The sequence below is a fragment of the Delphinapterus leucas genome, chromosome 3 (genome assembly GCF_059928025.1).
Source record: "Delphinapterus leucas isolate spDelLeu-1000000601 "Yukka" chromosome 3, BTC_Dleu_Yukka2, whole genome shotgun sequence".
Taxonomy (NCBI): Eukaryota; Metazoa; Chordata; class Mammalia; order Artiodactyla; family Monodontidae; genus Delphinapterus; species Delphinapterus leucas.
Window position 1 is genome coordinate 79,429,722 of NC_143131.1, and position 288,358 is coordinate 79,718,079.

The following is a 288,358-nucleotide window of genomic DNA, read 5'->3' on the forward strand; positions in this document are numbered from 1 at the left end:
GTAAGTTTTGATGGCTGGTAGAGTGACTATTCCATCTGGTCTTCTCTTTCAAAGTTGTTTAAGCTATTCCTAGCCCCTTTCTTTTACGCAAACTTTAGAATCAACTTGTCAAGTTCAACAAAAATCCCAGTTGAGGTTGTCATTTGAATTGCATTAGAAGAGATGAATTTGAAGAGGACTGACAGCTTTACAATATTGAGTCTTCCTATCCTTGAACCTGGTTTCCTCTCTCCCTTTCTTTAAGTCTTTTCAAATGTCTTTCAATGAAATTTCATACTTTTTTTTTTTTTTACAATCGAACATCTTTTGTTAGTTTTAATAGTAGGCACCTTATATTTTAAATTACGTTAATTACATTTTCTGTTTAAATCCTCACAGTGCTATGAGTTAGATATTTTCTTTTCTATCTTATAACTAAGAAAAGTAAGGTTCAGAAAGATTAAGCAACTCATCACATGTCGTTGGTGGCAAGTGACAGGAATGGGATACAAAATAAGTGCTGTCTGACCCCCAATCCAGTGCTCTTCGCCTCCAGTCCATACTGTCTTGTGATGAGTGTCTTCAATGATAACATTTTTTAATTAAACAACTTTGCTTTCAAAAGCACAAAATAGCAATAATAAAATCATTTATCTCTCTGGGGAAAACATCAAGAACAGTGCTTCTCAAACTTTAATGTCTACACAGATAACCTGGAGATCCTGTTAAATGTACCTCTCAATCTAGTAGGTCTAGAGTAGAGTCTGAGAGTCTTCTTTTCCAAGGAGCTCCTTTATTTAGGCATCCAAAAATATCTTTCAATGAAATGTTATACCTTTTTTCATAATTACCAGTTTTTTGTTAGGTTTAATACTAAGCTCTTTACATCTTTTATTATTACTGCTCGTGTTATCTACATTTTCTACATTATCTACATTTAAATCCTCATAATGCTATGAGTTAGACATTTTATAACTAAGAAAACTAAGCCTGAAAAGATTAAGTAACTCGCCAGTTGTCATAGGTAGTAAATGACCAGTAACACCCAAGGAGCTCACTTTGAGAACCACGGCTCTATAGTTTTCTCTGGAAAGTGACGGTCTAATTAACAATGATTAAAGGTGATAATTCCACCAGATGGCAGCAGAAGTTCATTATTTTACCAGGACTGACTTTCCACTTCCCTCTGGATTGTTATTGGCAGATGCCTGACTTGTTAGATTGTTTCAAGGAGAGGAATCAGTTTCCCTTCACCCTGTGGTTCTGTGATATCCTACCTACCATAGCGCTTCGCTGTGGACAGTGGATTTTCAGCAAGAGCATCCAGCTGGGATAGGGTATCATGACCACAGCTTCTCCCGAAAAGCTTATTTCAAGGGGCTTATAAATGAGAATGAAAAATGGTTTTCTATCAGTTGCTTTTCCATCATAGTAAGTTCAACTTAAGCACTTAACCAAGAATGAGAGGCATGATTTGAAATGTTTGGCAGGATATGAGAGGAGGAAATGATTCATTCGTTATGGCGGAAGGGAAAACTGTTCAGGCAGATAAACCTGAAGTAGAGTCCAAAGATTCAGGGAAAATCCAAGGAATATGTCTGTGGACCATTAGCTTCATGACAGAGCCCAGGCCTAGCTTGTACTGAGGGTCCTCAGGCCATCCCTCTTACTCAGTTCTTTTTTTCTTCTTCTTCTGAAAAAAAATTTTTTTTTTTTTTTAAATCATGGAATGGAATCCTAATGTTCCCACCCTGAGCTTGGTAAGGTGAAAATAGCCTCATTAAGAAGGAGAATGGACTCCTGACTTGTAGCTGCTCACGAGAATAAGCCTGTGCACTGGGGAGGCCCCAGTGTCAGCCTCAGTGTACCCTGAGCAGGCTCAAGTATGTGGTGGCTTAGGTCAGTCCCATCTCCTCATCTCTCCTTATTCTACAGTTACCACCTCTCCCACTGATGCAGTCAGCATGCATCTTTCAGAGCGCACTGCCACCGTCTTTCAGATTGCTTCATCAGTGGGGCAAATGGGCACTGCAGAGAATGAAGCAAACAGAAAAGGGTAGTTTGAGGCTGTGCTTGGCTGAGATTAGCACTGACTGAGAAAGTAACCTGCTCCACTGCTCCAGAAGCTAGGCAGGCCAGGGAGCCTAAGAAGATCATGGTTACGAGATTTTCAGTGACCCTATTAGTTAAGGGTTGCTGCTTCAAGGTTTTGCTAGGAAAGAGAGCTCAGGGAACAGGTTTCATGCCACTGGGGCCCTGAACATGGAAGCTCAGAGAGGTCAGGGCCACTGCTCCAGAGTCATATGGCTACAAAGTGTGGAGCTGTGCTATGAACCCAGGACTCCAATGAGTGGGCTCTCAGACACTGCGCTATAACACCCGATAGTTGTTTATTGAATTCATTTATTTATAAGAGAAGCTGTACTTTGTAAAACAAATAAACAAAAATACAAAACACCAGAAATAAGAAACCAATCATCTAGAGATAGGTTAGAGACAAAGAGAATAAGAAAGTCTTAGGCAATCAGCTCTGAACCCCATGGCTTTCCTCTGGGTCTGAGGACCCCGGTTCTGTCACTGTGGGGCGTGGTGCCCCAGGCACTAGAGCTTTCAGCCACATTTCCCTGCTGCTACCGTGACTACATCTTCCTTATGGCTCTCTGCCTTCTTCCTTTGATGTATCAAGGCCATAGCCTGAATCACAGGTTAATACGCTGGGGTCAGTTGCTACAGTGAATCATTTCATAAAACAAAGACATCTTTTCTAAAAAAATTAAAAGTCATCTAAGTTAATTCTTGCTATTTCACCAGGGCTTCTCAGCTCTCTTTTGGTCACAGATTCTCCTGAGAACGTAGTGAAAAGCTATGGACCTTCTACCCTATAAACACACACACACACACACACACACACACATACACACAAGGGAACACAACTTCAGGGAAGTTCATGTCCCCCCTGAATCCAGAAACCTCAAGCTAGGAACCCCTGCCTTAGATGGCTGTTATTTGGGTTATTTAAATTAAGACACACTCACAAAATGCCATTGACACCCTTTAGTAAGGCATAAGCTAAAATAAGAAGGGATAGGATTTGGAAGTTATTCATCTTAAATTTGTACCTTTTACAACTTTAGGTGGACATAAATAATAGTGCTTTTAAAACTCTGGAAAAAGCATTTTCATAGGAAAAATTTAAAGGTATTTTAATAGTTTGAAGTGGTTGCATCTGGTAAAAAATGAGGGAGAAAGATTTGGAGGACATTTCCCAGTGAGACAAGGACCTGGGTTCTGTCCCACGGAGCGCTAGGGTCTGCTCCCTGCACAGTACAGGGCTCTCACTTGCTGTTAGCTACTGGGTGCGTGGAGCTGGGGACAGGGGGTCCTAGTTTGGACTGGGAAGACAGACCAGAGGAGACTTTAGTTCCATCATACAGTCCTGCTAAGTCTACTCCACAGTCCACCTCTAGAGAGGGGAGCAGATTCCCAGGCTGAAGGTAAAAGTCGAGCATCTTAGGAAGCTAGAGCCAGCTCTTTAAGGAACTCTGTCTGGACTCTGTGCTTCTTGGGGCTTGAAGATGGTATAACAGAGCTTTGCTATCAGACGGCTAGAGTGACCAACCATCTTGGTTTGCTTGGTGCTCTCCTGAAAGAGCACCTGCATCTCAGGAAAACCTTCAGTCTTGGGCACACCAAGATAGTTGGTCACGCAACTTGAGCTCTGGATTAAGTGATGCTTAATCTCTCTGAGCTGCAGTTTTCACATCTGTAAGGTAAGGCTATCAACCCTGTGTTTCAGAGTTTGCGAAGATTAGATGGGGATAATGTATGTACAGGTTTTCCTCAACTTACAATGGGGTTACGTCTCAGTAAATCCATCGTACGTTGAAAATATCATAAGCACAACAGAAAATGCACTTAATACCCCTTAGCTACTGAACAGCGTAGCTTAGCCTAGCCCACCTCAAACGTGCTCAGAACGCTTACATTAGCCTACAGCTGGGCAAAATCATTTAACACAAAGTCTATTTTATAATAACGGGTTGGCTATCTCACGTAATCTATTGACTACTATACTGAAGGTGAGAAATGGAATGGCTGTGAGTGTATCAGTCGTTTACTCTCATGATCACGTGGCGGACTGGGAGCCGTAGCTCTGTTGCTGCTGCCCAGCATCTCCAGAGAGTATCTACCGTGTATCGCTAGCCCAGGCAGAGATCGAAATTCAAAACTTGAAGTATGGTTTCTACTGAATATGCTCATTGCTTCCTCACCACCATAAAGTCGAAAAATCAAAGGTCAGCCACCGTAAATCAGGGACCACCTGTGTAGTACCCCCAGGATTTAGCAGGCAGTCAGCAAGCAGAAGGGCAGTCTTTCAGTGATGCTGTTGTTGTTATTGTTGCTGCTGCCTTTGTTGCCAGGAAGGCCAGGCTTTCTGGGGTGCCTCGGGGCTACTAAAACACCTGCAGTTCCCTCCTCCAAGTCCCCTAGGGCCTCTAGGGCAGGTATGAGGCCCTCAATCCATGGGAATCAGGAGGACATGCCCAAGATTAAAATGTGATGGCGGCAAAGCCAACCTTTAACTCCCTTTCCAAATCCTTGTTTCTCTTCCTCCCACACCTTCTTCCTCTTGAAACTCCCCACAGGCACCTCAAACACCCTGCCTCCCCCCTCAGAATCTGCCCTTAGGAAAGGGAGCTGCTAGCAGTCATCTGTACTTCAAGTGATTTAAAAGATACTCCTAGGGACTTCCCTGGTGGCACAGTGGTTAAGAATCTGCCTGCTAATGCAGGAGACACGGCTTCGATCCCTGCTCCAGGAAGATCCCACATGATGCAGAGCAACTAAGCCCATGAGCCACGGCTACTGAAGCCTGCGCGCCTAGAGCCCATGCTCCGCAACGAGAAGCCTGTGCACCTCAACGAAAAGTAGCCCCACTCACCGCAACTAGAGAAAGCCTGACTGCAGTAATGAAGACCCAATGCAGCCAAAAATTAAATAAACAAATAAATTTATTTTTAAGAAAAGTAAAGAAACTCCTAAAAGTGTTGGCATTTTAAATCTGTCTTGTAAAATAAAAGTCTTTGTCTCCCAGTGAAGGAAATTCTCACACCGGAGAGTCTGATGCTTTGATGGCTACATCAGTTCCGTGAGGTTCAGCTGCCCATAGGAGAAAACATAAGATTATAGCAGTTAAGCAAGATGGAGGTTGATTTCTGCTCCCTCATGAAAGGTCTGGTTTGGCAGTTTTACAGCCGTCATGGACCAAAGCATCTTCAGGCTTTCTCTCCCTCCCTCTCAGAGCTGGCTTCCATTCTAAAAGTCACTTTCTGCTCCCAGAGGGCTGCTGGAGCTCCAATCATTACAGGCCATTTAAGGCATAAGAAAGAGGAAAGGTAAACGTGTACAGAGTCTGACTGCTGAGTCAGTCCCATTTGAGCAGCTTTCCCAGAAGTCCAGGCAACACTTATGTTGACGTCTCATTGGTCAGAGCTTAATTACGTGATTGCCACCAGCTGCAAAAGATATTGGGAAATATACTGTTTTCTGGGTAAGTTTCAGCCTTACATAAAATCAGGGTTCAGATACTAAGGAAGAAAGGGGAAAATGCACCTAGAAAATGTACCAAGTGGGGAGCCCATACTTAGTGACGGTTTTGTTGTTTTCCCTGGCAGCTGGCTGATTAGAATCACTGTAGCTTCAGGTCTCTCTGTACCCCAGTTCTGGTGACCAGCCCAAATGTAGTCACCCCTCAGTGATCAATAAAAGAAAGAATGAAGGGAATTATACTATCGGGTATACTGATCATTGGGTCAGATTTCCAAAGGATGTTTGGTCTCAGGATTTTGAAAACCTACAGTATAGACTTTTCATTTATCTGGGGGCTTAAGGATGGTTGTGTTTTCCTAGGTTCTATATATAGCTTCCTGATTGTTCCTCATCTCTGTAATGAAATTAACTTCTGCAAGCAGCCAGGAACGCTTAAGAACAGAGACTATTTCTTCTCTAACATTTATTGATCATGACTCACATAGGAAATATAAAATGACCAATGAACCTTCAGCTCATGACTTAGAATTGGTAATATAGTGGTGGCTGATTGCTGCAGAAAAAGAAATCTTTTGAGACAATTTCTAGCCTGTCCAAGGAGTAAATCATTTCAGCTTCGTTGCTATGTGCAAACTGGAGCTAACATTGCTAAAGACATCAGCTGGGTACAATGCACGTAGTACTTAGCCTGATGCTAAAGAAATTCTTCTGACTCTTTTCCTAAGGACACATGATTCTCTCTAATATTCAGGTTTAATCTCAGAAGTACAGGCAATAAACCAAATCAACATTTGAGCTAAAAATAGTGATGAGAAGTAAGTGCTAGAGTTGGCTGCACAAATATGACAGCTATGACCCATGACGGAAGCATCACTAGATATGTGAATTAAGTGCCTATCTAGGGAAAACACTGAAAGCAAAGTCAACCAGGAGTTATCTTCATTCCAAACTGAAAAACAGGAATGGGCAGGCCTTTTTCTCAAGGAAGAAAAAAAGCAAGATTTGAAATGTACAAGCAGTTGCCATTTGCTGACTCATTCTTTGTGGAACCCTCCAGAAGGAGATGATACATTGCCAGGAGCAGCTACAGTACATAAGCCCTGATGGAGAAAGAACACTTAGTGCTGTCTTCTGAGTTCAGAGCAGTCATGTCCAATTGTGTCTCTTAGTGAAATGCCTCATTGCATGAGAAATATAAATTGGTTTTCCTCCACAAATAGATTTTATCTCTGGTATTTCATAAGTTGCATCATATCCAATGTGCCTCAGTAATTTTTATAACCTGATTCTCTTAACTGTCCTCTTCTGTGCTTGTGTCTAGGTGACAGGTCACAGGATCTAAAACATAGTAATAGCACTTGTTTTCATCATTTCCAAAGCAATCAGTAAAGAGAACATTAAAGCTAAGTGACACTGCTAAATCCATAGTATAATACATGGGGTTGAGCATGGAGCCCTTGGGTTAATTCTTCCAAAAGTCAGTACTAGCAATAATAACAGCTAAGTGGAGAACCCACTCTACATATAGCTTTACATTCATAGTCTCATTTAATTCTCTCAGCAGTGCTCTAAGGGAGTATTTATGTCCCCATTTTTCAGAATAGGAAAGAAAGTCTCAAGGTCTTGTTGAGATCAAGTGGCACTGTTATTTAAATCTGGGCCTGTCTGAATCCAAACCCATGCTACTTTCTCCTACATTTGATTGCCTCATGAAGGTTCAAGTTCCTTTCTCCTCTGACATTATTTTAGCATACCTCCTTGGAAGAAAAGGAGAGAGATGTTAAGGCCTTTTTTTAGATCACAGTAATTTAATTAATTTTCCAATGAAATTTAAGCCACACTATTTTAGTCAGATCTAAGTTGCTCCCAAAGCTTTCTGTATCTTTTTCTAGATTATTATTTGGACCTAGCATTTATCCGTGTGCTATACCAGCACTCTCCACAAATGTTTATAGATATAATGAGGAAATAACCACTACTATTTCAAGAGGAAGTGTTCTGATACCCACCCTGTGCATGCATTTTCTAGGCACACCTTTCTGTGGGAAAGGTAACAGAGCATTTCTTCCCACTGACGAAGTGTATATCACTGAACAAGTTTAGAACTGTCTGGGAAAATAGTATAGTGAGATTCCAATCTTGTAAATACACACACATGTCTAGTTTGTTTTATAATATATGCATGTAATCTGGCAAGAATTATACCAGAATTATAACAATAGTTACCACTGAATGGTAGGATTCCAAGTGTTTTTTTCTTTTTGGTGTTTTCCAAATTTCCTAAAATAAATGAGTATTGCTAATATAATGCACCCCAAAGTGATATTTTTAATGTTCCCAAATCATGGAATAAGTGGCTAGAGGCACAGCCATATAGCATGAAGCCTCATAGTATTACACTGCCTCTTGTTTATGAACATGATCATTAATAATAAAGATCTTTGATATTGACTTTGACACTTTTCATAAGCTGGAAAGACAAACTGGTCTCAAAAAGAAAAAATGGCAAAGCCAAAGTGTTTACCATGGGGTTAATCACTATGAACCAGCATCATTTAGTGAGCAAATATTCTCATCCCTTCATATGGCTTTGTGTTTGTATTCCCTTTGTACAATGATTGCTTCTAGAGATAGGAAATCATGGTATCATCTTGGTTATCTATTTCCATGTCAATACTTAGATTCAGGGAAGAGCTCTTGGTGCCTTTGCTACTTACTGTGTGTAATTTTTATGGACACATGGTCCTTCTAAGTTAGTAAGGTTAATTTCCTGTGAGACTGTCTCATTTATAGTAAATATTTGAAGCAGAAGTGAGATACAATTTTGGTTCTCAGAATTTACATTTATGTCAGCAATTCTGAGCAGCAGTACAGAGCACTAGTACTCTGACAAATATCTCATTTTTCACGAAAGTTCTCTCTTAAGAAGATCTCAAAACAAAATTTTTTTAGGATTACTAGTTAGTGTAGAGTGTGACAATGATGGTGTTTCTAGTTTTCTAGTTAAGGTTCTATATTCTCTCTTTGCATCTCTCTCTCATATACACACACACACCCTGTAGAAAGTAGAATATGAATTCTCCCTTAATCTTTACTGAAATAGGATAGACCAAAATTTTGTCCAAAATTCTCTCCTTGTAGTGTTTTCCTGGTAAATGCTTGAAACTAGCAACAAAATTGTATAGAACACTAGGAGGCAGAATTCTGATCTTATTTTGCCACAATCTCTGTGATCGTGGACAATTTCCCTAATGTCTCTGTGCTTTCAGTTTCTCATCAGTAAAATCATCTAAGCTAATAAAAGTAAGGCAACCTAGTTTGAAAGAAGAGTGATAAAGCAGAAGATAGAAAAGTAGGATTGCCTCTATTCCCCACTCCAACACAACTTCTGTTCCCTTTTCCTCCATAAGTGCAGGGTTCACAGAAAGAAAGAATGAATGAAAGAGGTCGCCTTGCTGCTGGCCAAGTACGCATATGAACCCCCAAAGAATTTTCAGGTTATCGTTCACTTCGGGTTCAAGCAATGTATTCACAGGCCCCCAAAATCCATACAGTTGGGGGAGATACAAGCTGGTTTATCTAATGGTACATTAAATTTATACCCACCCAATTTATCCCGACACTCAGGAATGTAGGTCTAGATTTTCAGAATAAACAGCAACTCTCTTTCTCTTATTTTGTTACTCTCCCTAGTATTTTTTTAAGAAGAAAGGGAATTTGTTAAAGGATACTAGGGAGTTCATAGGCTTTCCAAGAGGGCCAGTCTCTGAAGAGCAGTATCTAATTACATCTGTCTCTCTGGGGTCTGCAAAGCCAGGGAGAAATAACCGGCACAAATGGCATTCTGCTGGCTCAGTGAACTGGACCCTGGCTATAATCTGGGAAATCCAGGAAAGACACAGAGTGACCCGGTCTTGGGGAGGTGACTCTAATCTGCAGGTGAGCCAAGAAGAGGCACCTGAACCAATGAAACTTTACCTGCTCCTTGGCCCTCCACTAAAACTCCAGGCCCTCCGGGCAAGCTGACTGCATATCGCTCATCTAGGGCTTTCAGGTATTATTAAAATGTCCCCCCATGCTTTCCCGGCTGGTGAGCCGCGAAACCAGCATTCCAGCCCAGGATCTAGGTCTCTGACCCTCAAAGAGTGGTTTGTGGGTGAGCTGTGTCAGCATCACCAGAGCTTGTTAACCTCACATTCTCAGCCCATGTTTCTTGACAGGTAAGAGGAGAGTAGTACACGCTTCGCCTACTTTAGAGGCTGGTTGTGAAAGTCATTGACGAAAATTTTACTCCTCTGCAGAGAGAGAGAAAATTCAGGGTAGTGTAGCGAATTTTCCAAAAGGTCAATTTTAGGTGGCTTCAAGGACTCTTTATATGAAATGACATCCTTGCTCCTTTGCTATGGTGATTGTATAGGATAATTTTTTCTCTCTTAAATATCTTATCTGACAAAATACAAGTTGGACACTCTGTTGATACTTTTTTTTCTTTTTATAATTTTACTAGTCGTGAAACCCAAAAATTCTGCAATCCACCATGTGAAAATGCTTGGATAGCTAAAAAAGTGTAAAAAAAAAATGAGGTGTTAATATTTTCTTATTTAAGCACAGAATACTTCCTGAGAAAACTCCTGTTTGAAGGGAAGAAGGTTGTGTTCAGTGGCCAGAAATGTAAATGTCCTTACTGTCTCCTGGATTGATTGTGATTGCAGGGTTTTTGGGAAGGAAGAGAAGGGCCCAACAAGGTGATTAGTTCCTTGTGCCCCTAGGATACCACCAGAAGGTGTTAGGACCCTCTTCAAGTCCCATGCCTCAGGCACCCTGTTTCCTGGTCATAAAGCGAATGTTGAAGGTGAAAGTTAGCCTTTTGCCATTCTTTCCTTTTCATTTCACTGGGCATGTGCCTCATCCTACAAGGTGAAGAGCAAAGATTTGTTGGTCTGTTGATTGCTATTGGTGATTCTATCATAGGAGCCGAATACCTGTTTTAAGTGAAAATAAATGTTACCTTTTCTTCTACAGACATTGAGAAGAGAAGTAAATCCTTTTAAACATTGTTGATTTTTGAAGCATCCTTTTAAAGTGACCATTTCAGTGCACAAAAACTTTTCTCTGCTTAATTATCCATTTATCATTCACCACACAAAGGCCCCATTTGTAATGATATGCACTAAATAGTTTTGGCAATTTACCTAAACTTGTTTAAAAATGCTCTATAGAAAAGAAAATTAATGAATAAATTATGTTAGCAGATCAGATACTCCCCCATGGCTAAAATGTTTGGAATTTAAAAGGGTGTCACTCAGTTACATGCTGCTCAGAAGAGTTGCCCCCAAAGATGGCAAGAATCAGTTTTAACCCTTCTATAAATACATAGCATTAAAACTGTGCATGTGAACTGAATAAGGTTTCTATTTCCGTGTGATAAGTATGCCCTGACAGCACACGAAACATTAACAATGGAAGGAAATATATCAGTAGAAATCATCCAATCAACCTCTTTGTTTTAAGAATCTGGGAGACTGACTGATGTAGTTGAAAGTATGTTGGTTTAGAGCCAGGCAGGCAGATCTGCCCAGGCTTGGCTCTGCCATTTGTCACCTGTGAGGCCTTAGGACATCATTCATCACTCACACCCCAGCTTCCTTATCTGTAAAGTGAGGATAATAATATTCTGAGATAACCTAAGTCACAGAAACCTGGGATGTTAAGTGGCTTTCCCAAAGTTACCCAGTTTAACCTTCAGAGCCCAGATTAGAAAGCAAGAATGCGATGCTGTTTCCCTGCGCTATTAGAACACAATTAAGAAAGACCTTGTCACTGAAGGAAGCAGTCATACGACTACACAAACTGCTTTTCATCTATGCTGGCCCTTCTTGGTTCCCGCGGAGTCTGCACTGCATATCTCATCCGGAAGTACTTAGAATTTAGCATCTGGAACAAATAAGACCTTGATTTCACAGGCATAAGAGGGAGCATCTTGATTCCTGACATTCAGTGATCTATCTGTGAAAGAATTCCTCCTAATTAAACAACACATAATATGGAAAGAGCCTGGCACTGGGACTTCAATGAAGTTCATTTCCTCCCTGCCTTTCTTTTCTCTTTTCTTGAAGATAGTAACATTAAAGGTAGAATTACAGAGCTTCCACTCGAGCAGCTTGGGCTTGCTTACTTCCTGTTTTTCAAATCCACTGCTCTGCTGCCTTAGAGAAATGCCCTCCCCACCCCTTTCTGCCCAACTGTGACTTACCCAGGCTGAGCTGTGTGTCACAACCCTTATCCGGTGATGACTTTGGTAGAGATGAACTTCTTTTGCTATCAAGTGCTATAAATTTTGCAAACACAAAATTAAACTACAGCCGAGCCCTAGACCAGCTAAGCCCAGGATATCATGGACAAGGCTCAACAGTATCGGTTTCAGTCAAGGCAATGCCAGGTCGCTCGGGGCCTGACCTGGAGGAGGCTGGATCTCCTGATCACAGCTCTCTGCCTTTACAGTTAGGCATTCATTCAACTAATTTGTATGGAGCACGGTCCTAGGCACCTGGGACATATCACTGACTAACACAGTTATGTTCCCTGACCTCAGAGCTTACTATTGGACTAGAGATAAAAACCCAATAAACAAACAAATAAACATAATTGCCTGTGAAGACTACTAACAGAATGCAGTGATGGAGAACAAAGGTGAGCAGTGGGAATCTACTCATGGTGGGGTCGGGGAAGTCCTCTCTAGAAAAAGACATTTAAGTTGAGCTCAAAAGATAGGAAGGCGTGAGCCACGGAGAGTCAGGGGAAGAGCATTCCAGGCAGAGGGATTATACCCAGACATCCTTCATTTATTGATCAGTTAAGTTACTTCTAAGCTGAAGACCAAAACACAAGAGGGAAGAAAACCATCTTCTAATCATTCAAGAAAACGACATGAAATTCACCATTTTAAAGTGTATATACTCTAGTGGGTTTTAGTATATTCACTATGTCTTACAGCCATCACCACTACCTGATTCTAGAATATTTTCATCACCCCAAAAAGAACTCTAGTACCTATTAGCAGTTATTCCCAATTCCCCTTTACCCCCTTAGCAGCCACTGATCTACTTTCTTTCTCTATGGATTTGCCTATTCTGGGTATTTCATATAATTGGGATCATACAATATGTGGGTTATTGTGTCTGGCTTCTTTCATTTAGCATGATGGTTTCAAGGTTCACAGAATGGATTAGTACTTTATTTCTCTCTGTGGCTAAATAATATACCAGTGTGTAGATATACCAAATTTTGTTTATCCATTCATCAGCTGATAGATATTTGGGATATTTCTACTTTTTGACTATGGTGAATAATGCTGCTTTGAACATTTACATACAAGTTTTTCTGTGAACACCTGTTTTCTCTCTCAGGTATATTTAGGAGTGGAATTGCTGGGTCATATGGTAATTCTATGACTAACATTTTGAGGAACTACCAAGCTGTTTTCCACAGAGGCTGCATCACTATGCATTCCCACCAGCAATGTATGACTATTTCATTTTCTCCACATCCTTGCCAATGATTGCTATTGTCTTTTTTTTAAGTATTATTACAGACATCTTAGTGGTTATGAAGTAATATTTCATTATGATCCAAAGAGGACTTGCATTTCCCTAATGACTAATAATGTTGACCATTTTTCATGTATATCTTCTTTGGGGAAATGTCTCCTCAAGCCCTTTGCCTGGATTTAAATTGGGCTGTTTATCTTTTTGTTGTTGAGTTGTAAGTGTTCTTTATATATTCTGGATACTAAACCCTTATCAGATGTATGATTTGCAAATATTTTCTCCCATTCTGCGGGTGGCCTTTTCATTCCTTAACAGTATACTCTGACACACACAAGCTTTTCATTTTGATAAAGCCCAATTTATTTATTATTTTAAATTGCTTATGTTTTGGGTGTCATTTCTAAAACACCATTGCCTAATACCATGTCTTGCAGATATTCACCTATGTTTCCGCCGAGAGTTTTATAGTTTTAGCTCTTATACTAGGTCTTTGATACATTTTGAGTTAGCTTTCGTACATCGTGTGAGAAAGGAATGCACATTCATTCTTTTACATGTGGATATTCGGTTGTTCCAGACCATTCGTAAAAGACTATTCTTCCCCCGATTGAATGTTCTTGACACTCTTGTCAAAAATCAATTCACCATAAATGTGTGAGTTTATTTCTGGATTCTCAATTCTCTTCCATTTGGTCTATATTACCATCTGTATGCCAGTACCACATTTTCTTGACCACTTAGACTTGTAGTAAGTTTTGAAACCAGGAGCGCATGTCCTCCAACTTTGCTCTTCTTTTTCAAGATTGTTTTGGCTATTCTGTGTCCCTTGCAGTTGGAAATTTAACAGGGATTGTATTGAATCTGTAGATTAATTTTAATAGTATTGCCATATTAACAACAGTAAGTCTTCAATCCATTTATTCAGATCCTCTTTAATTTTTTTAAACAATGTTTTGTAGTTTTCAGTATCTAAGCCTTGTAGTTCTTTGGTTAAATCTTTTCTTAAGTGTTTTTTTCCTTTTGGTGCAATTATAAATGGAATTGTTTTCTTGGTTTTCAGATTAAGCATCTTCTCATGTAAAACTTTCCGTGACCTTTACTCCCCCAAGTGAGAAGAAATAACTCTCCACTCAGTGTTCTCTCTTTACCTGGCATATATCCACATTATAATACCCACCGCAATACACCAAAAGGCCCAAATCTGTGTAATGTGCATTTCCCTTACTTGTGGGCAGAGACCATGTTCTGTTCACCTTTTTTGTCCCAAAGGCTTACTTAGGGGCAGTCATACAATAGGAACCCAGTAAATGTTTATGGAAAATATAAAAGAGGAAAGAATTGCCACCACTGAGGCTTTTAAATAAGACTGAGCAGGTCAATTAGGAGTGCTAGGGAGAGGGAGGAATGGGGAATGAGTCTGGAGATGAAGATGGGACAGAGGCTGCAGCTGGTCTTTCACTCTCCACACAAAGGGGAGTAGCGACATGAGGATGATTCTACCAGTGTATGAAGAAGATTGGTAGGTGATTTGTATTAGGGGAATGTCAGCCTGGAGTGTTCCTGCCAGGAACTTGCTCGAGTATGGTTGTGTGGAGGTGAGTTTGGTGTATGTTAATATGTGTAGAAATGGGAAAGAAGGAAGGGATGGGAGAGGTGTTAGGAATTAAGAATTCTTGGGACTTGGTGGCTGGTTAAATCTGAAGAAGAGGAGGAAATCAATGATTATAATGTTTTGATTATGAGAGGCCAAGAAGACGGACAGAAATAGCAAAGTCTTGGCATGAAGCTAGGCCTGTCTTCTTGGTAATTTTAGCAAAAGCCTCAGCTTTACTCAGAAACACAGTCTACACTGGTCATTCTGGGAGATAGCATCTCAGATCTTCCCTTTCTTAAAATCTATTCCTCTTCTTTTAATCACAGCCAGTGTGTATCTCTTCTCTAATTTTCCAACCAATTAGAACAACTCATGACTCAACCTAATTCCCCCAGTTTAAAAAAGGAGAGAAATTATGTTTTTATTCCCTTAGTGTTTCTGAGTTCGGGCTAGCCTGGTAGTATAAGTTCCTTGAGCAAACCAAATATTATACTGTGTACACTATGGTCGTGTTCTCTGACTGCATAATGAACTTATCATCTGTAAGGGCACAAAGCAATGTTTTGATTTTGGAAGAATGTGCACAATTTTTTTTAGCAGAGTGTGCATGTTCCATTTAGCTTTTTACTGTGCTTTTAAATCAGTTTAACTTTTATAATCGAATCAGAAAGAATAAAAGTGGTTCAAATCTTTGTTCTTTTATTCATTGACCTATGCCCATTATCTAAGTTTCATGAAAGTCAGTTTCTACAATGCAGGGTTGTTGTAATGATTACCTGAAACTATGTATATAAAGCCCCTTGCAAATAGATGCTTAATGTATATTAGTTTCTTCTCCCTTTCCTTCTTTTTCAAAATATGGCATGCTTTCCACACTTAAACTTCAGATAAAGTGAGTCAAGCAGAATGGACTCATCTTGAAATAGGGGACCAGAGAGCTGGGATTGGAGAGGATAGAAGCAGCCTCATTTCCTGAACATTAAGGGCATCTCCATTCTGAACCCCATTAGTAAAAAACCGTCAGTAGTGCTCCCTCTGAAATGAGATGTGTTGTACCCAACATAGTTTACATTTTTGACCAATTTCTGGTATTCTACCAGGACTGTAATTTTTTTACTCTTTTTGAGCTTTTAAGCTCATTAAACCTCAAGGATGAAAATAAACCTACAAAATTTTGTGTGATTAAAAACAAATATTTTCATTCTGACTGCTCAGCAATTTGGGGGATACAGAAAAGCACTGGGCAAGGTTTCTTTACTTAAGGAACTCACAATCTATTTGGAAGTATAGGTATTGTATCACAGTGTAATTCAGCAGTAAACTTTGTGATTCAGACTTCAGGTATCATAGAAATTCTGAGACGAGGATGATCTTCAGAGGCTTTATGACTAGAGTGAGGCCTTGAACACTGAGTAGAATATGACACATTAGGTGGGTAGATTGCCTATGAGAAAGAATGTCTCAAGCGCTGGAAGAGCCATGTGAGCAGAGACATTGTACCCGGAAATGGGTCTTGATGTTCAGCAGGGTGAGGAGATTTAAAACATGTTGACCTGGGCTTCCCTGGTGGCGCAGTGGTTGAGAGTCCTCCTGCCGATGCAGGGGACACGGTTCGTGCCCCGGTCCGGGAAGATCCCACATGCCGCAGAGCGGCTGGGCCCGTGAGCCATGGCCGCTGAGCCTGCGCGTCCGGAGCCTGTGCTCCGCAACGGGAGAGGCCACAGCAGTGAGAGGCCCGCGTACTGCAAAAAATAAAAAAAAATCTTTACCTAAGATAGGCTTTTGTGATGGGACGTTACGGGGAAATAATAGTAGGTGGAATCAAATTATATAGCCTTCCCTATTCTCTTTGTTTCCAAATCCAAACTGTTTGTTTTGTTTTGTTTTTGAGTGGGCGAGATGAGAGTCTAGAAGGAACAAATATTACTAGGCACACATTGAAAGAAAACTTAGATACAGTCACCCTCTGAGTTGATTGGGAACTGTGGACTATTTATAAAATCGAGAGGTTGCATGGGATCTTGAATGCATGGACTCCATCTCTCTGGGCTGAGGCAGGGTAAGGTATAAGTCGTCCTAGGCTGATTTAAAGCTGTATTTTAAAGTTTCTAGATACAGAGAATATGATCTCCTTGGTAACTTTACAATTCCAAATCAACCTCCACATCAGAAAATCATTTCTTTAGTACACTGAAGTATCTCTTGTTGTGACCTAAGCCCAAGCATCTGTTTCCATCCGAGTGGATATCAGGAAGAGATGCTCACCATCCATTCCGCTAGCTATTCCAAGACTGGGTTACTGCCATTCAGTTGCCTCTTTGAAATAGTAAATTACCTTCACCTGTGCTGAGTTAGAAAATTGCTTCTGCTTCAGGTTGAAGATTCTTCAACTTGGCTCATAAGAGATAATCTTGAATGGCATAATTTCCTCTACTTTTTCCTATCATCACCTCATCCTCCCTCCTGCTTCCTAAGACCCTGGTTTTTCTCAATAACTAATATTTAATCTTGGAAGTGTCAAATTCCGTTCGGTCCAGGTACACAGCCACGTGTAAGAAGCAGGATTTTGAAAGTCAAAAACACTTAAATTCCCAACTTGATCTCTCTATGACTCAAGTTTTCTTATCTGCAAAAGGATAATAATAATAGTACTATCCTCATTTCTTACCTAAAATCTTAAACTTCAAGAAATTGAGATTTTCCACGATCTCATCAAAGCCTATGTTTAAAACTACCACCAGAATTGGGGAGAGTAAGGATCATCTCTTGACCAATGAGGTATACTTTATATTATTTATTTGAAAAATGTGCAGTATATTTACAAATTTAAGATTCAAAAAAGGTAAAATGATATACAGTAAAAACTCTTCCTCTCACCCTGTTCTCCAGCTAACGTGTTCCTCCTCTAATAGACAATTAATATGAGTGGTTTCCTGTACATCTTCCATAGATACTCAATACATATTCAAGCACATACATATCTTTTTTCTTTTTTCTCCCCTTTTAGCCAAATAGCTGCATCTTTTTCATATTGCTCTGCACTTTGCTTTTTATACCTTGGAGACCATTCCATAGTAATACAATAAGAGCTTCCTCATTCTTTTTTATGGCTGTATGCACCATAATTTATTTAATGAATACCCTATTGATAGAAATTTAGGTTGTTTCCAAAATGTTATTAAAAGCAGTACTTCAATTAAAAACTCCTAGAACCATTTTGTATATGTGCAAATATGTCTATAATATGCATTTCTAGAAGTTCTATGGGTCAAAAGTTAGATACACTTGAATTTTGATAGATATTGGTAATTATTTGATATCCTGTTTCTCTATGTTTTTACCAATACACCATTATTGAAGTTGTCTACATTTGCCAGTTCTGAGAGGTAGAAAAAATGGTAATGAGTATAATTTTAATTTTAATTTCTCTTATTATGAGTTAAAATGAGCATCTTTTCATATGTTAAGAGCTGCTTATGTTTTTTAATAAAATTTCAATTAATTTTTTAAACTAATTTTTGTTGGAGTATCGTTGCTTTACAATGTTGTGTTAGCTTCTACTGCACAGCAAAATGAATCAGCCATTCATATCCATATATTAATGAGACTCAAAATATAAAATCATGTAAAAACAGGATTATATCACAATTTAATGACGTAAATAAATACCCTTTCTCTCTGAGCATCCTTCCTATGCAGATAACACGGCTTTATAGGAGTAACCAAAGAGTAATCTTTAAAAGAAGCTGAATGGTTGGCCAATTATGTCTTAGGTCAGCACAACAGCAGTTGGACTAATACTAACGTAGTTTTACTACCGTGTTTACTATGTGCTGAGTGCAATCCTAAACACTTTACATTTCTTTTCTCAGTTAATTTTCATAGCAACAAATGAGAAACTAAGGCACCCAGAGGCCAGGTAGCTTACCCAAGCCTACTCAGCTAGAACATTCACACAGCTACTCAGAGATTTTTAACTCATGAGTGTCTCATATAACCAAAAATTTCTGGAATGTGGCTTTCTAGCATTCCATTATTCCATTTTAACTAATCCTAGTTAACTAATCCTAGTCCAGGAGTAAATGAATTCAGCTTCTTGGGACACATCTTGCAAGTAACTTCCCCTGGTGAACTGTTGTAGGATCAGTAACCAAAGGAATTTCAGGACCATAAAGTAACATTAAGCAGATAAAGACTGGCCTGGCTTCATGAACCTTTGAGAGTTAGGGTAAAGATATCTCCCCAAAAGAATAACATCAAAATAAGCCCAATAAAAGAGCTCATTTTTCTCATCTAAATACAGATTATTATTTTTTATTAATAACTAGTTGACATTCTATTTGATAAAACAGTCTTACAATATAAATAAATTTTACTGTTTAAGCAAAATATGATAATGTAATATTCTGTCCACCTAAGTAAGTTTAAAAATTTAAAGGTTAAACTTATATACAGAGTTCATAGTGTGAAGAGAAATGTGAGTGGGCCTTGGAGAAAGACGATTGGACCCCTGGGTCACCACTGTGTTTTGTAAAGCTTTAATGCAGATCTGAGACAGACTTCTCCTCTGGGTGGACCAGCTGGAAAAGCCACCTTCCCTGAGTAGATGGAGTGTCAGGCAGAGCACAGGGTTGGCAAGGGAGAGTTAGGGCCCCTCTCTGGAGTGTTCTTATGCACATACGAGATGCACAGCTGTAAGTGATGGCCTTACCAGGCCCTACACCTCAATTGCTTCTCTTCCTTTGGAAAAAAGCCTTCTACATCCTTCAGAGGATCCCAGAGACTGCCCCAAAGACCTTGGGTATTTTGTGCCAGAGAGTGTCAGGTTGGGGTAATACAAGACAGCTGAAACTTCCTCCTTTCTTTATCATCTGATCATTGGGCTCAAACCCTCTGTTCTGGGGTAGCCAGAAAGAACACTATAAAAAGCCCAACTTGTACATCCCCCCACAGTGAACCTATTCACGGCCATTATCAACACCAAGGAAACTTTCACTTTCCATGAGTCTCTTAAACTCACAGGTCTCAATATTTTATATCCGCTCCATCTAATTCCAAGGGTTTCTTCCTGAAAAAAGCATACATATGCTGCAGAGGAACCTTTCACTACCACGCATTTCTCTATCCGTTCTCAGTTTCCTCTCCTTCTCTCTCCTACAGCCCCCAGGGAGATTATTACCAAAAAGGGCCAGCCTGCCGCTGAGGACTTCTCCCCTTCTCTAGACACACTGGGCCTGGTATGTGGCTTCTGTATTCTTCTTGAGAACTATTTCATCTTTTTTTTTTCAATTCATGTGTTGGCTCTTGGTCCTGCTCCATGTTCAGTATCAATAAATCATCCACCAACATTTTATAACTCTTATTTTTAGACCTATTCATCCTATGCATCTGGGAAAGATGAAATTGCTGTAAACCAATGAAGGTGTACAAAAGGAGAGAGATTTCCCAGGAAGCTCATAAAGCTTGAACTGCAGGGACCCACACTTGTGATCAAGGTGTTTAAGAACTACGATCTATCCCTAGAGTTATGGAGGCCACAGTTAGCTCTTCTATGCTCTGTGGAATAGAAATGTGAAGTCTCAGCCAAACACTCATCTGTGTTTTTAATGACATACAAAATCATGTCTGAGAAAAAAATAAGTTGGCTTTTCTTGGAGTTTCCTCTGTAGTCTTCCTCTTTGAGCTAGTGGATTGTCCTCAGCTGTGGGCAAGCATGTACTATCAGGAGCCAAAATGTTTATAGAGGAATGTGATACCTGGTGCATGATATTGGGTATCTATAGCTGGGGATTTCTTTTTGGTCAACAAAGCAGGATAGTTGCCCTTACAGCATTCTCTAGAGAGATCAGTCTTGATGTAATTGCTATTCAGGTCCTATTAATAGAGATGAGGGCAGTTTCACATCTAGACAACTTAAAGGACATAAGTTCTACTGTTACAGGTAGTTAGATCACCAGACAGAAATGTGTTGGAAGTATTTTAGATCCACTTAAATGTACTAGAATTATTTTCTATGCCCTTGGCTTTTATCAAGTTTCGATTTAAAAATTGGTTACAGAATCATTTCTAAATCTTCTGCATAACCACTGCTGACTACAATGCTCCTTTGATAACTTACATAAACATAGAGAGGTATACATATATGGAGAGAGTTCCATGTAGAGAGATACCTGTATTGATGTATATATCCATAGAGACAGAGGAGGAAAGAGGGACAGAACCGCATGTTAATAGTAGTTAATATAAGATAATTAAATATTCTTTAAACGTTGCTCTATTTTCCAAACATTCAACAATAAAACTATATTATTTTCATAATAAGAGAATAATTTTTAAAAAGAACTAGGTAACTTTGGAAAGCACTGTTTTTCTTTTTTAACATTTTTATTGGAGTATAATTGCTTTACAATGGTGTGTTAGTTTCTGCTTTATAACAAAGTGAATCAGCCATACATATACATATATCCCCATATCTCCTCCCTCTTGTGTCTCCCTCCCACCCTCCCTATCCCACCCCTCTAGGTGGTCACAAAGCACCGAGGTGATCTCCCTGTGCTATGCGGCTGCTTCCCACTAGCTATCTACCTTACGTTTGGTAGTGTATATATGTCCATGCCTCTCTCTCACTTTGTCACAGCTTACCCTTCCCCCTCCCCATATCCTCAAGTCCATTCTCTAGTAGGTCTGTGTCTTTATTCCCGTCTTGGCCCTAGGTGTTTCATGACCTTTTTTTTTTTTTTCTTAGATTCCATATATATGTGTTAGCATACGGTATTTGTTTTTCTCTTTCTGACTTACTTCACTCTTTATGACAGACTCTAGGTCCATCCATCTCACTACAAATAACTCAATTTCGTTTCTTTTTATGGCTGAGTAATATTCCATTGTATATATGTGCCACATCTTCTTTATCCATTCATCTGTTGATGGACACTTAGGTTGCTTCCATGTCCTGGCCACACACATATGGTCACCTTACCTTTGATAAAGGAGGCAAGAATATACAGTGGAGAAAAGACAGCCACTTCAATAAGTGGTGCTGGGAAAACTGGACAGGTATATGTAAAAGTATGAAATTAGAGCACTCCCTAACACCACACACAAAAATAAACTCAAAATGGATTAAAGACCTAAATGTAAGGCCAGACACTATCAAACTCTTAGAGGAAAACATAGGCAGAACACTCTATGACATAAATCACAGCAAGATCCTTTCTGACCCACCTCCTAGAGAAAAGGAAATAAAAACAAAAATAAACAAATGGGACCTAATGAAACTTCAAAGCTTTTGCACAGCCAAGGAAACCATAAACAAGACCAAAAGACAACCTTCAGAATGGGAGAAGATATTTGCAAATGAAGCAGCTGACAAAGGATTAATTTCCAAAACTTACAAGCAACTCATGCAGCTCAATATCAAAAAAACAAACAACCCAATCCAAAAATGGGCAGAAGACCTAAACAGACATTTCTCCAAAGAAGATATACAGATTGCCAACAAACACATGAAAGGGTGCTCAGCATCATTAATCATTAGAGAAATGCAAATCAAAACTACAATGAGGTATCATCTCGCACCGGTCAGAATGGCCATCATCAAAAAATCTAGAAACAATAAATGCTGGAGAGGGTGTGGAGAAAAGGGAACACTCTTGCACTGTTGGTGGGAATGTAAATTGATACAGCCACTATGGAGAACAGTATGGAGGTTCCTTAAAAAACTACAAATAGAACTACCATACTACCCAGCAATCCCACTACTGGGCATATACCCTGAGAAAACCATAATTCAAAAAGAGTCATGTACCAAAATGTTCATTGCAGCTCTGTTTACAATAGCCAGGACATGGAAGCAACCTAGGTGTCCATCAGCAGATGAATGGATAAAGAAGATGTGGCACATACATACAATGGAAAACACTGTTCTAACTAAAGACAAAGGGGACTTCACATCAGTGCTGTACTATAGTTGATAAAGCTGTTCCTTATGGGAGTGAAGATCAAGAATTCTGGAACCACTGTACATGTAAGCTGGGATTGAACAAATAAGTGAACAGTGGCAGATCATGAGATCCAGTTTTCTCACTTTTGGGGCTGAAAGTTACAGATAAGCAAAAGAGAAGGCTAGAATGGACCCTGTAGAATGGATTAGAGTTGGATATATCAGTATGAACTCATGTTAAGCTTAATATACAGTAATAATTATAGATCGGTATATAAACATGGGTTAGTATACATACACATATTTCCTAGCTCTGTCCTAGAAGCTATGACACCTCAGCAGCAATGATCACCCCCCCCAACCCCCAAAACTTGGTTTCTAATACCACTTTCCAATAAAAGGAATCAGGACTCCTTGAAGAAATGGCTAATTTCTAGTGCTGCAGCAGGTTATACATAAGATGAGCCTGAAGCATCTTGTAGTGTCAGACAGTAAGGGAGTGTTCAAAAGCAAAACGATGGGGGTATGTCAAAGGGAAACATAGGCTGACCTGAAAGAGCTCCCAATGGCCAAAACTGAACCATTTGAGCAACAAAAGAGATAGTGTAGTGTTAGATATAATCCAAAGTATAAAGTAAGTATCTATGAGTTCACACTGATATAAATAAACAATTGAATAAGTAAGTAAGTAGGAGAGAAGAGACAAATATCCCATACAGGAGAACTCCAACTACTTTATGTAGATACTCCCTCCTGAAGGAAGTTGAGCATAACTCTCCACCCCTTGAGTGTGGGCTGTGTCTCATCGCTTGCTTCCAAAGAGTATAGAAAAGTGTGAAATGTAACTTTACAGTGGAGGAACCTGACAACCACCGCAACATCCAGGCAGTCAAGATCTACGTAATCAGTGATAAATCATGTTAGTGAGTACTCCTGATATGATGTTATAAGAATGACCCCTCACTTCTATGGAACTTCCTCCCCAAAATTCATAATCCCAGACTAAAAAAAAAAACATCATCAGACAAATCCAAAGTGAGGGACATTCTTCAAATACCTAAGCAATATTCCTCAAAAGTGTCAAGTTCATCAAAACGCAAGGGAAGTCTGAGAAGCTTTTATAGCACAGAGGAGCCTAATGAGACGTAATGACTAAATGTAGTGTGGTGTCCTGGATGGGATTCTGCAACAGAAAAAGGGCATCAGGGGAAAACTAAGGAAATTAGAATAAAGTATGGTTTAGTTAATAGTAATGTACCAATGTTGGTTCATTGGGTGTGACAAATGTACCGTGGTAACATGCAGTTCTAGCAATAGGGGAAATTGGATGCAGGCTATATAAGAACTCTCTATACTATCTCTGCAACTTTTCCATGTATCTGAAACTATTCTAAAATTTAAAATATATATTAAAAATAATTAGAAATAGATTTTCATACAAATATATACTGACTCAGAATTTCTATAGAGAAGTTAAGAACAGAGCCAAGTAAACACCAAGGTGAACGTCAGTTCCATTTGCTGGAGGCCATCATGTTTTGGCAAGACAGCAAAGTGCATGAAACACAAGAGCTTTAGCTTCACACAGCTGTGTTCAAATCCCAGCTCTGCCATTTACTGGTTGCATAACCTTGAGCAAGTTACTTAATCACTCTGAACTTCAGTTTCCTTATCTGTTTCCTGTGGATAATAAAACAGAATGCCTACTTCCTAGGATTATTCTGATAATTGAGTGAGGTGACATATAAAAGCACTTAGCTTAGTGCCTTGTGTATGATAATTGTACAAATAAATGCTGGTTGCAATTATTACATTGCATATATCATCATTATTAATTGAAAATTTTTAAACCATAGAGTATCTTTTGGACAGGGGCAAACCAATTTTGGCTGGATCCCAAGTCAGAGGCAATGTCCTGTCCAGTTGATGAATGTTTTAGATCTGTCCCCATTCAGCCAGCATTCTGGACATTCTCTAGACCGTAGGACCATAGGATGATCCACAGCTGAGTAGTACTCTAGGAAAGCTCTAATCCAGACTCACGCATCTGACTGAACTGGCAGGCAGAATTCGCCCTGACGTGTTCATGCCTGAAAATGGGTGCTTTTCCGTTTCCTCAGGAAATATGAACTTGATGGAGATATTTGTTTCATTTGTGTTTGTGCTGATAGAATGCCTGGTTATTTGAAATAGCTCCAGTATTTGCTAGGCAACAGGGAAACAAGTTTGGGATGATGTGTTCATGGTCATGGATACCCCAAACCCTAAGTCCTGTAGTTCCCATCCTGGGATAGTACCATGTTCATTATGACCCCTCAGGCCTGGAGGCAACACAGGAATCAGTCATGCAATTAAATATTCTGGCTGGCAAGTGGATCTCTGGAAATTAAGTTATATTCTTGAAACCTGGCTGCTTCCCTCTAACTTCCATTTTTCTTCACTCACAAACACCATTTTTATTAAGTTAATTTTCTAGATAGAAATTTTAGCAGCCCAATTCTCTCAACAGCAAGCAGCTTGCCTCAGATTCTTAACAAAGCCAGATTAATCCTTTAATGTGTTGTTTCTGTCTGGAATTTACCAAGACAAAGTTGTTCATAGGAATCAACTTTTACGTATGAATTATTATATTCTTGTGATACAGAAGTTTTCAAATTAATTTTCTTATCCTTTCTATATGTCTTAATCTACCCTTCCCACTCAAAAAATAGTCATCTAATTTCCTCTCTCAGCATGTCTTTTACCCATTAAGAACTGTTGCTTGGAGCATGTGCAGAAAGTATTTAGACCTGGCTGATACACTGAGCAAACCATAATTCTTCACTATAGAGAAAAAGAACACAATTGGTCATCAGCGTGACTCACCCAGGCTTCTACCACCACACCCAAACCATACGACACTGCAAATACTTTGGTTAGATTTAACCAAGAAAATAAAGCCATCATGCAGGGCAAGATTTTGTGTACCATTGTACGCCTAATATGACCTCTCTCTGGAGTTTATAATAGTCTTGGTCTTTCTTGTTGCACATCACTTTACATTACATAGTTAATGGTGATTTTTATTTTTTCCCTACATTTCTGTTGTTTCAGGCTCATATTGTCACATGTGGGCAACGTGCCCTTTTTAAGAGGTTTTTCAATGACCTGCAAGCTCATCAGAGGTCCATATTTCCTTTTGTTGAGAAAAAGTCTTTCTTTGGTTATAATACTCAAAGTCGTTTTGGGCACTTGCATAATCTTGATTTTTTTAACCCAATACCTAAGAGATCCCCTAATTTTTGGAGCAGAAAGAGTTGAGAGTATGCACCAGGGACCAGGTGGATTTCCTCTCAGCCCAATCCAGTTCCTCCTTCTTTGGGGTGGAATCCCAGAGCCTATTAGGATTTCATTACTCTACCCCATTCCTTCCAACCCACAGTTGATTGGACCAAGGGTAGAGCTGACTTAAACTGACCTAAATGGGTTTGCTTCCCTCATTGGGAGGTAGGGACTGGATAAAGAAATGAAGGAGACAGAGAGGAAAACTTTCTAAGTGGCAAGAACTGTGACATGAAGCACATGGACCTGAGATTTGCTGTGGGAACTGACAACTCAGCAAGCCAGCCTGCAGAGAAAGGACATGGCAGGACCGCTAGGAGAGCAGAGATGAACGACAGTAGCAGAGGAGGCGAGCGTCCTTGCAGCCTACCAGCTATGAGTTCTGGTCCCAAGTGAGGCCCTGTTGCATTCCAACTCTTTCGTTCTGGTGGACCCTTAAATCCTTGGAACAAATCTGCCCTCCTTTTTGTTTTAGTACAGTTGGCTTTTTCGGTTACTTAGCAACAAGGGTCTTAACAAATTCAGAGCATCACTTGAAAATCCTTCCACTCACTCCTGCACATCACATTCACCATTCTCCTTCTGAGGTACCATTCAAACCCATTCCTCCCTGTTTGGTTCCCAGAGAAGATAAAGAAAAGTTGTCCTAAACCTTCCCTTTGCCTGGGTCCCTGCTTCCCCCAGTCATACTCACCCTTCTCTGCAGGAAGTCAGCTGTCTCCCACTGAGAGGTCTCCTCACTGGGCTGCGAACTCTGCTCCTTTCCCCTTCTCTGCAGTTTTCCACTTTGTTGCCCTGCCTGGAGAGTCTCACCCCCTGATTACCTTGCACATTCTTCAGGGCCCAGCAGAAGCCCACCTACCATGAGGCCTGACCAATCACTGCCCCACATTTTTTCCTTTTCTGATCTCCTTGAAGTTTCTGCCACATATTTATTGACACTGAAAAAATTCAGGATCCTGTGTTAGGTGAGGAATGCATTTACAAAATAACATATACATTCCAGAGCTTTAAAGATTAAAGCTATGCATCAATAAATTAACTGTGCAATAAGATTTGGGGGTAATTTTATTTCAGTCTTATTTTCCCAGTTCATGTTTTCTTCGTTATTTTTACATTAAACATATAAGGTATAATAAAAATAATAAAAGGAAAAATCTATGTTCCTTGATCTGTCTTTTAAGGACTTCCATAATTTGAGCAGTCTCAAAATTTAGAACAAACCTACATGGTCTTGAATTTTCTTCTCATATATTCAGGTTGGCTTCCACTTCCAAATGTATTGCAATTTTCAGATTATACTTTCTTCTGTTCGCCTCATCCTGATGAGTTATTAATTGATTAACTTATTCTTGATAACATCTGAGTAAAGTTATGTAAAAGCTCATACTATGTATAAGTGTGTGCACTCCCTCTGAAGGATGCGGTAGTCAGACTTTCATCACTGCGGTCCCTATGGCTGCCATTTCTGTCACCAGCTTTTTTCGGGGGATACTTCAAGTAGCACATCTTATATTTTGCATTGCATTGTTTTAATACAGACAAGATGATCACATATCCAAATATATATGTCAAGCTGTGAATTTTAAAATAAACAAATCGTATACAACTCATTCCTTGAGTGGGTTTGGCTGAATGCTATAAGTCAGGATGCTCTATGACATAGGGCGTTTAAGTGGAGGCGTCACAGAGGACTTGCCCAAATATGTTTTCCTCTTTGTGTGTAGCAACGAGCTGATTGTATCTGTAGCTAAATGTATAATTGGGTACTGTGGATTACTCAGTGGACTTTTCTGCTTTTTTCCCCCTTCCCTACGGTTTTAATTGAGTACTAATTAATGCTTCAGCTATAATGATATAAATCAATTATCTTTGCTTAAAAAGTTCGCTGTGACCCATTTGCTTTGATTATCAAAAAAACAAAGGCAAATATCACAGCCAGAGTTGGAAGAGGCCTTAGGGTTGTCTAGACCTTGCATTACCTGAATCATGTCTTCTTAGGACCATCCCTGCCAGAGGTCATCTGACTTCTGCCCAGGTGACTACTGCAGGTAGGATTCTGTACTGGTGAAGGGTGTGGGCTTTGGACTCAGTTAAATATAGGTCTGAGTCACAGCTCTGGTGCTTAGCTGTGAGCTTTTAGGCAATTTACTGAATCTCACTGAGACTCAGTATCTTTATCTGTAAAACAAGCCTACTATTCCATACCTTACAGGGCTATTATTTTTTAAAACGTGTTACAGGGAACTTCTGACCAAATGCACAGATTTAACATGTGTCTTGATCCCTTCTCTCCCCTGAAGCCCCACTAAAAGGAGAGTAAATGAATTTAAAACAAATAGGAAAGTTATAAGCCCACAAGGATAAAGAGAATAGAGCAGGAGACAATTACAGACATGAGAAACCAACACATTCCCGGAAAATGGACAGTGAGAGTGGAGTAGTGGAAACTGATTTAGAGAATGGAGAAAGTGACAACCCGACCACCTATAGAGAAGCTACTGACAGAAGTGAGCCAGGCTGAATGCCAGGTTGAAGTTCAGAATTTGGGGGTGGGGCATGGGCTGAATCAATCGAGATGGGTGAGCATCTACAGATTGCGGTTAGCACCTCAGGCCCTTTCTTCCATCCCACACAGTAAGATAACTACCCCTTTCCAACCTCAAATGAGATAGAAGGCTCACAAAGAAAAAGACCAGACCGCAGAGAGGATAAGAAAATTAGAGATCAACTCAAGACATGCAATAGAGAGGAAGATATAATCAAATAGTGACATTTTTAAAAACCCAGAAGAACTGACCAAAAGTAGTTTACACAGACACACACACAGACACACACACACACACACGAGAATCTGGTAGATAGGAAGTAGGTAGACAAATAGGTACATGGAAAATATATCTTGGGCTGATGGGTAGAGAAAGTGGAGGAGAGAACTTTGAACATTGCATAAAGTAACTTTTTTTTTTTTTTTTTTTTTTGCGGTACGTGGGCCTCTCACCGTTGTGGCCTCTCCCGTTGCGGAGCACAGGCTCCGGACGCGCAGGCTCAGCGGCCTTGGCTCACGGGCCCAGCCGCTCTGCGGCATGTGGGATCTTCCCAGACCGGGGCACGAACCCGTGTCCCCTTCATCGGCAGGCGGACTCTCAATCACTGCGCCACAAGGGAAGCCCTGCATAAAGCAACTTTGCAAAGAAGCTTTTGAGGAGGAAGCATGTTGGAGGAGGATTGTCTGATTATTAACATTGAGTGTCTTTCAACATGCAAAGAAAAAATACTAATATATTTACTTCAAGAAGCAGTATATTAGTCAGGATAGGATAGGCTATAATGCAATAACCAACAAATCTGAAACTTCAGTGGCCAATCAAATAGAAGAACATTTCTTTCTTAGGCAAAGTTCACTGCAGGTCCATCGGCTCCCCAAGGCAGCTTGCTTTCAAGTTATCCATGCTGTTTTTGACTTATAATGTCATCACTTCAACTTGAGGCCTAGGCAGGGGAATGGAGAATGTATGGAAAGTTCATAACCAGTCTTCTTTTTTTATTGAAGTATAGTAGTTGATTTACAATGCTGTATTGGTTTCTGGTGTACAGCAAAGTGATTCAGTTATACAGATATATGTTCTTTTTCATCTTCTTTTCCATTATGGTATATTACAGGATGTTGAATATAGTTCCCTGTGCTATACAGTAGGTCCTTGTGGTTTATCTATTTTATATATAGTAGTGTGTATATGTTAATCCCCAACTCCTAATTTATCCCTCCCCCACCCCCTTTCCCCTTTGGTAACCATAAGTTTGTTTTCTATGTCCGTGAGTCTGTTTTTGTTTCATAAATAAGTTCATTTGTGTCATATTTTAGATTCCACATATAAGGATATCATACGATACTTGTCTTTCTCTTTCTGACTTACTTCACTTAGTATGATAATCTCTAGGTTCATCCATGTTGCTGCAAATGATATTATTTCATTCTTTTTATGGCTGAGTAATATTCCAATGTATATATGGACCGCATCTTCTTTATCCATTCCCGGGTTGATGGACATTTAGGTTGCTTCCATGTCTCAGCTATTATAAATAGTGCTGCTATGAATATCGGTGTGCACATATCTTTTCAAATTACAATGTTCTCCAGAAAAATGCCCAGGAGTGGAATTGCTGGATCATATGTTAGCTCTAGTTTTAGTTTTTTAAGGAACCTCTATACTGTTCTCCATAGTGGCTGCACCAATTTACATTCCCATCAAGAGTGTAGGAGGTACAACCACTCTTTTATGCTTCAAACTGGTTAACCCACACCACTGCACTTCCAGTCAAGAGGCCAGAACTACTCACAAGGCCAATATAATTACAAGGGAGTCTGGGAAATGAGGGGGTTCACATGGATATTTGGTGAGCGTTAAATGTCTCAACCACAGGCTGAAAGTGTGGATACGATGCCTGGCTCTGCCATGTACTGTGTAATTTACTTAACCTCTCTGTAACTCAGTTTCTTTAACTGTAAGATAGAGATAGTAACATCTAACTTATGGTGTTGTTATAAGGATTATATGAGAATATTCAAGTAAAGCATCTAGAGCAGTGTCTGTCACAGAGAAAATTCTCAGTGACTGTTAGCTATTATATCCCCATCATTATTATCTAGCTTGCTATATCTACCAGGGTTTAGCTAATCTTCGTTACTTCTACTAACTTGAGGTTTAGGTGCAGTGCTAAGGAAACATATTACATATGCATAGCATTTTATAGTTTAAATACCCATAATAAATCTGGGAAGCATGCATGATGAACATAATTCCCATTTAGTTACTTAAGAAAGATAAGAAACTGCTCAGTTGGGTCAAGGTCTCATCGCTGGTTCTGGGAAGAAGACTAGAATCCAGTTCTCATGACTCTTTGGATAGACTTGTCCACTGTCCCCAGACTGTCTTATCAAGACAGAAACCAAGGTGGCAAAGGTTGACTGATCTGGTCCACAGAACAGATCAATGGAGGAGAAAAGGTTAGAAATCTGGTCCCTTGACTTCAGATATTTAAGAGAAGGTGGTCAACAACGGATCCTGGGAGAAGCGACATTCCCAATCCCAGGCACCAGCGGCCTTTCATGGGGGAAGAACTTTAACCATGCCTATTGAAACAAAATGTCTGAATGTGAGAGAGCCGCTAAGGTCAGGAACACACAGTGACAGAAACACAATAATGAACTGTCCTTGTCAGAAACCAGGGGTGCAATGGGAGTCAGAGCTCATGGATATGGGGGAAAAGTTTTAAAACAAATCAAGCAGCAAGATACTGAACCTTCTTTTAGCTTAAATCCATTTAGCAATTGTATAAGGTTAAATTGTGTGAAGTTGTCATCTCTGTAGGTCAAACATTTTGAATATAGGCAATTTTAGATGGTTCAACCTCATAATTGCGGTAGAGAGGTTTCTTCCCTTATGATGCCTCTTTCCTACAGCATAGTAATACCCATACAGAGCTACAAACACCTCCTGCAACACAAATATGAATAGTGCACCTACCTTGTGCTGACACTCTTCTGAGGAAAGATCAGTGCTCTATTAGTCAGACTTGGCTTAACAGGCCGTCTTTACTGAATGTGATTCCCAGAGTCAGGGCTTCAGAGTCCACCCAACCTGTGATGATTCCTGGCTCTGTGTGACCATGAACAAGTGCCTATATCTATATATATCTATATAGTGTCTCTCTCTCTATATATAGTCTATATAGATGTATATATCACATCCAACTTGTGATGATTCCTGGCTCTATGTGATCATGAACAAGTGTCCATATATACGTTCATAGTACAGAGGTACTGAATAAATATTCTATAAATTGTAACCATTAGATTTATGAGCAATTTGTTGAAAGACCCTTTCTTCAAAGATTTTGCCATTTAAAGAAAAACAATATCCCAAAATACTAACTTAAGTCCTGAAACTTCAACCCAGAGAGAGAAATGAACAGGTTTGTGAGGGCAGGAATGTGAAGGTGACACCATAGGGCAGAGGGGTGTCGCTGACTGACCCTGTCCTGAGAGGCTTGAGAGCGCCAAGACCAGCAAGGCAGTGAGCTTCAGACAAGTTGTGAAAGAGAGTGTTGAAAGAATGGAAGAAGAAAACTTGAGTAAGAAGATCCAGGGCTTCCCTGGTGGCGCAGTGGTTGAGAGTCCACCTGCCAATGCAGGGGACACGGGTTCGTACCCCGGTCCGGGAAGATCCCATATGCCACGGAGCGGCTGGGCCCATGGGCCATGGCCACTGAGCCTGCGCGTCTGGAGCCTGTGCTCCGCAACGGGAGAGGCCACAACAGTGAGAGGCCTGCGTACCACAAAAAAAAAAAAGAAGATCCAAAGCCTCATAGTAAATGTAACTTAAAAGGTGGATTTGCCCTCACAGAGAGAAGTGACATCGTAGCCCTTCTTTCTAAGAATGTTGTAGAAACACAACCCCAGTTGAAGAGGTAGTTATTCTTTCTAGACTAAATGCTCAAATCAGAATTCAAATTCACAAGAGGCATTTCCTGGTACAGGACAAAACTGGAGAAGGTCTGAGTCATTTTGAGCTGGGATCTTTATACTTGTGTCCCACATTCCCCATCCTGAGTGTATTAGTTTGCTATGGCTGTCGAAACAACAGCTAGGGCTGGCTTAGAGCAATAGAAATGTATTCTGTCATAGTTCTGGAGGCTGAAGCCCAAAAGCAGCATGTCAGCAGGGCCACGCTCCTTCTGAAGGTGCTGGGGAGGATCTGTCTCAGGTCTCTCTCCAGCTTCTGGTAGTTCCTGGGCTTACGGCAGTATAACTCCAGACTGCACATGGCATCCTCCCTGCGTGTGCACCTATGCCCCAATTTCTCCTTTTTATGACACCCATCATACTGGATTAGGGCCCATATAATGACCTCATTTTAATTTGGTAATCTCTGTAAAACCCAATCTCCAAATAAGGTCAGATTCTGTAGTATGGTGTTAAGACTCCAACATACCTTTTTTGGAGGGACACAGAAACACAGAAAAACACAGAAAAAGGAAACTGATCTACTCATAAAAGTGCTATTGGCTTGAATAGTACCAAGTGATACCTCTTGGAAAATAATCCAAAATTCATATAAGTAAAAATCCTATTACAGCAAAAGAGTATTACAAAGCAATGAAGCTTCTTTGCCAGAGGCTATTTTTACCACAGAACTATGCTATGTTGATTTGAAAAACAAGTCATGCTTAAAGTATGATCTTCTGTAACCAATGCCTTTAGAGTCTGAACTGGATCTAATTAACAAACACAATATAATGAAACCAAAAGGGTACTTTTGACTCTGCAGGTAAGGAGAACTGGGCTGTTAACAGAGTAGTTTTTCCTTCACAGTTCTCTGTACGTCACTAGGCAGCAACAAACCACCCAAGTACCCTCCACCTAATCCCATCATAAACATGACAATTATACCAGCAGAAAAGCCAAGCCACTCATAGAAACAAAAGTAACCCAAGTCTCAAAATTATTCCAGAAGAAGATGGCAAGACAGGGGATGTATGTTCATTATAACTTTTCAGTTGCTAGTTTGTAGCAGAGAGGCTGGGCCTCAGTTAAACTTCACCCTCTCAGTCAATTGTAATCACCTTTGTAAGTCTTATAAAATATTTCAAAAAATAAGAATAATTTTCACATTTAAAAATAATTTGAGGGCTTCCCTGGTGGCACAGTGGTTGAGAGTCCGCCTGCAGATGCAGGGGACACGGGTTCGTGCCCCGGTCCGGGAAGATCCCACATGCCGTGGAGTGGCTGGGCCCGTGAGCCATGGCCGCTGAGCCTGCACGTCTGGAGCCTGTGCTCCGCAACGGGAGAGGCCACAACAGTGAGAGGCCCGCGTACCGCAAAAAAAAAAAAAAAAAATATTTGAGTGTGAGCTGGACTTAATGACTTGCTTCCAAAGAATAGAGTATAAGAAGGGAGAGATTATAGTTTTCAGCGGAGAAACTCAGCAAACACCACCTTACTCAAGTGATTGAGGTTACTATCACTAGTGATAAATCACATGGATATCAGGTACCCCCAATACAACGTGATGATAAGCCACTTACCACTGTAGTATTCTTCCCCCAAACCCACAGCCCCAGCCTAATCATGAGAAAAACATCAGATAATCTCAAATTGAGGGACATTCTACAAAACATCTGACCAGTACTCCTGAAATCTGCCAAGGTCATGAAAGCCTGTCAAGGGAAGACTAAAGAACTGTCACAGACCACAGAGGAGTCTAAGAAGATGTGACCATAGTACGGCGGGCGATATCCTGGATTAGAACCTCAAACAGAGAAAGGACATTGATGAGATAACTGGTGAAATCCAAATAAAGTCTGGAGTTTGGCGAATAATAATATGCCAGTGTTGGTTTCTTAGTTTTGGTGAATATATCACGGTAATATAAGATGGTAACTGGGGAAACTGAAACTGGGAACTCTGTACTATCTTTGCAGCTTTTCTGTAAGTCTAAAATTATTCCAAAATAAAATTTTAATAGAAAAATAATTTTATGTTTAACAAGAATTTTCTGAGAATAAACACCCCTAAAATGTTTGAAATAAATTTTTATTCATAATAACCATTTTTAAAGGTTTAAAGATAATCTTCCAGCAGCACATTCATTGCTTGAAGTAGCTAACCAACATGCAATCTGAATCTGCCACGTAGAAAAGTGCTCCTGTTGTGAGTATCTTTCCAAAACCCTTGGAGGAGCAGCAAATGTAAGTGGGTAAACAGAAGTTTAAGTGAAAGACTTGTACTACAGAAGGATCTTTTTTTTTTTTTGGTGGTACGCAGGCCTCTCACTGTTGTGGCCTCTCCCGTTGCGGAGCACAGGCTCTGGACGTGCAGGCTCAGCGGCCATGGCTCACGGGCCCAACCGCTCCACGGCATGTGGGATCTTCCCGGACAGGGGCACGAACCCGTGTCCCCTGCATCGGCAGGCGGACTCTCAACCACTGCGCCACCAGGGGAGCCCAACAGAAGGATCTTTGGTGACTGGCTCGATATATTATCATCTCAGATACACTCTGAAGACCAGATAGTTAAAATACCTTAGAAAAATTTACTTTTATCATTACAGATATTAAATCACTCATTTTGAAATATAATCTCCGTCTCCACCCCCAAGATGTCACGCAGCCCATCCACATCCCCAGTCCATTATCAATGTTTGTATACAGCAGAGAGTAATCTTAGCGTAGTGGTTAGGAGCACACACTAGAGAGCTAGCCCACCAGATTCAAACGCTAATGGTGTCACTTCGCAGCTTTGCAACCCAGGGCAAATTATTCAACTTCCCTGGGCCTTAGTTTCCTTACCTATAACATGGGGCAAATAACAGTTCCTACCTCACAAGGGTGAAACGAGCAAATACATGCAAAGTCCTTTAAAAATTCCTAGTACATAGTAAGTACTATAGGTGTTTGATTTACTTACAGTCATTATTGACTGAGAGCCATTCAATACAAATACAATAGTATTTGTTGTATACAAATATTTGTATTGTTCAATACAAATACAATGCATTCAATACAAATAGTATCACGAAGTGTTTAGACAGTTCTCCTGACCTCCTGATCTTATGTGATCAGAGACCATTTCAATTATAAGTGTTTAAATTACCCAGGCTACTCCTTTCATCTTTTGAAGAAGGAAGGTTAGCCTGGAAAGACCCAGCAATGTGTTCTTATTCATTCCACAAATATTTAATGAGGACATATTCTGTTCCAGGCAGAATCTCACGTTCGGTGAATAAGATTGAAATGATCCTTTTTGTCATGGAGTCTAATGGAGGATATAGACAAGCAGTTATGAGGCGGATAAAAGAACATTAATATTCACAATGATTTTACCTCCTTTGGACCCTTTAGGAGGAATTGCATCATTGCAGAAGGAAACAAGAAGGGGGAATAGAACAAGAGAGCATCTTCCGGTTGATTTTTGAAATGTTTACAGAAGAAGTTTCTCAGCATGGGGGAGACAGTGGGAGTGAGATAGAGGATTTTTAAGATGTTTCGCTGAGTGTTCAGATTGTGTGCCCATTCAGGCACTTTCAAGTGCAGTAAAGGGATTGCAGTGAAGATTAAATGATTTTAGTTACTTTTGGAACACTGGGCCCCTGTTGCTTTAAATATAAGCCGAATTTAGTATTGAGCCATGAGGATCCTGGGCTTTATATGGGCTTAGACAGTTACAATATAATGCAGTGTTGGGGAAAGTTAAAGCTTTGGGAATGGGAAGGGAGGAATATTTCAGGAGAAGGAAAATGAGCAAAGGCAGGAACTCTGGGAAGAGCCCGGTGTGTTCTGGCATCTGAAAGCAGGAAGGCATGGCTGGAACACAGTGGCATGAAGGCACAAAGCTGTAGACAAGGCTGCCCAGGACACAACCTGCAGGCCCTGGGAGGCCGTGTTAAGGGATCAGAACGCCATCCTGCTGGCATTGAGGAGCCATCAGGAACTGTGAACCAGGAGAGGGATGATTTACACATCTCTAGTTAGTTGTTGACACCGCAGAGCATAGCGTACTAACTGTGCAAGCTGAGCTCTTTTCATGAACCCACAGCCACAGGACAGAAGGTTGCAAACCTAAGGGAAATCAGCAAGGAAAGCAGAAGAAGCTGAAGGCTTAGAGCTTCCTGGCAAGCAGAGGGTGTCACACCTACCTCCTCACCTGCTGCCAGACCTCCAGAGCAATCTCTTTTGTTTTGTTTTGTTTTAATACCGCTAGACAAAATTAGAAAATAAAAAGCTTATTTTATCTTTATACCCATTCTCAGCAATAAAAGTGGTAAAGTTGTTGTTTCTGTATATCTGGATAGTAGTATTGACTCTATGGATGCTGGCTGCTCTGTGAAACAAAGTATTCTTCACTATTGCCTTCTTGAAGACAAATGCCTATGTAAAAGGGGGGGGAAATTTAATAAAATGGGTAATGTTTTCAAACCTAATGTTCTGTTATCCAGCAATTTGACAGCATACTTTTGCAATATTGATTCTCTCCTCCATTCTTTTTCCAAAGTTTTATGATGTTACATAGCCTTGGGGAGTGTAGCAGGTGTGATCAGCTACCTGAATCCCCTTCGGGGATAAAAAGGCCCTACTCCAGCTCCTGGAGTGCCACCAGCTGACAACATTCATCAGCCACTTGGGGGTTGCCACAGCTTAAGGGAGACGCTTCCCTTCCTTAAAGCCATGCTCCCTCCCTCTTCAACCATATCCAAAGACTGGTTGATGCAGGCTTATAAGGGCTCAGCTCTCTCTTGCCAACCCTGGACATCTCTAAAGGGCATCACATCTTCGTCATTCCCTGAAGGATCATGTGAGGCTTCTACTAGATCTGTATCCCAGCTGAACTTCTCCCTTTGCCCATCTTTCCTTTGCTTCGACAGGTATTGATCCCAAGAGCACTCCCTAGTACAGCCCTGGAAAGCAGTTGTGACTCAGCCCTCTGTGTTCCACACAGACAAGAAGCAGAAAATTGTGTCACGTTAAAGAACAAGCCCTGAAGGTATATGCAGGTGTTTTACTATCTGGAGGGACGTGAAGAATGAGAAGTAAAACCTGAGGTCCCACCTATAGGTATGTGTATGACTCAAGTTTTTTTTGGTAGTGGCGAAAACTAAAAACTACTTCATCTCCTGTTGATTCTCTTTCTTGTCTTCTTCCCCTGTCCCTCCAACCTTCCATCTCCATTCTTTCCCCCTTCCCCTACCTCATCTGCCATCCGTGCACAAGCCCAGTGAACTGAGAAGCAAGGTGTCTTAGCCCATTCAGGCAGCTATAACAAAATGCCACAGGCTGGAGGGCTTAGAAACAACAGAAATGTTTTTCTCACAGTTCTGGCGGCCAGAGGTCTGAAATCAGGGTGCCAGCATAGTAGGGTGAGGGCTTCTTCCAAGTGGTAGACATCTTCTTTCAGCCTCATAAGGTGGAAGGGGCAAGAGAGCCCTCTCAGAGATCTTTTATAAGGGCATCAATTTTATTCATGAAGGTTCTGCCCTCATGACCTAATCAATTCCAAAGGTCCCACCTATTAATGCCACCAATTTGGGCATTACCATTCCAACGTAGGAATTCTGGAGAACACAGACATTCAGACCATTGCACATGGCAAGGCTCCTGTGGTCTGAACATTGTCTCCTACTGGCCAGCACACCTTCACCTCCTTTACACACAGAACTTCACCACTGAAGCCATTCTTCTGGATAATTCAGGTCAGAAGCATGAAGCTCCTACTCAGATACATGCCTGTTAAAAGGGAAAGGAGACTCTGAGAGCCTTTGCCTATTTTGCTAATTAGTCTTTGCCTGTTTACAAAGATTTTTTTTTTCTGGTTTACTTAGGAAAACATTACTATGGAGTGGAGCAAACTTGGCTGAGAATCTTGAGATGGCAGATAGGACAGATGAGTTTCAGCAGGATCAGAGGGCACTTGGATGTCAGCCAGAAGGTCCAGGTTTTCTGGGGGTAACTTCCCCTCCAAGAGTGTAGAAAGAAATACCATCCAAAGTGAAGGGCACTGTCCAAACTGTGGGTACCTTGGAAAAATGCCCTGCCTCCTTCTCAATTTTACCCACTGGCTGGTTTATCAAAAACCTCTCAGCTGTCAGAGCAAATGGACACTCCCTGCATTGTCTGACCTAACCTTTGAGTGACATTTCATACTGTGGGCCAGCCCTTCCTTTCAGAGGCCCTCCTCCCTGGACCTTAGCGCCCACTTTTCCACTATCTTCCTTCTGCAGCACCTTCTCAGGCTCCCCTGGCTCCTTCTCCGGACACCATCCTGCCTTTATTTTTCTCATTTATACATTTCCCAATGAGAAGTGATGAGTTCCTGCACAGCTACAGCAGTAATGGGGACAGGGGGAGAGGAGAGACAATGTGGAGATTATTCAGAGGAGGTTTCAACTAACTCAAGTCAAAGATGTGGGGAGGAAGCAGCCCTGAGCTCCCCCCTCTCCCCAGCCTGCCCACCCTTCAGTCAGAATGAGAAGCCCCTCCAGGGATCCAACAGCACTCTTGGAATACATCTGCTGGCCACTGCCCTCATCGCATGGTCATTGTGGATTTGTCCGTGTTTCCTACTAGACTGTAAGGTCCTTGAGTGCAGAAGGTCCCTGTTACCTCCACAGAACCTGACACATAGCAGGCATCCTGTTACTGAGTAAATAAAGAAAGAAAATACAGGCATCCCCTCAGGTTTTATTGCACCTCACTTCATTGTGCTTTGCAAAGACTGCATGTTTTACAAATTGAAGGTTTGTGGCAACCTGACATCGATCAAGTCTATAGGTGCTATTTTTCCAACAACATTTGCTTAGTTCATATCTCTGTGTCACATTTTGGTAAATCCTGCAATATCTCAAACTTTTTCATTGTTATTATACTTGTTATGGTGATCTATAATCAGTGATCTTTGATGTTACCATGGTAATTGGTTTTGTTTTCGTATTTTTAAACTAAGGTATGTACATTACTTTTTTAGACTTGCTATTGCACACTTAATAGATTACAGTACAGTGTAAACGTAACTCTCGTATTCACTGGGAAGCAAAATATTCGTGTGACTCGGTTTATTGTGATATTTGCTTCACTGCAGTGGTCTGGAACCAAACCTGCAATACCTCAGAGGTATGCCTCTACTTAGAATATGTGCAAATAAAAATGTAGCAAAAGGTGTCATACATATTTAAAACGAGCTTCCCCAAGATGCTCAAATGCTGGTCATGGTATCAAAGTTCCAAATTCCTCACTGACTACAAGAGAAAGTGAAAACATCATCCTCTTCTTCAACTTCTTTGAAATTCTTCTTTACTTATAATCATTAATGTGTTGTTTAGCCTGTAATTGTTCTGCTTATATGAGTTCTGACTCTTGAGCAAAGCCTGAAGGCTGAAGTCATTCATTCTCTTACAGATTTTGGTATCAACTGTATCAGAAGCGTAGTGTGGCTGCTTAATAAGTAAGTTAATACATGGATTGATTACTCCGGACCTTGGACCAGAGGCTCCAGCCAGGTGGGTGGGCTCCATTTTATTTCCTGATCTGTCCCCACCCTTTCTTCTTCTGACCATATCCCACCAGCCAGCCAGCCCTTTCAAGCCTCCTTTCCCTTCCTATAATCCCCCAAACCCACAGAACCCCAAATTCCCAAAGCACATTTGTACTTATTCACACACTGTATGTCTTTCAGTGCCACCCAAATGATCATGTGTTACAAATGCCATATGACTTCAGCTAAACTCTAAGTTCCTGGAGGGCAGGAAATATGTATTTTAACCTTTATATCGCTCTCTCTATAGTTCCTTTCACTGTGCTTTACATGGAAGCCTTTCAAAATATAAAACCAACTGGTTTAAGTTCAATTTTAAATACTATGTTAGAAAATACCTCAAACTTTAATGGGAACCGTTCTTCCAGAGTCAGAATAATGTACTCGGGGGATCCTGAATCTAGGCCCTCTAGGATCCTGAGTTAGATGCTTCCAGTTCCTGGGCCTGGAGGTGGGTCTATTATCTCACCCCTTTAGTTCTGTGTTTGCTTAAATTATTGTAGGTGTTTGGTCACAATCATAAAAGCATTTTTCATGCTTATGACATATTTTCCTTAATTATAAATGTAATTGAGGCCACCAATCAATTTTTCTTGAATGGACACTCATAGGCCCCATATCCAAGTTGATTCATTTCTACGTATAAATTCCTGTCCTACCGCCTGTTTGTTGGAAATATCAGATACATAGATCGTAAGTGGAACCCTTTAAGAGGAATTGCGTTTAAATCATTCCTCCCTGCTGCCCCCATTAAGAATGAGGCTAGCCAGTCCCTTGAATAAACGGAAGTCAGAATCCCTAAAAATGAGAAGGGGGAAGGAAACAAGAATTCGATTCTGCCAAATGCCATGCACCATTGACCAATCTTTCCTTACAACCTGCCCCCTCTCTCTCCAACGGTCTAAAACACAACATGGAAGGCATTAGTGACCCTGAGTCCCAAACTGTCAATGTCATTGCAGGGTAACAAGTTTTCTTCTGTCAGATCTGATCACAAACCGGCAGCAACTACAGGCAGACAATCGCTGCAGAGGAGCGTTTTCTAGTCAGGCTTGTTATATTTCACTTCAGGCTTGTTACATTTCACAGCCCCAAACCAGGAAGTGCTGTTTAAAATGAGCCAAAGACAAAAGCAATCCAGCCTCCAAAACAAAATTTGGCAGTCTCCAGAAAGCCTATAGGGGCTTAAACTTGGGACTGTTCTTCGGTTTCGATTGGAACCTAAGGCTTCCTCCACATAAAACATCATTACACACACACACACACACACACGCACGCACGCACGCACGCACACACACACACCCCAATTTGGTTTTGTTAATCCGCTTCCTAATCCAGACGGTCCAGGCTTGGGCCCGATTTCAGTTGGTAAATTCTTCTCCTAGCTAAACCAGGGCAGATTGCAGAAAAGGTGTCTAATTCTTGAAATTCTTAGGGTGGGGTATTGAGGCGTAGACGGGCCACGCCCGGGTCCCGCTCTCCCGTTGCAACTGCAAGCCAAGTCTGGGCAAGTCGAAGGAGGAACCCCGCGACCTCCAGCCCCTCCTCTCTGTGAGCCACGGGGAACCCAGCATGCTAGGGTGGAGGTGGGGGCATCACTGGGAGAAGATTCGGGGCCGAGGGTGTTAAGTTGCAGGCCGGGAGCCCCGGACCGCTACAGCCCGGGCACAGCCAGCGGCGGGCAGGAAGGGGAGGGTCCAGCGGGGTGAGGCACAGCCCCGGCGCGGGTTCGGGGCTGGGTCGGAAAAGCTGCCTCACGGGGCGCGCCCGCCAGCCCTTCCACTCCCTCCCTCCCTCGCTCCCAACGTTCCCCGCCCGGGCCTCCCTTCCAGTCTGCGCTCCCCACGGCCTCGCCATGTCCCAGCCGGGCCAGAAGCCCGCCGCCTCCCCGCGGCCCCGGCGCGCTGCGGCGGCCCGCCACACTCAGGAGGTGAGTGGCACTTGTGCCGGAGCCGCAGGGCTGAGCGCGGGGAGGACCCCGGCCCAGGAGCCGTGGGCCGCCTCCTTGCGGTAGCCTGCCTGGCCTGCTGCCCCGTGCGCCCCCTCCCGAGCCTGAGAAGGACTTAGGACTCAGAACCTGCCTCTGGGCAGGTGACGGGAGGTGGCTGGGTACTGCCGGGCCTGGGCCAAGTGTATTGGGCATGGAGCAAGCCAGATTGGAGTTGGCCTGCGTTGGTAAAAGTTGATTGATGAGACTGGGGTGAAAGGCGGTTGAGGATAAAAGGGTAATACATTTCATTCGGGACCCCGAACTGGGTGGGGTAGTTCAACTAAAAGTCGGGTCTTCCGCGTAAAGTCCGGGCTGCAGGGCGTGGCTGCCTGGTAAAATAACACTTCTGCCCTAACCAGCCTTGCGCCAAATTGGGCGGGGCGGGGTCAACCCGGCCGGGCAGGGCCGATGTAGGCCCCGCCCAGGTGCCTCCCCCGCTGACAGCTGTGGGGCTTGAAAAGCTCAGCGCCAGCCAGGTCCGGGGCTGGTGGAGTGCGAGCCCGGCCCCTGCTGCGCTGCACCCCGTGTCCTCGCCGGGTTCTCCGCTGCGCGACTCAGAGCAAATCGGTTGTCGCCATGGCATTCGCAAGCTGGTGGTACATGACGGTAAACTGGAGCGATCGTGCCTGGGCAGGACCGGAAACGGAGTGGGCTTTGCTTTTCTGGGCGTGCAGGAGAGGTTATTGTGCAGGATTTGGCGGGGAAGGGGTGGGGACCAGGTGCGACGTCCTCTCAGACCTTCAGTTTAGGCTCCGGGAGAGGCTGAGACCCACCCTGCGGTGGTATGTGCGAGCGAGCCCCGACGTGCAAGTCGGTGTGAGCAGACGCACCAGACTCAGCTCACGCTCATGAGTTGAATGGAGCAGGAATTGTTGCTGGAGGAATTCCGCCCTTGGACGCGGATTCCTGGATGAACTCAGACTCAGATCGAAAGAGCGCAGATCGAAAGAGCTCAGATCTAGTATTTGTTTTTAAGTCACAAGTAAATCTCAAAACTTTTAGAGGCATGTTGTTGGACGTGCATTCTCCAGCGCAAAGAAGAGGCAGCTGGGATTGGGTTCAAGGAGAAAATCCAAAACTCCAAGGAGCAGAAGCAACCGAGATCAAGACCCTTGTTGAGAATGAGAAAGAGGGAGAGAGAGACAGCGAGAGAGAGAGAGCCCACTGCTCTGTACTTTATTACTTGGATAAGGGACAGAGATGTTCCGTTTGTTTAGTGCATTGAATGCTTGTCCAACCAACTAGATGTGATATCCAGTCAAGCTGGTACTTGTAATGTTTTGAACCTCCAGGAAGCATGATTTAACATTACGATGCTTTCCAAAAAAAAAAAAAAAAACACAAATTTTGTTGACAGAAAGAATAAAAATATTTATATCCCATTGATTTATGGTGAGAACTTAAAAAAATAGTTAAAGTACACCTCTCTCGGCATGTGGTATTGGGAAAAGCAAGGGTGTTGTAATAAGATAGTATTTAGAGAGAAACATCGTGTTGGAATCAGACAGTATTTAGAGAGAAACGTTGTGTTGGAATCAGTAAAATGTCCCTTTTCAGCCAATGGCCATTCACTGAGCACCTACCAAGTGGCAGACCCAGTACTAGCCTCGAAGTGGAAAACAAGACAGAGTTCTTGTTCTCAAAGGGCAATGAGTCAACCTTTTTGAACCTGTTTCCACATCTATAAAATGTGGGTGATAATAGGTACCACATAAGGGTTGGTGAAGACTATTTACATTCATGAATCAAAGTACCATACCCGTATACCTTTGTTTTGAATTTTATTTATTTTTTTATACAGCAGGTTCTTATTAGTCATCAATTTTATACACATCAGTGTATACATGTCAATCCCAATCACCCAATTCATCACACCACCATTGCCACCCCCCCGTGGCTTTCCCCGCTTGGTGTCCATACATTTGTTCTCTACAGCTGTGTCTCAACTTCCACCCTGCAAACCGGTTCATCTGTGCCATTTTTCTAGGTTCCACATACATGCGTTAATATACGATATTTGTTTTTCTCTTTCTGACTTACTTCACTCTGTATGACAGTCTCTAGATCCATCCACATCTCAACAAATGACCCAATTTCGTTCCTTTTTATGGCAGAGTAATATTCCATTGTATATATGTACCACATCTTCTTTATCCATTCATCTGTCAATGGGCATTTAGGTTGCTTCCATGACCTGGCTATTGTAAATAGTGCTGCAATGAACATTGGGGTGCATGTGTCTTTTTGAATTATGGTTCTCTCTGGGTATATGCCCAGTAGTGGGATTGCTGGATCATATGATAATTCTATTTTTAGTTTTTTAAGGAACCTCCATACTGTTCTCCATAGTGGCTGTATCAATTTACATTCCCACCAACAGTGCCCCATATACCTTTAATGATTGGAAATTCCAGTTTCCCTTGAGATGTTTCTTCATGAATGCTTCCTACTACATTTTCTGGGTTTTTAAAATGTAGCATCTTATTGGTGTGCTAAAAGCAAAAGTTTGCTTTGAGTCATTATTGTTCTAAGATTCTTATCAAAATGCATCACATGAATTATCTGCAAATATGGATGGTTTAGAGTTAACATCAGTCTTCTTCCAAATTCATGATTCTCTAAAGGAAATTATGCTGGAATATCTGGATGAAAATAGTTTAAATCTATGTTTTTAACCCTGTTATGTTTAGGCATAGTCTGACATTTTTTGCTAAAACCTCTCTTATAATCCAATGTTGGAACTATTCTAATTTCTTTTTTTCTGCTAGTAGGAACCCCCTAGAATCAGCAACCTGCCTGTGATCAAGCTTTGACTTTTCCCAAACCAGTGCTGTACAATAGAAATATAGCGTGAGCCACATATGTAATTTTAAATTTTCTACTAGTCACATTAGCTGACAGGTGAAATTCATGCTAATAGCATATTTTGTTTAACCCGCTATATCCCAAATGTTATTATTTCACATGCAATCAATGTGCAAATCATCGGGATATGTACACTTTCTTTTTCATGTTGATTCTTCAAAATCCAGTGTGTATTTTATACTTAGAGTGCCTCTCAGTTCACACTTGACACGTTTCAAGTGCTCAATAGGCGTTGAGTGGCTAATGGCTACAGTATTAGGACAGTATAGCTCTAGACATCGGTTTCTAACCATTTTCGTTTGATGGCTGTGAGGGGATGACCACAGCCCATTTTGAGAATTAAATGAAAGTTTGTGCACCATTTTCCCACAACAAAATATACATACACACACACAAAAGCCCATCCATAATCCCCTAGAGATATATGGAGCCAATTTATAACATATATATATATATACATAATTTATAGTATTATATACTATTATATATAATATTTATACAATTTATTAATACAAAAGTTTTATACAAAAACACACTATATATAATATATGTATGTATGTATTATATATATTACATATGTCATGCTTTTGGTAAATCCTGTTATTAAAATATTTTTACTGGGATCCTTTACTGAAAAAGATTATGAATGCAATGACCTAACTTTAAAAATTTAGGCAGAATAAGATAAAATAATTGAAAGATGTATCTATGATGTGTTTTGTTTAAGGGACTGCCACCTATAAAGCCAGTCAATGAAACATTACAATGTATATTTCCCCATTGAATACCATCAATATTATTGATCTTATCTTTTGAAGAACTATGTGGTTTTAGTAAAAAAAAAAAAAACTTACAAAGCTAGATTTCAGGAACATCTGATGAGCTTGGTAATGATGAAGCATGAAAGAGGGTAAATTTGGTTGGCTGACACCGGTAATCACATTCCTGAGTCAGAAGTTGACTCTAGTAGTCCATGTTAATTAAAGGTGTTTCTTAGCCTAATTAGACCTGTCGGTCCAGTGGCAGCGTGATCAAGGAGCTCAAGTCATTTGGGAGGCCCCATCATTGTGGCCAGCCTGAGAAAAGTGTCACAAGCCTTCCCTGGCAGGACAGACCACTTGACTGCAGTGACTTTTAGGAGTAATGAATGCAAATTACATATTCTGCAAAAAGGGCACAGGCTTTAGGGTGCTGGGAGAATGGAGGTCGCACAACTGTCCTCTTTTGTATTTTGGGTTTTTTTTTTTGCAGTACGCGGGCCTCTCACTGTTGTGGCCTCTCCTGTTGCGGAGCACAGGCTCCAGACGTGCAGGCTCAGCGGCCATGGCTCACGGGCCCAGCCGCTCCGCTGCATGCGCGATCCTCCCGGACCGGGGCACGAAGATGTGTCCCCTGCATCGGCAGGCGGACCCTCAACCACTGCACCACCAGGGAAGCCCCAACTGTCCTCTTTTGTTTCACAGTTTCTGAATTGGTTTGCTTCCCATTGCAAATAAGACTTAAATTAAGAGTATACCTGATGACATTATTCTTTAATCATTTTGATACTTCCCCAGAAAGTTAATTATATTCTACAGGTACTTTTTAAAGAATGATGTAGCTTGCTGGTGGTAGAAACAGTGGGTGGCTAGTTGATATTCCAAGGTGAACTGGTGGGAAATTAGTTCTGAGTAGGCTGTCTCACTGGCATACTAGATTTCTCTAAGCAACACATCTTTATTCTATTTTTTCCTTGATGTTTTTAAAAATTTTTATTGTGGTAAAATACACATAACTTAAAATTTACCATCTTAACCATTTGTGAGTGTAAAGTTCTGTGGAATTAAATACATTCATAATTCTTGTACAACCATCACTACCATCTAGCTCCAGAACTATTTTAATCTTGCAAAACCGAAACTCTATACCCATTAAACAATAAATTTTCATTCAATTTACATATTTACATTTGAATACATAGGACTGTATTCAAGTATCTGTGTTCCTTATCATTTTTTTATTGTATTGTAAGAACATTTAACATGAGATCTACCCTCTTAACCAATTTTTAAGTTTATGGTACATTGTTGTTGACTATAGGTACAATGTTGTACAGCAGATGCCCTCAAGATTCATCCATGTTAAAGCATATGTCAAAATTTTTGTCCTTTTAAAATGGCTGAAATATATATATATTTGCTTATCCATTCATCTTTCAAGGCACACTCAGGTTACTTCCTGGTATAGCTATTTTTTGAGGAACCACCTTACTGTTTTCCACAGTAGTTGTACCATTTTACCTTCCTATCTTCAGTACACAAGGGTTCCAATTTCTTCATATACTTGCCAACACTTGTCCCACTGCCTTCTGACCTCCAACATCTCTGATGAGAAATCTGTTTACAATCTTATTGAGTATCCCTTATATGTGATAAATCGTTTTTTATTGCTGCTTTCAAGATTCTCTCTTTGTCGTTCCAATAGTTTGATTGTAACTTGTCTCCATGTGAATTTTGAGTTCATCCTACTTGGAGTTTGTTGAACTTCTTGGTTGTTTATGTTTTTCATCAAATTTGGAAAGTTTTAGGTCATTATTTCTTTAAAAAATCTTTTTCTCTCTCTTCATTTTTTTGGAACTCTCTCAATGTGTAGGTTAGTCTACTTGATGGTATCCCTCAGGTCCTGTAGGCTCTATATACTTTTCTTTAATCATTTTTCTTTCTGTTCCTCAGACTCAATAATTTCAATTGTCCTATCTTTAAGTTCACTGATTCTTTCTTCAGCCTGCTCAAATCTGCCTTTGAATCCCTCTAGTGAATTTTTCATTTCAGTTATTGTACTTCTCTGCTCTAGAATTTTTTTTTTTTTGGTTTCTTTTTAGGTTATTTATCTTTCTATTGATATCTCTATTTTGTTTTTACATTGTTTTCTTGACTTTCTCCACACTTCCTTTAGTTCTTTGAGCATCTTTAAGACAGTTGTTTTAAAGTTTTTATCTAGTATATCTGCCATCTGTTCTTTCTCAAGGACAGTTTCTGTTTTTTGTTTGTTTGTTTGTTTTTCCCATTGAATGGGCAATAATTCTCTGTTTCTTTGCATGCCTTGTGATATTTTAGGTTTAAAACTGGACATTTGAATCTAATAATATGAAAGCTTTGGGAATCAAATTCTCCTCCTTCCCCGGGGTTTGCTGTTTTGTTTTGCTTTGTTTTGTTTTTGATTGTCATAGGCTGTTTTTGTGTTGTTTTTTTCAGCCACAAGTGTACACTTAAGAGCTTCTCAGGTCTTTTCTGATCCTGCACTTTCCCTGGGCATGAGCAATCAGTGATCAGAATACAGATCCCCAGTATTTGGAGGACAGAGTCCTTTTTGCCTTTCTGGTTCCAAGCTGCATGCTCTAATGCACAACTGCTTGCTGTGAGTTGGGAACGGGAAATGGGCAGCTGCTGCTGAGCTGAGCTGAAATTGATGGAAATTAACCAAAACTTACCATTTAAACCTTCCCCTGGAAGTTGCAAGTCTTTGATAGACTCCAGAATTTCAAAATAGTTATATCAGACACATTCTGCCAGGGAGATTTTCATCTAGATGGGAAGATGGATTCCTGGTGCCTCCTACTGCACCATCGTCCCAGAATCCTCTCTTTAAATTGTTTTAAGGATTGAAATCCTATTAATGTGATTCTAAAGCTCTGTTCTTCAAGTTATCTCATAAAAACTTACCCAGAAAGCTTTACAGCTACCATAAAGGGAAAAAAATCAAGTGTCTTTCAGTTAAGAAAAATGTAAAATAACTCCATCCAATGAGTACCTTTTATGTAAGTACCTGCTCAGATGGGAGAGTCATTTAACCCAAGAAGAAAAAGGGTTTGTGGTTAGAGTTTTCGTAAAATTTATGGAACTTATTCTGACTGTGGGGAACTTATAGAACACAGAAATGATTTGGTAAAGGCCAACGATGTTCACAGTTGCTTATTGTCCACCTACTATGTGTCAGGTTTTGTACTGTGTGCCGTGGACACAAAAATAGTGCTGATAGTACGTTTCTGGTTTTTTCTTGCGTTTTTCATAGATAAAAATCACAAGCACATCCTAATGACTACTATAAAAGCAGCAAAGTAACTATTGAAATTCTCATGGCATCATCTTTGACTTAGAGGAAGTTCAGACAGCCTTACTGCATGTGGACCCCCTAAGCTAAACATGGCAGAAAGGCAGTCAATGCTACTTCTGAAAACTGGACAAAAAGAGGGTGTGCCCTTACCCTGCCACCTGGGCATATCCACCAGAATGTTGGAATATTAGAGAGAAGTGTATGGAGTTCAGGTGAAATATGGGGATTTCAGAATTATAGTTATGCAGTTAATCCTTAATATGTGTCTTGAGAAGCCCAAAGAAGGTTATCCTATATTTCTATGGTTTGATAACAAATGTTTCTAGAGAAGAAGAAAGATATCATGTATCACACCTTTCATTTACTTACTTTTTTAAAATAATTATTCTCCCCACAACACTTAGCCCACAGTGGCTACTCACTGATTATTTTTTTAGTAAATGAACTCTTCCTCTGACACTAGCCTTCTCCATTAGTTTGGGGTTTTCAGTATTAAAAACAAGTAAAATGGCTAGGATATTCCCTTTGTGTGACTCCAGGGAGGTACATACTCCTGAGATAAGATTCAAAAAAATGTTTAACTTTTTATCACAGAAGAGAGAATAATATAATGTACTCCTCATGTGCCCATCACCTTCTATAATTATTAACATTGTAACATTGTGCCTATCTTGCTTTATCTATCCAACTCCCAGACCCACCAACACACACACACACATGCACACACACATGCACCACACCCTGATGAAGTATTTTATAGCATAGGAAATGCACATTTAACGTTATCCCTGTGACCAGCTTGGTATATGTTGTTTGCAAAATGAATTATCTATTCCCTGTGTACTTTGTTTCCTTATTTGTAATATGGAAATATGAGACTGATATAATACAGTGTCATGAGATAGGCAAAGTACTAAACATAAAGTTATCAGATGAATCTGGTTCCTCTGTACTTATGAAAAGTAAAACACTAACTTCTCTGCTGTGTTATTTACAGCCTTAGAAAATGAAACCTTAAACCTTTGCTTACTTCTCATATTCATTTTATTGTCTCATAATTAACCACAATCAGATTGATGCCAGAGAAAAAGAAGGGAGTGGAATAACTTTTATTGTATTCTTAAAATGAACGAGGCAATGGGCCAGGCTCCTCATTAATATCAGCTTGTTTCATAAGTAAGCCAGCCCCTGGGGTGGACACCATTACCTCCATTTTACAAGGAGAAAACGGAAAGTTTAAATTATTTGCTGAAGGTCACATAGCCTTTCAGACCCACACTCCTTCTGTCTTATTAGAGTTTGTCAGGGAATGGAATGCAGGGAGTTGGTTACCCAGGTAACAGAGAGGCTGGGAAGCCAACTGGGGTGGATGAGGCAAAGCAGAGATTAGAAATCTCGGGAAGCTGCTACCATTCCTAGACTGGAAAGAAAGAGGGAGAACCAGGATCACCCTGCAGAAGCTGAAAGCACTGCTGGCCCATCCTGCAGGAGACCCTACTGGAGGGAGCCAGTACACATCCCTGCTACACCAACTGACCAGGGTCAGGGCAAGGAATCCACCTGAGGGCAAACAGGTCCACATCTACACCAGGGAGACTGTCTTAAAGCAAAATCAGCTTTACAACTTGGGCCTTCTGTTTGCTGAACAGTCTTGTTTCAGAAAGCAGAATACATACAAAAATAGATTTTAAGGGATTTTGCAGGAAATATCAATTTGCACATTGTCTCTTAATTTTTTAAGCTATTTTTTTCAACTTTTAAAATCTTTTATCTTGTTTACTAACCTGAAAAGAACGAATGTACTTCTCAGGGAACTTTTAGAGGTTTGTGGAAATGCAGTCATTCAATTATGAATTATTTGTCACATCCCCACCACAGGACTAGAAAAAAAAAATAATATAGTTTACCATCTGGGGACTTCCCTGGTGGCGCAGTGGTTAAGACTCCACGCTCCCAACGCAGGGGGCAACTAAGAGTTCGCATGCCACAACTAAGGAGCCCACCTGCCACAGCTAAGACCCAGCTCAACCAAATAAATAAATAATAAAATAAATAAATATTTTAAAAAAAATTTACCATCTGGTTGAAAAGGCAAAATATACATTTATGAAGTAATCAGTAAGCAGGAGCGTATACAATAAAGTGCTAACTTGTTTGCTTTACTAAGAAGCTAGAGACTAATATGCAATATGAAGGTATGGTGTGCCATTAATAGGGCTAGTCAGGAAATGTTGGGTTGAACACAGGAGAGTGGGTTCCTGCATTGAGCAATCGGTTTACCCAGGAGGCCCCGAGCTGCCCTGGCCTGCCTGACCTGGGGAAGCTCCCATGGGTGCCGACTCAGTGGGGTGATTGGAGGAGCAGAAACCTCCACTTCCTGTTGTGGTGCCCACAGATCTCCTCTCCAAACAGCGGTTTCCAATCCTAGCTGCATATTAGAATCAACTGGGGAAGTTTAGGAAAATATATCTGTGCCCACGCTCCCCCTGGACAAACTAAATCTAAATCCCTGGACTCTGGTTTGAGTGTTTCCAAAAGTGCTCTGGGCGCTGGTGACCTGCACTGAAAGATTAGACCCGAAGCTAAATGAAGGCTTTCTGATCCTTAGGAAGCAACCCACCCACCCCCTTCCCTGACAAGCCTTTATCTCTGTGTGCAGCGGTGGAGCAGTGAGGGAGCTGAGCTGTGTGCACTAGAGTCCAGAGGGCACCAAGATTTCATTGCTTCGTGATTTTGCCACAGCTATCACTGGACATGCAAATATTGACCTCTATTGGCATTCTCCAAGTTGCAGAAGGAAAATCTTCAAGCTGTTTTCAAATAACCTTTCCTGTTTTCTTAAACAGCTTTATTCAGACATAATTCATAAAATATCCATTAAAACGTACAATTCAGTATTTTTTAGTATATTCACAGGGTGGTCCAAACATCACCTCAATTTAATTTTACAATGTTTTTGTCACCGCCTAAAAGAAACTCAGTACCTTTTTTGAAAAAAATTAAGCAGAGGCATTTCAGAAGCACACTAGCTGTTGGTGCTCTTTCATAGCTGAGCTTGGATTTGCAGAAGCTCGTTTTTTGTCTGTCTTCTTTCTTTTTTAATATGTGTAGAAGTTTGATTTTTATCTTATCCTGTGATGTATACCCTTGTCTGTGCATGTATCAGGGTGTATCTAGGTAACGATGGGGAGGGTGCCCCAAATGCTCCAGAGTGGAAGACTGGCGCTGGCACAAATCCTTAGCTGGGTGAGAGCAAAGCTCCAAGCTTTACTGCTCCTTGCTCCTGTTGATTTCCTGACAGGTTTATGAGTTTGCTATGGCAGAAAATTTTATGCATATTAATGCTATCTTCTAGAATGAGGACAAAGGACAGCTGTACTTACCAAATATGTAGTGATGCCAGGAGGTGGAAACAGTTTGGAAAATTATTCCTTTTTAGGCAAGATAGCAAAACTTTTATCTGATATTTTCCCTGCCTCTGAACTCGATTCCTTCATCTATCTTCATCTTGGCTCCAGTGTTTCCTGTCTTCTGGGGCCTTATCCTCCCAATGAAATGTTTCCTGCCTTAGGGCTGGTATCTTGCACTTCCTGTCTTTGCCTCCTCTCCAGCTTCTAATACAGAATGAAGCTTATAAGCGTTGTGTGTCTGATTAATTTTATAAAAACAAACCAGTTTTAGAATAGGAAGGTTTTGTTGATTTGGGGCGTTGTTTTCTCTTTTATAGCATTGGATTGAGACTTTCTTGATGGGCATCAAAAGTTTTTAGCTAGCTTTTAACTAGCCTGGTCTCTGGCCCACAGACTTATAATCCTGATACATAATGTGACTGAGGAGGATCTTACCTTTCAGATCCTTATTTCTTTACCCATAAAACGAGCTGCCAGTGTGTCCCTAGAATTTCTGTGGCAGTAAAGGAGACCACATAGGGGAAATGCCCAGCACTGGGCTTAGCACAAAGGAGATGCTTAGAACATGTTAGTTTCTTTCCCCTCTTACAGAAAAGTCCTTCCCAAATTTTTCAGGTTTGTGGTTCAGTTCCCAACCTATCACTCCTTCGCTTCTCCATGTTTCTCTCACCTCTTCCCTACCCACCAGCTATGTGTAGTAGTAGTAGACGAAGTTTTCTGTCTTCACTCTTTGAAAGACTTGCGGCAGGTTCCTATGCTGGATCAAATTAGACATATATCATTCCCAAACATTTCATTTCACCAGCAGAATGGAAAGTATGTGGAAAGTACTCAGTTATTCCATGAATTTAAAAATCAGTCACCTTGAATTTCAGTGAAAAGCTATAACTGATTTTATATCATTAATAGACTCCTGAATATTGAATAAGCCCCAAGAAATGGTCAAGGCAATGATTCATTTATAAAGTTGCTATTTACTGGATATTGAATGGTATTAGGTGATTCTTATTAATTCTGTTAGAGTTTTGTTGGAGTGATGATGTATTGTAGTTATGTAGGAAAAAGTCCTCAAATTAAGGAGATGCTTGATGAAATGTTTAGGGGTAAAGTTTCAGGATATCTGCAATTTACTTTCAAATGCAGGTACATATACAAATATAGGTAGATCTTTGTCCATAATATAAGCAGATATGGCAATATACGGCAACAATAGTTAATAGTTGTTGAATCTAAGTGATGGGACTATTGACATTCATTGTATTATTCTTTCAACTTTTCTGTATCTTAGAAATTTTTTATAATAAAAAAGCCAGGTTAAAAAAACTGGAAAAATATGATCCATACAGTTCCTAAAAAATGTTGCCCTTTCATTATGTGATTTTTATGTCATTATATCATTATGCTTACTCTATTGAGAGCAAATATGTCTTTTGAAATTACAAAATACCAATTCTTATAATATATAATTTTTATGTTGTCATTATATCTCAACATTTTAAAAAGCATTTGCTATATATATATATATATTACTCTCAAACTATTATTTGGAAACTGCATAATTGTGAGGGATTTGAGCATTTCAGTGGAAGCAAATAACTGATGATGTTGGTTAACCTGGAGGACTGCAATTTTGAAACACCACCGGGAAACAACTTTATAAATGTTTTTAAGTAAAACATCTATCTACCTGTATTTTAGAAAAGGCTGTCTGCATGTTTACTTTAAGGTAATAAATCATAATATATGTTTGCCAACGAGCAGGAAGCGGAGTGGGACCTTGCAGAGAGCATGGAGCCTTGCTCTAGACGAGAGCCAGTTGCCTCTTTAAGTTTTCTCATTTGCAAAATGGAATAATCACATTTCCTACAAGTAAATGAGGCACTCAAAACAGTATGCTCAGTGGATATTGTTGTTATTAGGTATTACCTATATCTAATCTGAAAAAGGTATAGAATTGGTGATAAGAAACGAATGTGATATCAGTTCTAAATTTACCAGTTCTGGAAGGAGACAGATTGGGTAAATCTGCGTCATTGTAGACCCATCCCTCTCAAATTCTCTCTCCAAATGTTGAATAATTCTTCCACCTACTCTAGCCTTTAAGAATCTTTTGCTTACCAATTATTCTAAAACTTATCAATTACCATCTAGCTCTGATATATATATGTGGGCTTTTAAATGCCTCCTGTTTTTTCAAGATCCATTAATTACTCAATACCGATTGCTCTCAACTGTGGACAAACCCTTGACTAGGACATCTGGGTTAAACGAGCCCTGCAGAGAGCTTCATTCACCAAGCTGCTGTAGTCTCCCTGCTTTTCTGTGGGGTCTACCCACTAATCCATGAGAGGCTTTTGTTTGGGGAAGAATTTTCCATTCATGAAAGTGATTTCTTTCTAGTTTTTTATGCAAAGAACTACTGAAAGATTTCACCCACTTGTCTAATATTGCTTGGCCTTTTTCTTTTTTTTTACAAAAATATCTGTTTATATGATCAAAGGGAATATTATCTTATTTCATTTATCATAGTATAGTGACAAACAATAGATTTGAAGTCAGAAAACATGCTCTGCAAACTTTTCTCATTTACTAGGTGTATGTCCTTACTAAAAGCACATCACATGACTTTTATTCTTAGTTTTCTTAATCTATGAAATCACATGAGCCTCTTTTTTTGTATCAGATAAAAGTATATGAAAGAGCCTTGTAAATAATAAAGAATGATAAAAATTATTACTATTACTATTATTGCCATTCTTTTTAATTCGAATAACTTAAGTGTCCTACATATTCAGGTTGTGATTCAACTCTAGAGAACATAATGGGATTTTATGTTTTGATTTAACTAAAGGTGATTGGGGTCGAACCCAATGGTGAGCTTTTTATTTTCTTATATTTAGATTTCTTTTCCCGCTTTCTTGCACATCCCACATGTGCAAGAAATGAAATAATTTTTTTATTTTTTTGCGGTGCGCAAGCCTCTCACTGCTGTGGCCTCTCCCGCTGCGGAGCACAGGCTTCGGACGCACAGGCTTAGCGGCCATGGCTCACGGGCCCAGCCGCTCCGCGGCACGTGGGATCCTCCCGGACCGGGGCGCGAACCCGCGTTCCCACCATCGGCAGGCGGACTCCCAACCACTGCGCCACCAGGGAAGCCCTGAAGTAATTCTCTGTACCCCCTTTTCAGGAACATACGATTTTTTTTTATTTCTCAAAAAAATTCAGTAATCTTCATGGCTTCTTTTATCTTATCAAAACAAATGAACATGTGAGCTATTTGAAGCTTTCACGTACCACGTAAAAATATTTCCTTTAATCACCAGTGTTCTAGTGAGAAAAATAATTCTGTTTCAGAACATAATGAAATTCTAAAGCCATAGTTAATGAAAGTTGCAGGTATGGTCTTTCCAATGCAGGATTTATCTTTCTGTGTTGGTAAATACTCAGACAGAAAGAACTCCAGAGAATTTCCAAGAGCCATTGAAAGTGATGGTTGATAAGGGGTGGCCCTCGCTTGAGTTCATGCTGAACTGAGACTTAAGTAATGGCTTAGGCTCACCATGGTCCTCAGACATCTCATCTCCATGAGGAACCAGGTGTCTCTTATGCTGGCAATTTGGGCTTTAAAATTCCATGAGACATTTTGTAGGAGACGAGATGCCACCTTAGCATCACCATCAGATCTGTCTGGTTAATTACAGACTGATTTTCTGCGTCCCAAATGAATGTCTGTAGCTTCCCTTAATTTTTGAAGGCCACTTACGTTGGTATAGAATTATCAACAATTCTCAGTAGGAAGATGAAAGGGGTCCTTGTTTTTACAGTCTATATATTTAGCCCTTTGGGATTAAAGTCACTATTATATTATCTTGTGTCACCTTCCTCTATTAAACATTATCTTTTTAAATACTTTTATAGCATGCCGATGGAAAAACCAGTGGATCGCCTTCAAAGTCAGGAGAAAAGAAAGGATCAGATGAGGTAATTTCCACAATACTGGGTTTTCATTTTCTCTTGTTTTTAAATTGTGAATTCTGTCTTGAAGTAAATAATGAGGTAGCAAATATCTCCTACTGGAATACTGGTAAATTTAATTTTAACTACGATTTGATTTAACACTATAAGTGGAAATCATTAAAAATAAATTTAAAAAATAAAGTGTTCCTTGGAGAGGAACATCTAGAAGTTGTTTCCGTTCAGGAATAGAACTCAGTTATTTAGGGTGTTTTCCCTGTAGGAATTGGTGAATCTTAACTGTTTTTTGTTTGTTTGTTTGTTTGTTTTGGTGAACGAAACATGTAGGAGGGGAAACCAAATGCTATAGTTGAAAAGGAAATCTTTTTTTGTTGTCTTGGTTTTTTTTTTGCGGTGCACGGGCCCCTCACTGCTGTGGCCTCCCCCGCCGCGGAGCACAGGCTCCGGACGTGCAGGCCCAGCGGCCATGGCCTACGGGCCCAGCCGCTCCGCGGCACGTGGGATCCTCCCGGACCGGGGCACGAACCCGTGTGCCCTGCATCGGCAGGCGGACTCTCAACCACTGCGCCACCAGGGAAGCCCCAGGAAATCTTTTTTTATGAGAGTCACTGTGAAAGGAGGACAGTGATAACCTAGATTAAACCAGTTATTCAGGTTCATAAACAAAAGGGAGAGAAAAGGACTATTTTTACTTGGATCCATTCTGTGGAAATACTAGTAAAACCAAACCTCCTCACTTTGAGATGTGTTTTCTTTGAGCCTGTGAATTTCTTCTTTCACTGAATGATGCCTCATTATGTGCACTGTTAACATGGCCTGGTCTCCATGGAAGAGTCATGGGAAAGTTCTATCCTCCAAAAGGGTACTGGGCTTGCCTTCCTTTTGCTGCTTTTCACATTTTAAATCTCATTCATGAGATGAATCTCATCATGAATGAAGAACATTCATCTTCATTCAGTAGAAATTGTTATCATTTCCAGTTTGTAAAAGAGCCAGGTCCTGAAAGGTAGCTGGAAATTTAGAAAGCAAAAAGTGATCATTTTATTTTTCTCTATATTATTAACGTGTTTCCAGAAATCTAGAATCTACCTCCTCTTTCTGCTTATTTGCTGCAGTTTTGAAATATTCAATATATTTCAATATATTCAGTATGAAGAAGGCCATTATGACTAGAAGTTGCTATGAATTCTGCACTAAGGTTTTGTCCACAGCTGTCTATTATTGTTTCCATTACCAACACCCATGAAAATATATTTTAGATTATTTCTTACCACGCAAATTTGCAGTAAGGTTTTGTACCCATGGAAGGCAAAATTTCTTTACAAAGTAAAAATAAACTTTTATTAAGATTTTATCCTGCTACTTGGTTATATTATTTTAAATTTTTTTCCATGGAAAAAATACCACATTTTTTCCCTTTTACTAGCATGAACATCTATATAATATCACTCAGTTCCCCATCAACCCTACTCTTTAAATATATTCCCAGATATCTATCAAACTATCAAATAGTTTCCTGTTTGAAAACTATAGTGTCTCTTTATTCTCCAGACTAGGAAATAATGTTTTTAGATGTTATTCTCTATTAATATTGATAAAGTTTAAACTGTTTGCACAAAAAAGGAAATCTTCTTTTCCAGTACAATCAAGTGGATAGTGACCTAGTTCTTATAGGATTATTCTCAACAATTATGTTATTATGTGGAAGCTTAAATATTACGCCTTGAATGTACAGGCATTGTTGGTTTAGGCAACAACTGCTTGCCCGGTGATCGGTCTTTTATATATCCAGACTATAAAATGCCTTATTTTCATATTTATAAAGGGCTTGGGAAAACTGATAAGTAGTCCTGTTATCAATGCAGCCAGGGGAGAATTTGAAACTTCTGTGTCAGTATGATGACTGTACTTTCAGTTTTTCGAAACTGAAAGGCTGAACTTCCACCTTGAGAGAAGAAAGAAAGAATTTTTCTTTTCTTTATCAGCAATTCAGGCAAGTCTGACATTGTTTCATAACACTTCTGAGAAATTCAGATTTACAACTCTTGCACTTGTGCCAGAGCCTGGTCATATCGGTCTGTTCTGCTCCGTCCCAGCTGGCAGAAGAGAGGAGATAGAGGCTTTGCCCTGCTCCTGTGGCATAAATCACTGCAGAGATTCAGATAGTCTGAGACTGAAGATTGTTTATTATCTCACCAAATTCTGCCCAGATCTATTTGATAGGGTGGACAGATGTGTGGGTGTGATAATTTGGCAGTCGAGTTATATTTCCAATATGGTCTGTCTCTAAAGAATCTCTAATTCTTTATGTCATGTGCAGTTAAGTAATTGATGACATACTATGGCCCTGGAGACAATTCAAGGAAACCATCCTACATTAGGCATTATTTTAGCCTTTATGTTCATGATTATAAAACCATGTGCAATCTGGACTTGTAATCTGCCTATCCTACCACCCACAGTTGGCTACCATCTTCTTAAGATTACCGGAGAAAGGTTTCCCAAAACTGATTCTTTCTCCCAAATATTTTCTCATCTACTGCTCTGTTGAACAAGAAGTAAGATTAAGAAGCTTAGTTTGGGTTTTTGGTAATCCATTTTCAAACTAGCGTGTGCCTCCAAAGGGTGAATAACTTGTTGTCCCCAAGCATATGCAAACATACTGGTTAGGCTTCCAAGGACAAACTCGGGCCTTTGAAACAAAGTCAGTTTGAAAATGTACTTTCTATGCTCAGGGGTACTTCTCAGTGTTTTTTCCTTCTCCCTTTATTGTTCTGCTGCATTTCATTTGGAGATGCAAGAGAAAAGGTGTAGAGGAGGGCTTCAGGAAGATTTAACCCGGAGTAAAAATGATTAGGGTTAGGCAAGAACCATTATTATATTGTCATATGTAAAAATATCTGGGGATGAATGCAGCTGTGTGAATTTCAGAGCTCTTTTTCTCCTGCTACCATAAATAGCTCTTACTTGTCTTGAGTATGACCCCTATACAACCACTAAGTGATCCTAGGAGGTCTGCAGCAATTTTAATAGACTCTTGCAACTAAAATATCATTTGTCATATTGCATTTGCAATATAAATGCTTGAGGATGGAGTTGAGTGTCTATGAGAATGTTTTTTTTTGTTTTTTTTGTTTTTTTGTTTTTTTGGGGTTTTTTGCGGTACACGGTCCTCTCACTGTTGTGGCCTCTCCCGTTGCGGAGCACAGGCTCCGGACTCGCAGGCTCAGTGGCCATGGCTCACGGGCCTAGCCGCTCCGCAGCATGCAGGATCTTCCCCGGACCGGGGCACGAACCCATGTCCCCTGCATCGGCAGGCGGACTGTCAACCACTGCGCCACCAGGGAAGCCCTATTTTTTTGTTTTTTATGAGAGTCATTATGAACTTGTTAAGTCCTTCTCAGATGTAGAGGAATTGTAAGACCAAAAGTTGCATGGACTAACAAGCCAAAGACAAAATGACTAGAGAGCAGGAAAAGAAAAATGAAAACATTTATTAGTACCTTTAAATACAGTGGAACAAAGTAGCCTTCACAAACCTGCAATCAAATCTATTTAATGTATTTGACTGACACATCTGGCCACACTGGGTGAGTGTAAGCATCTTAGCAACATATTTCAGTGAAGTCCTAATGAATGGAATTTAAAGCATATGATGGGACATTTATATTAGGGGATGCTGGATAAAGGGTATACAGGAAATCTCTGTACTAGCTTTGCAACTCTTCTATAAATGTAAAATTATTTCATAATAAAAATAAACAAATAAAAACAAACAAAAAATAAAGCATATGATGGGCATGATTTCACAGAGCCAGTTTTAAGAACTTCAAATTTCATAATGGATATATTTTTATGGATAAAGAAAGAGAGATAATAGAGTTGAAATTGTGCCTTAAAGGAAAAGATATGTGATAAATTTTCTTTACCATAATAGCATTGGTGGCATTCTTTTCCTCAGTGTTTACCTTTCCTCCTTCAAAAGTGCATGAATTTAAGTATTGAAATGACTCCAACATTTTAAAATTTCTTTCTAACATTTTTTCTCTTGATGAAATTAGTCTTTTTTTATCACAAAAGTAATATGTACTTGTAAAAAACAAAAGTATTACCCAGTCTTACCACTTAAATTATAACTGCTGCTATGAAATTTTGTGTATTCTCAAATTAATGTGATGATATTGTGTGTTCATAATTACTATATATACTCTACTGATTTTAGTAACTTTTTAATGATCATACAGCTAAAACATAACCATTGAAGAAAATTTAGAAAGTACTGACAATTTTAAAGAAAAAACACTACCATCTAGACTTCTAGTACCTAGAGAGATGGCCACTATTTCCATCTTTGAGTATTTTCCTCCATCTTTTTTCTATGTATATATAGGATGTTTAAGCTGAGATAACAAAGGAATGTCCCTAACAGGGCCTAGACTAAAAATGATAAACAATGTGCTTTGTGATAGATAAATCTTTTCCAATCAAAAAGAGTCATCATTGTGTGTGAATTTTAAATACATAGATAATTGTATTTAAGTACCTTGGCATTTAATATAGCATTTAATCTGGTCATTATTTTGTGCTGTGTTTTTTGTTCAAGAAGTTTGCTGGGTCCGTGTTCCCACAGCAAGTGATATAGCCGTCCTTAGCAAATTCTGGAAGAGTACCACAGCAAATGTTATTTTAAGGGGTGATAGGTTATTACAATCTCTTGTCTGTTTTAACTGTGGGGAGTTGATTGTGGCTGGACAAGTTCAAGTCCCAGTGCCAAGAAGGAGGCAAAGCTGAACAGGTGCCCCAAGGGCAGTCCCACCTGGCTTACCTAGAGATCCAGAATCCCCTGGGCGTCTGATCTGGAAGGCTAAACTCACTAAAGGAAGTTCCAAAATCCTTTTCAACTGTAGTTTCCCCATTGTTTAGTTCTAAATTTTGATTTATTTCTTCATTGACTAGAATATTTTTAAGATAATTTTTTTCTGCGAAGGAACACAGATGGTGATTTTCTGTGTCTGTGTGGATCCTAAGCATGTTTTTCTGCTGGCTTCACACAAGAAATTAGTACAAAATTGTACATTTTTGGGTAACAGTTCTGTTCCCTTGAAGTTCAGTACCTGTTGCTCCATGGTCTTCTGACTTTTTGTGCTATAGAGAAGATGTCTGGGGAAGCCTTATATTTATTTTTAGAAAGTATGTTTTTCCTGCTTCGGTGCATATGCGGTTTCTTTTTCTTTTATTCTTACAATTTAGAACTTAGTATTTTTCTTATGTGGAGCTTACCAAATGGGTCTACAAGAGCAATCCATGAATTTAAGTTCAAAACCTACAGTTAAAATACCAGACATTATGTAGACATTCAAACAGCCTATTTATCCTAAGACATGTATTCAGGTTGAATTCTGAGTCTGAGAAAAATGCGGGTAGTTTATAAAATTCAGGAGAAAAATGCTTTGCCATTCTGAGACCACCGTGAGAGCATCTTCTTTCTCACGTGCTGTGGAAGCTTTGAAGAGCCACACTCCTAATCCAGTTAGCCTGCCACCCAGTCCGTGGTTCCCATGGAGGTAGCACATTGTAGTGGCTGAGTGCAGACTCTATAGAGTCCCACTGCATGGACTTGCTCCCAGCTCTGCCACTGCCTAGCTGTGTGTTCTTGGGCCAGTTACTTTGCTTCACTAAGGGTACCTTCCTCATGTGTAACATGGAGGTAACAATAGCCTCTACATAAGTTAATGTGAAGATCAATGAGACCAAGCATATGAAGTGTCCAGGACAGTGCCTGGGACACGCGAAGTGCCATATAGATGCGAGCTGCTATTATTGTTATTATTATTACTACTATTATTATTGGTGTGGCCTTATTATTATTACTATTACTAGGCAATGAAGAGAACTTTGTTTAGCAATAAAAGTGAGCCCCTTATTGATTTCTAACCAGGACTCAAATTCTTTTGTTCACTACATATTGCCAAGCCTTTCCCATTAAAAAAGGAAGGAAGTTTGGTAGTTCATTAAGCTTAGTAGTCCTTTTGTTTCAAAACAACTCTGTGTAACACCCAGAAACATATACCAATTGCTAGAAAGTACAGTCCCTCTTTAACAAAGAATATGAAAATAATGTGCTTTTAAATTAAGAATCTGTGATATACAAAATATTATATAAGTAGTAGGGAGTGGCTAATAAAAATAGTTAAGCATTTTGCCTCTATAAAAGAACATATAAATATATGAACATTATATCATGCAGCAATAAAATACCCTTCGTTCTTGCACTTTGGAGTAATGAGCCTAATTGCCTAAGATCGTAGGTCCCACCAAAATTGTCTCTGAAGAGTGTACCTTATAGCATAGGAAATTGGAATCAGAGTTAACAAAATATCAAAGGAATTGAATAGGAGTTAAATTTATTGACTTTAGAATAGGTCATAAGTCCTGGAAACCTGATGGACAAGTCAATTAAATATGAGTCCTGAAATATCCTGTTTTAAAGTTTTTATGTTTTCAGTCTTATCTCTAGACTTTATTAGCTTCTCAAAGATACAGGAATGACTGATTCAAAAGGGATGAAAGGGATGATAACCTGAAATTGTGCCCATAGCAAGATACCTGTGTCATCTAAGGACTGAATATGTATGATTCCTGTCATAAAGTCAATAATATTTTATCATATACCAAATGTACATAATAGCTTGTTATGGCCTTCCAAAAACAGTTCATTTTTGAAATCAAAATCTCTCAGCAAGTTGACATCATAAAGTCTTTTATGTTCCAATCAGCATTATTACAGAATGCTTAGTAAATGTGTAGAGCACTGATATAGTGTCATAAAAAATTATTAAAAACTCTCTATCCCTCATCTTCTAGGACATTATGTGAGATGATGCAGTGATTCTCAAGTTTTAACATGCCTAAGAATCACCTGGAGATAGTATGAAAATTTCAGACTCCTGGACCCCATCTCCAAACATTCTGATTTATCAGATCCAAGATGGGATTAGGGAATCAGTATTTTTACCAGTCACCCCAGGTGACTCATATCTTCTGATGGTGGTCTTCTGAGCACATTTTGAGTAACACACATGATTCTTATGGAGTGCATAACACAGTTCCTGGCACACATGAACTTTTCTTCCTTTTTTCCTCTTCTCATTTCCTTTTTCCTTTATTTTTAAAATGCCCCCCACCAACCCCATCCCTTAGCTAACTCTGCTTTACCGTGCCCTGGGGACAGGGTGGCTCTGAAGCACATCAAGGGTGCTGCAGTTTCAAGGCATCATTGAACCACATGGGAGGCTTTGGTTGCAGGGAGCTGGTACTAACCCTATTTCTTCCCACTTCTCCTAGGACCTTGTTCCTTCAACTATTCCCTCATTCGTTTTACTCTTTATTTAATGACTCCTCTTTAGACTACTTATCGGTTTAGTCTTCCTCATCGTAAACTATTTAAAAATATTCCTTTTGAAACTGCTCAAGCTCCCATTCCATCTTCCTTTCTAACCCTCACTGCCAAAATTCTTGGTTGAAATTATCGAAGAAAAGAGTGTAGAGAGAGAAGAGAGAAACTAAAAGCAAACGTTGATAAATGCCTGCATGGAGGATGTAGGAAGGAGAAACCAGTGAACAAGTGAAAGAAGAAGCAACTAAAGGGGTGGGGGAACCTGGATGTTGCCGTGCCATCTGTGGGGAGGCTGGAAGAAGGGTCTAGGCTGATAATAGTTCTAGAATTGTGAGGGCTGAGGAAAGTTTCTTGTTTGGAGACTGGGGTATTGTAGGTTCCCTTGGGAGCTGTTCCTGTTATGATCAAGTGGATTGAGTAAGTGGGTGCTGAGTAAGTGGAGATTCTGCATAGATGACTGTTCTTCTCTTCCAATGTACATGCATTTATATAGCAAACATCAGATAAAGCAAAAAAAAAAAAAAGTTGAAATCAGTGTTCATTTACACAAAAAGAGATAAGTGTGACCAAGATGGCATCACATGGTACAGATTTCTTGGATTGTTTGCCAGATGTTCACAGGTAAATTGATTCATTTATCACAATATCAAATAAGAAAGACATTATTTGGAAAGCACTCTGGAGTGAATTCTAAACATATGTTTATCTTAATCATTAAGAATGTAGACTTCCTGGTTACTTTTTCACATTAAGGTTGGCACCCCTGTTCTCTTTCTTTTGCAGATCAAGCCTCTTACTCCTAAGTGGTCTAATTTGAGCTCAAGATGCAGAATATTTGGACTTTAGTACATTGCAGAAATATATCACTCTGAAATCTGCAAATACAGTCTCAAAGAAAACAATTTACTTACAGGAAACAGAGCTAAAGTGATCTCATATTCACATTACAATTTTGGTTTCACTTAGTGCTTGGGATAAAAATTACTTCTCTGAATACAATTTTGTTACGTTTTTCTCTGCTTACTTTCTTAAAACACTGAGTAGACTCAGTAAAGTCTGAAACCATACATCTATTTCACTGAAAAGTGAAAGCCGAGTAGAAAGCTGAATAGCTAAATTTTTTAATAATGCATTTAAAAAATAATGAGGGGGGGCTTCCCTGGTGGCGCAGTGGTTGAGAGTCCGCCTGCCGATGCAGGGTACACGGGTTCGTACCCCGGTCTGGGAAGATCCCACATGCCGCGGAGCGGCTGGGCCTGTGAGCCATGGCCGCTGAGCCTGCGCGTCCGGAGCCTATGCTCCACGACGGGAGAGGCCACAACAGTGAGAGGCCCGCGTACTGAAAAAAAAAAAAAAAAATGAGGGTTCTTACTACCAGCTATGCGATGAGACATTGCTGAATTGTTTGTTATATAGATCTGGTAATAACTGTCTTACTTTAAACATACACTTCAGGGGACACCCAGTGGTTAAAAGGAGGAAGTTTCTTGTACGGTGTTCAGTTGAAATAAAACATTTCTTGTCTCAGCAGTGATAATACCTTGCCGACTTTGTTTTTCTGAATGAGCATATGTTAGGAGTGTGTGTGTGTGTGTTTTAAGAAGAAAGGGCTTTGATTTTGACTTTTATATAAATTTCTTCAAATATTTGAAAACTTAAAAATTATAAGATTAGAAATGTTAAAAATATGATTAAACTTTTCCTTTAGTGAAGACATAAATGGTATTTAGAAATGAGAAATAAGTGACTGAGAGTCATGAATAAGAAAAAAAATTAAATCTTTTTGACCAAGAAATTCCAATTCTAGGAATTTGTTTCAAGTACATAATCAGAGGTGTACTCGATAGCTATGTACAAAGATATTCTCCATAGCTTTATTTATAATAATAACAAACTAGGGGAGAAACAAATGTACAGCCATAATGAATTGGTGAAGTTACAGCACAAACATAGTGACTAAGGCATCTTTAACACCATGCTTTGAAGAACATGTAGCAGTGGAGGAACGTGCTTATGTCAGGTAAAGAAAAATGATGAAAGACCAGCAATTCCATGTATTTAACAGATTGTGCATATTTATGTATTTGCATAAAAATAGAGAAATAACTGAAAGTAGTTGTCTTGATTGGTAAGATTTGGAGTAATTTACGTTTTCTTCTTACTACTTTTCTCTTTATTCTAAATGTATTTTCTTTTAATCAGAGGAAAAAGAATAATAAACAGCATAGATAGTAAAAGAATAATGGAAGAGAGTGTTTTAACAATGATCAAAACTAAATCTATGCATCCGTCTGCTTAGACCTTAAAGGGAGAAGTGTTTTACATGTGAGTCTTTTTCCTTTGGAACCTTCCGGAGTAAGGCGGCTGCCGTCACCGTGTGTGTGTGCGTGCGCATGTGCATGTGTTTGACTAGAAGTGCATCTCTTAGATATGGACAGAGAATTAGGATTTAAGCACTAAGGCAGCTTAGAGGGCAAGGATTTTTTTTTTTGACTGCGTTGGGTCTTTGTTGCTGTGCACGGGCTTTCTGTAGTTGCAGCAAGCAGGGGCTACTCTTCCTTGTGGTGCTCGGGCTTCTGATTGCGGTGGCTTCTCTTGTTGCAGAGCATGGGCTCTAGGCGCGCGGGCTTCAGTAGTTGTGGCACGCGGGCTCAGTAGTTATGGCTCGCGGGCTCTAGAGCACAGGCTCAGTAGTTGTGGCGCACGGGCTTAGTTGCTCCGCAACATGTGGTATCTTCCTGGACCAGGGCTGGAACCCATGTCCCCTGCATTGGCAGGTGGATTCTTAACCACTGCGCCACCAGGGAAGTCCCAAGGATTATTACTTTTAGTTTATGGTCCCTTCAAAATCCGATGAAAACTGATCTTTTTCTCTGAAAAGGACATACATATGTGAATACAAGAATGCAAAAAAAAAAATGTGACATACAACTTAAAGAGGTTTAGAGATACACACCATCCCCACCCCCTGAGGTGGGGGCAGTCTTGTCGAGTAGATATATTCAGGAGGCATCATCTAATATTTTCCCAGTTGGCTTGTTGTTGATGGCTGAAATTCCACCGTTAGCAACTTCCTTAAACTTTGAGTTAAGCATTGCCTTGCCTTGGGTCCTCTTTTAAATTGTGGATGTTCCTAGGAGGGATAATATATTAATTATTAACACTTTGGTGAGAAGTAGTTTAATAAGAGGGAAAACGAATTATGTAAGAACTACTTTTATAGATTTGATAAAGGTAGTAGAGAACTATCGATCATTTGATATTGATAGCTAACACATATGTAGGCATTACACACACACACACACACACACACACACACCTTACAAGCACCCCATTCTCCTGATGAGGAAATTGAGGCACAACTTGATTAAATGACCTGTCCAGGGTCACACAGTTATATAATAGTGGAGCCAGGATGGAACATATTTTCCAGAGTCTATACTTTCAACTAGTATCCAAAACTGTTCATAAAATTATCTATTTTCAAAATTCTACTTAAAGGTAACTCCATAGACTTTCTTACCACTGTTGTCAATTTTTGTAACTCACTTCTCTAACTTTTCACTGCCTTCTTTCTTCCTTGTATTATACCCTCTTTTTACTCAGGAAGATCATAAAACAAGGTTAAATCATTCCCATTCCCTTGGATCTAAAATGTAAGTGTAGGCACAGCTGCTCCCTCCTTATGGATAGTAAATGAGGCAGGGAAGGAAGCTAAGTCACAGCAGAGGTAGAGCCAGGAGAAAGATAGCGTTCTCCTGACTCCCAGTCAATGCAACCGTCTCAAGACTAGAAAGACGTGAGATAGACCACTTCAAGGACTTCCAGTTGGAGATAATGAATGGCACTGAGTAATCAGGAAAAAAATTCAGTGCTGGCCACCATAATGTGTGTTATTAAGGGCTTTGTGGAGGCGATGTTTCATTCACTGAGTAAATTTCTATGTTAGGTTGTGAGTTAATAATAAGACATCATTATGACCTATTTATCAGTGTTTCCCAGGGGACTAACATATCCTATTTACCAAATTGCATTGGGGGTAGCACCCATTTATACTTCCTTCTGTAGTCATAGCAACTTGTACTTGTTTGTAGACTACTTAGAACCATGGTGTAGACGAACATTTGCGAATAAGAGTCACAGCCTTATAATTGCTAGTGTTGGGGTATCTGACCTCCCTTTGAAAGACGTCTTTTCCTAGATACTATTTTCCAATAAAGCATGTGTTTTCATGTGGAAACACAATATTTCTTTTCATTCTAGGGGGTGACTATTAACTAATGGAACTGATTTGTCAACAAATGTGTCAAAACATATATTTTAATGAGAATTCTTATCCTGAAAAATACTACATTTCATCAAGCCTAGGACACCTCTGATCTAAAAATGCACTGATTAGAAAATGCTAAGAAAAAAACTGTCAGCTAAAAATAATGTTGAAGTTTCTGAAGACCATTCAACAAACAGGATTTTAAAAATGGCTTGAGCAATTATTTGAATGTGTCAGCTACCAAGTTGAACCCTTGAGGGTTTCGATGTTCATTTAATGCAAACATTCCTGTGTATTTGTGTGTTCACAAATTCTGTCAAATATAACATCTAATCTGTTATGTAACGGATTATCTCAAACTGGAGAATCTCTAGCCTGCTTTCTCTTGAGGGCTATTACTTTGGTGGAAATGTGGACCAGCTCCCTTTCTCACACTTCGGGGTGGAGAAGAGAATCGCTGGATTGGAACCTTCAGGAACTCTTTGACACCTTCATGGCAGGGAAGGGCACTGTGTCTTAGCTGGGGCAGAAGAACTCTCACCCACAGGTTGACTTCATTATCACTGGAATCTTTGGGGGATGGGAATCTAAAACCCAACTTGACCCTTTCTTCGTACCCAGCTCCTCACTCTTAAAAGGTATTTGTTGAGCTTCTTGGATTGGTGAGTTTATAGTTTTGATCAAATTTGGAAATGTTTTGACCATTATTTCTTCAAATATTTTGTTTTGTCTCCTCATCTCTCTCTTCTTTGGAGGCTGCGGTTGTATATGTATGGGCTGCTTGGAGTTGCCCCACAGCTCACTGATTCTCTGTTCCCTGTCCTCTAGCCCTTCACTCTCTGTTTCATTTTGGATAGTTTCCATTGCTATATCTCCAAATTCACTAATCTTTTCTTCTGCAATGTCTCATCAGTTCTTAATCCCAGTGTATTTTTTATCTCAGACATTTTTATCTTTAGAAGTTTGATTTGGGTGGTTTTTAAAAAAATATTTGCTATGTCTCTCCTGAACATACTTTTAAAAAACTTTTTCTTTTGAAATAATTATAGATTACCAGAAAGTTGCAAAGATAGTATGGCTGGTGCCGTGTATCCTTCACCCAGCTTCCCCATTGGTTACATCTCCTGCAACTATAGTACAATAGCAAAACTAGGAAACTGCCATTGGTACATGTATATATAGTTCTATGCCATTTTGTTACATGTGTAGATTCACGTAGTCAGCCCTGCAATCGAGATACTATGCTTTTTGGGGCTTCCCTGGTGGCGCAGTGGTTGAGAGTCCGCCTGCCGATGCAGGGGACGCGGGTTCATACCCCGGTCCAGGAAGATCCCACATGCCGCGGAGCGGCTGGGCCCATGAGCCATGGCTCCGCAACAGGAGAGGCCGCAACAGTGAGAGGCCCGCGTGCCACAAAAAAAAAAAAAAAAAAGATACTATGCTTTTTGAACATTATATTTTCCTGTGTTTGGAAAACAAAGTTGTATTTTTCTACTTCTATGCATGCCTTGTAATTTTTGATTAGATGATAAACAGATATGAATTTTATATTGCATTGAGTGTTTTTTATTATGGTTGCTTTAAGTTTTCCTGAGCTTTGTTCTGGGACACAGTTAAGTTACCTGGAAACACTTTGATCCTTTGGGGTTTGCTTTTAATCTTTGTTTGGCTAGAACAGAGCAACCTTTAGAGGAGGCCTACATTTTCTTGTTTTTTTTTTTCTTCTTATTCAATTGAACCTGTGCCCCCTGCAGTGGAAGCGTGGAGTCTTAACCACTGGACCACCAGGGAAATTCCAGTCCTACTTTTTCTTCTGCATTCTATACCCAGTGATTCTGACTGCTGGAAACATGTCCTATTCCTGGTCCCTGGGAGCCCCTGTGATTATGTCTCTGCTCCTCATGGGTGGTCTTTCCCCAGACTCAGGCTCTCCTCACAGGCATGCACATGCAGATTTCTGGAGCTCACTTTTGTAGCTCTCCTCTCTGGTGCCCTCCCTTTGAGCCCCTCGAGTGCCCTTGACCCTCAAACTCCCAGCTCCATCTCCTCAACCCAGAGAGACAGACAGCCGTTGCATGATCCGGCGGCTGGAAACTCTGCAAACAGTTAGCTGTGGCTATCACAGGGCGCCCCTGGTTTGTTTCCCTCGCAGGGAATACTGTCCTTGCTGCCTGGTGTCCAGCCTCTGAAAACCACTGTTGCATATAATTGTCGAGGGTTTTCTTTAGTTATTTAAGGCAGAAACACTCCTTACTTTTTAATCCAAATTTTCTTACATAAGAACATCATTAATGTAAAAAGGAAACAAAGCTGTATTTGAAAGGAGGCTGTGGCCCAGCTTACAGACTGAAGTACCTTCTTTTACTATGAAGTTGAGTTAAATTTTTCTCATTTATAAGCCTAGTCACCGACTTACTTCTTTGTTCATTTACTAATGAGTTTTAGCGTTCTCCAGATATTTTACTAATATTTAAATGTGCCACCAAGGCTGTTGAAATCACCTGTTCCATATCCTGTCCTGACACCCCGTAGTACCTCAGCAGGGTCCTTGCCACTCTCAGGAAATATATTGAGTTCATGTCTATTCCTGCAGATCTTGTTGACCCTAAATCACACCCCACACACACACGCCCACACTCACACACCGTGTGACAGTGACGACACCTATGGGACCTATCAGAGCAAGGTCCAGAGAGGCCGTCATCTTTGACAGCTGATGCACGAATATCAGGACCTGCTGATCTGGCTCTGGTCGGCCTAACTCATTAGGTAGGCCTTTCAGCATCAACCCTGGAAGTGGTCCCGGGTTTCCCTTAGCTAGCATTTATTGAGTAATCATAGTATCTCTGACTGTGGGCTTAGATGCATTGCATTTATACTTTCACGTAATCTTCAGACCTCACACAAGGCCAGGAACAGGACATGTTCTCACCAGTCAGAATCACTGGGTAGAGTACTCAGAAGGGTATCATTGCTGTATTAAAAACAAATTACTTCTATCTGAAGGCTGCTCTTGTCCAACCTAGCAGCGCTTAAAAGCAAACCTCAAAAGGATCAAACCGTTTCCAAGTAACTGCATCCATTAATAGAATCATGGCTAGTCCTAAAGAAAAATCACTTTCTATCCAATGAAGAAACAATTCTTTTTCTATTATATAAATAACAAAAGCTCATAGAAAATTCTCAACAGCCACTAAGACCCCTCATGAGTTGAAATTAGATCCACTGGGGTTGCCCTGGAGAGATGAATCTGTCCCATTGCTACCTGTTCAAGGCCTGGGGCCTCTCTCTTCAGAGCGGGGTTTTCCACCATGTGGGCCACAGAATTCAGGCCATACCTCATCTCATTTAATCCTCTTAGTCTCTCTCTGAGGTACAAGTAGGGTTATTCTCATTTTTCAGGTGAGAAAATTCGTGTTTAGAAATGCCCATAAACTTGCCTGAGGTCTCACAGCTGGCATTGGGTACAGCCAGGATTCCTGCCACATGTGTCAAAAAGTAGGACCATTGTTCTAGAGAATTCGGCACTTTTCTTTACAGATTCACTAGGTCTCAGGATGACATGAAGCCTCACTTGAGGGGCCTCTCCTGAGATTTTAGGAGATAATGACACAGCTCTGCCTGGCTCTTGGAATTTCATTGTTACTTGAAAACAGTTTTTAAGACTTGAGTTCTGATTCATTCAATAAAACCTTTTATTATGAACCACAACAAACATACAAGAAAGGCACGCCATTAATTCCATTCATGTCTTCCTACAGCAGCATATAGGATGGATCTAATCTGTGCGTTCTTTATCGATCTTGTCTGTGCAAGCAGAGGTGCCTGTTTTACCGGTCTTTTGGCTGGCAGACTCTGAACCTCTTTTGAGATGGGGGAGGCTGCTTCCAGTAGAAGGTGTGGATTCATAGTCCATGGGAACGGGACCTGTGTATACTCAGGAGTCTGCACCCGAGCAGGAGAAATCACACAAGTTCTCTGTAAATGGACGGGACTTGATGTCCTGGGGTTAGAGTCCAGTAGAGGTAAATCTGGTGTGGACGATTATACTTCTGCCCCTGTCAATCATCAGGACTGAGGCCCTGTGACAGCCTGCAAGGAACAAATGACTCAGCCAGGGCTGCGACCTGATATAGAGGGATGAGGGCAAGCTGTTCCTGACCATTTCCTTTCTATAAAACATAAGTTAAACAAAGAAGCGCTCATAAATATTAGAGGGAATGTGATTGAATGGCAAGGGAAAATCTGCCCAGTAACCTTTAGTCTATGGGTTTATGGAAATGAAGAAAAATAGTTTAACTCAAAATTTGAATTATCCTAGGATTGGTGCTCTCATTTAAGATCTTAATCTTTTAGAGACCACAGCATACCTGTGTGTTAGGACAAATGCAGAATCATATATGAGTGAGCTTGTTTTGAGTTTTCACTTACTTTGAGTAAATGAATTCTGTTCTATCTGAGGCTAGATCCAGCCCTATCACAGTTGTGAATATGCAGACCTAGCTGGGTGAGAAATGTGTCCAGGCCAGAGTGGGATTTCTAAGGACCGATGCTGATGGTGAGGGTGAGCGGGAGAGAGGGTGAGGAAGACACTGCAAAACTAAGTACAAGGTGATGTGAAGCCAAAGGACTTTGAGAACTTTTCACATGGAGGCAAAGGAGAACTCACAAGGACTAGATGGTACTCAGAGAAGGCCAGGAAGCAAGCCAAGGCCTGGAAGAAACTGATGATCCCAAACACACCCGACTGCGGGGCCATAATGAACCCACCTCACTTCAGACGAAATATCTTGATCCAGCATCCTGTATCATCTCATACCATGTATGCCTGTGCCCATCTTGCTTCGGCTGCGGGAACATGTTTCTGTTCCTCCAACTTGCCAAACCCATCCCATCCTACCTCAGGGCCTTTGCATGTGCTACTCTAGCCACCTAGAATGCCTCCCTTCCCCCATGCGATATTTACATGATTGGTTTATTTCTAGTGAGGTCTCAGTCAAATGTCTTTCTTTGTCTATCCTGTCTGAAGGAGCCCTCAGCCAGCCACTCTCTGTTACATGACCCTGTTTTATTGACTTTATAGCACTCGCCACTCTCTGAAATCATCTTGGCTTTTGTTGACTTATTTAGAGTCTGAGTCCTCCTACTGGAATGTAAGCACTACAGAGTAAGACCTTTTCTTGTTTGTTTGTTTAATTGGTCATTATATCCCCACTGCCTAGAATAGGACCAGGCTCCTGGCCAGGGTTCAATAAATGTCTGTCCAATAAGTAGAGGGATGCATGAGGTCAAACACAATTGAAGAGAGAACCACGTTATATATCAGCCAAAACAATCTGTATGGTTACTAATCTGAGAATAAGGGGTCTGTGCTCTGGTATGTATGTGCATTTCTAAGCTTTTGTGTTGTGTTTTAAGTGCCTGACATTATTAAGGCCTTTATAAATATTAGATAATAGAGGATCATTTTTACAAATTCTACTCTTGTTTCAGCTAAACTAAATTGGTCCTTTGTAGACTAAGTAATTCAGGCAGCTCAGAGGGCAAGGCAAACTTCAATAGGTCATACCCACAGGAAATCTGAGATATCCTCAGTTGAGTTTAAAAATATTGAATTTATTAATAAATTATTTTTCAGAGTAAATCTTAAGTTTATATACAGGTAAAGTTAAAATCAGCATGTGTGCTGAGTTTATATAAACAATCAGCATGTGTATTAAGTTAAAATAGTTATCTTTAACTTAATAGTATCATAACTCAGCCAAAAAGCAAGGTTTTTAATTCTCACGGGCAAATCTTAGCTAATGTGTTGTAGTGGAATTCTTCTACAGATAAATCAGAGTCTGGTACGTGCATTTTGATTGTGAGAATTGGAGCTGTAGTTAGTGCAGGATTTCAGTGGGACCTTCCTTGATTATAGCTGAGACCACAGGCTAATAGCTAGAGTGTGGGACAGCTATGGAACAGTGTACACTGACCTGACCTTTCTGGGTTTCAGTCTCCTCACTGGAAAATGAGGAGGTTGAATTGGAGAATGAGATTAAAATGAATAACCCCAATGCTGTATTCTTGTCTTCATTTCTTATATCCAACCCCTTACACTGAATCCATGTATACATTGTGGTTATCAGAAGCTATTTGTTAAGACACCTTGTATTTTGAAAAGAGACTTGTGATATGGATAAAACTTAGGCCATCCCCTCCTTTTACCATCTCCCGTATCACACTCAAATTACTAACTTTTTAGCAGCCTCCTTTATTTCTATCCCATTTATCTAGGATTTTTTTCTTCTTTTGGTTGATGGTAGTGCATGAATGCTTAGGATAGACTATTTGGTCTACAGGTAATACCTGGCTTCTGCAAAGGCCTCTGAAGGCCCTCAGATACCCATCTTATTAAAATGTGTCCACGCTGTTGTTTCGGGGATCTTCCTGAAGTGCTCTGAGAATGGTCAACCAGTGGACACATAAAGATTGTACTCTGAGGACAGCAAGCTAAGTTCTGTCTTTTCTTCTTGCTAAGGTAGTATTTGCCCTGAAGGAAAAGAAGGCTTCAGCTCAAGCTTCCGGGGCAGGCATTTTTCACAAAGTTTAGCAACATAAATTTTGCTAAATATCTTCTAAATGTTAAAGAATTCAACCAGATTGTTCTCAATTATGTATTTTTCAAAAATTTTCAGAAGTTGTATGTATGTGGACATACAACTCTTTACTGTGTTATATATCACCTAATTAGCATGATCATCCCTCCTGTATTCAATTCTTACAGTACATTCTTCACATTTTATAGATGTTGGATCATACTGTCACCATTTTACATTATAAAACTTTATACGCTTGCTTCTTTGAAATGTAGATATTCATAAGTAAAAGATAGAAGATATCAAGTCCTTGTTGAGAAAGCAACTGTGTATTTTACCTTCCCCCCCTCGTTTATTGTCCTTTCAACAGTTAAGTAGTTATAGTTATATAAGAAATTACAAAAAAAGCACAATGAAGCACTCTTAACCCCACTATCAGAAGATAACCCCGTATGAACTTGAGACCATATCATTCATGTTATTTTAAAATGTGACATTTCTTTATGTGAAATATTAATAATATACTTGCATTTAATGGAGTGTTCTTCTAAACCTGATCATTAAATAACCATAAGATATTTCATCCTGTAACTGTTCATAACATAACCCCTTATGTGGGAGGCAGTGTAGGTAGGTAAGAGAATAGGGTCTGAAACAGACATGCTACTTTTGACTAGCTGTGACCGTGGCCAAGTTGTGTACTCATCCCGTCCCTCCATCTCCTTACCCAGAAAATTGGCATAACAGCTTTATTTTGGGTAATTTGAAGATTAAATAAGTTGTAACACATGGTACTTAAACAGAGCACTGACAATAGTGCTGTACTATACTCTATTATTAGAGCATTATTATTCTATTATTACCTATAATTTTATTATTCTAGTAGAATAATTAAACACATGGTAAGACACATGGTAAGAACTCAATAAACATTCATTATTACCTATATTGTTTTTAGCTTTTTGATGTTAGAATACTGTGATGAATATATTTGAAGAAAAAAGGCTTTTGCTCTTGTCATATTATTTCCCTAAGATAAATTTTTAGATGTATTGCCATCTTTGATACTTGCTGCTAAGTCACCCTCTGTGGAGGCTGTACTAACATCTGCTCTCCGTAGCACTCAGGGTAAGAGAGAAAGCACGTACTTTCTCACGGTGAGCGATGATGTTCTGGGAGTGCACTGTGGTGGAAAATGACAACTCCCATGTGAGGATTTCTGTAGTGCTCCAAACCACTGAATATTGAACAACTGGGGACTATTCAATGTACAGTACTCTTTGTTTTTAATATTTATATAGTCTTCTGGCGAAGACATGAAAAAATAAAAACATGTTCTTTTTTTGTGTACTTAGTATATTAGTCTGAATTTTGCCTGAAAAGATATTTGCATTGATAGGAAAATGTACACTTGACTACATTATGAAGATGTCTTCTCCTATAGAAACTAATATTTCCTATTTTCAGAAAAAAGCGACAAAGCTTGGGAGCAGTCAACCCTCCAGAACTCAGGCTGGTGGAACAGCTCCGGTCACCAAGGTCAGTCATTTCCTGAGCAAGAAAAGACCCCTACTCTACAGGTGTACCATTAGTGGGTTGGACTTGTAGGGAAGGTAAACAGTGTCCATATATCACTGAAAGTTTTTGAACAAAGTACCAATTCTGTGCTGGTGGGGCTAGTGTGAGGCAGGAGGCATGTAATTTCTTACTAATGATTTGAATGATTTAAAACCTTGCAAAGCCATTTATGTTATTATTCTTACTGGCATATAATAATGTGTCCAAAAATATTCATTATTACCACAAATATCTATAAATAATATTTGACTTTTGCACACACCAGATTTTCTTCATGAGTATTAACCACACCAGGCTCTTTGCTAAGTGTGCTATATAATTATCTTAGGTAATCCCGTCACAACCTTATAATTATTATTCCTTTATACCTGAGGAAACCTGGGCTCAGAGAGGTTAAGTAACCTCGACAAGATCACAAAGCCAGTAAGATGGAGGTAGGGTTCAAAGCCAGGTTTCCAGTTCACACAAGGTCCTGGACCTTATAAACTCTGATTGAGCCTTCTTTGGTAATATGACACTACAAAGCTTCACAACTTATAAAAATCACTGAAATTTCATCTTGCAAGATAAGATGTAACTACCATTTTAGCTAGTAGTTTTCAATATATAAAATAGTTTTGTTCCTCCCATTTCAGCTTGTGATCTTCCAGTGTGTCCAAGATTATCAAAAACCTTAACCTATTTCAGGATTGCCTATACAACTGTTGTAAATAAGCATTTTTCCTTTAAAACTGGTAGCTCTCCTATGGAGGGCTGTGGACTTTCTCATGGATGTTACTTGCTTGGTGAAGAGTTCGTATTTTGGTGCCTTCTGGAGTCTCAGCTGCTCTCCTAGCCCCTAAAATGTACCCAAAGTAAAACTCAGCTGAGAAATGAGAAGAGGCTGGGCAAATGTATCCCTGCTGCGGTTGCCCTCGGTAGTCCTCATCTTCTATTGTTTGGAGGTCTCCAACTAAAAAAGATTTTCTGGATACTTCCTGTCTTTTACAGTATTAGGACCTGTATTTAACTTATGCTTAATAATTTAAAATGAGAAGTCTCATTAGCAAAACCCCAACCTCATGAGGTTTAGTGAATCATTTGTAAATGGTTTCTAGAATTATCATTACCTAAACTCCTAGAGGGTCCGTACCTTGTGGAAAATCACGCTTAGTTTTTGGTTTTGTTTTTCCCTTGAATTTTGTGGTAAGAAGCAGTCCCTTTCCCATCATTTTTCCACACAGGAGTATCATCCAATCATTTCAAGGTGGAATGCTTACAAAGAATTTGGCCATCCTCCCCAAACCCTGCTAGGTCTCAGGAAGCTGTGGGAGGGAGTGTAACTGGGAGTTGGACACATTTAGCCACATAGTTATTGTTTTAGTTTACTGGCAAACTTGTAATTCTTTCCTTGGCTTCCAACACTGCCTTCTCCTATCTCTCCTTGGCTTCTGACACTGACTTCTCCTATCTCCATTCTTCTCTCGATTATTCTTTTTCACTGTGGGTTCCTGACTCAATTTCCTTCACCAGTTTCCTGAATATTAGTTTTTCCAGGATTTAATTCTTCATTCCTTCCTTTCTATATCTTTAACTCTTATAGAGTATTAGAAGAAAAAAATACATATGCTTTCTTGTTTTTCTTATTTTGTCTTTTGATGCCAGATTGAAAGGGCTCGGTATCATCATCACCTAAAAATGATCATTCCCATGCATCATTCAGAAAAGCTGGGGTAGTAGCATTTGTGATCCCTTGAAGCATTTTATTACACAATTAATTATCATAACACACACAGGCAAATAATATTCTCCCAACACATGACATGACAAAATACAATTGGCAGTGAGAATTAGGCCTGGTTTTCTTGATTCTGGACATATTCAACTCGAAAGTTAAAGTGACAATTTTATAATTATTAAGAAAATCATAGTCTGTATTAAAGATTCAGTATTTAATGATAGAATGGTTACCATGTATTGCAGAACTGTTTTATGAGACTTCTTACAAAATCAGTAATTATGTGCACAAATAATACCACTTCTGTCATGCAGTCCTGGGCTTGGAGGATCCAGAGCACTTAAGTGGCATAGATATCTCTATTGAATATCTCAAAATAATTATTATAAGATGTTTAGTGCTTAAAATTAAATTTTGATAAATTAATAATGAGGACTAATGAGGCTATAGAAATTAGACTCTTGACCCGGGTTCTTTGGTGGGGCTAATGGAGGACTCTCGGAGGGCTCACACAAAGGAGTACTTCCCAGGACTTCTGTTGCCAGTGTCCTTGTCCTCACGGTGAGAGATAGCCACCCCTGCCTCTGCAGGAGACCCTCCAACACTAGCAGGAACCAGAACTTGATGAAGAAATGCAGATTCCAGAATCTTGGACAGAACATTTACAAGCCATGTGGATGAAAGGCTCTTGTTGCTGCAGCCAGGAGTCAGTGCTGTGCCTCTGAGGTGGGAGAGCCAACTTCAGGACACTGGTCCACAAGAGACCTCCCAGTTCCACATAATATCAAATGGCGAAAACCTCCCAGAGATCTCCATCTCAACAGCAACATCCAGCTTCACTCAACGACCAGCAAGCTATAGTGCTGGACACCCTATGCCCAACAGCTAGCAAGACAGGAACACAACCCCACCCATTAGCAGAGAGGCTGCCTAAAATCATAATAAGTCCACAGACACCCCAAAACACACCACCAGACGTGGACCTGCCCACCAGAAGGACAAGATCCAGCCTCATCCACCAGAACACAGGCACTAGTCCCCTCCACCAGGAAGCCTACACAACCCACTGAACCAACTTTAGCCACTGGGGACAGACACCAAAAACAACGGGAACTACGAACCTACAGCCTGCCAAAAGGAGACCCCAAACACAGTAAGATAAGCAAAATGAGAAGACAGAAAAACACAGCACATGAAGGAGGAAGGTAAAAACCCACCAGACGTAACAAATGAAGAGGAAATAGGCAGTCTGCCTGAAAAAGAATTCAGAATAATGATAGTAAAGACGATCCAAAATCTTGGAAATAGAATAGAGAAAATGCAAGAAACATTTAACAAGGACCTAGGAGAACGAAAGAGGAAACAAGCAACAATGAACAACACAATAAATGAAATTTAAAATACTCTAGAAGGGATCAATAGCAGAATAACTGAGACAGAAGAACGGATAAATGACCTGGAAGATAAAGTAGTGGAAATAACTACTGCAGAGCAGAATAAAGAAAAAAGAATGAAAAGAACTGAGGACAGTCTCAGAGAGCTCTAGGACAACATTACATGCACCAACATTCGAATTATAGGGGTTCCAGAAGAAGAAGAGAAAAAGAAAGGGACTGAGAAAATATTTGAAGAGATTATAGTTGAAAACTTCCCTAATATGGGAAAGGAAATAGTTAATCAAGTCCAGGAAGCACAGAGAGTCCCATACAGGATAAATCCAAGGAGAAACAAGCCAAGACACATATTAATCAAACTGTCAAAAATTAAATACAAAGAAAACATATTAAAAGCAGCAAGGGAAAAACAACCAATAACACACAAGGGAATCCCGATGAGGTTAACACCTGATCTTTCAGCAGAAATTCTGCAAGCCAGAAGGGACTGGCAGGACATATTTAAAGTGATGAAGGAGAAAAACCTACAAGCAAGATTACTCTACCAAGCAAGGATCTCATTCAGATTTGATAGAGAAATTAAACCCTTTATAGACAAGCAAAAGCTGAGGGAGTTCAGCACCACCAAACCAGCTTTACAACAAATGCTAAAGGATCTTCTCTAGGCAAGAAACACAAGAGAAGGAAAAGACCTACAATAACAAACCCAAAACAATTAAGAAAATGGGAATAGGAACATACATATCGATAATTACCTTAAATGTAAATGGATTAAATGCTCCCACCAAAAGACACAGACTGGCTGAATGGATACAAAAACAAGACCCATATATATGCTGTCTACAAGAGACCCACTTCAGACCTAGAGACACATACAGACTGAAAGTGAGGGGATGGAAAAAGATATTCCATGCAAATGGAAACCAAAAGAAAGCTGGAGTAACAATTCCCATATCAGATAAAATAGACTTTAAAATAAAGACTATTAGAAGAGACAAAGAAGGACACTACATAATGATCAAGGGATCGATCCAAGAAGAAGATAGAACAACTGTAAATATTTATGCACCCAACATAGGAGCACCTCAATACATAGTGCACCCAACATAGGAGCACCTCAATACATAAGGCAAATACTAACAGCCATAAAAGGGAAATCGACAGTAACACATTCATAGTAGGGGACTTTAACACTCCACTTTCACCAATGGACAGATCATCCAAAATGAAAATAAATAGGGGAAAACAAGCTTTAAATGATACATTAAACAAGATGGACTTAATTGATATTTATAGGACATTCCATCCAAAAACAACAGAATACACATTTTTCTCAAGTGCTCATGGAACATTCTCCAGGATAGATCATATCTTGGGTCACAAATCAAGCCTTGGTAAATTTAAGAAAATTGAAATCATATCAAGTATCTTTTCCGACCACAACGCTATGAGACTAGATATCAATTACAGGAAAAGATCTGTAAAAAATACAAACACATGGAGGCTAAACAATACACTACTTAATAACGAAGTGATCACTGAAGAAATCAAAGAGTATATCAAAAAATACCTAGAAACAAATGACAGTGGAGACATGACGACCCAAAACCTATGGGATGCAGCAAAAGCAGTTCTAAGAGGGAAGTTTATAGCAATACAATGCTACCTTAAGAAACAGGAAACATCTTGAATAAACAACCTAACCTTGCACCTAAAGAAATTAGAGAAAGAAGAACAAAAGAACCCCAAAGTTAGCAGAAGGAAAGAAATCATAAAGATCAGATCAGAAATAAATGAAAAAGAAATGAAGGAAACGATAGCAAAGATCAATAAAACTAAAAGCTGGTTCTTTGATAAGATAAACAAAACTGATAAACCATTAGCCAGACTCATCAAGAAAAAAAGGGAGAAGACTCAAATCAATAGAATTAGAAATGAAAAAGTAGAAGTAACAACTGACACTGCAGAAATACAAAAGATCATGAGAGATTACTACAAGCAACTCTATGCCAATAAAATGGACAACCTGGAAGGAATGGACAAATTCTTAGAAATGCACAACCTGCCAAAACTGAATGAGGAAGAAATACAAAATATGAACAGACCAATCACAAGCACTGTAATTGAAGCAGTGATTTAAAATCTTGCAACAAACAAAAGCCCAGGACTAGATGGCTTCACAGGTGAATTCTATCAAACATTTAGAGAAGAGCTAACACCTATCCTTCTCAAACTCTTCCAAAATATAGCAGAGGGAGGAACACTCCCAAATTCATTCTACGAGGCCACCATCACCCTGATACCAAAACCAGACAAGGATGTCACAAAGAAAGAAAACTACAGGCCAATATCACTGATGAACATGGATGCAAAAATCCTCAACAAAATACTAGCAAACAGAATCCAACAGCACATTAAAAGGATCATACACCATGATCAAGTGGGGTTTATTCCAGGAATGCAAGATTTCTTCAATATACGCAAATCACTCGATGTGATAAACCATATTAACAAATTGAAGGAGAAAAACCATATGATCATCTCAATAGATGCAGAGAAAGCTTTTGACAAAATTCAGCACCCATTTATGATAAAAACCCTCCAGAAAGTAGGCATAGAGGGAACTTTCCTCAACATAATAAAGGCCATATATGACAAACCCACAGCCAACATCGTCCTCAATGGTGAAAAACTGAAAGAATTTCCACTAAGATCAGGAATAAGACAAGGTTGCCCACTCTCACCACTATTATTCAACGTAGTTTTGGAAGTTTTAGCCACAGCAGTCAGAGAAGAAAAGGAAATAAAAGGAATCCAAATCAGAAAAGAAGTAAACCTGTCACTGTTTGCAGATGACATGATACTATATATAGAGAATCCTAAAGATGCTACCAGAAAACTACTAGAGCTAATCAATGAATTTGGTAAAGTAGCAGGATACAAAATTAATTCACAGAAATCTCTGGCATTCCTATACACTAATGATGAAAAATCTGAAAGTGAAATCAAGAAAACACTCCCATTTACCATTGCAACAAAATGTATAAAATATGTAAGAATAAACCTACCTAAGGAGACAAAAGACCTGTATGCAGAAAATTATAAGACACTGATGAAAGAAATTAAAGATTATACAAATAGATAGAGAGATATACCATGTTCTTGGATTGGAAGAATCAACATTGTGAAAATGACTCTACTACCCAAAGCAATCTACATATTCAATGCAATCCCTATCAAACTACCACTGGCATTTGTCACAGAACTAGAACAAAAAATTTCACAATTTGTATGGAAACACAAAAGACCCTGAATAGCCAAGCAATCTTGAGAAAGAAAAGCGGAGCTGGAGGAATCAGGCTCCCTGACTTCAGACTATACTACAAAGCTACAGTAATCAAGACAGTATGGTACTGGCACAAAAACAGAAAGATAGATCAATGGAACAGGATAGAAAGCCCAGAGATATACCCACGCACATATGGTCACCTTATGTTTGATAAAGGAGGCAGGAATATACAGTGGAGAAAGGACAGCCTCTTCAATAAGTGGTGCTGGGAAAACTGGACAGGTACATGTAAAAGTATGAGATTAGATCACTCCCTAACACCATACACAAAAATAAGCTCAAAATGGATTAAAGACCTAAATGTAAGGCCAGACACTATCCAACTCTTAGAGGAAAACATAGGCAGAACACTCTATGACATAAATCACAGCAAGATCCTTTTTGACCCACCTCCTAGAGAAATGGAAATAAAAACAAAAATAAACAAATGGGACCTAATGAAACTTCAAAGCTTTTGCACAGCAAAGGAAACCATATACAAGACCAAAAGACAACCCTCAGAATGGGAGAAAATATTTGCAAATGAAGCAACTGACAAAGGATTAATCTCCAAAATTTACAAGCAGCTCATGCAGCTCAGTAACAGAAAAACAAACAACCCAATCCAAAAATGGGCAGAAGACCTAAATAGACATTTCTCCAAAGAAGATATACAGACTGCCAACAAACACATGAAAGAATGCTCAACATCATTAATCATTAGAGAAATGCAAATCAAAACTAAAATGAGATATCATCTCACACCAGTGAGAATGGCCATCATTAAAAAATCTAGAAACAATATATGCTGGAGAGGGTGTGGAGAAAAGGGAACACTCCTGCACTGCTGGTGGGAATGTGAATTGGTACATCCACTATGGAGAACAGTATGGAGGTTCCTTAAAAAACTACAAATAGAACTACCATATGACCCAGCAATCCCACTACTGGGCATATACCCTGAGAAAACCATAATTCAAAAAGAGTCATGTAGCAAAATGTTCATTGCAGCTCTATTTACAATAGCCAGAAGATGGAAACAACCTAAGTGTCCGTCATCGGATGAATGGATAAAGAAGAAGTGGCACATATATACAATGGAATATTACTCAGCCATAAAAAGAAACGAATTTGAGCTATTTGTAATGAGGTGGATGGACCTAGAGCCTGTCACACAGAGTGAAATAAGTCAGAAAGAGAATGACAAATACCGTATGCTAACACATAAATATGGAATTTAAGAAAAAAAAATGTCATGAAGAACCTAGGGGTAAGACAGGAATACTCGAAAATACGCTTGAGGATATGGGGAGGGGGAAGGGTAAGCTGTGACAAAGTGAGAGAGTGGCATGGACATATATACACTACCAAACGTAAAATAGATAGCTAGTGGGAAGCAGCCGCATAGCACAGGGAGATCAGCTCGGTGCTTTGTGACCACCTAGAGGGGTGGGATAGGGAGGGTGGGAGGGAGACACAAGAGGGAGGAGATATGGGGATATATGTATATGTATGGCTGATTCACTTTGTTATAAAGCAGAAACTAACACCCCATTGTAAAGCAGTTATACTCCAATAAAGATGTAAAAACAAAAAAGAAAGAAAGAAAAGAAATTAGACTCTTATTAAATAAGAAAATAGTTGCGATCCACAGTCAGGCAACTGTGTTACTGGAAAAGTTCTCAGGCAACTTCTATCGTAACCACCAACTTATTCAGGTAAGGAAAGCGAGGTTGAACTTGCATCAGGACTGTCTCTGCAGGAGAGCACAGCTATTAAGAAGAAGTACTGGTTAAAGTTGTCAGTTCCAATTGGAATTTACTCTGACTAGTTCAAGCTAAAAAGGAATTTCTTAAGGGATGGCGGGTAGCTCCTAGAGAAATCCAGAAGGCTCCAGCAGAAGGAATGTAGTTTCACAGCCAGGAACAATGCCCAGACACACCGTGGGAGCTTCTCCTTGCTTCCCCTGCAGCTCAGCACCTCTCACATTTAGGACTGGAGGCCAGAAACTCTGGCACTGCCAGTCTCAAATGCTGAAAGGCCTTATCATAACACAGATCTACCGGTGGGTGGCGCCTCCACACAGGCTTATTTTCAATCTCACTCTTGTATGGCACGGCTGATTGGCCAGTGCAATTCCCATGCCTCAGCTCTGCTGCGTGGAATCTGGGGTAGGGAACGCTCTGGTTCTCCTCTGGGAAGGTGCTTATTGATTAGGTGGGAAATGCTCCGTGAGTAGTGAGGATTTTTCAAGTGTATTGTCAGCTGCCAGCTATCCACTACAGAAAGGAAAACAGGAGAATTACCTAATTGAACTGGAGGAAAATCACTGATTATAGGTTGTTTAGCAACATTAGGCCTTTTAAACAGAAGAGGGTACAAACAGCTTTTCTCCCAGTTAGAGAGGAGAAAATCTGCACAGGAATAAGCACCCACCAGAGAAGTCCTGTGGTTTTGGCCCTGGTTCTGCCATAACTAGCTGTGTTAACTTTGGTGGCACAGCCCTCCTCCCAGGCCTTTACTTTTCTCATCCATAATATGACTGAGGGGCTGAATAAACTCTGCATATTGTGGGAGGTATTCCATCGTTCAGTGTCAGCCTCACCCGCAGAACCGCTGGACCACATGTGGTGTGTTTGATGACGCAGGCAAGCGTTTCTATTTCAAAAGTTCTGCGTGTATTTTAATGTGCTAGGAAAGTAAACTAGCACTTCAAACCGTGATCCCATGGATGGTTTTGCTTAAGACAAGGCTAGATTAATGGTTTAAAAGGTAAATCTATTTTTTAAAATATTAAGTACATGTAGCTGTGGCAGATTAAAAAATATTAAGTAGGTAGTATACAAATAACCAAGGTTTGGGAAACAAGATCAGAGCAGTAATTCTCATATTTTAATGTACATGCTGAATCGGTGAGGTGTTTACTAAAATGAAGATTCTGACTCAGGAAGTCTGGGGCGAGGCTGAGATTCTTTCTGCTTTTCTAACAAGCTCCCAGTTGCTGCTGCTGCTGGTCTGGCGACCACACTTTGAGCGGCAAGAATGCTGAATTGTGCGGAATGTGGGTAATTTAGACCACCTGTATCTTAGATTACCTAAACATCCATTAGAAAATCTGGTTAAAATGCAGATCCTCAGGTTCCAAGCCACAAGAATCTGATTCACCAGGAGGGGGTAGGTCCAGGATTTTCTCTATTTAATAAATACCCTCCAGTTTTTCAGATGCGGGTGATGTGGAGGCTCCACTGGGGGAAAGGATAAGCCTCAGGGACTGGGATAGACACGGCACATCTGGGAGTGATACATCCCTCTTCATCTCCAGGGAAGGGAGTCCCTTTCTACCTGTCCTACAGGACAAGAATCTTTGGAAAATTTACTTCATAACCATGTAATTACTAACCTGTACTCTTGAGGAGCTCAGACATACTCACCCTCATTGAGGGAGTTATGCTGCCTAATGGTGGGGCTCTGGGACCGAGGGCTCATCCCTCTTGGGGAGTGGCCCAAATAAGTCATCCTTGTTGTCTTTTGTCTCAGGAAAACCTAGACGAGCTGAGGTTTATTTGAGAAACAAAAAAGCTGACAGTAAAATACTGACAGTAAACAAAAAAGGAATTTTAAGCTGAATTTTAATCAAGAAGAATTATGAAAATCTACAAACAATTAATGCTGGAGAGGGTGTGTGGAGAAAAGGGAACCCTCTTGCTCTGTTGGTGGGAATGTAAATTGACACAGCCACTGTGGAGAACAGTATGCAGGTTCCTTAAAAAACTAAAAATATAACTACTATACGACCCAGCAATCCCACTACTGGGCATATACCCTGAGAAAACCATAATTCAGAAAGAGTCATGTACCACAATGTTCACTGCAGCACTGTTTACAATAGCCAGGACATGGAAGCAACCTAAGTGTCCATCATCGGATGAATGGATAAAGAAGATGTGGCACATATATACAATGGAATATTACTCAGCCATAGAAAGAAACGGAATTGAGTTATTTGTCGTGAGCTGGATGGACCTAGAGTCTGTCATACAGAGTGAAGTAAGTCAGAAAGAGAAAAACAAATACCGTATGCTAACACATATATATGGAATCTAAAAAAAAATGGTTCTGATGAACCTAGGGGCAGGACAGGAATAAAGACACAGACGTAGAGAATGGACTTGAGGACACGGAGAGGGGGAAGGGTAAGCTGGGACGAAATGAGAGAGTGGCATGGACGTATATACACTACCAAATGTAAAATAGATAGCTAGGGGGAAGCAACCGCATAGCACAGGGAGATCAGCTTGGTGCTTTGTATTCACCTAGAGGTGGGATACGGAGGGTAGGAGGGAGACGCAAGAGGGAGGGGATATGGGGATATATGTATATGTATATCTGATTCACTTTGTTAAACAGCAGAAACTAACAACGTTGTCAAGCAATTATACTCCAATAAAGATGATTAAAAAAAAGAATTATGAGGACAGGGTCTTCTCAGGGAATTATAATAAAATATTAGAGTTGGAAGGGCTCTTACTTCGCCACCTTTATTTAACTGAAGTAAAGGAACACTGATAATAGACAAGGTGGTTGTGAGGAACACCTAGCAGGAGAAGTCAGGGCGACCCCACGTGCTTTGACTGCCGGGAGCAGGCGGGTGCGCCCCTGCGCGCTGTGCCACTGAGCTCTCCGCCTTCGGAATGCCGTCACCTCTGGCTTGGAGGCTGAAGGACTGGCTGCTCAGTTGTCACTAGCTATCGGCCTGAGGCCTCGGGTCCTCAGCCTCCCGCCACCGCAGCCTCCTCCACTCATACCCCAAGCTCACTGTCCAGAGTCTTCACTGTGATTGCTTTACGGCTTTGGGAAAAGCTGGCTTCCCATATTTCCTTTAAAGTTTGGAACTCTTCTCTCTAACCCCATCACTTACATTTATTAGTTGGCATTCTTCTATAAGGGAGAGCATTTCCTTCTCCCCTATATACTTATTCATTCATTTATTTATTTATAGCAGTATGAATTCATATTCTGTGGCTTAAAATGCCTTCTTAGTTATTTTGAAATGTTTAGTCATAATGTATCACGTCCAGTAATTCAGTAGAATTCTAGCTCTGTTCAACTGCTCTTTAAAAAAAAATCCGTTATACAATGTGAATTGTTAAGTTACTTTATAGCTTCAAAAGTAATATTTGGGGGCGTGTGTTTGCAAAGAGCCCACTTTGGGCCTTTGGCAACATCCTAGGAGTGGTAGACCTCTGCCATCGGCCGGTGGCCTGCATCACAGGCCGCGCTGTTTAGTCTGCTAGCCTCCGGGATGCCAGCCCCGCGATGAGTCGGCGGCGGCGGGCACCTCCCTCACGGAACCGCGCTGGGGGCGGGCGAAGGGGGCGGGGAGCGGCCAGCGTCGCGTCCTGGGGCCGCCCCGCCGCCTCCCTCTCTGCGGGCTGGGCTGAGGCTCCAAACGGAAACCGAGAGGGCCGAGCCCAACCGGGAATGCAAACATCCCCCAAACCCCGCTGAAGTCTCTGGGCCCGGAAGCCGGACGCGGAGTGAGTACTGATTTCGGCTGCTTCCCAGGCGGGCAGCCCGCGCTGCCTGCGCGCCGGCCCTGCGCGTCCCAGGCTCGGACCCTGCCACGGCTCCCAGACTTGGACGTGCGGTCTTACCCGTCTCTTGCCCTTGAGAATCCATTTCCTTCCAAACGGATTCTAAGTTCACTTGTGTTACTAGTCAACCCCTCCTCCCTGTCGGCGCCACTGTTGCTGGCTTCTGGGCTGGGAATGTGTCTGGTGATCGTACACGGTAGGGTTACAAAACCAGGCGTTTGTGTGATCCGGAGAAAATGCTGAAAGAAAAGCAGGAGCTCTGTCGATTTGGTTTGGCACTTTTATCTCTAGGGTTAGACCCAATCTTCTCCCCGAGCCCTGCCCCCTCCACTGTGATGACCTCCGTTTTAGAGAATGCCCCCTCACTGTGTATAACCTCTCCGTTTACCTGATACATGCTGGGTGTGGTGTGGCAAATGTGACATGTTTTGGTTCTATTTCCTTGAACACAGCCTGAGACTGTGGTCGGATGACATCGCTGAGGGGTACTTTGTACCTGTATTTCAAGAATGGAAATGTTTTCATGGAGATTTGACGATCTTTTATGTATTGTTAGGGTCCTAGCATTCCTCAGTTATAAACGGGTAAGAGGCAAGTTCTTTATACCCATTTTACAGCTGAGAAAACGAGGCAGAGTTTAAGAAGCTTCCTTAAAGGGCTGGACCTTGGGGCCTCTGACGAGCCCTCTAGGAACCCACCTATACCTACATCAGAGGAAGGGAAGTGCTTAATCAGCAGCTCTGGAAAGTTCCTGATATATGAGATGTTTCTAGAGAGAAAACCTCTGCATTGCAGCGAAGCTCAATAAGGAGTGGCATCTAGTTCAAAAGGGTAAAGTTTATTTTCTAATGAGTAACTTAAAGAGTGCCTCTTCCTGACATTTTGTTTGTGGGCACTGAATTTAACTTTTGCACACTGATTTTTCAGTATCTAAAGGATATTTGTCGCTGGGAATGCTGCCTGGCTTCTAGGAGACAGTATAAGATTAAAACAAAGTAGTGATGTTTAGCAAAATCATGCCGAGCTAGCAAAGGCCGCATCTGCTGACTGATGGAGAAGGGCTAGGTGGCCAATAGCAATGAGGATGGAGCGGGAATCCTGGTGCATGCAGCAAGGACCCTTGGTGACTATTATAAAAAAGTGAGCTTCACAGACTGCATGACAGTGTTTATGAAGCAGTGCATTCCAGTGTAAATGTTGGTTATGGTTCAGTTCACATGCTTTGAGAGAGGATTCCCACTGCAGAGAGGAGTTGATTATAGTACAGTATTAGTGGTAGGTTCAGTTTCCTGATGGTTCCATGAATTGGCTGAGTATTATTCTTCTCTCACAATGAAAATTTAAAAGGTATCATGTGAAATAGCAGTTTGAAAGAATGAAACAAACAAAATTAAGAAAACATGAGGAATTAATTTGAACTAACTTTTTAAAATCAGTCAAATATTTGTGTTCCTATTCATTGTTTATAATAACAATTATGTCTTTAATGCATCACCACTTCTTAGGTAGGACTATTTACTTTTCCCAAAATATGAACCATCTAATTGTTTAGTCCTGTTTAAATAAAAAGCCCACAGCCTATGTTCTCCTGTATACATAGATGTCTTTGTATCTTTTCTTTCATTATAGCTCAGAGTGCCCTCATTTTGAAGACTATATGAATCTGGAATATGTGTTTTAGCATCAATGTGTCTGGCCTCATAAGAGGAACATATTTTATCCTATAATTTTTGATATATTGAATTAATAACCTGCATATTGGGAAAGTGCAATGGGTCTTCAAAAACAATTGTGTTTTATTTTTTTCTCTGTGAATAGCTTTTAACTTAAAAATGTCAGCTACCCAGTGTTTCTCAACAGAGTACTAATGGCATTTGGGTTGATGATTCTTAGTTGGGCAGGGCTGTCTTGTTCCACTGAATGCCGGAGCATGACAAAAACACTCTCTCTCACACATGTCTTAAAATACCCTTTAGTTGGGTGCTACTTCCCCTTAAGAACAATTGGTACACTATTTTTATGGTAAGCCATATAAATAATTACTCAGTCCCATTATTTCCAATTTTTAAGGCACTTTACAGTATCCCTTAAGACATGTTGACTTCTGAGCAAGTCCGTATATTTGGACGTTGGAGATTTGGGTGGAGGCTATGTGTAATCCTATTGCTAGTAAAGTGTCACTCTTACCCTTGTGCCCTTCTGTCCACGTTAGGCAATAATAATAAATTATTAGCAAGTGACTTTAATAGGTTTCAGAAAAAAGAACAGATCAGCACAATCTGTATTAGATCTGAGTATTAATAGTTATAGCTACATTTACTGACAATTACTGGGTTCTAGGCATATGTTGAACACTTTACATGATGTGATGATGATGCAGTGATGAAGCAGATACCCTTATTATGCCCATTTTTCAGATTAAGAAAGAGCCTGATCTCTTAACCATTGCACTGTATTGTTTCTCAGGACATGTTGAACAGCTCTCCATAAAATACTTTACAAAAAATGAGTTTTAGTGGGTGAAGTTAACAACACTAAAGTCTCGTTTGGTTACATAGTCTCATTTGGCTACCTTTGGTTACCTCTGATTACCTTTGTTCTTAGAATACCAGCTTTTCACTATACTGTGAGCCCTTTGAAGACAGGATCCACATCTTTGGACCCCCATTGCGTCTACCACGGTGCCTTCCACATAGTAATTTCTCAATAAATATTTATTGAATTGAAAAAGAATATTGGTTTTATCTTAATATGAACAGAGCCTTAAGATACCACTGCACTAGTTTAGAAATTTATCCTAGGTGGGCAGAAAAAGTAAAATAATATTCATTTTTGTTCTCTAGAATTTATAAGTAGAGTTTTTAGAACTTAACATCTGTTTGTCCTTTAGCTAAAGATTAAAGAGTAGATAATCAAATTATCAGTAATGAACTCTTTTTTTTTTAACTTCTACAATGGCCAGACATGGTGCTAGGAATACAGAAGTGAAGTATGGTCCATATAACAAATATAAAAACACAGTGTAAAAAGTGCTAAAAACCATTGCTATCAAGGTGCTATGAAAGCACAGTGGAAGGTTGAGGGAAGGGGGCTGAGGTTAAGCTTGGCCCTGTTTTTCTGGGAATAAACATTAGGAATATGAGTCCCTTAAAGCAGATCTGCAACCAGTCAGTTGGATGCAGGACCCTTCAGAGGTCTGAACACATCCAACTTCCCAAGCATTGGCTCTCCTCATTCAGTATTTTCTTAATCCCAGCTTTCCAGACTTGCCCCTAACTACCAGTAGAGGTACTATGGTCTCCCCCTGTATACTTTTCTGTGTGCTGTTATGTAGGACAGAGAGTTCTGATTCATTCTAGGGCTCTCTTATGAGATGTTCTTGACAACTGTCCCTTGTAGACAGACTGGATTTCCATCCGCTGTCAACTATACCTGAGGTTTCCATTTGTCCTGCGCTCTACACAGTTGAACTGGAGACCCCACAGCTGACTGAGTCTGTGTTGTCCGTCTTCCAAGCCAGCTTTGAGGGTGACAAGTTTCCACTGCTCATCTTCCTGTTTCTTTCTTCACCACCCAACCTAAGGTGCAGGGGAGGGCAGACAAGCTCGTCAACAGAATAACCTGCCCCTGGATTCCAGACACTTAGCTCTAAGGACACATTGTCTCAATTTAGTTTCTTATTTCGCATTTGGCAGCTGCCTCGCGGTAGGTACATATCCTTAGCGAGACAAGGAGAACCTCAGATGCCTATCTACTCACCTTTTATCATTTTTACTGACTCCTTCCCCAGGAATAATTGGCATACATTAGTTACAAAGGTACTGCTTGGCCCGTTTTGTTGGTAGTATTTATTTCTTTTCCCACAGATCCCTTTGCAACACTTAAAAAAAAAAAAACTAACACTTAGTTTTATTTGGGAGGATTTCTTATACGTTGGAAAGAGGATTTGGGTCTGCTTTTACTGATTAACCAAGTTAACTTTGGTAAACAGTTTTTTGTTTTTTTTACATATTGCCAACACGCTTATAATTATCCTCAGTTCTCTAGGCCCCATGGTACATACTGATCATAATGGCTAAGATATGGGTGAGTGGTGATGACACGGTGGCTTGTCATCATCAGAGTCCTGGAATATAAGGTGTTTCCCAGTGAGTCCTGACGATGGACTACTGAGGAATGAGGAAGCTGACTGTAATCAAAGCAAGGCTTCCTTAATTGCACAGAGCTGTGCTTTAACAGTTGGGGGGGGTCTCTTTAGAAAAGAGAAGTTTCTTGGTTCTCAAATAGAAAATGCGGGCAGTAGGATAATTCCAGACTAATCCATGGCCCTGGGGCTCTCCCGATCCTTGTCCTGGGGATGTACTGCACCCCCTTAGAATGCTCTAATTCACTGTTTCATGATATGTAGTCTGGAGAGCATCTGCATCAAATTCACCTGAGATACTTATTTAAAAATGGAGATTTCCCAAGCCCCATCTCAGACTTACCCAATCAGAATCACTGAGGAATCTATGGCTTAATAAGCTCTCGAGGTAAATCCTTACACCTGTTAAAGTTTGATGAGCGCTGCTCTAAGAAGTGAGTCGGGCTAGCCAGAGCCTATCTGTGAGCAGTCGTCTTCTGACCTTAGCAATGCAGTGAAATCTTGGTGAGAGCTGTAGCTATTCACAGGGGCTGAGACTTTTGAATCATACTGAGGGGCCCCCATAAACTGGCGTGATTGATGTTTATGGCCCTCTTTTGGAGCCCAAGAAAGGGCCTGGACCACTCCCATTTCACTCAAAGTTGCTATAAGAGATTGAGTCCCGTTTAGTGTGCAGGCATACTCTTTGGACTCTATAATGGATTAAGGTCCCCTGCACAAGTGACCTCAGTATAAAGAGCTAGATGAGACCTTGGCGCTTCCAGAGATGCCCAGAATAGAGGGTTGCGGGAGAACACTGTTCCTACAGAGAAACCAGGGGCTTAGTCTCCTGCATATTGTTTCTTTATTAGCTGTACTAAGGGTGGCCAGACAAAGGAGCAAAGAATAAAATTATTTGTATGTTTTTCAGTTGTATAGTTCTGTTTCCTCCTTATCATGAAAATAGGAAATTGTGTTTATATCCAACAGGGCAAATAAGATCCTCATCTAACGCCATTACCATGGCTCGTCATCATCAGAGTCCTGGATTAGAAATATCCTCATGCTTTTAGACATGCATCTTTTCATAATATTTTATTTACAAAGATGTATCAGGTTCAGAGGCCTTGGTCTACAGCAGGGAATTGAAACTTGTTGCCAGAATTTTCATCTTCCAGAGTTCTCCACTTCTCTTTCATATTCACCATCTCTTGATTTATCTCTTTATTTAATTAATGTTTTAATGTTAAATTTTATACAGTATTGCTTTGTGTCTGGAACAGAAGGGGGCTCTTGAATCAGAATTCAGATTAATTTTATTAAGCCTGCACAATGTATTTAAAATGTTTGAAAGCCTTTAGATGAGGAACACATGTTCTATTTTGTCATGAAGCCTCCTACTCCCTCTTCATACTGGCCTGATACACTCATTCACATCCCCCAACGTATATTTTCATTTGAGTTTTAGACTCCTGATTTACAGAGATAGGCAAATATTATTTTTCTGAAAACTCAATTAATAAATATTTTGAAAATCGCACTTTTTTTTTTCTTAAATCCTTGCAACTGAGCTATATACTAGATGTGTGGATGTGTATAGCATTAAGAGTTTCTCTAGTGGTCCAGAATATCTGCCTATAAAATGACAGCACTGTTGGGCTTGGTGATGTCTACAGCGTTCTATATTTTTCTGTTGTAAGAAAAGTGTGCACTACAGGCATAATCGCAAGTATCAAGTGTCCTCAGGGTTTAGGGTCATGAGGCTGGAGAAGACAGATATTCTTGGGGTATTGCAGGACTGTCTCTTTAGGGAACATATAGGCTCTTTAGTAACCTGGGCTGGCAGTATCAGCACCAAAAATCTTTCTTTCAAAACCATCTGGAAAGTACTTTTGAAAAGTAACTTTGTGAATCTGTCCTATTATCTAATGCATTCTAGTGCCTTTCTTTTGACCAAATGAAAGCAGGAAGAGGCTGTTTGTCATCAGAAGGAAAGTGCCAGTGGATAACAATAGACCCTAGAAAAGAGTGGTCATTTCACCCACCCCCTATAAAGCCATCTTGTTTAAAACAACCTAAAGCAGTCATTCTCCATGTAAAGGAGTTTGAGAATCACTTGGGGAGGGGGGGGCTTACAGCTTTTTAAGCTGTAACCCTTGCTCCCTCTTCCTCCTGCCCTTTCCCTTTTGTAAGTTTCTAAGTGTCCATTGCTGCCCTCCCCTGATCCCCACACACTGGCTATGAGTGATTCTGGTCCTGGGCCCAAAACCACTGAGCTAAGGTGTTAATGCTCGGCCAGTCACATTGTGTAATAGCTTGGCATAACATTCGTTGCCTGGAATCATTATGTACAATTTTAGTATAAAATAATTAAATATGTATGAATATTTAATTTAATATTAATTAAATGTGTATGAATATCCTGCATATTTTGCATATAGTTTCACTGATTAGAATTAGTGATCATTTTTTCCCCCAGCAATATTATAAAATTATATCATCTTCCATGTGATGGAATCTACTCTTGAGTTTTAAATCAATTAATTAGTTAATTATTAATTGTTTGGAATTTTAGCCACAAAGGATCCACATTGCTAAGAAACAATGTACCCCCTTGTTGAATATCTAGAGATTAACAAGGAAAGGCTAACTTCTTTTGGTTGTTGAGTTTGAGCCCTCCCTTGGTTTTGAGAATCTTTTTAATTATTGTGGTAATGGGTGCTGAATTATTCTCAATGTTCTTGTGATAGACCGGGATTCCTAGCCTAGCAAGTGAGAATTGTTTCCTTCTCCAGTCCTCTGACAATCATATTCTTGCACCTCTTCACACATTTCCAAAGACTGAATGTAATGAACACTGATCTACATATTTGCAATTAAAATCTTGGCAAAATACCCTGATTGATTTCCAGTTGAACCAGTGATAAACCATATACCATATCTTTTCCGCTTGTGTATAACTTCTCCACCTTCTCCTACTGATCAATGAACTGAAGATTTGGTTACTATTCAAAATGGAAAGACAACCAATAGGAAACAAAAGACGTTCTAGCTAGTTCTGATAATCTGAAAATAATTCTGGAAAGCTGTAGGAGAGGGGTTAGGTCCAGCAGCATGTATGTAGTTTGGAGAAGCTCTCCAGGATCTAGATAAATGAAAATAAATGGAAAGAAGAAAAAGAAACCAACCATTTATTAATTTGTTAAACAACTACTATGCTAAGTGATTTACATAGGATTTCATGTAATCCTCTTAAGAGTTGCATATTTTGCAAATGGGTAAGTGGGTATTAGGACAATTTTTAAAATGAGAAGACTAAGGCCCAGAGAGATTAAATAACTTACCCTGGGTCACACAGATAGCAAGATTCTATTTGATTCTATTGCTCTTTTCAGTAGACCAGTCTTACAAAATCCTAGACTCAGTAGTTTATATCCAGGCAGTTTAAATAACCAAGAGAGGAATTTGTATCTAAATTCAAAAAGCACTATAAATTAATATTGTGCCCTCTATTATTATGCTCAATATCTTAATGCTGTTGAAATTCTCTCTGATGAATGAAATTTCCTGCTTCTGTGAAAGAGAGCATTGTACACTGATTGGAATTAGCAAATAAGAGTTTTGTTGACAGAGTTTCTTTAGATGTCTTAATAAGCAGTAGAAAAGGGATGAATTAGACATCTTTGAATACGGTGAAATTTTTAAAAAGCAGGATTAAATTACATAGCAAAAAACTCCCTTATAGTGTAGGAATACAGTTGCTTAGACTGAAGGATAAGCAGCACTGTTCATATTTTTACATCAAGTTCAAATGAAGCCTATTTTAAAATCAATTCTCCTATTGAATTTTTATTTTAGGTGAAAGTGGGATGAAATGTGGTAGAAGATATTATGATTATTTCCACTTTACAGATGAGGAAACAGGCACAGAGCAGTTAGGGAATTTGCTCAAGGTCATATAGCTGGTAGCAGAGCTGGAATTCAAACTCAAGTGGTCTGGCTCCACAGCCATTCTCCTAACTACGTAACATCACCTCTTTAATATCTGCAAAGATTAAGCTTGCTGTTAGTGTACATTTGTGAATTTGTTTTTCCTATGTGGTTTCCAGAACGACGTTTTATTGCACCCCACGTTTTCATTTTGGTTATTCGGAAAGCATCTTGGAGAAGGGAACTTTGTAATAATTCCTGTCATTTAAGCCTTCTTATTAAGAACATGCTTCACTGAGAAGGCAGCTGCAAGAACAGTCACGTGACAGGCTCATCTCTCAGCCGCCCCACAATGGCTGTATGCCAGTATTTCCTCATACGTGCCCTCTCAGTTGCGTTGAGACACTTTGAGTCTGTCATTCCTGTAGAGACGGAGGCTGGCAGTTGGTCTTATAACACAACGACCCATAAAACTTCTCATTTCTCTCACACTCTGTTAGGTCTGTGCCTAAGGAATGAATTTGAAAGCACTGTGGAAACCAAGCTGAAAGGCTCTGAGGCAACTGTTCAGCAGAGCTCAGAATTTTTTATTCTTACACAATAATCATATCATCAGTAACCATGTATGCTTTAGATGAGCTCATAATCTTTTAGGATAAACAAGCCATGCATTTCAATCCGAAAAAAATTCGTAATGTAAAATAGTGTTGCCCTTTCTCTTTAAGATAAACAACATGCGTGTGTAACTTCTCAAAGCAGTCAGTGGTCACCACGTAAGTGCTCCACCATTCTGAGACTGAGGAGAACTTTTGAGGCTGTTGATATTTGTAAAATAATACAGATCACTTTTGTTTACTGACTTACCATGTGCCAGGCCTTATAAACACACCCTCATTAAATCCTCACTACCGTCTTACGAAGTAGGTGTCATCTTTATACCCATTTAACAAATAAAAAACACAGGTGTGGAAAGGTTAAGCAGCTTGCTTGAAGTTGCACAGCTAGAATGAGACCCCAGGTCCATGGGACTCCAGAGGCTAAACTCCTGTGTTTCCCATTTGAACATCTATCATTGGGTACATTATTTAATAAGCTTTACATATTTATAGCATATCGTATTAGAGTTGCAGAACAACAGAGCTCTCAAGCCTGACAGTTTACAGATGAGGAAACTGTGTTCTAGAGAGGTTAAGACTTAAGTTCAAAGAGCTTGTCATGGGCTGTCTTCCTCATTGTTCATTATATCACTTCTAATCTGCTGAAACTGCGTGACTCACAGGCTTAAGAAGATCCTAGACGCACAAACCTTTACTAGGGGAGGGGCCACAAGAGAAAAATAGGCTGTCTTTTCTGGGTCTAACTTCTCTGCTTTGTCTTGGGCAGCCAAATTCAGACATAGCTGGAATTATTTCATGCATCAAGAAAAGCAACCAGAATCCCTGGAGGCATGGACGCAAGTTAAAAAATAAAAGCTGCATTTCTACTCTTTGATGACTAATCCAGGCTGCGTGGCTTGCTCTCTTCCTTGCTTACAAAATAATCATCCCGGGGCAGAGGGGGAAAGGGGGAAAAGTGGAGTTCACAAAGCAATGAAAATGAAACAATTGTTTTATAGTACTGGAAGTTCAGCTTCATGCGTTTTGTGGATTTTTTCTAAGCACTTGGGGTGGTCCTGTGTTAGACCTCATAATCAGGCACTCACAAGGTGTGGCCAAATGTTCTAAGCTCTCTCTGGCTCTTGGATTGCCATCACAGATCGACTGTGGCTACTGTCCCAGTTGCCAGGCAACATATGGATGTTTATTTTGAGGTCTGCCCACAGGGTTGCATCAGAGACCAAAGCTGCCGTGTGCTCTACACTTCCCAGAGCAAGTAGAGCTCAGGCATTCTATTTTTATCGTAATATATTATTAAGATAATATATCTTAATATATTTTAATTATATTTAATTAAGATAATTAAATATATTTTAAAATATATTTTAATATATTTAAATCTCTAATGTAATATATTTAAATATATTTATTTTTATATTATTTTAATATAGTTCATGAATGTATAGCATACTCAGTTGAGATAGAATCATACTCTGTTCCCCCAGGCAGTGTTCAGTTTGCCTCATTTTGCCGTGTTCTACTTCATCCAACCGGTTGTACTCTGGTCTGATTATCTCTGGTACTTTCCCACCTCTAAGTCTTGCTCAATCTGTTCTGCTCACCTGGAATGACTACCCCATCTCGGGCTCCAACTCCATGTTTTGTAAAACTAAAATCTTTTATTTTACTCTTTGAAAGTAAGGGAGTCAACTTGTTATAGCAAAAAGTTCATGGGCATTATCGTCAATGTCTGTGTTCAGATCCACGCTCTACAACTTCTTAACTGTGAGATCTTAGATAAGTTACCTAACTTCTCTGAGCCTCAGTTTTCTCATTTACAAGATGCAGATAATAATGATTAGGTCCTAGGATTTTATAAAGATATATTGAAATCAGATGCCCAAAGCCCCTGCCACAGTTCCTGGCATATGCAAGATTCTATAGTCCTCACCTACCTCCCCATCACACTGCAATTAATACTAAGTAAATTGTTCCCATCTCCTCTGTGAAGTTTTTCCTAGCCATCTTCACCCACACCTCAGAAATAGTCTCCCTCTTCTGATCTCTTATAACTTCATATTGTACTTAAGATCCTATCACAATTGACCTGCTCTTATATTACATACATGCTGAGATGTAAGTTGGTGCCCTGATTAGATCTGCTGGCACAAAGCCATGTTCTCCCTGAAAGAGATGGCTCAACTTCATTCATAGATGACCCATTTCATCAGTATCATGCTTTCTGTTACGATTAAATACTATACTTTGTTAGGTGACTGAGTTGCAGTTCTCTTTAGAAGCACCATTATTATGTTAAATAATTAAAGGCATTGCAAGACAAGACGGTATGTCATGGTGTGACTGCGTGGCAAACAATAGAAAGAGCTAAACATCTGAATATTCAGCTCCTAAAGTGAATAATCCATCATCGTAAACCTGTTCTCACTGGGTCCATGAATGGTGTTTGTAAAGAACGTCAGTGCTTTCTTTAGAAAGCCCCTCATTAGCCGTCTGTTGTTTGTTCCAGGTGTCTTACAGGAAGCGGCTCAGGGATTTTTTTGTGTATATGCGTTTTTTTAAAGTTATACAACTACTGGGTAATGACAATAAATATGTAAAAGACTAGATGTTTATGTTTTCCTAACCAGTTTTCTGACCTGTGCTTTGGACAAAATTTCTGATGATTGAATAAAACTCGTATAATGTTGCTTTTGAGCCATCAGATAATACTCATGTTTATTCATGTACAAATGTATACATTTATTTATTTAACACATACTTGTTAAGCAACTACTGTGTGCGATGCTTGGGTACCTGCAGCAGCTGAGACAGGCATGGTCCCTGCCCTCATGGAGTTCAGGTTTGGGTCTGTCTGACAGATCCTGTGAAGAAAGAACTTTAAAAAAACCCCATGATTTCTTTTCTTTCATTTTTGGGATATGTTATTAAGATAAGAATCTCATTATGGTTCAGAAGCAAATTATACATTTCTCTCTTGTGCATCTAGCAGAGCTAACTTTAAAAGTTAAAAATCAGTTAACTTGACTTTGATTCGTCAGAACTTCTTAATTAAAAAAAATTTTTTAATATTTGTTTTGTGCTTTGCCCAGATTGCCCTAATATTTGGTATGTAATTGACTCTCGCAATAGCCCTGTGGGGTGCATGGTATTTCCACATGGGAAGCCAGTTGCTCTTCAGGTTTAATCGACTTACCTGTGGATTCATCGCCACTAAGAGGCTTTCAGGCTGCACCTTTCTTCTGATTTATTAATTATATTCTTGATTCTAGCTTTTTTTAAAAAAAGAACCAAGGTATTAAAACTATACTTCATTCTTTGTTTAAATGAAACTTTAGTTGACAATTAGAAAATGGAAACAAATACTGGAATCAACAGTGATTTTTGAGCTCCTCTCTGCTGTTAAACACTGTGGTAGGCACTGTGGAGAATAGAAATGACCCCTGCCTCTTGATCAATTTACAGCTTCATTGATAAGACATGACACACACTTAGAAAAGACTCTGTAACCCTGAACAGCATATATGATTACATGTTCAAGTGAGAAGTACAAACATATGAGAGTTGAGAAGGTAATATGAGCTAAAGCAGATACAGGTGTTGTATCTTGAGCTAAATCTTCAAGGGGAGGGTAGGAGCTGTCTGAGCAGGGAAAGGCTTCCTCAGCCGTGGGGATGACAAGAAAGGCTTCCTCAGCGGTGGATGGGAGCATGATGGTGATGATAACACCGACCAGCATTTGTCCAGCACTTACCACTTGCCAAGCGCTGTTGTAATGGGTTCATGTACATCAACTTATCCTTAAAACAAACAACCCTATAAGGTAAGAATTGTTACTAATCTCATTTTATAGATGAGGACACTGAGGCACAGAGAGGTTAAGTAACTTGCTCGAGGTTGCACATGAATTCAATGCTAGCTGGAATTCCACCAGTCTTGAGTCCAGAGCCGCCTCTCACTCTCTTAACCAGTGAGTTATGCTGCCCGATGAGGTTCTCCTGAGACAGGAAGGACAGCATCCTGGGAGGTGGGGAGACATGGTGTGGGGCATAGCAAGAGACGTAGTGGAATGAGGAGATTAGGTCAAATATGGAAAGTCAAAGGTTCAGGCAGAAGACATTGGACCTTATCTAGGACAGTGAGAAACCACTGAGAGTTTAGTATTTCATCAGAGTGGGAACATGGTATGCATTGATTTCAGGTAAATTAGGCAGCGATAGAAAGGAGTGGGAGCTAGAAGTGGGGGTGGGGATGGGGGTGGGAGAGAACAAGGCATGGAAACTATTAGAAAGGCCTTGATGTAATCCAGGTGTGAGAGATACCTGATTAGACCAGGGAAAGAAATTAAAAGGATGGAATGGTAATGAGGACTTGGAGGTAGACTCCAAGCAATTCAGCGGCAGATGAGTCCCTGAATTACGTCATTTGGCCCTTATAGCAACTCCAGAGGCAGGTGGTATTACTCCCATTTTGCAAATGAGGTTGAAGGCTTCCGGGAGGATAATTAATGTGAATGAATAAGTACTGGAGTCGGCATTTGAGCCTGCATCTGACTTTCTTGGCTTCCTCCCTTTAAGGTAAAATAATGTTGTCTGGTAATAAAGTAGGGCTGCTGATAAAGTGTGGAGAACTGTTCACATAGTAAATGATATTTAAAATCATGGGCGGGGGTTGGGAGGAGAAGAGGGACTTCCCTGGTGACGCAGTGGTTGAGAGTCCGCCTGCCGATGCAGGGGACACGGGTTCGTGCCCCGGTTCGGGAAGATCCCACATGCCGCGGAGCAACTAAGCCCGTGCACCACAACTACTGAGCCCACGTGCCACAACTACTGAAGCCGGCGCGCCTAGAGCCCCTGCTCCACAACAAGAGAAGCCACTGCAGTGAGAAGCCTGCACACCGCAACAAAGAGTAGCCCCCACGCACCGCAAGGAAGACCCAATGCAGCCAAAAGTAAATAAATAAATGTATTTTAAAAAATAATAAAGTCATGGGGAGAAATCAACTCTCCGAGGATGCAGTAATATAAGAGAGAAGGCAGAGGGTTTGTGACTAAATATTAAAGAACGCAGAGAAGAATGGAGCAAGTGGAAAAGGCTTCCAGAAGGAAACAGGTCAGAGGGCTGGGGATTGGACCTGGAGCTCCCTGCGTCACAGCAGCCCTGGGGAAGAGGATGGTCAGGGATTCAAAATGAAACTGCGGATGGATTATCAGGTGGAAAAGAGCAGCACGTACGTGGGCTGGCATTCTCAGTAACCCTCCGCAAACAAAGGCAGCTGGGGTGTGTGAAGGGTGACTGGTGCTGCCGGTGGGAGGCTGTGGGAACGCTGGCAGTGAGGGGTGGGGAGAGGAAGCAAGGTATGGGGTGAGCGGCAGCCGCTGACTCATCTGCTGGGTGTGCTCTGGGTGCACTTTCTGAACTGAGCTGGGGCGAGGAGGGAGATCAAAGTGAGGCTGAGTGACTGGAGGGGAGGATTCCCATGAACCAGCTGACAGGGCCTGGAAAGAAGCTGTCTTTTGGGAGCCCAAGCAAGTGAAAAGACTCTAGGACATGGGAGACAGAGAGGTAAGGAGCCGAGGGAATCAGCCAGATTTAACGGCAGCAGAATGGATGAGTAAGCCCTCTAGGACCCCGCCCCTTCTGAAGAAGCCCTTGGGTCCAGCCAGGACCTGTGGGTGAGCTCACAACCCTCTCCACTCACATCCAGCATCACAGGATCGTTGGGTTGGTCCTAGGTCTTGCTTCTCTTCTCGTGCAGCCTCACTCGGCATCCTGCAGAATCAAGGGAAAGCCTTGGATAGAAACCTGCCGTGAGTAAGAGTGGGGGTGAGCACATTAGTGTACCCAACAGACAGCTCTTTTAAAGGGACCCCATGTGGTGGAGGAGACTTCATGCCGCAATTAGGTCATTACTTGCCTGTATATGGTACTGTAAGTGAGCGGGGATTGGCGAAGGCGGATGGATGCCCACTTAGGATTGCAGTGGTTCGGAAGTTACAGTGCCAGGGCTGGCGCTAGTGAGGTACACCTGAAAGGAAGGGCATGTAGGATTCGGATATTTGGGGAAGAGAAGCATCCCAACCAGTGGCACTTATGTGGAAAAAAAACATAAAGGGGGAGGTGAGAGAGCTGTGCTCTGAGAAAGGGATGGGCTGGCTGCCTGGAGCAGATGTTCTGCGCTGGGAGATGCGGTGGGATTGGAGACTAGGGGTCTTTAAAGGCAAGAGAAAGGATTTCTGTGTGATACAGTGGGTAACAGGAGTCATCATCGCTGGCTCTACTTTAGAGGGAGGCATGTGCGTGGGAGTGACACGTGCGAAGACTAGTGTAGCCAGACAGGTGAGAGAGCTAAAAGGCTGTAGTATGGGAGACTTTTGCAAAATATATGTGAAAAAGGAAAGCAGTTTCCATTTTTCAAGGGTCTTAAAAGCATACCATCTCCCCCTCATATTTCTAATCATTTCCTGCAGTAAACTCCAAAATTCTTATTGTAGCAAGTAAACAAATTTAAAGAGGTTTTGTTGAATAAAGCCAGAACGTTAACATGCCATACTGGATAAGTACAGGATTAAATATTAATTTTTTCTAGGCTGCAATTACTTTCTTTTATCGATATTGCTTTGTTTTAATGAGATTTGACAACACGGTAAGATTACTTCAGGTGGGCCTACGACTTAGAACCAAAACATTTCTTCGGTCACCTAGGATTTTCTTCATACCTGTTAGAGCACTTAAGTTGTAACTAAACCTGCTTGATGTCTGTTTATTGCGCTGGACTGTGAACCCTTTCAAGGCTGTGACAGTGACATTCATTGTGTATCCTCAGCCCCAGGCTCATTGCTTTTTAAACAGCAATTGTTGAGTGGCTGGGTGGAAAGTAATTATATTAAAGTACTTTTTCTCTGTTCTTTGTTACTCTGATTTGTGCCCTAATTAAAGATTATAAATGATTCATAACACTCTGGATGTCAAGAGGTTTGCATGGGTCATTTAGGAGGGAGAGTATTGTTATGGCCGCACTTTAGTCTGATATACAGTCCTAATTCCATAGAGAGATTTTGGTATTTGAGCACTGATGTTGCTTTAAAACCGGCTATGCCTTGATATTAGGACCGGCTGAGTGGTCGGTCCTGCAGCAGAGAGTCACTGGTTTAAAAGTCAGGGGGCCTGGCTCAGCCCTGGCACAGACAGCTCGGAGGGTCCTCCCCGCCTTCTGCCTGGGTGATGCCCCCGTATCCTTCAATCTCCACATTACCTGTCACTTCTTCAGCATCACCTGTCCTGATTGTCCCCTGAATTAGATCTGGTTGCCTAGTCTGTGTTCTCATGGGACCCTGTGATTTTCCTTTATAGTACTTATCACAAGTAGTTACTAAAGTGGTTATTCTTTTTTTAAATTTATTTCATTGAAGTATAGTTGATTTACAAGGCTGTGTTAATTTCTGCTGTCCAGTGAAGTGATTCAGTTATACATATGTATACACATTCTTTTTCATATTCTTTTCCATTATGGTTTATCACAGGATATTCAATATAGTTACCTGTGCTACACAGTAGGACCTTGTTGTTTATCCATCCTATATATAATAGTTTGCATCTGCTAATCTCCATCCCTCTCCCCCTTGGCAACCACAAATCTGTTCTCTATGTCTGTGGGTCTGTTTCCGTTTTGTAGATAATTTCATTTGTGTCATATTTTAGATTCCACATGTAAGTGATATCATATGGTATTTGTCTTTCTCTTTCTGAGTTACTTCACTTAGTATGGTAATCTCTAGGTCCATCCATGTTGCTGTAAATGGCATTATTTCATTCTTTTTTTATGGCTGAGTAATATTGCATTGTGTTTGTGTGTGTGTGTATACATATATATATACATATACACCACATCTTCTTTATCCTTTCTTTTGTTGATGGACATTTAGGTTTTTGTCATGTCTGGCTATTATAAATGGTGCTGCTATGAACATAGGGGTGCATGTGTCTTTTTGAATTATAGTTTTTGTCCAGATATATGCCCAGGAGTGGGATTGAAGTGGTTAGTCTATTAATGTCATCTCTGACCAGGCTGTAACTTTCACAAGGTCAGAGACAGGTCGGTCGGTTTCCCATCAGCTAACACAGTACTTGACACAGACTATGTTCTGGATAAATACTTACAGAGCCAGTGAACTGTGGTAAACTTTGATGGGTCACTTAATCTTTATGAGATACCATTTTCCTCATCTGTTTAAAACCTACATATTCAAAGTTTTTCTCTAAGGTTCTTCAAAGATTTATGGGTTAACTCTTCAAAATTCTTAAATTATAAGTTATTCACACCTATGATTAGAAAGTCAAACCATGTAGAAGATTTAAATTGAAAGTGTATATAATCCCCCAGTAGGGGTAACAAATAGTAAACTTTCCTTGTCTTTACAAATAAAATAAAAATTGAACACACTACACTTAGCCAGAGTTGAACCAGCCCATAACAGGGTGGGATTATTTGCCTCCTTTCCAGCCCCCATGAAGTGGTTTTCCTATTTTAGTTTCAAAATGTTTAGTGCCTTAGTGACGGGATAAAACTTTCACGGAGGAATCTATGCTGAGAACAGGTGTGGCCAAGGCCTTCAGCTAAATTCCCATTACAGCCCGCTCCATGCTTATTTATAGGCATTCCATGGAGATTTGACTGTCCTTGGTGAGCCTTTGAAAGTCTTCTTTCTAGGATTTAAGGATCCCTTCCAGCTATTGCTTAATAAAGCAGTAAGGCAGATTGGAAAACCCAAGGCTATGTAATTTCAGGAATGTTTTAATAAACTTGGATGTTTAGAAAATAAATGCATGTTCACCCGAAGATTTGCAGCTTAAAAAGAACCTTTGTGTGGAGTGTTTGTCTTGGGTGGTTTTAGATGGCTGAGGGAAATCACTGAAGGAGTGGGATGTAGCTAAGTGGAACTTCTTGAGTTTGAATGGACCTTTGTACAACCAATTCTACTTGTGGAAAGACAGAATTGTATAGATATGGGTATGTTGATCCCCACAAATTAAAAAAAAATTCTCCAGGAAAAATGAATATTCACATATTTGTCCATTAATTTGATGAGGGAAATCTACTTTGGTACCTCTTCCAGTTCTTTATCCCGAAGGGAATGTGAGAGAGACAGCACGTGCCTGCCACAGTGACAAGGTGTGTGTGTGTGTGTGTGTGTGTGTGTGTGTGTGTGTGTGTGTGTTTTGGGGTGGGGGGTTGCTTAAGGGTGCTCAGGAATAGTTAAGTTCATATGACTGTGTTTGAAAAGTCAGTATACTAAAGCTTGGGGCTTTTATCTGTAAAATGTGGCAATTTAACTCTAAGCGCCAACATGCTCCACATTAAATGAGGTCGGTGGGGAAAGTGATCGTTCATGGGCCATGGGTTATAGTGGGTTCACGCAGTCACCTTGAGTGTGGTGTGTCGAGGTAGGGGAGCTGGGGCACCAGCAGGGATGGGTCCATCCTGCCCGGGGACTGAGCTTCTGAAGTGGCTCAGGGCCAGGCATCAGGGGATGGGGCTCTGGGTGCTGCTGGCAGGGAGCAGCTGTTTACTGACAGCCAGTTACTTAAGAAGACAACTGGTGCCAGATGGAATCCCTGGGCTCTAAAACCTAATGGAACTCAAATGTTAAGGAGGTTTAAATGAGCCTGAGTTGGAATTCACAAAGAATGTAATTGTGAGTTTAATATTAACCAGTGTGAGTTCCTAGAGTACGTCTTTCTCAATACCATGCAAGTGTCCACATGCATATCCCCTGCTTGTGTGATTAGATTGCAGGGGCTGACTCCACATCCCTAGGAAAGGTGTTTCTTGAATACTTCAGTTACCATTCATCACCTTTGCCCTCCAGGGAGGAGCCTAGATGAGACAGATAATATAGCAATATCCCCTCTGCAACACGATCTCCCACCTTCTCTTCCTTACATGACGATTCTAATCTACCTGAGCCTATTTCCCAGAGCTGTGCCTACTTATCTGTCTTACAATAGCCTAGGAGTAATGCATTAGCAATTTAATGAACACCTACAATGTGCCAGGCATTTTACCCACATTATCGCAAATAATTACAACCCTGCAAAAGAGACATTATAGGCCCCATTTTATATACTTGGAAAACTAAGACCCAAAGTCAAAGAGCTAGTAATGGGCAAAGCTGGCATTTGAACAAAATTCTGTAAGTTTCAAAGTCCATGTTCTTTCTGAAAATAATACAAACAATAATTAGAATAATATTTACTGAGTACTTAAATACCAGGCAGTAATAAACTTAGAAGGTAGTTGTTACCTACGGAACAAAAATTGAGAAAGGGGAAACCAAAGATCAGAAAATTTAAGTAGCTTGCCCAAGGATTATTTAGTAAGTAGCACACTCCAAATGTGAACCCATTTGATCTGGTTACAAAGGCTTTTACCCACTGGGCAACACCACATACTGAACTTTTATGGGAGTGGTACTCTAGGTGAGGTAAAACCAAGAGTTTTAAGAGTAAGTATGGTTAAAAGGACCTGGTTAAAAGGACCTGAAGGACAAAGAAGGTTGTAGGTTAACTATAATTAAACTTCTTATTTCTTTCCTTTCTAGGTGACAACTTCCTCTGCTTCAACCAGGAAGTCTTCCAGTATGAATCCCACAGAAACCAAGGTATGGAGAATCTTCAAGGGTCAACTTGGGTGAATGCCTTTCAGTTGATTATATGGTAAAGCAGAATGAATGTGGGCTGTTGACAGATGGGTTATGTGTACTAGGAAACTTAGGCTATGGAAGTAAACGTTTTCTTCCTAATTAATGAGAGTCTTTGGAAACTCAGCTTTCCTTTCCGTATTTGCGTCAAACACCATCTATACACTTATATGTCATTTTAGAATATCTAGAAAAGAGTAGTCAGCGAGAGTTTTTTTGGTTCTAGACTTGAGTTTTTTAAATTGTAAGATAATTTCTCTAAATATATTTCTCTGGATCTAGAAAAGAATATAAATTCTTAATTTCTTGCTAAAATGGTTTTATTATCCTGGCCACTTAAAACTAAATCTAAGAATGAGAAAGGTTACACTAAATGAACATAGAAAGAAGTGATACTGGTTATTTCAGATGCTTTCTGAAGTTTCTTTCTGAAATTTGAGTCATGTGGGGTACCATCTTATTGATAAACCTTTGTCAAGTTCTTGGGATTTATTCTGATTATAATTTCTTGGAATTTCAGAAGAAAAAATACAAGCATGTCCTCCAGTGTGATTGCCACGTGGAGTAAGCCTAGTTCTGAAGAGTTGGCTGAGCTGCCTTAAACCCTCTCCCCTAATTACCATGACTCAAACCGTGTTTCTTGGGAATGTTTTGGGATGGAAGATTAAAGAGAGAGCATTCTCAAGATGCTCTCAACTAATTCTTAGGAGCTAATATTCTTTAGTGCCTTTAAGAGTTACCCCAGCTCCGTTATTATCAGATTTCACTTGTTGAAAATTACCCACATACTTTTGCTTTCTATTTTCCTTGTAACTTTACTATCCCAAGTAGGATCCTATGCCATAATTTAGTACTGGCACCATAATTTAGTGCTACTGAGGGATCCTATGGCTTCATCTTGAACTTTTCTTTAAAGGACATTGCAAATACCTTGAAACACACTGTCCAACTCTAAGCTCTTATAAATGTCATTTAGCACTCATTTTAATTTTTAAATTTAATTTAAAGTTATGTTTTTACTTAGTAATTTACATTTACATTAATTTCTTAATTATTTTCAAAATATATGTTAACTGATCCATAATTAATCTATTAGCTGTCACTACTTATTTATACCAAGCTTAATCTTAAAAAATAAAAAAAAATCTGACCTTAATCTTAAAATAATCTTAAGACTGTAATAGAAATATTTACCCCCCCCCAAAAAAAATTCTCATTGAACCTAGAGTCCATGAAAATTAAAGTAAGGAGAGAAAGGAGTGCCAGAAATATAGGATTTCTGTTTTATTTGCATTTGACACAATGCCTGTTTATAATCCACCCCCGCTGACTCTCAGCTTGAGGACCAATGATTATTTCAAGTGTGCCCTGTTATCCAGAGTAAGTGTCAGCAAACACTTCAGCCATTGCTAAGCGTGAATCATGAGAATTCCTGGCACTCCTACGGAACTGGATGAAGAGAAGAGAGAGAGAGGAAAGTAGGAGAGAGAAGGAGGGAGAGACAAAAATAAGATGCACATGATGAAGTGTCACCAGTGGCTGACTCAGGACCACTTTTTGCCTCAATTCTCTTTCCTTGGTGGATTTCAATCACACTATTCTCATTAATCATCTTATCTTCATGTGCTGCTTTTTAAATTTTTTTTTAATTTTAATTTTAAGAAATGTTTATTTTATATTGGAGTGTAGTTGATTTACAACGTTGTATTAGTTTCAGGTGTACAGCAAAGTCATTCAATTTTACATATACATGTATCTACTCTTTTTCAAATTCTTTTCCCGTTTAGGTTATTACAGAATATTGAGTAGAGTTCCCTGTGCTATACAGTAGATCCTTGTTGGCTATCTATTTTAAACATACTAGTGTGTATATGTCAATCCCAAACTCCCAATTTATCTCTCACCCCAACCTTTCCCCTTTAATAAGCATAAGTTTGTTTTCTAAGGCTGTGAGTCTGTTTCTGTTTTGTAAATAAGTTCATTTGTATCATTTTTTTTAGATTCTGCATGTAAGTGATATCACGTGATATTGTCTTTCTCTGACTTACTTCACTTAGTATGATAATCTCCAGGTCCATCCACATTGCCACAAATGGCATTATTTCATTCTTTTTAATGGCTGAGTAATATTCCATTGTATATATGTACCCCATCTTCTTTATCCATTCATCTGTCCACAGACATTTAGGTTACTTCCATGTCTTGGCTATTGTAAACAGTGCTGCAATAAACACTGGAGTGCATGTATCCCTTTGAACCATTGTTTTCTCTTGATATATGCTTAGAAGTGGGATGGCTAGGTCATCTGGTAGCTCTATTTTTAGTTTCTTTTTTATTTTATTTTATTTTATTTTATTTATTTATTTTTGCAGTACACGGGCCTCTCACTGTTGTGGCCTCTCCTGTTGCGGAGCACAGGCTCCGGAAACGCAGGCTCAGCGGCCATGGCTCACGGGCCCAGCTGCTCTGCGGCATGTGGGATCTTCCCGAACCAGGGCACAAACCCGTGTCCCCTGCATCGGCAGGTGGACTCTCAACCACTCTTCACCACCAGTGAAGCCCCTATTTTTAGTTTTTTAAGGAACCTCCATACTGTTCTCCATAGTGGTTGCACCAATTCACATTCCCACCAACAGTGTAGGAGGGTTCTCGTTTCTCCACACCCTCTCCAGCATTTATTGTTGGTAGACTTTTTGATGATGGCCATTCTGACTGGTGTGAAGTGATATCTCATTGTAGTTTTCATTTGCATTTCTCTAATAATTAGCAAGGTTGGGCAACTTTTGACGTCCGTCTTGGCCCATCTGTATGTCTTCTTTGGAGCAATGTCTATTTAGGTCTTCTGCCCATTTTTTGATTGGGTTGTTTGTTTTTTATGATATTGAGTTGCATGAGCTGTCTGTAAATTTTGGAGATTAATCCCTTGTCGGTCACATCATTTGCAAACATTTTCTTACATTCTGTAGGTTGCCTTTTCATTTTGTTTATGGTTTTCTTAGCTGTACAAAAGCTTTTAACTTTAATTAGGTCCCATTTGTTTATTTTTGTTTTTACTTCCATTACTCTAGGAGGTGGGTCCAAAAAGGTATTGCTGTGATTTATGTCAAAGTGTGTTCTGCCTATGTTTTTCTCTGAGAGTTTTATAGTATCTGGTCTTACATTTGGGTCTTTAATCCATTCTGAGTTTATTTTTGTGTATGGTGTTAGAGAATTTTCTAATTTCATTCTCTTACATTTAGCTATCTAGTTTTCCCAGCACCGTTTATTGAAGAGACTGTCTTTTCTCCATGATACAGTCTTGCCTCATTTGTTGTAGATTAATTGACGATAGGTGTGTGGTTTTATTTCTGGGCTTTCTATACTGTTCCATTGATCTATATTTCTGATTTTGTGCTGGTACCATACTGTTTTGATGACTGTAGCTTTGCAGTATAGTCTGAAGTCAGGGAGTCTGATTCCTCCAGTTCTGTTTTTCTTTCTCAAAATTGCTTTGGATATTCGGGGTCTTTTGTGTTTTCATACAAATTTAAAAAATTTTTGTTCTAGTTCTGTGAAAAATGCCATTGGTAATTTGATAAGTTGCATTGAGTCTGTAGATTGCCTTGGGTAGTATAGTCATTTTGAAAATATTGCTTCTTCCAGTCCAAGAACACGGTATATTTGTTTGTGTCATCTTTGATTTCTTTCATCAGCGTCCTATAGTTTCTGGAGTACAGGTCTTTTGCATCCTTAGGTAGGTTTATTCCTAGGTATTTTATTCTTTTGATGTGATGGTAAATGGGATTCTTTACTTAATTTCTTTTTCTGATCTTTTGTTGTTAGTGTATAGAAATGCAACAGATTTCTCTGTATTAATTTTGTATAATGCACTTTACCAGATTCATTGATTAGCTCTAGTAGTTTTCTGGTAGCATCTTTAGGATTTCCCAGGTATAGTATCATGTCATCTGCAAACAGTGACATTTTTACTTCTCCTTTTCCAGTTTGGATTCTTTTTATTTCTTTTTCTTATTGCCGTGGCTAGGACTTCCAAAACTATGTTGAATAAAAGCAGTGAGGCTGGACATCCTTATCTTGTTCCTGATCTTAGAGGAAATGCTTTCGGCTCTTCACTGTTGAGTATGTTGTTAGCTGTAGGTTTGCCATATATGGGCTTTATTATGTTGTGGTATGTTCCCTCTGTGCCCACTCTCTGGAGAGTTTTTATCATAAATCGGTGTTGAATTTTGTCAAAAGCTTTTTCTGCATCTATTGAGATGATCATATGGTTTTTATTCTTCAATTTGTTGACGTAGTGTATCACACTGATTGACTTGCAGATATTGAAAAATTCTTGCATCCCTGGGATAAACCTCAATTGATTGTGGTAGATGATCCTTTTAATGTATTGTTGGATTCAGTTTGCTAGTATTTTGTCGAGGATTTTTGTGTTCATCAGTGATACTGGCCTATAATTTTCTTTTTTGGTGGTTCTTTGTCTGGTTTTGGTATCAAGTTGATGGTGGCCTCATAGAATGAGTTTGGGAGTGTTCCTTCCTCTGCGATTTTTTGGAATAGTTTCAGAAGGTAGGTGTTAACTCTTCACTAAGTGATAGAACTTGCCTGTGAAGCCATCTGGTCCTGGACTTTTATTGTTGGGAGTTTTTTAGTCACAGTTTCAATTTCAGTACTTGTGATTGGTCTGTTAATATTTTCTATTTCTTCCTGGTTCAGTCTTGGGAGATTGTACCTCTCTAAGAATTTGTCCATTTCTTCTAGGTTTTCCATTTTATTGGCATATAGTTGCTTGTAGTAGTCTCTTATGATCCTTTGTATTTCTGTGGTGTCCATTGTAACTTCTTTCTCATTTCTAGTTTTACTGATTTGAGCCCTTTCCCTTTTTTCTTGCTGAGTCTGGCTAAAGGTTTATCCATTTTGTTTATCTTTTCAAAGTACCAGCTTTCAGTTTCATTGATCTTTTCTATGGTTTTCTTTGTCTCTATTCCATTTATTTCTGCTCTGATCTTTATAATTTGTTTCCTTCTACTGACTTTGGGTTTTGTTTGTTCTTCTTTCTCTAGTTGCTTTAGGTGTAAGGTTAGATTATTTATTTGAGATGTTTCTTCTTTCCTGAGGTAAGATTGTATCACTATAAATTCCCTCTTAGAACTGCTTTTACTGCATCCCACAGGTTTTGAATCATCATGCTTTCACTTTCATTTGTCTGTAGATATTTTTTCATTTCCTCTTTTATTTCTTCAATGATCCATTAGTTGTTTAGTAGCATATTGTTTATTGTTTAGCCTTCACGTCTTTGTGTTTTTTACAGTTTCTTTCTTGTAGTTGATTTCTAATCTCATAGCGTTGTGGTTGGAAAAGATGCTTGATACGATTTCACTTTTCTTAAATTTACTGAGACTGGCTTTGTGGCCTAGGATATTATCAGTCCTGGAGAATGTTCTGTGGGCACTTGAGAAGAAAGTGTATTCTGTTGCTTTTGATTGAATACTCTATAAATATCAATGAAGTCCATCTGGTCTGATGTGTCATTTAAGACCTTTGTTTCCATATTGATTTTCTGTCTGGATGATCTGTCCATTGATGAAAGTGGGGTGTTAAAGTCCCCCATTATTATTGTGTTACTGTCAATTTTTCCTTTTATGGCTGTTAGCATTTGCCTTATATATTGGGGTGCTCCCATGTTGGGTGCATATTATATTTACAGTTGTTATATTATCTTGTGGATTGATCCCTTGATCATTACGTAGTGTCCTTCTTTGTCTCTTGTAACAGTCTTTATTTTAAAGTCTATTTTGTCTGATGTGAGTATTGCCACTCCAGCCTTCTTTCAATTTCCATTTGCATGGAATACATTTTTCCATTCCCTCACTTTTGGTCTGTATGTGTCCCTAGATCTGAAGTGGGTCTCTTGTAGACAGCATATATAAGGGTCTTGTTTTTTATGTCTTTTGGTTGGAGAATTTAATCCATTTACATTTAAGGTAATTATATGTATATTCTTATTGTCATTTTATTAATTGTTTTGAATTTGTTTTTGTGGGTCTTTTTTCTCCCCTTCCTGTAGTTCATTATTAAACATTTCTTGTTTCTTCTCGATCTGTGCCTCCATTCTTTTTCTGAGATCTTGGATCATCTTTACTGTCATTACTCTGAATTCTGTTTCAGGTAGATTGCCTATCTCCACTTCTCTTAGTTGTTCTTCTGGGGTTTTTACCTTGTTCCTTTGTCTGGGACATATTTCTCTGCCATCTCATTTTGTCTGACCTTCTGTGATTGCAGTATCTGTTTTGTAGGCTGCAGGGTTGTAGTTCTTCTTGCTTCTGATGTCTGCACCCTGGTGGATGAGGCTGTCTAAGGGGCTCATGCAGGCTTCCTAGTGGGAGAGCCTGGTTCTTGCCCACTGATGGGTGGAACTGGGTCTTGTCCTTCTGGTGGTGGGCAGGGCTGTATCAGAGGGTGTGTTTAGCTGTGGGCTTAGGAAGACTTTAAGTAGCCTGTCTGCTGGTGGGTGGGGCTGTATTCCTGCTTTGTTGGTTGTTTGATCTGAGGCATCCCAGCACTGGAGCCTACAGGCTGTTGGGTAGGGCCAGGTCTTGGTGAGAAAATGGCAGCCTCTGGGAGGGCTCACACCAATGAGTACTCCCCAGAGCTACCGCCACCAATGTCTGTCCCCAGAGTGAGCCACAGCCAGCCCCTGCTTCCGCAGGAGACCCTCCAATACCAGCAGATAAGTCTGGCCCAGACTCCTGTGAGGTCACTGCTTCTTTCCCTGGGTCCTGGTACACACAGGACCTTGTGTGTGCCTTCCAAGATTGGAGTTACTGTTTCCCCAGTCCTGTGGAATTCCTGTGATCAAACCCCACTGGCCTTCAAAGCCAGATGCACTAGGGGCTCCTCCTCCCAAAGCCAGACCCCCAGGCTGCAGAGCCTGACATGGGGCTCAGAACTTTCACCCTTATGGGAGAACCTCTGCAATATACTTACTTTCCAGTCTGTGGGGTCACCCACCCAGCAGGTATGGGATTTGATTTTATTATGAATGCACCCCTCCCACCATCTCATTGTGGCTTCTTCTTTGTCTTTGGATGTAGGATATCTTTTTTGGTAGGTTCCAGTGTTCGTTTCTTTGTTTGTTTTTGTTGATGGTTGTTCAGCAGTTAGTTGTGATTTTAGTGTTTTCATGAGGAGAGGAAAGCTCACGTCCTTCTACTCTGCCATCTTGTCTCCACCTCCCTTCATGTACCTCTTTTTTTCTTTCTTTTTTTAACATCTTTATTGGAGTATAATTGCTTTACAATGGTGTGTTAGTTTCTGCTTAGTAAAAAAATGAATCAGTTATACATATACATATGTCCCCATATCTCTTTCCTCTTGCATATCCCTCCCTCCCACCCTCCCTATCCCACCCCACTAGGTGGTCACAAAGCACCAAGCTGATCTCCCTGTGCTATGCGGTTGCTTCCCACTAGCTATCTATTTTACATTTGGTAGTGTATATATGTCCATGCCACTCTCGCACTTTGTCCCAGCTTACCCTTCCCCCTCCCCATATCCTCAAGTCCATCCTCTAGTAGGTCTGTGTCTTTATTCCCATCTTGCCCCTAGGTTCTTCATGACCAATTTTTTTTTTTAATTCCATATATAACGTGTTAGCATACAGTATTTGTTTTTCTCTTTCTCTGACTTACTTCACTCTGTATGACAGACTCTAGGTCCATCCACCTCACTACAAATAACTCAATTTCGTTTCTTTTTATGGCTGAGTAATATTCCATTCTTTATATGTGCCACATCTTCTTTATCCATTCGTCTGTTGATGGACGCTTAGGTTACTTCCATGTCCTGGCTGTTGTGAATAGTGCTGCAACAAACATTTTGGTACATGACTCTTTTTGAATTATGGTTTTCTCAGGGTATATGCCCAGTAGTGAGATTGCTGGGTCGTATGGTAGTTCTATTTGTAGTTTTTTAAGGAACCTCCATACTGTTCTCCATAGTGGCTGTATCAATTTATGTTCCCACAAACAGTGCAAGAGGGCTCCCTTTTCTCCACACCCTCTCCAGCATATATTGTTTGTAGATTTTTTGATGATGGCCATTCTGACCGGTGTGAGATGATATCTCATTGTAGTTTTGATTTGCATTTCCCTAATGATTAATGACATTGAGCATTCTTTCATGTGTTTGTTGGCAATCTGTATATCTTCTTGGAGAAATGTCTATTTAGGTCTTCTGCCCATTTTTGGATTGGATTGTTTGTTTTTTTGATATTGAGCTGCCTGAGCTGCTCGTAAATTTTGGAGATTAATCCTTTGTCAGTTGCTTCATTTGCAAATATTTTCCCCCATTCTGAGGGTTGTCTTTTCATTTTGTTTGTGGTTTCTGTTGCTGTGCAAAAGCTTTGAAGTTTCATTAGGTCCCACTTGTTTATTTTTGTTTTTATTTCCATTTCTCTAGGAGATGGGTCAAAAGGGGTCTTGCTGTGATTTATGTCATAGTCTATTTTTTTTTAAAGGGGTGGCACAAGGGGTGTGCATGATGCAACTGTTCTTTTCTTTTCTTTTATTTATTTACTTTTGGCTGCGTTGGTTCTTGCTGCGCGCGGGCTTTCTCTAGTTGCAGCAAGCGGGGGCTGCTCTTCATTGCGGTGTGTGGGCTTCTCATTGTGGTCAGAAAAGATACTTGATACGATTTCAATTTTCTTAAATTTACCAAGGCTTGATCTGTGACCCAAGATATGATCTATCTTGGAGAATGTTCCATGAGCATTTGAGAAGAACGTGTATTCTGTTGTTTTTGGATGGAATGTCCTATAAATATCAATTTAGTCCATCTTGTTTAATGTATCATTTAAAGCTTGTGTTTCCTTATTCATTTTCATTTTGGATGATCTGTCCATTGGTGAAAGTGGGGTGTTAAAGTCCCCTACTGTGGTTGTGTTACTGTCGATTTCCCCTTTTATGGCTGTTAGCATTTGCCTTATGTATTGAGGTGCTCCTATGTTGGGTGCATAAATATTTACAATTGTTCTATCTTCTTCTTGGATTGATCCCTTGATCATTATGTAGTGTCCTTCTTTGTCTCTTCTAATAGTCTTTATTTTAAAGTCTATTTTGTCTGATATGAGAATTGCTACTCCAGCTTTCTTTTGGTTTCCATTTGCATGGAATATCTTTTTCTATCCCCCCACTTTCAGTCTGTATGTGTCTCTAGGTCTGAGGTGGGTCTCTTGTAGACAGCATATATATGGGTCTTGTTTTTGTATCCATTCAGCCAGTCTGTGTCTTTTGGTGGGAGCATTTAATCCATTTACATTTAAGGTAATTATCGATATGTATGTTCCTATTCCCATTTTCTTAATTGTTTTGGGTTTGTTATTGTAGGTCTTTTCCTTCTCTTGTGTTTCTTGCCTAGAGAAGATCCTTTAGCATTTGTTGTAAAGCTGGTTTGGTGGTGCTGAACTCCCTCAGCTTTTGCTTGTCTGTAAAGGTTTTAATTTCTCCATCAAATCTGAATGAGATCCTTGCTGGGTAGAGTAATCTTGGTTGTAGGTTTTTCTCCTTCATCACTTTAAATATGTCCTGCCAGTCCCTTCTGGCTTGCAGAGTTTCTGCTGAAAGATCAGCTGTTAACCCTATGGGGATTCCCTTGTGTGTTATTTGTTGTTTTTCCCTTGCTGCTTTTAATATGTTTTCTTTGTATTTAATTTTTGACAGTTTGATTAATATGTGTCTTGGCGTGTTTCTCCTTGGATTTATCCTGTATGGGACTCCCTGTGCTTCCTGGACTTGATTAACTATTTCCTTTCCCATATTAGGGATGTTTTCAACTATAATCTCTTCATATATTTTCTCAGTCCCTTTCTTTTTCTCTTCTTCTGGGACCCCTATAATTTGAATGTTGGTGCATTTAATGTTGTCCCAGAGGTCTCTGAGACTGTCTTCAATTCTTCTCATTCTTTTTTCTTTCTTCTGCTCTGTGGTAGTTATTTCCACTATTTTATCTTCCAGGTCACTTATCCGTTCTTCTGCCTCAGTTATTCTGCTATTGATCCCATCTAGAGAATTTTTAATTTCATTTATTGTGTTGTTCATCACTGTTTGTTTGCTCTTTAGTTCTTCTAGGTCCTTGTTAAACATTTCTTGTATTTCCTCCATTCTATTTCCAAGATTTTGGATCATCTTTACTATCATTATTGTGAATTCTTTTTCAGGTAGACTGCCTATTTCCTCTTCATTTCTTAGGTCTGGTGGGTTTTTATCTTGCTCCTTCATCTGCTGTGTGTTTTTCTGTCTTCTCATTTTGCTTAACTTAATGTGTTTGTGGTCTCCTTTTCGCAGGCCGCAGGTTCGTAGTTCCCGTTGTTTTTGGTGTCTGTCCCCAGTGGCTAAGGTTGGTTCAGTGGGCTGTGTAGGCTTCCTGGTGGAGGGGACTAGTGCCTGTGTTCTGGTGGATGAGGCTGGATCTTATCTTTCTGGTCGGCAGGTCCACGTCTGGTGGTGTGTTTTGGGGTGTTTGTGGCCTTATTATGATTTTAGGCAGCCTCTCTGCTAATGGATGTGGTTGTGTTGCTGTCTTGCTGGTTGTTTGGTGTAGGGTGTCCAGCACTATAGCTTGCTGGTCGTTGAGTGGAGCTCGGTGTTGGTGTTGAGATGGAGATCTCTGGGAGATATTTGTCATTTCATATTATGTGGAGCTGGGAGGTCTCTTGTGGACCAGTGTCCTGAAGTTGGCTCTCCCACGTCAGAGGCACAGCCCTGACGCCTGGCTGGAGCACCAAGAGCCTGTCATCCACACAGCTCAGAATAAAAGGGAGAAAAAAGAGAAGGAGAGAAAGAAGAAGATAAAATAAAATAAAATAGTTATTAAAATAAAAAATAAAAATTTTTTAAATAATTATTTTTTAAGTAATTAAAAAAAGAAAAGAGAGCAACCAAGCCAAAAAACAAATCTACCAATGATAACAGGTGCTAAAAACTATACTAAAAAACAAAACAAAACAAAAAATGGACATTCAGAACCCTAGGACAAATGGTAAAAACAAAGCTATACTGACAAAATAACACACAGAAGCATACACATACACACTCACAAAATGAGAAAAAGGGGAAAAAATGTATAGATCGTTGCTCCCAAAGTCCACCTCCTCAATTTGGGATGATTCATTGTCTATTCAGGTATTCCACAGATGCAGGGTACATCAAGTTGATTGTGGAGATTTAATCCACTGCTCCTGAGGCTGCTGGGAGAGATTTCCCGTTTTCTTCTTTGTTCACACAGCTCCTGGGGTTCAGCTTTGCATTTGGCCCCACCTCTGCATGTAGGTCCCGGGGGGCATCTGTTCTTCTCTCAGGACGGGGTTAAAGGAGCAGCTGATTTGGGGGCTCTGGCTCACTCAGGCCGGGGGGAGGGAGGGGTACAGAGTGCGGGGTGAGCCTGCGGCGGCAGAGGCCGGCATGACGTTGCACCAGCCTGAGGCGTGCCGTGTGTTCTCCGTGCCGTGTGTTCTCCGGGGGAAGTTGTCCCTGGATCATGGGACCCTGGCGGTGGCGGGCTGCACAGGCTTCCAGGAGGAGAGGTGTGGGAGTGACCTGTGCTCGCACACAGGCTTCTTGGTGGCGGCAGCAGCAGCCTTAGCGTCCCATGCCCGTCTCTGGGTCTGCACTGAAAGCCGCGGCTCACGCCTGTCTCTGGAGCTCCTTTAACTGGTGCTCTTAATCCCCTCTCCTCGCGCACCAGGAAACAAAGAGGCAAGAAAAAGTCTCTTGCGTCTTTGGCAGCTCCAGACCTTTTCCCAGACTCCTTCCCAGCTAGCTGTGGCACACTAGCCCCCTTCAGGCTGTGTTCATGCTGCCAACCCCAGCCCTCTCCCTGCGATCCAACCTCCGAAGCCCGAGCCTCAGCTCCCAGCCCCCGCCCGTGCCGGCGGTGAGCAGACAAGCCTCTCAGTCTGGTGAGTGCTGGTCGGCACCGATCCTCTGTGCGGAAATCTCTGCTTTGCCCTCCGCACCCCTGTTGCTATGCTCTCCTCCGTGGCTCCGAAGCTTCCCCCCTCTGCCACCCACAGTCTCTGCCCGCAAAGGGGCTTCCTAGTGTGTGGAAACCTTTCCTCCTTCACTGCTCCCTTCCACTGGTGCGGGTCCCGTCCCTATTCTTTTGTCTCTGTTTTTTCTTTTTTCTTTTGTCCTACCCAGGCACATGGGGAGCTTATTGCCTTTTGTGGGGTCTGAGGTCTTCTGCCAGCGTTCAGTGGGTGTTCTGTAGGAGTTGTTCCACATGTAGGTATTTCTGATGTATTTGTGGGGAGGAAGGTCATCTCCACGTCTTACTCTTCCGCCATCATGAAGCTCCTCTCCCCTTCATGTACTTCTCATGTTTGTTTCATAACACTTATATCAGCCTCCTCTTGGAGATTTCTGTGAACTTTATGAGCATATTTCTCTAAATATTTTGAGCTTTTAGAGAAAAGATGTTAATTCAAATAAAGCCTATATCAAATCCTTGTCATGTTCTACAGCTTTGAAATGAAAGTCAGTCTAGCTCTGGAGGTAATATGTCTAGATCTATGTTCTCTCTCTCTTGTCCCTCACATTAGAATTGGTAGTCACACTGCTGTGTGTAAGATGAAAGGTCAGATCATTGTTAATCAGGTTGAGATCTCTGAGAGGCTTTGTAGAGTGGACACTGGAGCCAGACGGCTTGGCTTCTATTCCTAGTTCTATGCTGCCTGTGATGCTGGAAAATTCCTCTTGGCTTTCATTTCCTTTTTTAATTTAATTTTTATTTTATATTAGATTATAGTTGATTTACAATGTTGTGTTAGTAGTTTCAGGCATACAGCAAAGAGATTCAGTTATGTATATACAGATATCCATTCCTTTTCAGATTCTTTTCTCATATAGGTGATTATAGACTATTCAGTAGAATTCCCTGTGCTATACAGTAGGTCCTTGTTGATTATCTGTTTTATATATAGTAGTATGTATACGTTAATGCCATACTCCTAATTTATCCCTCCCCACAGCTTTCCCCTTTGGTAACCATAAGTTTGTTTTAGAAGTCTGTGAGTCCTTATCTGTAAAATTTGGAGGGGGATGATAATAGTACCTTTCTCACAAGACTGTAAGGAAACAAAGATAAGGCTATTGAACAGTGCCTGTCCCACAGCAGGTGCCCAGTAGGAGCTGGCTGGCACTGGAGAGACAATGCAGTGCAGTGCAGTGATTGAGAACACGTAACCCCAGCCCCACCATGGGTGTCCTTGGGAAGTCATTGAACTTCCATGTGCCTCAATTTCCATCCGTGAAATGGGAATGATGATGATAACGATACTCATTATACCTGTCTCAAAGGATTATTATGAGGACTAAGAGGGTTGGACTAAGACAGTTTCAAACAGTCCCTTGTACTGAGAGGCTATAATAAGCATTAGTTATTATTGTCATCAGTATTATGTTCATCAGCCTCACTACCACCAAAAATAAATTTAGGAGATGTGTCAGTGATTACTGATTAAAATGTATATTCCATTAGAAGCTGCTTGCGCCTGTGAGTATACATTCTTAATTGTATTGTAGAGTTCTTCCATGCAAAATATTGCCAAAATGCCAAATTACAAATTAGAAGCTATTAATAGACTCAAACCTTTAAAATACCAGCTGGCTTATTTTCCTTGTTAATCATTTAATAAATTTCATTTGCATAAACTCATAAAAAAAAGCAGAGTAGCATGTACAGAAACTCATTAACAAGGATCCAGTTTGAAAGGATCCAAAATTTTAAATTTTAAAAACATTTCTTTGTTCCTGAACTTTGTTTCCTTTCCAAAACAGTAAGTGTGTTGGCATAACAAGGGTCTATTATGTGAGGAACACATGTGCCTTCATTACTGAAGCACAAGACATGATAAATTAAGAGGATATTTGGCATCAGTCTCTTCAGATGATAGAATAAAAAATAGGAGTTTGTGGGCTTCCCTGGTGGCGCGGTGGTTGAGAGTCTGCCTGCCGATGCAGGGGACGCGGGTTCATGCCCCGGTCCGGGAGGACCTCACATGCCGCCGAGCGGCTGCGCCCGTGAGCCATGGCCACTGAGCCTGCGCGTCCGGAGCCTGTGCTCCGCAACGGGAGAGGCCACAACAGTGAGAGGCCTGCGTACTGCAAAAAAAAAAAAAAAAAAAAATAGGAGTTTGTGCTGATATCACCGAGCAGATAAAAGGGGAAGAAATGGCAGAAGCATCAGGCCTAATTTTTAATCTCTTACTTTGAAAAGTTAATAAAATGTTTAATCAGATTTTATTCTTGTTTTCATATCTTCCCTATACGGAGAATGCATGTGTATACTTAAGTAATGGTCTTTTTTGACACAGGTAACTTTTGGGTGGGTAGAATTGTAAAATACTCCACTAAAGATCCTAAATAACAACCAGCTCTTCAGAAGCATTCCTAGAACTTTAGATTCGATTGCTAGATTTTTATCATGCTACAAAAATCCATGCGCTATTTACAAAGTTGTTGTAATATTGTGCTGACAGAATTTCAGAAAACTTTTGACAAACCTTTAGCCCTGTTTATTCATGTTACTTATTTGACTGCCAAATAAAATAAAATCACACTTGGGGCTGTTCTCTTATATATTAGGCCATTCCAGTCAGCAAACAGTTGGAAGGACTGCATTCTCCTAATAAGAAAAGACACAAAAAACAGGTGATGTGGTTCATTGTACTAGGGGACATTTCTGTTTACTAATGGTCACTTCAGCTGCTTAACACGTGCTAATAATTTCAGTTCACAATCTTCTGCAACACCTTGACCCATCAAGGACTTGTGGTGGGCTTAGTTACCCATGGCTCACATTCTGGCACTAAAAATCAATTTCACTGCTTCCTGTGTTCTTGATACTGTCAGCCTCCCATTGTTTTACATCATCAGCTGAAACCTACGCTGAGTATTTCACTCATAAAGAGATAAACGATGTTAGTGGCTTTGAAGGATGAGGGTTTTTATTTTAGTTTGCTTATGTATTAGCTACCACGTTCATAGTAATAAATCTTTACATAATTTTAATACACACAGAAGTAAGATGTGAACTGCCATCTGAGTAGTAAGAGCAGACTATTAATTAGTGTGCTTAAGTGTTTATCTAAAGAGTTACAATTCCGGGAATGCCCTGGTGGTCGTGTGGTTAGGACTCCATGCTTCCACTGCAGGGGGCACGGATTTGATTCCTGATTGGGGAACTAAGATCCCACAAGCCACGTGGTGTGGCCAAATAAATAAATAAATAAATAAAGAGTTACAGTTCCAAGAAAAGTATAATTTTAACTCATGAAGTTTATATTTATAAATACATAAAAATTATCTTTTTTAGCTTCCTTAGTTGAAGAAAATATATGATCAACTTTGTAAACTATGTTCATTTTTCCTTCTTTTTCTTTCTTTTTCTGAATTTAGGCTGTAAAAACAGAACCTGAGAAGAAGTCACAATCAACTAAGGTAAATGATTTAAGTCAACTAGTGAATTATTTGGATTCTTTGCAACAATAATGAATAACTGGTTTCCTCTATTGGTGCTACGAAATGGTAAAAAAAAAATTTTGTCAGCTAATTAAATTAATTTTAGATTACCCTTTTGAACATGATTATATAGAGTGTATATAAAATAAGTATAACATTAAATCCATATATTGCTAAAATGAATAGTATTTTATGTCTACTTCAGAAGGCATTTTATTCAAATCTAGATTTTTGTTATAGCTGAAGTAATTTAAAAAAAAGCAACAGGAACAAAGGACAAGGGACAAAGGGTAATGAGTATTTGATTACTTTAATGATGAGACATCAAGAATAAAGGTGTCTATTGAACCCAACACCTAGATAACTTAAAGATGAGAGTCTCTCCTTAGACTAGGCCCTGGGTTTATCTTGATGGTCTTATTTCCATTGGTGGAACTAGTTATCAGTTACTCAGGAGACAGCTCTGACTTTCCCTTGGGAACGGCTTCCCTTGCTTTCCTGACTCATGGCTGTCTAGACTGAAAGCCAATTCCAGTCCATATGGAGATGACCCCAGGGTGTCTGCAGGCAGGGCAAATGTTTCTCTTCAATAAGGTGCTATACTTTATTTCTTTCAAGTACACTTGAGCAGTTACTCAGACCACAAGTTTTCCTTTAGGGAAGCACAAAGATGATTTGGGCTGAAGTACTTTAAGTGCAGGCAAGGGTGGGGAGCGTGGTGGGCAGAGTCATCGGGGTGAAAGATGAAGCTTATATGATTTTGTGTAAGGCCTCTTGGTGGCCCCTGAGGATGGTAATTATATAGTCCCCCCTATAGAAGAATAATTCAGCAGCTGGTGGAAGTTGTCTTCTATTCCATATGTAAATGTTTTTGGTTACTCAGTTGGGTTTCTAGTGATACCTGTCTTCTCTACTTGTAGCACAGAAAAAACCATATAAATCATATAACTAAAAAAATACAGTGTTTATCTCCTATGAAAGGAGATTTTTTTGAAAATCAATTTTAATTTCTAAAGTAGGATCCCCTATCAACAAGCTCAGTGGTCAAAGTGATCATTTGACATCTCTGTGGATGGACTTGCAGTTATCAAATGATGTACATGAATTGTGAAAAACAGCCAATAATTTAGAGATACATAGCTATTTGAAAAATCATTCTAGATGAAATACTACATTTTTCATTATTTTTCTGATAATTATCATTATCAGACTGTTGGTAGGATTATTATCAACCAGACAGCAACATCTACTTCTCTAACTGGGCCTTTCCTAAGAGAGGCAGAATGGTCTAATTGGGATTTTTGGTTTTGAGCTTATTTGGAAATATAAAAACAATGTACTCTGATGTAATTGAGATTTTATCGTTTGAAATTGACAGCCATCTGTGGTTCATGAGAAAAAAACCCAAGAAGTAAAGCCAAAGGAACACACAGAGGTAAATGATCATCATTAGGACTTGATGTCATAAGGGGAAACCTTTTTTTCTTTGTTTTTCTTTGTTTTTGGGTGAAGGATAAAATTCTGAACTCTCATCTTTCAACATTCAAGTCCTACTGAGCATGGCTGGTATTTGTTTTTCCACTAAAATGGCACCACCATGTGGCATTAGCAGGATTTGCAATTTGCTCAGGTGATTCTTGCTGAATTGGGGAGGAAGGATTTGCGTTGTTTCAAATTCTGTATTCGAAGTGAAATTTTGTCACATATCATTCTAATTTAAATTCGCACAGTAAAAAATTGCATAAAACACAGTTGTTATGAATACTTTCTATTCCATAGAGAAAAGTAGCAATATTTATCATATTGTTAACATTGTGTGTGTGTGTGTGTGTGTGTGTGTGTGTGTGTTTTCAGCCAAAATGCCGACCCAAGCACTCATCAGATATGGGAAGCAAGCATACTTATAATGAAAAAGCAGTTTCTAGATCAAGTGAGCAGCCAACATCAGAGAAATCAACAATACCAAAGGTATATAAAGCAGACTGATAGGAAAACACTAATGTCAACTAGGGAATTGACAGGTCCTCTATCTACATTGATGCGTGTAGGTGAATCTACAGAGCTACGCCGAATATATCTTGTATTGTAAAGATTTGATGCTCTCATTTTGCTGGTGTTGCAAATAACCTTGTGGAAACTTGGGACTAAGTAAGGCCTGAGAAGGGCATCAGATAGGTCTGGGGGATGTTCCATCGTGCCTTCTCCACCGTGTTGTGACGTTGAGGCAGCCGACTCTGGTGTCTCACAGGTGGGAAGCTTGGGATTGAGGCTGCCTCCTGGACCCCTCTCCTCGTGGGCTGTGGGAACTCAGATGCCCTGCGAGATCTGCTCTTTACCTGGAAGTCTTAGAGTTTTTAGGGTCTTGTTGTAGGAGAGATCAACTTACAGAGCCAAAAGTCAGACATATATTCTGTATTTCCAGAATACAACTATTCAACTGCTAGAAGAATAAACATCTATGAGAACTTTTTCATTGAGAGCTCTTGGAAGATAGGAAATAGGCCTGCTTAACAATATACCTTATATCAGAGACTGCAAATTTGTGGCCCACCAGTTGCAGCCACTTGTGTATTTTATTTGGCTTACAGTAATCAAAATGATCTTTAATTAGCTGCCAACAAATAAAGTCAGAATACTTCACATAAAATGCAAATTTCTAGCTTCTCTTGAAAAATTGGAATATCTGGCAACAGTAGGCTCACATGGCAACAATTGACTAGAGGCCTTACAACCTTGTATGTGCCCACGTGGCCCACTTCGCCTATGTGTGTTAACCTGCATGGGCTCTGTAAGCTCTTGAGTCCAGCTGTATGTGCCCAGCATTGCATCATATGCAGTAGAAGCTAGTGACCATTTCCCTACAAGATGTCTGCTAGGGGAAACTGGCTCCTTAGTGACATTTGAAATGTATGATCTTGAAAATAGCCATTCAGAGATACTTAGTTCTGTCAATCTTTTATCCTTTAGACTAAGTCACAGGATACAATTTCCAGTGGTGGAAAGAGTGCTGTTACTGGCATAGCTGCAGCATCTGGCAAACCAGTTGACAAGGTGAGCACACATAAAAGATGTAACATGAACAGGGGCCTCAATGCTTATCAGGTCTCTTTTATGAGAAACATATGCTCAGCGAAGACCCATTCTACCTGGCTGGCTCTGTTTAACCATTCAGTGTTCCAGTGGTGTCACAGTCAAATAACCTGTCGTTTGCTAAAACTGAACACTTCATGTGTGAAATTTTATGAAGAAGAGCATGCATCTGAAGGATAGAGAGAGAGCAAGACACCAAAAAGACACTATTTATTGATTGAATGATTTTAAAATTCATGCATTCAATAAATAGTTACTATTCAGTGGAATATTACTCAGCCATAAAGAGAAATGAGATTGAGTTATTTGTAGTGAGGTGGATGTACCTAGAGTCTGCCATACAGAGTGAAGTAAGTCAGAAAGAGAAAAACAAATACTGTATGCTAACATACATATATGGAATCTAAAAAAAAAAAAAAACAATGGTACTGATGAACCTAGTGGCAGGGCAGGAATAAAGACGTAGACATAGAGAAGGGACTTGAGGACGTGGGGAGGGGGAAGCTGGGATGAAGTGAGAGTAGCAGCGACATACATACACTACCAAATATAAAATAGCTAGTGGGAAGCAGCCGCTTAGCACAGGGAGATCAGCTCGGTGCTTTGCGATGACCTAGAGGGTGGGATCGGGGTGTGGGATAGGGACGGTGGGAGGGAGCCTCAAGAGGGAGGGGATATGGGGACATACGTATGCATATGGCTGATTCACTTTGGTGTACAACAGAAACTAACACAGTATTGTGAAGCGATTATACTCCAATAAAGATCTATTAAAAAAATTTTTTTTAGACCCCATAAATAAATAAATAAATAAATAAATAAATAGTGACTAAGTGCCATGCCATGTATAAGGCCTCATCAATACCAAGGAAATTAAAATGTGAGTTGACTCAGATCCTGCCTTCAAGATTTATGGCTTTGAAATAAAGCACATAAAACTGCCATGAGCATTTGAATAAGCATTACTCTCAGATTTTAATATGAACACTGCCATCTTGAAATGAGTAAATTATGTGCAGTCATGACACCTACATGGATTGATATGGGAGGTTTTCAAAGGAGCATCACAAGCCCTCTCAGGAGAGAGTATATGTGCCCCACTGGCAAATTAGGGGCACCTTCCTTAGATCCTTTGGAGAGACTAGCTTGGGAATGTAAGACAAGAAGTAGTCTACCTTTTCTACCCATAGGAATACAGAGTTAGCAATCAGAGTTAGTAATCAGTTTGGAAGCCATATCGTCCTAGAAATGCTAGGACGTATTTCTCTTAAAGCCACAAGTAACTAACTGAAGCAACAGTAAGATGGAAATGAAAGCAGAAAAAAAGCAATACGTGTTTATCTATTTTCCCGCTTCTCAAAATGGGCACAGTTATCCCTCTGCAGGCTAAGTAAAGTAAGGAAAGTCATAGGATAAAAGTATGGCCCATCTCCCTGAAACATCAGTTTTTCTTAGATTTCGGAAAAGAAAAGGCACATTATTTTTCTCCAAACTAATGCAGAAAGCATGTGGCATGATGGCAAAATTTACATGAACTTTTAAATGAAAATACTCAACTTAAAATAAAAAATGTTTTATTTTTTCCAGCAGGCCCCTTGTATATACCTTGAGATCCCTACCCCCATCCTGGGGATACACTTCACTCTCTTGTGTGGATGAGGGATAACTAGATGCCATGGTTTGGAAAATGGATAAATTTAAGACAGAGGCTTAGATCTCTTAGAATAGGTTTAAAATGTAATTTGAACCTATTCTGAGAGATTTGTAAATGTAATTTTGTAACCTATTTGTAAATGTATTTTTCAAATTTTGATAATTTGAAAATTTATGCCACACATCATCTAGCCAGGGTTATCAGTAAAATCTAAGCAATAAAATTAGGCGAGGTTTATACGGAATTCTGCTGTGCATTGACTTGTGCTACGACTTGTGGCAAATCATTTCACTTTTCTTTGCCTCTGATTTGTCTCCCAGAAAACGAGATTGGTCAGATCTGCTTTTTCTTTTTTAGTCCATACCATGTGTAAAGCACTGTGGACTGTGGTCTGACTCTGCAGGACACTGAGCTGCAGGCTGACCCCTCTAGGGGTGGGATAAAACTATGTACCCAGGACTGCATTCAAGGCAGATTAAGACAAGTCCCCACAGGGAGCTGTTTGAGGAGAGAGGGGGTCTGTCTGATTCGGGGGAATCCTTGGGGACTCTGAGTAGATCCAGTTTAAGTTTGGCATGAAAGGATAGCTAGGATTGCAGGCTTGCAAACATAACAAGGGAGAAAAATATAAAATGTGATCTGGGTACAAAGTGCATTATGGTGTGGTTGAAGCACAGGAGAGGTAAGTGGGACTGTAAGACCAGAAAGACAGGTCGAGGCGCTGCTGTGGAGAATGTAGAGGTGTGTTAATCCATGTGGTAGTGATACAACGGGCAGCAGGTAAGCATTGAAGATTAGAGAACAGATGGAGAGATGCGATTAAAACCAAGCGATTAAAACCGAAGAATTAAGCGACCGCAGTGGCTGGGATGAGACGGAATAAGAGATCTTAAGGTGGGAGGCTGGTCAGGGGCTGTTTCAGTCATCCTGGGGAGTCCAAAGTCAACCTAAATTAGAACTGGGATAGAATAAGTGAGCGGGGAGCAATGCAGGAGACGTTGCAGAGGTAAAACTTTCAGGTTTTAGGAAATGAGTGGCTGCAGTGTGCAAAGGTGAAATAAAATCTCAGATAACCTGGGGCTTCAGCGTCTCAGTGAACCAGGTTGCTAACCCTAAGGTGAGGCAAGGGAGGCACCCACGGCCAGGTTCGTGCCAGTGCAGGGGCAGCACCTGCAGGAGTGAGCACCTCTTAAGTGAGCCCGCTCCTGATTGTCACTGACAGGTGGACAGAGGTCAGAAGGAGAACTGCTGGAGACAGGAAAGTGATACCTGCTTTTAGACAGGTTGAATTGAAATGTCTGAGGTGCCCCAAGAGAGAGGCGATTAGCACATTGTTTTGGAGTCCAGGTGAATGGAAAGGGAGAAGCAGGGAGAGAGGGGAGAGTGAAACTGAATGAACATCTGCATGAGGTTGTGGTTCAATCAAGGAGCTGGATTCAATTGCCAGGACTCAGGCTCACCCTGATGCTCCCCACGGTCTCTTTAATATAACAAGTATAGCAATCACTTATTTAGTACTTATTTATATATCTAGTACTTACGAGTACTTAGCGTGTGCACAACTACTGGCTTTCATACTTTAATAGATGAATTAGTTTAATCCTCACAACCCCCTGCAGTAGGTGCAGTCACTGTCCTGGTCTCATACATGAGGGTACAGAGGTTCAGGAGGAGACGTGACCTGCCTGAAGCCTCCTGCGGCCAGTGCGTGTGGGCTGGTGTGCAAACCCAGACTGTCGGAGCCTGTGCTCTCCACCTCCAAGCTCTGCTGCCCAGATTTCAGAGACCTTCACAGAAGACAATTCCCTGTTGTCTTAAACCCAGCGACTTCACCAGTTCGTTCCTGCCTAGCCCTGAAAGCATTTGGCCCCTGACCGTAGAGAATGATTGCCTAGGACCACCAGTACAGGCAGAAACATCAGAAACATGTGTGTGGCAGGGGGCAAAGCAGGAGAGATGCCAGAGGTGGCAGAGATGCCAGCACAAAACGGGGATGGTGCTGTGAGAGATGAGAGTCGGGAGAGGGGTGCTCACCAGAGTAACTCAGAGAAGATGATGTCTGGGTAAAGGCACGGGAACTGCAGATTGGAAAGTTATTGACAATCATTGATGGAACAACTGAAGCCGTGGTGGGAAGGACATTGATTTTAGGGAGATGAAAGAAAGAATGAGCGATGAGCTACCAAAGCAAGGCAGGGTGGAGGTCTTGATGTGACCGAGAGAACAACATCTAGACATAATGGCTGCTTGTAATAAGAAGGAATTCATGGGTGTTGCAGAGATTAGCTGTGGGCCCTGGGAGAGGCAACCAAGAGCAGTGAAGAAAGAGAAGGGCAGTCCTGGATTCAGATCTCAGTGCTGTCCTTTACTGTGTGACCTGGGAAGTTACTCAACCTCTCTGAGCCTTGCTTGTCACATCTCTAAGTGAGATTAATATTATCAATATTAATATTATTTATGCTTTTCTGAAAAAGGATATAACACATAAAGTGTCTGGCACAGATCCATGTTATGTTATAATGTATTCATTTTAAAGTCTGTAATATTATTGAATTTTATAAAGATATATGAGGAGTTTTTCTTTCTTTCTAAACCCCCACCAGAATAAAGAAAGTAAATCATTAATGTCAGCCGTACCAGTTGAATCCAAACCAAGTGAACCCTCTGGAAAGGTATGAAGATAGCAGTGCCTTTTTACATATTTATTCATAGTCTCTGTGTCTATTGTGATCTGATTTCTTGAGGGTAAACAATATGAGGTGAGGGTAACTTAAAGGACCTTTTTAATGAATTATTGTTTGAAGCTAATATGACTGGGTTGAAAGTGGGATTTTCTCATGTATGTTTGTAACATTTTACATTCTAACCCTGTGTTCTGGAAACTCCAGTTAAGTCTCATGGAGTTTACATTCCAGTTTCCCTCCTGCAAATGCACCTTCTTTAACCAGAGGTGTCACTAAAGAATGCCAGGCACTTCTTCATTCTGAAATTCCCAATTGAATCAGTCTAAAGCTAACAGGCCTCACATTCTATTACACAATCAGGTGAGTTCCTAAAGTTGTAGTGGAAATATGGTAGTTGCAAAAAAAAATGTAAACAATCATTTTTAAGCTGAGTTATATAGTAAAGGGTCTTTCCTCAAATTGTTTTCCCCTTCAAATGTAGCTTATTCTTCACAATGAATCATTCTTAACCTCAGAAACAGGATGGAGGCACTCTTTCATTCATTATACTGAGTGAAGCCCATATTGACAGAATAAACTGTCACTTCTTGTAAATTTAACGGCTCTTTCAGGGAATTTCTATTTGTAAGCATCTTCAGACAAGCAAGTGAACAAAAAGCCACAAATGAATAAAAGAACACAGGGCAATCCATTTTTGAAATATATTTTATTTGGAAGAGGTGGAAATGATTGATAAGCAAAAATACTAAGCATTTCCTCTCTTGCATATAGCAACATGATCATAATTCTCTGTAGTTTGTTTCATTTTTTCTTTAAACTATCAGTACAGTGGTCTGGCAGCTGTAATGAACCATACACTTGTCCATGTAGTTCATGCCTTTAGACTTACTGAAATTGTGGTTCTTAACCTGAATGTGGCTTTCTATCTTGCCAACCTAGAATCTGTAGGTTGGAACCTAGAACCTAGAACCTAGAACCTAGAATCTGCCAACCTAGAATCTGGGACTTTAAATAATAAGTTCTATTACAGACGAGATTTTAACCACTTAAGAACTTTTGGTGTTTGGTATTTTTCTACACAGAATTTTTTTTTCAGTAGTTAAAAAATCAAAATGAAATATGTGTAACAAATAACATTTACATATCCGCGCTTTTTGTTTTCCAGTTAGGCATGGATGCTGCTTTGGATGACTTAATAGACACTTTAGGAGAACCTGAAGAAACTAAAGAAGATAATACAACATATACTGGACCTGAAGTTTTGGTAAGTGATCTTGATGTCGATAAAGATTCATACTTAATGAGTAGGAGAGCTAGTAGGTCATGGTCATGATGCACAAAAGAATATATAGTGTTGTGCCACTTGGAGAGAAACAGTATGCTGTCAGTATCAGTAATAGCAACTGAAAATTAGTGTTGTGGATGGAAACTGTCCTAAGGTGGCTATGCGATTCCGTTGATCAGCAAATACTGATTGATTGTCTCTGCTGAGACTGCAGCTGGGATATAGTCTGTTGGATCACAGAGACTTATTTTCTTTCTTCGAGGCTTAAGTCCAGTGGCCTTCGACTTATTTTAGTTTCCAGATATTTCCCATCTTATCACTTGAACTTATCTTGATTTCTAGATATTTTCTATCCTCAGTTCATCTCTATTCCCGATTCATAAAAAGCAAGAAAGTTATGTTCCTTGGCATTAATAAAAGACATTCCATAGACTGTAAGAAAATATTGCAACAGTCATAACAAAGGATTTGTTTCTAGAATTTATGAAGATTTTTTAAAACTGAGAAAAAGACAACCCAATAGAAAATTAGGAGAAAATTTAGCCAATAGACACATGAAAGTCTCCCTAGTAATTAGGAAAATGGTACTAAAACACAGAGAGATAGCACTTCATACTCATCTGATTGGCAGAAGTGTAAAAGTCTGACAACTGGCCCAGAGCCTGTGGATGTCACATGAAGATGTGCACACCCTCTAACCAGCAATCCCACGTCTAGAGAGACTTGCTGAAGGGAGCCTTGCCCAGGTGTATAAGGAGTTCTAAGAACAGGTGAAACATTTGGAAATGATTTTGTTCAACAGGAGACAAGATGATATAGTGGAACACTTTATAGTGGTTAAAATGGCTTATTCATGTATCAGTATGGATAACATTACAAAAATATAACTTTGAATTAAAATAGCACATACCAACTGACATAAGAATTTGATACCATTTATATAACACTTGAAAATAGGCAAAGTAATGGTGTATATTGATTATGGGTATCTACATGTGGAATAATTGTTTTAAAATATACTCAACTTTACATTGATGGATGTGATAAAGTTCAGGATGATGGCTATCTCTGGAAAACAAGGAAGAGGGATTGGATTGGAGAGTGCTAAAAAAGAAACATCACTGATTTTTTTCTTATTACGTACAAAATAACTAGACCTGTTGAGTTATATAGAAATTCACTGTTATCAACTGCTCTTTTGTAGGTATAGAAATATTAGATAATGAAAAATATTTTTAAATAAAATGCATTTTATATATGAATGAAATTTAATATAGTGGTTTGAATATTTTATAGCATTACTAATGGGTTAAGCCAATTAAATATGGGCAAGTATTTGTGGAAACTTAGAATTTCAGAGTTGTGTAAAATATTGGCTTCTAAATGATTTATATTTACTCAATAGTTCCATAAATTAATAATGCAATAGTACTTTGGTTTAAGAATATGTGTATAACATTCTCAGCTAATATCCTTATGTGTACGGTTTTCTTCTAGGATCTGATGAGTTCTACTTACATAGAGGAATTGGGTAAAAGAGAAGTCACACTTCCTCCAAAATATAGGGAACTTTTAAATGTAAGTTAAACAATCATTTACTTATACTTTATTGTTTCTTTTTGGAATTATAATTTTTATCACATTAATATATCCAGTTTTTTTAACTTAGATAATATAATGGGCGTGCAAAACTGTCATTATTCTGAAGCTCACTGTATTACTTTGGTAGGGCTGCCATATCAGAGTATCACAGACTGTATGGCTTAAACAGCAGAAACTTACTGTCTCACAGTTCTGGGGGCTAGAAGACTGGAATCAAGATGTGGGCAGGGTTGGCTTCTTCTGAAGGCTGTGAGAGGAAGATCTGTCTCAGGCCTCTCTCCTTGGTCTATAGATACCTACATGTGGAGTAATTCCACATCTTCTATGTGTACATATCTGCATGTTGTCTTTTCTCTACGTGGAACTCTGGGCCATTTCCCCCTTTTATAGGAACACTGGTCCTATTGAATTAGGGCCCCTTTTAATGTTCTCATTTAACCTTAATTACCTCTTTAAAGGCCCTGTCTTCAAATACAGTCATTCTGAGGTTCTAGGGGATAGGACTTCAGCATATGAATTTTGGGAGGACACAACTCAGCCCATAGCATTCACTGAGCTATGCATTTTGCCAATTGTAAGGATTAATTTTGCCTTCTCAGCATCATCAAATTAATATTTGTTTCAGAAAAAAGAAGGGATCACAGGGCCTCCTCCAGACTCTTCGGTGAGTTCACATAACTGTCTTCTAATATCAGATTTAACACTTTTTATATCTTTGGTTGGGGGGATAGAGTTATCAATTCTATATTTTGGGATTATGACTATATTAATCTCTAAATCAGATGAAGTTTCCATCTGTTCAGAGAATGGGGGTGGGCCTGGGGGTTGTTTCAATGCGTGTGTATTTCCTAAGTAGTTTTTTTGAGGGAAAGAAGAATGGGGACAAGAAAGTTTTAGGATAAATTAAATGTTAATAAAAATAGGATGAGGATATCCTAACATGTAATATGTTGAGAAGAGAGAAACAGGAAAATAATATTTATTGAGCATCCAGTTTCCTCCCAAACGTAGGCTTTCATCTGAGTTATTTCGTTGATCATCTCATTTGGTAGTCAAGGAATTGCAAAAGTACATTCTTCGTTTGCTGGGTTTATAATCTGATCTGTCACTTGAATGATTCCTGCGTGTGACCCGTCGTGCCGCCTGTTTCTTTAGAAACCCCTGGGGCCCGATGATGCCATAGATGCCTTGTCATCAGACTTCACCTGCAGTTCTCCTACGGCTGATGGGAAGAAAACCAAGAAAGAGGTATTGTTTTTAATGTAATGAGGGAAACTTGTTAGAAACCATCTCATACTTTAAGACAACAACAACTTTTTAGTTCTGGTTATTACGATTTGGTTAATACGTTTCCTTCTTCTGTAAGTCAAATCTTTTGTATTTTGTTTTTCAGAAGTCTACAGGAGAGGTTTTAAAAGCTCAGTCAGCTGAAGTAATCAAAAGCGCTGCTCCACCCAAGGAGAAAAAAAGAAAGGTGGAAGAGGTATAAAAAAATTACTTCTTTAAAATTAAGCATGGTCCTCCTGACAGCAGTTGCTTTCCGGAGGCTCATCAGGCTGATTGGGGAGGACCCCAATAGTGCATCCCACCTACTGAGCAGCTTTGCTCCCTCGGGCCTGTGTAGAATAGTGAAACCAGCCAGGGTTGTATTGGTCATCTCCAGGCAGGCCTGCTCTGTTTCTACACATGCTTAGGGGTGATTTCAGCACACTTGCCTTGGTTGTGGAATAAGATTATCTCACCAACACACTACACAGAAGAGCAGGATCCCAGAGGAACTGCACTCTTGGGACATCAAATCTTCAACTTGATTTTCTAAAGGAGTTTGAGTCCTGTGAATCACTAGGGGGATGTTGTTATAGCTGCTTCTCTCCACCTTAACCACAGTTGACTATAACTTAATCCTTGTGAATCCTGAAAGGTGGCACTGCAGCCCTGGGCTGGATGAGAAAATATGCCCCATCTGCAGATGGTCCAGATAATCCAACGAGCCGTTTCTTTTTTTTTTTTTTTTTTTTTTCCCGGTACGTGGGCCTCTCGCTGTTGTGGCCTCTCCCGTTGCGGAGCAACAGCCTCCGGATGCGCAGGCTCAGCGGCCATGGCTCACGGGCGCAGCCGCTCCGCGGCATGTGGGATCTTCCCAGACCGGGGCACGAACCCGCGTCCCCTGCATCGGCAGGCGGACTCTCAACCACTGCGCCACCAGGGAAGCCCCAAGGAGCCGTTTCTGTTGCTGCTGCTCTGCCCCTCGCTCCTGGGGTGGGCGGTTTATTTTTATCTGGCTTGAGGAGCAGCGAGAGCACCACACCCCTGGGAGTGGGAGTTCCTACAGCCATCAGCCACTTCAGGGCCCCCTGCTTCCTGGGCTTAGCCGTCGTGCTGAAGGACAGGGTTGTCAGAAGTCATTTTTAGAGACATTTTTAGAAAAAGAAAAGCAGGATACTGAAAGTTTACTTCTTGCAGCTTTTATTTTGATATAAGTATTTTATAATATAATTATTATTACAGTTACACTTCTAGCTTGCTAAGTAAGAGGTGAAGTGTACCTCTGAGAGCACTGTTACTGTAGAAACGAGTCCTAAGCCCCAGTTTTCACTCACTGGTAAGTTCTTCTTTCTTTCTCTCTCTTTTACTAGGTTTTAAATAAAATTGCCTTCCTAGAGTCCTTCCCCAATCCACAACTTATTCTTAGAGTTTTAAAATTTTGAATTTCACAAAGAAATGGGTGGATTGTTTAGGTTGAGGAGATGTTCTCTTTTTAATGTACAGAATTTTTTTTTCCCCTCACAGGACACAATGAGTGATCAGGCACTCGAGGCTCTGTCAGCTTCGCTGGGCAGCCGGAAGCCAGAACCTGAGCTCGACCTCAGCTCCATTAAGGAAGTCAATGAGGTACTGACCTTGGAGTTCACATGCAAAACCTGTTAGTCTTCAGGTTACAAGGTTACAAAGCTAATGCATTACACATGTTTAGAATTCTTGTACCATTTTTATTTTCTTAGAGATTTTAAATGAACTGTTCTTTGTCCTGCCTTACTTTCAGGGTATGGCTAATTTAGATATTTATTGCTGGGGAGTTAGCAACCAAAAAGGATATTTCAGTGTTTGTCTTGTTAACCATCTAGAATTTTAATACTTAAAATGAACACTAATCTTTTTTGCCAATTCTCAAACGACACCTGGCTAAACAAGATAACAACGAAGGCAGTGGCCTGGTGACAAATAGTTTTGTCTGCTCTCATGGAAATTGGACATTTGTATTTTCAAAAGGTTCCAGGTGCTTCTCTTTATAAGGAGAGAGGGAGATGGTTGCAGATGGGGTGGGAGATCCTTTTTGTAACTACGGGGGAAAATGTTGAAAACTTGTCCCAAATTAGAATAAAATCAAGCAACAATTACTTTATAACTGGATTTGCTGCGTGTTTAGAGTGTGCTGCTGGGGAGAGTTTACCCCACCACACGCCAAGACCTTAACACGCCTTACGAGCCCAAGCAAGCTTGTATTTGGCAGAAGAGAGTGTTCATATTAAATTTCAATTTTTAAAGAATTGTTGAACTGAGTCCTCTGGGGGAAAAGAGGAGGGAAGGCATAGAGCCGCCCTGTGGGCATCCTTGGCCAGGCAGTGTGGTGGTGGTGGGGACCCTCAGGGGCACCAGCCTGTCAGCTCAGGGTGGGAGCTGGCACTTGTCGCTGTCACAACGCTGCTGCCTCCGCTGTCACTTCCTGTTCTGAGTCACCGGGGAAGGTGAGTCTCACTGACTCCCATCAACGCCCCCTGAGTCTGGGACTGCCCTGGTCTGAAATGGGCCAGTTTCTATCTTCGACTTTCTCTGAGGTCTTGCCGGGCGCAGTGTGGCACGACAGGCTTTGCGAAGGCGAACACAAGGGAGCAGGGGAAGCAGTCCTTGTCCTCCAGGACCAAGTAATGTATTGGGAGAAAGGGAAACTTTGATGACAACATAGTGCGAGGTGCACAATGTCTCAAGGAAAGGGTGGTCCTGGCAGGACCCTTGCGGTCCATCACCAAGGGCTGCATGGCAGCCAGCCAATGGCACATCTGCCTCAGGCTGTTTACAGATGGTTAAGGTGATTTAAGAAGATGATAATTTGGGGGCAGAAAGTATAAACATAATCCCAGGATGAAAAGACTCTTAGAGTGACTAAAATCAGTTAGGTAGATGCAAAAAAGTTATGTAAAAATAACTTTTAAACAGTTTGGGTTTAGGGATGCATATAAATGTATTAAATTTCCTCTAGAAAGTTAGCAAACTCCTAAAATTTGAACAAAAAGGACTATTCTACTCTTAACACTAGTTTTCCTTTTTAATTGTGTACAAAGTGTAAAGATTCTCCAATCCTCTGGATTCTTAAGTTGAATTTTTAGCACCTGATGGTGAATTCACTACTTCCTGGGTAGTCTGCTGTGATAAGGCTCATAAAGGTCGATATGTGATAGGAGTCCACGGCCACTCCAGCACGTTCCGCACCAGGTGATGCTTCAGAGAAGAGGTCCATGCATACTTGTCATTCTCATAATGTATCATAATGCATTTATTCTGTAGTGATACCTCATTATTAATCTCCCCTATTTCTAGTGTAGGTACCTAGTCTGGAACTATTTCAATTCAGGGGATGTTTGTTTTCACCTCCTACTGGATACAAACCCACAATGCAGTCATTTAAAGAATATAAAGATCAAAGAATAGAAAGGATCTAGCTGTGCATGTGACTCACTGTTCACAAGCCTAAGTGGAGAGGACAGTCCTATACAGGTGACTCTTTCATGAGGACTGTTTTATAGCCAATGACCTCACAAATCCCTGAACTGGGGAGTACCACTATATAACAGGACTTACTTCATATCCTGCAGTAGAATGTAACGGGAAATATTTTTTTAAAAATCCTTTCATCCCAGTTATTATTCTATAGAACAATACAACTGTAATTCCAAAGCCTAGAAAAGTACCTGGCTTATTAAAAGTGCTCATTAAATATTTTAAAATTAATCAACTAAGCATTCAATGGAGAACCACAATCTTAGGCTGAGATGTAGATGGGAGCAATAGGCTGAGCTAGAATCAGCTAAATACCCACGCCACCCACCCCCCCAGCACACACACTTTTGTGCCCAGGAGCTCCTTGATTTGTGATTTAAATCCATACCTTGATACAGGTACAAATTATTACATATCATGGAACTTTGCATTACCCACCAGGAGTTTAAAATCAAATGTTATATCCTAGAAGCCACTGATCTGCCATGGAACTGCACTTTTATTTGTAATGCATTTGGTTGTGCATGGTTCAGTAATCCAGTGACGTCTTGGTGTTACTGAAGGGAGTTCTTTTAAAAGCAGTAAAACCAGGGCCTCCCTAGTGGCGCAGTGGTTAAGAATCCTCCTGCCAATGCAGGGGACACGGGTTCGAGCCCTGGTCCGGGAAGATCCCACATGCCGTGGAGCAGCTAAGCCCATGTGCCGCAACTACTGAGTGTGTACTCTAGAGCCCGTGCTCCGCAACAACAGAAGCCACTGCAATGAGAAGCCCACGCACCACAAAGAAGAGTAGCCCCCGCTCGCCACAACTAGAGAAAGCCCGCACGCAGCAATGAAGACCCAACGCAGCCAAAAATAAATAAATAAGTTTTTTTTTTTAATAAAAGGGAAAACTAATTATCCTTGGATCAGCCAAGATTTGTGATGGGATGCCTCTCCCCTTTCTGAACCGTGTTTAACATTCATGAGAATTGGTTGTTTTCTCCCCCTTAGATAACTGCCTCTTTCAGTACGACAGGTGGAGGCTGTAAAATAATTGCAGCCAGCTTGTGCACTGTGCTTACCTTTCTTCAGAGGATATCTTATTTAATTTTCTCTGCTGATCCTTACAAGTCAGCAAGCTAGGTAAGGATTCTTAGTAGCCCCATTTTACAGCTCAAGAAACTGAGCCGAAGAAAGCCTAGGTGGCTTCCCAAGGTCATAGAGACAGGGCAGGGACACCTCCCCGGGATTCCTGGCTGTGTTGTTTTTTTGTCCGTCACCCTACACTGCCTTCCTCCTAACTGCTCACCGGGCACTTTAATCTGATTTGGTCTCCTCCACGACACCCATGGATAAAGTGATGTCTTATTTCACATGTATTATCAAAATGCTTATTTTTTTTCTCCACCTTCCTCAGGCAAAAGCCAAAGAAGAGAAACTAAAGAAGTGTGGTGAAGATGAGAAAACAGTCCCACCAGAGTATAGATTAAAACCAGCCACGGTACGTTGTTTGCCACGGTGTGTGACAGCAGCTCACTCCTCCTGCCTTCGCATCGCATTTTGTCCTGTCTGTCCCCATGATGCTTAAGGACGTGTCTGATATTAACTCTGAAGACCCTGAACGCTTTATTCTCTGTCTTCTACAGTTGGACCCTTTAAAAGAGGGTTTCCTAAGTAATGACCGTGTGGTCATTAAAATTCCCTCAAATTCAAGTGTTTCAGCTGTTAACCATGCTTGACATAGGTCCTTAACCTTAAAGCAGAGGAATAATTTGGGAATAATATTTTCTCTAACTGCTATATAGATAAAAGCACATAGATCTTCTAAGCGGTAGATAAACATACAGTGATTTACCAGTATCCTCAGTGAAGATGGTTTTGTTATTGTTGGTTTCAGTTTGACGTGAGGATGATGGACTTATTCCTGTACTTATATTTGTAACTTATCTTTGAAATGATACACTTAAACATATGGTGGAAAATAGCTACAATGCTTATATATGGAAAGTTTCTCATTTTTTAGAAACATTCTAAATTGTGAATTCTGAAAAACCAGTTTTATAGGAATGATATCTTACCTCTTCACCCTGGGTTGGAGAATTGAAGCTTTTTTCAGTCTTTCATTGATGTAGCTGCATCTTTCTAGCCAAAGAACTTTTTTAAAAATTCTACTTCCTTATCCAAAAGATGAAAATTATTTTTCAGTAATTTTTAACTTAATTTTATTTATTTATTTATTTTTGGCTGCACTGGGTCTTCGTTGCCGTGCGCGGGTTTTCTCTAGGTGTGGCAAGCAGGGGCTACTCTTTGTTGCGGTGCACAGGCTTCCCATTGCGGTGGCTTCTCTTGTTGTGGAGCATGGGCTCTAGGCATACAGGCTTCAGTAGTTGTGGCACGCGGGCTCAGTATTGTGGTACACGGGCTTAGTTGCTCTGCAGCATGTGGGATCTTCCTGGACCAGGGCTTGAATTCCCCATGTCCCCTGCATTTTGGCAGGTGGGTTCTTAACCACTGTGCCACCAGGGAAGTCCCTTCAGTAACTTTTAAAGAAAAGTAATTGCATTATATTTTATAGCATTTGGTTTCTTGATTTTTACAGCTCAACTCCTTATTCTGATACTTTATAAAAAAATTAATTTGAAACACAAACTCAGATATATGGCAAAAAAGAAAACAATCTCTCCTCTCAAATCCTGGAATTTCTAAAACAAACTTAATGGGAAAAGAAAGCAAAATTTTCTATTCATTTTAAATGTATTTTTAATTTCACTTTACAGGATAAAGATGGAAAACCACTCTTGCCAGATGTTGAAGAAAAACCCAAGGTTAGGAAATAAGTGTTTTTTGATACTTAGAAAACAATAGAACTGTAAGGTATAAACAGATAATTTTGACAGACCAGATCTCACTGTAGAGACTTGCATGCCAGCCTACTATTAAGGAGAGAGGAACTTTTGACAGCAACACCTGGCTTAGATCTCTGACTCTTTTTCACATATTTTAATGATTATTTATCTCACGAATTATTACTAAAATATTACAAATTTACAGGTGATGTTCGTTGAACATTAGGAGCCGATATCAAGAGGGCCCTTAAATTAGCTTGTTAGCACTTTGTTTGAGCCTAATTACAGCATCAGGTGCTCTAATGGTTGTGTGCTGCCTTTACTTAATTTGGTGTTCATCAGCATAGCTACCTATCATGATGATATTAAGCAACTACATTTATTAGTCACTTACTATGTGCCTGACACTACACTAAATGGTGTTGTGTGTTATCATTTTGAGTCCTCACTGAATGAGGAAGGCACTATTATTATTCCCATTTTACAGGTGAGGAAGTTGAGACACAGAAGGATTCTGTAAATAGCCCAAAGTCAAACAACTAGGGAATAGCGAGGCTAGGACTCGAAACTGGGACTCTATCCAACCCTGGGGCCCAGCTTCTGAGTTACATGCCATCCTGTCATAGATTAGAGCATGTGGAGATTTTGACTAATGACAGGAAACGAATAATACCACTTCACCTGAAGGAACTAGGGATAGCAGAACTTTCCTGCCAAAACCGCATGTAGTCATAGGGAAGGAGTATATGATCTATGTTTCCTCTGACTTATTCATAAGGAAAGTCGCTGGAAGTAGAAAAAACCATCACATAAGGAAAAACGATAAAGATCTTCATTGGAACAAACAGGCAATCTTATTTGAGCAAAATTACTCTGAAATTGAAGTATCAGGAAAACTTTTAACTAAATAAACCGTTAACATGTTTGTGGTACTGAGGTGTTTAGTATTCCTTATTCGTTGCATGACACTTACCTTACATTGATAAATGAAACATATACCCTGTATAAATTAACTTTTGGTTTTAGATCCTAAAATATGACATAATATGTGTTTACCAGAAAACCTTTTTCTCTATGAAAGCTTTTTTCTTTTATCAAAGTAAAAATAATTTTCTTCATATTATATAATATTTCTTATGTTACAGCCCCTGAGTGAATCAGAACTCATTGATGAACTTTCAGAAGATCTTGACCAATCTAAGTGTAAAGAAAAACAATCTCAGCCAACTGAAAAAACAGAAGTACGTTTCTAAAAATAAAAATCGCCAGTTTTTGTTGTTTTTTAATGTTTGTCTATAATCTTAAAAATGTGAGACCAAAACTTTTAACAGGAAGTGGCTGATAAAAAGGCCCATTTTGCCATCTTTTTTCACATGCAGTTTTCATCTTGCCTGTTTCTGGATGTGCTTTATTTTCCCAGGCTGACCCTCATATTCTTGCGGTTTAAGTCCTTTAGTTAATTATTCCTTCAGGAAGATATTCACACCCATGCTTTTCTTTCCATTCCTGCTTCTGTAACTGACCCAGTTAAAGTTGTCATCACTCGTCACCTCAAGATGGCAATGGCCTGTGTCTTTGGTCTCCCTCCAGCCCATCCCATATGTCCACCAGCATTATTCTTTCTCAAGCATGTTTGTAGCCACAACATTCCCCTGCTCCAACCCTCAGGAGTTCCCATTCCCTACAAAAAAGTTCCTGCTCATGTATTTGGGCCCCAGCTTCCTTTCATGCCAAGATGTGTCCCCCTATCACTAAACTCAGATTGTAAGTACTTGTGTGTTTTCCAAGGCTTTTCTCATATGGTTCCTTCTGCATAGAATAACCTCTCCAAATTCTAGGTCAACTAAAATCGTAGTCATCCCTTTAAGGCTCAGCTAAAATATGGCCTTTGTCTCCTGCATTTCCGTCCCCAAACCTTACCACCCTTCCAACTCTTGTTAAGCAGAACACAACACACCAGGGAGGTCTGTCATGCTTTCTTTATATATCCCTGTTGAGGCATGTTGCAAACAAGATTTTAGCCGCACTGGTCTTTACTTCTAACATTTATACATGTTTTTAAATAGTACATTCCTTGACAGAAGAGCTCGTGCCCTGTTAGTGATCATCTGCTGAGCGCCTTGCATCCAGGACGGGCTTCCACAAATGTCTGGGTTAAAAGCAGTCTGTTCGAAATGCTACTCTTGTAACAAAATAGCACAGTGATTCTCAAACTTCAGTACACGTCAGGATGACGTGGAGTGTTTGTTAAGGCACACATTACTGGGTCCCAACCCCAGAGTTCCCGATTTAGTATGTTGAGGTGGGGACCAAGAATTTGGATTTCTAACAAGTTCCCCGGTGGTGCTGAGGCTGCTGATCCAGGGACCTCACTTTTAGAACCCCTGGGATAGTCTTACTACCTTGCATTTGTACGTAGCTATTTACAATTTACAGGGTGCTCTTAGATATGTAAAAATGAGGTATTTAAATGAAATATTGTATTGCATTTATCATTGGTATTATTGTTACGTATTATATGATGGCAAATAATATAAATAATAATAGTTGATAAAATTCACTGAGCTTACTGTGTTCCCAGGTACTATGCAAAGCACTTAGCCTGTTTTATCTCATTCAAGGCCCCTATCAACCCTTGAGATGTAGGTACTATAATTGTCCTCATTTTGCAGATGTGGAAACTGTGTATCAGAGAGGTTTAGTAACCTACCTAAGGGAAGAGGTGAAACCAAGGTGAAGTAATGGTAGCTGAAGAGTTTCAACATGCCTTGACTTATTTACTGCTCAAAATCCTTGGGCATTCAAGAAAGTCATGCTCACAGCATATGGTGTAGCAGACTGTATTGTTGGTCTATCATTGTTCAGTCTTAATAAATTTCTAAAAATTCGTCATTGTACCTGCTTCTTTCTGCAGGAGTCTCAGACTGCTGCCCCTACTCCTGTGGAAGCGGCCGTGCCTCGGACCTCCTTGTGTTGTGTGCAGTCGGCCCCGCCCCCGTCAGCCTCGGAGGTGAGTGGTCCTCTGGGCACTGAGAAATGTCTTGAGAAAGTAATGTTCTTCCTCCCCTGCCCTTTCTGCTGTGTATTACCGTCATATTACTTTATTCTAACAAAATAAAAATAAAATCTTAGATAGCTATATTATCCTCTGTTTAGGCTTCTGGGAGGAGCTAGAAACTCAGGCTAGATTTAAATTTTTAATTCAACTGCTGCAAACTGTTTTGTTTTGTTTTGACCTTCCGAAATTGTTTCTAGCTCCTCGGCTACTGTGGTTAATCATGCTTCTTCACATTCCTGTGTCTTTCAAGCTGATTTGATGTCCCACAAATAGCCCGATATTACTTTTTATTGACTCTCCCGGTGGAATCATCTGTACCTTTGTCATCATGACTCCTCTCGCAACTGAAGGGAGACAGGTGGACTCACTTCCTTTCCCCTTCCTTCTTTTCTTGCCTCTCCCTCACTTTCTAATTTTTCTATAAAGTATGATATTTAACTAGTTGAATCTGTTTTCTTTGGAATGCAGTGAGTTTTGTTTCCATTAGCAGGTAGAATCTGACTCAGAGAATGACAGCTGATGGAACTATGTTTCTCGTTAGTACAGACTTAGTGAATCTACACTCTGAGTAACTCAACTTGTTCTAGATGCTTTGCAATATCCTCTCATTAAATTTTCACAAGGACACTGTGAAGGCTGTTCTGATCACGTCTCTCTTATAAACAAGGGAAATGAACTTCGAGTTGACCTTGAGCAATTCACTTAACCTTTCAGAACCTCAGCTGAGATATAAGATATGGCCCCTGCTCTCAGCCCGCTTCAGGTCTAGTTTGGATATGGGCCAGGTTCAGGCTTACAGTTTAGTTTGATCATTCTCATATGGGAAAAGGGCAGCAGGAACATGGGTGAAGGAGCTGCTTTCTAGGAGGAACTCGAAAAGGTTTGCAGGTGGAGGACAGGATCCTGCTGAGAAGTGGGAACAGCACTGTTTTCCTGGGGAGACCAGCAAACCCAGGACAGCCCAGCACAGAGGTGTGGAGCCCTTCAGGTATTGGGGTATGTGCATTTAGTTGTTTGAGAGAAGAGGGCCTTGAAGAAGATGTAGGACAAGAGTCCTGGGTACCCTGAGTGGCTGCTTCCTGCCAGGGAAATCCTGGGTGCCAGCTGCAAGTCCCCTCACAGTCCAGGGTCTCCCTCCTGCCTTAGGACGTGACCTCCTTTTTATTTGGTGGGAGAGTCTCAGGGTACCCTCCAAAAACTTTTACATTGTGGTATTCAGGCACAGGCCACAGTGGTAAAGAATAGGAGAGGAAGAGAGAATCTGGGAAGAGACTGGTGGAGGAAGTAGGCACAGAGGCAGTGATTGGAATCAAAAAGACAGTAGCCAATATTCCAGGGCAGAACTCTTGTGACCTAAACATGTGTCATCTACCTGTTGTGTCAACTGTGACTGCCAGGGCCTTAGAGCCGAGTTAGTTCCTTTCCAGCTTTATCCTGACTGTAGAGAGTTGAGCATTGGATTTTTAATGGAGAGAAAAATAAAAGAGCTCTTGTTTTTCTATTCTCTGACTGCCTTTCCTGGGCCTCTACTCCACCAACTCTGGTTACCACAGTTGCCGAGTTTATCATCACTGAGGTCAGTTGGCATTTCTGGGACTGTGACACCCATGGGAGCCAGAAAGAATAGCCGCAGAGTGTGATAAAGGTCAGAGAACTCAAGAGAGGCTGGAGGATCAGTGAGCAAAAGGAAACAGAAAGCCCAGGGGAAGGAGATGAATGTCTGCCCTCTGCAGTTCTTGTTGTAGAAAAAGAAAGTTTATTGAGCAAATCCAAAGACCTGAGTTCTAGTTCTGAACCTGACAACAAAAATAGAAGCTTTGGGGCTTCCCTGGTGGCGCAGTGGTTGAGAGTCCGCCTGCCGATGCAGGGGACACGGGTTCGTGCCCCGGTCCGGGAAGATCCCACATGCCGCGGAGCGGCTGGGCCCGTGAGCCATGGCCGCTGAGCCTGCGCGTCCGGAGCCTGTGCTCCGCAACGGGAGAGGCCACAACAGTGAGAGGCCCACGTACCGCAAAAAAAAAAAAAGAAGCTTTTGTCATTGGTCCTGTTTCCAAATTCTTTAGCTCTTAAGACTGCTGCTTCTCCTAGCTTTTCTAACTCGGTTTCACTTATTTCTTGAGCCAAAGGGCACAGGCTTGGGAAGCGGTAGTTTCCAAAGATTCTGCAGCAGAGAGTAGAAAACAGAAGTGTGAGCAGGTGACTTGGATCAGGTAGCAATCAGATTGCTTGGCTAAGACTTGGGGACCGCTGCAGCTCTTAGTTACAATCCCAAGCAGGTTGGAAACATCAGGGATGTTTGTTGCCCCCCCAGAATAAAATCTATTCAGTGTCCAACCACTAGATGGTGATAAATCACTTTCCACCCGACGGCCCTTTTTTCACTGGTGATCTTTACTTTTGAGGTGCAGCTTAGCAACACTTTTCTTAGGACGATGGCTAATCTGTATAAAACAGAAAGACGCTTTTACTCTAAAATTCCAATATGTACTCCATGTGAAGTCATATTCTTTTACAATAAGAATAATCTTTGAGACTGTTTAATTCAGGAGCTTTCACACTTTTGACCAAGACCAGAGTTGGAAATTCATGGATTCTGCAACCCAGGACCCACACAGTAGAACAATAGTTTAGTAAATGATACTTATCCTTGGTATGCATGATGCATTCTATTTTATATTCTTCATTTAAAAAGAGTCCTGACCATGAACTACTAAATTGATTTTAAGAGCTCATCATGTATGGATCATGACCTGTGGTTTGGAAAAAGCTGGATCTAGTCCTCTCTTTAGCCCAAACATAACTTATCCTTTATTTTCTCTTTATGCCATTAATGTTCTGTGTTCATCCAGTTTCATTTTAAATACCACTGTGGTCAGAGCTCACTATATCACAGGGAGCACATTTCGTTTTCAACAACTGGACCCCAGGTAGACTGTTCTCATTGGGCCACTCGGGTTAATAAGTCACAGGCCGTCACCTGAACTGGCGTGAATCCACTCTGACCAGTAGAAGCCACATAGAGAACACAAGCTTCTGTGCCTCAGTAGAGGCTCAGCTGAAGCCACTGCCTCCGGGGCCCAGCTGTTTCACTGGGAAGAGTGTCCTCTCAAGGGCTTTTCTGAAAGCTTTCCTGTGCCATCTCTAAAACAGTCACATAAAGATCACTTCTTTCTTCTTTCCTGGCTTTCAGCTTCTGTGTGGTGTTACCCATTCTCTTAACTTCCTAATTTCTGAACCAAAACGTGGGTTAGATCTTAAAAGTTTCTCAGTGTCAGTACATAAGTTGCACACACTTAATGTTTAACATAAGAAACTTGCTCTAACTTTTAACACTTCAGGATTTTTAAACATAGATTCTAATTCAGTTGATTTTTTAATTATTAAAAGATGACATGTGCTTCTTATCTAGGCCTGAAATAAGGCTATGCCCATCTGAATTGTTTGTTGTAGTCTCTTTTAAAAGGAATGCTTAACCACCTACTTAGTATACCCCGTGATGTGCTTTTAGGAGGGCATGGGGCCACGTGATGCTGTAGAAGCCTTGGCTGGAAGCCTGGGGATAAAGGAAGCTGGTCCAGAAGTTGGAAAGCCTGTGGAGGATAAAGTCAAGGTAATGGCAGCTCGGATACTTCTAGAAAAGAATTATCGCTGATCACCCTGACTCCCCAGATAACTCAGTCATTTTTTAAAATTTCCTACAACACATGACCAGCTGTCTTTCTCTGTTATTGTGCATGTCCTGTTTATTAAGCAAACCCTGAGTGAGCATCAGTGTTTAGGTGCAGCAGTGGATGGCTGGCGTGCACGTATCAGAGTTCTGAGTCTCACCTTGTCCACCTGCAATTCCATTGCTGAGGAGTCAGGAGAGAAGTGGCACCGCCTCTACCGCTCCTCACGACTGCCCCTTAGCCCAGCAGGCTAAAAGTGGTGCTGTCTGAGCCTGCTAAACCAGGATACAGTGTCAAAGATGGAGTTGCTGTAGGAACCTAACAATGGATTTGTTGACCTCAAATTTAGTCACTCAGGCATCCACTTTATGAGAAAAAGATGTATTAACAATGAAGATGGTTTCATTTTTATTCAGGAGAAAGCCAAAGAAGAAGATCGTGAAAAACTTGGTGAAAAAGAAGAAACAATTCCTCCTGATTATAGATTAGAAGAGGTCAAGGTAAACAGGCTGGCATCTTTTTCTAATTTATTTTAATTTATATTGAATTTCATATACATGAAAAAGGGACATGCGAACAGACCTGGGATATAAAGATCACGTTTCTTAGTATTTCTACACCAAATAGTATCAGTTCACTAATATCCTGTTTGCACACCAGCTATGAAACTAAAATATTCCTAAGTGGCCTTTTACTCCTCCCTTAGGTGAAAGAAATATAATGTCTTAACTACCTACTTTTTGCCTGTCTAATAGGTGGCTTGTTAGAATACCAGAAGCAGAGAAAACTTAGGAAACCTTCATACAGATAGGAAAACCAAAATGAGCAACAATCACTTCCTGAGGAAAGATTTACAAACCTTAAATATAAGTTGACAAATAAGAGAGCCTACTTGACACTGAATATAGTGAGTGATAAATTGACCCATTTCTTTTATTTTGAACGTAGCTTGTACAGACCAAGTGACAAGGGGGAGGCCGCTACTTAAGAGATATGCCACTTCATGGATAATGCAGGAAAATCGGATTGATGCTCCTCGTATGCAGCAGGTGTACCAGTCCATTTATTTGGCAAAGGCAGGAACTATACTGAGCTTTCCCTGATTGAAAGTTTATTATTCTGGATACCTTTAGTCTGCTTCCTTTCTGCATTTCACAATTCAGTTGAAACCATGGACGTCCTATTCATTTCGGCTTGTTCGTTTGCAAGGTTCTTAGACTATGTGGCCCTTAAGCAGCTGTCACATTTGAAAAAAGGCGGGTCAGGTGCCCGTAACTCTCTTCAGAGTAGGAGGTTGGCCACTTTCTCTCTCCTTTTGCTGCAGTTTTTAAGAATGCAGCTCATGAGCTTTCCCGACCGCTCTGTTCCGCGGTAGTTTCATCCTTCTCTGAACTTGTTGATCCCACCCATTGCTACTTACCTGTAGCTTTATAGCATTTCCAGGTGCTGGCTTGATCTCTTGTTTAAATCCTATGTTGTTCTTCTTCAGCTCTGCTCCCATCAGGCCTCTTCAATAGATTCAGCTCCCTGAGGGTAGACCACAGGTTCCCCCTTCCAGACACGGGATGATCTCAGTTTGAGCGTGGAGCAGACGTGCCCTCGCCCCTGCTCCTGTGCGTCACTTGGGAAATGTGCTGCCTTTGCAGCTAAAGGATGGTGGAGAGCAAGCCTCAGGCTGTTTCCCTCCTCACTGAACAGTGGTCAGAAGGTATATGTGAACGTGCAGAGGAGGTGGAAATGGGGGTAAAGGAGTTTGTCAAAAGGGAAGCTGGTGATACTCTCAACCATTGCATCTCCTTGAATTTTAACAAAACAAAAAACACCTTGACCAGTTTATCAGGAGAAGTACACGGTTGACCCTGGAGCAACACAGGTTTGAATTGTGTGGGTCCACTTATATTCGGATTTTTTTCAGTAGTAACACTACAGCACTATACCTTCTGCAGTTGGTTGAATTCATGGATGCAGAACCACAGATACAGACGGCCGAGTATAAATTATACACAGATTTTTGACTGCTTGGGAGGTCCGTGCCCCTAACCCCTGTGTCTTCCAAGGGGTTAACTGTGTGTTTAAAGAGAGAATCTTGCACTTCTTTTTGCGTGTGTAGATACATGGGATTTACCATTTATTTATAAATCTTCTTTTACTAAAGAGCCCCAAATGCTTTAGCGATTTTGTCCTGTTACTCAGAAGTGGCACTCAGAGTCATTTGAAGGTTGGCATCATCTGAGCCTCAGGGTGAGCTCCCTGAGGGCAGGGATTTGTCTGTCCTACTTTCTGTGGTATTCCCGGTGCTTAGTAGAGGGCTTGGCGCAGAGGTAATTCAGGATGTGCTGCCTCTACAGTTAACCAGCTTTTTCAAGGCAACTTGTGCAAAGCCCACTCCCCAGGCAGGTGAGGGTCTCATCCCCGTGCTCCCTCAGTGTCCTGTGCACACTGTCACAGCCCCACGTGCCACGCACTACATTAACTGTTCACGTGCTCCCCCTACAGTAGTGTGGGCTTCTGAGGTTGGCAAGCCACGCTCTATCCGTTTGCAGCCCCCGTGCCTAGGGAATGCCCGATGTGTGCCAGCTGTTTGTTGACATGAGCTAATCAGAGGATATTTCCTGGTGAGAGAATCTATTTCCTGAAATGATGAATCAAATTTGTAATGTACAATATCATCAGGTATAACCTGTCGACCTCTTATAATGTTTACAAGGTGCATACGTAGGATACACGTGAAATGACTCAGTGCCATGTTTCTGTCCCCCTGCATAGGATAAAGATGGAAAACCACTACTGCCAAAGGAGCCCAAGGAACCACTCCCAGTAAGCAAGCCAGTTTTCTCTGAGTGTATCTCTCTCCTTTGGCCCTGATGGTTAATGCGGGGAGGGCATAGCTTTCTGTGGAATGAGTTGATCAGCATATAAACAGTGACAACATTTTGAAGAGACTGATGAGGTGGTGTTTGTTGATACATTTCCTGGTTCTTTGCAGCCCTTGAGTGAAGACTTCCTCCTTGATGCTTTGTCCAAGGACTTCGCCGTTCCCCCAAGCACTTCATCTCTTGTAAGTCTTCTGAGATTCCTGGTTTTATTTCCGTACTTTTAGGGTAGCAGAAATAAATGGAAACTTGTGACTTAGAACCTGATGTGGGAGCTGAGGAAACAATCACAAAATTAATGGCCCTCAACCCACTGTAGCTGTAAAAAATGTGTTCCATTTGAAATATTGGTCCAGCACAGTGGATGTTTTCGACCGTGTAACTAATTGAACCAATGAGCATGCACTCTATCACGTATACCTATGAAAAGAGAATTTAAAATTGAGTTGTCCAATACATTTGAAAAATAAATGCATAAAAATATGAAAAAATACTGAAAAGCATTTTTCAGTATTTTTAGGGAAGATTAACCCAACTAAACACCGGGATTTATTAACAGTAATGACAAAAAATACAGTTCTGATTCAGAAAGTGAAGCCACAGGCCAATGGGAAAGAAATCCAGAAATGAACACAAATGACAGATTCAGTGTTTCTTTAAAATGAGAAAAGAAATCATTATTTCAGAAAGATTCTAGAATAATATACCATTTAACATTAAGAAAAAAATGATACAACTGAAGCTTCTTCATCCCATATACCAAGTATTAAAGCAATAGTAGCACATAATTTTATACCTAATACATGATCAGAATTAAAATGTGATAAATCTCTAATTTAGGCAAGCAAGGCCATGGGAAACAGGCATGGCCATTCGTTGCTTGTGGCACTGTGAATTTCTAGCAACTTTGAGAGGGCACTTGGCAGAATATAGCTAGCACCATAAAAAGAGCCACTTCTAGAACTTATTCAGAGCAATTAATTACAGAGAAGAAAGCTGAAAACTCCAAACAACCTAAACGTGCAACAAGAAATGTATAAACTACAGTACTCTAAATCAGTGGCTTGTTGAACGTTTAGGATAATAAATGGGAATAGGAAATTGTATAAAATCATGTGTGGAATAGGACGTAGAATAAAAATGGCTCTTAAGATGCTGTGTTGCTGTGCTTCCATTTGGATCAAGAGAAAAACAATCAAAAAGCTATACTGAGAGTTGTATTTAAGAGATGGTATGTGGGCATAATTTGCATACACCATATTACCGGTCAAAATCTTTTTTTGTTTGTTTTCTTACAAAAGCAATTGGAAGATGCTAAACTTTCAGCTGTCATCTCTGAAGTGGTTTCCCAAACCCCAGCTCCAACCACCCACTCTGCAGGTCCACCCCCAGACACTCCGGTAAGCAACAGAGTTTATGAGTACTTTTTTCAGCAGCAACAACAAGGAGAAAGAAAATAGGACTCCTCCTCAGAGTAAATGAAAATCAACAAAATTGTTAGGAAGAACAGGCACCTTCCGTTTCAGAAGAGGTAAGACTGGTGAGACAGGGAGATGACAGAGAATATCTAAAATGATTAAGTATATAAAACAATGTATGTGAAAGTATTTTACACACAGTGAAGGAGCTTAATATTATTGTTGCTTTATTAGAATTGAAGTACAATAATGTGCATTGTGTATATGTTCAGATTATTAGATTTTTAAAAATTATTTAGCTTTCCTGATAATTGATGTTCTCCTCCTTTATATTTTTCCTGATCCATGCTATAATACTACTCATTATTTAACCTCAAGCTTACTTTAAGGAATTGCTCAGTGTTTGAGCTTCTCTCTGCCCCCAAAATTCACAAACTCCTCATGGAATAGCATTGTCTTCCTCCCATTCACACCAGTAAAAACTTGTCATTTTCATGCTAGTAATAGAAGAACCTTAGTGTCAATATTGTTTTAATTATTTACATGTAAGACTGTGGGACCAAAGCTTTTCCAGACTTCCTTGATTGATTTTCTTTGCAGTACCAAATTATACATTATCCAGGAGACCATGGCACATCAAAAGATAAAGAGATGGCCCTAAACCAGATCCCCATCTCCTTGGTTGAGAAGAAGTGCCCCGTTTGCTAGTTGGAGATGAAGTAGCTTTAGTGAAGTCAGCTATGCTTCCTTTCCTTTTGATGAAGCATCAAAGCTTACTTAGTGCTGTACTCTGAGATTCTGAGTGAATTTTCATCCTGTTGGGTTAATGTGGGATCATCTGAGAATATCCAGAGGCACAAATGACAAAGCCCAGACCCAGCTGTGGGTAGCACCATTATTAGCTGCTATAATCCTGGGCTCTAATGAAGCACTTAAAACCAGTAAAATGCCCTCTCTCCATGTGTCTGTGTGTGTGTCTGTGTATGTACACACAGCCACAATGACAGAAGTCCCTGTGCAACAGAAAGGAAGGCTGCCATTTACACTTCAATTCTTTTTTTTTTTTTTTGCGGTACGCGGGTCTCTCACTGTGTGGCCTCTCCCGTTGCGGAGCACAGGCTCCGGACGCGCAGGCTCAGCGGCCATGGCTCACGGGCCCAGCCGTTCCGCGGCATGTGGGATCTTCCCAGACCGGGGCACGAACCCGTGTCCCCTGCATCGGCAGGCGGACTCTCAACCACTGCACCACCAGGGAAGCCCTACACTTCAATTCTTAATACTCAGATTCTAGGGGCCCCTGTGATTGAGGCTATTAATAAACGTCCACAATCAAAAGCCTTTTTGCCTTTCACAGGTATGTTTTAGAATGACACCTTTACCATCACTTTTCCCATCAGAGTTTCTAGTGTTAGTTAATATTTTGTTTGACGATATCATTAAAACTAGGTATAAATCTTTCTTTACAGGAATACACTTGGGAATCAAAGAGTAAACTAAGCTATCATAATTCATGTGACTTTTCTTTGCTGGGAACATACTGTTACATATATTGAAAGCATCATAAGACATATTTTCTAGAAAAATCAGGCCAGGAACCCCATCTTTTTAGGGAGGGACCTATTTTCTCAGAAGAGAAGGACATCCAGGGGTGGGGCAGGGTAGACAGGTGCAGACAAGTGCTGAGAGTGAAAGATGAGGGAGAAGAAAAACCAAGCAAGGATTGCCGATCCAGCGCCTCTGCCCACCTGCCCATCTCCCTGGTGACAACCCCATAAGCTTATAGAAGTCTTAGTGGCAGTGTCAGGGCTGCACTCCAACAGGTGACCTCGTTTGGCTAACCAGTGACTGATTCAGATTTACTTTTTAGCAGAGTGACGATAAAGAACTTGACGATGCCCTGGATCAACTTTCTGACAGTCTCGGGCAAAGACAGCCTGATGCAGATGAGAACAAACCCCTAGAGGATAAAGTCAAGGTAAAAGAAAAACAAATCATTAATAAGTGAAAATTGAAAGTTATTATAGCACAGAATACCCTACCCTCCACACAAAGGGGAAAACCCGCTCTGACTTTGCCTGGAGTCAGTGAACGGTTGGATAACTTCAGCCTCTGACTTTGCCTGGAGTCAGTGAACGGTTGGGTAACTTCAGCCTCTGACTTTGCCTGGAGTCAGTGAACGGTTGGATAACTTCAGCCTAATTTTTTCCTACTCCATGGTCTATGTCGTGTCTCTTTCCTCTCTGAGGTCTGTGCTATGGCACAGATTCAGGCAAACGTCCTGTTCATGAGGCTAGACTTTGTGATGATGGAAAAGCCAGCCCTGCTTTGTTAATTTTATTCTCTTCCCACATTTTTTCTTGGTTGTATCTGGCAGTAAGTTTATCATACATATCTGATGCACACATGTGCATTTTCTAGGTTCACAGGTTGTGTAAATGTAGTGGCAGAGGCTTCCCTAGCAGTCGTCCCTGCTATCGAAACTAACTGCATTGGACCAGGAGTTCAGCACCACAGAGGTGTCCACAAGGTGCAGACTCTTAATGCTATATATATCTTGTACAACATGTAGAAGTGTACTTATTAACGGTCCATTTAGCTTGGAACCAGAAAGGTAACGTCCCACACAAATCTATGTCTCAAAGACAGGACATTTCAAAGAATCCTTAGGTCTCAATTCTACCATTGTCATAGGAATATCGAGGTGAACTTAACCTGTATTTGAAAAATGAAATTATAATGATGCAGAAAAATAAAATCTGTACCCCCACCCCTGGGGTGGGGAGCTGTTCCTGAATCCAGGACCGAGAGACCAGCCACGTCCCACTGAGGCACGGATGCTGGGAGGTGGGTACTGCTTACTCAACAGCAGGTATTTGCTCACCTGCAACACAAACAAACAGCACGTCCCTTCAGATTTGCTCCTGTCGTGGTCCTTCAGGGCTCCTTATAAAGAGGCAAAGTTGTAAATAGTACCTCTTAAGTGCCAAGGTACAGCAACTTGATTTTTTTATTTAAAAAGTGAAACAGTGAAAGATATTTCATAACTGTGGGTTTTTATCTCCTTCCATGGTTTCTGAAGATAATTATTTAATCATTTACTTCCATTTAAAATACAGGTAGAAAATTAATAGGTGTGGATTGACAAACAGAAGCACTGGGTTTACTTGTTTCCATCAACTGAAAGTCTGTTGACATTGTTGTTCTCTCGCTTACAAATTTAAAAGAGACCCTATTTTTTTGCCTCAGAAAAGTCCAGTAAATGCTGAATGCTGCATTTTAGAATGTACTCTGTAAGTGAAGGCGGAACTGAATCGTAATTATATACGTTCACTGTTTACAGGAAAAAGTGAAAGCTGAACACAGAGACAAGCTGGGAGAAAGGGATGACACCATCCCACCTAAATATCAACATCTCTTGGATGATGACAAGGAGGTAAATGAGGGCAATGTCTAGGTTAGATGGATATACGCTCCAAAGCGTTTGAGATTCACACCTCACTTGAAATGAACAGGAGGTACACTGTAACAATAGCATAAAAATGTAACATGACTGATGTTTTTAATCTGTCCCCACTGAGCAGGCTGTTTAATATTTATTTGAGCCAGTATTGTTGGACGTTTACTGCGCTGGGCACTGTGGCATAGAGAGTTGAATAATGTTCATTCACTCACTGATGCTTAACAGTGATTCTGTGGCATGTACATATATGAATTCTCCTTGCAAGAAAAGGCTATAAAAAGAATGATATTTGTAATCTTGACTGAAGCAGAGTTTCTCTGTTGAAGGAGAACAGAAAAAGAGCTAGTATCGGAATAATTCATAGGGCAAATACGACCCCTCCAAGACCTGCTGTCCCTCTTTCTTCTCCTACAACACCACCTGTGCTGTTGAGAGTGAAGAGAGACAAAGCCATATTCCCAGTCACAAGTCCTATTTCTCTATCTAAATGCACTCCGTCAAGAAGTCTCTGTCTTTGTCTCTAACGTGGAAGCCAGTTTCGCTTAGGTCAACCTGGTCTGTACCCTACCCCTTCCTATTTGGCTCTTAGTTGCAAGTCCATTAGATGTTAAATAACCCTTTCCAGGTCTGTTCATCCAATAAAAAACAAGGAAGTGTAAATTACATCTTTCTCATTCTGTACTGATGCACGTGAGGGGTTTGATGGCTGTGGTTTACAGAATATTATCAGCTGCAGTGTCTTCTGTTACAGGAATCTGTTCTCCGTGCTTGTGTCGAGTATTCACAATAGCAGCTGTGCATCCTGCTAGAATCCTCCCTGCTTTGATAGTCGCATGTGACTCTGCTGTATTCTTTAGGAAATGTATTATTTAGTAGCCTTGCCTTTGCAGATGGGAAAAATCCCTGATGAGTTGTCCTTGTAATCTTCACCGAAAAAAATCTATCTATAGACCATTCCTTTCCAAGTGTAATAAGCATATAGTAAATTAGTAAATAAGACATAAAAACACAAGTTACTTTTTGTAACAGTTTAACTAGAATTATACAATGACAAAGTTGCTAAAATAGTGTTTCTTCCACTTCTAGGAAAAGACTCACCCTTGCATTTTCTCCAAGGCTACTGAAATAGTTATAGGGTAGTCGTTAAGCAAAGCTGGTGAAGAAATGATAGGGACACAGGTTATAGGGTAGTCGTTAAGCAAAGCTGGTGAAGAAATGATAGGGACACAGGTTTATCAGTTATGCAAATCTATACAGTCGTCCCTTGGTGTCCACGGGGCATTAGTTCCAGGACCCCCAGATACCAATGTCTGAGGATGCTCAAGTCGCTTATATAAAATGGCATAGTATTTCCATGTAACCCTACACACATTCTCCTCTGTACTTTAAGTCATCTCTAGATTACTTAGAATACCTAGTACAATGTAAGTGCCGTGTAAGTAGTTGCCAGCATGTGGAAAATTCAAATTTTGCTTTTTGGAACTTTCTAGAATTTTATTTCCCTAAATATTTTCGATCTGCCAGTTGGTTGAATCTGCCAATGCAGAATCCACAGATGCAGGGGGCTGACTGAACTCCATTTCAAGTCACTGGATAAGAGATTATATAAATACTGACTACACCTAAGTAAACCTTTACAAAAATTTGTTTAACCAGGAGTCTGCTTTGTTTCTAAGGGCAAATCAGCGACGCCACCTACAAAGAAACCCGAGGCATCAAAGGTAAATACCGTATCCGCGTATTTCCATAAAAAAGATTTTTTTAAACTCTAGCTGCGACTTTTACATTTTAGAAATCTGAAATTCACTGAATGCCTACCTTGTGCTTGGTGGGATGCCAAGGCATGTGTGTAAGAGTGTATTATTTCTGTCTTCCCAAGTCCATTCAAGCTAGGCAGTTCCATTTTCCAGGTTAGAAAATCAAAGCTCAGAGAATACTAAGCAACTTGTGTAAAACAGTAGAAGGAAATAGAGCTGGCAAGATTTTCCTGTTTTAAAATATCTCTTTTGTAATACACTAGTCTGTTAGGAAAAGAATGTCAGCAAGGTTTTCTATTAAACAAACATATTTTCAGGGATGTGGGGAAATGTCCTACGTAGCATCTTTGCCTTGTGCTTCTTCCCTGATGGTTATTTCTGTTAAAAATCTCAGAAAGCTGCAGATGCCCAAGACCCCATTAATGCCCTCTCAGGGGACTTTGACAGCTGTCCCTCAACTACAGAAACCTCAGAGAACACAGCAAAGGTACTGTGCTCTTTCATATTGACTTTCTTTGAATGTCTATGTATACACACACACACACATATATGTATATAATACATATATATAATTTTATATTGTAAAATAGACTGGTTAATGCCATCGAGAACTTGAAAAGAAAAAAATTCTATAATTCTGCTACTCCACAAACACTATTATTTGGTATATTTCTTACCTTTTTCCATATGTATATTTTACATAGTTGTACTTATTGTCCACATATAATACATTGCTTAACATTATTTCATAAATGTTTTCCATGTTGCTTTATAATCTCCATAGCTACCATTTTTGATTGCCACACTATATTGTTGTACAACAGTAATGCTTTATCTGTGTTCATTTAAAATGAGAGCAGTCCCTCACTATATACCATGCCCCTTGCCCTCTGGGGCTTCCTCCCCTTTTCTGCCCGGAGCAGCTGGCTGACTCTCCTACTCACCTCTCAGGGCCCAGTTCAAACATCAGCTTCTCCTGGAAGACTCCCCTGTCTGCTTCTCCCTTCGCAGATCAGGGATGTTGCCTATGTGCCCTCTCTGCACTGTGGGTTACCTGTCACATGTGCATCACACCGCTGAGCTGCATGCTGTATACTGCAGTGATGTGTCTGGTACCTCTGTGCTCAGCACTAGCAAAATGCCTGGTGCATAGCAGGTGCTTAAAACATGATCAAAAGTGAATGAAAAAAATGTGTAATCCATCAAATAGAGGGAAAAGTGAAATGAGTGCCCTTCATTGTTATTTCAGAAGAATTAAAATTGCACATCTCTTTGCTATTGTTTTGGCTGTTATTAAACATATCTCCCAATCAATCAATCACTGAATTGTCAGTCTTCCCCATCTTGGGTGATTTAATTTCTAGACCACGTCAGCATCCTATCTCTCACTCCTGGAACTTCATAAATAATGCCTTTCTGGTGAATGGACTTTCTTTTTGTATATGACTTGCCCTAGCTCTCTCTGGTTGTTACATTCTCTTCCATAACACTGAAAACAAACAGTGTCCTGTTGGCACATAAAAACCAATCCTGATTGATAGAAACAAGCTGTTTTGGTGAGCAAAATATAGTCCGGGTGAACCAGGCATCATGGAAATTGGCAGAGCATCATCAGTGTGACTCACCTTTTCCTCATTTTTATCCTTTTTACCCGCCACCTTGAACACCTCTGTGTACTTTCAGTGTTGTTCGAAAAATCTTGACTAAAATACTCAATTTTCCGTTATTTAATTAAATTGGAGATTCCAGGCTACTAAAAAGAATAGTCTGGATTGATTTGATAGCAGCAGCAGTTAATTGCTAGATGGAGTGTTGATAGCAGGAGCCTCATTACATTTCCTTTGCTTTAGGACAAAGACAAGAAGCCTGCTTCCAGCTCCAAAGCACCCAAGAACGGGGGTGAAGCAAAGGATTCTGCAAAGGTAAGAAGCGTAAGTAGACTACAAATTAGCTTGGCAATGACATCGAGTGGTGTATCCCTAGTCATTTAGTTTCTGATTGGGATCTATTGAGAATAAATACTATCTGTCCCCTAGCATGTCTTGGTAAAGAAATTGAAGTTTTAGAGACATTTAATTTTTAAAGTAACTGACACTTTAGAAATCTGAGTGAACATTCTTAACACGATTGAAGTTTCCTGCATTCCTAGCCCTTGTCACACAAAGTCCCACTGTCAGCTGTGCTAGTCTGGAATGAGTGCAGGCCCTCTCTCCTTCATCAGACCCCACAAACCTCATGCTCTCTCGTAGCTACTTTCCCTCACTGTGTGCAGATAGCCTTGCCTTCTACTTCAAAGAGAAAATTGAGACTGCCTTGCAGAAAATAACCAAGATCCCCTTCCTACCTGCCTCCCAACAAACCCTCTCCCCTCTTGCCCTGCAGCCCCTTCTTTCTCTCAGGGGGTCAATAACACTCTCCGGTATCTTTGTCTCAATTCTTTTCCCTTGTAGTACAAACATATTCAAATTCTTTCATAACTTCAAAAGCCCTATTTCCCTCCATCCCTTCACCTCCTCGCAAGATTTGTGCCTATGACCCTGCTTCCTCTTCTTGAGCTCTGCCCGAGAACAGCAATAACATGCTGGTTGCTTTATCGCTGGTACCTTGTCTATCCTTAGTTTACGTGATCGCTCAGGTATGCTCTTGGGCATCAGAGTTGATGCTGTAATGGACTGAGACTTCGGGGAATGTTGGGATGGGTGAATCTATTTTATACCTTCAGCTGTACAAAACCCAGACTGCCACTTCCTACTCCACATTTCCACTTGGATAAACATTGACAGTACAGATCCATATACTACATTTCATCAGATCTAAATCACCATCATTAAGAAAAAAATCACCATTATATATCATTAAGAAAAAATGTCAACAACTTGATTATGATGTTATTCATCATAACAACCAGCAAATTAAGACATGTTAAAATAGTGTGTGTATGTGTGTGTGTGGCAAGGGAGGTGACACCACCAGGGAATGTGGTTTATATGAATCTTGGAACATGGAAGTAGTATATGAAATTGAGAAGATCTTACAGTTTCTGTGATTCAATCTACTCACATTCAATACGAGTAGTCTTTCCTCCCAGGTGATATCTAATTTTTCACTTTGCTCTCGAAAGCAAAACTAAGACTAATGAGTAGAAGTTATAGGGTCTGGTTTCTTAGAGTTGGGCATTAATTCAGCACAACACTTGGAAGTTTCCTATTAAAATTACTGAAACTGTGGCCAGGGAAGGAATGGAAATTGGATTAGAAAACTTCTAGGTCCCCTCCAATTCTAAAAACATAGGATTCAAATGGTTATGACTATGATCCCAAGTATAATGAGAAGTAAAAGGTACAGGTTTAAAAACAATAGTCCAGCTGAATCAAAACTCTTAAAAAACAAGATAGTGAGTTCCAGTTCAAGATGGTGATGTAAAGAAGATCCTCAACTCACCTTGTCCCATGGAAACACCAGATCTACAGCTGCATATGTGACAATTTCCTCTAGGAAAAAAAACCCCCAAATTATCTGTGTGACTCCTCTTTACCTGGCAAATGAGAGAAGGCTGGCATCAAAGAGGGTAGGAGAGGCTAGGACACAGTCTCAACATAAACTCCACCCCAACACAGCAACCGACCATCAGGAGCGAACTCACAACTCAGAGCTTCTCCCTGCAGATCAAAAAAATTGAAGCCCACATCAGCACGCAACCTTAAAGACCACCTGAGAAATGAGCCCCTAAAACATCTAGCTTTGAAAGCCCACGGAGCTTGTGTCCAGAAGACCCACAAGCCTATAGCAAACTGAGAAACAGTTCTTAAAGGGCTTGTGAGCTCTGACTCATCTGCCCACCCCAAAGCAATCAGAGATACAGTTCTTGGCTGGCTACCATCCCCAGAATACTGCACAGACAGCAGACTAAAACATACCCCCAGTCTTTCTGTGTAAGAGGCCTACTTGCTTGTCCTGGAGCTTTGGCCTGAGGGACAGGCTTCCGGTTTGGCACACATCTAGACACCTACGGATGTGCTCTTAGGAAATGTAAGCTGGTGCTCACCATCTTTGTGCTGTTTCTCCACCTTGCTCCAGGTCACCAGCATCTTCCAGAAAGGGGGCTTATACACTCATCTAGAGGCCCAGTTTTTGTAACTGCCACCCAGGGGACACTTACTGATCACCTGGCTCTGGTAGCCAGCAGGACTTATGCTTGTGGTCCATCCTACAAGACTATATATATTTGTATATTTTAAAACCTGCTACCTGAGGGACTGGCTTCCATTCAGCCTGAATCTAGGTGCTGAGATTCTCCCCTTTGGGACACTGACAGATCTTAGCACACCCTCAACTACTGTGAACCACTGAAAATAAAATAGGCAGCTTGAACACTTACAATGTTTTGAGAGACGATCAAGAGTTAGGGCAGGGTTTAACAGTAAGGTTCATCTCCTATATGAGGCCACTCCTTTAAGACTGGGAGAGGTGGTTGTCTTATCTAATGCACAGAAACCAACACAGAGAGTCAAGGAAAATGAAGAAACAGAGGAGTATGTTCCAAACGATTAAAACCTCATGATAAAAATCTTAATGAAGTGATTTACCTGATGAGTTCAAAATAAGTCATAAATTTGCTCACCAAACTTGGGGGAGGAATGGATGAACACAGTGAGAACTTCAACAAAGAGATAGGAAAATACAAGAAAGTAACAAATAGAAGCCACAGAGCTGAAAAATACAATAACTGAACTGAAAAACACACTAGAGGGGTTTAACAGCAGACTAGAAGAAGCAGAAGAAAGGATCAGTGAACTCAAAGACAAAGCAATGGGATTCACCCAATCAAAGCAGCAAAAAGAAAAAAAATGGAAATAAAAAAGTAAAGATAGCTGAAAGGACTTACGGGACAACATCACACAAACCAACACAGATGACCATCTGCATTACAGGAGTCCCAGAAGGAGAAGTGAGAGAGAAAGGGACAAAGAACTTATTTGAAGAAATATGGCTAAAACTTTTCCTAACATGAGGAAGGCAGACAACCATATCCAGGAAGCCCAGAGGCTTCCAAATAAGAACCCAAAGACACCCATATCAAAGACACATTACAATTAAAATATCAAAAGTTAAAGACAAGGAGAGAAACTTAAGTGAACCAAGAAAAAAAAAACTTTTTACATACAAGGGAACTCCCTCAAGACTCTCAGCAGATTTTCAGCAGAAACTTTGCAAGCCATAAAGGAGTGTCATGATATATTCAAAGTGCTGAAAGAAAAAACTTCCAAGAATACTCTTCTTGGAAAAGTCATTCAGAATTGAAGGAAAGAACAAGTTTTTCCAGTAAGCAAAAACTAAAGGAGTTCATCACCACTAAATAAGACTTCTTTAAGCTGGAAAGGGTGCTAATTAGTAACAGGAAAACATATCAAAGTATAAATCTCACTGGTAAAGGTTAACATACAGTAAAATTCAGAATAATCTAATGTTGTAAAGCTGGTGGATTAATCACTTATAAAGCTAGTATGAAGGCTAAAAGACAAAAGTAGTAAAAATAACTATAATTATAATAATTAATTAAGGGATACACAGGATTAAAAGATGTAAAATGGACATCAAAAACATAAAATAGGGGGTGGGGGAGTAAAAATGTAGAGCATTCAAACATAACTTGTTATTGACTTAAAATATAAATGTTAAGTTGTTATATGTAAGCCTTATGGTAGCCACAAAGTAAAAACCTATAGTAGATACACAAGAGAGAAAGACAAAGGAACCTAAGCATACTACTATAGAAAATGATCAAATCACAAAAGAGAGCAAGAGAAGAAGGAACAAAGGAACTACAGAACAGCCAGAAAATAATTAACAAAATGGCAATAAGTACATACTTCTTAATAAATACTTTAAAAGTAAATGGGCTAAATTCCTCAATCAAAAGACAGAGTGGCAGAAGGGATAAAAAAGCAAGACCATCTATATGCTGCCTACAAGGAACTCACTTCAAATTTAAGGACAGACTGAAAATGAAGAGATGGAAAAAATATTCCATGCATATGGAAACCAAAACAAAGCTGGGGCAGCTATACTTACATCAGACAAAATAGTCTTTAAAACAAAAACTGTAATAAGAGACAAGAAGAACATTAAATAATGATAAAGGGGTTGATGCACAAGAGGATTTAACATTTGTAAATATTTATGTACCCAACATAGGAATGTCTAAATATATAAAGCAAATATTAACAGATCTAAGGGGAGAAATGGTAGGGGACTTTAATACCCCATTTTCATCAACTGATAGATCATCCAGACAGAAAATCAATAAGGAAACACTGGCCTTAAATGACATGTTATAGCAGTTGTACTTAATAGCTATATACAGAACATTTGATCCAGAGCCACAGAATACACATTTTCCTCAAATGTACATGGAACGTTCTCCAGGATATATCATATGTTAGGCCACAAAACAACTCTTAATAAATTTAAGAAGACTGACATCATATCAGGCATCCTTTTTACTACAATGGTATGAAACTAGAAATCAATTATAAGAAGAAAACTGGAAAATTCACAAACATGTGGATTTCATAAACAATATGCTATTCAACAACCAATGAATGGGTTAAAGAAGAAATCAAAAAAGAAATTTAAAAATACCTCGAGGGCTTCCCTGGTGCCACAGTGGTTGAGAGTCTGCCTGCTGATGCAGGGGACATGGGTTCATGCCCTGGTCTGGGAAGATCCCACATGCCGCGGAGCGGCTAGACCTGTGAGCCATGGCTGCTGAGCCTGCGCGTCCAGAGCCTGTGCTCTGCAATGGAAGAGGCCACAACAGTGAGAGGCCCGCGTACCGCAAAAAAAAAAAAAAATACCTTGAGACAAATGAAAATGAAAACAATATACCAAAATTTATGGGATCCAGAAGAAGTAGTTCTAGGAGGGAAGTTTAGAGTGATAAATGCCTACCTCAAGAAATCAGACAACCTAACTTTATACCTCAAGGAACTAGAAGAATAATAACAAATGAAGCCCAAAATCAGTAAAGGAAAGGAAATAACAAAAATCAGAACAGAACTAGATGAAAGAGATTAAAAAGACAATAGAAAAGATAAATAAAACTAAGAGCTGTTTTTTTGAAAAGATAAAGTTCAGAAAACCTTTAGCTACACTGACAAGAAAAAAAAAATAAGAGGACTCAGATAAAATCAAATGAAAAAGGAGACTGATACCACAGAAATAAAAAGGATCATAAAAGACTGCTATGAACAATTATACACCAAATATTGGACACCTTGAAGAAAGAAACATACACCTACCAAGACTGAATCATGAAGAAATAGAACACATGAAAAGACCATTACTAGTAAGGAGATTGAATCGGTAATCATAAACCTCCCAGCAAACAAAAGTCTGGGATCAGACAGCTTCACTGGTGAACTCTACCATACATTTAAAGAAGACTTAAAACCAATCCTTCTCAAACTCTTCCAAAAACAGAAAAGGAGGGAATACTTCCAAACTCATTTTACAAGGCCACCATTATCCTGCTACCAAAACTAGCCCAGGGAACCGGAAGAGAAAATTACAGGCAAATATCCCTGATGAAAATATATGTATAAAATCTTCAACAAAATATTAGCAAACTGAATTTGACAGTACATTAGAAGAATCATACACCATGATCAAGTAGCATTTATTCCAGGGCTGCAAGGTGGTTCAATATCCGCAAATCAGTCAGTGTGATGATACGCCACATTAACAAAATGAAGGATAAAAGTCATATGATTATCTCAATAGATGCAGAAAAAGATCTGAAAACCCACATCCATTTATGGTAAAAACTCTCCACAAAGTGGATATAGAGGGAACATACCTCATCATAATAAGGGCCATACATAACAAACCCACAGCTATCATCACACTCAACGGTAAAAAGATGAAAACGTTTTCTTTAAGAACAGGAAAAAGACAAGGATACCCACTCTTGCCACTTATTCAACATAGTATTGGAAGTCCTAGCCACAGCAGTTAGGCAAGAAAAAGAAATTAAAAGCATTCAAACTGGAAAGGAAGAACTAAAACTGTCACTATTTGCAAAACTGACATATTATATAAAGAAAACCCGAAAGACTCCACCAAAAACTGATAGAATAAACAAATTCAGTAAAAGTGTAAGACACTCTTTCTAGACACTAATAACAAACTATAAGAAGGAGAAATAAACACATATATGCCATTTATAATGGCATGAAAAACCCTCAGAATAAATTTAACTGAGGTGAAAGACCTATCCAATGGGAATTATAAGACAGTGATAAAAGAAAGTGAAGAAGACATAAATAAATAGAAAGTTATTCCATGCTCATAGACTGAAAAAAATATTGTTAAAATGTCCATACTACCCAAAGCAGTCTACAGATTCAGTACAATCCCTATCTGTATTCCAGTGACATTTTTCATAGAAATAGAAAAAATAACCCTAAAATTTGTATGGAACCACCAAAGACCCCAAACAGCCAAAGCAATCTCGAAAAAGAAAAAGGTAGAGGCATCATGCTCCCTAATTTCAAACTATATTACAAAGATATAGTAATCAAAATAGTATGGTATTGGCATAAAAACAGACACATAGATCAATGGAACAGAATAGAGAACCCTGAGAATTCCCTGGCGGTCCAGTGGTTAGGACTCTGCGCTTTCACTGCCAAGGGCATGGGTTCAATCTCTGGTCAGGGAACTAAGATCCTGAGAGCTGCATAGCACAACCAAAAAAAAAAGATAGAGAGAGAGACAGCCCAGAAATATGGTCAATAATTAATGATAAAGGAGCCAAGAATATACAGTGGGGAAAGGACAGTCTCTTCAATAAATAGTGTTGGGAACTGGACCTCTATCTCAAACCATACACAAAAATTAACTCAAAATGGGTTAAAGACTTGAATATAAGATCTGAAACCATAAAACTCCTAGAAGAAAACATAGGCAGTAAGCTCTTTGACATCAGTCTTAATAGAGATTTTTATGGACTTGACACCAAAAGCAAAGGCAACAAAAGCACAAAAGTAAAAACAAACAAGTATAACTACATCAAACGAAAAAGCTCTGCACAGCAAAGGAAAACATCAACAAAATGAAAAGGCAACCTACTGAATGGGAGAAAATATTTGCAAATCATATATCTGATAAGAGATTGATACCCAAAATATATAAAGAGCTAATACAACTCAACAGCAAAAAAAAATCCAAATGAAAAACCGGGCAGAGGATCTAAATAGGCAGTTTTCCAAAGAAGACGTACCAGATAGCCAAGAAGCATATGAAAAGGTGCTCAACATCACTAATCATCAGGGAAAGTGCACTATTGGTAGGAATGTAAATTGGTATAGTCACTATAGAAAACAGTATGGGATTCCTCAAAAAATTAAAACTAGAACTACCATATAATCCAGGAATTCCACTTCTGGGTATTTATCAAAAGAAAATGAAAACTAACTTGGGAACTTCCCTGGTGGTCCAGTGGTTAAGACATTGCCTTCCAGTGCAGCAGGGGCAGGTTCAATCCCCAGTTGGGGAGCTAAGATCCCACATGCCTCACGGCCAACAAACCAAAACATAAAACAGAAGCAATATTGTAACAAATTCAATAAAGACTTTAAAAATGGTCCACATCAAAAAAATCTTTGAAAAAAAAATAACTTGAAAAGATATCTGCATTCCCATGTTCATGGCAGAATTATTTACAATAGCTAAGTTATGGAAACAACCTAAGTGTCCATTGATGGATGGATAAAAAATATATGGTGTATATACCCAATGGAATATTACTCAGCCATAAAAAAGAATGAAATCTTACCTTTTCAACAACATCAATGGACCTCGATTGCATTATGCAAGTGAAAAAAGTCAGAGAAAGATGAAAGCTCTATGATCTCACTTATATGTAGAATCTAAAAACAAAAACATGAGCTCATAGATTGGTGGCTGCCAGAGAGGTGAGTGATGGGGGAGTAGGTGAAATTGGTGAAGGTAGTCAAAAGGTACAAACTTAAAGTATTTAAGTCATGGGACTGTTATGTAAAGCATGGTAATGACAGTCAATAAATACTGTATTGCATATTTGAAAGTTGCTAAGAGAGTAGATCTTTAAAGTTCTCATCACAAAAATTTTGTAACTATGTATGGTGATGTATTTTAACTAGATTTATTGTGTTATTCCACAATATTTATAAATATGGAATGCTTACGTTATACACCTGAAACTAATATGTCAATTATACCTCAAAAAAAGTGAAATCCATGAAAGATACAAGAAACCAGATTGATAATTAGTTGCTCATGCCATTATATCTCTGATTAAATATTTATTATTTAATACAAAGTACATACTCAAAAAACAGAAAGCACAGTAACCCTATATGCTGAGTGGATTAGCTGCTGGCTAAGCCCCCAAGTATAAGAGAAGGATGGATCGCTGTGGAACGAATGGATACCATCCATGAACACCTATGTATTTTTTTTCTTCAATTATGCTGGCCTTCAAAAACAAAAAAACCCACAAAGTCTAGAGTAAAAAATTTAGAATCATTTAAGGTTATTTTTAGTTTATAAACTTTAAGGGGAAGAATTCAGTGTATGGGCTAAATGAGATACTTTAAAAGGACCATCTTATTTTCCCCTGCTGACTGCCATTTTTGCCCTTTTAATTCTGAAAAGCCTATTTCCTCATAAGTCTCTTCTGTTTGATCAGTTTGGGGTACTTAATCCAGAAAATAAAAAGCTCACTGATGGTTTTTGCTTGTCCTTCTAGGCAAAGGAGGAAACTTCCAAGCGAAAAGATGATGGAAAAAGTACAAGTTAAAGTTCACACTATTTGGTAAGTTTGGTGTTTGTTGTAAATGAAGACAATTGTACCTTCTACCAGCCTACGTGTTACAGGTGAGAGAAACTAAGTCCCCTTCTTGAGTATTTCATGTTCTCTTTATGCTATTGGCATGAAATACACATTGCAAAATCTATAGAGTAATTCCCTGTAAAGTAATAAATGGTGCTATCGGAATGTTTAAAAACATTAATCTTATAATTAAGAGCTCTTTAAGATATTAGGCCAGGCTCTTAAAGAAAATGACTATCTAAGTCTAGCTGACTCTGAAACCCAAATGCTCATGACTGCAGGTTACTGGGGCAGAGCAGAATTGGCATGTTACATCTTATAGTGAAATGGACTTATGATATAGATATTACCCAAAATACAAACACATTGTGGAGTGAGGAGAAGTACCCCCCTAGGGTCTGATGGTAATTAGAGTTTTGAGAATAGGGCAAAGGAGAAGATTGACAACTTTTGTTCATCTTAGTTTGAGAAAGTAAAGCTCTGTGTTTGATTCTACTATATGGTAACTAAAGAGCTGGTATGGACGAGGGAGTCTGTGAGATCTATCTTGAGAGCTGGGCCCTTATTAACTTCAGAGAGAAGAGGTCTTATTCTAAACCATAAAAGCTTATAACCACTTGCTGCCAAAAACCTAAAAGAAATGAAAATGTAGGTTAAATTGGGTTAGGCTCTCTCACCATGAATCCACTTTTATTTCCTACAAAGAGGGAGGTATACTGATTAGAACTGCTCCAAAGATTTTCCCCAAAATTATAAATTTCTTTTAATTTTTGACTCTCATATCAACTTTAGTAAATTCCTCCTTAAATTTATTATGCCCGTAATAAGAAAATTACATATCAAATGGTTCACTGGATTTTCTTCTTTGAATTTTTCAAGGTATCCACATATAAAATCTTCAGCTGGTGGTAGATGGTGACTTCTGAAGAACAAAAGCCTTTGACAGCAGAAAAATTTTCTGAGTGGCTTCTAGACAGCAGTATTTGTTGAGTCTCTTGACATCCTAAACATTGTTTGTTACTCTTTTCCTGAAAAGAAACTGAATTTGTCTGGTTCACCTGTGTTATTCTACTGAGTACTGATAAACTTCGAATTTTTAAAAATTGTCTTCAGTTGGGAGAGAAAGGAGCTTTATATTTCTAAGAGATATATTTGATAGCTTCTTAAAGCAACACACACAAAAGGAAAAACCTTTGCAAACTTTTGCACCTTCTACCCTCAGTGCCTGTAAATCTCATTAGTATTTTCAATTTGCACTTAATTTTTTTGTTGTTAGCATTTGGAAAACAATGCTTTACATATTCTTCAGTGTTCTGATTTCTCATTACCCCTTTCCTCTTGGGCTTTTGAACTGTATTTGATGTTTCTTTGGGTTCATGTTTATAAGGCAAACATAAAATATCGTACATTGGGCACATGTCTCCTCTTGAGCTGCTAACAATAGATAACCTGGACAGACAAGGAAGCACTGCGCCCCTTTTCAGGCTGAACTCTTCTTTGCCAGAGGTTAGGACATCAGCACAGGCCTACTGAGACTTGACTCGAGTCAGAAGAGCAAAACGCAGACTCTGTGTCACTGCATAGCAAGTTCCAAGAATAACAAAATCTAATTCTTAGAATACTCATATGGCTTGAACTCTGCTGGTTTACTGCATTAAGCTGGGCTTTCCAGCCTCTCTCTGTAAAACCTGAGCAGCAGTTGTTTGCTTAGAGCCATTGCCACATTAGTCTTGCACTGTACGGCATGTAGCTTAACGGAAGTTGGGTTTACCAAAAACACAAACAAACTTCTGCTTAAAAATAAAGAAAAAGATCTTTTTAAAAATTTAAAAATCTGCTTTTCCCCCACAGCAATTTAAGAACTAGTGTCTGATATCCCACAACTTGGAATGGTTTCTCATACCTCTCTGAATGGTTTATGAATACAGCACCGGTGTCATTGATGAAATTAAATATTTATCAAATCCCATCTTTATTTCCTGATAGTGAATGCAGGAAAAAATATCAGGTACACATCATAAAACTGATTTGGAATTCCTTGTTTTCAGAGAGCACAGCCTTCCTCAGCATCTGTTTAAACTATTTATTAGGCTTTAGCAACTTCACTAAAAATAAGTAATATCACCAATACCGTCTAATGGGGTGGGAGGCAAGCAACAATAACAATACTACTTATAATGGGCATCCAATTTTGTTAATACGATCTAAAAATTGTCTTCAAAAATCATGCATATACCTCTGAGATTTCAAACTGCATCCACTTCAAATGCTATGTCTCCATCCCATCAGAGATGCAGGCATTATTAGTCTAAATCTGGGAAATATAAGCCAGGATTATGGTGACTAAACAGACCTTTTCAAGGCACTAACAAGAAAATAAACACTTTTCCTGAGGGATTTCAACTATGTGTCTATAGGTAGTACAAAGTGGTTTTGTTTAAGAAAAAAAAAAAGGGAAACCTTTGACATTGACAGATGTGTTTGCAAGGATATGGCTACAGTATTACTCATTTACATGCATACATATAAGTATTTTAAAATTACATACCAAAATCCAGACATTTAGGAAATACCTGTTAAAGTAAACATATATTTAAGGTACTCAGAATATGCCTTTTTGTTTATTAGAAACGTCTTCAACACTTGGGTGTTTGCTAGTAATTAATGATGAGTTGAGTAGGCTACAGGATCTAAATCAGTCATGTTTAACCATCTAATTTGGAGTAAATAACTGCAAATATTTGCTTAGAGGTAAATAACAATTTTTTATTACCAAAAAGGGTTTTGCACATTGTGTGGCAATATTGTGTCTCTTTAGAAAATGGACTTCTCTAAAAGCAAATGAAAATAGGTTCCTCAGGTGACCAAAACTGAAAACCACTATTTTCCATGTTTCATTAATCAAGATATAAGATGCAATTAAAGAAAAATATTTTACATTAAAATCTTGGCTTTGTATGTTTTTTTTAGAAGAAAAACACCTGGGGATGGAAATTACCAGTGATTTCTGGTTTGAGTTCTCAAGCCATTAAGCCATGCAATATGTATGAAAATGGAATTGCAAAACACATTTATGTCCAGAAAAGATCCTCTATTCCATACTGTATTAGAAAAACACATTGACATTTTTCATATCATATTCCTTTATCATAAATTTTGCAATATATTAAAAAAAAAACTCATAAAATACTTCAATTCCAATACAACACACTGTCTTCACTTACTTAGGCTAATATAAGCAAGTATTTTCCATTTCACAATACCTTATCATTTACTAGAGACTGCAATGCCTTACTGGCAATAAGTACCAATAACAACTTATTTAGAGATTATAAACTAGGCCAAATAAGGAACAAGGAGAGGAAGCATCACCTACCTAAGGATCAAAAGCTCTGAGGTTCAACTTCAAATGAAAGTTTTCTCTTCTAGACCTGAACGCACTCGGCTTTTTCAGAAGAGACACTATTATTCAGGGTCCTGAGGAAATAGATGGCACACTCAAATTAGGATTATCTGAGGAGGGTTCTATAAAAGGTTTTTGTGGAGTTTTTTGTTTGTTTTTTGCTTTTTAAACAAAAATGTGAGCAGGATGTATGGAAACCACAAGTCCAGCCAGGACTAATTAAGCCAGGCTCCCACTTCACCCTTCACCCTGAAGGGATGAGAGGAGGAAGCACTTAGCAGAACGCACAGATGGAGAAGGTTTGTGGGAAAGAGGGCCACCTCCCTAGAGCTGATACCTTCGGTGGAGGCCAGCCTGAGGCAACCTGCAAGGGAACCTGGGGAATAAACACCATCATCACCTACTCTCTCCCCAACCCCAGCTCTTATCTGCCCTCCTGGGAGGTCAACCAAAAGCCAGAGGCCAGGGAAGTCTCATGATGTGGCCCTCCAACAAGCCAGCCCCTGGGCACGCAGCAAGGGAGAGAAAGGTGGAAAGCAGATCCGGGCCCTTCTGGCTCAATCACTGCCCCAGGGGTTCATGGTTCAGTAGTCACTACTGTTCAGAGTCTTCCCAGGAGACTGACACAACAGCTTATGAATGACAAGCACATGGAGAGCAGGGTGTGGGGACCAGGGGTTTGGAGACCACAGGGCTTAAGTATAAAATATAAAATAGAAGAATAAGGTACTTCACTTCTCCATAGTAGGGAACCCACCACTTGGGTTTACATTTGGGGGTAACACCTATAATGGAACATGTGGTGGCAATAACCCCCTGATGAAAAAGTTAACAGCCAGTCTTCATAAGAAGGGACGAATGAATAAGGAGTTGAAGGAGCAGGAAATATCTTCACTGGGTGCCAAGACAACCATCTCTATTTTTAAAATATTCACATTCAATAAAATTTTGGAGATTACACATCACAGGAACCAACAAGGAATGGATTGTTACAGCAGTTCAAGCTTTTCATTTTGTAGCCACACTCTGATTTTATCAAAATTCTTATCCATCCAACGTATGTTTTCCTCAATGGTTTCAATTGTTTGCTGGACACAACGGAGCTGAGACCCATTTTCCTTCAAAGAGCTGAAGAATTCTTTTACCTTGTGAGGAAAAATTGGGTTTTTAAAATTTTGTTTTATTAAGTTACACAAAGTTCAGGCTAGTTAAAAGAAAACCGAAGCCAAATTTCCAGCATTTTTCAAAATTCTACATAGAAAACAGGGCCAGGTGTCTGGATACGATTATGTACATAAACTTAAGCTCTATGAAATGAGCTCATGCCTCATGATGTCAAGTTTTGTGTTTTTTCTCTGCAGCTTTTTTATTTATTCACAGTTGCCAGATTCTAAAAGACTTCACTGTTTACCATTTCATAATTAAGTTTTAATCGCATGTATCTAATGTGTATTCTGTTATAGACACACAGATGCAAACTTAACTTTTTTAAACATAGCTGAAAAAGCAGAATGTGCAGAGTATCTTCTCTGCCAAGCAAAACAGTTTCAGCCACATACGTGCAGTCTTCCTCCGTGGGCCTGGCCTTGTCTGTTATGATAGAAACACTGGGGAATGGGGTTCTTAGCAAGTTATGGTGGTAATACCCCAAACCTTGCCAATTTTTTTTATCCTAATCCACAATTGATGTATTGTTCCTTCAAGATAAAATCCACCCAAAGTTCCCCGTGGTTTGAAAGAGATAAGAATCGCTTGACTGTCTCCTCAAAAATATCTTTGCTATTGTTTCACCGATGGGTACTTTATCCCCTTTAAACTCACATGAGGAATAGGTTGGCTTTGCAACAGCACTGACCATTGTGCTACTCTGTCTCACCTTCAAGCGTTCTTAAACTTTTCCCATACACTTCACATTAATCCATCAATTTTTTGATTTCGTAGACAGGAAGAAAGTCTAAGCCAAGATACATTATTTATTCAGCATGGATTCCAGACAGTTAATTCCTTAAAAATCCATGTCATAACATCGTAAGTTTGGGAAAAGGAGGGGGGTAAGAATAGGCTTTTTGAAAGATCAAATTCCAATTTTAAATGATTCGGGGTTGTTTTAAAACTAAATCTCGGTAGAACTTTTCTGTGAGCTGAAGGCATGCCCTCCTGCTATAGCAACCTAGAAAACACTTAACCCGCTTCACTGTCCTGCCTTAAACTGTAGCTCAATCTACTGTTTTGTCTCTCAGAACTCAAGATTAATTAATAGGCAGTTTAAGAAGTAACTCTGGGCAATATCCTGTGATAAACCATAATGGAAAACAATATGAAAAAGAATATGTGTATGGCTGAGTCACTTTGCCTATAGAGCAGAAATTAACACAACATTGTAAATCAACTATACTTCAAAAAAAAAAATCACTCTGGGCACTCTTTAGTCAAACCACATCAATATTTTTACTAATTGGTCCAATTAATTAATTAATCCTGAAGAAGCCTACCATGATAGTACTGAAAAACAAGCCTGCAAGAGCTCTAACAAAGCCAGCTGTTAACCCCTGCCTGCCCTTCTACTTCTCCTGACCCAAATTTATCACTCCTATCTTCTTCTGCCTTGGGAAATTCAGCATCTCAACTGAGTACGTATTTGATTCAAACCTGCCTCCTTGAGAATATTTTCTGTGCATATGGGTAGAAAACCAGATTTATGCTAGTAGTTGGTGAGTAAATGATTAACTTCTCTGGGACTAGGATTCCTCATTTGTGACACTGCAGAGCGTTGGTGAGGATGTCGTCCTGTAATGTGGGTGAAGTGCACAACCTAAAGCCCAGCAGGTACCAGGGACTCCCCCTCATCCATTTCTTCATGAATATCTACTCTGGTACTTATTCATTTCTCCAGCTTGATTACTGTGCGAGACACTGAGGATGAGGCAATGAATCAGGCAAGCATCCTACCCTCGTGAAGCTTACAGTCTGCCTGGGGAGACAAGCAATGAACTATGCTGACTCTATACTGCTGTGGAGAAAATAAACCGGGGCTATGATAGCAACTGGGGAGGGGGTGGCCTGCTTTCGACAGAGTGGTCTGGGAAGGTGACATCTGAGCTGGGGCCTCTAAAGAATAAAATGAACCCTCCCAGTCTAGAGTTGGGGAAAGAGCAAGCCAGGCAGAAGAAGAAGAAAGCGCAGAGGCCTCGTGCAGGAGAAACACCTGGTGGCCCAGGAGCAGGCTGAGGGGCTGGAGTGGGTGAGACAGTGAACACAGGAGCATGTGAGAAAGGGCTGGAGAGGCGGGCAGGAGCCAGGTAATGACCCTCTCATCCACATGGGAAGGAGAGGTTTGCGACTTCAAGAGTGACAGGCAGGGTTTCAAGAGAGGGTCAGTCGTGGGTTGGTTTTCCGTTTTAAAGGTGGAAGATGGTGTGGCATTGGCAAAGTGGCAGGAGGGAGGCCAGTTAGGAGGCTGTCACCATAGGCCACACAAGAGGTGAGAAAGGCTCGGCCGGGGTAAGAGCAGAGAAGTGCACAGATGGGGTGTAGCTGCCGGAAGCAGAGCCAACAGGACTTGGGATGAACTCGATGTGAGGGGAAGGAAGGGCTCAGGACGACTCCTGCATTGTAAATGTCAGTAGGACACTCTGCATTCGGACAACATCTCGGGCTCTTTCATTTACATGTCCTGCCACAGGGTTTCTGCACCTGATGTTTCCTGTGCATACAGCACTCTCCACCTAGATATCGGCATCTCCTTCAACATCTCCTCAAAGGTGCGCGAGTCATCCCACAGGACACAGCACCATTCCCTTACCCAGTCACTCGCTCTCCTTCCCTTGCCTTACTCATCTTCAGAGCATGTAACTACCCGACATGAGTTGATCTGTCTGTAATCGTCTGGTTCCCCCAGTAAAATTTAAGCTCTATGAGGGCAGGGGCTTTGTCTATCCTGTTCATCGTTGTAGCCCTGGAACCTAAAACCACACCTGTTGTAGAGTAAGAATGTAATATGTCTTGAATGAATTCATGAGAAAATTAATGAAAGAACAAGATAATGAATGAAATGTTTTGTTGCTACAGACCTGGTCTATCTGGTCCCAGCCCATAGATGGCTCTGCTGTCATCACACAGAATATCTCTGCTGTAGACCTCACCAGGATTCAAGCTTGAATTATTATGTGCAAGTTAATTTTACAAGCCTGGGTGAGGCTACTGAAAAATTGGAGAAAAGGGTTGTGACATTTCTTTCCCATTTTCAAAGCACTCTCCATCGAGCTAGATCATGGTGTAACCAGACTACACAATGGAGCCTCTCCTAAAAAAGTTAATATTAGGCTCTCAGCTTTTATCTAATTGCACCATTTTTAAAACCATGTAAAATCTGTTCTACAGCTTTACTATAGAGAATATTATTATAGAAAAGCCACCGCAACAAAATGACCCATACGGCAAACTCCTCAAAAGTTTAAGACTGAGAGAAAAGTCTGCTTTTGTGGAAAACGTGTATGTTCCATGGTTCTCTCTTACCTGACAATAACGCATACTGTTTTCTCATCTTTCTTTGGCTGCTAGGAAGCTATGATAAACTTAGGGTACAACTGCAATAAATTATCCTCAGCATAAATCCCTCATACGATTTCGTTTCCAAACATTATGCAGCTTTTTGTTCTTCATTTTAGCATTGTTTTATATATGGACCTTAAAAGTTGCCTAGAATTCTTTCTGAAAGTAGATGGTTCATCAGTAAGTAATAGGAAATCATGAGCTCAAATAGTGGAGAGCCTAGCTTCCAGACCTGCCTCTTTCAAAATACCTAGAGGATCACTTCAGTCACTTAAACCTCCAATAATCACTTGTAACATCCTAAACAGGGATTAAATGTCTAAAGTAATTTTTAAGCCCTAAAATTTTTAATGGCAGAGCTAAGACTTCTAAATGTGTTTGGGAAGAGGCACAGTTTTCAATGGTTTATTTGTAACTGATTTTTGCTCATGCCGAAAACGCCACACTAAACAAAACACCCATCCAAAAAGAACGTTTACCAAGTGACAAAATCCACTTGTAACTCATCAGGCCCTTAAAGTATTTTGCCTACCTCATATTTATTAGATAATTTATTAGATAATTGTCACTGAAGTTCAAAAAGAAAGCTTTTTATTTATTTATTTTTTACCTCTTCAAGCCGTGCTCTTGTCGAGAACTGATTTGTTGTTCCCACTACCATGTAGGCTATGGAACTTGAGCCAAGTTCAAACCTAGAAATAGAAATTGTCAAAATGTATTGTGAAGTATTTGTTCATTCGACATGTATTTTTAAGTGCCTCATATATGTGATAGCAATTAACTGAAAACTGGTTAGGCGTGAAAAAGATAAGACGTGATCCTTTGCTCCAATGGGCTAAGATCTAGTTGTAAAAAATCAACACACCAGCCGCTGAATAAAAGATTAAGTACCCAAAAGAAAATGACAGAAGTAGTAGGTGCTACAAGAGTTTGGGCAGATACAACAAGTGGAAGTACTAAACAGAAGACTTGCCTGAACTGTGCAGGCGACTTCTGGTAGGTCACGGGGTGCGGGAAGAGATTATGCCAGATGGAATGAAACACTTGACCATCCAGATCCATTAGTTAGCACTGAATTAGAGTTTCATATTTTCTAAGGATATTTTAAGTACCTCTACTTCCTTCCTTCAGTCAAAAGAATCCCTTTAGATAATCACTGTTATTTTACAAACGTAGCTAAAACAGCCAGGTTTAGGAATTTTTGCCAGTCACAACACAATTTTGGGCACTACTTACTTTTGTACAAGTTTATTCCAGTTTTCCCTCAGAAACTGCCAGGCCAGTGGATATCCCACTGGGTTTCTGCCGATAGTTCTAAGAATATCTGGAAACTCTTGAGTTTTTATTGTATCTCCCTTAAAACTTTGATCTAGTAGCCTAGAATGATTAAGACAAGAAGTGTCAGCAACAAAGAGGCCCTGAAAAAGTTCCAAACAACTTTAATAAAATAATTTGGGAAAGAAAAAAGCCGATCTGCTAATAATGAAGACACAAAAGATAAATAGGTTACCAGAGCCCTGAGAAACTCCCTATAGCTACGTAACAATAAAAACTAACATTTGTACAGTGTTTCCAACACGGATTCTCATATATTCTCTCATTTGCTCACAAATGTAGCTAAGATAGGTGTATCCGGTGTAAATTTCTAAATGTGTTATTTTAAAGATACGCAAATACATACTCCTTTAAATAATTTTCCTGACACCCGCTGCTCTCTAATTATTTCCCGTACACATTAGATGTGTGCCCTCTTGCATAAATGTTCCCAGCAGGAAACGCAGTTCCTGGCCAAGAGGACAAAAATAGATGCCAGAAGGATCTGATCTAATTTAATTCCTCTTGGCTACCTGAACATGAATGAATTACTTACCACTGAAGCTTTTCTTTATTGTGGGTAATACAGAGAGCAAATTCAATTTGGCGTTTCTCCGTACTGGACAATGACGATTGATATTTACTATAAAGAAAATCCCATCCTTCTGGGTTCTGGGCCCCTACAGCAAACACTGCCAAGGTCACATCGCTGGGCAGCCTGTGGAAAAGAACACACCCAGGGAGAGGCTGAGATGACGGAAGTGCGTGTGCATGCACGAGAGAGACAGATTATGAAACGATAAACTGGACCCGCAATCAGAGAAGCATGCCTGGAAATATAAACAAAAATAACTTCTTTCCTTCAGTAACACTTTAGGAAAGAAGCAAGAGAAAGTAACTGAAAGTAGGTTTTAAGTAGCCTTCTCAAAAATACATTGTGAAATGCCACTTCTATAAATACCTACATTTCTAACATACTTTAAGGATGCTGAGTGACTCAATAGGTGGTCACTTTTCAAGTCAAAAGAAGGAAATTCAAACTAGACTTAAAATGCAGTCCATGAACAAAAGTCAGGAATCCAATAGGACCACCTGTTTGTAAGCACTTTTATGAATAGAAGCATGTATATTGTTGGCTTAGTATTTCCTGGATAGGACTTAAGTCCCAAGTCTAAAAGGACTGAATCCCTGCCGCCCACCTCTCCATTAACCAAACCCCCGGCCTCCTGTCGGGAACTTAAAACAGAAAGTAGAGCAATGCATAGATAAGTCTAAAAAAAAAAAAAATATTTTCCCAAAAAGGACAGCAGGGGAGACTTGTATATACTTGTTTTTTCTCCCAACATTTAGCAATGATGGTGGAAAAACAAAAGATACCCCTTATCTGAACAAACCGGTTGTTCGATAAAAACAGACCTCAAATTCCCATTGGCTTCCTGCCACTGTCTGAAATAGCCTTCTGCCTTCTGCACACAGGGCTGGTACTTGCGCACACAGGCCAGGAGAAGCAGCTGACTCCGCAGCATTCGCTCTGAGATGGAGCCCTCATCCGTCCAAGTCTGCTTATCAATGAGGTCCCTCAGCAGCCCGATGAGAAAGGCCTGTGGGAAAGCCACACATGTCACCAGTCCCGTCCCAAGTCATCTCATGGTTTATATAATCCAATACACCCTCAGGTGATGGGGATTATTTTTTAAAGCTTAGTCCAATTCATATTTCCAAAACCATGCAGTTGTTTATATTTAATTATAAAAGGGTTGAAAAGCAAGAAATGATGAATGATTTCAGTATTTGTGTAACAATCTTTTATAAATATATCCTTATCTACTTAAAATCAAGATGAACTGCCACTTTCAAACGTCATTACGTTTTGCCAAAAGGAGCAATTTTGTGCCTCTTGCTTAAGTACCTGAGTCCCAGAAAATCTTAATAGCAACTACCACAGTACAGAAGTAAAGTGACATAAACAATTAGCCTAATGAGGGAATGGCAAATCTGTGAAACTTAAGAACAGAATCTAACAGTGCCATGCCTATTTTTAGTGCCAAAATAAAACCAAAGTCTTCATTGGTCAACCCAAATACTGAGGTCATTGTGATTTTCTTTAAAATATATCAAGATATATATAAGATACATATATTATATTATATATATAATATACACCATGATAAGAACTCTTTTCCACACCTACACCAAAGCAAACCAGTTATCTAAAAACTATTCAACTTATTTCAGGCTTTTACCTTGAACTGAGTTTCCACTTCATTCATATCTCTTTTCTCCATTAACTTATACATAGGTATCAGTTCATTCAAACCTTGGAACACTGGCATGATTTCAGTTTCACGTTTCAAGTACAAGGTTAAATCCAAGGCTTTTTCAATGGATAGCTTTCCAATGCTGGTCAAGAGACACCAGGGTTAGCAGTTTAAAAGAAGATCCAGGAAATCAACTATTTGTTTCAAAAGTTATTTGAACAACCTTCCAGCAAAACATTCAATTGGATATAAATGCTCCCTTATAAATAATGACCTTTATACTAACATCTTTCCTGTCACATACATCACAACATGTGGCATGTTTACACTGTGAAGGAACTTTCTCAAATAATAGAGCTAGGGTTAACTAGCTCTATGAGTTGTGGTTAAGATGCGATGGAAACAGGTCAGCATCTATCCCTCTGTGAAACGTCGGACTGTGCTGAACTTGCAGAGTAAAATGGAAAATTTGATCAAAGATCCTTCAGGAAGCCTCACCTGAGACTGCCACTCAGTCACAAGTATGCGTCCCTGGAGTCAACACATCCTCGTCTCCATTTCAAAAAGAAACTGAATATAGATATCAATTCTTCATTACAGAGGGTTGGTGTTAAACATCTTAGTGGTAGGGTGCACGCTCATGTAAATAAACCCAAAATCCCCTATGATGTCATCAGTAATGCGCTATGGAAGGGAATATTTAGGCAGGGCAGAAACGGCTAGATAAGCAACACCTATCTTTATTCCCCACTGCTTTCTGTCACCTCAAGAGGCCCAGGAAAGGAAGTCCACAACATTTAGAGCAGAGACACGTGGGGCTGAGAATTACAGTATTCTCTCCCACTTGGGTGATTCCCCTTAGGCTTCAGTTCTACCTAAATATTGAAGAAGGTTGAGTTTTAGGCTTGGGGAACATTTCCTGAAAAGCCAATGTTATGGGGCAAAAAAAAAGAGTGAACACTAGCCTCACCCACTCAAAGGTCATCTGGTTGGGCCACATTTTATGAGCCATAAAGATGCTATGCAGTTCAGCTATCCAGTTTGGGTGGGGTGGGAGTGGGGCGTGTGGATATCTCTCCTTTAGTCTGAGAGATGTAATGCCGACAACCTGGGCCTGGGCCACTTGGTCTTCTAAGAAGGCTTCAGGATTGTCAGAGACCCAGCGGGGAGAAACCTGATCTGTTACAGCAGGGCCAGAAAAAGCCGCAGGACTAGGCTTTAGGGACCAGGCAAGGGGCTTCTCCAGGATGTTGGTCTCCTGGTTTTCTACACTTTTGTCTCAGTCTGATCCGACTCATTAATGATAAAGATTAAAATACAGATTCCTTACTTTTGCCTTACTCCGCGGACGCGGACGCAGATAAGAGGTTAATCCTAAAACTAAAAGCAACCCTGAACTGTTAGAAGAACTTAGGAGAAAACACCCTTCAACTTCTTATTAGCAATCACTTTCACCTTTAGAAATCAAGGATTTGAATGATAACAGCAGCTTTCAGAAACAAACCAAACTGTGAAGAGCTTGTATTACCTGACAAGCTGAAAAGCATTGTTAATGAGACTGGCCCGATCACTACTGCTGATGGCCGTGTGTGTTCCTTTTAAAAGGCCAGTCAAAGAATCCCATCCATCATCCTCATAATGCACTATGTAATAGCCATTCATTCCAACATTAAATTTGATCCATTCCACCTCTTCTGGGAGGATGAGCACATCTAGAGCAAATAAAATAAATCACAGCTCCATTTTCTCTCTTGCCTGGAGAAAGCTTTTCTGATCAGAGACTGGACAAGGAAATTAAAGGCGAGTTTAATACTGAACAATTTTAATATTGAAATGAGTTTCATATTGAACACATTCCTTTTAGAAACCAGAAAACAGCATCCCAATAGACAAAAGCCAATACTAGTTTTAGACACTAATTTTGTGAGATTTATAGACCTATGAGAAGAATGCCATGTTTCAGGCCATATGTATGATATAACCCAGCAATGTTAAAGTAAGGGGAAATTTTCCCAAGTATCTCTTCTCCTCAGCATTACATAACTCAACTGTTTTAATCCCTAACTGGCAAGATACTGTCCTTCCTTTTTGGCAACCAGACAGTATTTTCAAACCTATATTCTTCACTAGAAATTGAGTCACAGATCTGCTTAAGATAAAGGCTGACCTGATCCTTTTCGTTTTAACCAAGATAAATAGCAAAGAAAACTTATTATCTAAGTCCTACACATTTCCACAGTTCCTTCTTGAAGAAAGCTAGTTAGTTCCACAACAAATTACCTGTTCTTGTCTTCAGCAAAAATCGCTGGACTGAGTCTGAGTTGCTGGTAATGAATGTCAATGGGACATGCCACAGGTACCTACAAGAAAGGAGGATGGATTTGTTCATTTGCTGATTCACTGCAACAAGCAGTTCTTAAATCTCCTACCATGCTCCGGGCACTGGCTCATTTAAAGAAGGATGGTACCCAAAACTGCTACTGTAAAGAGCTCAAAACATCCCCAGCCCATTTTCCAGCTTTGTAGGAGTGGCCAGCTGGGGCACTATTCATTCTTCTTGGACTCCTTGAATAGAGCTAGGAATTTGGGCTCAAGTGAGCCCTGACAGCCTTCGCAGTGATTGCCTCAAGGGATCTCAGGGTGCCTAACTTTAAAAATGTGACCACTAGTAATGGCAGAAATTGACAGCATGTGCCTTCTAAATCATATACTCAGAAGAACACAGCATCGCTTCTGTGGAATTCCTGCCAAGGATGCATAAGCTGAATCTGATCGTGAAGAAACAGCAGAAGACCCAAATTAAAGGACATTCTCTAAAATAGCTAGCCTGTACTCTTCAAAAATATCAAGGTCAAGAAAGACAGACTGAGGAACTGTTTCAGAAAAAAAGAACTAAAGAGATGTGAACAGTAATACAATGTGATCCTATATAAAATCCTGAACCAGGTTTCTTTCTTTTGCTATAAAGATATTATTAGGACCACTGAGGAAAGTTGAATAAGGTTGATACATTTGATAACAGTATTTATCAAGTTCACTTCATAATTTTGATAAAGGTACTGTGGTTATATAAATGAATTCTCTTGTTTTTTAGGAAATACGACACTGAAGTATTTCAGGATAAAGAGGAAATCATGTCTCCAACTTACCCTCAAACATTTAAAAATATATATATGCCATATATATATAGAAAGAAATAAAGATCATATTTTTTGGAACTGTTTGATATTGTAGGTTATACGGAGAGAGAGAAAACAAATGTGGTAAAGAGTTAACACATATCTGCGCAAAGAATATATGGAATTCTTTGCTCTCTCCTTGTATTTTCTCCATAGGTCTGAAATTATTTCAAAATAAAAAGTTTTGTAAATAGTGTCCATCCAGGGTCAGTCCAGTTGCACTGTCTCATTTCCAGTGATGTCCTCTGTAGTGTTAAGCTGACAAACAGGTTCTGGGATCTAACTCAAGACTTCCAAAGAAGAGAACGGAGTCTCTTGTATTTCCCAGAAATCACCTAAATGTTTATGTCCTTAGCTCCAACCCAAATGCCAGGCACTATTGTAACTAAGTGGCAAATGCTTCTACTGGAGTTGATTTCAAGCCAGTAACTGGAAATTACCATCATATCTAACTACAAACCATGAGAATGTTAAAATAATTATACATCATCTTCATCCTTTTGAATAGATGGTGGTGTATAAGTCAAATTCCTAGGATATATAGATTTGATTAAAATATTTTAGCAACCAAGTTAAGGGCACTACTTCAAAAATAAGGGTTCACCCTACAAGACAGATGTTACCTAGGCAACAAAATGAGTTTCTCTCTGTGAACGTTACCCAGTTTCTGGGGCGTCGTCCGGGCCTTTCACATAGTGCTCTTGCTTCATGTGTACATTCCTCCCTCTCACAGTGATGGTTATCAGGGGAAAGCCCTTCTGAAGCGTCCAGGTGTTCATCATGGTTTTCACATCAAGGCCTTCCTGTCGCCAGTGCTGGTTTATAAGAAAAAGGCAGATGCGTGACCCACTTGGACCCAACTCTAGGAAAAGAGAGAACCCAAGCTTGTGCTCACAGCGCTGCAACCAGTGAAGCTCTTCTGCGTCCCTTCCCCTGCTCCCTTCCCCCGCTGTCTCCAGCCACTGCATGCCCATTAAAGCACTGACTCTTTACTTTTCATTCTCTTCCTGTACACATAGATGTCTTGAGAACAGGTACCACACCTGGTTCTCCTGGGCAGACCTTAGCTTGGCACCAGGCACAAAGCAGGAGTGTGAATGAATGCAGGGGGAGAAGGGACAGAAAGTGGCCATGCATTCAACACCTACATAACGATGCTGGCTCTCAGACAAGCAAGGTGGGGAAAACATGTTCCATCAAGAGCCTGTACTTCCCAAGCGATAACACCGACATGGCTCACACTTAACAGATGGCCGTGAACTCAAACAAGGATCTATTCTTTGATACTAAAAGTTTTCAAAAAATATTTAAGAGCTAATAAAAGGATAAAACGTACCACAGGACACATCTAGTAACTACTGAATAAAGCTGTCTCTAAAAGCAAAAAAGCCAAGAAAATAAAAATCTGGTGGATAAAATCCTGTTGAATCTCCAGACTCACCCTCAGCTACCTATGAAAATACTCCACAAGGCCAGATACACAGAGACTCAGACTGTTTTGTGGTTCAGGTGTTATGAATTCTTTATAGTTTAGCAGTTAAAGACATGAGTTAGATCTAAATTCAAATCCCCACTCTACAATTTACTAATCGTATGCCTTTGGATTTCATATTCCCATCTGTAAAAATAGGGATAACAGTACTCGCTCATAGGCTTATTGTGAAGAGTAAAGCAGATAATACACATAAGTGCTTCAAACGTGCCTGACACATAGTAAGCGCTCAAGAATGCTCCCTGCCATCATATGTTTTTTCACAAATGAAGAGCTATGGAAACGATCGACATGGCCTGACGGATACAGTCCTGATCTACCACAGAAACATGTCATAAATCCACTGCTTTACAGAGAGTGAAGCTGAAGAAATTAGTATCAGTGAGATGTGGTACCAAAGAAGGCTGGACAACTCCCTTGCGTAGATAGATTTAAGAAAAATTGTGGAGGGCTGTCAGCCTGGTATAGTTTAAACGCAGCCTTATCTATAGAGAGACTGATATCATCAAGGACCTCGGAAAGTTCAGCACAGAGCTATCTATCCTTCAAACAAAACGGAGTAAAAGAATGTGCTTCGGGGGAACACGTACAGATGTAAAAACTTACTGAAGATGAAGTTGAATGTTCACCTCTAGAACAAAATCCATCCATTTGTTGTGTGCCATCTGTAGGGCAAATCTAAAAACCAAAAATAAACACATCACTCAGTTCTGTAAAAAAACACTCATGATTCTTCTCAGAGGGATAAATGTGGTGCAGAGCAAAAACAAAACAAGATAATAGGCCTGTCAGTCCCAAACGCAGAGATACACAAAAACATACTCACACTTGCCATACTATTCCAAAGGTCCTCGTTTTTTGTGTTTTTATAGCTATACTTCTGCAGATACTTTACAATACCACTTTTAAATGCATCGGCACCAAGATAATCCCTCAGCATATTCAGAACACAAGCTCCCTGAAAAGACAACGTAGATAACTGTGAGCTGTAGTTTGCCTCCATCTAATCTACCCTCACACTATTTTGGAGTCATTCTCTAAAATGCAGATACAGTAACCTTTTTAGTGTCTAGCAATTCATGGAACAATTAGAGAAAGTGGGTTAAACCTGGACCTGTTGAGGCAGGGGATCAACATGACTGTTTATGCTTTTAGTCCACTGGAACCGTTTTCTATCACTAACCAAGCCTCCCCAACATCTGCGACCTTCCATTATTCACAGGTGAGTGGACAACGTACAGACTAAAACTGAACTTGAACCACCACGTGGCTCTCCTACTGCCGCTCTGGGGTGGGAGTGGGGAGGGGTAGAAGCAAAGGTGAGTAACCGGTGAGGAATCTTGGAGCCCAGGCAGGCTAGAGCAAAGAGAACTGGCAGGGCAAGAGTAACAATGAGAAAGGGAGCAAGAGAATTCCTAAATACTCTGCATTCCCCTGATAAGAGCTCTTCTCCCCTCCACTCCCATTCTTGTAGATCATGGGTCACAAACTCATGACCGCCTCCAGTGGTCAGACAGGTGACAAACGAGGGAAGTAGTCCAAGGATAAAAAAATGTTCTTTTACGTTCTTTGTTTCCCCCTGAACTTTGCATACAACTAACCACCAAGGACTCTTCCTTCCTTCCTCCATCCCTCTCTCTCAACAACCACCCTCTTTCAAGTCTTCTTTTCCTAAGAAGACTTTTCCTAAGAAATCATGATTCCCTCTTCCGAGAAAGCCCTTTCTACATCCTTTACTTCCTGAAAAGCCCCATTTCATCTTTTTTTATTAATTAATTTTTATTGGAGTATGGTTGCTTTACAATGTTGTGTTAGCCTCCACTGTACAGCCCAATTCATCTTTAAGACATAACTCAAAATCTTCTTTTCCGGGAAAATTTCTTAGGTCCCCCCTAGGCAGAGGTAGTCTCTCTCTGGTTCTAGGGGATCATAGAGTCACTAGATAGGTAAAGCCCAGGTCCCTGAATGTCTACATGGTGTGCATATTCCTGCCAACAGGACTGGTGTTTTTTTTGGGGTATAACTGACATATAACATTAGTTTCAGGTGTACAACATGAATCAATACTTGTATATAGTGCAAAATGATCACCACAATACACCTTGTTAACATCCATCGTTACACAGTTACAAATTTTTTTCTTGTGAGGAGGACTTTTAAGATCTACTTTTAGCAAATTCTGAATACACAATACAATATTATTAACTATAGTTGCCATGCTGTACATTATATCCCTATAATGTATTTTATAACCTGGAAGTTTGTACCTTTTGACCTCCTTCATCCATTTCACCTACCGCCGCCCCTCGCCCCTGGCAACCACCAATCTATGAGCTCATTTTTTGTGTGTTTGTTTTTACACTTAACATATAAGTGAGATCATACAGGATTTGTCTTTCTGACTTATTTCACTTAGCATAATGCCCTCCAAGATCCATCCATGTTGTCACAAGTGCCAAGATTTCCTTTTTTATGGCTGAATATTGCACTGTGGAGTGGTCACTTATGGAAACAATTATCTTGGCTATTGTAAATAACACTGCCTGGAACGTGGGAGTGCACATAACTCTTTAAGCTACTGTTTTTTGTTTTCTTTGAATAAATACCCAAAAGTAGAATTGCTGGATATGATAGCTTTATTTTTTAATATTTTGTTTTCCACAGTGGCTGGACCAATTTACATTCCCACCACAGTGCACGAGGGTTCCCTTTGCTCCACATCCTTGCCAACACTTGCTATTTGTCTTTATGAGATGAGCCATTCTGACCAGCGTGAGGTGATGTCTCATTGTGTTTTTTGTTTTGTTTGTTTTTTTTTTTTTTTACGGTACACGGGCCTCTCACCATTGTGGCCTCTCCCGCTGCGGAGCAGAGGCTCCGGACGCGCAGGCTCAGCGGCCATGGCTCACAGGCCCAGCCGCTCCGCAGCATGTGGGATCCTCCCGGACCGGGTCATGAACCCATGTCCCCTGCATCGGCAGGCAGACTCTCAACCACTGCGCCACCAGGGAAGCCCTCTCATTGTGTTTTGATTTGCATTTCCCCAATGATTAGTGATGTTGAGCACCTTATCGTGTACCTATTGGCCATCTGTTTGTCTTTGGAAAAGTTTCTATTCAGTTCCTCTGCTCCTTTTAAAATCAGATTGTTTTCTTTAGTCATTGAGTTGTATGAGTTCTTTATATATTTTGGATATTACCCCTTGTCAGACATATGGTTTGCAAGTATTTTCTCCCATTCAGTAGGCTGCCTTTTCATTTTGTTGTTTTTTTGTGCAGACAGCTTTTAATTTGATGTAGTCCCACTTGGTTTTTGCTTTTGTTGCTTATGCTCTTATACTTTTGGTGTCATATACCATAAAAATCACTGCTAAGACCCATGTCAAGAAGCTTTTTCTCTCAGTTTTTATGAGTATTATGGTTTACAGTCTTAACATTTAAGTCTTTAATCCATTTCAAGTTAGTTTTCGTGAATGGTGTAAGATAGTGGTACAGTTTCATTCTTTTACATGTGGTGTTGGGAGAACTGAATGTTCATTTTTTTAAGAGACTCTCCACTCCCCATTGTATATTCTCAGGAACTTTGTCATAAATTAACCATATATGCATGGGTTGATTTCTGGGCTCTATTCTGTTCCATTGATCTATGTGTGTGTTTATATGTCTGTTTTATGTCTGCTTTTATCTCCTCTGCACTATTGATGGAAACATGCAAACAAGATATACTTTTCCATTTGCTACACATAAAACAGCCAAGCATAATGATAAATGACACATTCTCTGCCAAGCATAATGATAAATGACACATTCTCTGCCTTGGTGAGGATAACAGAAACGGTTGGGAATGGAAGGGAAAGTGGAAAAGCAGAACTCTGATCTCATAAAGGAGCCATGACTTAGCTCCAGTCTATGCTGCTAAGGGAAATATAGGCCTGGTATGACCAGAATCCTTTTTCCCTCCAATCGAAGCCAGAAATCTGGATTTTTATTGAAAATCTCCCAATTATTATATGCTGGCAACAATTTCCAATTCTTTTATTAAACACATTGTGCAGGACAACTGTTTCTGAAGGCACCAAAAGCTATACAAGGGCAGGGGCTTTTGCCTGGTACAAAGTTGATGCTCGATCAAGACCTATATATTGAAGGATAAATAAAAAGCTTCTGTAGGCCATGAATATTCAACTTAAGACAGTAAACAAACTGACCACAATATAATCTTTAGGATTTTAAGCTAAACTTCAAGTTAGGCCTAAAAGAGTTAACTCTGGGCAGCAAGGGTAAGAAGAGAAGGAATTCAATCTGGGCTAGTCCTTATGAAGGGAAAGTCACCCCAAAACACTATCTATAACCTCTCCACCCCACATTTTTAAGTGTAGGGTCCAAACTGTACCCTTATAATCCGTTTTTACCTTTTCATAAGAAACTTCATCAAATATCTCCCGAATCTGAGCAGGATTCTCCACAGGTGTGGACACAGGGTGTGAGGAGTTTAATGCATCTACCTCCATAGCATTAAAACACTTATCAAAGAAATAATCTTCCTATTGAGACAGAAAAAAAGACAACATCACCAATGATTTACATTTACTTAAAAAAAATACGAAATGAGGATGGTCTGACCTGGGATAATAGGTTTACACTCTAAATTTCTTATCTAACCTTTTCCATATTTATAGAATTTACAAAATTAAATAGAATTACTATCTTCTAAAGAACAGCCAAGAAACAGTGATCTTAGATCAACACTGAAATTTTTGTTTAAATACTTATCACCTTAGAATAAAAAAAATTTCCTATTAAAAAGAAAAACATTATGCCTACAGCCCAACAGTGCCAAAATCAGAAACTAAAATGTATAGTGATTTAAGTATCTCCAATCATCATCTATACTATTTTAAAGCAAAGAAATTTAGCTTTAAAACCATGTAGTGAAAGAAAAAGTAATAAAAAACAAATCCCAACTATAACCTGATTAGGGCATATTACCCAATAGAATAATATCCATACGTAATCATTTTTATTATTAAAGACTATGTGGAAACAGGAAAATATTTATGATCCACTGTAATGTAATAATTATATGTACATTATAATTATAACTACATATAAGTTATGTGTATTGGAAGATGAAAATGGGATACGAATATGTACAAATGAAAATTATCATATGATAAAGGATTGTTTTTACATAAAGTTTCTTTTTAATTTTACTGCATTTGATTTTCACAAGTTAAACACATGATTTTTAAAGTCAACACGTAGAGGCTCCAAAGCATTAAGTTTGTGACCCATGAGTCTAGGTTCTTATACAATCAAATGCACAATTACCTTAAACATAACTCATTTCATTTGGCAAGCAGGACCCTATTGAAATAGCAGCAATCTGTACCTAATACTTCTTCAGTGAGCAACCCGAAGGTTGGGGAAGTGATATGGAACAGACAGGTTGTCATTATTTCTATTTCTTTGATATTAAGGAAGGACAAAATTTAATACTAACTTCATAACAATCATAGATTTGGAAATAAGCAATTGAGTTTGGAAACAAACCTTTGCAATGTGTCTTTAAAGTTCACTAGCATTTTGGAAACCTGATTCATATTTAAACTCCCAGGGAAGTTATCAATCTTTCTATGAATTCCATAATCTAACATCAGTAAGTATGTTCCAGCAACATTAAACAACACAACAGATTGATCTAAAATGTAAAAAAAAGTAAGTAAATACAACTTACAACTTTCAGTTCTGGATGAGTCACACTGACAGACACGAACTCCATAAACTTGGCAAATCCCTCATTTAGCCAAAGATCATTCCACCATTCCATAGTGACGAGGTTCCCAAACCACTGAAAGGAAAACATTACTCAGGTTATTCACAGATTCCTATGGAAACTAGATTATCTACGCGGCCATAAACATCAGACATTCAGAAGGAAATATATTTTATATGTGTACGGTCAGTATATCAATGTTAACATATTTATAAAGCTAATATTTTTTTCAAAGTAAAAAGAAAAACTTCACAATGTATATTATAAAACATGGTACCTAATGCTTTAAAGAAATCATTTCTTCTTCTGGGAAAAAAGACATAGTAAAAATGAATTGGTAGAATTCATACAACAGTATGAATAGCCTATGTCCCAGAAAAGCAATATAGATATAGTTACCATTTTTTTGAAAGTGTGATTGAGCTTATATACCTGGTGGGCGAGTTCATGGGACACAGTCATCGTGATGCCAAGCTTACTTGATGCAGAAGACTTTTCAGCATCAAACAGTAGAGAAGATTCCCTGTATGTTGTCAGTCCCCAGTTTTCCATAGCACCAGACTGAAAGTCAGGAATAGCGGCAAGATCTTGGGAAGGAAACAAAAACATCTTACCAATCTCAAGCTACATGTTGCCCAAACACACTAACTTTCAGAGTGGATGGGTGTAGGGATCAAAGAAAAACTACGTGGCTCACGCAGAATCATGGATTATTCTAGACTGAAGAGCCTTTCACAATAAAGAAAAAGGACTCAGTGACTCATACAGAGTTACTTTGCTGCTGCAAGACAAAGTCAGGCCTGGGTTTCAGACCTCCTGACTCCATTTCTAATTCTCTGACAAGGTGCTCGGGGACTAGACAATTTTAACAATTGTCTCAATAATCCACTCGACCTTGGACGCCCAAGACTCCCATACACCTAAAAACTCAAACACACAGTAGTTTTAAGGGCTCATGTAAGAAAGAAAATGCAGATTTTCTCATGCTCTATCAATGAATTCATTCGAAAAATTCATTGAGTACTCTATGTTCCTACCGAATGTGTGCCAATCATGAGAAAAATACAGCCTCTGTCCTTTGCTATCTGCCCAATAATATAGTTGTGCTTGTCTTTAAAGTCAGAAGGCAAGGACTTCTCTGGTGGCGCAGTGGTTAAGAATCCACCTGCCAATGCAGGGGACACGGGTTCAAGCCCTGGTCTGGGAAGATCCCATGTGCCGTGGAGCAACTAAGCCCATGCACCACAACTACTGAGCCTGCGCTCTAGAGCCCACAAGCCACAGCTACTGAAGCCCGCGAGCCACAACTACTGAAGCCCGCACACATAGAGCCCATGCTCCGCAACAAGAAGCCACCGCAATGAGAAGCCTGGGCACCATAACGAGGAGTAGCCCCCGCTCACTGCAACTAGAGAAAGCCTACGCATAGCAACGAAGACCCAATACAGCCAAAAATAAATAAATAAATAAATTTATTTTTAAAAAATTAATTTAATGTCAGAAGGCAAAATTATCTCCATGACATGTGCCTCAGGAACCTGCCAGGTTTTAATGACTTGAGGGCCTGCTGAGCTGAGGGGGGAGATGCCAATTAGGAGGATATAATCTACTGCTGGGGTCAGTAAATGCCACACTTTGTAACACCTGTGCCGAATCTATACCTTGTTTGGATAAGGGATATGGAATGCTGAAATAATCCTCATAAAATTCTAGAAGAGTCACCGCGGCATCCAGTGCATAACCTGCCTGATTTATCTTGTCTGGAACAGCATACACGGAAACCTGAAGAGAAAGGTACACGAAAGTTATCCAAATGCCACAGTGGCTTCTCTAGAAGACTGACATTAACAGCTTCATATTGTGGGATATGGTTGCCAATATTAAGAAAGACAGTTGGAAGTTCTATTTCTTATATTAATGCTGACTGTTCCTGATCAACCCCCCCTTCTGAAAACTACAACAAACGCTGGATAACAAATACAAACATGTCTTTTTAAATGTTTACATGAGATAGTGAAAGAGTAAAGCCGACTTAGTTGCCAAAAATGAAGGGACAGTAGAACCCTGAGAAGTCAGCAGAGCACTGCAGCCAGCTTTTGCCCTGAGGACACTGGCCTAGTACAGATGGACTTGAGTTTGGGTTTTCATGGCATTAAAGAACTCAGGGGATAGGAGACAAAGTCCCAAGCCTGCCCAAGGTGGGAAACCTGATAGGAAATGTACCCCTATTTAAATAAATGAGGTAACTTCAAATAAAGTATCCCGTCCCTCCTCTCCAAAAATCTTATTTGCATTCAGAGCCACAGCGCACAGTTGAGCAGGTTGTTCACTACACAATGGTACCCACCCGAGTAGCAAGTGCTCTTTGAAACAAGATCTTTTTCTCTAGTACTCCAGTATTCCCTGGCCCAAATGCTCTCCCCAGAGCCATTTAATACTCCAAGCAGACTGCTCTATCTCACTTCCTTCCCATGGTTAGAAACTCCCGCTCAGGTAGTCCGTGACATTCACTTCCAAACTGCATGAAGTTATACACAGGAGCAACCTTAGAAACCATTGCAGGATCTAGTCCAACTTACACATTTTAAAGAAGTATAAGCTAACTTCCAAGGGGAGCAGGGCAAAAGGGAGCAGAAAGTCAGTTAGTGGTGGAGCCAGGACCATGACCCAGGCCAGCCCAGGCCTCGCCGCATGTTTTTGCTATTAGAACCCCACTGTAAATATGAGTATCTGAGACAACGGGATGACCAACCAACTGGTTTGCCCAAGACTGAGGGGATTCCTAGGATGCAGGACCTCCAGTTTTAAAACCAAGACAGTCCCAGGCAGGCCAGGACAAGCTGGTCACCCTATGTGACAATTGCAGGTTCACCTTGATGCCACTTTTGGTCATCTTGCTGACAGACTTAAAATCTGAAACAATGAAGGCCACCAGGTAGGTGCTCATCTTCACGGTCACATCAAAATGGTCTTCTACGAGTCCTTCAGCAACAGTCACAGATTTAACCTAAAATCAGAATAACTGAAATCATCAAATACAATTACCCAAGACATTGAAAACATTTTATCAAGAGAAATTTCCTAACTCTCAGGCATACTGAAAGTATATGACATGACATTTGTATAATTATTTTAAAATATCTCTTTCCGGGGCTTCCCTGGTGGCGCAGTGGTTGAGAGTCCACCTGCTGATGCAGGAGACGCAGGTTCGTGCCCCGGTCCGGGAAGATCCCACATGCCGCGGAGCGGCTGGGCCCGTGAGCCATGGCCACTGGGCCTGCGCATCCGGAGCCTGTGCTCCGCAACGGAAGAGGCCACAGCAGTGAGAGGCCCGCGTACCGCAAAAAATATATATATATATCTCTTTCCGATATCTGATTATAATTTAGACATTAAGGCCAAACCATTCTACTCCATTTCTTTCTTTATCGAGATATAATTCACACACCATAAAGTTCACCATTTTAAAGTATACAATTCAGTAGTTTTTATTATATTCACAGTTATACAACCATCACCACTTAATTTCTTTTAAATAATCCAGATGATCACAAACTCACTCATATTTGGCACATGAGGATTGATAACATGGGTGAGACAAAGCAAAACCGAGATTGCTGGCTTTGCCAAGATGTAGCTCACTTAAATACAAGGTATGAGAATGATCTGGAAATGCAGTGTCTGATAGGGGTCACCGAGGACAACCTAAAAAGAGCTTCTACTTTCCTAAACAGTTGAAAGTAACCCATGCCTGGGCCTGACCCTGCAAAGCCTCCTCCAAACTCTGATTTGCTTCACTGGAATCAGTTTTTCAATGCAATCAGGGAGCAGCGTTGGGGTGTAGGGTAGGGTTGGGGTGATAAAGGTACAGTCTAAGATGTCGGCTTCCAGAGAAGAAAGTCTAATGCCTCAGCCAACAGAAAGCACTGGGCAGGACCCTGGAGAGAAGACCATCCAGAACTAATCTGAGAAATTCCATGTTAACACATGCATTTTTCCTGTAATCTTATTTCTACCTCTATTTCTCTGCCCCCTTATCCTTCTTCTTCTTCTTTTTTTAAAAAATTTATTTATTTATTTATTTATGGCTGCATTGGGTCTTTGTTGCTGTGCATGGACTTTCTCTAGTTGCGCCGAGCAGGGGCTACTCTTTGTTGCAGTGCGCGGGCTTCTCATTGCGGTGGCTTCTCTTGTTGCACAGCACAGGCTCTAGGTGTGCAGGCTTCAGTAGCTGTGGCATGCGGGCTTCAGCAGTTGTGGCTCATGGGCTCTAGAGCACAGGCTCAGTAGTTGTGGTGCACAGGCTTAGTTGCTCCGCAGCATGTGGGATCTTCCCAGACCAGGGCTTGAACCCGTGTCCCCTGCACTAGCAGGCGGATTCTTAACCACTGCACCACCATGGAAGCCCCACCTCATCCTTCTTTTTAGTACCCACCAGCCACAAGCTATGGTGCCTGCTGGTCACCCTTTGATCATTCAAACCCTAACTCTGATAGTCAACCTAGGTTTACTCTTGAAGGACCCGAAATTACCTTTCTTTATAAAATGCCTTCAACCTACCCCTAACAATAATTTCTGTTCTTGACATTGTTTTAATTATTAGCACAATGTCAAGAATAGAAATTTAGATGTGATTAACTCCTGCTCCAAACACTTCAGTGTTTCAAAGGTGTATCTGCTTTTCTAGCCTCCAAAAAGATCCTTTGAGACCCCACTGTCCTTCCCCTCAACCCCAAGTCTGCGTCTTGAGTTCAGGCCACCCTGTTAAATTTCTGCCAAGGGAAGAGCTTTCTTGTTCAAGAGCAAGATTACATTAGATTTTCTGATCCTCAACAAGTGGGTCCCGGACATCCATGGATTTAGACTTCAGCGTCTTTGGGGAGCCTTGGGGCTCTTGCCTTCCCCCTGCAAGCCTACAAAATCTCCACCAATCTTGTTTAGTGGGTCAGTCTGTCCCTCATTTCCAAACCACCCCTGTTCCTTTTTTCTCCTTAAGCTGTAATTCTCTAATTAGAGAACTCACTCCCATCCCAGGGAGCAATACCATAATATTTGGGGAGGGAACTATAATTTGAAAAAGGATTTTCTCTATCTCAAATTTATATTAGGAAAATGGCATAACTGTTTCTTATCTTTCTATATACAAATGTGGTGGGGAGAGAGACAAAAGTTATTGGCTGGTAAGGATTCACAAAAGTCTGCTTTTTATACAGCCTTCTAGGAGGGAATGGCAGACTCCCTTTTAAGGGATCCTTAAGGGATTCAGCGAGCAATATAGAGTTCTAAAGGTTGAGAAATACTGTACTAGAGGTTGGCTTGTGGCTCTGTGAGTCCCTTCATGTGAAGCTAATGCCTCCCGAGTCAGCACAGGGATGAGGCGTGATACCCTTCTGGACTCTGGGCAAAGCCTATTCCACCCTGAGTCTCATCCACAGTGAGCTTCTCTGAACAAAGGGTGTGTGTGCTTCTGGAGTTGGTATGCATCCGGTGTAGAATGACAGCTCAGCTTATGTTTTCCCAGTGCTACCAGAATCATAGGATAACGGCACTTACTAAGTAATTTTATTCATTTGGCGAGGTCATCTTCTCCTCACTACTTTTAAAAATCAGAGGGGTTTTGGACTAGCAGATGCAAACTATTATATATAGAAGAGATAAACAGCAAGGTCCTATTGTATAGCACAGGAAACTATATTCAATATCCTGTAATAAACCATAATGGAAAAGAAAAAAAACATAAAAATAAATAAAGAAATAAGAATCAGAGGGAAAACTGTCCACATCTGCTTTGAAACTGGGAACTGAGCTAGCTATCATTACTTACCTTTACTACTGTAATAATCTTAAAATATTACTGTTTTTTCTTTTTCCATCTGACCAACTTTGTGCCATAGTTACATATTGCATAGCTAATATTATTAGTAATATAGTATATAGAAATTATAAAAAATAACTATATCGGGCTTCCCTGGTGGCGCAGTGGTTGGGAGTCCGCCTGCCGATGCAGGGGACGCGGGTTCGTGCCCCGGTCCGGGAAGATCCCACATGCCGCGGAGCGGCTGGGCCCGTGAGCCATGGCCGCTGAGCCATGGCCGCTGAGCCTGCGCATCTGGAGCCTGTGCTCCGCAACGGGAGAGGCCACAACAGTGAGAGGCCCGTGTACCGCAAAAAAAAAAAAAAATAACTATATCATAGAAACATGGCCTTATTCAACAAAGCATTCCCTTTAAAATCAAGAGCATATGAGAAAATAAAAGTGAAAGTGCTTTGTGAAGGGCACTCTCAGTTAACCTGACCTGAATTGTCTATAAAGTTTCCCTCCCATCAACACCGCACCTGCAATGTCACTCTTACCTAAATTTTGCATGTTTTTAGGGACAATATTTTTCTTTGACTATAAATAAATTGTTACTTGAACCAAAAGCATAGGTTGGAAATGAAATAGAAAAGTTAGCTATCTGTAGGCAATAAAACAAACAGAACAGGCAACCTGAATGTTAACTATCAGTGAGGTAATACAAATCACAGTGAATCAATGGACTTTTCTTGTGAGTAGACACACAGGAGTTTAGGCTCACCAGTGGCATGTTGGAGATGGCGAAGTGTCTTGGTTCCCTTCTGACCTTGATTGAAAAACTCGCTTTGAAAGCAGGTTCATCAAAGCAGGGAAAGGCCATTCTGGCCGCAGTCGGTTCAAACTGTGTTGATGCAAGTATCCTAAAATTACGACAAGGGAAATAAAAATACACCATGAAGCACCAGGGACTGTCAGTTAGGTGTGTGATCATTTTTTAATTCCTAAAGTTATCATAATCTTGATGAATCTCACTATTAAAAATTTTTTATATGACAAAAGCTATCATAAACTAAAAGACAAGCAAAAGAAAACAGGGAAAATTGATTGAAAGGTATTTGACAAAAGGTTAATAACCTGAACAGATAATGAGCTCTTAAAAATATGTAAGAATTATACCCAGCAACCAAGTAGAATAGCAGGCAGAGGTCATAAATCAGCAACTCACAAAAGAAGAACCTACAAATAGTCGATAAACACATCCGAAGCTGCACAGCTTCCTTAATGATCGATGTAATAAATTAAAGGGAAAAGTCCATTGGTGTTTTGGCTTTAAAAGGATTGCCAATATACAGTATTAGTGAGGAATATGGCAAGGGATATCAAAAGTTTATTGACCCTTTGACTTAGCAATTTTACTTCTAGGCATTTATTCTGAAGAAATGATGTACGAAGATGCTTGTCAAATTATTGCTGATGCCAAAAAGTTGGAAACAACCTAATTTCCATCCATCGGGGATTAGTTAAATAAACCAACACACAAACATACATTTTAATAAAGTCGTTAAAATGACATATAGGGATAGTCATCCGTGTAAAATACATCTCCTCAACATATTAAAAAAATTCCCTCGTGAAACAGAAAATATAACATGGCTCCATTTACATAAAATAATGTGTATGCATATCCAGAAAAAAGTCTAAAGGATATTCCCCTGAAACAGAAGCAGTAGTTATCTCTAGAGGCTATAATGAGGGTACATTTTACTTTCTAAAAAATTCTTTTTGGTAGTATCTGACTTTTTTTACCTCAAAAAAATAATATGAAATCCGAAAGTTAGTATAATCTACTAACAAATGAAATTTGATTTTAAAATTTAGTATAAAATCTCCCAAAATATCTTATTAAAAACAGAACTAGGGCTTCCCTGGTGGCGCAGTGGTTGGGAGTCCACCTGCCGATGCAGGGGACGCGGGTTTGTGCCCCGGTCCGGGAGGATCCCACGTGCCGCGGAGAGGCTGGGCCCGTGGGCCATGGCTGCTGGGCCTGCGTGTCCGGAGCCTTGCTCCGCAACGGGAGAGGCCACAGCAGTGAGAGGCCCGCGTACCGCAAAAAAAAACAAAACAAAAAACAAACAAAAAAAAACACAACTAAAGCAAGGCAGGAGAGGATCACTAAAAAAGTTTTAACTGAGACAAAAATATTAATATTTCCTCTAATTGGCTGTATGGGTTGAATTGTGTCCCCTAAAAAGATACATTGAAGTCTTATTACCTAATATCTGTGTAACTTTATATAGAAATAGGGTCTTTACAGATGTAATCAAGTTCAGATGAGGCCATCAGGTTGGGCCCTAATCCAACAGAATTGGTGTCCTTATAAGAAGAGGGAAATTTGGAGAATGGCCATGTGACAGGCAGGCAGAGACTGGACTGATGTAGCTGCAAAGCCAAGGAATGTCAAAGACTGATGGCACCACAAGCTAGCAAGAGGCAAAGAGGGGCTCAGAGACTTAGAGCATAGGCCTCCTGACACCTTGATTTTGGACTTCCAGCCTCCAGAACTGTGAGAGAAAAAATTTCTATTGTTTTATGCCACCCAGTTTATGTACTTTGTTAAAGCAACCCTTGGAAACTAGTACATAGGCCAAGAGAATTTAAAATATTTATTATATGCCAGAAATCTAATTAAATAAACAAATAGGTATTCCCTCTGATAGAGCTGGAGGAAAGAAAACTGGTTAAAACAGAATGAAAAAGGAGATCCCCCAAAACAGGGAAAACACTATGAGCCATTTTTAAATCTACAAAGAGATGCAAAACAAAACCAAAGAAAGAATTCAACAATCAAGGGAATTTTACAAGACAATCCACCTGAAGTAACAAATTTCGTGTGGGTAGCATTTGAACTTTTAAAAAAAAAAGAGAGAAAGAGACAAAAAAATACCTCATTTCCCCTTCCTTGGTTCTGTAGGTGCTTTTATAAAATCCATAGAAACTCTCAGAAAGATTGCCAGCATAGTCAATGACAATGGTGTACAGGAGCCCGACCACCAGGGGCTCAGGAGCCAGGAGTGCGATTTGCTCCTGAGGCGGGTATTCCAGGACTCTCAGCGGCTCTTCAGACTGCCTCTCACCAGCTCCCTTCCTCAGGGCGGCCTTAGATATTTGCAGGTGGTGACTATGCAGGATGATGGTACTGGTGGGCTTGCTGGCTGTGATTTCTATTTCCGTGGTTCCCCCGAAAGTCAGAGTGGTGAGGTTGGCATGAATCATGAGATCGTAATGAAGTGGGATGATGTGCTCAGGAAGTCGCATTTTATTCCAAGGAAATGGTGCCCTGTTACTAGCCTTTGGAGATGTTGTTTCACTGCTCTGACACCAGGATGGAGTTGCCACAGTTAAGAGCATCAACAGTGATGAAAGCAGAAGGGATATGGTCACAAGGGGCCGTTTGACAGACAGAGGTATCATCTTGCTTGAACTGCCTAGTGGCACAAATGTGTAAAAGAAAAAAAAAAGAGTCACTAAAATATTATCAGGACAGCATAATTTCAGAATGTATCCATCCAGAATGAACAGATACAGATACAAACTTTCAAAAGTACTAGGTCTTTTCCTGAAAGTAAAATTACCTTCCCTGTGTTAATGATTCATAAGAAGAAAGAAGTTTATGGTCAGCAACAATCATTAACACCTACTGTAAAGCATCATTTGGCTTTCAAAGTTTAAATTAACTCTTATCAGTCAGCGTTCTCTGTTGAAAGTAAGAACAAGCTCTGGCTGAGGATCCTGAGTAGCTCACTAAATGGGTCACAGGGTTGCCAGGTTATTTGGGAAACCAGGCTCATAAAACAGGCAAAAATGGGCGGCCAGAACCACATCAGAGAAACACCTGATCAGGTGACCACCCCCTACCCACACTGGACCTTAGAAGAATAGGAAGGAAACATACATGCTCAGGACTAAGTGTGGGGGGAAAGGCAAGTATTTGTAACAGTAAGCCTTCATAACACTGGCATCTTTGTCAAACTGTCCTGCCAAAAGCTGATTTAGTATCTATTTAGCCAGGGAAGGCTTTAGAGTGACTTTTCATGATAGTTTGTGACAATCCCCTGGTTTCTCTCTTACACTCTATCCAACAAATAAGTGTTGCATGCCTGCTACCTACAAGGCTGTGTGCTGAGTACCGTGTGGGATATAAGAAGATACAAGACACAAATCCCATAATCAAGGACTTCAAAATCTGGAAGGGCAGAAAACATACATACACAAAGAGTAAAACACAACAAAGTGTGGAGTGCTTTAAAAATAATAATAGGGACTTCCCTGGCAGTCCAGTGGTTAAGACTCCACGTTTCCACTGCAGGGAGCATGGGTTTGATCCCTGGTCAGGGAACTAAGATCCCACATGCCGCATAGTGTGGCCAAAAAAAAAAGGAAGAAGAAGAAGAAGAGTGCTGAGGGAGAATGGAATGGTATTTCCAAAGGGAGAGAGTGACTTTGGCTGCAGAGTGATGCTGAGATGCCTTTATGCAAGAGCAGCATTGGGAGTGGTCTGGAAGGACGGGTCGGATTTGGAAGTGAAGGGAGGGCATCAGAGGCACTTCAGGTGGAGCAAGCCAGAGCAGTAGCTACAGCACAAAAGGAGAAAGGATAGGGCTGTTCGGGCAATCCATGTGGACAGAAGCAAACCCCAGGAGAACTTGCTGGAGAATAATTATTCACAAGGCAAGGAGGGGGGTGACTCTAAGGTTACACTCAAAGCACACAAGGAGGCATGATGCAGACCATATTTTGCACTTCATTAAGGCCATGGGACATAAAAGAAATGCGAATTTTAAGGGAGTTGGCAATCCATGCCCAGAAAACCAAGCATACATTTTTCTCTCTCTTAGACAAAGCTGCCTCTCTAATAGCAGTTGGCCAGGAGTGGCTTCTGTCAGGTGAGCTCAGGTTATTGAAATGATGGTGGTACACTGGATTCTTCCTCTATGTTAGTGGTTCTCAACTTTGGCTGCATATTAATGTCATCTAGGAAGCTCTTAAAATAATGACTGGGGCTTCCCTGGTGGCGCAGTGGTTGAGAGTCCGCCTGCCAATGCGGGGGACACGGGTTCGTGCCCCGGTCCGGGAAGATCCCACATGCCGCGGAGCGGCTGGGCCCATGAGCCATGGCCGCTGAGCCTGCACGTCCAGAGCCTGTGCTCCACAATGGGAGAGGCCACAACAGTGAGAGGCCCGCGTACTGCAAAAAAAACCAAAACAAAACAAAAAATAATAATGACTGATGCCTGGATCCCTAGGTCAGGGCATCATAATTGTTTTTAAACTTCCCCGAAATTCTATTGAAGAGCCAGATTGAGGAACCTCCTAGATAATCCTTGCCAAGCCATGGTCTTATCCCTTGATCTCTATGTGGGGAACACTACTTCAGGGGAATGACTGATGTGCTATCCCCACCCTTCACTCTCCATTCTGCTCCCTTCCGAAGCACACAGCTACAAGTACTGACCTCTCGCTTCCCCACGGAGTAGATCTGCAGGCTACATAAACAGAAGGGATGCAAGCACCGTAGAGACAGTCAACAATGGAGACACTCTAATCCCAGCTCAAAAGGCACCACCCAAATGAGACAGAAAAGAAATGTGAACAGGAAGAACAGGGGTTTCTGTTTTTGTGTTTCTTCGGTTTTGTTGTTGTTGTTGTCTAGGAACCAGCTAAAGGATGCTTCCAGCCATGGAGGATTGGAGTGATCTGGAAGAGAAGAATAAAGTTTAAACACCAAAATAGTAAAGAGTTCCTGCCCCTACCTCCTCAGGCAGAATCCCAGGGCAGAATGATGGATCTCCCTTGAAGTTGAGGGGCCAGAGGTAAAAAGAACTTGCGTGATGCTTCCATTTGGAACTCCTGATGACAGCAGCTTAGTGGGTGTGGCCTGCGCCCCAAGATGGCAGAGAGCACAGGGGAGGTGGCAGGTTCAGGCATGCAAGGGCTCTGGGAGTCCTCAAGGGTTCTCCAACAGCCCAAGAAGAGATCTAAAAATTCCAACTCGTTCTGAGCAGACAGCAAGGCCCACAGGCTGCTGAAGGGGTTGGCGGTGGCACCTCATAGCAAAGGCCTTGCAGTGTTGGGTCCAAGAGAGGAGGAAACCAAAGAGATAATGGCTGTGTCTCAGAGAAGATGCAGGGCCAGGAAACCAAAGTGGAACACGTGATATAGACAGCATAAATGTTGGAATGCATACATACATATATAATTATTGCTATATCAACTATATATATATATTAGGTTTACAGTCAGAAAAGAAAATCTGGCTTTGAGTTCTTGCTCTGACACCTACTATGACCTTGGGCAGGTTGCTGAACCCTGGTTCCATTTTCTTCGTGTGTAAAACGAGATAACACCTCTCTCACAGGATTGTTGTGAAAATTAAGTTAAAATATGTTCAATTACTCATTCCACAGATATGTATTGAGGGTGTATTATGCGCGAGGGTTTTGCGGGGCAGTGCAAGACAGCACAGGTCCCTGACCTCAAAGAGCATATAGTGGGGGTGGGGTGACTTTTAACAAGTTTACACAAATACAAACATAGATAGTTACCAACCATGATTAGCTATGAAGAAAAAAGCAACGCACATACTGAAAGAGAGAAACAGGGCGAACTGATGTACACTGGGGGCTCTCTGAGATGTTTAGCTGAGATTTAAAGGACAAATTCACGTCAGCTGAGGAAAGAGGGAGAGAGTTTTGCAAACAGAGGGAACAGCACACATACTTGCAAGCTCAGGGGCAGTAGAGAGTGCTAGTTATTTATAAAGTCAATGAAGCTGAAGCCCAGCATGTGGCAGAAAGATGCACCTGGAGAGGTGGGCAGGGGCCAGACCACCACACACCTTCTAGGCATCTTAAGGATTTTGGATCCTATCCTAAGGGCAATGAGAAACCATAGGGATTTGAGCTAGGAGATCTAGCTAGGATCCAGTTCACACCTAAAGAAAATCACCCTTGTTGCTGTGTGGAGAGTGGAAGACTGGAAAGAAGTAAGAGTGAAGGCCAAGAGACCACTTAGAAAGTAGTGTAGACAAAATAAGAGAGTGGTTCATACTCGGATGGTGTCTACAGAAAGAATTGGGGGGGGCGGGGTGGAGACAGAGAGATGGATGAATTCAACATCTATATTTAGGATGGATTAGAAGTAGGGAGTGAGGGAAAGTACAGGATGTATCAGGATGGCTGCCAGGTTTCTACAGTGAACTTCTGGGTAGTCACAGGTGCCCTTTATTGAAATGGAGAAGGCCAGAAGTGGAAGAGATTTAAAAGGGAGAAGAGGTAATGAAGGGTTCATTTTTTAATATGTTTAATTTGTGCTGTCTATGAGATATCCAGGGGGATTTATCAAGAAGGCAGTTAAATATACACAGATTGAGGGCACAGAGATAAGGGTTTTAAAGGAATTTCCTGTACTTGACTGTACTCCTTTAAAGTTTTAAAAAGTATCTTCCTTTGGCATCTGATCTTACTAAAGCTTCTTTCACAATGTTGTGGATAAAAGTACAGCAGTAACAGAGTACCTAACTTTACTTCACAGCCAGAAAGAGTTCAAGATACTTTAGGAACCTTACTGCCTTTGGTGATTCTGACTTTTCCCACTTACACAGGAAGTCAGGGGCAACTGGTCCTGGGCTATCTCATACTTCCCTTCATTGGGACACTATGGAATGTGAAATCCATCACCAAGAAGTAATGGACCTTCTTCCAAAATGCTCTGAACAATGAAATTGATAACAGCTTGTCACTGCTGGTAAATAATAAAAATGTTTAATCAGTTCAATTTAACATATTAGAATTTATCTATTTAGGCCCACCTGAAAATGTGCTACATATCAGTACAATTCCAACTCCATGGAAAAAGAGACAACCCTGGCCAATTTTTTTAAGTTTTGGGTTTTTTTTTTAAGTTGTCGACCACATCCCTAATTGAGAGCAAATACTCTGGGGATTCAGTAGAAAACAGAGCATTTCTTTCTGAACCTGGCCTCACAAAGAACCTCCATGAAAAAGGTAAGGAAGTGTCTGCACTTCTCCTTCCTCATGAAATTAACTTGCAGGCCCACCAGGCGTGTAAGACACCCAGAGAGGGAATTTTAATTTGCTCAAACAGTAGTGTTTTAACTCGATAAACCCAGGCTGAGCCAAAGAGAAGGGAGGACAGACAACTACTAGCAACAAGTACAGGAGACGAAGGGAGAGAACTGATCTTGAGGACACTTAACTCTTATTCCCAGAACACCCCCGCGCCTGCAAGTAACCAAAGCCACGTACGTTTCTCTATTATCTGCAAGGCGCCCTCCTCGGCCTAACCCCACAATCCAGCCACCAGTTCACTTGGCCCTACTCGGCAGTCCGGTGGACGCGGCGGGCAGGAACCCAGCCTCCGGGAGGAGCGCAGAATGAGGCTCCCGCCTGCCGGCCGGGAAGTGGCACAGCCCAGGGAGCGCATGGAGCGGACACACCAGCCCTGCGCCCTTGTCCATCTCCCAGTGGAAAAGAGGGACAAGGACGCGAGCAGGACTGGGCCCGCGCCAACCCCGCCGCCCTCCCCACGGACATGATCCCCAGCCCCACGACTCCCCCCAGCCCCACTTCGCAGCCCCCTGGTTCTCTTCCTCCCCGCGCCCTGGACCCCAGGCCTCCCCAGCATAGGGGGCATGCCTGGGCCCCGTCCTTCCCCAACCACGCAGCCCCCTCCCCGCGGGGCGCACTGGGGACGGTAGTGCTGTACCTGGGGCTCGGGGACCACACCGCTGCTGCCTGCCTTGGCCGCCCCGGGACCGAAAGTGAAAGTGGAGCCGGAGCTGCACGCAGAAGCGCGGGGTCGAGCCTCGGCAGGCGCAGGGGCGCCCCAGGCCGAGGCGGTAGCTGGGGAAGGGAAAGCCCGGAAGTGGGGACGAACAGACATCGCTGTTCCCAAAACAGGAGTTCACAAAACAGTGCGGCAGCAAGGGAAGCCGCAGGGTTGCACTGCTGGGGGCCCAGGCGGGACGGAGCACCCCTTTAGGAATGCAGAACATTTCCCCTGCGTGTGTCTCTGGAGTTTTGGTTTGGTTTTTCATTGATTAGCCTTTGGTGCAGCGAAGGTTTGGGGCTTAAGAACTGGGCCGGGGCTCTTAGAGGACTCTTCGGTGGACCGGAGCTCCCCTCTATCCCAGCCTGAGCCAGCTCAAAGCCCCTTGGACGCAAGGGGTGTCCATCATCTCACCTCCGCAAATGGGCTGAGAGCCCTCGGGCCCGCCTCAGAGTGAAACAGGAACCCAGAGCAGTTCTTGGTTTTTGCAAAATGCTGAACCGTCTGGGCGTTCACCTGTAGAGGGGTTCGGCTGGAGACACCGAAGAGAAAGAAAGGGAAACAGAGGCCCGGAACTGCCCCACCAATACCAAGGGGCCCTTGGACCCCAAGGGTTTGCTGCTCCCCACATTAAAAACTCTCCCTCCCTGCTTTTTCAAATCAAATGACCTTTGCTCCCCTTAAAACATTAAGACTGGATGAAATGTCTCAGAAAGCCCATCTTTAAACAGTTCAGGGTAAACGAGGTAACAAGCCAAGAAAACAGAAATATTCATACTCACGAAATGCTGCCACGGCCCCTCTGGGATTTTTCCTCACTATACTCGGGCTTTCTCCTCTCACTTCTTTCTCTGCTGCCTTGCCTTTGAGAACCTGGGGTTCCAAGTCGCTAGAACAGTATTTCTCAGCTTTCCCCCCTCAGTCTTATGCCTCCTTTTGAAAAACATAATATTTTGTTCTGCACATTCTCTCCAGTCAAGGATATTTTGTAACATAAAATTAACACCCTGTCCCCAAGCCCAACCAGAGTGGAACCAAGGGAAGTTTTTTCACTAAAATTCAACAAGAAACCAACTTTGGGATCAGGTAGTTTCTGCGTTTGAAATTTCTGCATGTTTGCAGGGGTGTCAGTGGACAGCTATAGCCTCCAAGGCCTCTGGGTGTCAGTGAGTGATCCCAATTTTTTCAGATGAGAGCTTCCTGTCCAGTAAACTCATGCATTTCTTTGTTTTCATATTTATATTTTGGGATATGATGCTTTCCCTTCAGTTTCTAATAAGTTTAGTTTCTTTTACAATATTTCTTGATGGTCAGGATGGAAGGAAGTGAAAGCACTAAATAGGCTGGAGGCTGCTATAAGTGACAAGTGAGAAGGCAGGAAGAGGGGAATGAATGCCTTTACAGATACCTGGGAAGACAGACGGGAGCCAGACTCACCCAGACTTTAGACTCATTTACAGTGGCCAAGAGTCCCTCTTCAGAGTCCAAGGGCACTACAAATAAAGCAATTAAAGACAGGATTTGGCAGTATTCCCCTGTAGTTTCAAAGCTCTAGCAGGGTTCTGTGGGATCCAGGCCTTGGAGTGAGGACTTTAAACTTGAAGGAGTCCCACTTGTAGAGTCTGTGAGATCAAAACTTAGCAGCTACCAAGCTTAGAAATGGTACTAGAGGGAAGCAGACAGAAAGAAAGGGCATCTTGGTTTATGGATTACTTACCAACTGTTAGATACTGTGCTAGATGCTAGTCATGTGCATTTGTGTGTATATGTATGTATAATTTAATCTTTTCAGCAGTCATGTAATGTAGGTATTATGCTTCATAAATGAGAAAAGCTAGAGAGGCTCTCAACTTGCTCGAAGAGAAAATAAGAAGTGAAACCTAAATGTGAGCCCTGGGTGGGTCAGTTTGACTCCAAAGTGCATGTTTTTTCCACCAACTCACACAGCTTCCTCAGCTAGCTGTTATTTACTTCCTCTCCCTCCTCACCTAGCCCCCAACTTCACTTGGCACTTCAAGCTTTGCTCTCTTCCAGGCAGCCTCTAGGAATTTCCCACCCTGAAAAACCTTCCTGGAGCCTCCACATTTCCTCCCAGTGGATATTCGCTTACGCTTCTGTAACTAAGACATCAGTAGTTTAAGGACACAAAGCTTTATTTCTCACTCATGGTACACAGCCATTGTCTGTAGGCAGGGTCCTCTGCCCTGCACAGCCCATCGGGGCTCAGTGTGACAGAGGATCGTCATCTTGTAGGTGCATCCATCTGAAGCTTTTGGCCTTCTTGATCACCATGGCAAGGAAGAGGAAGCCTAGAGAATCATGCATCAGCCTTTTCCCACCTCAGCGCTGAATAATACACATCCCTTCCACTCACATTTCATTGCCCAGAACTAGCTACAGGGTCTCCTGCAAATGCAGGGAGAGGATGGTAAACATTAATACTGTCCTCCACACAGTGTAAGAGGGTCAGTTGGTCCTATGCATTTCAAAAGCTTCTCAGTGTCCTTAGTCTCAGATGGAAGGTGGGAGGAGGAGGGAGTCGACCTCAGGCTTTCGCCATTGTGATGGGTACAACCTTGGCTTATTACTAATCAATTTCTTTTTTTTCAGATTGGATTCCAGATTTTGATCAAGTGGTGTTCAGTTTTGCTTTAAGTAATTGCATCAGTTCTGTCTTCATTAGCTTTTGTCAATTAATGTCAGCATTTGGCTCATTTCTTCTCTTTTGCTGCCAGAGTTGCTGCCATTTTAACTATGTCACCACTCTCCTTCTCGATATAAAGTCTTACCCGGAATCATGATGTAGAAAACAGACAAACCAGGGCTGTTCTGACAAACCCACCCATTTAGTCCCTGCCAGCTGTCTCTCAACCCCATTCCCACACCTCCCACACACACACACTGTGGGTCCCTGAGGCACCTCCACAGGCTCCTATGGCCCCAGAACTTAATTTTTTTAAACACCACCTTAAAAAAGAAAAAAAAAAAAAAAAAGAATAGCAATGTCCTTCATTCTTGATAAAGAGGATGATACTTTTTTTTCCTACATGCCAAACTGCAAGCCAGGCCTACTCAACAAAATCTATACCATTTTATTGAACATCAGAAACAAGGAAGAAGGCATAGATGCCAAGTTAAAAGAAACACTACTTCAAAGCAGGCCACTGACCCCATAAGAACAAATAAATTCCTCTGAAACATTGTGGTTTGAAAGCATTTACATATACTCTATCTCATTGGACCCTCAGAGTGCACTTGTGTAGGTGGCTTCTAGTTCCATTTTTCTATAAGGATTTGAGATGGTGAGTGACCTACAAGGCAGGGCCCACCATGTGGAGACAGCTTGCTCTAAAGTGAAGCCAATTCAAAGTAAAGTAGAATTGACAGAGAGAAACAGACAGAGAAAATAACCCCATTGAGGCTGTCAGCCCCAGCTGTCCTGAGTAAGCCCTACCCTTGGACCTTCCAGTCAAGAGAAGCAACGAATTCCTTTCTTGATTCAGCCAGTTTGTCAAGCTTCAGAAAGAGTCCTGAGTCGCCACTATGACAGAGCACTAGAGAGGGAGTGATGGATGCCAGCTTCTGTAGGAACAATGAGAGTGACCAAAACTGCTGTCAGACTACTAGGACTGCTAGGTCCTGAAGAACTTTCTGGGTGACTTGAGGACTGATGACTTGTTTCCCATTTCCCCCCTCCTCAGACATCTATTTGACCTACTCCTGCCACAGAGGGAAACCTGAGCATGCCCCCGGTTCTCACAGCCTGATGGAACCCAAGGACCACACCCCTCTTCTGTCCCTCCTCAGTAAGCAGGAGGTCCCCCTCACTACTCTTCAGCCCACGTTCTATATTCCTATGGCTTTTCCCTTTGCTCATTTCAACTAGGAGGTAAATCACCATAACGCATGTTTTTAAAATTTGCATTTCTTTCATTACTATGAGATTGAACACTACACTGAACATATGTTAATTAGATGTTTTTACTTTTTATTTCCTCTTCCGAGAATTATATGTTTTTGTTTGTTGCCAATTTATCTACTGGAAAATCATTACTTAGTTATATAAAAATTATCTATGACACACAAGAGAAATCCATGAATTCCATTAAAAATGTAAAATATCACAATCAGTAAGGCTCTGTTGTTTCAAAGCAATCCCACAAATACATCTAAATGAATCATGTCAATTTCTTTAAAATCCAGACCTATGCCTGCTGTTAAGTTATTTGAGATGTTGGAGCTTACCAGATATTGTTAATCTGACATTAAAGCAAATCTTGGTTCAGGAAACCTGGTATTTAGGTTTGATGTTGTTTATAGCTCCCTCTGCCACAGCAACTGCACATTCCATCCAAAAGCAGCAGAATACACATTCTTCTCAAGTGCACATGGAACATTTTCCAGGATTGATCACATGCTGGGCCACAAAGTGAGCCTCAGTAAATTTAAGAAAACTGAAATCATATCAAGCGTCTTTTCCAACCACACTATGAGATTAGAAATCAATTACAAGAAAAAAACTGTAAAAAACACAAACACGTGGAAGCTAAACAATATGTTACTAAACAATCAATGGATCAGTGAAAAAATCCAAGAGCAAATCAAAAAGTACCTAGAGACAAATGGAAATGAAAGCACAATGATCCAAAACCTAAGGAAAGCAGCAAAAGCAGTTCTAAGAGGGAAGTTAGATAGCAATACAATCTTACCTCAGGAAACAAGAAAAATATCAAATAAACAACCTAACCTTACACCTAAAGCACCTGGAGAAAGAAGAACAAACAAAACCCAAAGTTAGTAGAAGGAAAGAAATCATAAAGGTCAGAGCAGAAATAAATGAAATAGAGACAAAGAAAACCATAGAAAAGATCAATGAAACTAAAAACTGATTCTTTGAAAAGATAAACAAAATTGATAAACCTTTAGCCAGACACATCAAGGAAAAACAAAAGAGGAGAGGGCTCAAGCAATAAAATTAGAAATGAAAAAGAAGAATTTACAGTGGACATCACAGAAATATGAAGGATCATAAGAGACTACTACAAGCAACTATATGCTAATAAAATGGAAAACCTAGAAGAAATGGACAAATTCTGAGAAAGGTACAATATCCCAAGTCTGAACCAGGAGGAACTAGAAAATATGAACATACTGATCACAAGTACTGAAATTGAAACTGTGATTTTAAAACTCCCAACAAACGAAAGTCCAGGACCAGGGCTTCCCTGGTAGTGCAGTGGTTGAGAATCTGCCTGCCAATGCAGGGGACACGGGTTCGAGCCCTGGTCTGGGAAGATCCCACATGCCGCGGAGCAACTAGGCCCATGAGCCACAACTACTGAGCCTGCGTGTCTGGAGCTTGTGCTCCGCAACAAGAGAGGCCGCGACAGTGAGAGGCCCATGCTCGCCGCAACTAAAGAAAGCCCACACACAGAAATGAAGACCCAACACAGCCAAAAATAAATAAATAAATAAAATTTTAAAAAAAAAGGAAAGCAAGGATGTTTTTCAATAGTCACTGCAATGTTGAAAGGACAATGGAGCCAACTTAAAGTTAGTCCTGGTTAACTTACCTCAATTTGAACTTTCAAAAAAAAAAAGATAATTATGGCTAATTGAAATGAGTTGCATCTGTGAAAATCCATGAGTCTGTAATGGTGCTCAAAAAAAAAAGAAAAATCTACATATATTGTATAAAAGGAAATTGTGACCTAAATATGGCAAATAAAATAGAATATGCTTAATTTAAAAAAAAAAAAAAGTCCAGGACCAGATGGCTTCACAGGCGAATTCTAACAAATATTTAGAGAAGAGTTAACACCTATCCTTCTGAAACTATTCCAAAAAATCACAGAGGAAGGAACACTCCCAAACTTATTCTATGAGGCCACCATCACCCTGATACCAAAACCAGACAAAGATACCACCAAAAAAAGAGAAAATTATAGGCCAATATTACTGAGGAACATAGATGCAAAAATCCTCAACAAAATGCTAGCAAATCGAATCCAACAATACATGAAAAAGATCATACACCATAATCAAGTGGGATTTATTCCAGGGATGCAAGGATTTTGCAATCTCCGCAAATCAATCAGTGTGGTAAACCACATCAACAGATTGAAGAATAAAAACTCTATGATCCTCTCAATAGATGCAGAAAAAGCTTTCGACAAAATTCAACACCCATTTATGATAAAAAAAAAAAAAAATCTCCAGGAAGTGGGCATAGAGGGAACCTAACTCAGCATAATAAAGGCCATATATGATAAACCCACAGCTAACATCATATTCAACAGTGAAAAGCCAAAAGCATTTCCTCTAAGATCAGGAACAAAGCAAGGATGTTCACTCTCGCCACTTCTATTTGACCTAGTTTTGGAAGTCCTAGCCATGGCAATCAGAGAAGAAAAAGAAATAAAGGGAATCCAAATTGGAAAAGAAGAAGTAAAACTATCACTGCTTGCAGATGACATGACACTATACATAGAAAATCCTGAAGACATTACTAGAAAACTACTAGAGCTCATCAATGAATTTGGTAAAGTTGCAGGATACAAAATTAATACACAGAAATCTGTTGCATTTCTATACATTAACAATGAAAGATCATAAAGAGAAATTAAGGAAACACTCCCATTTACCACTGCATAAAAAAAGAATAAAATACCTAGGAATAAACCTACCTAAGGAGGCAAAAGACCTGTATGCAGAAAAGTATAAGATGCTGATGAAAGAAATCAAAGATGACACAAACAGATGGAAAGGTATACCATGTTCTTGGATTGGAAGAATCAATATTGTCAAATGATCATACTACCCAAGGCAATCTATAAATTCAATGCAATCCCTATCAAATTACCAATGGCATTTTTCACAGAACTAGAATAAAAAATCTTAAAATTTGTATGGAGACACAAAAAAACCCTGAATATCCAAAGCAATTTTGAGAAAGAAAAATAGAGCTGGAGGAATCAGGCTCCCTGACTTCAGACTCTACTAGAAAGCTACAGTCATCAAAAACAGCACAAAAACAGAAATATAGATCAGTGGAACAGGATAAAAAGCCTAGAGATAAGCCCATGCACCTGTGATCATTAATCTATGACAAAGACAGCAAGACTATGCAATGGAGAAAAGACAGTCTCTTCAATAAGTGGTGCTGGGAAAACTGCACAGCTACATGCAAAAGAAAAAGAAAAAGAAATTAGAACATTCTTTAACACCATACATGAAAATAAACTCAAAATGGATCAAAGACCTAAATGTAAGGCTGGTTACTATAAAACTCTAGAGGAAAACATAGGCAGAACACTCTTTGACATAAATCACAGCAATATCTTTTTTTTGTGGTACGCAGGCCTCTCACTGTTGTGGCCTCTCCCGTTGCAGAGCACAGGCTCCGGACATGCAGGCTCAGCAGCCATGGCTCACGGGCCTAGCTGCTCCGTGTCACGTGGGATCTTCCCGGACCGGGGCATGAACCCGTGTCCCCTGCATCGGCAGGCAGACTCTCAACCACTGCGCCACCAGGGAAGCCCAGCAATATCTTTTTGAATTCACCTCTTAGAGTAATGGAAATAAAAGCAAAAATAAACAAATTGGGCCTAATTAAACTCAAAAGCTTTTCCACAGCAAAGGGAACCATAAACAAAACGAAAACACAAACCACAGAATGGGAGAAAGTATTTGCAAATGATGCGACTGACAAGGGGTCAATCTCTAAAACTTACAAACAGCTCGTATGGCTCAATATCAAAAAAAACCAGAAAAAAACAGTAAAAAAAAATGGGCAGAAGACCTAAATAGACATCTCTCCAAAAAAGACACAGATGGCCAATAGGCACGTGAAAAGATGCTCAACATCACTAATTATTAGAGAAATATCAATCAAAACTGCCATGAGGTATCACTTCACACAGTCAGATTGGCCATCATCAAAAAGTCTACAAACAATAAATGCTGGAGAGGGTGTGGAGAAAAGGGAACTGTTCTTCTACACTGTTGGTGGGAATGTAAATTGGTACAGACACTATGGAGAACACTATGGAGGTTCCTTAAGAAACTAAAAATAGAGCTACCATATGATTTAGCTATCCCACTCCTGAGCATATATCCAGAGATAATAATGGTTCAAAAGGATACATGTACCCCAGTGTTTATTGCAGCACTGTTTACAATAGCCAAGACATGGAAGCAACCTAAATGTCCATTGACAGATGAATGGATAAAGAAGATGTGGTACATACATACAATGGAATATTACTGAGCCATTAAAAAGAATGAAATGATGCCATTTGCGGCAATATGGATGGACCTGGAGATTATCATACTAAGTGAAGTAAGTCAGACAGAGAAGGACAAATATCATATGTTATCTCATATGTGGAATCTAAAAAAAAAATGATACAAATGAACTTATTTACAAAACAGAAACAAACTCACAGACATAGAAAACAAATTTATGGTTACCAGGGGGAAAGAGGGGAAAGGGATAGATTGGGAGTTTGAGATTGCCATGTATACACTGCTATGTTTAAAATAGATAACCAACAAGGACCTACTTTACAGCACAGGGAATTCTGCTCAATATTCTGTAATAAACTAAATGGGAAAAGAATTTGAAAAAGAATAAATATATATGTCGGGGCTTCCCTGGTGGCGCAGCGGTTGAGAATCTGCCTGCTAATGCAGGGGACACGGGTTCGAGCCCTGGTCTGGGAGGATCCCACATGCTGCGGAGCAACTAGGCCCGTGAGCCACAACTACTGAGCCTGCGCGTCTGGAGCCTGTGCTCCGCAACGAGAGGCTGAGATAATCAGAGGCCCGCACAGCGCGATGAAGAGTGGCCCCCGCTTGCCACAACGAGAGAAAGCCCTTGCACAGAAATGAAGACCCAACACAACCAAAATAAATAAATAAATTACTAAAAAAAATATATATATATGTATAACTGAATCATTTTGCTGTACATCTGAAAGTAACACAACATTGGTAATCAGCTATACTCCAATATAAAAGAAAAATTAAAATAATAATAAACTACATTGTTATTAACCTCGAAAATAAATAAACAAAAACGTTGCTAATGCTAAAAAAAAAAAAAAAAAGAGTTATCCAGGAGCGGGCATGTTCTTTGCATATGCCAAAATGAATAATAAAAATAGGTTTAAAAACATAGGTACATTTGTCAACTGTATTTTCTAAAGAACCATAGCATGCTAGCAAACAGTTCTCATGCTCTCTCACATACAGGGGGGAACGGAAGAATCTATCTACCGCATTAATGTTACTGTACATTGAAGGTATTTCTGTTATTATAATCATAGGTTGTGATAGCCTATGTCCTTGATGCAAGAAGGATATGTAGATCAAGAAAGTGATTGATGAGGGAACAATTGGTCAGAAACTAAGGAAGGACCTTGACTCTAGAGACTAGAAAGATTTGATTCTTCATTGGGCTGAAGATGTGAATATCTCCCAAATAAGAAATGAGAAATTAATAGCTGGCTGAAATTTTTCACTTATGGAAAATGAGTCATCTTCTGACTCCCAGAAGAACTGATTCCAAACTCAGGAGAAAGATGACATCTGAGATTATGACCAATAAAGAGTCCAGAGCTCAATAAATTGATTTAAACAATAAATGGATTTGATAAAGAAGATGACTAAATGTAGGAAGAGCTTTTACAGGCTAGGGAATATATTATAGGCCCAGTAAAAGCCCAAAGTCAAAGAGAGTTTTGTGAGAGAGACAAAGGAAGATAGGTCCATAGGGCTGGAGCCAGGGCAAGCCCTGAGAAGGCCAGGGCAACTTCAGAGAAGCACTGCAGATCTGAGTCATTTGAGCCCAATACCAGAAATTCCAGAGAGACCCAAAGGATGAACCAGCTCCAGAAGAAGGACCAACCAAATCTACCTCAGGGCAGAAGGCTGAGGATCTTTGCCTCATGTCCATTGCCCAACTCCCAACCCAGAAAGACTACAAGGGGTGGAAGGCTCAGGAATGAGTGGGTGGATCAGCCAAAGATGTCAAAACAAAACTCCAATTAAATTATTGAGAATTCTGGGCTCTTCTGTTTTTGTAGCATCGTTTTGCTACAGAGGAAGCCCTCTCTGGCTTCCCAGTCCTGGTGGTAGCTTGCTAAGCTCTTATAGAATCTGTACTAGCCTAGCAGTCCAACAATTCCCCATCTAAAGGATGAAAAGTGCAAAATCATAATATAGTAAAATTTTATATTACTCACTTAACCTTTGTAGTGCACTAGTAAATAAAATACCCAAACTACTGAAGTTTCTTCCTTCCTTTCTTTTCTTTTTCCTTCTTCCTACCTTTCTTTCAGCAGTTATTAACTGATGCAGTGAGTAAAGAGAAGCAAAGGAATGCACCAGAATAATTTAGGAAACTTGTCTTACAAAGAAAGATTCCTTACCTCCACCATGAGAAATTCTAATTCTATAGATCTTTTTTCTTTTTTAAACTTTAAAAAAAATTTATTTATTTATTCATTTATTTTTGGCTGCGTTGGGTCTTCGTTGCTGCATGCAGGCTTTCTCTAGTTGTGGTAAGCGGGGGCTACTCTTCCTTGCAGCACGCAGGCTTCTCATTGCAGTGGCTTCTCTTGCTGTGGAGCATGGGCTCTAGGCACGTGGGCTTCAGTAGTTGCGGCACGTGGGCTCAGTAGTTGTGGCTCACAGGCTCTAGAGCGCAGGCTCAGTAGTTGTGGCACACGGGCTTAGTTGCTCCGTGGCATGTGGAATCTTCCAAGACCAGGGCTCGAACCCGTGTCCCCTGCATTGGCAGGCAGATACCTAACCACTGCACCACGAAGGAAGTCCTGATTCTATAGATCTTGACTGATATATACCATAGAATTCAAAGGCAAGTATAAGCTTTCTTAGAGAAAAAAAAAAATTTTTTTTTTGGTTCTACACTGCTGTACTGAGGGCAAAGGGGATTCTCCATACCTTAGCCAGAAAAGTAGGAGGATTAGTGAACTCCTGAGGGCCAGCCCTCAAAAGTAGGCAGCAACAGATGTTTGACTTCTGGAACCTAGAAGGAACTACTAAAAATGATGCAGATAGAGGAGGAAAGAGAGGTGGACAGAGTCTGGAGTCAGCTATGGTCGTTGACAACTGTCTAGATTATTTCATCAGACTCTTCTTCTAAACCAATTAAGAACAGGAAAATTTCAAGTTTGGAGATCAAAGTATAGGCACTTAGTGCAGGGAAAGGAACAGAGAGGCCATTCTATTTGTGGGTTTTGATCTCTGAATCCTCAGTTTTCAAAAGAAGCTGTATGGTGAGGAATTAATAAATGTTAACTGTTTTTAGAGTACAAACTCTAGGGAGAAAGATGGTCCACAGACAGGAGGACTATATCAACAAGGACACTTTTGAAATATAAAGTGAATGTTTACCTAATGGTGAGGAGGGGCATGGAGGGACAGATGACCAGCATAAACCAGATCTCCTCATTCGCAAAGCCAGAGGGCAAGGGAGCCCCATTGCCACTTGTCAAGCCCACGGCATAGGGTGGGATGAGAAGGGTGGTGAGTGGATCTGGAGGGGCAATTGGAAGTTCTGCAGCACAGGCTTATTGAATAATAACATGTGTTCCTAGGAATCTAACCACATATCAGTTAGGAATGGTGATCCCCTTCCAATTGACCTGTTCACTGAAAGCAACAAATGATGCCAACCTCACTTCACGTTTTGTATCCATGTAATTATAAAGATGGAAAAGAAAAATAAAATTACCGAAAACACCAGTGACATTTTTAAATCTAAAAATGTATCAGTCAGGATTCAGTCACAGAGAACAAAATCCATTCAAGCTATTTAACCAGAAAAGCATTTATTGCAGGCTATTACATAATCATTGGGATGGCTTAAAAAACCCATACTAGAGGGAGCTTCCAGGAACAAATCCCAAAGCCACCATGTAGAACTTGGCCACCAATGAAGCTGCTTCTCTTGCCATGACCTAGAAGCCATCTGCTAAACTGGGCAGTGGCTACCACAGCTGCTGGCTCCAGAACCATGTCAGGGATGCTACAATCTGTCCCAGCCAAATGAATAACTCAAGCTTTGCCTCTCTCCCCACTTATCTCAGTTCCAAATTCGAGTCTCCTACCAGCACTTCTGTTTGGCGGAGCCTAATGCACATCCAGAACCTAGGAACACTGGATAACGTACTGAGTGAACCAGATACAATATCTACCACAAATGTTAAACTGTGCTGAGGCTGAACAAATGAAAAAGAAATAAAACAGTTATGAGGAAACCTCAGGTAATTTTTAATGTTTTTAATGGACAAAAATAATTGGGAAATCAATGGTAGATTTAGATTACGAGAGGCTTGGGGCACTTGAGAGTGGGATGAATACTTTTGTGACATAAGCATATTGTCAAGCATCAGGTTATGATGTGGTATCTTTGAAATGTCTCTAGGGTCTCTTTTTTTCTTCCCCTCCCTCTGGGAAATCCATAGGCACATGGCTCAATCTCAGTCTGGGATGAACAGAGCATCCACATTCTCTGTGGTACAGTGATTGGTCCAAGGACTGGCACGTGACAAAAGCCAGGGCAATCAGAGGCCTTGCCCAGGATTATTCTGGCTGAAGCTGACAGGGAATCCTCTTTTTTTCTTTTTCTTTGTGGTTTCAGTAATGTAAGAATTAATGTTAATGGTCAAATTCCCACTGTGGGGCAATGCCTAAGGAAATGAAACTAACACCAAAGAGGAAAAAAGAAATGAGAGGCACAACTTAAGAGATTCCTTTGTTATACATATTTTCTGATTTCACCCTTTTGGCCTGGAGTGGCCTCCTTTCTGCAGTTATTTCCTCAGTTCTGTGAGCCATCCAGCATCCTTCCAATAAATCTTCCCTTTCGGATTAAGACTGTTTGACTGAGTTGGGTATCAGTTGCATGCAATTTTAAGAGTCATAACAAATCACAGTCTCAATTTTATAATGTACTATTTCAATAGTCACTTGAAGGAAAGTAGTGTCCTTTGGGTCCAAGGGGAAAAATGAGATATTTTTTTTTTGGCTTTGCTTCCCATACATTGTTTGAGGTTGACCTAAATTCCACTGAAGCCTAAACCTGAACTACATTTTTAATCAACCAACTTGATTTAAGTAATTTTGATAATGTCACTCAGTTTTAGGTAAGCAGCCTCAACTTCATGTCTTTTTTTTTTATTTTATTGAAGTATAGTTGATTTACAATGTTGTGTTAATTTCTGCTGTACAGCAAAGTGATTCAGTTATTCTTTTTCATATTCTTTTCCATTATGGCTTATCACAGGCTATTAAAAATAGTTCCCTGTGCTATACAGTAGGACCTTGTTGTTTATCCATTCTATATATAATAGTTTGCATCTATTAATCCCAAACTCCCAATCCATCCCTCCTCCATCCCCCCAACAACTTCATGTTTTAAAAGACTCATTTACACCTGCTGCCGCACAATCACCTATCTTCACTCTGCAAACAATTGTCAGCTGTGTACTCTGGAAAGCCCCAGAGATTTCACTGGCAATGGGGAAGAGCCAAAGAAAATCTACTGTGAGACCAGAAAGGGAGGAGAACCTATAGCTCCATTGGGAAAGCTTGGAAAGCAAATCACCTAAGTAAGCCAGTACACAGATTTTAAAGAAATGTCTGTGAAAGTGATGATAACCACAATGAATAGCAAAAGGATGAACATGAAGATGTAAAAGAGGACATCAAAAATCATAAAATGTGGGGGAGGAGAGTAAGAAAATGTATATATTTTTTCATTTCCTAGAATGTGTTTGAGCCTATATGACTACCAGTCTAAGGCAAGTAGGTATAGGATGGGGTTAACATACTTGAAAAACAGGATAGCCACAAATCAAGAACATACAATAGATTCACAAAAAACAAAAAGAAGAGATCATAAATGTAATACAAAAGAAAACCATCAAACCACAAAGGGAAAAATGAAAAAAAAAAGGGACAAAGAAGAAATGTAAAATCAATGGGAAAACAAGGCTGAAAATGGCAATAAATACATATCTATCAATAATTACCTTAAATGTCAACAGACTAAATGCTCCAATGAAAAGACACAGAGTGGAAGGCTGAATAAAAAAAACCCAAGAGCCTACAATATGCTGCCTACAAGAGACCCACTTTAGGGCAAAGACACATATAGATTGAAAGTGAGGGGATAGAAAAAGATATTTCATGCAAATGGAAATGCCAAGAAAGCAGGGGTTGCAATACTCATATCAGACAAAATAGACTTTAAAACAAAGGCTATAAAGAAAGATAAAAGAAGGACACTATATAGTAATAAAAGGATCAATACAGGAAGAGGATTTTACACTCACCAACATATATGCACCTAATATAGGAGCACCCAAATACATAAAACAAATACAAAGCAAGAAATTGACAGGAATACAATAATAATAGGAGACTTTAACATTCCATTCACATCAATGGATAGATCTTCTAGACAGAAAATCAATAAGGCAACAGAGATCCTAAATGATACAATAGAACAGTTAGACTCAATTGATATTTTCAGTACATTACATCCAATAAAAAACAACAACCAGAATATACATTCTTTTCACATGGAACATTCTTGCACATGGCACATTCTTTAGGACTGACCATATGCTACGGCACAAAACAAGCCTCAACAAATTTAAGAGTATAGAAATTATCTCAAGCATCTTTTCTGACCACAACGGCATGAAACTAGAAATCAACCACAGAAAAGAAATGAGAAAAAAATGATTACATGGAGACTAAACAACATGCTATGAAAAAACCAATGGGTAAATGATGAAATCGAAGAGGAAATTAAAACATACCTTGAGACAAATGACAATGAAAACAAAACCATACAAAATCTATGGGATGCAGCAAAAGCAGTTCTTAGAGGAATGTTCATAGTGATACAGGCCTTCATCAAAAAACAAGAAAAATCTCAAATAAACAACCTAGCCTACCACTTAAAAGAATTAGAAAATGAAGAACACACAAAACCTAAAGTCAGCAGAAGGAAGGAAATAATAAAGGTCAGAGAGGGAATAAATAAAATAGAAATTTTTTAAAAATAGAAAAAAATCAATAAATCCAAAAGCCAGTTCTTTGAAAGGGTAAACAAGACTGACAGACCTCTGGCCAGGCTCACCAAGGAGAAAAGAGAGAGACCCCAAATAAATAAAATAAGAAATGAAAAAGGAGACATAAAAACTGATACTGCAGAAATACAAAAAATCATAAGGGAATACTATGAACAATTATATGCCAACAAATTCATTCAACAACCTAGAAGAAATGGACAAGTTTCTAGAAACATACAGACACCAAAATTGAATCAAGAAGAAATGGATAATTTGAACAGACTCATCACTAGAGGTAAAATAGAATCTGTAATTTAAAAACTCCCTAAAGACAAAAGTCCAGGACCAGATAGCTTTACAGGTGAATTTTACCAGATATACAAAGAAGAACTTATACCAATCCTTCTCAAACCCTTCCAAAAATTTGAAGAGGAGACAACATTCCCAAAGACATTCTATGAAGTCACGATCATCCTAATACCAAAACCAGACAAAGACACCACCAAAAAAAGAAAATTATAGGCCAATATCTTTGATGAATATAGATGCAAAAATTCTCAATAAAATATTAGCAAACTGAATCCAACAACACATAAGAAAGATCATACACCACTACCAAGTGGGATTCATCCCAAGTTCATGAGGACGGTTCAACATATGCAAATCAATCAATGTGATACAACACATCAACAAAAGAAAAGATAAAAACCACATGATCATCTCAAAGATGCAGAAGCATTTGACAAAATTCAACATCCATTTACAATAAAACTCTCACCAAAGTGGGTATAGTGGGAACATACCTCAACATAATAAAAGCCATTTATGACAAAGCCACAGCCAATATGATACTCAATGGTGCAAAGCTGAAAGCCTTCCCACTAAAATCTGGACAAGGATGCCCACTCTCACCTCTTCTATTCAAAACAGTATTGGAAGTCCTAGCCATAGCAATCAGACAAGAAAAAGAAATAAAAGGTATCCAAATTGGAATGGGAGAGGTAAAATTGTCATTCTATGCAGATGGCAAGATACTATATATAGAAAACTCTCAAGACTCCACACAAAAACTACTGGAACTGATAAACAAATTCAGCAAGGTAGCAGGATACGAGGTTAACATACAGAAATCGGTTGCATTTCTTTACAATAACAATGAAATATCAGAAAGGGAATGTAAGAAAACAATATCTTTTAAAATTACACCACCAAAAATAAAATACTTAGGAATAAACCTGACCAAGGAGGTGAAAGACTTATATGCTGAGAACTATAAAATATTAATAAAGGAAATTAAAGATGATTCAAAGAAATGGAAAGCTATCCCATGCTCTTGGATTGGAAAAATTAATAGTTAAAATGGCCATACTACCCAAAGCAATCTACAGATTTTATGCTATTGCTATCAAATTACCCATGACATTTTTCACAGAACTATAACAAATAATTCTAAAATTTATGTGGAACCATAAAAGACACAGAATTGCCAAAGCAATCCTGAGCAGAAAGAACAAAGCAGGAGGCATAAACCTCCCAGACTTCAGACAATACTACAAAGCTACAGTCATCAACACAGTGTGGTATTGGCATATAAAACAGACATATGGATCAATGGAACAGAATAGACAGCCCAGAAATAAACCCACATACCTATGGTAAATTAATCTTTGACAAAGGAGGCAAGAATATGCAACGGGAAAAAGACAGTCCCTTCAGCAAGTGGTGTTGGGCAAGTTGGAGAACCACATGTAAATGAATGAAGTTAGAATACAACATCTCACCATACACAAAAATAAACTCAAAATGGCTTAAAGACATAAATATAAGACATAACACCATAAAACTCCTAGAAGAGATCATAGGCAGAACATTTTCTGACATAAATCATACAATTGTTTTCTTATGTCAGTCTCCCAAGGCAATAGAAATAAAAACAAAAATAAACAAATGGGACCTAATCAAACTTACAAGCTTTTGCACAGCAGAAGAAACCATAAACAAAATGAAAAAACAACTTACAGAATGGGAGAAAATATTTGCAAATGACAAGGGCTTTATTTCCAAAATATACAAACAGCTCATATAACTCAACAACAAATAAACAAACAATGCAATCGAAAAATGAGAAGACTAAAATAGACATTTCTCCAAAGAAGAAATGCAAATGGCCAATAGGCACATGAAAAGATGCTCAATATCACTATTAGAGAAATGCAATCAAAACTAAAATGAGATACCACCCCACAGTGGTCAGAATGGCCATCATTAAAAACTCTACAAATAACAAATACTGGAAAAGATGGGGAGCAAAGGGAACCATCCTACACTGTTTGTGGGAATGTAAGTTGGTACAGCCACTATGAAAAACAGTATGGAGGCTCTTCAGAAAACTAAAAATAAAATTACCATATGATTCAGGGACTTCCCTAGTGGTCCAGTGGCTAGGACTCTGTGCTCCCAATGCTGGAGTCCTGGGTTTGATCCCTGGTCAGGGAACTGGATCCCACATGCCGCAACTAAGGGTTCACATGCCACAACTAAAGACTCCACATGCTGCAACTAAAAAAAGATCCTGCATGCTGCAATGAAGATCCCACACTGGCAGCGAAGATCCTGTGTGCCACAGCTAAGACCCAGCGCAGCCAAATAAATAAATAAATAAATATTTTTTAAAAAAGAATTACCATACGATCCAGCAATCCCTCTCCTGGGCATATATCCAGACAAAACTCTAATCCAAAATAGATACATGCACCTTATGTTCATAGCAGCACTACTCACAATAGCCGAGACATGGAAACAACCTAAATGTCCACTGACAGATAAATCAATAAGGAAGATGTGGACATGTATACAGTGGAATACTAATCAGCCATAAAGAAGAACAAAATAATGCCATTTGCAGCAATATAGATGCAACTATAGATTATCATACTAAATGAAGTCAGAAAGAGAAAGACAAATACCATATGATATCACTTATTTGTGGAATCTAAAATATGACACAAATGAAACTATCTACAAAATAGAAACAGACTCAGAGACATAGAGAACAGACTTGTGGTTGCCAAGGGGGAGGGGGTTGGGGGAGGAATGGAGTGGGAGGTTGGGGTTAGCAGATATAAGCTATTATATATGCAATAAATAAACAACAAGGTCCTATAGTATTATAGGATACCATATTCAGTATCCTATGATAAACCATAATGGAAAAGAATATTTTTTCTAATAAGAACCTACTGTATAGCACAGGGCACTCTACTCAATATTCTGTAATGACCTATATGGGAATAGAATCTAAATAAGACTGGGTATATGTATATGTATAACTGATTCACTTTGCCGTACAGCAGAAACTAACATAATATTGTAAATGAACTATACTCCAATTAAAATTAACTTAAAAAAAGAATATTGTTTTTTAAAAAAATGTATATATATGTAGAATTGAATCACTTGCTGTACAGCAGAAATTAACACAACCTTGTAAATCAATTATACTTCAATAAACACACACACACACACACACAAATGTTTTCTATTTCCTTAGTCTTTGCTCAGTCTCTTCAGCTAGCTTGTAAATTCCATGAGGCTAGAACTTATGTCTTTTTTTTCTAAGTACTGTTTTCACTGCATTCCACAAATTTTCATAGGCTGTATTTTCATTTCATTTAGGTCAAAATACTTTTAAATTTCTCTTGAGACGTCTTCTTTGACTTATGTGTTATTTGGAAGTGGGTTATTTGGTCTTCAAATATTTGGGGATTTTCAGCTATCTTTCTGTTTTTAATTTCTAGTTTAATCCCATCGTGTTCTGAAGCCTACTTTGTATGACATTTATTCTTCTAAATTTGGTAAGGTATGTTTTATGGCCCAGACTGTGGTCTATCTTGTCAAATATTCCATGTGAGCTGGAGAAGAATGTGTATTCTGCTGCTGTTGGATAAGTTATTCTATAAATGTCAATTAGATACAATTGATTAATGGTTATGTCTCTTTTTCACCATTGAATTCCTGGGATCTAACAGAGAGCTTGGCCTATAGAATGTGCTTCATAAATGTTTATTGAATAAGAGAGAAAGCAAGAGGAAGGGAAGAATGAATAGAGAGATTTCAATGTTATTCCCCTGATTAAAAGCTTTCAATAGTTCACTATTATCTACACAATATAGTTTAACTATTGTTCTTCCTACCTGGTAGTAATATGTCACAATCTATTTACTGTATTTCTTCTGTTATAACACACACAGTTATCTTATCTACCACTCTAGTAGGATGAAAAAAACCACTGCCAAGAAAATTGTGAGATGCCATTAATTTCAAAGGCATTTTAAATATGAAAAAATGTGAGTCATAGAGTTGATGAAATATTGTATAGTTAGCTACAAGTCTGTCTTACCTGCTGGATGGAGCCATAGCTTATTGATCTTCATATTCCCAGCACCAAACACAGCATATGACATAGAATAGATGCTCAATGACATTAGTTTAGTTATTTGATATGTCATGTATTCCCTACCACCAGCCACCTGGCTTTCCTTCATTCCCAGCCCTCATACCTCCTGCGCTGTAATGCTCTTGGTGTTCATGGCGGGCTGGAGATTTTAATTTCTTTTGAAATGCTCCACAAAATCCTGACCCCTTTTCACCTTTCTCATGACCTTGCTGTAGTCTGTCAACTACATTACAGCTAAATATCTACCAAAGTCATGTTTGTGCTCTCCAAGCTCCTGGGAGAAACTGACATCCTACCCTACTTGCCCCACTCCCTCAATGCGGCTGCATTGAGCCTAATGATGTTAAGAATCCACTAGGTGCTGTGGCAAACCAGTAAGAAAGAGAGTTTAAGCAGGGAGATCTTTAGGAAACTTCAAATAAATTGTTAATTACTCCTGTCTATTCACTGGCCTGGCTTTTCCCTGTTATTTATTTTTTTAATATCTATTTAGGAAAAGCAAAAAGAAGTAAATAAAACTCAAGGATCTTTACTCCAGTCAAATAAATCCTATTCCTTTTCATCCCTTTTGTATAGGACCTCTTTAAAAGAAGGATCCCAAATGGGAATTGTGGTGGAGTAAATGTAGCCACTCAGTTCAGCCAGCAGGGTGTTTTTAATCATGTGGATTGGCTATGCATTCTCCTGTGGGCCAGCACATCATTTCCTAACAATTTTACTGCAGTAGTTTCACATATTCCTATTACCCACTGGACCCTTGAATGTATCTGAAATTTTTGACCCCTGCCTTGAATGTGCGGTTTTTTTTCTCCAGGAGGACCTCTGGCTCACCACATCCCCTTAATTTTCTCACCCTGATTTTAAGATTAATTGGCCATTAGAGATAGGTCAATTTGTCTAACTGTAGAGAAAACTATACCCTGAAGTTGAAATAAATTGGTTATAGAAATGTTTGTTAGATATACTTATTGGTACAGGGTGTAGCTATAAAAATAATCTCTGCCTCTATTCCCACAAGGCTCAAACAGCCATGGTATTTATGAGGCAGTTTGAAGAGGGGAGGGGATAGAATAAAAAAACTAGTGTCACAATGTTAACATTTAAAATTGCATCAAGCATTTTGGGATGTGAGACCTCCCTCTAGCCCAGCTCTAAGTCACACCTTCCAAAATAGATCTTTCCTGTGTTTTTGCTTGGATTTTAATAAAGCACAGGCAGGGGAAGATAATATTGGATGAAACTGCAGACTTGGAGTAGTTCTAGTGGGTCCCTTAATTCATGGCCGCAAGGGATAAGTGTTCTTTCATATCTTTTTAAAAGTCAATTGGCGATAGAAGACAAGTGATTAAAGAAGTTAAAAATAAAACTGAAATGCTTCCCTCTGTTTAAGGAATAAAAATATAAAAACCTTTTCTGGAATTGGCTACTTTTCATCTTTTAATAATAGTTTCCATTTCACTTTTCCCCTCCACCAAACGTTTTCCCCTGCCTTCTCTCCCCTGCATGTTACTCACCCCCTGAAAAAACTGAGCTTCGCAAATGCTTATCTGAAGAACACTGAGACCCCTGTATTGGTTGAAACCCCATGAGGGTAATAGAAGAGTAGTGGGTTCTGAAACAGTAGCCATTATTTTTTTTCTACTGGGCCAATTTAAAGTCAACTTTATTAGGTTTCATAATTATTTTCCAAGTAAGACTTTTTCATTCACAGACTAACCTATTTAAAGCTACTGTGATAAATTAAGCCTATTAGAAATGAACCATGCTCAACTTGTAAATTATTTTAAATTTTAGCCTGACATTCTCCTAGCATTTATATAAAAGTAAAAATTTTCTATTAAACACACAAAGAACAGAACCATTGAAAATAGACACGATCTCTCCTGCCTTTTGTGGTGTCTAACCCCAGGTAATTTTTTATTTTCTATCTATAACCGGGTCAAGCCTTTAATTTATGGATATTTTTTGTTATTGAGATATAATTGACATATGAATTTCTGTAAGTTAAGGTGTATAACATGTTGGTGTGATAAATTTATATATTAAAAAAAATGATTACCACCACAATATTGGCTAACACTTCCATCTCATCACATAATTACTATTTTGTTTTTGTAATGAAAACATTTAAGATTAGTACTCTCTTAGCAACTTTCAAGTATATAATACAGTACTGTTAACTATAATCACAATTCTGTGTCTTGCCATGATTACAGACACTGAATTGCTATTCTCCGAGAATACAGAATAAACCCATCTTTGCTGGAGAAATATTTGGCAGTCTATTTGTTTCAAGTCAACATTAGTGGTGTTGGGCATCTTTTCATGTACATGTTGGCCATCTGCATGTCTTCTTTGGAAAAATGTCAATGCAGTTCTTCTGTTCATTTTTATAATCAGATTGTCTTGTTGTCATCATTATTGAGTTGTGTGAGTATTTTATATCTTTTGGATATTAACCCCTTATCAGGTATATGGTTTGCAAATTTTTTTTCCATTCTATAGGTTGCCTCTTCATTTTGTTAATTGTTTCTTTTGCTTTGCAGAAGCTTTTTAGTTTGATGTAGTCCCAATTATTGATTTTTGCTTTTGTTGCTTGTGCTTTGGTGTCACATTAAAAAAAAAAATCATTGCCAAGACCCATGTCAAGGAGCTTTTTTCCTATGTTTTCTTCTAGGAGTTTCTGGTTTCTTGAACAGTAGAGTTTCTTCTGCTGTTTCTGGTCTTACCTTTAAGTCTTTAATCCACCTTGAGTTAATTTTTGTGAATGATATAAGATAGTAGTCCAATTTCACTTTTCTGCATGTGATGACCCAGTTTTTCCAACACCATTTACTGAACAGACTATTGTTTCACCATTGTGTACTCTTGATTCTCTTGTAAAATATTAGTTGGTCATATATGTGGGGGTTTATTTCTGGGCTCTTGATTCTGTTCCATTGGTCTATGTGTCTATTTTTATGCCAGTACCATACTGTTTTGATTACTATAGCTTGGTAATATAGTTTGAAACCAGGAAGTCTGATACCTCCAGCTTTGTTCTTCTTTTTTCTGGATTGCCTTGGCTATTTCAGGTCTTTTGAGGTTTCATACAAATTTGAGGATTGTTTTTTTCTACTTCTGTGAAAAATGTCATGGGAATTTTGATAGGGATTCATTGAATTTATAGGTGGCTCTGGGTAGTCTGGACATTTTAACAATATTAACTCTTCCAATCCATGAACATAAAATATATTTCTATTTGTTTATTTTTCACTTACTTTCATCAAAGTCTTATAGTTTTCAGTTTACACATCTTTCACTTCCTTGGTTAAATTTAATCCTAAGTATTTTATTCTTTTTGATGTTATTGTGAAGGGGATTTCTTTCTTTCTTTATTTTTCATATATTTATTTGCTAGTGTATAGAACACAATGACTGCTGTATGTTGATTTTATATCCTGCAACTTTACTAAGCTCATTGATTAGTTCTAACAGTTTTTTGGTGAAGTCTTTAATCTTTTCTGTATATAAGGTCATTTCATCTGTAAAGACAATTTTAGTTCTTCCTTTCCAATTTGGATGTCTTTTATTTCTTTATCTTGCTTGATTTCTCTAGCTCAGATTTCCAGTACTATGTTGAATAAGACTGGTGAGAGTGGGCACCCCCTTGCCTTATTCCTGATCTTAGAGGAACAGCTTTCAACTTTTCACCATTGAGCCATTGAGTATGACATGGGTTTGTTATATGTGGCTTTAATTATACTGAGGTACTGTATGTTCCTTCCATACCAAACTTGCTGAGGGTTTTTGTCATAAAATGATGCTGTATTTTGTCAAACACTTTTTTTTTTTTGCATCTATTGAGATGATCTAATTTATATGTCTTTTATGGATCATTACATTTTAATTATAACTACAATATAAATATTGATACATTTAAAAAGTTTATAAGAAACTATTTAATTCAAATGGATTACTAAGAATATAAAAGGCTCTAGATTCAGTATAAATGTATATTAGTGATAATAATAATACAAACATTTATTGGATACTTATCATGTGTTAGTCTTTTCAATATTAAATTCTCAATTATAAATATTACTTATTTAAATATGTATTAGGAGGGACTTCCCTGGTGACACAATGGTTAAGAATCCACCTACCAATGCAGGGGACACGGGTTCAAGCCCTGGTCCGGGAAGATCCTGCATGCCACAGAGCAACTGAGCCCGTGCACCACAACTACTGAGCCTGCGCTCTAGAGCCCACAAGCCACAATTATTGAAGCCCGAGCACCTAGAGCCCGTGCTCCCCAACAAAGAGAAGCCACTGCAATGAAAAGCCCACACACCACAACGAAGAGTAGCCCCACTCACCACAACTAGAGAAAGCCCACACGCAGCAATGAAGACCCAATGCAGCCAAAAATAAATAAATAAATTTATAAAAAAATAAATATGTATTAGGAGAAAATGAGAGTTGATGACCTTAGTAATTCATTTAAAAAATGTTTATTCATTATAGGCAGATTCTCCAATTAAGCAGTAACTGGGTACCACATACCCGATACAGTGGTGCATTTACCATTTTTGAAGGGTCATTTGGATCGTAATTACAGAATCATCAAGGTAAAGAGAGGGCAAGAGACTTTCAAAGCCATCCTTCTGTGTGAGAGGAGAGTCATACTGACATCATCCTGTATGAATGGGAATCTGTCCTAGTTTTATGTTACATTTCAGCACCTCTAGACACCTGGGAGGGAAAGGCCAATAACCTTCAAAATAATCTAGATTTTAAGAAATTACTCACTCATTGGCAATCAAAATTAACTTAGTATTCTTCTTCATGACACTTTAATTCTGCTTTTTCATGGCTTTAAACAAACTCTGCAGTTCCCTGGGATCTCACCCCAAATAACTTATACACGTGAACAAATACTATTGCCCTAATATGAAATTCCTTGTGTTTTTTTTGTACATTAAATAAAATACAAAGGATTTTCAAAATTCAGTATGAGTTTCTTTAAAACATTGCATCCTACAGCATTAGTACTACTGGCATGCTGACATGTTTTGAATTTTACTAAATCCAAGAATGCCCTTAATGGGACGGGAATTGAAAACATCATTTTCTCCATAGCAACAAATGAACTAGTAATTTTTCTGATATACATTAAGACTTCCTGATTGAATTTTTCCCATCACTGTGATCGTTTGATACATTCTAATCCAGCAACACTAACCATTTTAGATTCTGTGAACACAGCCATCTTTGCCTATTAAAAAAATTTCCTGGCTGGCATAATAATCAGCTCAATATTAAATTAAACACTAGGAAGCAGGGTTAAGAAATTGTAACATGTGGTTTAGTTTCCTTAAGGGCAAACTGCCTTCTAAATTAATGATGATTCACTCTTTTTATTTTTCACGATTTTTATATGTATTTTTTGAATAAGTAATACATGCCCAGAGCACAGAAGGAAAAGAGTACAAGATGGTACACATGGGAAAGTAAATCCCTTTCATCAGTGGAAATGCTGTTTACCATTAGTGAGTATATAAAACACGTCTGGACAGCAAATTGGCATTATAGTTAATGCCAATAAAATTCAGTAAGGTTGAAAGTGTGGAATATCTACCTCTGTTAATGACAGACTAGGTAAAGTAGACCAATTCTCCCAATGATAACTAAAAAAGCTTGACAGCTTTTAAAAGGATTCTTATCAAATGCATCAAAGAGCTAACAAGATGATGAAGAAGGACATTTGGGATCACTTTGAAAGAAATTTTGAAAAAGTTGGAGTCTGGGGACATCCAGAGGTGGGGACCCTGGGAAATCCTATCTCACTGTAGGATGAGAACCTAGGAGGCTGCATCCCAGGAATAAAGATAAACTTGGAAGGAAAGTAGCCATAGCACAAGACTGCAGACCAGCTCCAGGTCCTCAAGGAGGCCCTGAAATTGGATGTCGATTCTGGCCCTGGATAGAAGGAAATTAAAATCCTCTCTGGAGGAACATAATATCATCCTAGGCCCTAAATGTTCTCTAGAAAAGAAGATGTGCAGACCCTATGATTCCTCCACCCCCATCCAGGTATGTAACTTCAGAAAACTGTAGCAATATGTACCAGGGGACATGCACAGGAAATTCACTGCAGTATGGTGATGACTAAAAACTGGAAACAATCCAAGTGTTCATGAACAAGATGAGATATTCATATAATTGAACAATATAGAGCAGTAAAAATAAACTATTGCTGCATGCATCAATATGGATAAATCTCATGAATATAATATTCAGCAAAAAAACATGTAGCAGGAGATTATATATAGTGATACTAATCATATAAAATTCTAAAGCAAGCAAAATTAACATGTTGTTTAGGAATATATAATGTAGTCAAACTTAAAAGCAAGGGAACAAACATAAAATTCAGGGTAGTGCTTACCACTGGTGCAGGAAGTTTCAGCCATATTAGTCATGTTCTCTCCAGAGACAACCTTCTTGATCCTTCAAATACATCTTAGGCACACAGATTTACTCTGGAAGGGCAAAGAGTATGTCCCTTTTGTTGATTATAAGGCCAGTCTACAGTTTGTGCAATGGCACACAGATTTACTCTGGAAGGGCAAAGAGTATGTCCCTTTTGTTGATTATAAGGCCAGTCTACAGTTTGTGCAATGGCTACTTCCTTCAAGATTTATCAATACTCTTGGGCTGCAGTCCCCTAGGGGCCCATCCCAAAGTGGGAACTTACAGCATCTCTCAAACTACATCAGTCAGATATAGCCTAGTGAGCCCCTTTCTCTCCCAACAGTCCTTGGAATAGCATTTGTCTTGTCAGGGAAATGCTGTTATTGCTTCCTCCAGAATCCAGGCTTAGCAGGGGTAGAAGACATAAAGAAGTAGAGAGGCAGCTAGCTTATGCCCACCTCCTTTCCCATACAGACTTGTCTCCTGGAGTGGGATCAAGCTGGGGCTGAGGAGAGCTTAAGCTGCCGATGAGGTTCTTTTTGTTTTTGTTTCTGTTTTTTAAATTAAACTGTTCTTATTGACTACTGCAGTGAGAGTATTTGGAGATAAAAGTAATTAGAACCTTTTATTATCTGTGAATAATCAGAGGAAACTATGGAGCCTGCCCGTGATTTTACCCAAGAGGTGGGAAAGTGCCAGCTCCATGGAGTGAGCCTGACTGTGCAGGAATGTTAGGGAGAGCTCGCTTCAGCAAGTCCCACCTAACATACCGATTTCACAATAACAATTGGGTATAAAAATGGATTCACTAGGTTAACCCAAGCTCTCTATTCCCTCTGGAAAATATGCTGACTGATATCACAGCAAACTTAGCTCCTCGTGTACCTGAGAACCCTGATTAGGGGAATGCTGGCCAGGATTCAGTTGTGTTTGTTCCAAACCCGTTTATGTTATGTGTTCTTAATGTGGTTACTTAAGTTAATAAAATGTTATGAAACCAGTGGGTGGAAAAAGAAAGTTGTTGCATCTATGAATACCAAGTTGAATCTTTTGGAAGGTTTTAATAAAGTTGAGCAGAGTTGGATGCGCATACAACAACTGCAAAAGACTGAGAAAAAAATGTAAAAATATAGAAGGATTCTGTGCTTAGATTATTTCACAAATATCTCTACAGTCTTCCTCTTAAATGAGAAAAGTATAAAATTAAAGAATCTGTGGAAATTATTTGCAGCTCCTTTCCAGCTGTGTCATTTTATAATTTTTACACATAAAAATATTTATATCATATTTGTAAAAATGGACAGCATTTGTTAAATGCATTTAGTCTCTGAAAATGTACTATAAATAGCAGATAACTTTGTACATTCAAAGGGAGAATATGCTACAAATATCTTACATTTCAGGTTCCTTTATATACATACTCTTGCATACTGCTTGAATTAGATTCATTATTCCTTTAGGCTGATAAGCTTTTGTTTGGACCAATAAATATTTAGGCAGAAGTTAAGATTAGTGATTGCATTATTCAATCTGCCAAAGGTAACATTTTTTAGGACTGCTTTTGTCCAACTGAAATCTCTTCATGTCCCATCATGCTTCTCCAGTGAATGGGGTCCTAAGCGTCAGAAGTATAAGATTTCATTGTTGTATGCTTTGATGACATAAATATTCCTCAATAAGTTATTTTGGAAATGTAGCTTTGTTTACTGAGATCAAAAGGGATCTGTGTATGGGGCTATTTTTTGTCATTGATGGTGATAGTGGTAAGATAAAAATATATGCTTTGAAGAATCTATGTGTTCTCCACTATAAAGTCAATTCAAAATGTTGGTTCATTCAGGGCCTACTATATGCAGGCCACTACTTTAGGGATTGAGAAGACATCAAAATAAGTAGAATTTCGTCACATGACTCCTGGCTTCACCTTGCATAAGAAAATGGCATACAAATTCTTTGACAGGATTTTCTCTTTTCCAGGTAAGTCCTCTACGTATCTTCTTTTTTTTCCTGTCCATACATTTTTGTCTTTGTACATGTAAATAAAACAGGACATTTCCAACATAATGCAGTAGTCATGATTCACTGCTGATTGTAGCAAAATTCTTATGGTTTGGAGTGAAGTTAATAATAGGGCAGACCCAAGTAACTCGAAATAAAAAACTGAAACTTAAAATTGTAGATATAGCTTCACAGAATGAATAAAGAGTTGCTTTATCTCTTAACTTCAAATGCATTTCAAATATCCTGCATTTGTACTCTCCTCCTCTCATGATTGCTGGTTTTAATATCATATTTGTATGTGGATGATTTTCTACCTTTACTGTATGTTTGCCTTTACTGGTGAGCTCCCTCATTGTGTAATTTTCTTTTTTATAGTCGTGGCCTTATTCTCTTCTGCCTAGAGAAGTTTAGCATTTGTTGTAAGGCTGGTGTGGTGGTGCTTAATTCATTTAGCTTTTGCTTGTCTGTAAAATTTTTGATTTCTCTGTGAAATCTGAACAAGAGCCTTGATGGGTAAAGTATTCTTGGTTGTAGGTTTTTTCCTTTCATTAGTTTAAGTATATCATGCCACTCCCTTCTGGCCTGCAGAGTTTCTACTGAAAAATCAGCTGATAACCTTGGGGATTCCCCTCTATGTTATTTCTTGCTTTTCCCTTGTTGCTTTTAATATTTTCTCTTTGTCTTTAATTTTTAACAATGTGATTACTATGTGTCTTGGCATATTCCTCCTTGGAATTAAGAGATCAGCAACTTAAAACAATCATATATTTATATAAACTGCTAACTCAAAACCTCATGGTAACCACAAACCAAAAATCTATAATAGATACACATACAAAAAAGAAAAAGAAATCCAAACACAACATTAAAAATAGTTATCAAATCACAAGAGAAGAGAAAAAAAGAGGAAAGGAAGAAAAAAGACCTACAAAAACAAATCCAAACCAATTGACAAAATGGCAATAAGAACACACATATTGATGATTACTTTAAATGCAAACAGATTAAATGTTACAAACAAAGGCAAATGTTAACAGATATAAAAGGAAAAATTGACGGTAACACAGTAATAGTGGAGAACTTTAATACCCCACTTACAACAATGGACAGATCATTCAGACAGAAAATCAGTAAGGAAACACAGGCCTTAAATGACACATTAGACTAGATGGACTTAACTGATACATATAGAATGTTCCATCCCAAAGCAGCAGAATAGACATTTTTTTCCAGTGCACATAGAACATTCCCCAGAGGAGATCACATGCTGGGCCACAAAGCAAGCCTCAGTAAATTTAAGAAACTAGAAATCATATCAAGCATCTTTTTTGACCACAACACTATGAGATTAGAAATCAACTACAAGAAAAAAAAACTGTAAAAAATACGAACACATGCAAGCTAAACAATATGTTACTAAAGAACCAATGGATCACAGAAGAAATCAAAGAGAAAAATCAAAACATACCTAGAGACAAATGAAAATGAAAACATGATGATCAAAACCTGTGGGACTCAGCAAAAGCTGTTCTAAGAGAGAAGTTTGTAGCGATACAAGCTTGCCTCAGGAAACAAGAAAAATCGCAAATAAACCATCTAACATTATACCTAAAGCATCTAGAGAAAGAAGAATAAACAAAACCCAAAGTTAGTAGAAGGAAAGAAATCATAAAGATAAGAGCAGAAATAAATGAAACAGAGATGAACAAAACAACAGAAAATCAATGAAACCAAAAGCTGGTTCTTTAAAAAGATAAAATTGATAAATCTTTAGCCAGAATCATCAAGAAAAAAAAGGGAGAGGACTCAAATCAATAAAATTAGAAATGAAAAAGGAGAAGTTACAACACACACCATACAAAGGACCATAAGAGACTACTACAGGCAACTATATGATGATAAAATGGACAATCTAGAAGAAATGGACAAATTCTTAAAATGGTACAAGCTCCCAAGACTGAACCAGGAAGAAATAGAAAAATGAACAGACCAATTACAAATACTGAAATTCAATCTGTGAATTAAAAACTTCCAACAAACAAAAGCCCAGGATCAGATGGCTTCACAGGTGAATTCTATCAAATATTTAGAGAAAAGTTAACACCTATCCTTCTGAAATTATTCCAAAAAATTGCAGAGGAAGGAACACTTTCAAATTCATTCTATGAGGCCACCCTCATCCTGATACCAAAACCAGACAAAGATACCACAAAAAATAAAATTATAAGCCAATATCACTGATGAATATAGATGCAAAAAATCCTCAACAAAATACTAGCAAACCGAATCCAACAATAAATTAAAAGGATCATACACCATGATCAACTGGGATTTATCTCAGAGATGCAAGGATTTTTCAATACCTGCAAATCAGTGTGATACACCACATTAACAAATTGAAGAATAATAATCATATGATCATCTCAATAGATGCAAAAAAAGCATTGGATAAAATTCAACATCCATTTATAATAATAAAACAAACTTTCCAGAAAGTGGATATAGAGAGAACCTACCTCCAATAATAAAGGCATATATGACAAATCCACAGCTAACATCATGCTCAACAGTGAACAGCTGAAAGCATTTCCTCTAAGATCAAGAACAAGACAAGGATGCCCACTCTTACCACTTTTATTCTCAACATAGTTTTGGAAGTCCTAGCCACAGCAATCAGAGAAGAAAAAGAAATAAAAGGAATCTAAATTGGAAAGAAGAAATGAAACTCTCACTGTTTGCAGATGACATGATACTATACATAGAAAATCCTGAAGACACTACCCGAAAACTACTAGAGCTCATCAATGAATTCAGTAAAGTTGCAGGATACAAAATTAATACACAGAAATCTCTTGCATTTCTATACACTAACAACAAAAGATTGGAAAGAGAAATTAAGAAAACAGTCCCATTTACCATCACATCAAAAAGAATAAAATACCTAGGAATAAACCTACCTAAAGAGGTAAAGGAACTGTACTCTGAAAACTGTAAGATGCTGATGAAAGAAATCAAAGATCATACAAACAAATGGAAAGATATACCATGTTCTTGGATTGGAAGAAACAATATTGTCAAAATGACTATACTACCCAAGTCAATCTACAGATTCAATGCAATCCCTATCAAATTACCAATGGCATTTTTCATAGAACTAGAACAAAAAATTTTTAAATTCGTACGGAAACACAAAAGCCCCTGAATAGCCAAAGCAATCTTGAGAAAGAAAAACAGAGCTGGAGGAATCAGGCTCCCTGACTTCAGTCTATACTACAAAGCCACAGTCATCACAACAGTATGGTACTGACACAAAAGCAGAAATATAATTCAATAGAACAGGATAGAAATCCAGAAATAAACCTGCACACTTATGGTTAATTCATCTATGACAAAGGAGGCAAGACTATACAATGGAGAAAAGACAGTCTCTTCAATAAGTGGTGCTGGGAAAACTGGACAGCTACATGTAAAAGAATAAACTTAGAACATTCTCTCACACCATACACAAAAATAAACTCAAAATGGATTAAAGACCTAAATGTAAGATTGGATACTATAAATCTCCTAGAGGAAAACATAAGCAGGACACTCTTTGACATAAATTGCAGCAATATCTTTTTGGATTCACCTCCTAGAGTAATTGAAATAAAACCAAAAATAAACAAATGGGACCTAATTAAACTTAAAATCTTTTGCACAACAAAGGAAACCATAAGCATAATAAAAAGACAACCTACAAAATGCGAGAAAATATTTGCAGATGATGCAACAAACAAGGGATTAACCTCCAAAATATACAAGCAGCTCATATAGCTCAATATGAAAAACAAACAACCCAATCCAAAAATGGGCAGAAGACCTAAATAGACATTTCTCCAAAGAAGACATATGGATGGCCAAAAGGCACATGAAAACATACTCAGCATTGCTAATTATTAGAGAAATGGAAATCAAAACTACAATGAGGTATCACCTCACACAGGTCAGAATGGCCATCATTAAAAGGTCTACAAACAATAAAATCTGGAGAGGGTGTGAAGAAAAGAGAACCCTCCTGTACTGTTGGTGGGAATGTAGATTGGTACAGCCACTATGGAGAATAGTATGGAGGATCCTTTAAAAACTAAAAACGCTATCTTATGATCCAGCAATCCCACTCCTGGGCATATATCTGGAGAAAACCATAATTTGAAAAGATACATGCACCCCAATGTTCACTGCAGGACTTTACAATAGCCAAGACATGAAAGCAGCCTAAATGTCCATCGACAGATGAATGGATAAAGAAGATGTGGATATGTATACAATGGAATATTGCTCAGCCATAAAAAACAATGAAATAATGCCATTTGCAGCAACACGTATGCAACTAGAGATTATCATACTAAGTGAAGTAAGTCAGACAGAAAAAGACAAATATCATATGATATCACTTATGTGTGGAATCTAAAAAAAAAATGATACAAATGAACTTATTTACAAAACAGAAACAGACTCACAGACTTAGAAAACAATCTTACAGTTACCAAAGGGTAAAGGTGGAGGCAGGGGAGGAATAAATTAGAAATCTGGGAGTAACATAGACACACTACTATATGTACAACAGATAAACAACAAGGTCCTACTGTATAGCACAGGGAACTCTACTCAATCTTTTATAATAACCTATATGGGAAAAGAATCTGAAAAAGAATATATACACATATATATATATTTTTATATATATATACATACACATACACACACATATCTGAATCACTTTGCTGTACACCTGAAACTAACACAATTTTGTAAATCAATGATACTTTAATTAAAAATTAACAAATTATTTTTTAAAAGTTGTCTTAAATTGTTAGTACCATTGGATTTTTGGCTCCTTAGTAACTCAACTACATCCACAATCACAGAGGGATTTCATTAAAGAAAACTGTTTTGATTAGCTCATTCTAAGTCTCCTTTGATTAATTAATTCTATTTTTGCCAAGGTAAGTGTGTACTTTGACAAACATGCTTAACTCATGGGTTTGCAGTCAACAGACTGGGTTCCTACTCCAGTGCTGCCACTTTCTATCTGTGAGAGTCCACTGAGCTTTCTAGCCTGTGTTTTCTCATCTGTAGAATGGAAATAATAACCCCAGTCACAAAGAGTGCTGTGGATAGTGGGCATATCATTAATGTTGATCCTTCTTTTATTTCAACACAGTTATCAGACCATGTCCAATTTCAGGAATTTTAAATTAGTTGCTAAACTGTGGTATGGAAAGAGGAGTCCAGGGTTTGATGAATATAAACTTCTATTGAGACAGAACTTTCACATTTTGCCTGGTACACAGCAAAATGAACTACTTGAAGAAGAATAAAGAAAGATTTAGGGATATAATCAAAATAAAATCAATCAAAATTAGTAACTGCAATTTGCTTATATTCTTCTGTAAAGAACGTTGAGGGGGGAGGAGGAAGATGGCAGAAAAGTAAGACGCAGAGATCACCTTCCTCCCCAAAGATACCTCAGAAATATATCTACACGTGGAATTGCTCCTATAAAACACCCACTGAACGCTGGCAGAAGACCTCAGACCTCCCAAAAGGCAAGAAACTCCCCACGTACCTGGGTAGGGCAAAAGAAAAAAGAATAAACAGAGACAAAAGGATAGGGACGGGACCTGCACCAGTGGGAGGGAACCGTGAAGGAGGAAAGGTTTCCACATACTAGGAAGCCCCTTAACGGGCGGAGACTGTGGGTGGCGGAGGGGGGAAGCTTTGGAGCCACGGACGAGAGCACAGCAACAGGGGTGCGGAGGGCAAAGCAGAGAGATTCCCGCACAGAGCATCGGTGCCTACCGGCACTCACCAGCCCGAGAGGCTTATCTGCTCACCCGCCAGGATGGGCGGGGGCTGGGAGCTGAGGCTCGGGCTTCGGAGGTCGGATCCCAGGGAGAGGACTGGGGTTGGCTACGTGAACACAGCCTGAAGGGGGCTAGCGCGCCACAGCTAGCCAGGAGGGAGTCCGGGAAAAAGTCTGGACCTGCCGAAGAGGCAAGAGACTTTTTCTTCCCTCTTTGTTTCCTGGTGCGCAAGGAGAGGGGATTAAGAGCGCTGCTTAAAAAGCTCCAGAGACAGGCGCGAGCCGTGGTTAACAGCGCGGACCGCAGAGACGGGCATGAGATGCCAAGGCTGCTGCTGCTGCCACCAAGAAGCCTTTGTGCAAGCACAGGTCACTATCCACACCTCCCCTGCCGGGAGCCTGTACAGCCCACCACTGCCAGGGTCCCGGGATCCAGGGACAACTTCCCCGGGAAGAACACATGGCGCGCTTCAGGCTGGTGCAACGTCACACGGGCCTCTACCGCCACAGGCTCACCCCGCATCTGTACCCCTCCATCACCCCGGCCTGAGTGAGCCAGAACTCCAGAATCAGCTGCTCCTTTAACCCCGTCCTGTCTGAGTGAAGAACAGACGCCCTCAGGTGACATACACGTAGAGGCAGGGCCAAATCCAAAGCTGAACCCCGGGAGCTGTGAGAACAAAGAAGAGAAAGGGAAATTTCTCCCAGCAGCCTCAGGAGCAGCGGATTAAATCTCCACAATTAACCTGATGTACCCTGCATCTGTGGAATACCTGAATAGACAACGAATCATCCCAAATTGAGGAGGTGGATTTTGAGAACAAGATATATTATTTGTTCCCCTTTTCCTCATTTTGTGAGTGTGTATGTGTATGCTTCCGTGTGAGATTTTGTCTGTATAGCTTTGCTTTCACCATTTGTCCTAGGGTTCTGTTCGTCCACTTTTTTTTTATTTACTTAAAAAAAATTTTTTTCTTAATAATAATTTTAATAACTTTATTTTTTAAAATCTTACTTTATTTTATCCTCTTTCTTTGTTTGTTTCTAATTTTTCTCCCTTTTTTTCTGAGCTGTGTGGATGAAAGGCTCTTGGTGCTCCAGCCAGGAGTCAGGGCTGTGCCTCTGAGGTGGGAGAGCCAACTTCAACTCCACAAGACACCTCCCAGCTCCACGTAATATCAAACGGCAAAAATCTCCCAGAGATCTCCATCTCAACACCAAGACCCAGCTTCACTCAACGACCAGCAAGCTACAGTGCTGGACACCTTATGCCAAACAACTAGCAAGGCAGGAACACAGCCCCATCCATTAGCAGAGAGGCTGCCTCAAATCATAATAAGTCCACAGATACCCCAAAACACATCACCAGACGTGGACCTGCCGACCAGAAAGATAAGATCCAGCCTCATCCACCAGAACACAGGCACTAGTCCCCTCCACCAGGAAGCCTACACGACCCACGGAACCAAACTTAGCCACTGGGGACAGACACCAAAAACAATGGGAACTACGAACCTGCAGCCTGCAAAAAGGAGACCCCAAACACATGTAAGATAAGCAAAATGAGAATACAGAAAAACTCACAGCAGATGAAGGAGCAAGGAAAAAACCACCAGACCTAAGAAATGAAGAGGAAATAGAAAAAAGAATTCAGAATAATGATAGTAAAGATGATCCAAAATCTTGGAAATAGAATAGAGAAAATGCAAGAAACATTTAACAAGGACCTAGAAGAACTAAAGAGGAAACAAGCAACGATGAACAACACAAGAAATGAAATTTAAAATACTCTAGAAGGGATCAATAGCAGAATAACTGAGGCAGAAGAATGGATAAGTGACCTGGAAGATAAAATAGTGGAAATAACTACTGCAGAGCAGAATAAAGAAAAAAGAATGAAAAGAATTGAGGACAATCTCAGAGACCTCTGGGAAAACATTAAACACACCGACATTCAAATTATAGGGGTCCCAGAAGAAGAAGAGAAAAAGAAAGGGACTGAGAAAATACTTGAAGAGATTATAGTTGAAAACTTCCCTAATATGGGAAAGGAAATAGTTAATCAAGTCCAGGAAGCACAGAGAGTCCCATACAGGATAAATCCAAGGAGAAACACGCCAAGACACATATTAATCAAACTGTCAAAAATTAAATACAAAGAAAAAATATTAAAAGCAGCCAGGGAAAAACAACAAATAACACACAAGGGAATCCCCATAAGGTTAAAAGCTGATCTTTCAGCAGAAACTCTGCAAGCCAGAAGGGACTGGCAAGATATATTTAAAGTGATGAAGAAGAAAAACCTACAACCAAGATTACTCTACCCAGCAAGGATCTCATTCAGATTTGATGGAAAAATTAAAACAATTTACAGACAAGCAAAAGCTAAGAGAATTCAGCACCACCAAACCAGCTTTACAACAAATGCTAAAGGAACTTCTCTAGGCAAGAAACACAAGAGAAGGAAAAGATCTACAATAACAAACCCAAAACAATTAAGAAAATGGGAATAGGAACATACATATCGATAATTACCTTAAATATAAATGGATTAAATGCTCCCACCAAAAGACATAGACTGGCTGAATGGATACAAAAACAAGACCCATATGTATGCTGTCTACAAGAGACCCACTTCAGACCTAGGGACACATACAGACTGAAAGTGAGACAATGGAAAAAGTTATTCCATGCAAATGGAAATCAAAAGAAAGCTGGAGTAGTCATTCTCATATCACACAAAAAAGGCTTTAAAATAAAGACTATTAAAAGAGACAAAGAAGGACACTACATAATGATCAAGGGATCGATCCAATAAGAAGATATAACAATTGTAAATATTTATGCACCCAACATAGGAGCACCTCAATACATACGGCAAATACTAACAGCCATAAAAGGGGAAATTAACAGTAAAACATTCATAGTAGGGGACTTTAACACCCCACTTTCACCAATGGACAGATCATCCAAAATGAAAATAAATAAGGAAACACAAGCTTTAAATGATACATTAAACAAGATGGACTTAATTGATATTTATAGGACATTCTGTCCAAAAAAACAGAATACACATTTTTCTCAAGTGCTCATGGAACATTCTCCAGGATAGATCATATCGTGGGTCACAAATCAAGCTTTGGTAAATTTAAGAAAACTGAAATTGTATCAAGTATCTTTTCCGACAACAATGCTATGAGACTAGATATCAATTACAGGAAAATATCTGTAAAAAATATAAACACATGGAGGCTAAACAATACACTACTTAATAACGAAGTGATCACTGAAGAAATCAAAGAGGAAAGCAAAAAATACCTAGAAACAAAAGACAATGGAGACACGATGACCCAAAACCTATGGTATGCAGCAAAAGCAGTGCTAAGATGGAAGTTTATAGCAATACAATCCTACCTTAAGAAACAGGAAACATCTCGAATAAACAACCTAACCTTGCACCTAAAGCAGTTAGAGAAAGAAGAACAAAAAAACCCCAAAGTTAGCAGAAGGAAAGAAATCATGAAGATCAGATCAGAAATAAATGAAAAAGAAATGAAGGAAATGATAGCAAAGATCAATCAGACTAAAAGCTGTTTCTTTGGAAGATAAACAAAATTGATAAACCATTAGCTAGACTCATCAAGAAAAAAAGGGAGAAGACTCAAATCAATAGAATTAGAAATGAAAAAGAAGTAACAACTGACACTGCAGAAATACAATATATCATCAGAGATTACTACAAGCAACTCTATGCCAATAAAATGGACAAATTCTTAGAAATGCACAACCGGCCAAGACTGAATCAGGAAGAAATAGAAAATATGAACAGACCAATCACAAGCACTGACATTGAAAGTGTGATTTAAAATCTTCCAACAAACAAAAGCCCAGGACCAGATGGCTTCACAGGCGAATTCTATCAAACATTTAGAGAAGAGCTAACACCTATCCTTCTCAAACTCTTCCAAAATATAGCAGAGGGAAGAACATCCCCAAACTCATTCTACGAGGCCAACATCACCCCAATAGCAAAACCAGACAAAGATGTCACAAAGAAAGAAAACTATAGGCCAATATCACTGATGAACATAGATGCAAAAATCCTCAACAAAATACTAGCAAACAGAATCCAACAGCACATTAAACAGATCATACACCATGATCAAGTGGGGTTTATTCCAGGAATGCAAGAATTCTTCAATATACACAAATGAATCAACGTGATACACCATATTGAAGGAGAAAAACCATATGATCATCTCAATAGATGCAGAGAGAGCTTTTGACAAAATTCAACACCCATTTTTGAGAAAAACCCTGCAGAAAGTAGGCATAGGGGGAACTTTCCTCAACATAGTAAAGGCCATATATGACAAACCCACAGCCAACATCATCCTCAATGGTGAAAAACTGAAACCATTTCCACTAAGATCAGGAACAAGACAAGGTTGCCCACTCTCACCCCTCTTATTCAACATAGTTTTGGAAGTTTTAGCCACAGCAATCAGAGAAGAAAAGGAAATAAAAGGAATCCACATCAGAAAAGAAGAAGTAAAGCTGTCACTTTTTACAGATGACATGATACTATACATAGAGAATCTATGATACTATACATAGAGAATCCTAAAGATGCTACCAGAAAACTACTAGAGCTAATCAATGAATTTGGTAAAGTAGCAAAATTAATGCACAGAAATCTCTGCCATTCTTATACACTAATGATGAAAACTCTGAAAGAGAAATTAAGGAAATACTTCCATTTACCCTTGCAACAAGAAGAATAAAATACTTAGACATAAACTTACCTAAGGAGACAAAACACCTGTATGCAGAAAATTATAAGACAGTGATGAAAGAAATTAAAGATTATACAAATAGAGAGATATACCATGTTCTTGGATTGGAAGAATCAACATTGTGAAAATGACTCTTCTACCCAAAGCAATCTACAGATTCAATGCAATCCCTATCAAACTACCACTGGCACTTGTTACAGAACTAGAACAAAAAATTTCACAATTTGTATGGAAACACACAAGACCCCGAATAGCCAAAGCAATCTTGAGAAAGAAAAATGGAGCTGGAGGAATCAGGCTCCCTGACTTCAGACTATACAAAACTACAGTAATCAAGACAGTATGGTACTGGCACATAAACAGAAATATAGATCAATGGAACAGGATAGAAAGCCCAGAGATAAACCCAGGCACATATGGTCACGTTATCTTTGATAAAGGAGGCAAGAATATACAGTGGAGAAAAGACAGCCTCTTCAATAAGTGGTGCTGGGAAAACTGGACACATACATGTAAAAGTATGAGATTAGAACAATCCCTAATACCATACACAAAAATAAGCTCAAAATGGATTAAAGACCTAAATGTAAGGCCAGAAACTATCAAACTCTTAGAGGAAAACATAGGCAGAACACTCTATGACATAAATTACAGCAAGATCCTTTTTGACCCGCCTCCTAGAGAAATGGAAATAAAAACAAAAATAAACAAATGGGACCTAATGAAACTTCAAAGCTTTTGCAAAGCAAAGGAAACCATATACAAGACCAAAAGACAACCCTCAGAATGGGAGAAAATATTTGCAAATGAAGCACCTGACAAAGGATTAATCTCCAAAATTTACAAGCAGCTCAATAACATAAAAACAAACAACCCAATCCAAAAATGGGCAGAAGACCTAAATAGACATTTCTCCAAGGAAGATATACAGATTTCCAAGAAACACATGAAAGGGTGCTCAACATCATTAATCATTAGAGAAATGCAAATCAAAACTACAATTTGATATCATCTCACACCAGTCAGAATGGCCATCATCAAAAAAATCTAAGAACATTAAATGCTGGAGAGGGTGTGGAGAAAAGGGAACACTCTTGCACTGCTGGTGGGAATCTAAATTGATGCAGCCACTATGGAGAACAGTATGGAGTTTCCTTAAAAAACTACAAATAGAACTACCATATGACCCAGCAATCCCACTACTGGGCATATACCCTGAGAAAACCATAATTCCAAAAGAGTCATGTACCAAAATGTTCATTGCAGCTCTATTTACAATAGCCAGGAGATGGAAGCAACCTAAGTGTCCATCATTGGATGAATGGATAAAGAAGATGTGGCACGTATATACAATGGCATATTACTCAGCCATAAAAAGAAATGAAATTGAGTTATTTGTAGTGAGGTAGGTGGACCTAGGGTCTTTCATACAGAGTGAAGTAAGTCAGAAAGAGAAAGACAAATACCGTATGCTAACACATATATATGGAACCTAAGAAAAAAAAAAATGTCATGAAGAACCTAGGGGTAAGACGGGAATCAAGACACAGACCTACTAGAGAATGGACTTGAGGATATGGGGAGAGGGAAGGGTAAGCTGTGACAAAGCGAGAGAGAGGCATGGACATATATACACTACCAAATGTAAAATAGATAGGTAGTGGGAAGCAGCCACGTAGCACAGGGAGATCAGCTCGGTGCTTTCTGACCACCTAAAGGGGTGGGATAGGGAGGGTGGGAGGGAGGGAGACGGAAGAAGGAAGAGATATGGGAACATATGTATATGTATAACTGATTCACTTTGTTATAAAGCAGAAACTAAGACACCATTGTAAAGCAATTATACTCCAATTAAGATGTAAAAAAAAAAAAAAACATTGAGAATAGACCTGGAGATGTGATCACTGGAAGTGCTTAATGCTGTGTGAAGGAGTAATCTTTTCTTTCTCACTGTTATTACTCAAGCATTGCTGCATTGTGTTTAACCCACACTGTATAAGTCATCTAATGAAGATCCTTTTCTATCTAATATTTTGCTTTGAGATACAAGGCTGATAATGCCAAGAAACATGAGATAATAATTACCTAGTAATATGCAGTTTTTCAAATCAACTGAGTCAAAGTCTGATTTAGGGACTTTTATTTATTTATTTATTTGTTTATTTATTTATTTACTTTGACGTATAGTTGATTTACTATGTTGTGTTAGTTTCACATGTACAGGAAAATGATTCAGTTTTTGGATTCTTTTCCATTATTGGTTATTACAAGATATTGAATATAGTTCCCTGTGCTACACAGTAGGTCCTTGTTGTTTATCTATTTTATATATAGTAGTGTGTATCTGTTTATCCCAAACTCCTAATTTATTCCTCCCACTCAAACTTTTAAATTTACATGTTAAAGAAGCACCCCACATGATTCTTAAGCATACAACCAGTTTGGAACCACTGGAATAGGGGCTTTTATTAATTGCTGTATGTTGAACACTTCCAGATCTTAAGGAATACTGTGAAGCTGTTAGGAGTGTCCAGGTGGTTAAGAAGTTTGCTTTGATATCAGTGAAAAAGGTAACACTATGGCATTGTCTGTGGCTTAAGGTAAAATTATGACATTGCCTGTTGAGAAAGGCGAAACCCTTCTGTTGACTATCCCAGAAGGCTCAAAGGTAACTGGAGTTGCCAAGTAGGTTATTACAAAAGCTGCTTTGCAACTGCTTTGGTGCTTGTTGAGTGATTCTTGCCACATTATGGGGCCCTCAGGGACCTGTCAAATTCCCTGAGGGCACTGAGGACAGGACTTTTCACCCATTAAATGGTATGAATCACTACAGGGATCTTGAAAAACACAAATGAAAGTCAGATAGAATCTCAAATACTAATCCTATGGTCAGAATTTCCTACCATATATCTTTTAACAATAAAAAGATTTTCCATTTTATTAGTATGAAATCATGTAAAAAAAGAAACCAGGTGCTTTAAAAAATTTTATTGCTAATTATTTTATTATTTGGTATCTCTATGTATATGATTTTAAAGTCGAAGTTTATAGTGTGCTCTTTTCCTGTATAACCATGTTTTAAACTGCACCATGACAGTTGTAAAAACATTAAATCCTCCCAAAGCAGCAGTAGCGGTAAGGAAGACCCATCACCATTAGTTACCACAAACCTCATCAGCTAGGTCAGGGCCTTCAAAAGGATTAATCAGGCCTCTGAGAACACAAGGACTACACAAGGGATACCCAGGCAGACAGGTGGCTCTCAGGGGATCAGTGCCCAGAACCCCAACTTCTTACATATCTCAACAGCATCTGAGAACCTCCTGAGATTTAGGGGTCATACAGGATCTCCTTTCCACCTTTGCTTTACTTTACAAAGAAAGGCCAAACTCTCGCCATGGCTAATCTTACTATGATGTAATTCCTAGGTTGAGAAAACCTCCATGATGCAAATAAAGAAAAATGTGAAATATTTTTGTTGATATTGAGAAAATGAATGCCTCTAATGACTGGGTAACAAATCCTTTTTCATTTCTAAATGACTTCAAGATCTTTGCTTTCAACAAAATTAAAGGAATAACTAACTAATAGATAATTTAAAATACTTCTTAATGATAGATCGCTGTGTGATTTTTGGCATGTAAGTGGCAAGGAGTTCAAAGAATTGAGAGACATTACCAGAACAAAACTTATTACATTCTCAACTAACTTACATGAGCAAAGTTTCTCAGCACTTAAATGAAAAATAATCTAAAGTAGGAATAAAACTGAATCCTGACTCATTCTAGCAATGGTCATACATAGATGATGCATTGTTTGAAAAGTAAGACTCATTCATCTCCTTAATAAATGCATAATGTTAAATAATTTAATTGTCAAATTTTGTTTTGTCAGTTGTCCAAAAATTGTCAATATTTATGTTGTTTTGATCAACTGTGTACCAATAATGATTGTGATGATAATGAAAACTAGAGATTTAAAACATACTTAAATTTTAAGATTACTGGAAATTTACATTTATATACATATTTTTGTTTCAGAAAATCATGATTGGGTAAATACTGTCAATCACAAAATATATTAGGTTAAAATTCTGGAGAATAAGTGAAGTGGGGAGGAAGGAGAAATTTTGAACTATTAAAAAAGATGTTCATTTTTTACTATAGATATGATAAGTATCAAATCCTTGTGATATTCATATTCCACTGGACAAATCTTAAAATGTAATATTAGGGTTGTAGCTGTCAATATTTACAACATACCAGAAATTACATCACTTTCAACTACTGAAAGTATCTAAGTATTTTAAATATTTAAAATTTAGATATAAATTTAAATGTTTTAAATGTTGGGAGGGTACATAGTTTTTCGAAATTATTAGGCAAAGCAGCAAAACACTTAAGACCACTGGTAGAGCAATAGTGAGCTGTGAATGTTAATAATATAGTAGTTCTTGCCTTGCAATTTGAATTCTTTATTCAAACTATTGAATTCTTTTTATTCTTTTATTGTGTCATAAAGTTGCCCAGTTTCATAGTTTTACTTCCTTACTGCTATCCAGATATTTCCTCCCAAAGTCCATCCAGGACAACAGCTTCAAGTCATGTAAGAAGCCATAAAAACTACTCAAGTTCAATGAGCAGGACTTTGCCTGTATTGCCTCCACCTTAACATTCATTCATTCCGGGCCTAGGATGGGACCTGAGGATCTGACAAGCTCCCTGCCCTCAAGTAGCTCTCAGTCAAATGAGTCGTGTGAACCAATATTTTTCATACATTGGATAAACATCAGAACAAAGAAAAGAATGAAAGACTTTGGGAACACTAGTACAATAAGGAGCTACAAACTCTGCCTTGAAGAGTTGGAAAGGTTTCTAAGAGAAAGTGACAGAACTAAGTTTGAGCCCAAAATAGCAACATGGAAGTATTGAGTAAACCACTTGCCACAATACACACACACACACACACACACACACACACACACACACACACACACACACACCCCTATCTGCAATGTAATTGTTATAGTAACTAGCTAGAGTTAGTGCCCAATTCACAGGTTAAGGATATAACCTCCCACGGGACTTCCCTCACTTCAGACATCAGTCACAAGCTTGGGGATTCCCTGCCACCCATACTTCTGACCGACTGTCTACAAATTCAAGGGTTCCCATAACCCCTCAGTTTTGATAATTTTCTAGAGTGACTCACAGAACTCAGGAAAGCACTATACTTAAGATTACAGTTTTATTGCAAAGGATGCATGGGAACAGCCAAATGAAGAGACACAGGGGCAAGGTCTGAGAGGTTCCCAATGCAAAGCTTCTGTGTCCTCAGGATATTTCACCATTGGGCATACTGATATGTATCACCAACCAGAAAACTTACCCGAGCTTTGGGCATCCAGAGTTTTTATTAGAGTCTTATTACCTAGGCATGATAGATGTGGTCACTGGCTGATTGAAGTCAATCTCCAGCCCCATGCCTCTCCCCAAAGATTAGGCTAATATCATGTGGCTCCAAGTCCCAAATCTCTAGTCACACGGTTGGTCTTTCTGGTGTGATCAGCCCCTATCCTGAGTCATTACATTAGCATAAATGGGGGTGTGGTCCAAGGGGTCCACCATGAATAATGAGGACAGTCCTATTAATCATGGAAGCCCAAGGATTTAGAGGTTATCTCCCAAGAACCAGGGACAAAGACCAGCCAAATCCTTTATTATACAACATTATTCTTAAAACCCTTTCATTGTTTTTCATTACATTTGGGATGTATATCAACATGGTCTATGTGGCCCTGCATTATCATTTTCCAGCCTTCTTCATCAGTCTTATTTTCGCCCTTACTCCTGCCCAACAGATTCACTGGACTGAAAGAATTCAGTTCTTCATATACATTACCCCCTTTCAGCCAAACAGCCCTTTCCACAGGCTATTTTACCTTCTAGAAACAATCTCCATTCTGAACGTTCCTTAATAAGTCCCACAAATATTCAGATCTTAGCTCAAACATCACTTCCAGAAGGCTCCCCTGACGTTACCTGACTTCCCAGAATAGGTCTCAGGTCTCAGATCTTTCTGCTCATAGTTTCATAAAATCTGTCATTTTCTTTCATAACATTGTTTACATTTGTAATTAAATGCTTAATTGTGTAACGATTTGTTTATTTCTTGCTTCTTCTGCTAAAATGGAGACTCAGCAGGATCAGATGCTACTTTTACCAGGGTCTAATGCAGCATCTTGCGTATAATATTTGCTCTATAAATAATCGCTGGATGAAAGAAAGAGTGAAATCAATAATTGAGTAAATGCTGCTTTTAGGCATTCCTAAAACCCCTATCTTTCCAGTAGTGAAAACTCCCTGATCTGTACTATCTGCCTCAAAACTTTAAAAATCCATATATAGGGACTATGTGATTTATTAACCCCAGCAGTGTGCCTGACACCTCATTGCCAAGTTCCTAGACCCATCACTTTTCAGTTTATCAGCCCCAAATTATACTCTTTCTCACTCCTCAGGGAGTGAGGTTGTTCCTGACCCTGGAGGGCATGTCAATTGCTTTATTTTCACTCTTTCCCCCTGTTCCGCAATGAATCAGGAACCATTTCAGAATCTGTGACATCATGTAAAATTTAAGTCTGCCATATGTTGTGGTGTAAAAGTCTATAGATAACAGTTCTGATTTAGCAGCAAGTGACAATCACGTAAAGATTTTACTTCCCTAAGGCCCTTAATGATGTCAGCTCATAACCTCAGTTGTTCTCAATCCTGGCTGCAATTGGAATTATATGAGATGCTTTCTTCTTCTTTTTTTTAATTGAGATATAATTGACATGTAATATCGTATTAGTTTTAGGTGCAGAAGATAGTGCTTTGATACATGTATGTATTGTGAAATGATTTAGTTAACATCCATCACCACGTATAGTTACAAATTTATTTTTCTTGCTATGAGAACACAAGATCTACTCTTTTAGCAACTTTCAAACATACAAAACAATACTGTTAACTATAATCACCATGCTTAGGTGTTTTAAAACATACTGACACTCAGTTAAAGTGGAATTGGTCTGATGGGGCCCAGGAATTGGTCTATTTTTAAAGGTCTCAGGTGATCACAATGTGCAGTCAGTTGTGACCCACTGGAGTGGCTGTAGCATTCATCATCACAGTCATAGCTAGGTACATAAATTCTCTCCCAGTAAGGGCACATGTCCTATTTCCTAACTTCTTAATTGCTTAAGCCTGTTTAAGAAGTGAATATATTATCTGCAAAGTGATAGCAACTGTGCAGAAAGCCCTTGGGTGGCTGCCCAGTTCATAAAGATCCCCTTTCCTGAGGGCACCACTGATATACAGTTTGCTATGTCTGTATATCATAAACCTGTTCTCCTGGCCATACATAATTAACACAGAAATGGACACATCAACTGCATCATTCCAATACAGCTTTTTGGAATTTGAAGTTTGGAACAAAGTTAGAGCTGAGTGGTAGTATGCTGGTAATGCTTTTTGTAGCATCTGCCAATTTCCTTGGTGTAAATACATCATGGCCAATTTCAAAGTACTAATGTAATATCATTTGGTTTGCAAAACTCCAGCAAATTTAACAACTGGTTTTCCCAAGCCACTATGAACCAACTCCAACACAGCCATGGAGATGAGTCACTTTAATGTCAGCCCCTTGGGTAAGATTCAAGTACACTTCCTGCCCTGTTTCCTGCATTTCCCAGGGCTAAGTGATGCGATTCTTTCTTAAATTCTCCGAGACACCTCTCCCTCCCATTCATTTTTCTTTCATTAAAATTTTTTTTGTTTAAGCTAGTCACAACCAGTTTTTCCATGTGTGCAATAAAAAGAACCTAAAATAATATGGTCATCTATTAATGTACTATTAACATGTATGAATCTAAATCTAAATCTATCAGATACTCAAGTCCCTGAGAGATGTGGGAAAAAATTTTAGAGGGCGGGCCTGGTAGAAGAGTTCCAGTGGGGGAACACCAAGCAACCAGAGGGCAGTTCAAGGGCACCGTGTGCTTGTTGGGAGACACTGAGGGGGTCACAGGTGGAGTGGAGGGCAAGGGAGTGTGAAAAACACAAATGTTATTTTCAGAATTCTGCCCAGCATGGCTGCTGCCCCTCTCTACCTCCTTTGGAGAGAATTGCTCAAACATTTTAAAAGGCCTATTGATCCAAACACTGGAAGCTAGGTTTGTTTATTTCCAAGTACTCATCCTCAATCTTGTAAGGAAGCTCAGATACTGCAGCTTTGAGGAGCAGGGAAGAGAGCCACAGGTGTCAGAGAGAGCAAATGGGGCAAAGACAATTGTATCTGAGCCTCTTCCCAGATACGCTGGGGTGCTAAGTCTTCTACTGCTCAAAGTTTACAAATTTGTCTACAGAATGGCATGTATGTTTCATAGGACAAACTATGGATGTTACTGGGGAAAAACTAAGCTCGTGCTGATTGCATATAACACAGAATTAAACGGGGGATAGAATATTTGATAAAAATAATACAAAATTTTAAATCTTTGAATTTTTTTTTTTCCTTAAAGATCCTGTATAAAAAAATGTTCTTAGCAGTACTAGGCTAGCAAACAATCAGGGCATGATTTAATCCCTGGAAGAATCAGTTCTAGATACATATTAGGTGATAAAGTAGGAAGGTAATACAATAACCACACAGATGCTTGTATCAGTGTTCTAAGTCATAAAAAACAGAACCCAAGGGAGATCCCCAAAAACTTCAGAGGCCCTGAAAGTTGCCGATAATTATATATGGTTTCCTGGTCCAGTGGCTGTTAAATGTTGGTGTTTGTCAGAGCCAGCTGGGAAACTTGGCACATACAAGGGCACAGGGTCTATCCTACTTCAGCAGCCTGGCCCTCTGTATTGCTTTACTGCTTTATTTGGGGGGTGATATACACCAAAGATTGAGGACCACTACCCTGGTCTATTTACCCTTCCACTCTCCTTGACCAGTGATTCTCAAAGTTTTCTGTACATGAGAATGACCTAGGGAGCTTTGTACAAATCCTGATGCTTAAGCCAGACCCCATACCAATTGAATCAGAATCTCTGCAAGGGGAAGACAGGCATCAGCACTTTTTAATAACTCTTAGGGTTATTGCACTCTGCCACCAAGTTTGAGAACTGGTCTTCTTAAACTTTAACATGCATGTGAATTTCATAGGAATCTTGTTAATACGCAGATTCTGATTCAGTAGGTCTGGATGGGGTATGAGGTTCTACATTTCTAATAAGCTCCCAGGAGATGCTGTTACTGCTGGTCCAGGATCACACATTGAGTAGTAATGTTGTGAATGACAATTTAATCTTTTTATTCTCTTTCCCAGACCCACAGCATCTCTTCCCCTATCCAGCCTACCAGAAAATGAATCAAAATTTAGAACTCAGAAATAGAGTAGTAATGGTAAAAGAATTAGTTGATTTTGAGCGTGCTGATAATGATGTAAAGAAATTTAAAACTGGAACAAATGGTGAACTTGAGGCCCTTCTTGTATGCTATCATCAGTTGGTCATTGAAATGGCATAATAAGTGTCCAGGAAAATAGCATTTAAAAGTTAAGTCCAGGGCTTCCCTGGTGGCGCAGTGGTTGAGAATCCGCCTGCCAATGCAGGGAACACGGGTTCGTGCCCCGGTCCGGGAAGATCCCACATGCCGCGGAGCGGCTGGGTCTGTGAGCCATGGCCGCTGAGCCTGCGCGTCCGGAGCCTGTGCTCCACAACAGGAGAGGCCACAACAGTGAGAGGCCCGCGTAAAGAAGAGTTGAGAGAAATAAATGGATGCTAAATACTGCTTATGAGAAAGTTTTCCTAATGAAACCTTCTTATAATAAAAACTTCAAATTTGGGGAGAAGTGCCCTATAAACTCTTTAAACTTCATTTTGTGATTACTATATTTTTGTAAACTTGAAATAGAAGTTCTCTCAATCTACTTAAATAAACCTTTGGCTGCTTGAATAAGAAGCTAAACAAGAATGATTTCCATTAAATCTTGATGATTTTTTAAATAACTCATCGAATTTTCTTCTGAATGTACACATCAACATTGTGTATTTAGTTTAGCTGTCTAATAACACTGGTAAGACTGATACATGTGTAAATGAATTCTGGTGAAGTTGGACCAAGTGTAATTGCTTCAGTATACCTCTTAATGCCTTTGTGTTGCTCTTTGTGTTATTAACTTTGAACTGTCATTTTACTCTAAATACCATATTTAAATGTGTCCTAATAATTTTTTATTACTTTGTGTAGACTTCCCAGAGTGTGTTCCATAGAATGTCAGGACAGCAAGATCTACCATTCTGTTCAAATAACGCTGGGAAATGTTGCATGTGTTTCTTTCTGAGATTTAAACTGCGTATTAGCATTGTTAATAAAGGCTCTGTTATTAAAGCCCCTTGCAAAAAATAAAAATACAAAATTAAACTTCTCAACCCTTCCTAGACCACTGCTTTCCCAACCTATTAGTCCACAGAAACCTGCCCATAGTCCCCACCCCACCACGCCTCCCCTGCCACCGCCATCTCTGCCCCAACTACATATCAGCATTCCACGCCATGCACTTTGTAAAATGCTGCCCTAGGGTCATAGACCTAATAATAGAGGTTGAGGGAGTCAGAAAACATCTTGGTGTGCTCAGTTTCTCTCACTTTTCTTTCTACTCCCTCAAAAATATCTATTTGAATATATAAATAGCATCCATGAACATTATTTCTGATAAGAAAACATTTCAGGTAATTAAAAACCTGGGATAATCAAATTATGGTCTATATTTAATGGATGCTTTATAATAATTAAATGAACTTTTCTTCTAATTGAAGGCATGATTTTAGAGCTGATTATCTGAAAGCAATTTTCTAAGCAATAACTCTGTCTCTGTTGAAGCATGAGTTTGAGAAGGGGGTGAACTTGAACTACACATGTCTGACATCCGGGTCTCCTACTGATGAAGAATGAGCAGGGACACCAGAACTTACAAATTAATTAGATTAGAAACTAATCACTGAGAAAATAAAAGTCTAGAGCCCTCTGCAAACTTGGGAGACAGATCAGTGCTTAGCATGGTCTACCACTGTAGTTAAGACTGGAATGCTTGATCAATAGATAACATCAAACATTTTTCTTTTTTTTTTTTTTTTTAGAGCTCAAAAGTCATTGTTTTTATTTATTTATTTAGAATTTTATTTATTTATTTATACAGCAGGTTCTTATTAGTTATCCATTTTATACATATTACTGTATATATGTCAATCCCAATCTCCCAGTTCATCCCACCACCAACCCCCAAACCCCGCTTTACCCCCTTGGTGTCCATACGTTTGTTCTCTACATCTGTCTCTATTTCTGCCCTGCAAACCGGTTCATCTGTACCATTTTTCTAGGTTCCACATATATGCGTTAATATACGATATTTGTTTTTCTCTTTCTGACTTGCTTCACTCTGTATGACAGTCTCTAGATCCATCCACGTCTCTACAAATGACTCAATTTTGTTCCTTTTCATGGCTGGGTAATTTTTTTTTAATTTTTAATTTTTTAACATCTTTATTGGAGTATAATTGCTTTGCAATGGTGTGTTAGTTTCTGCTGTATAACAAAGTGAATCAGTTATACATATACATATGTCCCCATATCTCCTCCCTCTTGATGCTGTTTTTCCTCTTTTGGTTTTGTTTTGTTTTCCCAGCCTGGGTCCTATAGGTCTGTGTTCAAACAACCTACAAGCATGACACAGCAGACCTACACACAGATGCTGATTTTTCCTCATGTATGCAACCAGAACGGTGAGTACAATCTCTGTTTTCTGGCAATCTGCCTCATGAGCCCTGGAACTAGAACAATTAGGACATGCCTTCCCAGTGTTGAAGCAGAAGATGCACAGTCACAAGGAGCCAAAGAACACAGCTCTGTGTCTTACACTGGGGCCAGTAATGCATGATTTGTCTTGCTGAAAAGGGCAATGAAATATTAACCTTTTCTCAGGAAAGTTGAGGCACATAGAAGAAAGAACAAGAGCCAAAGGAAATAAAAAGAAGAAAAAAACCAGGAAGAGTAAAGGAGACCAGTGGCAAGGACAGCACAGGTAAATGGCAAGCAGCAAGTCCTCTGACAGCTGAGAAGAGAGCAAGTGATAAATAAACTTAGACCAGTTCTGTTACATGGAAAGGGGATAAATAGCCTCCTGGTCCTCAAAACTGTAGCAATAGAAATATTTACTTATTTACTCATTCATCCTTTCATTCATTCATCCAACAAACACCAAGTTCTCTCTGTGGGAGAAGCTTAAATTGGATTCACTTCCAAACTCCCACTTTTTATATTGCAATGGACCAAGGTTATTAGATTCCCTGATCTGCTGTAACAAGGAGACTATCACTGCATTTTTCTGGCCATATATACTCAGGAGCATGAAATCTGGCAGTGATAACATAAATGAGTAATATTATTTTCATGAGAAGGGAATGCCAGCAAGGATGAATTCTGTTAGAGGAATGGGCCCGTCTCCAACCTCCCCCATCTGTGTGTAACATAAAGCCCTCTCCCCACTTCTAGATAGTAAATAAACCCTGAACAAGAGATAAGAGAATCCCGGAATTCACTAATAAAACCTTGCATTGACTCCTGAATTTCTAAAAGTAAGTCTCTATCATTGGGTGTATTTGGGGCCCAAGATACAAAAAAAATACAAGTTTTGCATGTCTAGGTCTGTAGCTTAAGAAAGATATGTTCTTAAGTTTGTTTTGAGAGAAATATTGAAAAAAATCCATTCCCAGAATTTTCTAGTTAAAATTTTATGACAAGATGTAGTACTTCTATTTAATACCAAAAATGGTATTATGTTTCCCTAAATATAATTTAGTGCTTTCCTACTTTTGAAAAAAGAACTTATTTTAGATGCAAAGTCTCATATTCAAGTCTGACAATTAAAATAGACTTTTCAGAAAACCATATTACAATCCCATAGTTTTAAATTTAGTTTTACAATGTTCAGATGGTAATGTGAATAGAAATGGTGAGTCAATTACTTTTCAAGTGAAGTACCTTGATGAAATATATCCATTTTCTCCTGACAGGGAATTATTATTGCCTTAAATTTAATCTTAGTTCTGCACATGCTACAGGGATTTTCATGGCTAAATTGTTTTAAATTATCCTATGATTCATCTACCTTGAAAAATGAATGCACTTTACCCACAATAAGGCAAAATATATGTTGTAGGCTGTATATGACTTTAAATTTGATTTTCTAGAGATATTTTATTAAAACATTTCTCTTAGGCAGCCAAAAATCAAGTCCCTTGATTTATTTTAGGGGCAGGGTTGGGGGATTAGACTGAGCTATGTGTACTTGTTCATTCATTCAAAAAATACAGAATAAAGAAGATAAAGGATCAAGGCCAGAGGCTCTACTAAAACCAAGGAGAGAAAACCAATCTTCAGGTCTAGAAGTCTACCAAAGAAGGAAGGGCAAACCAGTGCTCTCTAAGGACAGGATTGGAGTCACTGATTCCAGGGCAGATGTTGTTTGCTCTCTGCCCTAGTTTGAAAAAACATATGAACAGAAGGTAGGGGAGAACAGAAACTAGACTATAGTAGAAATAAACCAGAAGTCTGCAGGTAAATCTGATTAGATGAGGCCAAAACAGAAAGCCTAAACTCGCCTTCACCTCACGCATATTAAGAACACATACACTATAGAGTTCAAAAAATTGAACTTGTATACTTATCTTTACTTAGAAATGTGTAAAGATAGACAAATGCCAAGAACTATAAGCTATAAAATCACCTGTTAGGTAAGAGGGGCAGCTATGATCAGCTTAATTGGGCCCAATGGACCTGTTTTCCCCCAGAAAGGTTTTGGATAATATGAGCTGTATTTATTCACACTGTAAACTAGAGAACAAACTTAGAAAGGTCAAGTTCCTTTTCTATACAGGTCAGTGGCAGACATAAATTTGGAACTCACGGTGAAATGTGGCTTTGGAAAGATTGTTTTCTCCACACGTTATTTTAAAATTTGTTTTTGTGGGCAGAGTGCCTAAGGTGGTACAAGACAGTGTTCCAAGTCAAGTCTGAAGATCAATCAACCTCAAAGTACTGAAAAGTTCTTAGAAAAGATGACCTTAGAAAGGTAAGCAGACTTTTATTAATGGTAACAATTGCATTTGTGCCTAAAGGAGAGGAAGCATTTACTTATAAAGGATGGTAAAAGATGGGTTTTTGAAGGATACCACCTCACTGGAAGAAATATGTGGTCATGGACATTTCTGACTCCTTCCTGAGTTAAATAATCCTGCTCTAACCACTGCCCCTCCCCCCAAGCTGTATACACACACACATACAAGACCCATATATATGTCGCCTAAAAGAGACTTCAGATCTAAAGACACAGACTGAAAGTGAGGGGATGGAAAAAGGTATTCCATGCAAATGGACATCAAAAGAAAGCCAGAGTAACAATACTTCTATCAGACAAAATAGACTTTAAAACAAAGACCCTAACAAGAAACAAAGAAGGACCTTGCATAATGATCAAGGGATCAATCCAAGTAGAAGATATAACAATTGTAAATAAATAAATATAGATAGATAGACAGATATCCAACATAGGAGCACCTAAATACATAAAGCAAACACTAACAGACATAAAGGGAGAGATTGACAGTAACATAATAATAGTAGGGGACTTCAACACCCCACTTACATCAATAGACAGAAATCCCAGACAGAAAATCAATAATGAAGCACTGGCCTTAAATCACACATTAGACTAAACAGACTTAATTGATATATATAGAACATTACATTCAGAGCAGCAGAATATACAATCTTTTCAAGTGCACATAGAACATTCTCCAGGATAGATCACATGCTAGGATACAAAGCAATTCTCAGTAAATTTGAAATCATATCAAGTATCTTTTCTGACTACAGTGCTATGAGACTAGAAATCAACTATAAAAAAAAACCGCAAACACATGGAGGCTAAGCAATATGCTATTAAACAACAAATGGATCACTAAATAAATCAAAGGAGAAATTAAAAAATACCTGGAGATAAATGAATATGAAACACAAGAATCAAATATGTATAGGATGCAGCAAAAGCAGTTCTAAGAGGGAAGTTTATAGTGATACAAGCCTGCTGCAGGAGACAAGGAAAACCTCAAATAAACAACCTAACTTTAACCTAAAAGAGCTAGAAAAAGAAGAGCAAACAAAACCCAAAGTGAGTGGAAAGAAAAAAAGAAAGATCAGAGAAGAAATAAATGAAATGGAGACAAAAACAAACCCAAAAAACAATAGAAAAGATCAATGAAACTAAGAGCTGGTTGTTTGGAAAAATAAACAAAACTGATAAACTTTTAGCCAGACTCATCAAGAAAAAAGGAGAGGGCCCAAAGCAATAAAATCAGAAACAAAAAAGAAGTTACAACCAACACCAAAGAAACACAAAGGATCATATAAGACTAGTACAAACAACCATGCAGCAATAAAATGGACAACCTAGAAGAAATGGACAAATACCTAGAAATGTACACTCTCTTGAGACTGAACCAGGAAGAAATAGAAAATATGAACAGAACAATTACTAGTAATGAAATTGAATCAGTAATAAATCTCCCAACAAACAAACATCCAGGGCCAGATGGCTTCACAGGTAAATTCTACCGAACATTTACAGAAGAGTTAACACCTATCCTTCTCAAACTATTTCAAAGGTTTTCAGAGGAAGGAACTCTTCTGAACTCATTCTACAAGGCCAGTATTACCCTGATATCAAAACCAAAGCTATCACACAAAAAAAGGAAATTATAGGCCAATATCACTGATGAACATAGATGTAAAAATTCTCCAACAAAATATTAACCAAACAAATGCAATAATACATTAAAAGGATCATACACCACGATCAAGTGAGATTTATTCCAGGGATGCAAGGATGGTCCAATATTCACAAACCAATCAATGTAATACACATCATTAACAAAATGAAGAATAAAAACCATATGATTATCTCAATAGATGCAGATGAAACTTTTTACAAAATTCATCATCCATTTATGATAAAAACTCTCCACAAAGTGGGTATAAAGGAACATGCCTCAACATAGTAAAGGCTGTCTATGATAAGCCCACAGCTAACATCATACTCAATGGTGAAAAACTGGAAGCATTCCTTCTGAGATCAGGGACAAGACAAAAATGCACACTCCTGCCACTTTTATTCAACATAGTAAGGTAAGTCCTGGCCACAATAATCAGACAAGAAAAAGAAATAGAAGGAATCCAAATCAGAAAGGAAGAAGTAAACCTGACTTCATTTACAGATGATACAATACATAGAAAATCCTAAAGACACCACCAGAAAACTACTAGATCTTGTCAATGAACTTGGTAAAGTTGCAGGATACAATATTAATATAAAGAAATGTATTGCATTTCTATATACTAACAATGACCTATCAGAAAGAGAAATTAAGAAAAACAATACATTTACCATCACATCAAAGAGAATAAAATACCTAGGAATAAACCTACCTAAGGAGGTAAAGGACTTGTTCTTAGAAAAATATAAGACGCTGATGAAAGAAATTAAGGACACAAACAGATGGAAAGCTATACTGTGTGCATGGATTGGAAGAATTTAAGTTGTTAAAATGACCATATTACCCAAGGCAATCTATGGGTTCAATGCAATCTTTACCAAAATACCAATGATATTTTTCATAGAAATGGAACAAACCTAAAATTTGTATGGAAACACAAAAGATCCAGAATAGCTAAAGCAAACTTGAGAAGAAGAACAGAGCTGGAGGTATCATGTTCCCTGACTTCACACCATACTACAAAGCTACAGTAATCAAAACAGTATGGTACTAACACAAAAACAGATCATAGATCAATGGAACAGAAGAGAGAGCCCAGAAATAACCAATGCACTTATGGTCAATTAATCTACAACAAAGGAGGTAAGAATACACAATGGGGAAAAGACATTCTCTTCAATATGTGGTGCTGGAAAAACTAGACAGCTACATGTAAAAGAATGAAGTTAGAACATTTTCTCATACCATTAAAAAAAGTAAACTCAAAATGGATTAAATATCTAAATGTAAGACTGTAAACCATAAAACTCCTAGACGAAAACATAGGCAGAATACACTTTGACAAAAATCGTAGCAATATTTTTTTGAGTCTGTTTCCTAAGGCAAAGGAAACAAAAGCAAAAATAAATAGGACCTAATTAAACTTAAAAGCTTTTGCACAGCAAAGGAAACCATAGACAGAATGAAAAGACTACATACAGAATGGGAGAAAGTATTTGCAAATAATATGACCAATAAAGGGATAATATCCAAAATATATAAACAGCTCATAAAATTCAATATCAAAAAAAAAACCCAATTGAAAAATGGGCAGAAGACCTGAGTAGACATTTTTCCAAAGAAGGCATACAGATAGCTAACAGGCACATGAAAAGATGCTCAACATCACAAGTTATTAGAGAAATGCAAATCAAAACCACAATGAGATATCACCTCACATGTATCAGAATGGCTATCATCAAAAAGACCACAATAACAGATAACAGATGTTGGTGAGGATGTGGAGAAAAGGGAACCCTTGTACACTGTTGGTGGGAATATAAATTTCTACATCCACTATGGAAAATGGTATGGATGCTCCTCAAAAAATTAAAAATAGAACTACAATATGATGCACCAATTTTATTCCTGGGTATGTATCTGAAGAAAAAGATTCTTGGGGGAAGAAAAAGAAAACACTAATTGGAAAAGATAAATGTACCCCAATGTTCATAGCAGCATTATTTATAATGGAAGCAACATAGCATTCATCAACAAATGAATGGATAAAGAAGATATGGTGTATATATAAAATGGAATACTACTCAGCCATAAAAGAATGAAAATTTTGCCATTTGCAACAATGTGGAATGGACCTGGAGCATATTATGCTTAGTGAAATAAGTCAGACAGAAAAAGGCAAATACTGTATGTTATCACTTATAGGTGGAATCTACAAAATAAAACAAATGAATGAACATAACAAAACAGAAACAAGCTCACAGATATAGAGAACAAACTATCAGTTACCGGTAGGGAGAGGGGAGAGGGGAGGGTCAGGATAGGGGTAGGATATTAAGAGGCACAAACTACTATGTATAAAATAATTAAGCTACAAGGATATATTGTACAGTGCATAGAATATAACCAATATTTTATAATAACTTTATATGGAGTTTATCAACATTTTGAATCACTATGTTGTATACCCAAACTAATATAATCAACTATATCTCAATTAAAAAAATGCAACTTTGAAATCAGCACCCTAACAAAACCAGTTAGAATCCTAATAAGAAATTATGCTAGTATGGTTAAATTTCCATGGGCATTTGACATAGAATCTCAATCATTCAAATTGTATGGCCTTTTACACTAAAATCATGCTTCCTTCTACTTTTGAAATGAATGTCCTTGAAGACAGTTCCATAGAAATCAGTTTATCCAAAACTTAAAATACAATCAAAGAACAGCCTAATTTATCATTAATTTCTCTTTTAACATGGAGTAAATATCTTTTGGCTTCTTCCTCTCTACCTGCAGCTGCCCAGAGAGCTTAACGTAGAAAATGCAGCAATTCTTGAAGCCTATAACAAGCCACATTTTATACAAAGGAAAGGTATTTCTGCAGAATTTTTAGTTTTTATCTTAAGTTTTAATATACTGAGAAGCTTTTTCTCTAATTGTGAGAAAGCTTGGCTTTAAAACATTAACATGCCGAGGAAAATTATGTATGAACCCACTCAACTTCCACAGCATACTGACCCCATTCTCCAATTTACAAATACATATGTTAAGTTAATCAAACAACGAAGCCAACAGAATGAGGTGGCTCTAACATGTTAGCAGACTACTAAGCAAACCAAAACCTAAGCCTGTAAATGTCTCAAGGTTAAGAAATGAAAACCTAAGGAAACCAATCACAAACAGCCAACTAGTCTTCCCCAAATAAAGCAACTGCTTAAACTATAGCCAATCAAATAATTTCCTTGCTTTGCTTCCACTCCTCTGTTAAAGTCTTTCCCCTAGGGGCTTCCCTGATGGCGTAGTGGCTGGGAATCCACCTGCCAGTGCAGGGGACACGGGTCCGAGCCCTGGTCCGGGAAGATCCCACATGCCAGGGAGCAACTAGGCCCATGCACCCCAACTACTGAGCCTGCGCTCTGGAGCGCATGAGCCACAACAGCTGAGCCCGCGTGCCACAGCTACTGAAGCCCACATACCTAGAGCCCATGCTCCGCAGCAGGAGAGGCAACCAGAAGCCCACGCACCACAACAAAGAGTAGCCCCTGCTCGCCACAACTAGACAAAGCCCGCACACAGTAATGAAGACCCAACACAGCCAAAAATAGATTAATTAATTAATTAATTAAAAAAAAAAAAGTCTTTCCCCCAGCTCCTGTTGGTAGAGCATGCTGGACACTTCTGGTTTGATGAGGCCTGATTCAAATTGTTGCTTAAACTCTCAACAGTTTTAATATGTTTCAGTTTATTTTATAACACAATTCATTTGAGTGAATTAGCATTAAAGAAACACATGGGATAGGAGAACAGATTACATGTTTGCATTGTCATTATTATAATAACAACATAATGAAAGTACTCACCACTAAGTCTTGTTGCCTGTGATGAGGAAAGTTGAAGAAATATCCCATGCACTTGAGCTGCAAAAATGTAAACAGTAATTCTGTCAAAACTATTTTCACAGGATACATTGAATCTCTCACTCTTGAAAAACTGTGTAACAGGAAGGCTTTGGAGGAAAAGTCAACCCAAGTGGGTGGGCAGAGGTGTGACCAGATCAAAGCTGCCCCTGGGGGTTCCCTAGTGATTTTGCATAGCAACCTCTGATTTTAAGATAAAGACTATGGCTCTTCTCTGTGACTCACAGCAACCAGCCATTTTGCTCAAAAAAAAAAAAAATGGTGATGCAGTTTTTAAGCTTTGGCTCACCACCAGAGGAGATGGCAGCAGAATTTTGGCCACTTTGGGGTTATTTCTACCTCTTTCACTTAAGGGCTTGAGCTACACTTAGATCTGCTTTCACAGTCAAGTGAATTTGAGTTCCAAGACATCTCCTTCTTGGTCTTGTAGGTAAGAGGGAATAGAAAGATACAGAGGAAGGGAATTTTCAGTTCTCTGGTAATTAGTGCAAATACACACACACACATGCACACATGTACACACGTATGTGTTTGTGGGGATGTGTTTTCCTTCTCAAGTATAAACCCAACGCATCACAGGTGGATTATCTCTCTGCCTTTCTGCCCCTGCACATCTCCTCTCAGCATCATGGAAGCCCACAGCTGGACTCAGAAAATAATAGAGCTAAGTAGTTTACCACGGTACCAACCTTTGATGCGTGTCAAAACTAGCACTGATATTTAACAGATATGCATAGCGTAATTGTTCCAGTAGTTAAAATGTTGAAATACTTCCATACGGTTTTCCTGAGCCCACATCTCTAGACCACCATTCTGGTCTCCCTAGTTTCTCCCCTGGGACTTCCAGAAGTCCCCCATCCCAGCTTACCCACCTCTGGACTTCTTCACCAACCAGAAATAGAAGGTTTAATGTCTGGCCCAGCAGGGCATCCAGGCCTTGCTCTGCACTAAGGCAGCCACCATTCTGATTGGTCTATGGTATGTGTATAGTACTGAGTATTAAATATCGTTAATGTCACCCCGAGGTAAAACATCACTGCAAATGTCACATGATGGGGGAAATTACATATGCTGAAACTTTTGTCAAGAAGACAACTGTATGGAGTTAGGAGGAACAGTGTTAAAATTCCTGAGGTGAAAAATAGGATGAGACCTCAAGCAACGTGCATGACTCATCTAAGAAAGAGTGGGTCTTGTTAAGTATAGTGCTGGGAATCACCGTGGGCCACAGGTGAATTGCTGGGACAGTTGGGGAAAAACTATTTTCCTTTCCTCAAATGCAGTCGTCAACCTTCTCTACAAATACATTTTGGACAAATATTTGAAGACTATTAATTTGGAAAGAGACAAATTATTAGCCTCTCTGCGGTAGGAACATATTTCAGGCTAATACAGTTTGAGCAACTTGACATCAACTTCCACCTTGCTCTCAGCACACTCGAAGCCTCCCTCACATCCCAGCACCCATCCTGTGCTCAGGAACAGTGAAAGAGCTAGTTCACAGCTCGCTGGAACTACTCATACCAGCGTGGCTGCTGCTTCTGCTCTGTTGCCCTCATTCCGTTAATTAGCCTTTGGCTGCAGATCCATAGCTGGCTCCTCCAGCAGCCCTTGGTCCATTCCCCTTTCCCCGTCTCCGGCACTGTTCTCAGTGGGGCACTGTCTTCACTGGTCTCTCCCATGTAACACCTTGTGAAATGGGTACCACCAGTTTTCTGATGTAAATACCCTTATTTGACTCATTTCACTCTTCTGCTGGGTTTTCCATCTGTTACCTCTTCTGGACCTTGTGGACACTGACCAGCCACTTCTTCTATCTCCCCTCTCCAGACCCTGATTTCCATCCGTCCTCCTGATGCCCTCCGCTGGCTCCTTCCCTCAGAGCCTCATCCTTATACACCTTTCTCGTCCAAGGCTCTACCACAATTGCTCCATGGAACCACTTACTGTTCCTCCGAGTGTGACCTATCCTTTCTTCTGCCTCCAAACCTCTGCATGTGTTGCTCTCTTTGCTTACAGCGCAATATCCACTCTGCCTGGCTCACACCTTCTCATCTTTCAGGACTTAGCGTCATGTCACTTCCTCAAAGAAGCCTTCCTGGATTGCCCAGGGCTGGGTTAAGTTAGGCTCCTATGTGTTCTCAAAGCATCTTGTCTTACTCCTCCCACAGACTTATGACACTAGGTTATTGCTGCCTTTTTGTTTCTTTCTCCCAATAGAAGTGAGCACTTTGGGGGAAGAAATTGCATCTTGTGCTCACTTTATCCTCAACATCTAGCATAATGCCTGACATAGAAAACCCTCAATAAATTTTTTCTGTAAGGAACTACAACAATAAATTGTAACACAAATAGTTAATATTTCTCATGTAACCCTGTGAAGCAGCTAGCTTATCATCATTCCCACTATACAGATGAGGAAACTGAGCACAGAAAAATTAAGTGACTTTCCCAAAGTTATAGCCAAGAAATACAGACGTGAGTTCCAGATCCAAGTAGGCTGTCTCCAGAGACTATATAAATTACTACTCTATACTCTATGCCTCTTGCTTTTGAGCTGTTAGGGATAGAACCACAGCGATAATACAGTATCATTTCCCATTAGTTCAAAATAACCTTAAAAGCCACGTATTTGGTGAGAAAATATATTTATTCAGCCTATCTTAATCCTGACTGAATATAATGTATTTTATATCCAGGCCTAGACAACAGGTCCCTAGGGACTAGGGCAAAGAGTAAGGAAGAAAAAAGGTGGGGTCAGAGGGAAAATATCTAAAAATCAGGTCCAAACGATAAAGCCAAGATCAGGTCCCCAGTATGTGTTCAAAACGGGTCAGAGGGCAAAGGTGAGGTGGGAAGCTGTGAAAGCAAGAACAAGGAAAAGCCAGTTGGAAGGGCAAAGAGTCTGAACTGTAAATTCTACATGTTTTTGCTGTTAAGCCACAATGGGAGACCAATTTGGTTACAGCAAACATTGAGCCACGAGTACATTCATAAACTTCCTCTTCATGTAATTGCACCTGATGACCTTGAAAGAGTAAACTGATGACTGGTGGCAGCCATTCAACTTGGGGTTTATGCCAGCGAATACTGAGTATCTCTCAGGTATCTCTGAGCCTTAAATCTGGCTGACAGCATTTATCTTCAATAACAGAGTTAACTAGATTTACGGTACATGAAATTGCTCCCCTGGGCCAGCATTTCATTTGTTAGACGTGCTGTTTTAATAGAGCCCAGAGAAGCCCCTAACTTAGATTAATCATGGTATGTAAATAAATTGTCAACACAACTAATATTTCATGCCCAGAATCGAAGACCAACAAGGGAATAAAAGTGAGAAAAGAAAGAATAACAAAGTGGAATACCAGCAAGTTGCTCTCATTTTAAAACTCCCCTGTGTCCTTGGTTCATAGGCACACACAAATCAAATGGTAGCAGCCACCAAATAATTCTAAGAAGTCTGGCTCTGAAAACTGCTCCTTCAAGACATAATATTGGGGGAGACCTTCAATATGGCAGAAGAGTAAGACGTGGAGATGACCTTCCTCCCCACAAATACATCAGAAATACATCTACATGTGGACCAACTCCTACAGAACACCTACTGCATGCTGGCAGAAGACCTCAGACCTCCCACGTACCTGGGTAGGGCAAAAGAAAAAACAGACAAAAGAATAGGAACGGGACCTGTACCAGTGGGAGGGAGCTGTGAAGGAGGAAAGGTTTCCACACACTAGGAAGCCCCTTCGCGGGCAGAGACTGGGGGTGGCGAAGGGGAAAGCTTCGGACCCACGGAGGAGAGCGCAGCAAAAGGGGCGCGGAGGGCAAAGTGGGGAGATTCCCCCACAGAGGATGGGTGCAGACCAGCACGCACCAGCACGAGAGAAACTGTCTGCTCACCTGCCGGGATGGGTGGAGCTGGGAGCTGAGGCTCGGGCTTCGGAGGTCAGATCTGAGGGAGAGGACTGGGGTTGACTGTGTGAACACAGCCTGAAGGGGCTAGTGTGCCACAGCTATCTGGGAGGGAGTCCGGGGAAAAGTCTGCACCTGCCTAAGAGGCAAAAAGCCATTGTTTTGCGGTGTGCAAGGGGATTCAGAGCACCTCCTAAATGAGCTCCAGAGATGGGCGCGAGTCGCGGCTATCAGCGCGGACACTAGACACAGGCATGAGATGCTAAGGCTGCTGCTGCAGCCACCAAGAAGCCTGTGTGCAAGCACAGATCACTATCCACACTGCCCCTCCCGGGAGCCTGTGCAGACCACCAATGCCAGGGTCCCGTGATCCAGGGATAACTTCCCCAGGAGAATGCACGGCGCACCTCAGGCTGGTGCAACGTCATGCTGGCCCCTGCCGCCGCAGGCTCGCCCCGCATCTGTACCCCTCCCCGCCTGGCCTGAGTGAGACAGAGCCCCAGAATCAGCTGCTCCTTTAACCGCGTCCTGCCTGAGCAAAGAACAGACGCCCTCAGGCGACCTACATGCAGAGGCAGGGCCAAATACAAGGCTGAACCCCACCAGCTGTGCGAACAAAGAAGAGAAAGGGAAATTTCTCCCAGCAGCCTCAGGAGCAGTGGATTAAATCTCCAAAATCAACTTGATACACCCTGCATCTGGGGAATACTGAATACACAACGAATCATCCCAAATTGAGATGGTGGACTTTGGGAGCAACGATATATATATCTTTTTCCTTTTTCTCTTTTTCCGTCTGGGTGACAGGGTCTTGGTGCTCCAGCCGGGTGTCAGGCCTCTGCCTCTGAGGTGGGAGAGCCAAGTCCAGAACATTGGTCCACCAGAGACCTCCCAGCTCCATGTAATATCAAATGGCGAAAATCTCCCAGAGATCTCCATCTCAAAACCAAGACCCAGCTGCACTAAATGACCAGCAAGCTACAGTGCTGGACACACTTTGCCAAACAGCTAGCAAGACAGGAATACAACCCCACTCACTAGCAGAAAGGCTGCCTAAAATCATAATAAGGACACAGACACTCCAAAACTCACCACCGGACACGGTCCTGCCCACCAGAAAGACAAGATCCAGCCTCATCCACCAGAACACAGGCACTAGTCCCCTCCACCAGGAAGCCAACACAACCCAAGGAACCAAACTTAGCCACTGGGGGCAGACACCCAAAACAATGTGAACTACAAACCTGCAGTCTGCAAAAAGGAGACCCCAAACACACTAAGTTAAGCAAAATGAGAAGACAGAGAAACACACAGCAGACAAAGGAGCTAGACAAAACCCCACCAGACCAAACAATTGAAGAGGAGACAGGCAGTCTACCTGAAAAAGAATTCAGAGTAATGATAGTAAAGATGATCCAAAATCTTGGAAATAGAATGGAGAAAATACAAAAAAACATTTAACAAGGATCTAGAAGAACTAAAGAGCAAACAATGATGAACAACACAATAAATGAATATAAAATTCTCTAGAAGGAATCAATAGCACAATAACTGAGGCAGAAGAAAAGATAAGTGACCTGGAAGATAAAATAGTGGAAATAACTACTGCAGAGCAGAAGAAAGAAAAAAGAATGAAAAGAATTCTTTTCTCAGAGACCCCTGGGACAACATTGAATACACCAACATTTGAATTCTGGGGGTCCCAGAAGAAGAGAAGAAAAAGAAAGGGTCTGAGAAAATATTTGAAGAGATTATAGTTGAAAACTTCCCTAATATGGGAAAGGAAATAGTTAATCAAGTCTAGGAAGTGCAGAGAGTACCACATAGGATAAATCCAAGGAGAAATATGCCAAGACACATATTAAACTACCAAAAATTAAATACAAAAAAAATATTAAAAGCAGCAAGGAAAAAACAACAAAAAATATACAAGGGTATCCCCATAAGGTTAACAGCTGATCTTTCAGCAGAAACTCTGCAAGACAGAAGCAAGTGGCAGGACATATTTAAAGTGATGAAAGGGAAAAACCTACAACTAAGATTACTGTACCCAGCAAGGATCTCATTCAGATTCGATGGAGAAATGAAAACCTTTAAAGAGAAGCAAAAGCTAAGAGAATTCAGCACCACCAAACCACCTTTACAACAAATGCTAAAGGAACTTCTCTAGGCAGGAAACACAAGAGAAGGAAAAGACCTACAATAACAAACCCAAATCAATTAAGAAAATGGTAATAGGAACATACATATCAATAATTACCTTAAATGTAAATGGATTAAATGCTCCAACCAAAAGACATAGACTGGCTGAATGAATACAAAGATAAGACCCGTATATATGCTGTCTACAAGAATATTACTCAGCCATAAAAGAAACGAAATTGAGCTATGTGTAATGAGGTGGATGGACCTAGAGTCTGTCATACAGAGTGAAGTAAGTCAGAAAGAGAAAGACAAATACCGTATGCTAACACATATATATGGAATTTAAGGGAAAAAATGTCATGAAGAACCTAGGGGTAAGACGGGAATAAAGACACAGACCTACTAGAGAATGGACTTGAGGATATCAGGAGGGGGAAGGGTAAGCTGTAACAAAGCGAGAGAGTGGCATGGACATATATACACTACCAAACATAAAGTAGATAGCTAGTGGGAAGCAGCCGCATAGCACAGGGAGATCAGCTCGGTGCTTTGTGACCACGTAGAGGGGTGGGATAGGGAGGGTGGGAGGGAGGGAGATGCAAGAGGGAAGAGATATGGGGACATGTGTATATGTATAACTGATTCACTTTGTTATAAGCAGAAAATAACACATCATTGTAAAGCAATTATACTCCAATAAAGATGTAAAACAAAACAAAACAAATACAAGAGACCCACTTCAGACCTAGGGACACATACAGACTGAAAGTGAGGGGATGGAAAAAGATATTCCGTGCAAATGGAAATCAAAATAAAGCTGAACTAGCAATTCTCATATCAGACAAAATAGACTTTAAAATAAAGACTATTACAAGAGACAGAGAAGGACACTACATAATGATCAAGGGATCAATCCAAGAAGAACACAGGACAATTGTAAATATTTATTCACCCAACACAGAAGCACCTCTGTGCTTCATACATAAGGCAAATGCTAACAGCCATAAAAGGGGAAATCAACAGTAACAAAATCATAGTAGGGGACTTTAACACCCCACTTGCACCAATGGACAGATCATCCAAAATAAAAATAAATAAGGAAACACATGCTTTAAATGATACATTAAACAAGATGGACTTAATTGATATTTATAGGACATTCCATCCAAAATCAACAGAATACACTTTCTTCTCAACTGCTCATGGAACATTCTCCAGGATGGATTCTATCTCCGGTCACAAAACAAGCCTTGGTAAATTTAAGAAAACTGAAATCATATCAAGTATCTTTCTGACCACAATGCTGGGAGACTAGATATCAATTGCAGGAAAAAAATCTGTGAAAAATACAAACACATGGAGGTTAAACAATACACTATTTAAAAATCAAGAGATCACTGAAGAAATCAGAGAGGAAATCAAAAAATACCTAGTAACAAAGGACAACGAAAACACGATGATCCAAAACCTATGGGATGCAGCCAAAGCAGTTCTAAGAGGGAATTTTATAGCAATACAATCCTACATCAAGAAACAACAAACATCTCAAATAAACAACCTAACCTTACACCTAAAGCAATTAGAGAAAGGAGAACAAAAAAACCCCAAAGTTAGAAGAAGGAAAGAAATCATAAAGATCAGATCAGAAATAAATGAAAAAGAAATGAAGGAAACGACAGCAAAGATCAATAAAACTAAAAGCTGATTTTCTGAGAAGATAAACAAAATTGATAAACATTAGCCATACTCATCAAGAAAAAAAAGGAGAAGACTCAAGTCAATAGAATTAGAAATGAAAAAGGAGAACTAACAACTGACACTGCAGAAATACAAAGGAACATGAAAGATTACTACAAGCAACAATATGCCAATAAAATGGACAACTTGGAAGTAATAGACAAATTCTTAGAAAAGCACAGCCTTCCGAGACTGAACCAGGAAGAAATAGAAAATATAAACTGACCAATCACAAGCACTGACATTGAAACTGTGATTAAAAAATCTTCCAACAGGGGCTTCCCTGGTGGTGCAGTGGTTGAGAGTCCGCCTGCCGATGCAGGGGACACGGGTTCGTGCCCTGGTCTGGGAGGATCCCGCATGCCGCGGAGCGGCTGGGCTCGTGGGCCATGGCCGCTGGGCCTGCGCGTCCGGAGCCTGTGCTCTGCAACGGGAGAGGCCACAGCGGTGAGAGGCCCGCGTACCGCAAAAAAAAAAAAAAAAAAAAAATCTTCCAACAAACAAAAGCCCAGGACCAGATGGCTTCACAGGTGAATTCTATCAAACATTTAGAGAAGAGCTAACACCTATCCTTCTCAAACTCTTCCAAAATACAGCAGAGGGAGGAACACTCCCAAACTCATTCTACGAGGCCAACATCACCCTGATACCAAAACCAGACAAAGATGTCACAAAGAAAGAAAACTACTGGCCAATATCAGTGATGAACATCGATGCAAAAATCCTCAACAAAATACTAGCAAACAGAATCCAACTGCACATTAAAAGGATCATAAACTGTAATCAAGAGGGGTTTATTCCAGGAATGCAAGGGTTCCTCAATATATGCAAATCAATCAATGTGATACAGCATATTTACAAACTGAAGAATAAAAACCATATGATCATCTCAATAGATGCAGAAAAAGCTTTTGACAAAATCCAACACCCATTTATGATAAAAACCCTCCAGAAAGTAGGCACAGAGGGAACTTTCCTCAACATAATAAAGACCATATATGACAAACCCACAGCCAACATTGTCCACAATGGTGAAAAACTGAAAGCATTTCCAATTGGATCAGGAGCAAGACAAGGTTTCCCACTCTCACCATTATTATTCAACATACTTTTGAAAGTTTTAGCCACAGCAATCAGAGAAGAAAAGGAAATAAAAGGAATCCAAATCAGAAAAGAGGTAAAGCTGTCACTGTTTGCAGATGACATGATACTATACATAGTGAATCCTAAAGATGCTACCAGAAATCTACTAGAGCTAATCAATGAATTTTAGTAAAGTAGCAGCAAATTAATGCACAGAAATCTCTTGCATTCCTATACATTAATGATGAAAAATCTGAAAAAGAAATTAAGGAAACACTTCCATTTACCATTGCAACAAGAAGATTAAAGTACTTAGACATAAACCTACCTAAGGAGACAGAAGACCTGTATGCAGAAAACTATAAGACACTGATGAAAGAAATTAAAGATGATACAAATAGATGGAGAGATATACCATGTTCCTGGATTGGAAGAATCAACATTGTGAAAATGACTCTTCTACCCAAAGCAATCTACAGATTCAATGCAATCCCTATAAAACTACCACTGGCATTTGTCACAGAACTAGAACAAAAAATTTCACAATTTGTATGGAAGCACAAAAGACCCCAAATAGCCAAAACAATCTTGAGAAAGAAAAACAGAGCTGGAGGAATCAGGCTCCCTGACTTAAGACTATACTACAAAGCTACAGTCATCAAAACAGTATGGTACTGGAACAAAAACAGAAATATAGATCAATGGAACAGGATAGAAAACCCAGAGATAAACCCATGCACATATGGTCTCCTTATTTTGGTTAAAGGAGGCAAGAATATACAATGGAGAAAAAACAGTCTCTTCAATAAGTGGTGCTGGATAAACTGGACAGCTACATGTAAAAGAATGAAATTAGAACACTCCCTAACACCATACACAAAAATAAACTCAAAATGGATTAAAGACCTAAACGTAAGGCCAGACACTATCAAACTCTCAGAGGAAAATATAGGCAGAACACTCTATGACATAAATCACAGCAAGATCCTTTTTGACCCACCTCCTAAAGAAATGGAAATAAAAGCAAAAATAAACAAATAGGACTTAATGAAACTTAAAAGCTTTTGCACAGCAAAGGAAACCATAAACAAGGTGAAAAGACAACCCTCAGAATGGGAGAAAATATTTGCAAATGAAAAAACTGACAAAAGATTAATCTCCAAAATTTACAAGCACCTCATGCAGCTCAATATCAGAAAAACAAACAACCCAATCCAAAAATGGGCAGAAGACCTAAATAGACATTTCTCCAAAGAAGACATACAGATTGCCAACAAACACATCAAAGTATGTTCAACATCACTAATCATTAGAGAAATGCAAATCAAAACTACAATGAGGTATCATCTCACACCATTCAGAATGGCCATCATCCAAAAATCTACTAACAATAAATGCTGGAGAGGGTGTGGAGAAAAGGGAACCCTCTTGCACTGTTGGTGGCAATGCAATTGATACAGCCACTATGGAGAACAGTATGGAGGTTCCTTAGAAAACTAAAAATAGAACTACCATATGACCCAGCAGTTCCACTACTGGGCACATACCCTGAGAAAACCATAATTCAGAAAGAGTCATGTACCACAATGTTCACTGCAGCTCTATTTACAATAGCCAGGACATGGAAACAACCTAAGTGTCCATCGATAGATGAATGGATAAAGAAGATGTGGCATATATATACAATGGAATATTACTCAGCTGTAAAAAGAAATGAAATTGAGTTATTTGTAGTGAGGTGGATGGACCTAGAGTCTGTCATACAGAGTGAAGTAAGTCAGAAAGAGAAAAACAAATACCGTATGCTAACACATATATATGGAATCTAAAAAAAAAGAAAAAAAAAGGTTACGAAGAACCTAGAGGCAGGATGGGAATAAAGATGCAGACCTATTAGAGAATGGACTTGAGGATATGGGGAGGGGGAAGGGTAAGCTGGGACAAAGTGAGAGAGTGCCATGGACATATATACACTACCAAATGTAAAATCGATAGGTAGTTGGAAGCAGCTGCATAGCACTGGAGATCAGCTCAGTGGTTTGTGACCACCTAGAGGGGTGGGATAAGGAGGGTGGGAGGGAGACTCAAGAGGGAGGAGATATGGGGATATATGTATATGTATAGCTGATTCACTTTGTTATAAAGCAGAAACTAACACACCATTGTAAAGCAATTATATTCCAATAAAGATGTTAAAAAAAAAACCCAAACATATTATTGGCTGCTATGCACCAAATGAAAAGGTGAAACTTATGTTGGATGACCCTCCCCACTACACACACACACACACACACACACAGACACAGACACACACACACACACACACACACACAGACACACACACACACACTGTAGCCAGCAGAAGTTTTTTCCTCATCTCTGGACCCCCATGACTAGCACGGAGCCTGGCTTATTAGGCATCAGATGTTTGCTGACTTGCTCTGAGCCACACAGGAGCACTCTCCTTTTTCCTTCCGGCCTGTTCTCGGGCTCTGTTCCACCTGAGCACAAAGCCCCTCAGAGTGACAGGGCAGCAGTGCACAGCAGGCCAGGGTTTGTCTTCACCCTCCCAGCTACTAGCTGCTCTTCTGCAAGTGTGTGTTGAGACCAGGGAACAGTTCTGCTGGCCACTGTGCTGCCTGGCACTGCCAGACTGTGCTCTGTGATGTTAGATGGACTGGACCAGGAGGGATGTTCTCCCCTGTGGGGAGAGGGATCCCTGCTCATATCTCTCCAGAATGGACACAGTCTGTGCCTCAGTGTCACTCTAGCTGCCTCGTAATGTGGAGAATGCCCCGGACGGAGCCGGAATGTTAGACCCCTCCCTTGACCCTTCTACTGGTCACTGTTAAGATCCCAGCAAGTGACTTAAACTCACTGAGCTTCAGTTTTCTCACGTGTGAAATGAGCTGATACATGCCATGATTTCTGTACAGAATTGCTCTGAGGATCAATGGCATAATATATATGAAAGTGCTTTTTCGACTGTAAAACAAGCCTAATAAATATAACTGGTATTATTGGTAGTTTTTGTGGGATCATCAACGTTGGCTGGTTTCTATGACTTTGATCTACTGACCTCAGCTTCATAAAATCAGTAAGGTCAAGAGGGTTGTGCTACTGTATGGGGGGGATTTTCACATATGAAATTTAAAATACAGTCCAAATGGTATAAAAGCATGGCCAGCATATTGTGTGTCTTGAGCAGTTGGGCTGAACTAAGATCTAGTTACCTGACATAGACTGGCATCCCAAGTTTGTGATTTAGCATCATTTTGAGATAAAATACATCCTCAAAATACATATTATCTACCAATCTGGCTGCATTTCACATGTCCTAATTATAAATCAGGCCTGGGTGTCTGGTTGTGGTGATATTAGGCTGGATTACAGGCTTTTATTTACAGAATAAATAGCTTATATTCATTTAACAAATTTATAGCTACTGTGCCAGGCACCCTGTGTTAGATACTAAGGACACAGCCCTGAGCGAAATACACATGCCCCCACCCTTATGAATTACCGTCTGGTAACCCAGCGTAGTCTAGGGCATCAGGAAGGTTTCCTTCGGCAAGAGTCAGTTTATAGAAGACTTCCACGAGAAGGAATTTTCTGGAATCCTGGGAAGTCGGATAAAAAGGGAAGTGGAAGAGCCTCCTGGGACTGTGTCATTCGGTAGCTGTTTATCGTCTTCAGAATGACTGTCTCATGTTTGCAGTCCCACTGCCCCAAAGAACGTACACTCAAATACCCAGCCTCCCTCACAGCTAAGCTGCTCTGCTAATCCATGCGCTAAAGTAGGACTTTGATTCAGAAGTGAGCAGCACTCCATGGTAACCAGCCTTCAGGTAGCTGTGGCTTTTTTTTTTTTTTTCCAAAAAATAATAGTGTAGGCAGAGGCATCTAGCTGGTTACTGAGAGCAATTATTGTAAGGTCACAATTCTGACATGATTCTGTGACTAAATTGTGGGTGTTGTCTTCTGAGAAGTTTACAAGTCTATTTATTTCTACAGCCCTTGTAACAATTCTTTGAACTGCCAAAAATCCTTTAATAAATTCCCACTGTCAAATGAGTTAAACAAGGAGGCCATTAGTCTGAGGCGGTTCTATTATCTTAGCAGCCTACATAAGCAAACCAAAGCTTAAGCCTATAAATGCCTCAAGGTTAAGAAATGGAAACCTAAGGACAACCAATCACAAACAGCCAACAAGTCTGGCCCAAACAATGCAATGGCTAAAACTATAACCAGTCAAATAACTTCCTCACTTTGCTTCTACCTCTTCTCTATAAAAGTACCCCCTCCCAACCTGTCCCCACCCCAGAGTTTGTCAGTGGAGTGCTGCTAACCATTTCTGCTTTGGCACTGGTCCACTGGAATCTAGTTTTGTGCAAGTAAGCTCTTACAATTTTTAATATGCCTCAGTTTAACGCCACAAATACTGCATCCAATCATTTCACAGCAAAGGAGGTGTGAGAAAGGTTGCCGGACCATAAGATCTTCTGGTCTTATTATCTGCTGCAGTATACAGAAGCAGCTGGCATAGGCGTGAGGTTTCCCTGAAAACACCATGATGTCACAGAGATAAAGAACTCATGGATACTTCAGCAGGGCAACCTGCAACTAACTCTCAGGCAAAACAAAGGACTATCTTAGTTTATGAAGAACACGAACCCCAGTAGTAAAAATCAAAGTGGCTTTCGACGGATACTTGCTGATTCTTATTTAAGGATTTCATCAAAATAGTCTCAAAGTTCATAAGCAGCTCCAAATATACTGGAAGATATTTCTGAAAATCTTAATCAGATTTGGCAATGTTTCCTCTGATGCTGCTGCTAACATCGGTCACTATCAGTAAGAGTAATGACTAATATATACTGAGTACTTATATGCCAGGCCCTATCACATGCCATGTCACTTGATCTAGCTATAACTCTTCAAGGTAGGAGGTACGTTAATTATTGTCATTTTACAAATGGGGAAACTGAGGCAACAGAACTTAACTAATTGACATAAGTGCTTGACACAGCTTTGGACCCAGGCCATTTAACTCCAAAGCCCTTGTGTTCAACACTCCACTAGTAGAGAAGAGGTGATGTCCTATGGAAATTCTATGGCATTTACCCAGTACTTTTTATGATCAAAATAAATTTGCAATTTAAAGCATCCCAATACCTTTCTTGTTCTAAAATAACTTGTGTGATTTGTGAACCAAGTTCACAATATTGTGATTCTTGGCCTGATCCAGGAAATCACTCACATAAATAGGAGACTAAATCAATCTTTGTAAAAGGTAATCACTACTATTAGGCTCTTTAGTTGATAAGACATTTTCATATAAGTGCCATGTCTCAATAAAAAGCAAACTCTTTAAACTAACTAACTAACTAACGTGCTTTCTTATTAGGGAAATTGAGGCTGCCAAACAAGGTAAAGGTGGCCTGGGAATCAGCTAAACCAATCAGCCACAGACAATCAGAAGGCAGCTATTAGCACATATCTCAGCGTATGACAGCCAGCAATGAGATTTGGAACTTTTGATAGAAATTCTCTGAAATTTGAGTGGTTATGAACAAAGGACATTAAAAGACTCCTTCATTATCTGGTAAATAGTTGATTTTTAGTAGCTAATGAGTTCTAAAGACCTCCTTTGTTACATTTTAAGCTGATCTCTTCTTGATGGCAATGAGGTCACCTTTTCTGAAGCCACCATGGACTGATTATATATTATTCTTTAGGCCATGCTGCATTCCAAGAAAGATATGAAGCAACTGAGAGAGTAAATAGGAAGAATAATTTTCCTCGCAAGAGCCTCCCTGAACCATTCTCCAGGCCCATCCACAGGGAGGGGTCTCATTTTGACCCTATCCATTTCCCTGCCATTTTGCTGTTACTCCTTTCTTGAGCTGCCTCGGACTTTTCAGAGCTAACTGTCTTACCCTCAATTGCATCCAGGTCAAACAGGATACAGTAAGTCTCCTACATACAAACGAGTTCCATTCCGAGAGCACGTTCGTGAATCCAATTTGCTTGTAAGTCCAACAAAGTCAGCCTAGGTACCCAACTAACACAGTAAGAATCGGCTATATAGTACCATACCGTAATAGGTTTATAATACTTTTCACAAAAATAATACATAAAAAACAAACACAAAAAATAAAGAAAACACTTTTAATCTCACAGTACAGGACCTTGACAAGTATAGTAGTGCAGTACCACAGCTGGCATACAGCGGCTGGCATCGAGTGAACAGGCAAGAAGAGTTACTGACTGGAGGAGGGAGAGAAGGTGGGAGATGCTAGAGCTGAAGGATCGCCAGCAATAGGAGATGGAGGGCAAGCTGCAATCTCACTCATGCCTGACGTTGATGGCACAGGTTCTGGTTCCTTGCTGGATTCAATTCTATCTACCCTCTTGAGAAAATGATCCAGTGATGTCTGGGTAGTACTGTACCAGCTACATCACCGCTGCTTTTACACTTGCTTCCGGACATCCTGGGCTTGAAATAAAGACACTGTCCTACTGTACTCTATAAAGTACACAAAAGCACAACCACTCGTAGAGGATGCACGCACGTGACAGTGTACGCCAGACACGTGAACTAACTTATGTGATTGGACATGAGAACGCACATTCGCATCTTTGAAAGTTTGCAACTAGAGTGTTCGTGTGTAGGGGACTTACTGTATAATAAAAGTGGCAAAATTGTCACGTTAACTTATGCTTCTTGGAATCTTAGACTTCACTTCCTTTTTTAAAATAAATATTTTTTCTTTCAAGACCCACCTGCACTATCCCCTCAAGCCTCGCTTCTCTAAATCCACCATCTTGCCTTAATCTTGGCCTCTCAAACTTCCCATTCCCTGCATGCTCTCCTCAGGCTCCTCTCCTCTCTAAGTCCCCCAAGGTTTTTCCCAGTCAGTCTTACTAGCCACAGTCCCCTCGCCCAGTCACCCTCTGTCAGTGGCAGAGCCTCTATACCACAGTCACCCTCTGTCAGTGGCAGAGCCTCTATACCAGTCTACAGATTCCCATCACCAGCTCGCCTCCCTCCAGCCACTCCCAGGCTGCCAGATACCCAGGCTCCCGCTGCCACTCTGCTCCTATCTTCCTGCTGTTGTCTTCATCTTGGGACCTGTCACACCAGCCCCAGACCCACTTATCTCTGGCTTGATCTCACCCTTCTAGCTTCTTCTTTTTCTGCTGCTCTTTCTTTTGGAAGTTATGGAACTTTCTACCTCCTGCACTTACCTTATTTTTCTTATTCATTTCCTTTTAAGATGAATGTATATTACGTTTTAAAAATTGAGACACTATAAAAAATGGTGAAAAAATGTGGAAAAATAATAAAGAGGTTCCTTGTATGACTGTTGTTGAGAGACTGATCATATTTCATTAGTACTCATAAAAATACAATGAGGTAAGCAGTTTTTATCTGCAGTTTCCAGAGAAGGCATCTGAGTCTCAGAGAGGTAATTCAGATCACACGATGCGTAAATGGCAGAACGAAGAACTGTATCCAAAACTGTCTGCTGTCAAAGCCCACCCTGTTAGGTAACATTCTACATCAGCACTTACAGAAGCCACTTACTTATACATAGCACTCTGGAACTTAAGAAACGTGGAAGGGGATTCTAGAGCTTCAGGTTTCAAGTTATGATTCCCCCAACCCACTCACCACTCTGGAATACACTGAAAAATCCACTGATCACATTTCTAATACCAGTATTGGGTGTGTATATTTAAGATAAGCACTGTCGTCTCCTGCTTCGTCTAGCCTCCATACAGCAAAATGGTATTCTCAAAATGCAAATTGGATCATGTCACGTTCTTGCTGTATATCCTCCAGTGGGTCTCCAATGCACTTAGGAAAAACACACAAGGCATATTTTGTGGGCTTATCTCCAAAGCTAAACTTCTACCCTATTTCCATGTGCCTCCTTCAGAATCTCACTCCTCTGTCATTTCCTCACTTTTCCCTTGTTCAACAATATGTTCAAGTTTGTTCTACTGTAATAAAAGCTTTTCTTCAACCTCTGGCCACACACTCCCTCCCCAACCACTGTCCTGTTTTTCTTCTTCCTTTTAACAGCAAGCTCCTGGAAACAGTTGTCTACATTCTCCATTAGCTGTTTTCCCTTAACGAATCACATACATGCTCTCTTAGCTCTCTGCAGTGTGGTTTCAGCCTTCACCTTCTTCTGAGGCTAAGTGGTCTCTAAAAGGTGTAATCTGAGCCACTAATCCAATGGGTTTTTCTCAGTCATCAACTTCATAGATCTTTCGTTTGCTGTTCCTGATCATTCCTTGGCTGCTGTCATATTCTTGGGATCCGCCCCATGTCCTGAGCTCTCTATTCCCTTTTCCTTTCCTTCCTCTTTCTGATCTCTACTTTCTCTTAGCAGACTTATCCACTGTCATGACTTTATCACCTTTTAATGTGATTTCCAACACTGAATTTTTCATGAATTTCTGATCACATTTCTAATCACCCACTGATTTCTACGTGGAAATTTTCATCAGTTCTTCAAGCCACATAGGATCAGAATCTAATTATACCTGCCACTTGACAAGGAAAAATCATAAATTTCTCTATGGCAGGACAATCAAACTAAGTCATAATTGAAACACACATAACATGCCCCCATTTGTGACGAGCCTTTCCCAACCTACAACGTGCATCCACATTATACATTAACCAGACCTCCTCAAGGCAGGAGGCTATAATCAACCTTTGAGAAATATGGTCCTTTACTTCTGACACCAGCACTGTATTTTTTAAGATTAACATTTCTTTCTCATCTTGAACAGGGGTCACGTTGTCCTAAAGGCTCGCTCTGTATGTACATACCTGACCAAAACATCTCTGATGAACTTTATGTACAATGTGAACCTGTCAATATAATACATAATTCTTTGTCTCAAAAACGTATAAAACTGTTATCTCTAGCACCTAACCAGTGGAACAGTTTTCAGAGCTTTTGATAATCTGTCTCCTGGGTTATAATCCTTGGTTTGGCTTGAATAAAATTCTCTCTTTTTCTTCTTAGCTTGATTGTTGATTGGATTTTGTAGACGTTTGCATGGTGTAGTCAGCAGAACATCAGAGACACCCACCAGAGGACACCTGGAGGATGCCTGGAACCTGTGCTCAGTACCAGCACAGGCCCACTGAGCCCCACCAACCTCTCGGTATCTCTCAGGTATTCTGGTGAGTTCTCCTGATATAAGGATCTCATTGTTTAAGTGACAATCCTAAAAGTTTTGTTTGAGTTGTTTTTACTTGAAGTCTTCCGGGGCACCAGTGCATTTTCCTAGGCGGGGACCTAGTGGGATCTAGGCAGGCAGCTAGGAAAACATACTTTGCTAATCTTTGTTAAATTTGGCTTAAATTGAAAAACAAGTTGATACATGGTCTGAACAAATCGTCTGCTAGTGAAATGGGAGACTGAGCCTGCTCAGCTCTGAAGAAAAGGGACACTTGCTTCTTCTAAAAAAGCAAAAACTTTCTGCCACAAAGCATCCTCAGATGACTGAGAACCTAGTGGAAGTGGCTGAGGATTAATCCTGGTGATGTACAGTGGTCCCACGGAGAACCCCACTACAACCATTAGGTAAACACTGCTCTTCCAGGGAACGTGACCGAGGCTCATCACCTAGTGCTCAGAGAACCCACAGTGCTTTTAGACTGTTGGAAGAAGAAACTGAGATGTAATAGAATCAAACCAACCCAGGGTAACTCCTTGAAGAGCTAGACTCGGAAGCAGCACACAACCAATCCATCACATTGTGCTTAGAAAGGTATGCAGATCATATCTGAATTAGGCTACCTAGTAACGGGAAAGCATGCTTCAAAGGCAGTACAGCAACCTGACAGACAGCCACATATGAGAACGCCAGTTGGGTTTATGTATAACACCTATGGGATTAACACTTGCAAGTATTTAACTAAATGGGAAGATCTGACCAAAGATAACTTGTCCCTGAGATGGCCAAAATGAGGCACTTCGGATTTACCTAAACTGGTTTATTTGTACACTCAGTTAGAAAAAGCCAGCTATAGAATCAAACAACCAGAATGGGAGGCATTTTTAATTGGTACCTGGAAGCCTCAATATGAGGAAATAATCAATAGCTTGACTGAATGAGACAAACTGAAAATTATTAGTAATGGAGGCAAAATTAGAAAAAAACCTCAGAAGCCATTCCTCCTCCCCCTCCCCCTCCCCTCCTCTGTATCCTCTCCTTTCCCTATCCCTGACCTTCCCGCTCTCCCTCCTCTAACACCAGAAGAAAAATCTCTTGAGTCCAAGGGAGAAAATGAAAGCAGCCCAAGGTAATAGCAGCTCCCTTTAAGGAGAAGCCCACAAGCAGAGGGGAACCCACTCTTACCTATACTCCTTGGACTAAGGCAGGACTAACTAAGGATTTTCCAGATCCTTTACAGGATCCTTTGGGGTTTACTAAAGAATTAGATCTTACAGTAAGAACTTATGAGCCTGGATATTCAGACTTGTACCAGCTCGTACAAGTCTGAATAACTCAAAGAGTTAAATTAAAGACGCCTATGGGCCTTCCCTGGTGGCGCAGTGGTTGAGAGTCTGCCTGACGATGCAAGGGACACGGGTTCGTGACCCGGTCCGGGAAGATCCCACATGCCGCAGAGCGGCTGGGTCCGTGAGCCATGGCCGCTGAGCCTGCGCGTCCGGAGCCTGTGCTCCGCAATGTGAGAGGCCGCGACAGTGAGAGGCCCGCATACCGCAAAAAAAAAAAAAAAAAAAAAAAAAAAGACGCCTATGGAAGATTTTCATAAACATGAGGCTGCAGACCACCAGAAATGTAGAGAAATTGCCCACAACTTATATCAGGCTAAACCAAAAGTCTTCCCAAAGAGAATGGATTGGCAAAAGTCCTTATTCATTGCCCTTTCCCTACGAGTAAACAATCAATTCAAATGGTAGAGGTTTCAAATTTTCCTATGTGAGTTTTTAAATTAGAGCCAGTAACTTTTCAGCTAGGAACTATCACAGGAAAACATGTGTTTCTTTTGGTGAAATACGCTCCAATTCATATGATAGGGTGAGTCCTTTTAGAGGTATATAATGCCCATATTGCTTTTTCACCTAAGGGTGAAATGATTTTAGATTTAGAAGAGGTAGGTACAGATCAGATTACTAAGAAATTGTTGGTTATAAAAACAAAAACTCAAACAGGTCAGGAGGAAATTAACAATTTACTATTATGAGTGCCTGAGAAATTATGGTCATCTTCTTCCCCAGATACTGGGGAAATTAAGACAGCCACTCCTAACTATCGATAACTCCAAGCTTCTATGCAATATTTGACAATCTCCACTTAAACCAGAGGCATTAAATGGAATAAGACCTATTATTCAGGAATCCCTTGAGAAGGGACTTGTAATTTCTTGTACCAGTCCTTGCAATACCCCCATTTTACCGGTAAGAAAGTAAAATGGAAAAGACTGGAGATTTGTTTAGGATGTGAGCACTGTGAATAACGTTGTGATCCCTTACAACGCTGTGGTTCTTAATCCTCACACCCTGCTCTCAGCCATTCCAGCAGCCACCTGTTGTTTTTCAGGTAATAGGTTATTTAGTATTCCAGTGGAAGAAGAAAGCCAATAGCTCTTTGCCTTTATGTGGGAAGATGGTCAGTATACCTGGACGGTTATGCCACAAGGCTATACTGAAAGCCCTACTTATTTTTCTCAAATACTTCAAGCTGATGTGGCTGATGTACACTTTACTAGTGGCTCTGCTTTAATTCAATATGTAGATGATTTGCTTTTGTGTTTTGGAACTGAACAGACTCCCAGAGAGACACCACCCATCTGTTACACCAGTTAGCCTCTAAGGGAACTAAGGTTTCCAAAGACAAACTACAATTCTGTTAAGCAATTATGAAATATTTAGGTCATTTGATATCTAAGGAAGAATAGTTAATTGCTCCTGGCAGAATTAAGGGAATCCTAGCTTTCTCACTTCCCAAAACAAAGAAGCAACTGAGGGGATTTCTGGGTCTAACCAGATATTGTAGGAATTGGGTACCTAGTTTTCCCCTTATTGCCCAACCTCTCTGTACATTACTTAAATCTGACCAAGCAGACCCACTGAATGGATGACAGAAGGAGAAAAGGCTGTAGACACTTTAAAACTCTGCATTGACTCAGGCTGCGGCATTAGGCCATCCTAATTATAAATTACCATTTTTTTTTCTCTCTGGGCTTGAAGGAAAAGGAAACACCCTGGGTGTACTAATTCAGAGGTATGGCGACCAGCGTCGATCCACAGAATATTATAGTCAGCAGTTAGATTAGGTGGCAAAAGGTCTCCCACACTGTTTGAGAACTATTTTAGTGACAGCTCTCTTATGCAAAGCTACTGAAGAATTTGTAATGGGTTTTTTTCTAACTATTAATGTTCCTCACTCAGTTGAATCTCTTATAAATTCTCACCTTACTCGGCACTATTCTGTGAGTCAACTGGCTTCTTATGAGGTATTGTTACTCTCTTCACCCAATATTATTTTTGCTCCACGTAATCACTGTAACCCCGAAACTTTGCTTCCAGCACCTCAAGATGATGACAACCATGACCACATTATGCTAACTGCCTAACTTCTTACTCCTAGGACTGACTTACAGGAATTACCATTGATAATACTGATTTAATTTGGTTTAGGGATGGATCCTATTTAAAGGATGACAAGGGGCATTATCAAACTGGGTGCACACTAACCTTGACGGTATAAATAATTGAAACTGGTATAAATAATTGAAAGTTCTTATTTACCAGACATCACATTGACTCAACAAGCTGAACTGATGGTATTAATTAGGGCTTGTCAATTATCCAAGAATCAAATACATATTTATAGTGACAGTCACTACGCTTTGGAGTGGCTCATGATTTTGGAATGCTATGGAGACAAAGAGGATGTCTCACCCCTTCTGTCCAGACCACAAAAAATGGTCAGATAGTTTCAAAACTATTAGACTCCATTCAATTTCCCAAACAGCTGGCTATCATTAAAATACCTGGACATTTCAAATCTGATTCAGTGGAAGCCAAAGGGAATCAGTCAGCTGGTGCTGCAGCTAAACAAGATGCCTTAAGCCTTGCCCCTGCCCAATTTGGAGAATGCCCTCTACTTAAACACGATTCTGATGAAACGTAAGAAATTTCTTTTGCAGCCTCAAGAGGTGGCTTCAGAAACAGTAGGCAAACTGCTATGGAAAGAATAATTCCAGTTTGAGGAATTCCTTCTGAGTTGCATAGCAACTAAGGAGCCTATTTTCCTGGACAGACTATTAAATCCATTTGTAAGATTTGGCTGGTAATGCAGCATTTTCACTGTGTTTATCACCCTTAATCCTCAGGGTTGGTAGAAAGGACCAATAGTAGTACTAAAGCACAACTGGCTAAATTTTCAGAGGCTTTTAATCTTCCATGGCCAAAAGCTCTTCCCTTGGTACTCCTCAACCTTAGGTCTACCCCTTTTGATAAACATGAATTGCCTCCTTTTAAAATAATTAATGGGCGACCTATGCATTTAGATGAAGCTACGTATGAACTAGCACTTCTTCGAGGGGATATTTTATATTACCGTCAGGGATTCATCAAAGTGCTTAAAGAAAATGAGATATTAGCAACTGATTCCTTCCACAGTGAGCTCCCAGGAGGCAAAGACCTTAAGGACCACAGGTTACAACCTAGAAATTTTATCTATTGGAAAAAAATATCAAATAAAGGACTCTTTACAGCCATGTTGGAAGGGACCATAACAGGTATTACAAACAAATCCCTGTGCTGCAAAACTTAAAGGACTAAGCTCTTGGATTCACATTTCTCACCTAAAAAGGCCTCCTCTCCTGACACCTGGCTTGGACTGTTCCTGACACCTGGCTTGGACTAAGACAGCTACCACCAAGCCAGGATGAGAAGAAGACAACAGTGGTAGACAGTTAACCTAAGAGTCCAGACCAGGCCTTTAAGACCTATCTTACTCTTTCAAATTGTGCTATTTACCAGATGTCTGTCTATCAAAATTGAAAGTTATTGATTTATTTCTAGCTGTGTTTTTGCCCGAGTGTTTTGGAGGGAAAGAAAACTCTTTAGTAAAGTTATCACAAAGTATGGCTACCAGGGACAATCTAACTGATTGTTGGATTTGTTATCAAATTCCTCATTCAATTCAAGGCTGATTTAGACCTCTTATAATTCCTATCACTGATTTCAGATGTTCCTAATATTACCGTTTACTTAGATTGGCTTCCCTCTGGCCTAACCTTTCAGGTCCAAATTCTCCAACATATTAATATGTCCATCCTTTCTTTGACACTCTCCTAAGTCCTTAGAGACTGGACACAACTTACCCTAGGACTACTCTGTCCCTTACTTGATTAACAAACATCTTAAAGAGAAAAATACAAGTCACTTATGCCAGCAACTCTCCCACATCCAATATCCTACAAATAGATTTCGGAAAGCTTGCAAAAAAAGTGACCCATGATTTAATCTGTGTTAACAAAACTTCCAGTTGATGAAGCTATCAATGAGAGCACTCTGAGAGGAATCATTTGTGCTCCCCCAGGTTTTGTCACCATATGTGATATTGGAATTGACCCACCTTCCCAAGGATGGGCATATAAATATCTTAGCAGCTAGCAGGTAGAAAGTTTATGCTTACTGGGATGTTATGTTACCCTACTGTGTATATACCAAGAGACAGATGGACCTCCATTCTCTTCTCAATAAAGTCAAGAGATCCATCCATACTAGCAGGATACCAAGGTACCTGGTGGCAAAATCTTTGGGGAATATTGGTTCCTAGTGCAGGAGTATATGTAAACTGGGATAGGCACAGAAATCTACCAGCCACCATTGGTCAAATGGCTAAAGAGACTGCAAAAAGCATTGCAGCACAACAGACATCCCTAAATTCCTTAGCCCACGTAGCATTAGGTAGCAAAATCGCCTTAGATTTTCTAATGGCCAAAAAAGGGGGTGTTTTTACTATTGCTCACACTGTTCGTTGCACTTATATCAACAACTCTGAGAAGTTGAGATGCTCTTGGAAAAAATTTTCCAAAACGCAAAATGGTTACAAGATGTAAGAAAGACTGACCCTTTAAATGATCTGTTTATTTAGCTCCCTTCAGAACTAGGCAACCTTTTCTGCTCTGCTTTAGAAATGATTATTATTTTCATAATATGTATCATTATTCTTTTCCTAGCTATCAAGTTACACATGGCATGTATCACCGCTTGCTTCAACTTTACTACCAAAAGCATTGGTGTACAATGATTGTACAGCAGACTGAGATGATTGATCAAGTGCATAATCTACAAAGTGTTTCCCCATCAACATATCCTTCTATGCTTGTTTACTACATTTGATTAATTTTACTCAATTCTAAAGTTCTATGATGAGGGAAACAATATCACAAAACTGAATGGCTCTTAATTTTAAAGCAGCTTTACGAGGGGGAATTTATGCTCTAATCCAAACTGAATGTTGCATTTTCATATCAGATGAGCCCTCTAATATGGCTCATCTAATGACACGTGAAAAATCAAATCTCTGTATTGAAGGATCCCCTTCCTAATCTAAATGAAATCTCAGGTAAATAATTCAGTGCTGGCATTTTTGGTTTAATCTCTGTTCATGCCTTTATTATTGTTGTTGTTGGCTATATTGATTGTGTTCTACCTTATTTATAGAGTAATAATCCCTGTGCTTTTCAATGTATGTTCAAAACTCCAACTAAAATAATAATGCTTAAACGATTTGAAACTATTGATCATATCTATAGTTCTATTTAAGATAATGGACACACACAATGCACATATAGGATAAAACTGGCATAAGTCCTACTGGACATCCTAGAATTGACAATCCAGTCCTTGCCAAGCATTCTACTAGTATAACTCCCAGAAGAAGAAAGAAAAAACTGGGCTGTTAAGTCCCAGCTTAGAGGAACATCATAGATTCAGGGCAGGTGAGAAACCACCCTGGCAGCAAGGGACCAAATGTTTGGTCACATAACGCTTTCTATTGAAAGATTTATGCTCCAAAGGGGGGGAATAATGAGGAAAAATCATAAATTTCTCTATGGCAGGACAATCAAACTAAGTCAGAATGGAAACACACATGCTCCCATTTGTGACGGGCCTTTTTCAACACGCTATGTGCATCCGCACTACATATTAACCAGATCTCCTTAAGGCAGGAAGATATAATCAACCTTGGAGAAAAATGGTCCCTTT

The 288,358-nt window shown here is 39.8% G+C and overlaps 2 protein-coding genes across 21 annotated transcripts; one reads left to right on the forward strand and one right to left on the reverse strand.

Moving 5' to 3' along the window:
* The first annotated feature begins 41,754 nt into the window (after window positions 1-41,754).
* Window positions 41,755-171,065, forward strand: CAST (calpastatin). 17 transcript variants are annotated; one of them, XM_022592333.2, is made up of 32 exons: window positions 41,756-41,949; window positions 56,295-56,357; window positions 76,066-76,137; window positions 107,478-107,537; window positions 122,216-122,281; window positions 123,029-123,070; window positions 124,470-124,526; window positions 124,946-125,059; window positions 126,059-126,142; window positions 130,439-130,507; window positions 131,685-131,783; window positions 133,302-133,382; window positions 134,032-134,070; window positions 134,562-134,654; window positions 134,800-134,889; window positions 136,197-136,298; window positions 139,582-139,665; window positions 140,942-140,989; window positions 142,156-142,251; window positions 143,925-144,020; window positions 147,577-147,678; window positions 148,153-148,236; window positions 150,503-150,553; window positions 150,723-150,794; window positions 151,911-152,009; window positions 153,898-154,002; window positions 155,368-155,460; window positions 157,164-157,208; window positions 157,639-157,731; window positions 159,095-159,166; window positions 168,037-168,102; window positions 169,000-171,065. In XM_022592333.2, exons 1-31 carry the CDS (start codon window positions 41,875-41,877, stop codon window positions 168,085-168,087), a joined length of 2,397 nt encoding a protein of 798 aa, XP_022448041.2. In that variant the 5' UTR covers window positions 41,756-41,874; the 3' UTR covers window positions 168,088-168,102; window positions 169,000-171,065. The 17 variants fall into 17 exon arrangements, with proteins under 17 accessions (XP_089765255.1, XP_089765254.1, XP_089765256.1 ...); XM_022592324.2 differs by having other exon boundaries at window positions 41,762-41,949; window positions 153,895-154,002; XM_022592341.3 differs by lacking the exon at window positions 41,756-41,949 and adding an exon at window positions 42,477-42,615 and having other exon boundaries at window positions 153,895-154,002.
* ERAP1 (endoplasmic reticulum aminopeptidase 1) lies at window positions 170,542-204,826 on the reverse strand. 4 transcript variants are annotated; one of them, XM_022592304.3, is made up of 20 exons: window positions 204,674-204,787; window positions 201,402-201,643; window positions 198,834-199,374; window positions 196,671-196,809; window positions 192,965-193,099; window positions 191,754-191,874; window positions 190,525-190,679; window positions 190,054-190,167; window positions 188,729-188,860; window positions 185,144-185,275; window positions 184,924-184,995; window positions 183,486-183,640; window positions 181,927-182,006; window positions 181,175-181,358; window positions 179,632-179,788; window positions 178,805-178,989; window positions 177,945-178,106; window positions 177,311-177,451; window positions 176,685-176,766; window positions 170,542-172,668 (listed from the first exon to the last, which is right to left on the reverse strand). In XM_022592304.3, exons 3-20 carry the CDS (start codon window positions 199,358-199,360, stop codon window positions 172,513-172,515), a joined length of 2,829 nt encoding a protein of 942 aa, XP_022448012.1. In that variant the 5' UTR covers window positions 199,361-199,374; window positions 201,402-201,643; window positions 204,674-204,787; the 3' UTR covers window positions 170,542-172,512. The 4 variants fall into 4 exon arrangements, with proteins under 4 accessions (XP_022448012.1, XP_089765252.1, XP_022448020.1 ...); XM_089909126.1 differs by lacking the exon at window positions 201,402-201,643 and having other exon boundaries at window positions 204,674-204,826; XM_022592312.3 differs by lacking the exons at window positions 201,402-201,643; window positions 204,674-204,787 and adding an exon at window positions 201,700-204,315.
* Window positions 204,827-288,358: the final 83,532 nt, after the last annotated feature.

Excerpts from the sequence above, each read along its gene's own strand:
- CAST (XM_022592324.2), top strand. The coding sequence starts at position 41,875 with ATGTCCCAGCCGGGCCAGAAGCCCGCCGCCTCCCCGCGGCCCCGGCGC. Across the intron at positions 122,282-123,028 it reads AGAAAAGACACAAAAAACAG|GCTGTAAAAACAGAACCTGA; the intron begins GTGATGTGGTTC and ends TTCTGAATTTAG. Across the intron at positions 124,527-124,945 it reads AGCCAAAGGAACACACAGAG|CCAAAATGCCGACCCAAGCA; the intron begins GTAAATGATCAT and ends GTGTGTTTTCAG.
- ERAP1 (XM_089909126.1), bottom strand. The coding sequence starts at position 199,360 with ATGATACCTCTGTCTGTCAAACGGCCCCTTGTGACCATATCCCTTCTG. Across the intron at positions 193,100-196,670 it reads CCATCTCCAACATGCCACTG|GTTAAATCTGTGACTGTTGC; the intron begins GTGAGCCTAAAC and ends TTCTGATTTTAG. Across the intron at positions 190,168-190,524 it reads CCCATGAACTCGCCCACCAG|TGGTTTGGGAACCTCGTCAC; the intron begins GTATATAAGCTC and ends TTTTCCTTTCAG.